Here is a 274234-nt window from a genome sequence, read left to right as displayed (position 1 = left end):
AGAATCCTGTACATCTCAACATCACAATGGGTCAACCTGCATCCCCGTTTAAGCATTCTGCTATACTCCTTCCCCTCCCCAAATTACAAAACTGTATATACAAGATGCAGAATATCAGAATCAAATACAGTGAAAACAGGGGTTATACCATGGGGGAAGAACATACAAAAGAATCACATAGTGAATTATAAATACTTTAAAAGCAATGGCAAGAAAGAAAAAAAAAACACTTGTGTCCCTGTCTTGGGGTACATTTTGGTTAACGTCATATCATATGGTCATACATACATAGCCTTTGATCTCTGCTTGTCCTAGACATGTGCTAGTCGTTTCAAACAAGGGAAACTATGAGACCTATGTTTCTTTGGGCCTGGCTTACTTCTCTTAATATAATTTTTTCCAAGTCTTTCCATTTCCCAACAAATGGGGCAATGTCATTCTTTCTGATGGAGGCATTATATACCAAATTTAACAAGAGGGTTTTTTTTGTTGTTATTTTTAGTGTACTATGTGATTTATTTTTGCTTTTGTGTTTTCTTCTTTCTCTTTTTCTTATTGTTTATCCCCTGCTGTCACTGTAGTTGATTTTGATACCCTGGATATTGTATATATTAGGGAAGGGAAGGGGAACAACAAAACAGTGAGACAAAGGACAAAGGAGGAACCAACGTAATAGCGATACTCACAAGACAATATGTTGGAAATGAACTGTACAACTTGGAGGGGTTGGGGGAGAGGGAAAGTGTGAGAAAAAATAGAGAGGGGGTAATAAGTTCAATAAGAAAAGCACTCACTACCTTATATATGTAACTAACCCCTCTCTACGTCACCTTTACTATAAAATCAATTTTTAAAAAAAGATTTAGAAAGATTGAGAGGGATGGGGGAGAAGGTTACATTGACCAAGTTTCACTGGATTGGTAAACTGCTTTATCAGATGGCTACTCCTTTGTACAATTATTTAAAGATAATAAAAAATATTCTAAAAAATTAATATATGAAAATCAGTGGCTTTTCTGTATAAAGTGAGGCTGAAATCAGGATATCAACTCCTTTTGTAATAGCCTCAAAAATATGTCTGAATTAACCAAAGAAGTGAAGTACCTCTATAATGAAAACTTTAAAAACCTGAAAAAGGAATTTAAAACAGATCTAATGAAGTAGAAAAACCTTCGATGTTCCTGGATTGGGAGGATTAACAGTGTGAAAATGACAAAATTGTCAAATGTTATCTATAAATTCAATACAATGCTCATCAATATTCCAACAACATTTTTAATGAAACAGAAGAAGCAACCTGAAAATTCATACTGAATAATAAAAGACCCCAAATACTGAAAACAATCCTTAGCAGAAAGAACAGTGCTGGAGGAATATAAAAGCCACACTTCAAACACTATTACAAAGCCATAGTAATAAAAACAGCTTGGTCCTGGCACAAGAACTGTCCTGAGGGCCAATGGAAAAGAATTGAACTCCCAAAATAAACCCACAGACCTATGGCCACCTAATCTTTGGTAAGGAAGCTAAAAAACGGATGGAAGAAAGACAGCCTCTTCAACAAATGGTGCTGGCAGAATTGTCTTTTTAGACATGTAGAAAACTGAAGTAATATCCTTATATATCACTCTGCCCCAGAATCAGTTCCAAAGGTATCAAAGACCTGAAAGTAAAAGCAGATATGCTAAAAATATTACAGGAAGAAAAAGCAGAAATACTAGGGCTTATTGGCACAGGCCAAAATTTTCTTAATAAAGACACAGAAGCACAACAAATGAAAGAAAGTTTGGATAAATGGGATTGCATTAAACTGCAGGGTTTCTGAATGGCAAAGGACATAGCTACCAGATAAACAGAAAGGGCACAGATTGGGAGAAGATCTCCACTAGCCATAAAACAGACAAGAGCTTCATATCTAAAAGATATTTAGAGTTCAAAAATTAAATCCCCCTACCACAAATCCTCACAGATAAAACTGCCCCTTTAAAAAGCAGGCTAAAGACTTAAAGGAGATTTTGCTGAAGAGGAAATAAGAATGGCCAGGCACACATGAAGAAATGCTCAACAGTTCAAGCCATAACTATAACCCTGCAATCCCACTTTTGGGCATTTACCCAAATGATCACAAACAAGACCAAACTAAAGCTACCAGCACAACTATGTTTATTGCAGCATTATTTACCATAGCTAAGATATGGAACCAACCCAGATGCCCCTCAGTAGATGAATGGATCAAGAAAATGTGGTATATATACACAATGGAATTCTATGCCTCCATCAGAAAGAATGACATTGCCCCATTTGTTAGGAAATGAAAAGACTTGGAAAAAATTATATTAAGTGAAGTAAGCCAGCCCAAAAGAAACATAGGCCCCATGGTTTCCCTTATTTGCAATAACTAATATATGTCTGAGTCAAGCAGAAAAGGTCAGATAAGTTGATGTTAGGGGAATGAACCCCAAGATAAGTATTCAAATGTTTTTTTTCCTTTCATGCAATTGTTTCTATCATATTTATAAGATGATTTCTATGTTGCTTTGTATGTCCCTTCTCCACAGTATAACTCATACTTTCACTGTATTTGATGTTGGTATAATTTGTGGAGGGGAAGGGCAAAAAACAAATCGTTTAACTAGGGATACAGGTGGACCATTGCAACAATGAGATGTACAAGTCGTTATGTCAAAAAATGAACTTAATAACTTTGGTGGGGGGTGGGAGGAGGATTGGGTGGAGGGAAGGGAAGAGTATGGGAAGGGATGGGAAGGGGAAACAATGAGGAGGCAACAATGCTTGATACGAAATATACTCGTTATCTTGCCCATGTAATTGTAACTCCTCTGTACAGTATTCTCACAATAAAAATAAAATTAAAAAATTAAAAAAGAAATGCAAATAAAAACAACCTTGAGATTCCACCTTACCCCAGTCAGAGTAACCATTATAAAAAACCTCATAACATATCTTGACAGGAATGTGACCAAAAGGGAATGCTACTTCACTCTTGGTGGGAATATAAACTTGTTAAACCACTTTGGAAATTAGTATGGAGGTCCCTCAAAAGACTAAAACTAGAGCTCCCTTTTGACCCATCAATCCCATTGTTGAGCATTTACCCAAATGACCACATATGAAGCCATATTAAAGATACCAGCACAAACATGTTCATTGCAGCAATGTTTACCATAGCTAAGATATGGAACCAACCCAGATGTTCCTCATAGATGAATGGATCATGAAGATGTGGTATATAAACACAATGTAGTTCTCTATGCTTCCATCAGAAGGAATGGCATTGCCCCATTTGTAAGGAAATATAAAGATCTGGGAAAAAAATTATTAAGCAAAGCTAGCCAGACCCAAAGAAATGTATTTTGCATTGTTTCCTCATTTGTAGTAACTAGAATATGTCTATGGTATTCTTAGAATGGGATTACAATATTCCAAGTGCTAAGTGCATATGACCATATATAATTAAGTATATCAAAACGAACTCCAAGAATTGTAAACAGAAAGTTCCTATTATGTTCTGTTTGCAGTTATTTCTACTTTTTTCTGTTTTAGTTTTCTGTACCCTTTGTCTCGTATGTAATTTTATCTGATCCGTGGAAAGGAAAGGGAATCATGGAAACACAATGATACTCAATAGACACTGTGTTGGAAATGAACTTTGCAACTTGAGGGGAGGGAGGCGTTTGAGGAGGGATAGGTGGAAGAAAATGAAGGATTGTATAACAGTATTCAAAAAGATATGTACTCATTGCTTATGTAACTGTAACCCCCCTGTTCATCACCCTTACAATAAACATATATATATATATATATATATATAATTTTTAAACAAAACAAAAAACAATAAAGTAAGTGTGGTTATAAAAATAATAGAAATGAAGCCAAGCTGGGTACCACAGGCTCATGCCTGTAATCTGAGTATTGAAGTTTGAAGCCAGCCAGGGCAAGGGATTTTATGACACTCTTACCTATAATTAATCACGAAAAATGCTGGAAGTGGAGCTGCAGGTCAATTATAGAGTATTAGCTTTGAGCAAAAATGTTTAGAGATAGTGCCCAGGACTTGGGTTCAAGTCCCAGGACCAGCACACACACAAATAAGTGAATCTTACTGAGGGTTCATTACTGACCCCTCATAGAGCTGTACTTTTCTGTTTTGTATGTGAGGTCTCCTTATATTTCTTTCAACCCTGATATGATGCTTTTAGCACTGAGGTGTTTGCCTGAGCCAAAACCATGCAGAATGGGTTTCCTTTATAAAGTATCAAGACTCAGGAATTTCATTACAGTAACAGAAAGAGCAATATAGAAAATTGATAATAAAAAGTGGAATAAGCAGGATACTGGTGGTTCATGCCTGTAAACCTAACTACTTAGCAGACAGATCTGTGGATCACAGTTCAATGCAGCCCAGGCAGGAAAGTCCATGAGACTGTTACCTTCAACAAACTACTGAGGGAAATCTGGAAGTGGCTGAAGTGGTAGAGAGTTAGCTTTGAGCAATAAGCTCATGGATAGTGCACAGGCCCTGAATTCAAGCCCCAGGACTGGCAAAAAGTGAAATCATTACTATTACTGTCCTTTTACGTTGGAAGTTTTTGAATTGTGAGGTTGGGAGAGTTTGGAAGAAAAGGTAAGAAAAGCTCTATAACATTGGAAGTAGTTCATTGAAAAGGTGCCTCTGGTAAGAGTTCAGTTCAGAAGATTGGGAGATTTGCTTACACGTTTTGCATGGAAATGAGAACCTTATTGGAAATTTTAAGTGAAGTTCGCTTAATTACAGCCCTGCAAATAACTTGGCTGAACTGTGTCAATGCCCTAGAGCTTTATGGAAGGCTAGATTTAAAACTGACGAACTAGTTTATCTGGTAGAAAAAATTCTAAACAGAGAATAATTCAAGGTATTGGATGGTTATTGTCAGCTACTTTTAGTTAGATTTACAGTGGAACTCAAGAGAAAAGGGAAAATGAACAAAACAATTGGCAAAATTTTCATTCTGGCAAAAAAGAACCGCAAAGAAAACATATGTTGAGAGAAAGGATTTCACCCAGGAATAGTAGAATGCAGACCAATAATCACTTGCTAAAGAGATTAGCACAGATGCTAATCATCAAGACAATTAATTGGAAAAAATGCCTCCAAGGCATCTCATAAATCCTCCCCATTACATTTACCATTACAAGCCCAGAGCAGAATTATTTCACATATCAAACCCTGAGCACTCCACATGGGCAATGAACGACCAGAGTCAGTTCAAGATCTTTGCTTTCTGACCAAGTGTACTACAATATTGCTGAAGCAAGCTGAGATGCTTTTTCTGGTGACAAGAAATTTACATTCACATGGTACCCCTTTTGTGATTGCAGAGAATGAAAAAGTTATAGAATCATGTCGCTTCTTCTGAAATTTCCCTCTCTCTTTCTCTGTATTTCTTGTCCACTAAGAGGCATAGAAGTTCTCCTATGCCAGGTGATACTGTGGCAATGCTATACTGCTTAAGTGCAGGTGGACAAGCAAGAAACCTCTGGAATAATGAGCAAAATGAAAATAATTTTTCCTCCCTTAAGTTGTTTTTCCCCCAGGTATCTGGTGAATAACTGTAGCTACTAAAGAAAGTATCTCAGAGTAGTTTTTATTTTCATTCTCTATTTCAAGTAATACTGATAATTTTTCGATGTAAATACTAGCCATTTTTCCTCTTTTTGAAGACATTTTTATTAGCACATATCAATTGTGCTAGGAAGTTTCATTGTAATAATCCCATACATGAATGTAGTGTACTTTATCATGCTCCATTAACTTCTTTCTCATTTCTTAAAACAAGTTCAGAAGGTGTCATTATTTTGTTTTTCTACATGCATCTAAAATAATTTGACTCCAGTTACCTCATTTATCCGCTTCTTGGCTCTATTCCAAGAGTCTGTTTTACTTTCCTATCATTCATTTTCTACATTTAAGTGGATTTCTTCTTTTAACAAGTTTCTATTCTGAGAAGCCACCCATTTTAAACTAAATTGCTTGTTTTTATAAGTTATTTATGTATTCCAGATCATAATTCTTGTTAGTAGAATAGTTAAAAAAATATTTTCTTTCCTTTTGTAGGTTATCTCTTTAGTTCATTGACTATTTCTTTTGATGTTCAGAAACTTTTTACTTTGGGGCAATCCCATTCATCGTATTTTTTTTTTATTTCTTATGTTTTTGGTATCCTATCCAGGAAATTATTGCTTGTAGCAATATCCTGAGATATTTCCCCTATGATTTCCTCTGTTAGTTTAATAGTTTCACGTCTTACTCTTTGTGAATCATTTTGAGACAATTTTGTACAAGATCAAAGAGAGTGGTCATGTTTTGGTCTTCTATATATAGAATAGACTTTCCTTGGCACAATTTTTTAAAGAGACTGTTCTTTCTCCATTGAATAGTTTGGGATATTTGTCTCAATGGTTCTTGATAATAATTTTGTCCATTTATTTTAATATACTTTCTCTCACACAAACTACTTAATCAGTCTCTTGCTTTTGGAAAATTAAGATTTTCCAAATATTTTTCTCCTGTTTAAATGTTTAATAAATATCCATATTCATACATTTTTGAGTGTATGTTTATTTCTTTAGGAAAGAACAATTCCTTATAATAGAAATGCCTTTTATGTATATTCTTTCAGGTTTCCCAAAATAAAATCATTGAATTCCTCTGTCAATACATTATGAGAATAGTCTTTTGCATAAAGGACTATTGAAAAAAAACTATTTTGTTCTAATTTTAATTTCCTGATTACTGTTGATAGTGATGATCTTCTTATATGTACTGAATACACTTTGTTTTGCAAATTTTTATTTCACTCACATTTTTCTTTCTAATGATTTAATTTTGCTAAATTATAAAAGCTATTTACATACGGAGAAAATTTTACTTTTACTCTATATTACAAAATATCACTTTTCATTGAACTATGCTGGCGGTATTTAAGCCATACACAATTTTTAAACATGTTTCATTCTAATCAGTTAACTTTCTACTTTTTGTGAATTTCATCTTGGGAATGCTTTTGATATGCTAGATTTGAGGTAAACCATCTTAATTTCTTCGGATCATTCTCTATTTTCTAGCTTAAAACAAATAATTTCTTTTATTCTATCTATCTATCTATCTATCTATCTATCTATCTATCTATCTATCTATCTATCTATCTATCTATCTATCTATCTATCTATCTATCTATCTATCTATCTATCTATCTATCTACCTATCTGTCTATCTATATTTATTGTAAAGCTACTGTACATAGGGGTTATAGTTACATGGGCAAGGTAATGAGTATATTTCCTATCGAACATTGTAACCCCCTCACTAACTTTTCCCCTACCATCCCTTTCCAACCCACCTCCCCAACTCCTCCCTCCCCTCTCTCATTCCAACTACCCACCCCCCCGGCGAAGTTGTAAAGTTCGTTTTCAACATACTGTCTTGTACATCTCATTGTTACAATGAGTGTTCCTGTATCCTTATTTCAGCATTTTGTTATTTCCCTTTGCTTCCCCAAATTCGAAAAATGTATATACAAGATGCAAGACACCGGAATCAAATACAGTGAATACATGGGTTGCACCATGGAGGCAGAACATACAAAGAAACAAAAAAATCACATAGTACATTATAAGTACATTAAAAAGATCAGCATCAAAGATAAAACTTCTTGTGTCCCTATCTTGGGGTTCATTTCACTTAGCATCAGATTATATGGTCATATGTACATAGCTTTTGACCTCTTCTGCTTGTCCTAGACATATACTAGTTATTGAAAATAAGGGAAACCATGGGACCTGTTTCTGTGAGTCTGGCTTACTTCACTTAATGTAACTTTTTTTCAAGTCTTTCCATTTCCTAACAAATAGGGTGGTGTCATGCTTTCTGATGGAGGCATAGAATTCCATCATATATATATATATATATATATATATATGTGTGTGTGTGTGTGTGTGTGTGTGTGTGTGTGTGTATACACATATATATACATACATACATACACACACACACATATATATATATATATATATATATCACATTTTCTTCATCCATTCATCTACTGAGGGGCATCTGGGTTGGTTCCGTATCTTAGCTATGGTGAATAATGCTGTGCTAAACAGTCGTGCTGTTAGCTTTAGCATGGCCTTGCTTGTGATCATTTGGAAAAACCCATAATTTATTATAACAGCCCACAGTCTTGTGTCTTGAATATTTTCCATGAGAAGATTTAACTTTTCAATTGTTACATGCAAAACTGTATAATTTCTACTATGTTATATGCCATCTATTTCTTCCTTCATTTTAGTCAATAATCATGCTTATTTTAAGACATATGTATAATATTCTTTATGAATTTTTAAGAACATACTTTGATCAGGATATAAAATTACATTCTCTTTTTAATAAAGAAAATCAAAAACTGATCCAGAATTTTCATTTTCTTTCAAATGAGCATGCAATAAGCTATTGGAGGGAAATATTTTTACACAAGATCATGAAAATAAGTTACATTATTCTAAAACTAAACATCTAATTATTATTTATGTATATATGCATGCATGTGTGTGGTGTATGTGGTGTTTGCTCACTGAAACACACTGATTCTTATCTGAAGCTAAAAAAGGAAAATGTGTACAAAGAAATTTGTGGGAAAGTTACAGAACAAGGATTTTAATCAAAATTATGTATTTAATCTTTCTACTTCTGTTCTGCAGCTGGAATATATGCTCTTCTTCATTCTACTGCTTTGGATGAGAACAGCTGCAGTCTTCTTTAGTCTTCTGCTTCAAGCAGCAGTTTATGCCTTTCTGGAAATTAGCTGAAGCCATTTTAAGCATTTTCCTGTTTCCTCAAGGCAAATGCAATATCAGAATAAGGATTAAAGCATTTGTCCTTCTCAAGATTATATGAAATTTTTACAATGTTTCTTGATGATTTTAGGGCCGGAAAATGCAAAAGATAAGAAGTTTATAACTGGATCAGGTCAAGACAGAAAAGCTGGTAGAAAGTGGTCAATACTTACAGTACAGAGGAGGAAGAGACTATTGGGAAATAGGTGTATTTTACGTCTAACAAGGCTCCATATAGAGAGAGGAAATATTGGCTACCTAAAGAATTTCGCATAAGAAGAGACCTCATGAGCATCTCCTTGTTGTGTTCATGAAATAGCCTGCAAGCTCTAGATTTTCTGGCTTGAAAGACACTTTCTGCTGGATTAGCCCCAGATTGCCTTCTCACCACACTTTCCTGTCTCCCACCTCATCCCACTCAGAAAACTACTATTATTTTCTATTGCTGATGTTACTGTAAGGCTTGGATAGGCAGAGGGCTCTAGAACTTTCCTTAGGGAGAATTAATTTGACTGGAGAAAGACAATTAAGAAAAGACATGGTCAGAATTTTGAGGAAAAGATTTTAACAATGTCAGAGAAAAAAAAATACACAGTGCTATCAAACAGTGCAGAAAGAAATTCCAAGAGAACAGAAAAACAGAATTTTCAAAACTGAGAATGGAAGAATAAAAAGCTTTTTTTCTTTCTCTGTCTCTCTTACACACACACACACACACACACACACACACACACACACACACACACACACACACACACATACACACACAGAGACACACACAGAGAGAAAAAGAGACAGAGGATCAAGAAGAAATAGTTAACAAGTTAATGTTAGAAGAATAGTGCTTGCAGGGGGCGGGGGGAAATCCTGATTTGGTCATGTACTCTTGGTAATCTATACATAATATATTTACTCTAGAGAAAATTAATAGAGGGCTGGGAAGGTGACTCAGTGGAAGAGCACTTGCCTTGCATGCTCAAGGCCCTGGGTTCTATTCCTCTGCACCACATAAGAAAAAAGCTGGAAGTGGTGCTGTGGCTCAAGTGGTAGAGCACTAGCCTTGAGCTGAAGAGCTGAGGGACAGCGCCCAGGCCCAGAGTTCAGGCCCCATGACAGGAACCCCCCCCCCAAAAAGAAAAAAAAGTAATAGAATAATATAACTACCCTAAAGATGATGTCTCAATAGTAGTGAGTACCTCAAGCTACATTTTGAAGTAGTACTGTCATTAGCATTTTCTTGGTGCCCATTAAGATGATGACTCTCAAAATCAGAGTGTGTTGCAGTCTATTCTTGTCATTCTTGGCACACATCTAGATACTAGTTATTTCATATTATAGTGCTAGAAAATTATGTCCTTCTTCAAACATTGTGTGCTTTAAAATTTTTGGTTCAGTTTTCAAAACCTAATATTCCATGAAGACTTGATTAAAGTTATTCTTTCATGAGCAGAAATCAATTCTTCCTAATTTAAGCTCTCCTATGAGTTCTGAATCTATTACTGTTTGAATTTCATCAGATTGGCTAAACATTGCTGCCCCAAAATTTGGTAAATATTTAAGGGAATTAATACACATAACTAAGATTGTCACATATGGCTTATATTTTCTTGCTTTAAACTTTCTCTTCAAGAAGTATTATAACCTAAGGCCACTTATCTTGTCAAACATATATACCTCTGTTTAGTCTTTACTTTTGAGAAAAGATACTTGATGAATTTGTATGAAACCACCTTAGCCTTCCCTCACTGACTCTCCTTTCAATTATATTCTACCCTTTTGTTCAATGTCTCATTTTCTGATTTACTACTTAATTATGCCAAATACTTGAATGATAAATGTGCTGTTCTTATAACAATAGATAAAATCACTTTGATATTTTATTGTATATTTATATCTCAAATTATAGTCCAAGAATTTCTGGGTGAGTATGTTATAGAAAAATCTACTATAACATAATTTTAATGATATTACTTGATATAATGTGAGTCATATGAGTAATGGCTAATGAAATGTTAAAATTTTACTACACTGAAGCAAATGAAAACATGAGTACTGTTCTGATTAAAGAATAAGCAAATGATTTGTATTCAAAAAGCTGAATGAGAAAGATTTCTTTTTTCTTTTTTTATTGTAAAGGGTTGATGTACAGAAGGGTTACAGTAACATAAATAAGGAAATGAATATGATTCTTGTTGAACATTGTTATCCACTCCCTCATTTTCTCCTGATATCCCTCCCATTCTACTTCCTGCTCCCCAAGTTGTAAAGTTTATTTCCAACATAGTGTGCTGTGAATATCACTGCTTCCTTCGTTGACCCTTTGTCCTTTGTTTCACCATTTATGTGATTCCTCTTCCCATCCACAAATAAGATGAACTTATATACAATACAAAGGATGCTGAAATCAAAAACAGTGAAAATGGGGTAAACCAAAGGGGAAAAATGAAAGAAAAAGAAATAACTGCATACAGTACACTAAGAAAAAAAGCCAAATCTCTTGTAGTTCATCTTGATTAGCATCATTTTATAAGGTCATATGTACATATTGAAGAGCCAAAGTAACTCCATTTTGAGATTAACATCACCATCTTTTACTAGGCTGCCCTCAGAGTAACTTTGAGAGAGAGAAAAACAGTTCTCAGAAAAACCATAGGTTGCCACCAACCCGTCCCACCCTTAAGAAACAGAACAATTGCCCAAGTGTTCCAGGAACAGAACATAACGGTTTTGCATCCATCCAACCGTCAAACATGGACCAATAGTTCAGAAAAAGGGCTGTGCGGTTAGGGTGGACTCAAACCTCGGTACATGGGCCAATAAAAAATTGACTATGCAATCTTTATAAATGTTAACCAATCATGTAACTGCTTGTGTGGAAATTCCCAAAAGTTGTTGTTCAATACTATAAAAAGCTGTGTTGATTTTGTGCTCGGGGCCTCTTAGCACCACTGGTTACCAAGTGCACGGAGGACCAAACTCGAGCTTGCAAATAAATGACTCTTTTGCTGCTTCATTGGTCGTGGTCTCTGTTGGTCTTTCGAGGGCCCAGAGTCCGTGTACAATAATAGTTATTGAGCTATTGTGATCCTCTTCTAGGACTATTCTAGATAGATACTAATTATCACAAATGAAGGACACCAGGCAGCTTATGTTTCTGTGGGTCTGGCTTACTTCACTTAATATGATTTTTTCCCAACCCTTTCCATTTCCTTACAAATGGGATATTGAAATTATTTCTGATATAAGCACAGAACTCCATTGTGTATATATACATTTCCTTGATCCATTCATACAGTGAGGGGAATCTGGATTTATTCTACCTTGGCTACGATAATGCTGCAATAAACATAGTTGTGCTGGTAGCTTTATTGTGGCCTTGTTTGTGGCCATTTGGGTAAATGGTCAGGAACTGGATTGCTGGGTCATAAGGGAGTTCTTTGTTTAGTCTTTGGTGGAACCTCCATACTGCTTTCCAGAGTGGTTGAATAAGTTTACACTATCACCAACAGTGTATAAGAATTCCCTTTTGGCCACATCCCTGCCAGCATCTGTTATTATTTGTTTTCTTCATAATGGCCATTCTAACTGGGGTGAGGTGGAATCTCAATGTTGTTGTGAATTTCATTTCTTTTATGGCCAGAGATGTTGAAAATTTTTTCATATATCTATTAGACAATCCTATTTCCTCTTCAGAGGACTCTCTCTTTAAATCTATAACCCACGTATTAATGGGGTGGTTTCTTGGAGGATTTGTTTTGGGGGGATTTAATTTTTTGAGTTCTAAGTATATTTTAAATATGAGGCCTTTGTCTATTGTATAACTAGTGCAGATCTTTTCCCAATTTGTAGACTTTCTATTTATCTTGCTAGCTATGTCTGTTGCCATGCAGAAGCTCTACAGTTTAATGCAATCCCATTTATCCAACCTTTCTTTGATTTGATGTGTTTCTGGGTCTTTTTAAAAGGTTTTGACCTGTGCCAAGGAGGCCTAATGGTTCTCCTATCCCTTCCTGTATTATTATCAGGGTATCTGATCTTACATTGAGGTTTTTGATCCATTTGGAATTTATTCTGACGCAGGGTGATATTTAAGGATCCAATTTTAATTTTCTGCATGTGTGTAGTTAATTCTGCAAGCACTATTTGTTGAAGAGGCTGTTTTTTTCCATCCTGATTTTGGCTCCCTTAATAAAGATTAGGAGGCCATAGGTCTATGGGTTTATTTTTGGATCTTCAATTCTTTTCCATTGGTACTCAGGCATGTTCATGTGCCAGTACCATGCATATATATACATATGTGTATATATATGCATGGTACTGGCACATGAACATATATATATATATATTCATATATATATATACACATACATACATAGCTATCTCTTTAAAATTGAGTTTGAAGTCTTGTATGGATATTCCTCCAACATTGTTCTAGCTGGTATTTTGCTATTTTGCTATTCAGAGTCTTCTATTATTCCATATGAATTTTTGAATTGCTTCTTCTATTTCATTAAAGAATCACTACCATTGCCAGTTCTTTCTTATGGTATTAGCTATAGTGAATTACAGAAAGTTCTAGGCTATAAATTTTTATGATTGCCTGATGTTCAGAGTATAATGAAATACTCATATTATCCTTCAAATATATTTAGTTCTTGGTAATGGTAAAACACTGTTGAACAAAAGTCAGTGATAGCATTCATCTATATTATAATGTAGTCAAATTTATCTGCATTTTTTCATATTTATTGTGCATGTGGACTACTCTCATCTATTAGGAGTGTTTCATATCCTATTGTTCCCAAGTTCCAATATTGCCTAAATTAATTTTCCTTATAAGAGAACTAGGAGATGATATCATAGAGTGCTTCTTAGAGCTAGTTCTTTTGACACTTTTTATAGGAGGAGGTGACGCTGTTCAAAAAGAAATGTGATCATTATCTGGCTTTTGTGCTTTTGTAACTGTAACTTATCCCTCTGTACATCATCCTTACTATATATATATATATATATATATATATATATATATATATATGTATGTATATATATGTATGCATATGTATAAATCTCATGTTATCTCTAAAGTTATTATTACAAAGCAAATCTCTAAGTCTAACTCAAGTCTACTAAAGCTAATGTTAGGAACCTATCCTCTTAAAGGGCTTCCTAGGTCACTCTGATTCAAAATAAATTTTTTGAACTACATGTATATGATATTCTCTTTTCCTAGTTACTAAGGAACTGAAAAATTCAACTTTTTGTGCAACTTCCAAAAATGTGGAAGGAATTCTTTATGCAATTAGATGATCCTTTCCATCATCTCACAAATCTGATCATGTAGAAGTTATTTCAGACTTATGAATAATAGCAATGCAGTGTTGGCTCTACAATGTATAGTTTTTCATAATGCTAAAATATGTATATAGGAGAAATATTCTTTAATATATAAATGAATTTTGATATAATGACTTAATTTTGACTACAATTGTTTCTAGAAAAGGTGAATAATGACTTTCCCAAGTCATTTTGATAGCTATTTACTGTGAGATAAAGATTTTTACCGATTATAATTAGATCATTATGTCCTCTGATAATATGGGGAAAAAAGCTCATTTCTTTCTCAAAACATTGAATCTCACCAATAGGAATTTTGGCAGCCATCCAGTAATAACCAATGTAAAACTGAAGACTAAAAAGGGAATAAGAAATATGGAGAGAGAAATGTGTACTTTTTCTGATTTTATTTTATTCCAATTGAAAACAAATCACCCATCAAAAGATACATGTGGAATTTGAAATAGTGACAAAACAATAAGCCAGAAGACAGAGCAAGACTTTATTTAAATAGGCAAATAACATGTGACTGTCTTTTAATCTAGTTGACCTTTCATCCTGATGCCTATTGATTACAAATAACCATTTGTTGCATTTGTAGTAGAGCAAATATCTAACACACACTTTGTTATTCTAAAGATGTAAAATAGGGAATGTTTGTACGTCAATATCTTGTGGCTAATCCAAGACTAAGCTGTCTATTTGAAAAGCTGTATTCTTAAGTTATACTATTTTTCTGGATAGAATCTTTCAAGGTGTTGTGATATAGGATACAATTGTTAATGAGTCTGTTTCTCTTATGTTCTCTGTTATATCAAAGCCTATCAAAGCCTCTTTGAATGTTTAATACAATCAACAGCAAGAATTTTTTGTAATGTCAAAAGAATTTACTATTTGGCATAACTAAGGAAATGACCTCTGACCTACGCCTGTCAAAGTTCTTTCTTTGCCGATTTTTGTGTGATGTGTTGACTATATTCTGTAAGTTAATTATTCCCATGTTAAAACTGTCCACAGTAATACATATTAGATAAAACAAACTGGAAATCATCCAAAGGATTAACTCTAAAATGTGAAATCATCATCAATCGTCATTGCATAATGTTAATCATGCTATTGTACAAATCTGTATAAATGTTAAAACTTTTGGAAATTAATTTTATCAAAGTATTCTATTCAAAACATCCTGCTTTATATGTTTGTTAGAAATATACAAGAATGTGCTGAATTTCATCAAGTTGGTCATAGTTGAAGCTAACCAGAAATCACATTTCAATACATCGTTTGTTATATACTGAAGTTAAAAACTTATTCATAGTTATGAGCCATAAACATCCCAGTAAAATTTTCTAAGTCTATTGCCCTGTGACTTAGTCTTAACTCCTTAATCTTTTTCTCTGAGTGCTCAACTTCTATAATGGTATAGACAAAAATAGTGATATATCCAGGTGCCAGTGGCTCATGGCTGTAATCCTACCTACTCAGGAGGCTGACATCTGAGAATCACGGTTCAAAGCCAGCCTGGGCAGGAAAGTCCATTAGACTATTATCTCCAATTAACCACTAGAAAACCGGAAGTAGCATTGTGGCTCAAGTGTAAAGTGCTTGCCTTGAACTGAAGAGCTGAGAGACAGTGTCCAGGCCCAGAGCTCAAGCCCTGTAACTGACCCAAAAAATGGTGATATATTAATGGGATATGATTATATAAATATGAAATTAAATTACTTGGTTATACCCTAAAGTACCTGAAAATTGTTGAGAGACTTTATCCCTGATCCACTTTCTGTGCCACATGACTAAAGATCTCTTTGGCTATGGGTTAATTCTGTCTTTGTATGTGATCTATGTGATCATATTGGGAATGAGCTGGATGCTTACTAGAATATAAGATTAAAGTGATTTTCTGGGACAATAAGTCAATTATCCAACAGAGTATACACCAGTTTATAAGTCAAACTATAGTCAAAATTAACAAAAGTTTTTAGTTTGCTTCCTTTTTACCAAGGAAGAAGTAAACAATAATTAGAAACCTTCCAAAGAAACTAAACACTGGCTTATTTTACGGTATTCTGTACTTTACATATTAGAATTTTCTCAGAGGGAAATGATAAATTTGGGACATATAGAAATTGTTTAGCTCTTCAGATGGTACTTACAAAAATCCTGTAGGATGTAGTTGGGTATACTAGTGTAAGATACTTCTTGTTAGGTACAATGGACAATTAAGTATACACTTCTCTTTAACAATAATTATTTAGTGCTCGATATTTAGTACTATTTCTTTTAATTTTTTTTTCAAGTGATAGAGCGCCTGCCCAGCAATGTTGTTTTTTTTTTTTTTATTGTAAAGATGTTGTACAGAAGGGTTACACTTACATGAGTAAGGTAATGAGTACATTTCTTTGTTTTTTTTTTGTACACTTTTATTGTAAAAATAATGTACAGAAGAGTTACAGTTACACGAGTAAGCTAATGAGTACATTTCCTATCCAGCATTGTTTCCTCCTCCTTTGTTTTTCCCCTACCATCCCTTCCCTCCCCACCTCCGCATCTCCACCCCCCCCCCCCCCCCCCCCCCCCGCAAGTTGTAATGCTCGTTTTCAACATAGTGTCATGTACATCTCATTGTTACAATGGGTGAACCTGTATCCTTAGTTAAGCATTTTTTCCCTTCCCCTCCCCAAATTAGAGAAGTGTATATACAAGATGAAGGGCACCAATATCAAATACAGTGAGAACAAGGGTTATACCATGGGGGAGGAACATACAATGCAACAAAATATCACGTTTCATTATAAATACGTTAGAAACAATAGCAAGAAAAAAACAAATATTTGTGTCCCTATCTTGGAGCTCATTTCTCTTAACATCATCTTATATGGTCATATGGACATAGCATTTGGCCTTTTCTACTTGTCCTACATATGTACTAGTTATTGCAAATAAGGGAAACCATGGGCCCTATGTTTCTTTGAGGATGGCTTACTTTACTTAATATAATTTTTTCCAAGTCTTTCCATTTCCTAACAAATGGGGCAATGCCATTCTTTATGATGGAGGCATAGAATTCCATAGTGTATATACACCACATTTTCTTGATCCATTCATCTACTGAGGGGCATCTGGGTTGGTTCCATATCTTAGCTATGGTAAATAATGGTGCAATAAACATAGTTGTGCTGGTAGCCTTAGTATGGCCTTGTTTGTGATTGTTTGGGTAAATGCCCAAATGATCTCTGTGGAGTCTTTTGAGGATCCTCCACTCTGCTTTTCAAAGTGGGTAAAAAAAGTTTACACTCCCACCAACAATGCAGTAGAGTTCTCTTCTGGCCATATCCCTTCCCCACCCCCAGTATCTGTTGTTATTATAGTTCTTGATTACAGCTTTTCTGACTGGTGCAAGGTGGAATCTCAATATTGTTTTGATTTGCATTTCTTTTATGGCTAGATAGGTTAAGCATTTCTTCATGTGTGTACTGGCCATTCTTTTTTGTATGTTTTTTACTGTAAAATGCTGTGCAGTGGGGTTACAGTTACATGAGCAAGATAATGAGTACATTTCTTATTGAGCATTGTTGCCTCCTCCTTTGTTTTTCCCCTTCCATACCTTCCCTCCTACCTCCAAAAATACATTAACCCCACCCCCAACCCCCCCCACAAAAGTTGTAAAGTTCTTTTTCAACATAGTGTTTTGTACATCTCATTGTTACAATTGGTCAACCTGTATCCTTAGTTAAGCATTTTGTTTTTTCCCTTCCCCTCCCCGAATTAGAGAAGTCTATACGAAAGATGCAGGGCACCGACATGAAATACAGTGAAAATAGGGGTTATATCGTGGGGGAGGAGCCTTCCATAGCAAAGAAAAACTGAAAAAAATATATTGGCCATTCTTATTTCCTATTCAGAGAAGTTTCACTTTAAGTCTTTATTCCACTAATTTATCTGGGAATTGTTTCTTTGAGGATTTGTTGTTCGGGGATTCAATTTTTTGAGTTCCAAGTATATTTTAGATATGAAACCTTTGTCCAATATATGGTTAGTGAAGATCTCCCATTCCGTGGGCTTTCTATTGATCTTGCTAGCTATGTCCTTTGCTATGCAGAAGCTCTGCAACTTCATGCAATCCCATTTGTCCAAGCTTTCTTTGATTTGTTGTGTTTCTGGATCTCTAATGAAAAAATTTGGACTGTGCCAAGGAGACCTAGGGGGTCTGCTATTCCATCCTGTAATGTTTTCAGAATGTCTGCTTTGTCTTCAAGGTCTTTGATCCATTTGGAGTTGATTCTGGTGCAGGGTGATATATAAGGATCTAGCTTTAGTTTTCTACAAGTAGTTAACCAATTTTTGCCAGCACTATTTAATGAAGAGGCTGTCTTTCTTCCATTCTATTTTTTTAGCTCTCTTATTGAAGATTATGTGGTTATAAGTCTGTGGGTTCATTTCTGGGTTTGTAATTGTATTCTATTGGTCCTCATGTCTGTTCTTGTGCCAGTACCAAGCTGTTTTGATTCCTATGGCTTTGTAGTAGAGAATGAAAATTGGTATTGATATTCCTCCAGCACTGTTCTTTTCAAGTTTGTTTTTGCTATTCAGGGTCTTATATCTTTCCATATGAATTTTTGTATTCTTCTATTACATTGAAGAATTAGGTTGGCATATTGATAGGTATTGCATTGAATAGATAGCCTTTTGAAGTATTGCCGTTTTCATGATGTTGATCCTTTCAATCCAGGAGCATAGTAGGTTTCCCACTTCCTAAGTTCTGCTTTGATTTCCTTTTTCAGGGTTTTAAAGTTTTCATCGTAGAGGTCCTTCACTTCTTTAGTTAACTCCTAGGTATTTCACTGTTTGTTTGGTTATTACAAAAGGAGTTGCTTTCCTGACTTCAGCTGCGCTCTTCTCAATGTTGGTATATAGAAAAGCCATTGATTTTTGAAGGTTAATTTTTTTTTAATTTCTATTTTTTTTATTTTTTGTGAACATACTGTACAGAGGGGTTACAATTACATGGGCAAGATAATGAGTACATTTCTTATCAAGCTTTACAGCCTCCTCCTTTGTTTACCCTTCACATCCCTTCCCAGCCTCCCCCTGCCCCCCCACCCAATCCCCCCCCCCCCCCCCGCACCAAAGTTGTAAAGTTCATTTTTGATATGACAACTTGTACTTCTCATAGTTGCATCGGGTCCACCTGTATCCTTAAACAACTTGTTTTTCCCCATCTCCTCCACAAATTATACCGACATCAAATATAGTGAAAGCAGGGGTTATACTGTGGGGGAGGGATATACAAAGCTACAAAGAAATAATCTTATAAATGAGTTAGAAACAAATGCATGAAAGAAAAAAAAACATTTAAACATTTAAATACATATCTAAGGGTTCATTTTCCTAACATCACATTATCTGACCTTTTCCTGCTTGACTCATACATATACTAGATATTGCAAATAAGGGAGACCATGGGACCTATGTTTCTTTGAGCTTGGCTTACTTCACTTAATATAATTTTTTCCAAGCCTTTCCATTTCCTAACAAATGGGGAAATGTCATTCTTTCTGATGGAGGCATAGAATTCCATTGTGTATATATACCACATTTTCTTGATCCCTTCATCTACTGAGGGGCATCTGGGTTGGTTCCATATCTTAGCTATGGTAAATAATGCTGCAATAAACATAGTTGTGCTGGTAGCTTTAGTGTGGTCTTGTTTGTAAACATTTGGGTAAATGCCCAAAAGTGGGATTGCTGGGTCATAGGGGAGGTCTATGTGAAGTCTTTTCAGGAACCTCCATACTGCTTTCCAAAGTGGTTGAACAAGTTTACACTCCCACCAACAATGTAGTAAGGTTCCCTTCTGTCCACATCCCCTCCAGCATCTGTTGTTGTTAGAGTTCTTGATTATAGCCATTCTAACTGGGGTGAGGTGATATCTCAATGTTGTTTTAATTTGCATTTCTTTTATTGCTAGGGAGGTTGTGCATTTCTTCATGTGTCTATTGGCCATCCTTGAAGGTTAATTTTATACTCTGCTTTTTTTATATTATATTTTTTTATTTTATATTTTGCCAAAGTTTTGAATCAGCTCAAGTAATTTGGGAGTGGAGTCCATGGAATTCTTTAAATTCAAGATCATGTCATCTGCAAAGAAGGAGAGTTTTATTTATCTTTCCCTATTTTGATTCCTTTTATGTTTGCCTCTTGTCTTATTGCTGTAGCTAGGCATTCTAATACTGAATTAAAGAGAAATGGTGAGTGTGGACATCCTTATTCCTGAGTTAAAAGGAAGTGGCTTCAGTTTTTCACCTTTAAGTATAATGCTGGCTGTAGTTTTCCCATATGTAGCCTTTATATTATTGAGGAATGTTCCATGGATTCTTAGTTTTTCCAGAGCCTTCATCATAACGGGGTGTTGGCTCTTGTCAAATGTTTTTTTTCTACATATATTGAGATAATCCTGTGGTTCTTATCCTTGCTCTTGTTGATCTGCTGAATTATATTAATTGATTTGTGCATATTGAACTAGCTTTGCAACCCTGAAATGAATCCTGTTTGATTGTGGTATATGATATTTTTCATGCGTAGTTGAAGTCGATTGGCCAAAATTTTGTTGAGAAGTTTTGCATCGATGTTCATCCAAGGAATGGGTCTATAATTCTCTTTCTTTGATGATTTCCTGACTGTTTTGGGATGAGGGGTAAGATGGTTTCATAGAAAGAGTTTGGTAGTGAACTTTCTCCTTCAAGTTCATTGAAGAAGGCACATTGTTTTGTATTCTGATTTGAAGGCCTTGTAGAATTCAGCTGTAAATCCATCCGGTCCTGGGTTTTTTTTTTTGGGGGGGGGGGGTGGGAGATCTCATTGCTGTTTCTATTTCAATGCTTGATATAGGTCTGTGAAGTTGGTTTAACTCATCTTGGTTTAGCTTCGGAGTCCAATGAAAATATAGCCACTTTGCTAAAGAATTTGAGAAAGAACACTGAAAATAAAATCAAGGAGGTAAAGAAGTCCATACAAAACCTAAAACAAAGTTTCAATTAAAAAACTGAATCATTCAAATATACCCAATTAGAAGGCAGGAAAATAAAAAAGGTGAAAGTCTTGATAGTAGAGTAGAAGATGCAGGAGCTAGAGTCATTGGAATTGAAGATAGCGTAGACTTTATAGAGAAGGAACAAAAATTGAAAACAAATTTAAGAAACAAGACAATAACAAAGAAGAGATACAAGACACAATCAGAAAGTCTAATTTAAGGCTAATAGGTATTGAGGAGGGATCTGGAGAAGAAAGCTAAAAGAACAGGAAATATATTTAAAAGAAACCTAGCAGATAACTACCTGAATATCCAAAGGGATAGACCCATTCAGACCCAAGAAGTCTTTGAACATATTCATAAAATGAAAGACTGAAAAAAATATATCAAGTAAATGTTCCCCATAAACAGGCCAGAGTTGCAATCCTAATATCAGATGAAATAGATTTCAAATTAAAATTAGTGAGAAGAGATTAAAAAAAAGTACATTTATACTAATAAAGGCATCTCTTCTACAGGATGAAAAGCAGTTCTAAATATCTATACAATAAATGCTGGAACACCTGAATTCATTAAAAAAAAAAGTTTTTACACTAAAATCACACATAGATCCAAATGCATTGATTGCTGGTGATTTTAACATAACATTGTGGCCTCTGGATATATCAACCTGGCATAAACTCAACAGAAAAACTCCAGAATTAAACAATTGTATAGACAAACTAGAAGTAACAGATATCTATATAATATTTCACCTAGCAGCATCAGAATACACAGTTCTCTTGGTAGCCCATTGGAGCATTCTCCAAAATAGTCCATATTCATAAGGAAAGGAAATGTAAAGACAAAAAAAATCATATTAAGTGAAAGAAAAGACTCAGAAAAAGTCATATTAAGTGATGTAAGGCAGACCCAAAGAAAGATAGGCTCCATGGTTTCCCTCATTTGCAGTAATTAGTTTATGTCTAGGATATTCCTTTTTTGTTGTCATTTGTGGGGCTTGACCACTTGGCCTTGGCACTGTCCCTGGCTCTTCAGCTCAAAGCCAGATCTCTAACGCTTGAGCCATCAGTGCCACTTCTGGCTTTTTCTGTTTATATGGTGCTGAGGAATTGAACTCAAGGCCTCATGCATGCAAGGCAAGCACTCTACCACTGAGCCACCTTCCCAGCCCTGTCTAAGATATTCTTAATCGAAGATCACAGTAGCTCAAGAGCTATGTCCATATGACCCCATAAAATGAAGCTAATCAAAATGAACTCTATGATATGGAAATAAGAAAGGTTTTTTGCTTGTTTGTTTGTTTTAGTTTTGTAATGCAGTGTGCGAAGTTTTTTTTTCTTTCATTTTTTCTTTGGTTTACCTTCTGTTGTGTTTTTGATTTTGTTATCCTTTGTCTTGCATGTATATTTATCTGATTTGGGGATTTGGAGGGGAATAAAAAAGTGGTGAAATAAAGGGCAATGCATGAACAAATGCAACAGCAATACTCATAAGAATATATGTTTGAAACCAATTTTACAACTTGGGGGGCAGTGGAGGGAGTCACAGGGGTGGGAAAGAGGGAGAAAATGAGGGAGGGGTAACACTGTCTGACAGGAAATACACTCATTACCTTACTTATGTAAATGTAAACTCAAAATAACAAATTATTAATATAAGAATAAACAATAGTTTTGTGTGAACAACTAAAAGATGTTTCTAACAATCTATCTATCTATCTATCTATCTATCTATCTATCTATCTATAGTTGGTGGTGGTGGTGGTCATGGGGATTGAACGCTGGGCCTGGGTGCTGTCCCTCAGCACTTCAGCTCAAGGGTGGTGCTCTGCCACTTGAGCCACAGCATCACTTTGGACTTTCTGGTGTTTTATTGGAGATAAGATTGTCATGGACTTTCTTGCCCAGGATAGCTTTGAACCATGAACTTCAGATTTCAGACTCCTGAGTGGCTGAGTAGCCTCTCATACTTTGCCTCCTGATTTGGATTCTGTAAGCGACATCTTTCCCAGGTTTATTGAAGTGTTATTGGGGACTTGAACCAAAAGAGAGAAGAACTTTGCAGAATTGCAAATAAGGAAATTCTCAGAACATAATTATGCAGCCTAAAGAACATGGCATGTACTTGTACATTTTGCTATACTGTGCAGAAATTTCGATCATATTTTTAATGGGGAGTATTAGGTTCAAATTACCAATTAAAGATATGCACTCAATGGAACAGATTTTACTTCCACACCTTTCTGTTTGGATTTTTGCCACATTTCACTGTTTCTTGTCTGTTAATTAGTCCATGCTTAATGTTTGGATTTGCTTTTCCCTGTGGGTGGTAAAGACAACTTAGCTATTTGTTCTCAGAAGGAAAAAAATATATATCATCACCCTATGCCTTCATTTTTGGATATATGATACTATGTATGAGATCAATTAGCCTATAAAATAGGTGATTAGCATGTGTGTTATGCCCAATGGAAAGTGAGTAGCATTCGGCAAAACATTTAAAATCTGGGTTTCTGTTCTACTTAATGCTTAATGAGAGAAATTCTGCTGCAAGTGAACTTGTCCTCTGCTCTTCTGTACTCTAATATTCTTTTTCTTTCATTATTTTTGTTTGTGCTAGGACCAAGGTTTGAACTTAGGATTTTATTTTTGCTTTGCTTTTTTGGACACAGCTGACTCTATTCCACATGAGCCATTTTTCCAGTCTGGTATTTTGCTGGTTAATTGGAGATAAACTCCTATGACATTTCTGCAGCGGCTGGCTTGAACCTCCCTCCAGATCTTAGTCAACTAAGTAATTAACATTATAGGCATGAGCCATTGACTGGTACCTGGCATCTAAATGTCTATATTATCTATAATGATTGATGAAATCTGTGTCCACAATGTGGAGACGGTTCTCATTGTATGTAAAGTATATGATTTTTGTATTAAATGCTCATTGAAAAAGATCATTCATTTAATTATACAGGAAATAATGTATTGTTTTATGCATCTAGGTAATTTACATGAACTCAGTGACAAGCAGTAGTAATGTAAGGCTTCTGGCAGCATAGGTTTGGTTTGGGGTAATATTTATTCAGAATTAATATAGTTATTACAATGATTCTTTCATAAGCAGCTCAAAAACACAGAAGTAAGATGAAAGGTCTATGTTTAAAATGTCCCTGCCTATATCACTGAGATACTTTAAATCAAAATAACTTTTTACTATTTTACTCTTTTTTTAGATTGCATACTGATATGCAATTGATTATTTCTCTTTGATGTTTTCTCTTTTGATTTCAAAATCCATTTATTATTTATCTATGATGTTTTGGTTTCTCCACATTGACCTACACAGACTTGTTGAGGGTAAAGAATAAAATATCATGAATAATATTTTATTCATGTATATAATCAATTGTGTCTTCCTTGTAGTTCAGATTTCTATTCAAGTTAATTGATGTAGAAATTTAGGACAAAGAAAAAAATGAAGCTCACCATGATGGGAAAGTCTCTCCACTGACAAAAGGATTTTGTTTAATAAATAATGTTTAGATGGTGTAGAAAGTCCTTGTCCACTACTGAAAAAACTAAGAAGAAAATATTATTATCCTGAAGGATCTTAGCTGGAGTCTCCCAGTCTTCTGGTCTTAGTAGAAATGGATTTTTAGGACTTATTCTCATTCTACCTCTCTGGAAACCATTACTACGTTATTGGCCTATTCTCACTGAAAAGACAAATATATTTTTTCTGTAATATGTGACATCTAAACCTAAAGTAAAAAAATGACATGAATGTAAAATGGGAGTAGCGAGATTGTTTGGAGATGGAAATCAACAAAAGATAGGTTATAAGCAAAATATTTCATACAGGTGTATAAAAATAGAATAATGAAATTTATTAAAATTATTTTAAGGGAGGTTGGAAAGAGTAAAAGAGAGCAGTACAGGGAGTGAATGTGATCAAAGTACATTGTATGATATACATGCATGAAAATATCAGAATTAAACCCCTTTGTACAATTAATATGTACAATAAAATAATAACCTTAGTAAAATTTTGTAAGGAGAGAAAGAGTAATATTCTTGTTAAAGAAACATGAAGTAGCTGGGCAATGGTAGGTCATGCTGGTAATTTTAGCTACTCAAAATGATGAGAACTGAAGATCATGGTCCAGAACTACTCCAATAGGAAAATGTATGACTCTCGTATCTCATCTTAAGCATGAAAAAAGCCAGAGGTGGAACTGTGGCTCAAGTGCACTAGCCTTGAGCACAAAAGCTCTTTTTAGTAAAGAGATGAAAACTAAGCCTATTGCCAAGAAATGTATTTGTAATGCATTTTTCTTCATGATATTTATAAAGTGCCATATAGATGTGGCGCCATGTTAAGTATTATGCAATACAAATTAAATAGATGTGATTCTTACTATATGCCAGTTTATATCTTCCTTCTGTTCAAGTATTATAGTAGAGTGCTTAAAATGTTAGAATCAGATCATGAAGATTATATCTTTCTCCCACAAGAACAGGTTATTTAGGTGTCTATTGTAATTGACTATGGGAGAAATGCACAAATGTCAAGGTCATTCTTTGTGCCAGTCTCTACTGATTATTTGCAGAAGGATCTAAGACTCTGGGGCTTTAAGTAGAAGTTCTAAACATTTTTTGGCTTAGTAATAACACCTAAGAGAAGAGAATATTTAGTTGATTAAGCAACTTGCCTTCTGCCCTGTGTTCATATTGCCAAAGTCTTTGAAACAGAGTTAATCAATTCTGCTAAATTACGAGTGATAAACTCAGATACTCATTTTTAATCAAGTACTCAGTTATGTGTCTTCTAGACAGATTATTATTGAGTTACTTCAAGTGGTCATATGATAGACTTGATATGACAGGAAGAGCTCAAACTGAAAATTAGTAAGACTTTATTTTTATTCCTGGTTCAATACAAAAATAAATGATTATTTAGGCTGAGCAATTTCCCTTTTGGACTTTAGTATCATCTTGAAATTAAGATGTTCAAGATAAATACTTTCAAGTTCTAATATTCTGTGTACACTTGATTTTACTACTACTACACAGAAATTAGTAAGTAATCTAAAAGTAAAAAGATCACTTCTGTGTTCATAATTTATACTACAATATAGGACATAGGCACTTTGAAGCTGAGCCCTTCAGAAATCAACTAGTGATCTTATTAATAAATGAAAGGTAGCCTAGAAGCCCAGTAAAATAAATAATTAATTTAAGGATAATTAAAAATTAAAAGTGACTAGATGGGTTTTAATTTTGTATTCTACTCAAGTAAAATGATTTTAAATGCAAAATGTCAATGCTTAAGTTATTTGTCAAAGTTCATTAGGAGTATATTTCCTTTGGTTTTAGAAGTACGAGGACAGAGGCATCTGAATCCATTTTCTTCTTCCCTTTGAATGTCATGCTAAGTGGCAAATGGAAAAAATCCAGCTGGCATATTTCCATTAAATCTGAAAAGAAAGCAACAAATTGAAGATACAAAAATATGAAGCAGTCATTAAAAAGAAGGTAATACATTGTCTTTCCTTTTCTATAGCAGAGTAAATACTTTTAATCTTATATGTGAGGAAAATTTCAAGTGAATTACTAAATCTTTAGTGTCATCTAATTTTGGTGTATTTTTTCTGTTTAGTCTCTTTGATTGGTTAAAAATACAATAAAAGGATGTCAGAACTGAGAAGAATCTTAGAAAATATAGTATAATCTTTATTCTCTTCATATGAGAAAGTCCTATCTACAGAAATGGACTTATCTAGGTTCTTAACATTTTTATTGATAGAGGTAAGATTAAACTCTAACATGAATAGTAAAAATTCTGAAGAGAAAATGAAGAAAGTAGGACTATGAAAAGAAATAGATAATCTGAAAAGAAAATATAAATTACTAATTTTCAACTAAAACTAGTGAACAAAGTACACCCAAGTGGCCCAATTTAGCTTGTGGTTTGTGTGTGTGTGTGTGTGTGTGTGTGTGTGTGTGTGTGTGTGTGTGTGTGTGTATCGGTTTGTACTTTTTATATTCCTCAGGATAATAATGACTTTATATATATATATATATGGGGCTTGAACTCTGAGCCTGAGTGCTGTCCCTGAGGTCTTCAGCTAGCTCTATCACTTGAGCACCAGCACCACTTCCCGTTTTCAGGTGGTTTATTGGAGATAAAAATATCACGGACTTTCCAGCCTGGGCTGGTTTTGAACCATGATCCTCAGATCTCAACCTCCTTCTCAGCCTCCTGAGTAACTAGGATTACAGGCCTGAGCCACCAGTGCCCAGCTGAACTTTTTAAAAATGTTTTTTATTGTAAAAATACTGTGCAGAGGGGTTACAGTTATATGAGTAAGGTAATGGGTACATTTCCTGTCCAGTAGGGTTACCACCTCCTTTGCTTTTTCCCTACCACCCCTTCCCTCCCCTTCTTCCCAACTTCTCCCCCCACAAGTTATAAAGTTAGTTTTCAATATAGTGTCTTGTACATCTCATTACAAGGGATCATCCTGTATCCTTACTTCAGCATTTTGTTATTTCCCTTCCCCTCCCCAAATTAGAAAAAAAAGATATATACAAGATGCAGGTCACCAGAAACAACTGGCTGAACTTTTTAACTTTAAAAAAATTATTTTATTGTAAAGATGCTTTACGGAGGGGTTAAAATTACATGAGTAAGGCAATAAGTACATTAGGTGTTGATCATTGTTACCCCTTTCCTTGTTGTTGTCCCATTATCCCTTCCCTCCCCCACCTCCCACACTCCTCCTCACCCCACCTCTCCCCCATCCCCACCCGAAGTTATAAAGTTCTTTTCCAATATACTGTCCGGTGGATATCCTTGTTACAATGGGCCATCCTGTGTCCTTGTTTCAGCATATCCTTTTTATGTTATTTCCCCTATTGCATATCCGCTGTTGTTACTGTACTTGATTTTGGTGCTCTGCATCTCATATATTCGTTTGTCTAATCTGGAGAGGGGAAGGGGAATAACAAAATGCTGAAACAAGGACATTGAACTTTTTAATTTTTAAGTAGTAATTTGTAAAAGAAAATGTGCTTTAGGTTCATAATATTTAAAGTATTTACTGTCTTTCATTTTACACTAGACAGTTGTTAAAGCCTGATGAAAATTCTCAGACCACTCAAATTAGGAGAAACCTAAATAGCCTTTAAAAGAATCCTATAAGTCAGATTATACCATCCATTTTTCCATTGCAATCTACTGTATCCAATGCCATGATGATAGAGAACAGAGATATACTTTATCAGAAACATTTCATTCTGAGGTCAAGAACATAATGTTCAGAACAGGTCTAAGGGTCAGAAAAAGAAATGACTGATTTCTTCTCCTTCCCTTCTATAGTTTTAGCTTTGTATTTTGAAGATTTTCCAAGATCCACTGTGTTCTTTTTCCCATTATGTTTCTGAGAAAACATTACAGTAGACTATATGATATTGTTGCTATTTAGCTAGTTTTAACTTTGAGAAATATCATGTCTCTTAATAGCCTCTGAACATCTTTTCTTGTTATGTATTGTCTTGTCATTGTTTTGGCATTTATTGTGTTAGTCATGATTTTCAAATCATGAGTTTAATCAGTTCCTCAATGACAAGAACTTCTTGTCTAAGTTATCTAAATTTGCAAGATCACGTGTGACTCTGCCTACACTAAATATTTCTTTGAAAAATATATGGTAGCAAATGCTCCAAAAATCATAGTATTAATGCAGTGGTTGATATTAGTAGGGAGGAAAGAGAGTAAAATAATGGAACATATACTTGCTTTCATTTCATTATTCACATATACTTTTATCATTTGCTTCTTCAATATGTACAATGTTCAAGAGATGATTAGCATGGAAAAAGAACATAATATGAGAAAAAAATTTGTAAACTGAGTAATGTACTCTAGTGAGTTGTGAATTTTATAAACTGAACTTATAAAAATAAACCTCCCAAAAAGCGTTTTAAAAACTATTTTGTTTAACTTAAATTTAAAGGACATGAGGCCATATGCATTTAGTGCCCCAAACTCCACCGAAAATTTTGGGTGCCCACTAGTACCTATACTGATAAACTGTTTAGAAAAACGAAGTTCAAAATCCGTGACATAAAAATATGATTTTCCTTACTTTCCATTTTTAGGATTCCTCATGTACTCTGTAAGACATATGCATATATTATGTCAGTTAAAAATTGAGTAACCCTTTTCCATTCCTGTTACCATGATTTTCAGTAAATATCATTTTAGCACTCTTCATTTAACCTCTAATACAGAAGCAGACATTACTCTAGTTGAATAATAAAGTTGATTATTTTTGATTCCTTTGATCACAGTCTCCTTACATAACTGTTATAGCAATGAACCTAAAAATAACAGTTTTGGATGGGAAAAGACAATCAGGTAAGTTGAAAAAATTGGAAACACAGGAAGACAAGCCTGGCTAGGTTCCAATATGATGAACCTAGAAAGCTAGGAGCAGAATGGATGTACCAGGTAGGAAGAAAGGTAAACAGAGACAGAAAAGAATACATAAAGTCCCTTAAAATAATTATTTTTACTATCTTTATAGGTGAAAGGAAGTTTTTATTGGATACCTAGGAAGATTCTAATATGGCTTAGGTTAGAACTCCATGTTGAGTTCATATCATAAAATAAAAATCTATCCCAATGGCTTGCAAAGGTAGAAAATGTATAAGAGAAGCTATAGTAGAATTAATCACTCTAAGAGAGAAGGGGGAATGGTAATATCTCAATATGTGGCAAGGAAAATCTGGTGACAGGTTAAAGTACCTTCAAACTTTAAAAAGGCATCTATAATAGAAATAAACTTTTAGAAACAATATATGTAATGAAAATATTGCTCTTACTACAAGAATGATGCATGAATTAGACATAAATAATGAATGGATTCTCTAAAGTTTACCTGGTATTCTTAGATATCAAAATAAATAAAAGTTAATATTGTGATTTACTGCCAACTAGATTAAGGTAAGACAGGCTTTAATGCCTTTCTTCTGTATTCTCTGAGTAAATTTCCAAAACAATTTAGCCACAAACAGACTGAGACAGGTCTTGTGTCTAAGCCTTTGTATATATTCTGTCTGAATATCTTATCACATCTATTACTAACTCTTACAGAGCTTTCAATTTTAAGACTAGGCTTGGCGCGCTGGGTGGCGGGAGGGGCGCGGAGGGGGGCGGGGGGCGGCGCGGACGCCCGGGCTTGTGGGGGGACCGAGCCGGGGCCGCGGGCCCGCCCGCCGGCGCGCCCCCGTCCCCAGCGCCCCTCCCCACGCGGCCGCTCTCCGCGCCCCGGGCCCGGCCCGGCCCGGCCGCAGGGACCCCGGGGCGGCCGCGGGCGACGCCCTTGGGGCGCCCGTGGCCGGGGAGCGCCGGCCGCCCGGACGAGGCCCAGCGGCGCTCAGGCCCTGCGCGGCCCGGGCGCGCCCGTCACCCCGCAGGTCCGCCCGGCGCCCGCGCCCCGGCAGGTCCGCGCCCCTGCGGACCCGGACCCCCTTCAACCACGTGCTCGGGAACCGCCTACCGCACAACCCGGGGGACCCGAGGCGCCCCGCGGCCGCTGCCCCCAAACCTGCGTCCGCGGTCCTCGGTGCCAGAGCCCACTCGGACCCCGGACCACTGCGGGTCCTCGCCGGAAGCCGGGGCGGGCTCCGGGCCAGAGGTCAGGAGCAAGGTCACCGGGAGGAAGGGGATTCCGAGAAGCAGCGGCCCCGCCTGCGCCCAGGGCGCTCCCAGCCGAAGCCTGGGGCCGAAGCCCTCCAGGCTGCTAGCCAAGGTCTCCCAAGCTTGACCCGGTCTGCACCCTGGCCCCCATCTCTAAGCCCGGTCCTCCATCACAGACTGGCCCTTGGCCTGAACTTTGGGTTCTATACAGCTTCAGCTCTGCTGCAGAAAACACCCCAGACACCCCCAGCTCCCTGCGGGCCTCACCCACCACCCCCTTGGCCCTAAACTCTGCCGGGTCCACCCTAAGCCCAGCCCAGTCCACGACTAGGCCACTTGGTCTGCTGTCCAGGGAAGGAGCACGCTGCATACTGGACACACGTGGCTTGGATTGCAGTCACACGGACGGACATGTGGTCCCGGCCCACGAGGACGGGCAGCAGCCTCCTCAGTGCCACCTGCACCACACAGGTGTGAGCAGAAGCGCTCCAGGTGGGGAGGCGGCTTGGAGCCGGTCTGAGGGCCCAGGCAGGAGGCAGGCAGGCTGGAAGGATTTCCGATGGCACCTGAGCATCACTTAAGACCTCAGCTGAACTGTGAAACCAACAGATGATGCCTTTGGCTGCTTCCAGCCCTGAGGTGAGCCACAAATATCAGCCGACTCCAGTGACCCAGGCAGGGTGCCTGTATGGAAAAGAGGGTGGAGATGGGTGTAGTCCCTCAGCACACTCCAGGAGGGCACCACCTCCTCTGGGGCTCGAACTCAAGGCCTCCGGCTCTCGGCTTTTTTGCTCGAGGCTGGCACTCTACCCCTTGAGCTCACAGCTCCACTTCCAGCTTTTTTACTGGTCAATTGGAGATAAGATTTTTAACAGACTTTCCTTCCTGGTCTGGCTTTTAATCTTGGTCCTCAAATCTCAGATTCCTAAGTAGCCGGGATTCAGGTGTGAGCCACCAGCATCTGGCATCATTACTTATTTTCTGAACACTAAAAAAAAAAAAAAAAAGACTAGGCTTTACCTTCAAACAATGACAATAATAAAAACAGTAACCAAAACAAATGTTTCTTTGGCTACCTCCAACCCCCTTTAACTCCAAATCTATGCTGACTGTATCACCTAGGTATTCCTTCTTATGGTCTCAATATTATAACTCTTGCTATATAATAAATATTATCTATTTAATTGTTGAACCCCATTACCAAAATATAATCTTATTGAGAATAAGTGTGTGTCTGCCCAGAACACGGAAAAGAACAGACATATATGTAAGATAGAAGCATGGAAAAAATGTATGAAAGGACACAGAAAAACTACTACTTCCTGTTCATTGATTGTCAGGCTACCTTTGTGTATGATATGATTTCAATGGTGCTAGACCCTCATGAAAATAATCCATGCACTACTTTTATTTGGATATAAAATTTCACTGTTTACGATCCAAATGTGGTTTTGTTATGAGGATCGTTTTCCATTTGAGTAGTTCTGTCTTTCATCATGCAAATGGGTACTTTGTTAATACCCTACTTCTACTTTACTAGAAAATATAAAATTCTTCAGCAATGTAATATACAAGATTAGATTCTGTAGCAAAGTTATCATTAGAAGAATTATAATGATAGTAAGACGATCAGTGCAAGTGAGAAACTAATATTTTTAACAATACTTGGAATTTAATTAGCTACATATGAATAGTGCATACTAGAAATCACAGTGCAGTAGTAGAGAGGGGGGACTACAAAGATTGATTTATTATCCTCAGAAATCTAGTTCTTATTCAAGAATTGTTCAAATTGGAAAAATTATAGCAATAATAATTTCAGAAAATAAGTTGGTATTTATCTAAGTTGTAATATACATAATGGGCATCATGCATGGAGGATACTGCTACTTTAACATCCTTGTGTCCAGAATGCCTTTAAGATTAATCAGATATCAGAAGACTCTCTATTTTCACCTAGATTAGAATCCTACTGTAGTGTACACAAACTGAAGTTTTCTACTCACCATTTAAGTTAACTAAAATTAGTATCTCAAATTGTTAAAACATTTTCATTGGAAATTTAATTTACCTTTCTACTTGTCCTTGTTTTTAGCATTTTTAATGTTGTTGAGTCATAGCATTTTCCATAATTCTTTTTTTTTTTATATTGGGCCTGAACTCTGGGCCTGGGCACTGTCCCACGGCTCTTCAGCTCAAGGTTAGCGCTCTACCACTTAAGCCACAGCGCCACTTCCAGCTTTTTTATTTTTGGTTATGTGGTGCTGAGGAATCGAAGCCAGGGCCTCATACATGCAAGGCAAGCGCTCTACCACTGAACCACCTTCCCAGCCCTTCCATAATTCTTAATGGTACATGATGTCTTTGCAACCAGAAACACAGACCATTTTAGAAGGCTTTTAATGAATGGAACAGTCACCCAAATCAATAAACGCGGTTTATTCCTAAGTTTAAAATAAATCTTTCATATGTACAAATAACCTATCCAATAACTTTACTTTTTACTACTGGTTCAGAAACTTCAGGTACATATGGAAATTGTGGAATTCTTTGACTTTCTGTAATTTGGCATCATTACATGTGCTTAATGGCCATAATTTATGACTGGATAAATGCTCATAAATTACTTCAACTTTGCAAGCTGCCAAACGTATGGCTGAAAAATGTAAACTTGCAGAAGTTAAAGGTGGTAATGAAATCACATAAAATGAACTAAACCAAAGGCTATTCCTGTTATTATACATTTAAGGAAGTACTTCAAACATTTATCTGCTTTTTTCTGATGTGTAATCTTTTCACATAAATAGCAACATAGTTTGACTGTTCTGCATAGATAATTGCTATAGATATGTCCACCCAGTGCTGAAATATCCATTGATTTAGTGACTTCAATCAGTTAACTGAGGAAAGAAAACATCATTAAGCCAATAGTTTGTAATGACTGAATGTGTGAATTAATTGACAGGTTAATTGTGTCAGAGACGTTGATTCAGAAACCCAAGGTAGAGTAGACTTAGTATCATTTCTTCTAAGTAAAAAAATAAGACTGAAATGGAAAAATTTTTATTTGTGATTATGAATACATATACATTTATTTTATTTATATGAATTCTACTATCTGACTTGAAATGGAGGCTGCTGCTGTAACAAGATGATTTTAAAATGAATGCAGTTCTATGAAATTAAAGCTCTGGTTGTTTGAATGATGATAAAAGATTTTAGAGTTAGAATGGTTGATCATATATTTTTGTCAAATCAATCAGCACAGCCCATCTTCATTGTGCAAGGTCAGCTAAAATTCAGGAATATTCTTTGCTATGCTAATATGTTGTTGAATTAGCTATTCAGTTAATACAATGCTGTACACACTTGGTGTATATGGGTATATATTGTCCCAAGGAGATTTATATTGAGGAAAAACCACAAGTTTTTAGAATGCATAAAGTTTAGAACTCTAAAATTATTCAAATTTAATAAAACCACATATAAAGTACAAATCTGATCATCTGTAACTTGAAACTGTATGGATTTGTTATATTACCATCACAAAATTACCTTCCTTACTTTTATACTAGCTATTTAGGAGGCTGAGATGTGTGGACTGTTCTTCAAAGCTAGCCCGTTCAGGAAAAGCTATGAGACTCTTTTATCCAGTAAACTACCAGAAAAGCCAGAAGTGGATCTGTGGATCAAGTGGTATAGCACTACCCTTGTGAAAAAATGCTCAAGAACAGCATCCAGGTCCCAGGTTGAAGCTCTAGGACCAGGGCATGCACACACACACACATACACACACACACACACACACACACACACACACGCACACACACACACACATCTGTACTACCTTATATAGCAAATTTCTGAAACTTATTCACTGTGATTATAACTACAAATTTATATTTATTGATTTCCTCACAATATTATTCTATTCGTGACTTACATACATAATCAGCAACGGAAAGGAATAAGCCAATGGAAAAAAGGAAAGAAAGAAAGAAGGAAAGAAAGAAAGAAAGAGAGAAAGAAAGAAAGAAAGAAAGCTGCAAACAGTACAATGAAAAGCCTTTTGCTTCCATTTCTTGTTCATTTTGATGAGTCATTTTATATGATCATGTGCACATAGTTATTGAGCCCTTGTGAGCCTCTCCTAAAACATCCTCCTTCGTTCTCACTGTGTGAATGTTTAGAGTGCTGTTTCATTAGTCATGTCCAAGTGTAGTTCTTTGTCCTTTACCAACCATTAGGTTTACTTATAGATTTATAGACACATTCTAATTGTTCTGTCTTTATTTGCTTTTATGGTTATTATAGAAGCCATAGTCAAATATTTAAATATTTTTGTTGTATCCTAAAATTCTTAGGCCCCTTGGCTTCTGTACATTTTCTGCATACATCCCTAAACCCTGAATAAATGCACAATGTTCATTTTGTACATTCAAACAAGTTGCTCGAGAAGATTAATCTCTAAAGATTAGATATCTACATTTGGTCTTTTCCTGCTACTCAACAATTCTTTTATCTTTTCTTAAAGCCACTCCATTATATTGACAATTGGTATTCTAAGTTATTTCCTCTCTACTTAGCTATAATTTAAACTCCTCATACAGTAACTAACTTTAATTCCCTACTGTGTTTTTTGTTTGTTTGTTTTTGTTTTTTGTTTTTTTTTGGTTAGTTTGAACTCTTGGCCTGGGTGCTGTCCCTCAGCTCTTCAGCTCAAGACAAGCACTCTACCACTTGAGCCACAGTGCCACTTCGGGTTTTCTGGTAGTTTATTAGATATAACAGTCTCACGGTTCTCCCTTCTCCCCTCCCCCCTTTCCTTTCCAGCCATGCTTCTCACCATCCATGGCGGGGGTAGCAGTTCGGTAAATAAACTTCTTTTCCTGCCTGAATAGTGTGTGGTGTTCTCTTCATTGGCTACCTAATGAAACCTACCTATTTAATATACCTTACATATTGTGCTGTGACGTGGATGGGGTTTTTGAGTCGGAAATGTTAGAATTTCCTAACCACTCCTTTTCCGCGAACCAAAGTGCCTTGAGACACCACGCGAGACTTTTCACCAATACCATTGCTGGCCTTCACATCCACGTCCACACCACGTCTCTACTTTGGTGAGTGAAACTACTCTCTATGGCTCTCTGTTGCTTAGTCTCTGTTCAGATGTGGCTCCACACCAGCTAAAAGGCTGGTCACATCCAAAGCCGAGGACGTTTGGTTTTGGGGGCTTGGCCATTTCTCTCTAGAGGGCTCTGGGGGAAGTCAGGATGCCGCTTCTGCCTGATCAGCTCTCCTTCACTCACCAGACTGACTCTCCTATACATTTAATGGGGAGTCACGCCCGAGCCTTGAAACCCCTTATAAATGCCTCCTGCACTCCCTGGAAAGCCAGAGCGCCCTAATTTTTATGCCATTTTCAGATGTAGACAGTTATAGCCACTGCAATGGTACATGGTCAGAAGTCTGTTTACTTTTAGACTCTCTTTGCTCTCTCTGCCAAGCATGTCTAACTTTCCCTATCTCTCCCTTTCTCTTTTTGACAACATTTTGGATTATGCCCTGAAGAATGTGACACAGGCTGGGTCCCAGGGATCCCCCTCTAGGTTCCCTCTCAAAGGCTAGCCATTCTAGGTTTGAAAATTGTCAGAGTTTCCATTTGTGTAGGTTTTCTTTGTGTTTTTACAGAAATTTGACATCTTGGCCACATAGTGGGTTAAGGGTTAGGTCTCATCTGCCTCATCTTCCACCAAGCTCACTGCTCCACCTAAGTCTGCAGCCTCCCCCACGAGGTACCCCCATTTGCAGCCTCCCCTCCGAGGCCCTCCCCTTTTTTGCAGCCTCCCAAGCATGGTGCACCCCCCATTTGTGGCCTCCCCATCAAGGCCTCCTCTGTTTTGCGGCCTCCCCCGTGAAGTGCCCCCTCTTTTGTGGCCTCCCGTATGAGCCCCCCCTCTGTGGCCTCTCCTGCAAGGCCCCCTCCCCTGTGGGACCCCTCCTCTGCTTTTGTAATGGGAGTGGAACCTGAAGCTATGTGTGTTAGAAGCAATGCACCATCATTGGTGCATCTTTAGCTCTCTCTAGCATGGCCATGTGGCAGATGTACCATCTTGGCATCATGAGAGTACAGCTGTTATTTCGCATCAACTCAATTATGCACCGATCTCAACTTGATTCTGTGTGTGCATGCCTATATGTGTATGTCTGTGTCTATGTAAACTTGTTAGCTGGCATTGTAATCATGCTATTTGGCTTAAATTGTCTGAGATTCCTGAAGTTTGTTCAGTTTGGATTCGTAGTTCAGTGCCAGCCAGTCTACAGACAGTCCAGATCTGGTCCATCTCTTCCAACCTGGAAGACAGGCCTCACCCTTGCCTAGACCATTCTGACTACCTCACCCCTGCCTAGACCATCCTGAGTACCTCCACCATGGTAAAAGCAGACTGGAGTCTCACTTGGCTCCATCACATGCAGCTTATTTCCTGGTGAAAGATTGCTTTGGATTTGCAAAAGCTAAGGCTCTTCCTGTAACTTTGGTTACCTTAAGCACTATTAGGGTTACCAGAACAAAATCAATACTATATCTGTGCTAAAATTCTCATCATATTTAATCAGTTTTGTCATTTCATAATATTTGTTGGTCAATTCTTGATAAGGACCAGGTAAGCTCTACTTATTCTACTTGATCTCCTTGTTGCTTTAATTGGAAATAATAAAGGTATTTTTGTGGAAAAAATTGCAGTTCAAAGCCAGCCCAGGCTGAAAAATCCCTAAGACTCCATCTCCCAACTAACCTGCAAAGAGCCAGGATGGAAGCATGGCTCAATTCTCTTATTTCTAATTAACCAGCAAACACTGGAAGTGGTACTATAACTCAAAGTGGTAGAGTGTTAGCCTTGAGCATAAGTGCTCAGGGATAGTGCCCAGGCCTTGAGTTCAAACCTCCTTGAATACCAACTGGGACAAGCCATCCCAGCAATGAGCACCTAGACTCAGCCAGTCTGGGGAACAAGGGACCATGGAGAAGAGTACGAGGAGATGATGTCACATCAGCCACTTTGTGCCTGTCCTTTCAAAATTAACCAGAGCCAGGAGGTCAATAGAAGTAAGAAGCCTGTCCATCTAATGCCTATACCTGTCTACCTTTCAACTGGACAGGAATTTATATTCTTGCCTTTGTTACCTGACTTCTCTTCTACATAGTCGCCAGATGTCAGAAGTAGCTAGGGACATGTCTACCAATATTTTCAGCCCCAAGTCCTTCCTCTTGCCATTTATTTGCTCTTTAGTATTTTTTTCAGCCTGTCAATACCTCATGAAGCTTCTCCAGACTTCATCTAAGAACTCACGCCCACCAAGGGACAGCTGCTGCCTGCTGCCTTCTCCCAGAGGGGACCACATCTCAGCCTTTTACCCCTACTGTGGATGCCCCTCGCAAGCAGGAAGTAACCAGAAAGAATGTTCGCCCTTTTTCATAATTATCAAAAGGCTGGAATGTAAACTCTGCACAGGAACACCTCCCTCCCTCTTGGCTAAGTTTCCACCCAGTATCTGTTACCTAGGTAACTGGCAGACCTGGAAGCAGTCACTTTCCCCTCGTGATAGGTCACATCCTGGGCCACCTCTGGTCACATGCCTCACATCTTACCTTAGGAGGGTCTCTGACCCTGAGGTCACATCCAGATCCAGTGTGGCCACATCTTTCCCCCAACTGGCCACACCTCTTCCTATCCCTGGCCTACGTAAGTCCTGGCCCAGAGATGGGTCGTCCTCCCTTCTCCCCACCCCTTTCCTTTTCAGCCATGCTTTTCCACCATGCATGGTGGGGGCAGCTGTTCGGTAAATAAACTTCTTTTCCTGACTGAAAAAAAAGTGTCTCACGGACTTCGCTGCCTGGGCTGGTTTTGAACTGTGATCCTCAGATCTCAGCCTCTTGAGTAGCTAGGATTACAGGTGTGAGCTACCGGCACCCGGCTCCCCTACCATTTTTTATTCCCTACTTTACTGTATAAAAATTCAACCCTAATAAATTCTCTTGACTTCCCCTCTCTGTCTGTAGATTTCTCCTTATGTGTTAATTTTTTCCAGTGTGGTGGTTTGAACTCAGGGACTCAAACCTAGTTGACTAGCACTGTACCACTTGAGACAATCTCCTGCCCAACTTGTGATGTTTGTTTTGGAGTGAATCAGTGGACTTCTCTGCCTGGAATTGCTTCAAATCATGATCCTTTGGGTCTTAGTCTTCTTAGTAGCAAAGTTTATAGGTGTGAGCTAGAAGTATCTGACCTCTTTTGTTCTATTTATGAGGAAAGTATATCCTTCTTCCTTCAAAGCCACAATCATGTTTTCTACTGGTATGAATATGGCATTCATTAACCTAATTTGTATCTTTAAATTTTTCTTGTACTCATTAATATACTCTGGTCTAGAAAAGACTGAAATGAAAACAAACCAATTACTTGAATAACCAAATTTATTCTTGCATTCTATCCAACAAAGTTTATTGCTTTTAAGTGGCCTTTTTATAATTACTAGTAATATTTTTGTCTAGTTTTCATTTTTATTTTTATTTTCTTTTAATTATTGTTGTATTAGAAGTGATATACAGCAAGGTTACCTTCACATACATCGGGTAATAGGTACATTTCCTTCCTTTTGTGTAGTATCAACTGTTCCCTCATTCTCTCCCATTTCCTCCCTCCCATCTTCATCTATGAGTTGCATGGTTCGCTTTCACCAATGTCCAATGCAGCCAGTGGATTCTGCTGCTTCACTTTTTCCACCCATTTTCCAATGATTCTGTGTCCTCCTCCCACTTTCCCTTAGATGTGCAAGTGTATACACCATACATGAGGTAAAGAATGAGGTTAAGGAGTCACTTTTCCTATCTCTAGGTACTCATTGTTAACCTAGTTGAAGTAAAGGATTTTTCCTCTACCTCACAATGAAACTTTTCTGAAGGTCATTAATAGCTTCCTTACCACTAAATCCCAGTCTTTTCTTTTTTTAACAGTATACTGACTATTTATTAAAATTTTCTGTTTTCTTGCTTTCATTATTCCTCAGCCTTTTGAGCACCTCCATTATTTTGATTATTTGTTTCTTCTGGTGATCTAATTTATTTCTTTTATTTCCTATATTGCACATATTACAGAAAGTTGTGCCTTTGATTCTATCCAATTCATATTTTAACAGTCTCCACTACTGATTTAATACATATGCATGATTTGAAATATCATTTATGTTCAAATAATTTCTCCCAATCTCTATCTTCAGAGCTATCCTCTTTAGTTCCCTGAACCACTGCCCCTAATGAAACTATAAACATTTTCACCTACATTAAATGCTTATACGTAAGACTGAACATAACCAAAACTTAGTTCATTATTGTGAGGACTGTTATTTTATTTTCATATCTTTTCCTCTTACTTCTTTACATCTTTCATATTTCCAAGTTATGTAAATTCTAGAGTCATTCTAAAATCTTCACTCTCAAAAAACTCAGTCAGTAAAACCTTATTAATTACGTTTCTAGAATCAATATCTTCCTTTATCTTTAGTCCATTTCTTCTTCTCCACCCTTCAAAAAATTTCCTTTTTACTCTACTATCTACCAAGTTTTCTAATATTTCACATCTGCACTCATTGTAATATCTAAGAAATTTCACTCATGGTACATCTGTACCATAATCTATTCATGGTTATAGAAGAATCATCATTGTTGCACAATTCAATGAGATACTGCATGTTTCTTTTCCTTTCCCAGTGACTGAAGTCCAAGTTCTGTAGCTTGATATGTTAATCCTTGTATTCTGATTCTAACTCTGTTTCTCCCCAACATATTCTATGCATTTACCAGATGATAAAGCCAAGCAAGAAAACTTAATAATTCACAAATCACATATTACATGTACATTTATATATTCCTCACAGAGAATGCTCTCCTCCCACCTTTGTAGATAATAGACAATCCTCACAGTTTCCATAAAGTTCCCAACCTCTGCAAAGTCTTCCCTCTTTCACTGTAGCATAGAGTGATAGTTAACTTGAATTTGCTGCATATTGCCTAAATAGTAGTTATTTACATTTGTAGGTGGCCCTGATAATAAGATGCTACTTTCATGAATATTCATAATGAGGCTACACACTCCTTATCTTTTCACAACACCAAACATAATAGGATACTGAGTAATAGCTCAAAAGTATTTGTAAATCAAGCACTCAATTGCAAATGAACTGAATACTTACATTTAGAAATCTTTCTCTGCTCTGTATCCAACATTTTGTACCTCAATCTTGAAAATATAATATTGGGAATAAAAGAGGGATGGTTGTCATTTTCTCTAAATGAGGACTAAATGACAAAGCAATTTACTGTAGTTGGTAGTAAACTGAAAATCTAAGTTGCTTGACATTTACAAAAGTGATCTATCCCCTTAACCATTTTGGCACTCCAATTAATGTAATTCAAATTCATTTGGAAGCAAATTCTTATTTCTTTTGTTTATCTAACAGTTAGCAAAATTTATCTAGGTGAATTGTTATTTATAATTTCAAATCATCTCATTTTTTTCCTTTACTCTCTGTGCACTGGCCTTGCTCATTACTTATTGTCATTCATGTGGAAATGCACTATAAGTGATGTTCTTTCTCTTGATTTTTTTGGGCTTCAGTGCATCAGCTGTCAGTTGCCTTGTTTAACTTCTTTCCTTCTCTGTCCTGTTGTCATTCCTCCAATGAACTGGATTTACTTGCCCTAAATTTTACATGCCATGGGTGGCCTCACATACTGAAGGGCAGAAAATGGATGCAATTGAAGGGAGGAGAAGGGAGGATAATGACTCTATTTTCTCTAGAAAGAGATGAGATCATTTTTTAAAGATTCCATTTCCTTTTAGAAGTAGAAGGTTGTTAGACTCCCCATTATGTCTTTTTATCATCCAAGGTCACAGGAAGAGGAAAAAGAAGTTGCTTCCTGGGATGGTAGTGAAACGTGAGCTGTCGGACATCATTTAAGCACAAAGATCATGAAGTACTTTGCTATACACTAGTGTAACCAAGATGTCTATGGTCTAGATAATGATAAACATTCTACTCTGGCAGCTCAATACATCAGCTTTAGAGGTAGCAGTAAAAATAGCATTTGGGGAGAGTCAACCATTTTTGACATTCTCAGTCTTCTTGAGTACAAAGTCTCAGTATTTCTGTAAGTAATCTAGCTCTCTGTATCTGTCTCTCTTTCTCTGTTTCTCCATCACTGCAAATGTGAAAAAATTACTGACAGTAGAATACTTTGGTTTATGTGAGCAAGATATTTTTTACCACAATCCCAAGAGAACAAATTGAAAAAATAACCAAACTGAAGGTACTTGTTACTTTATTTTCTTGATACCAAGCAACTGGATTGACTTTTATAGAATTTTCCTTGATGTACTTGTTGTGAGAGCAAGTTTTGAAATTTTATTACTTCTTGTGAATTTGGGGCAGCCATAATAGCTTTCTCTATAAAGAAGGTAACCACACCCAACTTTACTGCACTTCTAATGTATAGCTTAAATTTGGAGATTTTATAGTAAACCTTCACCCCTTAGAGAAATAATTCATATCTGATTTTCAAAACTGTTCTATAACAACTAGACCTATAAGATAATTTTTTCTTATTACAAATAAAATATAATTACGTATTCCATTTATACTGCCCTCTACTTCTGTTTGAATTCAGTAAAAAGGTGTTATATAAACAACCAATAATAATTGGACACATAAAAATGTACTTTAGGTAATGATGAGCATTAAAAAGCATGAATTTTTCACAATAAAAAAGGAGAAGAAAGAAGAAAAAAGCATGAATTTTATCAATAGCAAGATATGAACTTATAGAAAAATAAGACAAACAGCTTGTCGTGCTTGCTTTTCTTTATCCTCATTTGTATCTCAAAACTTTACTTCACTGAGAGCTTTCAGTGACGTTTCTAAAGGGGAGATTATGGCAAAATATAATTTAATTTATGACCTATGGTTATAATGGACTAAGTGCTTTGTTTGAATTAAACTTCCAAAGCTTCAGTGCTTCCTATTCAGTATAAGAAAAAAATCTTTTGTTCTTAGTTTCAAAAACTTAATATGTCTTTTAGGATATCAGCTTCACTGGTATAGATGAGATCAAGCAAAAGTAGATATTCCTCACAAGTGGTTTGAAAGTAACTCTAGAGGGTAACTGTGAATGCAATATATTTTAAAAAATAAAACAAATGAAATAGCAATGGAAAAATAATAAAATAGGCTGCATCTGCCAAAATGCTGTCAACTGATACAAATTATACAAAAATATAATTAGCAGAAGTGACATATGCAAAATGATTATACATTGATGTTTTGTAGAACAAAGTCATATGTTATAGTTTTTCATTAGGTAAATATAAAATCGCAGATAATAAAAGATATTTAAACAATATTAAATTATGAAATTCATCTAAAATTATATACTGAAAACCAAGTATAAATTATGAGATTTTGTTCCATATGATTATGGAGGAATTTATATACCCAGATGCTTGAATGAGTGAACTTCATTATACTGTGCTAATACTACTGTGTGACAGATTTCGCACCCATACTGTAAGTAAGTCAGTCCAAGAAAAGATTACTATGTTGGAAATAAAAATTATCATATTTTATGAGTTGATTCCAAACACTAAAAACTAAATAAAATGGACTTTTGCTCTTAAAAATGTACAGTTATTAAATACAAACAGTATGCTAGTTTATGCAAGTATCTGGCCTTATGAGTACCTTGAAGGTTTTTCTTAAATTATATTTTATTATAATGTACTTAAAAGTCGAAATAGAAAAGTCTAACTTCTACAAATGTGTCAATTCCTTTTTCTAGGAATTTGAGAATTGTACAGATCTTTTCTGTTTAAAGTCACAGTAATGTTACACTCATTGAAAGATATATTCCTTGCATTAGATGTCCTGTAACTACTGTGTTACATATTGTTTTAGGCAAGCTTGATAAGTGGTAATGTGTATGTGACAATAACATAGGTACTAAGTAGTATTTTATGAAAGTTTGTCAGGAAAGAAAATTTTTATTCCTAGTATATGCATTCAAAAACTTGTGATTTATTTTTAATTCATAGTATGGTTTTCACTTACTAATGTTGCTGTAAAATGCATAAACCAAATTCAGTTACAAGAAAATGGAAGTATTTCTTTTATGACTAGAGAGGTTGAGCAGTTCTCCATGTGTCTCTTCGTCTTCAGAGAAGTTTCTCTTTAAGTTTTTAGCCCACTTATTTAAAACCTGAAAAAGGAAATCAAAACAGAACTTAAAAAGTGTAAAAACATCCCATGCTCCTGGATTAGAAGGTTCAACATCGTGAAAACAGCAATACTTCCCAAGGCTATCTACAACTTCGATGAGATACCTATCAATATTCCAACCTCATTCTTCAAGGAAATAAAAGAGGCGATCTAAAAATTCATATGGAACAATAAAATACCCCAAATAGCAAAAACAATCCTGAACAGAAAGAACATTGCTGGAGGAATATCAATACCACATTTCAAACTACTACAAAGCGATAGTAATTAAAACAGCCTGGTAACGGCACACAGAAAAACCTCATTACAAATGGAATAGATTTGAAAACCCAGAAATGAACCTACAGACCTATAGCCATCTAATCTTTGATAAGGGAGCTAAAAAACAAATAGAATAGAAGAAAGACAGCCTCTTTAGTAAATGGTGCTGGCAGAATTGGTTAATCACTTGTAGAAAACTAAAGCTAGATCCTTTTATATCACCATGCACCACAATCAACTCCAAATAGATCAAAGACCTTGGAGTCAAAGCAGGCATTCTGAAAACATTACAGGAAAGAATAGGAGAAACTCTAGGGCTCCTTGGCACAGGCTAAAATTTTCTTAACAGAGACCCAGAAACACAAAAAAATAAAAATAAAAAAATCAAAGAAAGGTTGGACAAATGGGATTGCATGAAATTGCAGAGCTTCTGCATGGCAAAGGATATAGCTAGCAAGATCAATAGAAAGCCCACAGATTGGGAGAAGATCTTCACTAGCCATACGACGCACAAGGGCCTCATATCTAAAATATACCTGGAACTCAAAAATGTAAATCCCCCAACAAAAAATCCTCAAAGAAATAACTGCCCAATAAATAAGTGGGCTAAAGACTTAAAGAGAAACTTCTCTGAAGAGGAAATAAGAATAGCCAATAGACATGTGAAGAAATAAACCTCTCTAGCCATAAAAGAAATGCAAATCTGAACAACATTGAGATACCACTTCACCCAAGTTAGAATGGCTATTATCAAGAACTCTAATAACAACAGATGTTGGAAAGGACATGGACAGAAGGGAACCCTACTGCATTGTTGGTGAGAGTTTAAACTTGTTCAACCACTTTGGAAAGCAGTATGGAGGTTCCTCAAAAGACCCCACATACAGCTCCCCTATGATCCAGCAATCCCACTTTTGGGCATTTACCCCAGTGATCACATACAAGACAATACTAAAGCTACCAGCACAACTATGTTTATTGCAGCATTATTTATCATAGGTAAGATACGGAACCAACCCAGATGCCACTCAGTCGATGAATGGATCAAGAAAATGTGGTATATGTACACAATGGAATTTTATGCCTCCATCAGAAAGAATGACATTGCCCCATTTGTTAGGAAATGGAAAGACTTGGAAAAAATTATATTAAGTGAAGTAAGCCAGGTGCAAAGAAACATAGGTACCATGGTTTCTTTTATTTGAAATAACTAGTATACATCTGAGACAAGCAGAAAAGGACAGATAATATGATGTTAAGAAAATGAACCACAAGATAAGTACACAAGGGTTTTTTTCTTGCTATTTTTTCTAACATATTTATATGGTACCATGTGATTTTTCTTGTTGCTTTGTATGTCCCTCTGATATAACCCCTGTTTTCACTCTATTTAACGTTGGTATAATTTGTGGAGTGGAAGGGAAAAAACAAATTGTTTAAGTAGGAATACAGGTTGACCCATTGCAACAATGAGATGTAGAAGATACTATGTCAAAAAATGAACTTGTAATTGTGGAGATGGGAGGAAAGGTATGGTAGAGGAAAAACAAAGGAGGAGGCAACAATGCTTGATAAGAAATGTACTCAATACCTTGCTCATGTGATTGTAACCCCTCTGTACAATATTTTCACAATATTAAAAACTGAAAAATGTAGTCAATCATATAGATGTTTCTAAATATCCTGATTTTGTGTGTCGGATAGAAAATGTTTTCAAATGATTGACTGAAATGTTCATCTTCACAGTTAACATGAATAAAATACTCCATCTGGTACTCTGGGGAATTGGACAATCATCAGTAGTAAGATAGTCCAAAGTTCAATCATGAAACCAGGTAAAGGAAAGAGCTTTCAGATAATATATATGAGATTTCATTCTCATCAATTCTCATTTTTCCCAGTTTTGTGTTATCATTATCAGAGGAATTCAACATAATTTTATTCTTAAAATAATTTATTGTTAAGATAAATGACAATTAATTGGAAAATCTTATAAATACTATCAAGCTAATGTATATTAATGGGTTGATTAAAATGATAGTTATAAAGCCAGGCAACGTAGTTTGTGCATACCTGCAATTTCTGAACCCAGGAGGTGAAGACAAAAGGATCACAAGTCAGGAGCAAGCCTGGACTCATAGTGAGTTCCAGGTTAGCCTGGACTACAGAGTGAAACTCTGACTCAAAACAAAGAAAGAAACAAAACTAAAGATGTGTATAGCTTTGGGTTTGATCCCCCACACAGACAGAAAGAAAGATAGATACAGACAGAGATGCAGAGAAATTCCTTCAAGTAACAGTGCATTTTACTAAAATAGTATAATTACTTAAAAAGTCAAAATCCAAATTCAACAAAATAAACATCGAAAAGCAGGAAAGCAGTGGGGTCAAGAAGAGAGGTGTAGAAGAATAGATGAGAAGGGGAGATAGTATGAAGTCAATCATTCAATGTACATCCTATAAAATTAAGAAAAGTGAGGAAAGGTTTGGGTGGGGAGGAATGGGTGAGAATGTTGTAGGGGGTGACACAACTGATCACGCTGCATGATGTATTGTGTTCATAAACTGCTTTGACAACTAAAAAAGGTAATAAAATAAAAATTAAAAACAAAATGCTATGTATCAAATATGATTGTTAACATTAACACAAAGACAGAAACTTCTGGAGTTCAAACTTCTGGAGTTATTAAGCAATATTTTATTGAAAATGTATGCACGACTCTTTCAATGCTTTATTAAACATACATCCTCCACTATGTTTCAGACTCTAGCATTGGAAAAGGATGAAAGTTAAGTCAAATAATTTTACTCATGTTTTCAAAACTCATGTTCTAGTAGATAATAAAAATAATAACATAATGATGACAGAAGGACATAAGTATAAAAGTCTGAGGAAAGTTGCTACAGTTATCACCTTGTTTGGTGGAGGATGAGAGTTTCAACAGAAGCTTCACAACTGCTAGGCAGGTCCTTCCAAGTTCCTAGGATTATAGTGCCTACTAAAACATACCGGCTTTAATAGGAGAAAGGCTGCTTGTGTAAAATCCTGAAAAAAAGAGACGGAAAAGAGCCAATTCTAAGAACAATAGAAAACGAATAAAATCAAGGAGATTTTTATAAAATAGGATTTGATTTAAAAAATAGGATTTGAAGAAGAAAAAAATTAGGGCTGAGAATGGTAGCTAAGTGGTAGAAAACTTGCCTACCATGTATGAGGTCCTTAGTTCAATTTTCAGGACTCAAAGATAGAGCTAAATTTTAAGAAAAAGAAAGAATCTATAACCTATTGATGTCAAACACTTCACCTTGTGCTATTTACTGCTTCACGTGTGAAATGGACACAAAAGTTTTAAGCGTGTGAAATTATTGGCTCCTAAGATTCAGCAGAGACTTCAGGGAGTCTCATGAGGCTGGAATGAAGAAATGGAGGTTGTAGATTCCAATGTAGTCAGTAAATGATTGACAAAGGTCTCAACAAAAAGGAAGAGTAGAGAATTAAATCTCACAGATCAAACAGATTTTCTTCTTCAGATAGTCACCAAATTGTCAGTGACACATACATAGATGTGGATGAGCCTAGTAGAATGTGGCTGTCAAGAGGCTGAGAAACTAAACAGAATCTATCATTTAGAATTTTATTGGGGAATCAGAGCCCTTCTAAGTGTTGTGAGATTGAAGATTTATTGTAGGTTTTGAATCTTTTGCTATTGTGCTAGCTGATGAAGAAGATTATGAAAGGTTGTTATCTCTTCACCTAGTAGTGTATCTAAAGGATCTAAAGACACTAAAGAGCATCAGGGTCAAGATGTTAGAATTAAATCATTACCTGAAACAAGAAAGCCAGACTGCAAGCCATGAGTACTCATCAAAATCCAGGAGGAACAACTACAACACATGCTTGGGTACCAGACTTTGACTTCATCAGTCTAGATAGGCAACATGCAGAGGGTATGGGCAACCTTTGCTGCTATGCTTTACATAAGCTTGGCTCAAACTTCAGTGAAACTAAAGGAAATCTTGCAGGAGCTGAAGTAGATGCAGTGTCTGGCTACAGTTCCATGCTAACAAGTCTTTAAATCACCAACACTTTATGTGGCATGAAATATTTCTAGACGCCAGCCTTTACTCAAATTCCACCATTTTAAACACCTGGAAAAATGTTAGTGAGATTCCATTTCAATAAACAGAGTGAGCCAGTAATACTTGTATTCCCAGTTATGCAAAAATAGAAAGCTTATGGTCTGACACTGGCCTAGGCAAAATGTGGGAAACTTTATCTGAAAAAAATAATTAAAGCAGAAGGGGCTGGGACCATGATTCAAGTAGTAGAACATTACAAAGAACAAAGTCCTGAGTTCAAACTTAAAACAATATTTACATGTATAAAACTTTAAATGGTACCTCATTAATATATACAACCCTATATTTTTTATATTACTAGTTTCAAATCAAATCAAATAAACGGAATGGAATGGTATGGAACTCTTTTATGAAGACATTTTTAAACTATTGTGAAAAAATAATTTAAAAATATAAGCTTCAAAAGAACAAGAAAAATAAAATATCTTGTGTCCCTATCTTGGGGTTCATTTTGCTTAACATCAGGTTATATGGTCATATGTACATACCTTTTGAATTCTTCTGCTTGTCTTAGACATATGCTAGTTATTGCAGATAAGGGAAACCATGGGAACTATGTCTCTTTGGGTCTGGCTTACTTCACTTAATATAATTTTTTCCAAGTCTTTCCATTTCCTAACAAATAAGGTGGTGTCATTCTTTCTGATGGAGGCATAGAATTCCATTGTGTGTGTGTGTGTGTGTGTGTGTGTGTGTGTGTCTGTGTGTGTGTGTGTGTGTGTGTGTGTGTATCACATTTTCCTGATCCATTAATCTACTGAGGGCCATCTCTGTGAGTTTTTTTGTTTCTTTGTATGTTCTTCCCTGACAGTATAACCCCTGTTGTTACTGTATTTGATTCTTATGTCCTGAATCTTGTATACACATTTTTCTAATTTGGGGAAGGCAAGGGAAATAACAAAATGCTGAAATAGGATACAGGAAGTCCCATTGTAACAATGAGATGTACATGACACTATGTTGAAAACCAACTTTACAACTTTGCAGGGGGTAGTTGAGATGGGACAGGGGAGGGAGGAGTTGGGGAAGTGGTGAGGAGAGATGGTAGGGGAAAAACAAAGGAGGAGGCAACAATAATCGATAAGAAATGGACTCATTAACTTGCTAATGTAACTGTAACAGTATCTTTACTATATATATGTGTGTGTGTATATATTTACATATGTATATATACATATATATATGCACATATATATATATATATATATATATATAACAGAAACAAAAAATATAAGCTTCATGGAGTCAATCTTAACTTACAGCTGAAGAGATGAAAAATTAGCAGGTATAAATCATCCTTCATATAGTTCAATACAATGAAGGTTCACACATTATCAACTTGGCAACCATTTATAGCACTCTAACCAATTTTGTCCTCCATATGTTCAACTGTCTTTGTACCATGAAAGACACATTTTCCAAGTGATGATGTTTATTCATTTCTTGTCAATGTTTATTCCTCTTTTACTTCAACCATATACCTTATATTACTTGATACAGGTGCCATTAAAAAAAAAGACCAGAGGAAATGGTTTAAACAACAGCAATTCATATATCTCACATCTTTGGAGGATAAAACTGCAAGATGAAGATATCACTAGTTTTTATTTCATCTGTGATCAACTCATACAGCTTTTCTCTGCATAGGTTTGCTGTCTGGTTGTGTGCTAATTTCCTGTTTTTAAGAGAAAAAAAAATTTAAAGGACATCCATTAGATAAGGACCAATACTAAAGATTTGATTTGATTTTAGTCACTTATTTGAAAGCCTATCTCCAAACACACAGTCACATCCTCATGTACTCAGGCATCCCTTCAGTATATCAGTTGGGATAGGTAACTAATTCAACCAGTACCATTCTTTATGGCTTTATTTTCTTATAACCCAAATCATGATATTCAATGTTAACTATGATTGCCATATTTTCTGTTAGAATGGAGAGGAATGAGAGAGTGTTAAAATATTGATCAGTATAACTTCAAATATATTCATGTTAAAATGAAGCAGGCATATAAATAAAATAATTCTCTTTTCAGGAATTGGCCAAGCAGTTTTAGGAAGAGACTTCTTATAACTGTGACAGTTTTGCCTGTGTCACTTCTTCTCAAAAGGTATTTTGGTCCTGGATTGAGATTTTCTCTCATTTTCTGAAGGCTTAGGTCCCTAGCACTCATGACTGACTGGTTTGGTCATGATTGTTGTATTAACTTACAAAATTGTATATTTACATGGAAAAAAGCCAAATAAAACCTTCAGATAATTAAAGTCCATTTCTTAGATTAGTATCATAATACTTCTGTATCTCTGTGTGTTTGTGTGTGTGTGTGTGTGTGTGTGTGAGAGAGAGAGACAGACAGACAGACAGACAGACAGAGAGGGAGAGAATGTGTGTGGGTGTGGGTGTGTGCGTGTGTGTGTTCATGTGTGCACACAAGCCTATCTTGCAGCTGGAACTAAAGGAGTAGTGGATGTCTCTGAGCTTTTGTGCTCAAGGCTGCTGCTGTACCATTTGCACCACAGGTCTACTTCCAGCTATTTGGTAGTTAATTGGAGATAAGAGTCTCCAGACTTTCCTGTCTGGGCTGGGTTTGAACTATAATTCTCACATCTCATCCTTGTGAGTTGCTAAGACTAGAGGTATGAGGGACCTGCATCTGGCTTCATAATGCTCTTGACTATATGTAAACACTAGAGAATGAGAATCTCAGAGGGGACAAGAGGCAGATCCAACTTCTACCTTAATTAAAACATCATTGTGCCATTGATGAAGTTATTTTTTCTCTTGGGAACTAAGACATTCAGACAAGTGTTCTCAACTTACAAAAACAGTAAACAATATTTTTGTTAGTAAGTCACCAAGCATGGCATGAACATAGGAATTTAGGCTATAGGAGAAATACTTAGACAAAATATTCGTCACTGATACAGAGCATAATTTATATCTTGAACATGACATTATAAGCTGAAAGAATTGTCACATAATTTTGTATTTTCAGGCACATCTGGATAACATTAAACACAGTACAATGAGGAATTCCAGATAAAATGAGTCCAATACCACATGTAATCTTTTTTTATTTATTTATTTATTTATTTTTGGGTCTGGTCGTGGGGTCTGAACTCTGGGCCTGGGCGTTGTCCCTCAGCTCTTCAGCTCAAGGCTAGCGCTCTACCACTTGATCCATAGCGCCACTTCCGGTTTTTTCATTTTGCTTATGTGGTGCTAAGGAATCGAACCCAGGGCCTCAGGCATGCAAGGCAAGCACTCTACCACTGAGCCATCTTCCCAGCCCCTGTAATCTTTTTTTTTTTTTTTAATTATTTTTTTTATTGTAAAGCTACTATACAGAGGGTTACAGTTACATGAGTGAGGTTATGAGTACACTTCCTCTTGAACATTGTTACCCCCTCCATTGTTTTCCCCCTACCATCCCCTCCCTCCCTCCCTTCCCCGAGGTTCTTTTTTTTTTTTTTTTTTTGATTGTGATTAAATGATTACATAATTTCAAAGTCACAAGTTCATTCTAACTTCCCTGGAGCAAATTGTCTACCACAGTCTGTAATATATAACAGTGTTCACATGTTATATACCATATTTGTGATCAGCAGCATGAGGATATTTAGTAGTGGTTCAACCAGATGAGCGGGAGTTCTTTGTTTCTTAAGTCCTGTTAGTTTTGTCGTATCACCTAACCTTTTGGATTTAGCATCCACTTATGAGGGAGACCATGTACCGTTTGTCTCTTCGTTCTTGGCTTACCTCGCTCAACATGATTCCTTCTAGCTCCATCCATTTCCCTGCAAATGCCATTATTTTGTCATTTCTAATGGCTGCATAATATTCCATTGTGTATAGATACCACAATTTTTGGATCCATTCATCTGTGGTGGGGCACCTAGGTTGTTTCCATATCCTAGCTATTGCGAACAGTGCTGCAATAAACATGGAGGTGCACGTGTCCTTGTATATTGGTTCCTGTTGTTCAGGGTAGATGCCTAGAAGTGGTATGACTGGGTCGTAAGGGAGGTCAATCTTTAGCTTTCTAAGGACCCTCCAGACTGCTTTCCAAAGTGGTTGTATAAGTGTACATTCCCACCAGCAGTGTAATAGGGTTCCTCTTTCTCCACATCCCCTCCAGCATTTGTCGTTGGCTGATTTGTGGATGTGGGACATTCTGACTGGGGTAAGGTGGTATCTCAGGATTGTCTTTATTTGCATTTCCTTCACCACCAGGGATGATGAACATTTCCTCATGTGTTTCTTTGCCATTTTTATTTCTTCATTTGAGAAGTCCCTCTTTAGTTCCCTTGCCCATTTAGTAATTGGTTTGTTAGGTTTGGGAGGGATTAGTTTCTTGAGTTCCCTGTATATACAGGATGTTAACCCCTTGTCTGATATATTGCTGGTAAATATTTTTTCCCAATTAGTTGGTTGTCTTTCTAGCTTAGTTGCGATAGATTTAGCTGTGCAGAAGCTTTTTATTTTAAGGTAGTCCCATTTGTCGAGTCTCTCTCCAACTTGTTGTGACCCTGGGACTCTGTTCAGGAAGTTCCTTCCTGTGCCTATTAGTTCAAGTGTCTCTCCTACTCTGTCCTGCAGTAGTTTCAGAGATTCAGGTTTAATGTTAAGGTCTTTAATCCATTTTGAGTTGATGTTGGTGCATGGTGATAGGCTGGGGTCCACTTTTAGTTTTCTGCATGTGGCTGCCCAGTTTTCCCAGCACCAGCGGTTGAAGAGGCTGTGTTTCTTCCATTGTATGTCTTTGGCTCCTTTGTCGAATATCAGCTGGCTGTAGGCCTGTGGATTTATATCTGGATCTTCTATTCTGTTCCATTGGTCTTCGGGTCTGTTTTTGTGCCAGTACCATGCTGTCTTTGTGATTATAGCTCTGTAGTAGAGTTTGAAGTTCGGCATGGATAGCCCTCCCATATTGTCTTTATCCCCTAGAATTGTTTTGGCTATTCTAGGTCTTTTGTTGTTCCATATAAATTTTTGGACTGTTTTCTGTATTTCAGTGATGTACGTCATTGGGATTTTAATAGGAATTGCATTGAATTTGTATATTAGTTTTGGAAGTATCACCATCTTTACTATATTAAGTCGGCCTATCCAGGAGCATGGGAGGTCTTTCCATTTCCTAGTGTCTTCTGCAAGTTCTTTCTTTAACTTTTTATAGTTCTCATTAAATAGTTCTTTTACATCTTTGGTTAGGTTAATTGCTAAATATTTTATTTTTTGGGAGGTTATTGTGAATGGGGTTGCTCCCTTTATTTCCCTCTCTTCCTGTGCGTTATCAGTGTATAGGAAGGCAACTGATTTTTGTGGGTTTATTTTGTATCCTGCTATTTTGCCGAAGTGACTTATGATTTCTAAAAGTTTGGGGATGGAGTTTTTGGGATCGTGGAGGTATAGTATCATGTCATCTGCAAAAAGGGATAGTTTCACTTCTTCTTTCCCTATGCGGATCCCTTTAATGTGTTTTTCTTGCCTTATTGCCCTGGCTAAGGGTTCTAGGACTATGTTGAAGAGGAGTGGAGACAGTGGACATCCTTGCCTTGTTCCTGTTTTTAGGAGGATTGGTTGTAGCTTTTCCCCATTAAGTATAATATTGGCTATTGGTCTGTCATAAATGGCTTTTATTGTTTTTAGAAATGTTCCTTCTATTCCTATTTTCTCCAGAGCTTTTAGCATGAATGAATGTTGAATTTTATCAAAGGCCTTTTCTGCATCTGTGGCGATAATCATGTGATTCTTGACCTTGGCTCTGTTGATATGCTGGATTACATTTATTGACTTACGTATGTTAAACCATCCCTGTGTCTCTGGGATGAAGCCTACCTGATCATAGTGTATTATTTTTTTTATGTGTTTCTGGATTCTGTTAGCTAGAATCTTGTTAAGGATCTTTGCATCTGTGTTCATCAAGGAGATTGGCCTGTAATTCTCCTTTTTGGTTGGGTCTTTGCCTGGTTTGGGGATGAGTGTGATATTGGCTTCGTAGAATGAGTTTGGGATAGCTCCCTCCTTCTCTGTTTCTCTGAAGAGCTTGAGGAGTATGGGTATTCGTTCTTCTTTAAAGGTCTTATAGAATTCTGCTGTGAATCCATCTGGTCCTGGGCTTTTTTTTGTTGGAAGACTTTTGATAGCTTCCTGTATCTCATTATAGGATATTGGCTTATTTAATTGGTTAACTTCTTCTTTGCTCAGTTTGGGTAACTTGTATTTCTCTAAAAATGCATCCATTTCCGCCAGATTTTCTTCCTTTAGAGAGTATAGCTTTTGAAAGTAGTCTGTTAGAATTGTTTGGATATCTTGGGTACGTGTTGTGATGTTTCCCGTGGCATCCCTAATCCTATTAATATGGGTTTCCTCTCTTCTTTTTTTAATTAATCTTGCCAATGGACCATCAATTTTGTTTATTTTTTCAAAGAACCAGCTTTTTGTTTGGTTTATTTTGGTTATGGTTTTCTGATTTTCTAATTGGTTAATCTCTGCTCTCAATTTGGTTATCTGGCTTCGTCTAGTAGCTTTAGGTCCCATTTTTTCTTGTTTTTCTAGCTGTTTTAGTTGCAACATGAGATTATTTACTTGGTCTGTCTCCATTCTCTTGATGTGGGCACTGAGGGCAATAAATTTGCCCCTCAGGACTGCTTTTGCTGTGTCCCACAAGTTTCTTTGTGAGGTGTTTTCATTTTCATTGAGTTCTAGGAAATGCTTTATTTCTTCTCTGTTCTCTTCTGTTACCCAGGCCTTGTTAAGGAGTGTGCTGTTCAATTTCCATGTATTAGAGAAATTTCTGCGGTATGCTTTGTTATTGAGAGCTAGCTTGATTCCACTGTGGTCAGATAGGATACAGGGGATTATGTCGATCCCTTTGTATTTGCTTAAGTTCCTTGAATGAACTATGATATGGTCTATTTTGGAGATAGTTCCATGAGCTGCTGAGAAGAATGTGTACTGTGTTGTTTTAGGGTGAAATACTCGGTAGATGTCAGTTAATTCCGCTTGAAGTATGGCCTCACTTAATTCGGTAGCTTCTTTGCCAATCCTCTGGTTGGTAGACCTGTCCTTTGGTGAGAGTGGCGTGTTAAAGTCTCCTAGTATTATCGTATTGGGATCTATTTTATTCTGTAAGTTTGAGAGCATTTGTTTAACATATCTGGGTGCACCAATATTTGGGGCATATAAGTTGATGATGGTTATATCCTCCTCTTGGATTGTTCCCTTTATTAATATGTAGTGTCCGTCCTTGTCTTTCTGTACTGATTTTAATGAAAAGTTTATTTTGTCAGATATCAGGATAGCTACACCTGCTTTCTTACTGGGGGCATTTGATTGGTAGATCCTTTTCCACCCCTTCACTCTGAGTTTGTTTGTATGTTTGGCTGAGAGGTGGGTCTCCTGAAGGCAACAGATGGATGGGTCTTGTTTTCTGATCCAGTCCTCAGTTCGTTTTCTTTTAATTGGCAAATTCAGCCCATTTATATTAAGAGAAAGTATAGAGAGATGCATTGTTGTCCCTGCCATTCCGTTTTCCTAAGTTTTTCTTCTTTCCTTTCCTCCTGTGCTTGCTCAGTTAGACTTTGAGTAATGCCTGTTTGGGGCAGGTCCCAGTTCCTGGTTGCTTTCTTCAGGTTGTGTCCCCCCTCTTAGAATTCTTTGTAATGCTGGCTTAATGTTTATGTATTCATTTAGTTTTTCTTTGCTATTAAAAGTTTTCAGTTCTCCATCGAATGTGAATGCTAGCTTTGCCGGGTATATCAGTCTGGGTTGGCAGTTATTGGCTCTCAGGGCTCGTATGGTGCTTTCCCAGGCTTTTCTTGCATTCATTGTTTGTGTGGAGAGATCTGCAGTGATTCTAATTTTTTTCCCGTTGTAGTATAGCTCCTTCTTCATTTTTGCTGCATGCAGTATTGTTTCCTTATTATTCAGATCCATCATTGTTACTATTATGTGCCTAGAAGTGTTTCTCCTGGGATCTTGCTTGTTGGGTGTTCGATAAGCTTTTGTGATGTAGTTAAGATGGTCGTTTTTGAGGTGGGGAAAATTTTCATTGACTATCTTGTTAAATAGGTGTTGCATTCCCTTGCTCTGGAATTCCTCACCTTCGTCCACTCTGATTATGCGAAGGTTAAATTTTTTAGCATTATCTGCTTGCTCTTGAATTTCCCTTTGGTTTAATTTGAGTGATTTTTCCATATCTGTCACTTTTTGGTCCAGTTGGTGTATTCTGTCTTCTGTATCTGACACTCTACCTTCCATTTCATTCACTCTGTTGACCGTGGCTTCTATTGTGGTTTGCATGGTGGAAATGGATCCCTTTATGGATTCAATGTTGGTTCTCAGAGTACTGATCTCACCTCTCAATGAGGTGAGATCAGTATGCATTACCTCTAATTTGGCGTTTATCTCACTTCTTACTGATGTTTGTGCAGCTTCTATTTTTGCATCCAATTTTTGTTTGATATCCTGTATATCTTTTGATAGTTCATCCTTGTGCTCTTTCAATTTCTGATCCATTTCTCGCTTTATTTCTTGAGTCATTGCCTCCAGCAACCCTTGGATGTAGTTTTTGTCTTCCATTCCTGCTTTGCTCCCACTGGGGCTCTCCCCTGCGTGGCTGCTGGCTTTTGAGGTGAGCTTGCTGTCCTGGGTAGTGGTAAACCTTGTGATTTTTCTCTGTGATTTTCGCATGGGGGTTCAGGAGACTGCTCTTCAATCTTGTTTTGGTGTGTCTGTCTTTGCTTGGTTGCTGATTCTGTATTGGTAGAGAGAGTCTGTGCCTGATCTGGATTCTGTTGGGAGCCTATTTCCAGCTGCTATTCACTTAGGATTCTCAGCTCTCTGCTGTAGCAATTCCCGCCTTTGGAAGGGTTGAGCAGCCTAGACTGCTTGTGTTTGCTCCTGCGGGTGCTCTTGGGAAGATCAGATGCTCTGGATGCACTCTCCCAAATACTGGAGTCTGCTATGGGCTCCTGATGTGTTTTTGTTTGTTTGTTTTGGGCTGGTTGTGGGCTTGAACTCTAGGTTTGGGTGCTGTCCCTCAGCTCTTCAGCTCAGGGCTGGCACCCTACCATTTGAGCCACAGCCCCACTTCTGACCCTTTTTGCTTTGTTCAGGTGCCGGTCCCCTGGCCTGGTTCCGGCCCCAGCCTGGAGCGCACTCGTTAGGCCTGTGCTAATGTGTATACCACCTTGGTTATGCAGCCTGGAGGACACAGTTCAAATTTCTTCTACTGTTGGTAGTCTTGACCCAGCGGCACTGTTCCTGGCTTGAGCATTTAAGCTCCCTTCCAGGGGCGCTCTTGCTCTGGCTGGCCAGCAGAGTGTGCTCCACCAGCTGGTGAAGCTCTCGAACAGTTCCCAGTTTTAGTGGGTCCTGTGGTCCGGGTGTTGGGGTAGGGAGTCTAGGTCAGGGTCTGGGGATTCCCTCCAGCTCTGGTCTCCCTTGAGGGATTCACTGTCCCCTGATGGGTACTCACCCTGTAGGTCGTCAGTTGTTGTTGCAGTCCTTCAGTTGTTGTTGCAGTCCGAGTTCAGTTGGGGTGGTTGCGGGCTGGGTTGGGCGGCCCCCCGCCGGGTAGTTGCGATCGCGATTGGGCGGGTGGTCTGCGGACAGGTCCCTTTGTGGCGCTGCTGGTGCCGGGCGGCTTTGGCGGGATGGAGCCTCTCTGCTCCGGTGGAGAGTGAGGGGTGGGGTGGGATCCTCCTGGAGACTCCCGGCTGGTAGGTTTCTCTGTTCCTGGCGATCCGCTGTTCTGCAATCCGGTACCTGGTGATCTGCAAGCAGCCCCCTGTGTCTCTGGGGCTCCGGCAGCCCCCGCCGGGCCGGCTGGCCGGCGGCTTGGCGCACTGCCGCGCGGCCAGTAAAGGTTGGGGGAGGGGTCTTCGCTCTTCTCTGTTCTGAAATTCTTCTTTTCCTCTCTTTGTTTTTTTGTTATTTTCCACCTCTGGTTTTTCTCTGAGTGTTCGTCTTTTTGTTGTTGTCGGTCTCTTGGGGAGATTAAAGGTTGGAACTCGAACTCTCTTTTTGGTTGGAGAGAGCTGTGGCGTTTCCCTACTGCCCCGTCGCCATCTTGGTCCCCCCTCTCCCTGTAATCTTTTTTAAATGAGGTCTTTTACCAGAATAAATACTAACAAGTAGACACGGTTGGCTTATGCATTTAATCCTAGCTATTCAGGAGACTGAAATCCAGAGGATCGAGACTCCAAGCCAGTCCAGGTAGAAAAATCCTTGAGCGTCCCTCCCAAAATAACCATGAAGAAACCAAGGTGGTGGTAGAACTCCAGCTGAGCAAGAACAAGGCCACTCGTTCAAACTCTGCACTGTTAAAAAATATAAACAGTTAAAATAGTGAGAGATCTCCAAAATAAAGAGTTCCTTTATTAGCTGTAAGAATTTAGGCCTTTGATATGTACACTGTTCATGCCCACCTCAATTCAGATGTTAAAGTTCTCACTGGAAAGGTGGTTTTGATATTTGGAGATAGAGCCATTGAACAGTATTAAGGCTTATATGAAGTCATGAGAATGGGGAAATAATGATAGGATTACTGATCATATAATAAGATCCCCTCCATTTTCCTTCCCTCTCTTTCCTCCTCCTTCTCTTCTTTCTCTCTCCACATTCTCCACAGACAAGACAAGCCAAGATGATAGACCTTGTCAGAAGCTTAATCATGGGCTTCACAGCATTCAGACATATAAGAAATAAATTTTATTATGATACCCAGTATATGTTATATTTGATGATCACACAAGTAGACTGATACAATCTTTATTTACTTGGTTCTAAAATGGATTTAAAACTCATTTGAAGAATTAATGGAGACTGTAGATATTTTATGTATACAGTGCCTAGGAACTACTCAGTAAGAGTGATAATGCTACACAAAGAATTATGGATGAGGGGGGAGATGGGAAGGAATGGGAAGGAGAAACAAAGGAGGAGGCAACAATGCTTGACAAGAAATGTACTCATGGAGAGGTTCTGGGAAGATGGAAGAAGAGAAGCTGGAGGTTAAACAAGCTCTCAAATAGAAAGCAGTTTTAGTGTTCCAGTGATCAATCCTAGGCAGGAGAATTTCACCAAGTGTGCCATCACAGTACAGAGAGTTTGCCCAGAGAAGGAAAATCCGGGCAAGGAGACAGACCTGAACACTTGCCGGTAGCCATGGCTGCAGCAGCAAGAGTGGCGGCAGCAGCCGTAGTTGACATACAAACAACACAGAGAGTCTGGGACAAAGGCGCCAGAAACAGTGGGCAAGTGGATTCTAATCAACACCAGCAAGAACTGAGAAGGAGCAGATATCTTCATCCTGTGGATCGCAGACCAGAGACTACCCAAGAACCAAGACTCCTGCATAAGTAGAACGCTGACATCCTCACTCCTTGTCAGGGAGCAGAGGAGGGAAGGCAGAACAAGCCAGAAAAACATAAGAAAAGTGGCAAGTCCGGGTATCTCAACTCCCACTCATGATAATCCGGTGACAGAACAGTTAATGAATAATCCAGAGGAGAGTTCCCAAAAAGCTCTACAAACACTACTGGTAAACATGGTGAAGGAAAAGAGTGACAACTTGCAAAGGACTCAGTGTGAGCATGATAGAGAGAGGAGGAAAACCAAAGATCAATATAGGAAACTCATGAGCATGAGGAATCTACTCCAAGATTGATACAGGACTTGCGTGAGCAGGTTGAGAACACTAAAAGAGAAATAAAGGAATGGCATGAGCAGGCTGAGAACAGTCAAAGGGATAGACAGGAATTGTGAGAGCAGGCTGAGAACAGACAAAGAGAAAGTCAGGAATGGAGTGAGCAGGCTGAGAACAGTCGAAGAGAATTACAGGAATTGCGTGAACGTGAGGGAACTATTCAAGAGTAATACAGGAATTGTGAGAGTGGGATGAGAATAGACAAAGATCAATAGGGGAACTCATGAAATCCATAAAGAGAGAGCTGAAAGAATTCAGAGAGACCACAAAGGGAATGCTGAATGGAGCCCAACAGAAGGAATGGGAGTCCAAGGAAACCATAACCAATATCCTAAGTGATTTGAGAATAAACACTGAACACCAAATTAAGGAAGAAAAGAAGTTCATACAAGATCTAAAACAAAGCTCCAATAAAGAATTTGAAGTCATCAAAGCTGATCAAATATAAGGCAAAGAAATAAAAAAGTAGAAAGTCTTGACAGTAGGTTAGACCTTGCAGAAGATCAAATCTCCGGGATTGAAGACAGTCTAGATTTTATAGAGGAAGAACATACAACTATCCAAGACACATCCAAGAAATATGATACGTCTATTCAACATTTGGAAGACACCATCAGAAGGCCTAATCTGAGGATAATGGGAGTAGAGGAGCACCTAGAGACAGAAGTAAATGGTCTAGGAAATTTGTTTAACAGGATCCTAGTAGAGAACATCCCAAACACAAAAAAAGATAGGCCTATTCAGATACAAGAAGCTTTTAGAACCCCAAATAGACCAGACTGGAGCAGGACATCCCACCGTCTCACTATAATCCAAACAGGATCAATTCAGACCAGGGAAAAGAGCCTTAAAACTGTCAAGGAGAAAAGATCAACTACCTATAAAGGGAAACCAATTAGAATCGCTTCAGGAGAGACAATTAAAGCAAGAAGAGCCTGGAATGATGTATGCCATATACTACTCATAACCGAAGGTCAAATAAAAACCTTCCATAGCAAAGAAAAATTGAAACAATATATCTCCACCAAACCAGCCCTACAAAAGATACTTAAATATGTCGTACACATAGAAAACCAACAAGACCACAATAAAGGCCAGGAAACCACACCCAAACTGAGAATCCAAGATCCATAGGAAGAACCCAGTTGCCTCAGCCCCCAAGAAAGTGGATAAAATGGCAGGAACTCCAAAATATTTCTCAGTCTTAATACTCAACATTAACGGACTTAACTCTTCAATTAAGTGACATAAACTGTCTAGTAGGATTAAAAAGCAAGATCCTTCCATCTGCTGCCTTCAGGAGTCACAGCTTGCCCATAAAAACAACCACATTTTGAAAGTAGAAGGCTGGAACAAAATCTACCAAGCAGATGGCCCCAATAAACATGCAGGAGTTGCAATCCTAATATCAGATAAAACAGACTTCAAATTAAAATTCGTGAGAAGAGATAAAGAAGGTCGCTACATACAAATTAACGGATCTCTCCTTCAGGAGAATATTACAATTCTCAATCTCTATTCTCCAAACAACAGAGCACCCAAATTTATCCAAGAAACACTACCTTCCCTCAAAACTCAAATAGATCCAAAGACATTTATTGTCAGGGACTTTAACACACCACTATCCCCACTAGATAGATCAATTCGGCAAAAACTCAACAGAGAAAACACAGATCTAAACAACTGCATAGATCAACTCGATTTAACAGACATCTACAGAATTTTTCTCCCAGCAGCATCAGAATACACTTTTTTCTCAGCAGCACATGGAACATTTTCCAAAATAGACCACATTTGAGGTCACAATGCAACCTTGTCCAATTTCAGAAACATTGAAGTTATACCTTGCATTCTCTCAGAACACAAGGAAATAAAATTAGAACTCAACATCAAAAGCCACCAAAGAAAGTCCTCTAACACATGGAGGCTGAACAACACACTGTTGAATCACGAGTGGGTCATGGAAGAGATTAGAAATGAAATTCAAATGTTCATGATACTCAACAAAAATGAGCACACAAATTACCAGCTCCTGTGGGACACAGCACAAGCAGTACTCAGAGGCAAGTTTATAGCTCTGAGTTCCTACATCAACAAATTGGGTAGATCTAAAACCAACAATTTAATGAGACATCTTAGCTTCTTTGAGAAAGAGCAGCAAGGTAAACCCCAATCCAGTAGACAGAAAGAAATAATTAAAATTAAATCAGAATTAAATGAATTAGCATCCAAAAAACCGTAGAAAGAATCAACAAAACAAAGAGTTGGTTCTTCAAAAAAATTAACAAAATTGACAGACCCTTAGCAAAAATTGTCCGAAAAAAGTACAGAACACACCCAAATAAATAAACTCAGAGAAACAACCACAGAAACAACCTCACACCACAGAAACAACCAAGATTTAGAACATTATAAGTGAATACTTTTCAAACCTTTATGCTAATAAGTTTGAGAACTTGGCAGAAATGAACCTTTTCCTAGCAAATATCGACATGCTGAAACTAAACCAAGATGAGTTAAACTGTTTTAACAGGCCCGTATCAAGCATTGAAATAGAAACAGCAATAAGAGACCTCCCATCTAAGAAACACCCAGGACCAGATGGTTTTACAGCGGAATTCTACAAAGTCTTCAAAACAGAGCTCACCCCAATACTCCTCCAACTCTTCAATGAAATAAAAAGAGAAAGCTCACTACCGAACTCATTCTATGAAGCCATCATTACCCTCATCCCAAAACCAGGCAGGGACTCATCAAAGAAAGAGAAATAGAGACCCATTTCTTTGATGAACATTGATGCAAACTTCTCCACAAAATTTTGGCCCATGGACTTCAACAATTCATCCAACAAATCGTACACCATGATCAAACAGGATTTATTTCAGGGATGCAAACTGGTTCAATATATGCCAATTAATTAATGGAATTCATCACATCAACAAGAACAAGGATAAGAACCACATGGTTATCTCAATAGATGCAGAAAAAGCATTTGGCAAGATCCGACACCCCTTTATGATGAAGGTTCTGGAAAAATTAGGAATCCATGGAGCATTCCTCAATACAATAAAGGCTGTATATGACAAACCTACAGCCAGCATTATACTTAATGGTGAAAAACTAAAGCCATTTCGTCTTAACTCAGGAACGAGACAAGGATGCCCACTCTCTCCATTTCTCTTCAATCTAGTATTAGAATGCCTAGCTACAGCAATAAGACAAGATACAAACATAAAGGGTATCCAAATAGGGAAAGAAGAAATAAAACTCTCCCTCTTTGCAGATGACATGATTTGTATTTAAAGAATCCCATTGACTACAGTCCCAAATTATTCAAGCTGATTCAAAACTTTGGCAAAGTTGCAGGTCATAAAATTAACCCGCAAAATTCAATGACTTTTCCGTATGCCAACAATGAGGAATGCGCAGCTTAAATCAGGAAAGCAACTCCATTCATAATAGTCCCACAAAAAATAAATACCTAGGAATTAACTTAACCAAAGAAGTGAAGGACCTCTATGATGAAAACATTAAAAATCTGAAAAAGGAAATCAAAACAGAACTTAGAAAGTGGCAAAACCTCCCATGCTCCTGGATTGTAAAGATCAACATCGTGAAAATGGCAATATTTCCCGAGGATATCTATAATTCAATGCAAAATCTATCAATATTCCAAACTCATTCTTCAAAGAAATAGAAGAGGCAATCCAAAAATTCATATGGAAAAATAAAAGACCCTGAATAGCAAAAACGATCTTTAACAGAAAGAACAGTGCTGGAGGAATATCAATACCAAAGTTCAAACTCTACTACAAAGCCATAGTAATAAAAACAGCTTGGTACTGGCACAAGAACAGACCTCAGGACCAATGGAATAGAATTGAAATCCCAGAAATGAACCCACAGACCTATTGCCATCTATTCTTCAATAAGGGAGCTAAAAAAATAGAATGGAAGAAAGACACCCTCTTCAGTAAATGATGCTGGCAAAATTGGTTAACTACTTGTGGAAAACTAAAGCTAGAACCTTATATATCACCCTGCACTAGAATAAACTCCAAATGGATCAAAGACATCGGAGTAGAAGCAGACACTCTGAAAATATTACAGGATGGATTCGGAGAAACCCTAGGTCTACTTTGCACTGGCTGAAATTTTCTTAATAGAGACCCAGAAATACAACAAATCAAAGAAAGGTTGGACAAATGGGATTTCATGAAATTGCAGAGCTCATGCATGGCAAAGGATATAGCTAGCAATGTCAATAGAAAGCCAACAGATTGGGAGATCTTCACTATCCATACAACAGACAAGGGTTTCATATCTAAAATATCCCTGGAACTCAAAAAACTAAATCCTCCAACAACAAATCCTCAAAGACAACTTCCCAATACATAAGTGGGATAAAGACTTAAAGAGAAACAAACGTCTCTGAAGATGAAAGAAGATTGCGAATAGATACATGAAGAAATGTTCAACCTCCTTAATCAAAACAACATCGACATTCCAACTCATATCAGATAGAATGGCTATAATCAAGAACTGTAATAACAACAGATGCTGGAGGAGATTTGGACAGAAGGGAACCTTACTGTCTTTTTGGTGGGAATGTAAACTTGTTCAGCTACTTTGGAAAGTAGTATGGATGTTCCTCAAAAGACTCCATATAGAGCTTCCCTTTGACCCAGAAATCCCACCTTTGGGCAAATACCCAAAGGGTCACAAACAAGACCATATTAAAGCTACTAGCAAATCTATGTTTATTGCAGCATTATTTACCATAGCTAAGATATGGAACCAATCCAGATACCCCTCAGTAGATGAATGGATCAAGAAACTATGATATATATGCTCAATGGAATTCTATGCCTCCATCAGAAAGAATGACATTACCCCATTTGTTAGGAAATGGAAAGATGGAAAAATTATATTAAGTGAAGTAAGCCAGCCCAAAGTAAGATAGGTTCCATGGTTTCCCTTATTTGCAATAACTAGTATATGTCTGAGACAAGCAGAAACGGTCAGATAAGTTGATGTTCAGTGAAATGAACCCCAAGATAAGTATCAAAAGATTTTTTCTTTCATGCGATTGTTTCTAACATATTTATAAGATGATTTCTTTGTTGCTTTGTATGCCTCTCCCTCGTGTTATCACCTCTGCTTTCACTGTATTTGATGCTGGTATAATTTGTGAAGAAGAAGGGAATAAAACAAATTGTTTAAATAGGAATACAGGTGGACCCATTGCAACAATGAGATGTACAAGTCGTTATGTTGCAAAACGAACTTTACAGCTTTGGGGGGGGGGAGCTGGGGGAGTGGGAGATGGGAAGGGATGGGAAGGGGAAACAAAGGAGTAGGCCACAATGCTTGATAAGAAATGTACTCATCCCTCCCCCACAGTATAACCCCTGCTTTCACTGTATTTGATGTCGGTATAATTTGTGGAGGGGAAGGGGAAAAACAAGTCGTTTAAATAAGGATACAGGTGGACCTGTTGCAACAATGAGAAGTACAAGTTGTTATGTCGAAAACAAGCTTTACAACTTTGGTGGGGGGGGGGAGGATTGGGTGGGGAGGTGGGGGGGGGGAGGCTGGGAAGGGATTGGAAGGGTAAACAAAGGAGGAGACTACAATGCTGGATAAGAAATGTACTCACTATCTTGCCCATGTAATTGTAACCCCACTGTACAATATTTTCACAATTAAAAAAAACAGCAACATAAAAAACGTACTCATGGGGCTGGGAAGGTGGCTCAGTGGTAGAGCGCCTGCCTTGCATGCATGAGGCCATGGGTTCGATTCCTCAGCACCACATAAGCAAAAAGAAAAAAAAAGCCAGAAGTGATGCTGTGGCTCAAGTGGTAGAGCGCTAGCCTTGAGCTGAAGAGCTGAAGGACAGCGCCCAGGCCCAGAGTTCAAGCCCCACGACCAGACCAAAAAAAAAAAATTAAAAAAAAAAAAAAACGTACTCATTATCTTGCCCATGTAATTGTAACCCCTCTGTACTGTATTTTCATAATAAAGAAAAGAAAGAAATACAAATCACACACACACACACACACACACACTAAGAATTATGGATGCCGGATATGTTTTTTTTTTCTTCTTCGTCATTTAGATCTCTTACTTCTTCATGTGACTGGTACTTACTTTACTCTGTCACCTCATTTCCTATGGATTTTTTTGACTATTTATGTGGATTTATATTACTTTGATCTGTGCTATTTACAATTTCTTTATTTTAATTTCCTACCTGGCCCCTTAGTCGTCACTAATCAGACTCTGCTTTAACGGACTATTGGATTGCCTTCTAATGACATACAAAATATCTTGAGTACTTATTGAAAATCTGAGAGTACTTTTAAGATGATTAATGCTTCATATTTTCATAAATATTTCATGGCTTACTCCTTTTTTAGCCTTCTCAAACCTTAGCAACTACTATAGTTACTGTCATTTCCTCATCTTTAGAAATCTGCATATAATTAATGCTGTTACTATTCAAGATCTTTTGATTCTAGTGCTTGCCTTCTGAAACAAATATATTCTCATGAATACCTTTGTACATTAGAGATCATTTAGAATGCCTATAAAAGGTGTCGGAATACCTACTCATACAACTTTCAAAAGTCTAAATGCTTGACCACCAAAAAATATGTATATTGTTTCAAATTGTTTATAGGTATTTTGAAGCAATATTACCTCCCAAATCAATTCCATTTCAAAATATTTATATGAAGTCGTAATTTCTAGCTTAACTTACATGCTATCCATTCTCATAAATTAGAATGAAGTGACAGTTTGAAAAAAAAATATGGAAAAGCAAGACAGGTGGAGTAAGTCTTGACTTCTACACTGAACTAAACCTGATCTCTACCAGTGAGTTAAAGCACACTATCCTTCACATGTTGTCCAAGTTTAACGGAGATATGTCATAACAGAGCATTTTTCATATATCATGTTAATGACAAATTGAGCTTAATAGCAATGCTGATGAGCTCATAATCAACTCTCTATTGAGCATCATGTACTTTTTACTCATTTTTGCCAATGCAATTAGTGTGAGCCTACCTATAATATTTTTGTGGCACATGGATTGATATATGGTCTATTTTAAGCTTTCTGTAAAAAATCATAAATTATTATCTATATGTTACCATATACTCTTATATGTTTCAGCAGACACATCACTCAATATGGGTTTTCCAAAGATTTTTTATTATAGAATTCATTATCACATAGAATTGACATAATAGTGGCTTTCTTTTGAGCTTGTACATTTATGCATATATTCATTCTAATATCTCATTATAGTGTGATCATTACTAGATCACAGCAGCAGACTTTCACTGAAGTTATCAATTATGAGATAGTTAACATCATTGCAACTACAGAATAAATTACACAGAAAAACAGTATTTTAAAAGAATCTTAAAATTCTGATAAGTTTGTACTGTTTATGCTTAGTAATTGTTTTGTTTAAAAAATTTGTCTATCTTTCTTAATTCAAAATGTCCCCCAAAGACAGTATTCTGCATATAAAAAGCAACCTGGCAACTTAGACAATTTCACTTTTTTAAAGGGAACCAATTTTCAATGGAATTTTGGCAAAATATTTAAAAGCTAGTGATTTAATAGCTTTACACTATTCTGACATTTATAATTTTATGTTAATTTTTAAAATAGCTAGTCTCCTAGAGACTAGGAAAGGAATATCATACTTCTGCCCATAAGCTGAGGAAAAGAAGAGTCTTCTCTCTACATGTAGCCATAGCACAGAGGACTCTGGTATAATGAACTTTCACACATCTTACAATCATAAGAGGTAGAAAAGTGCTTTATTATCAAAAAAAAATAGTATCCTTTATCTTTGTAAGGAATTATCATAGCAGAAACATAAAACAATTATGAATAATATACAAAAGATTCTAGTAGGAAAAGAAAGCAATATACAATAACAAAAGACAATTTAAATAGAGAGAAGCATAGAATTTATTTTGTTGGTCATGGGGCCTGAACTTTTGGCCTGGAGGCTGTCCCTCAGATCTTCAGCTCAAGGTAAGTGCGCTACCACTTGAGTCACAGCACCACTTCCAGCTTTTTCTGTTTATATAGTACTGAGGAATTAAACCCAGGGCCTCATGCATGCAAGGTAAGCACTCTACCACTAAGCCACCTTCCGAGCCCAAAGAATTTTTATAATACCATAAACTGAAACAAAAAATAAATTCAGACTGCTTCTGACAAGTTCATTAGTTGAAACATTGAAAAGAATGTCAAAGAACTGTAGAACAATTACAAAAAGTACACTAAATATAATGTGCATATTGAAGAAAGAAAGAAAGAGAGAGAGTGAAACAAAGAAAGAAAGAAAGGAAAGAAAGAAGGAAAGGAAGAAGGAAGGAAAGAAAGAAAGAAAGAAAGAAAGAAAGAAAGAAAGAAAGGAAGGAAGGAAGGAAGGAAGGAAGGAAGGAAGGAAGGAAGGAAGGAAGGAAGGAAGGAAGGAAGGAAGGGAAGAAGGAATGAAGGAAGGGAAGAAGGAATGAAGGAAGAAAGGAAGAAAGAGAGAAAAAAGATGAAATATTTGAAGCAATGATTGATAATCTCCTAAAATTAGTGACAGATACCAATCTCAAATTCAAGGAGGATTGAAGAATATCAAGCTAGACTAATGCCTATCTGAAATAGATCTAGATATACCTAACCTAGAATTCTGTACTATATGAAAAGATGATTTAAAACTTTCTCAGATAGCAAAAGTCAGAAAAAAAACACCCAAAACTTGTTGCTGATATACCTATCATGGAATAAATGTACATGAATAATTCAGATAGAAAGTATGTAAGATATACCAGAAATGTAGATCCTTATAAACAAAAAAGCACCAGGTCAAGATAACTAAAATAAATTAAATTAAATTATATTTTTTCTTACTCAAATGTATCTAAAGTCAACAATTTGTGCAAAATAATAGCAGTAAAATTTCATTTGATTACATATATGAATATATATGATAGAGAGACAGAAATTCATACATACATATATGCATGTAAGTGAAATGAATCATGTAATGAAACAACGGGTAAGACAGAAATTAAAACTTTTTATTATAATGTATATGGTGTGTGCAATACCTATGAAATAGTATTTCTGAGGATTAATCATAAATGTATTTGTTTAATTATAGAGACACTACTAAAAATACAAAAGTGAAGAATAATACGCAAAGAAAAAATCACTCCTGTAATCCTAGCTACTCAGGAGGCTGAGATCTGAAGATCAAGGTTCAAAGCCAGCCTTGGCAGAAATGTCCGTGGGACTCTAGTCTTCAATTTAGCACCAGAAAAACAGAAGTGGTGCTGTGGTTCAAGTGGTAGAGCGCTTGCCTTTAGCTCAAGAGTGCAGGGACAGCACCCAATCCTAGAGTTCAAGCCCCAAAACCAAAAAAAAAAAAGAAAGAAAATATATAGTATATTCAATTAATTCATTTAGAACCACATAAGTCAAGGGAAAAAAAAGAAGAAAAATATGATCCAAGATCAAGGGAAACAGACAAAAGTAAGTAATAGTAATATAGCTATTAATTCAACTACATAAATAATCACTTTAAATGTCAGTATTCTAAATATACAAGTTTGAAAATATAGATTGTCACAAAGGGAAAAATAGGACCCAGATATGTTTTATCTATATAACAAAATTGTAAGTAGAAAGACACATGTGTTGTTGAAATAAAAAGATAGGATAGAGAAAATTGTATTAAGCTAACAGTAACAAGAAGAAACCAGTATAGTACAGTAATTTTGAACTAGGCCCTGAGAGGAGACTCTAGCTGGGACAGCTTCTTTACAGGTTTTGTTTTTGTTTTAGGGATTATAGAAAAAAACAAAAACCTTGGCTCCAACCAGCCCAGTTCTTGGAATGAAAAGAATGCCTCTATGTCCCCCTCCCCTGAACTTAACCCACCTTCATTGTTTTGTTAAAGACTGACCCATTAAACAGCTAGCCAGTAATCCAGCTCACGCTGGCTTGCTGGCCACATCCCTAGTTTACTATAAACTCTACCTTTTTCACATGCTTATGTTAAACTCCACTAAACTCCTTTGTGTATGTTTACCTTAAGCTCTGCTTTGCCATTGAATTCGCAAGTCATTTAAACCAAAAGTGATAGGCTGGTTTAAACAGCCATTATTGTGACAAAGCATAACCTCACTGGCCACCTGCATGTGGTCTGGTATGACTGTGCAATCTTTTGGGTGTGTGAAAATCTCATTGGTCACCTACTTGACCAGGCTTCACCTTGTGATTTTTGCCTTTAAAAACCTAAGCACGTGGGCCGCTCGGGGTCGCAGTATCAGCTCCCGAGCCTGAGCTGTGGCCCTGGCCGGTCAGTGTAGGAACCTTCTCAATAAAGTTGCTTCTTTAATATCAACTTTGTTGCTGTGGGCTCTGTCACTCCGGACGACTAGGTGGGCTTGCCTGCCTGAGAAGGAGTCTTCCTACTACAATTTCAGAAAAATCAGACTTAAGAGTAAAGACATTCTTCAGAGACAAAGGCTATTATGTAAGAATAGTATGGATAGTTTCCAAGAAGATATATTAAGAAGATATAATAATGTTAAATGTATATATGCATATATATGGTTTGAACAAGCATTAATGTACATGAAACAGTAAATGATGGAAATGCAAGATATAGAGTTGAATCTAATATAATATTTAGAGGCATGAGTACATCTCTTAAAAATGAGATCTACATTCAAGAAGTGAATAAAGACATAATGGCAACAATTTTAAAAGATTAGTATAGATTTTGTTAACTTTTTAAAACAATGAAATAATATCAATAATTCTATAAACATAAATTTGATAAATAGCATGAAATATATCAATTCCTTGAAAGATATAATCTATCATAACTTGTACAAGAATAAATAGATAACGTTAATATCCCTTTATCTATTTTTTATTGTGAAAATACCATACAAAGAGTTTACAATGACATGGGCAAGGTAATGAGTACATTTCTTATCAAGCATTGTTGCCTCCTCCTTTGTTTCCCCTTTCCATCCCTTCCCGTCCCCCAAATCCCCCCCACTCCCACGCAAAAGTAGTAAAGTTGTTTTTCAACATAAAGTCTTGTACATCTCATTGTTGCAATGTCCACCTGCATCCCTATATAAACAATTTGTTTTTTCCCTTCCTCTCCACAAATTATATCAACATCAAATACAGTGAAAACAGAGGCTATACCGTGGGAGAAGGACATACAAAGCAACAAAGAAATATCTTATAAATATGTTAGAAACAATACCAAGAAAGAAAAAAACATCTGAGTCCTTAGCTTGGGGTTCATTTCGCCTAACATCAACTTATCTGACCGTTTCTGCTTGTCTCAGACATATACTAGCTATTGCAAATAAAGGAAACCATGGGACCTAGGTTTCTTTGGGCCTAGCTTACTTCACTTAATATAATTTTTTCCAATTCTTTCCATTACCTAACAAATGGGACAATGTCATTCTTTCTGGTGGATGCATAGAATTCCACTGTGTGTATATACCATATTTTCTTATCCATTCATCTACTGAGGGGCATCTGGGTTGGTTCCATATCTTAGCTATGGTAAATAATGCTGCAATAAACATAGTTGTGCTGGGAGCTTTAGTATGGTCTTGTTTGTGATCATTTGGGTAAATGCCCCAAAGTGGGATTGTTGTGTCATAGGGTAGCTCTATGTGGAGTCTTTTGAGGAATCTCCATACTGCTTTCCAAAGTGGTGGAACAAGTTTACACTCCCACCAACAATACAGTAGGGTTCCCTTCTGTCCACATCCCCTCCAGCCTCTGTTGTTATTAGAGTTCTTGATTACACCCATTCTAGCTGGGGTGAGGTGGAATGTCAATGTTGTTTTGATTTGCATTTCTTTTATGGCTAGAGAGGTTGAGCATTTCTTCATGTGTCTATTGGCCATCCTTCTTTCCTCTTCAGAGAAGTTTCTCTTTAAGTCTTTCGCCCACTTATTTGTTGGGCATCTGTTTCTTTGATTAATAACCTACCAAAAGAGAAATTATCACTCTTACATGGAATGACTGATATATACTAGGAAATTTTAAAAAATAAAGTTGTACCAATTCTGTACATCTGTTTTAGGGATAAAGCCAGAAGGAATGCTCTTTTAAAGAGTATTCTTGATAAAAAAAATAAATAATTAAAAATATATTAAGTAATATATTTATTAATTAATAAATAATTAATTAGAGCAAAAATTTTATAGATCGTTAACTTTATTTAATAAAATATAGAAATCCTAAAGTATATATTAGTATACCAATACCAATAATGTATAAAATATTCTCTATGAGCAGGTAGGATTCATCATGTTATTCAAACTTATTGTGAAATTTGAAAATTAAGCCATCTCATAATGAAAAATAATTTATGTTTATATCAACAGGTTTAGAAAATCATTTGATAAAAAACAATATTTATTTGAAATAAAACAGTTAACTTGGAGTAAAGGATAAGTTCTTCAACTTAATGAACATCTATATACAACGTACAAGGATAATCATATTTAATGGGGTAATTTATCTTACATGAAACTTATACATGAGTTTTTATAAAAGCTTTATTCACAATCACTAAAACTTGGAAAGAATGAAGAAATATTTCAGTAGTTAAATAGATAATGTTTAAAGCATGCAAACAATGGAATATTAATATTCTGTATTGAAAATAAGCCAACAAGGCATGAAAAAAATTGGAAAATAGTCAACACATATTAATGAGTGAAAGAATTCAGTTTCTAAAGACTACATATAATATGATTTGTTGTATGATGTTCTGGAAAAGTTTAAATATAATTGGTTGAACATAGTATTCTTAAACATGGAAACTACTATATCACAGATGGATAGATAGATAAATATTTTATGTACTATATGTATCATCTCTCTCTCTATGTATATATGTATATACATATATGTACTCCTTCACAGATCCATGCCATTAGACATTTGTTCATAGACATAGAATATCATCAGGTATAAACTCTACTATAACTTACAGATGCTGGGGAATAGTGATGTGCCAGTGTGAATTCACTGCTTATGACAATGTGTTATTCCAAGGAATAATTTTGATATTGGGAGTCTGGGTGTATGTGCAAGTTGAAAGCATAATGACATATCTCTCTACATTCTGCTTACATTGCTATGAACCAAAGTTCTTCTTCAGGTCTACTGTATTTGTCCTTTTGCATCACCATAATGAAATATTCCTGGTAATTAATTTATAAAGAGTAAACACCAAATTGGAATTACAGTTTAGAAGTTCCAGTTCATGATCAAGTGATCACTGAGCTTTGGTTATCAAATCAACATAAAAGAGTGGGATGTTGCATCCACATCACATTCAATGGCATATCCCCAATACCCTAAAAACATCTACGTAGGCTCCACCTTTCAAACAGCACTACCCTGGGATACATTTAAACAATACAATCTATTTAAGAGATGGAAAAAGAGCAAGCAAGCGAGTGAGCGAGAGAGGGACACACACACACACACACACACACACACACACACACACACACACACACACAGAGAGAGAGAGAGAGAGAGAAAGAGAGAGAGAGAGAATGTATAAATTGTTTGGCACATAGATGCCCAATTTACTCTAAATTCTTCATCCCTATTTTAGCTCATGTAGTCCAATTGGCCATTTTACTTACCTATATAGGCATGAATTACTTTCATGATGCAATTAATTTGAATTTGTTTTTAGGCAGAAAGGAGAAACCTGGATGGTAGGCAAAAACTACTTTCATTCCAGTTTCCTAGAATGCTGTCATCACTAGCTGGTACAACACCACCCTAATCTTTCTTGTTGAGATTTGCCAAGTAGCTAATGTTCTCATTCATCCAACCAATAAAAAACACATATTCATTCATTTGGATCTATAAAACAATATATTCCTAATTCTTCAGATATTTGAACTCAAGTTGTATGAATAGGACATTTGCAAAAGTGCCCTTTATAACGTGAGCTGGAATACATTTAAAGTTCCCTCTTAACAGACAGATTTGAACCTAATCTTTGCCAGAGCAGCTAACAGCTCTATTAGGAAGGAACTAATGTATACATAACTATAGCACAAGTTTAAGTTGACAGATATTAGGAGGTAGCTCAGTATGATTATTAAAAACTATCACTAAAACAAATTTGGATTTATTTATCCTTTATTCAAATTTTGTCATTTCTTAGTGTACAATGATAGGTTATTTATCTCTGATAAGTCTGTTTCATCATCTGTAAAATGGAGATAGAAGTACCCAGTATTATTGTTAAGAAGTTCAATATAGATAAAAGATACAATGAATAGCTTAGTAAATATCACACGCTTTTAAATGAATTGCTATGAAATGATATGATCTCAGTTTTATCATGAATCAAGACAGAGAGCTCATATTGAGATATGGAAAAGAGGGAAATCTTTATAAAGAAGATTGCATGTACTGGGAATCTTCTTGGTTTCTCCTGTCTTTCTCATCCCTCATTTTCTGAAACTAATCTCACTGATACCTTCTATATTCAGGCATAGGTCTGTCCCATTTTCTGAGCCAATATCAACTGGAACTGGATGAGTATCAGTAATTTAACCTCAGTAGCTAGTGCAGCATCTGAAAATAATTTTTCTCAGCCTTGATTCTAGTGTTCCAATTATAACCAACCCCTTCCTTCCTTCTTGTTTCTTAAGTATATATTTGATTAGAGTCTCAGAATGTGTCTAAGTATGTTAAAAAAGTGGATCATTACATTTTTTCCATTTTCCTGTAGGACTGATGTACTGATGGTGTTTAAATGTGAGCAAAGTTGTTGTAAAACATGTTCTTGCTTATATTGCTAAAGCAAGCCTGAATTCTTTCATCATGAGTGAGAAGATAAAACTGTACCAAAGGGCACAGAGAAAGTTGAGTTTTTGTCATTTATTTTACTATGTAAGTTTAAAAGATAATTAGTATGAGCAACACATTTCACAGAGTAGATATGATGGAATTACCATAAGGGAAGGTTTGAAAATGGAGAAGGAAGAAACTAAATAACCTATTTCTAAATGCTAACAGCTTTAGAGAAGGGCTATAAGAAAAAGTAAGCTCTGCAAAAATAGATCTGGATTGCAATCATATTCATGTTCTGGAAGTTGTGAGTTGGAATTGTGCCTTACTGCCATTGACCTTCCTTGCTGACTTTATTTTAAAAATAGAGAAAGAAATCAGAACTCTATATACAGTCTTCTCTTTTGAACACATAGCATTTTTCCTAGATAAGATTTGAGTTTATGTATGAGGCAGGATGGCAATGTAATTTTGGGTTTCCTCCGACTTGCTTACTGTATACTGGATCCTGCATTCTGTAACTTTTCTCTTTGCCAGTGTTTAACATGTCTTTGTATGCCTTGAGCTTAGAATTAAGAGGAAAACATATTTGTTATCTCCTTAGTAGTATTATAAGCTCCTTGAAAGCAGAGAATATAATTTTAAAGTTTGTGTATTCTGTACAATGTCTATTTCACACAATGTATTCAACAAACTTATCTTGATTGCTACATTTCTAGTAATAAGAGTTTACATCTATTACAGGTCTACTAAAATCAGGGCAAACAAGTCATTATTCTAAATATTTGCAATAATTCATTAATAAAACAGAAGTTTCAAGAAGTAAACAACCTCATAATTTTCCTTTTTATTTGCATAAAGAAATCAAACAGCTAGTGAAGTTTACAGACAAGATTTGAATCTGTCTGTTCACTATGAACTCTCTTCACTTAACCATCATACACTACTCCGAGTGCTCCTTTAACACTCTATCATTACTGACATCATGTTGTGAATTGATTTAGCGTATCATATTTCACTAAAGTATTTGCAGTTTGTACGACAGAGTTAAAGAGCATATAAGCTAAAGAAATCAATCTGCAATGATTGATTTTCAGGCACAAACTAGAGGAGGTACTGAGGCAATGTTTTTGCACTATTTTTCCACGTGTGGTATAGATTGTATCACTCAAATGCTTCAGCAGAAAAGCCTAGTAATAATAACTGCCCAAGTTCGGAAAAAGATAGAGAAATAAAATAAGAATTTTACTATATAATACTGGAACATTTAAGGTAACTTTTTTTTTTTGTTTTTGTTTTTTGTTTTTTGGGTCCAGTCATGGGGCCTGAACTCTGGGCCTGGGCGCTGTCCCTCAGCTCTTCAGCTCAAGGCTAGCGCTCTACCACTTGAGCCACAGCGCCACTTCTGGCTTTTTTCTTTTTGCTTATGTGGTGCTGAGGAATCAAACCCAGGGCCTCAGGCATGCAAGGCAAGCACTCTACCACTGAGCTACCTTCCCAGCCCTAAGGTAACTTTTTTAAAATATAAAATTTGATACCTTTTTGTCTTTCTCACCATGTTATAATCTCTCATTCTCACTGCTTATTTTGTGTTTTCCAGAAGTAGTGCGTATATATATATATATATGTATATATATATATATATATATATATATATACATATATATATATATATAGTTTATCTGCATATAAATGGGAGCCACACAATTGTAACAACTATACATTGTTTCCTGTACTTACCACTGTGCTGAATTTTATATTGTTTCCCCGTTATTAAATACATCAGAATTCCTAAAAAGAACTCCAAGGCATCTTGGTGCATTATTGCTAACATATAGATTCTAATTGCTGGTTTTATGTAACAGTCTGGCATCTTTCTTTCTATTTTATATATATATATATATACATATATATACATATATATTTATATACACACACATAATACATATATAAGCTCATGTGTGTGTGTGTGTGTGTGTGTGTGTGTTTTGTTTTAGTATGATAAGATTTGTAAGATTTATAAGATTTGATATGTAAGACTTGTAAGATCTGATATGTTAGTATTATGGGTATTTATAACAAGAATTTAGAAACATGTATTTCTAGGTCCAAGAATAGGTTACCTACTTTCAAACTGAATTAATTCTCAAAATTTGGTGGAAATGCTCACAAAGTTCTTTGAAACTAAAGCGTTTGGAAAATGATGATATGGATATACTTTTCTAATGACAAATCATTTAATTGTCATCTGAAATCAAGGTAAGAAGTCAATACTTTCATAGAAAGGTCTATTTTATTCAGATATAGAAATTTCTTAACATGAGGTTGACCAGTGTGTTTTATGTAATTATTTTGTATTTTTCTGTAACTATCATAATTTTCTATTTCTAATTCTGTTTTTCCTTATTTTCTTCTCAATTAGATTAGCTGATCATTGAGCTACAAGTGGCCAGCTGTTTGTCTTTTTGTTTTTATAATTTATTTTATTTGTGAACATGCTGTACAGAGGTGTTACAATTACATGGGCAGGATAATACATACATTTCTTACCAATCATTGCAGCCTCCTCCTTTGTTTACCGTTCACATCCCTTCCCAGCCTCCCCCCCATTCCCAATCCTTCTCCCCCCCCCCCCCCCCCCACTGACATTGTAAAGCTCGTTTTGGACATGACAACTTGTACTTCTCATTGTTGCAACAGGTCCACCTGTATCCTTAAACGACTTATTTTTCCCATCTCCTCCACCAGTTATACTGACATCAAATATAGTGAAAGCAGGGGTTATACTGTGGGGGAGGGACATACAAAGCAACAAAGAAATAATCTTACAAATGCGTTAGAAACACATGCATGAAAGTCTTTTTTAGTCCAGAAGTAGTTAACAGAGATTTTTTACCCCTTGTTTCTTTTTTAATTTTTGTTTTTCTGGTCATGGAACTTGAACTCAGGACCTGGGTCCTAACCCTTATACTGTTTGCTCAAAGCTAGTACTCTAAAATTGACTCATAGTGACACTTACTATATTTTCTGAGTAGTTTATTGGAGATAAGATTCTTACCAATGTTTTTCCTAGGCAGCTTTCAAACCTTGATCTTCAGATCCATTCATCCACTGAGGGGCATCTGGGTTGGTTCCACATCTTACCTATGGTAAATAATGCTGCGATAAAAACGGTTGTGCTGTTAGCTTCGGTATGATCTTGTTTGTGATCATTTGAGTAAATCCCCAAACGCAGGATTGCTGGTTCATAAGGGAGCTCTATGTGGAGTCCTTTAAGGAACCTCCATACTGCTTTCCAGAGTGGATGAACAAGTTTACACTCCAACCATCAATGCAGAAGGGCTCCCTTTGGCCACATCCCCTCCAGTATCTATTGTTACTAGATTTCTTGATTATAGCCATTCCAGCTGGGGTGAGGTGGAATCTCAGTGTTGTCTTGATTTGTATTTCTTTCATGGCTACAAAGGTCGACCATTTCTTCATGTGTCTATTGGCCATTCTTATTTCCTCTTCAGAGAAGTCTCTCTTTAAATCTATAGCCCATTTGTTAATTGGGCAGTTGTTTCTTTGAGGATTTGTTTTTGGGGGATTTAGTTTTTTGAGTTCTATGTATAGTTTAGATATGAGACCCTTGTCTGTTGTATGGCTGGTGAAGTTCTTCTCCCAGTCCATGGGCTTTCTGTTGATCTTGCTAACTATGTCCTTTGCCTCGCAGAAGCTCTGCAGTTTCATGCAATCCCATTTATTCAACCTTTCTTTGATTTGTTGTGCTTCTGGGTCTTTATTAAGAAAATTTCAGCCTGTGACAAGGAGTCTTAGAGTTTCTCCTACACTTTCCTGTAATGTTTTCATGGAATATGCATTTATTTCGAGATCTTTGATACCTTTAGAGTTGATTCTGGTTCAGGGTGATTATATAAGGATCTAGTTTTAGTTTTCTACAAGTGACTAACCAGTTTTTCCAGCACCATTTACTGAAAAGGCTGTCTTTCTTCCATTCTGTTTATTTAGCCCCCTTGTCAAAGATTATAGGTCTGTGGGTTAATTTCTGAGTCTTCAGTCCTATTCTATTGGTCCTCAGGTCTGTTCTTTTATTTTTTTTATTTTTTATTTTTTTATTGTGAAAATACTGAACAGAGGAGTTACAATTAAATGGGCAAGATGAGTACATTTCTTATCAAGCATTGTAGCCTCCTCCTTTGTTTCTCCTTCCCATCCCTTCCCATCCTCCCTCCTCCCCCCACCCAATCCCTACCCCCACCCCCGCACGAAATTTGTGAAGTTCGTTTTCTACATAACGACTTGTACATCTAATTGTTGCAATGGGTCCACCTGTATCCCTATTTAAACGATTTGTTTTTCCCCTTCCCCTCCACAAATTATACCGATATAAAATACAGTGAAAGCAGGGGTTATACTGTGGGGGAGGGACATACAAAGCAACAAAGAAATAATCTTATAAATGTGTTAGAAAAAATCGGATGAAAGAAAAAAAAACATTTGAATGCCTATCTTAGGGTTCATTTCCCTAGCATCACCTTATCTGACCTTTTCTACTGAGCTATGTCTGAGTCAAGCAGAAAATCTCAGGTCTGTTCTTGTACAAGTACCAAACTGTTTTGATTACTATGATTTTGTAGTACAGTTTGAAATTTGGAATCGATATTTCTCCAGCGTTGTTCTTTCTACTAAGGATTATTTTTGCTATTCAGAGTTTTTTATTGTTCCATATGAATTTTTGGATTGCTTCTTGTATTTCATTGAAGAATGAGGTTGGAATGTTTATAGGTATCACAACGAATTTGTAGATAGCCTTTGTCAGTATTGCCATTTTCATTATGTTAATCCTCCTAATCCAGGACCATGGGAGGTTTTTCTACTTCTTTGCTCTGTTTTAATTTCCTTTTTCTGGTTTTTAAATTTTTCGTCATACAAGTCCTTCACTTCTTTTGTTAACTCCTAAGGATTTTATTTTTAGGGGGCTATTACAAAAGGGGTTGCTTTCCTAATTTCAGCTGTGCTCTTCTCATTATTGGCATACAGGAAAGCCATTGATTTCTGAGGGTTAATTTTACACCCTGCTACTTTGCCAAAGTTTCTGATCAGCTCAAGTAACTTGGGAGTGGAGTGCACGGGTTTCTTTAAATACGGGATCATGTCATCTGCAAAGAGGGAGAGTTTTACTTCATCTTTCCCAATTTCGATCCCCTTTATTTCTACATCTTGTTTTATTGCCCTAGCTAGGCATTCTAATACTAGGTTGAAGAGGAGTGGGGAAAGTGAACACCCTTGTCTCATTCCTGAATTTAGAGGAAATGGCTTTAACTTTTCACCATTAAGTATAATGCTGCCTGTAGGTTTGTCATATATAGTCTTTATTATATTGAGGAATGTTCCATGGATTCCTAGTTTTTCCAGAGCCTTTGTCATAAAGGGGTGTTTGTTTTTGTCAAATGTTTTTCTGCATTTATTGAGTTAACCATGTGGTTCTTATCCTTGCTCATGTTGATATAATGAATTATGTTAATTGTTTTGCATATATTGAAGAAGCTTTGCATCCCTGAAATGAATCCTGTTTGGTCGGTCGTGGTGTATGATTCTTTTGATGAGTTGTTGAAGTCGATTGGCCAAAATTTTGTTGAGAAGTTTTACATCGATGTTCATCAAAGAAATGGGTCTATAGTTCTCTTTCTTTGATGAGTCCCTGCCTAGTTTTGGGATGAAGGTTATGCTGGCTTCATAAAAAGAGTGTGGTTGTGAATTTTTGCTTGCAATTTCATTAAAGAGATGAAGAAGTATTGGTGTGAGTTCTGCTTTGAAGACCTTGTAGAATTCAGCCGTAAATCCATCTGGTCCTGGACTTTTCTTGGGAGGGAGGTCTTTTATTGCTGCTTCTATTTCAGTGCTTGATATGGGTGTAAGTTGTTTTAAATCATCTTGGTTTCATTTGGGCATGTCAGTATTTGCTAGAAATTTGTCCATATCTTTCAGATTCTCAAATTTTTTAGTATAAAGGTTTGAGAATTACTCCCTTATTATATTTGAATCTTAGCTGCTTCTGTAGTGATGTTTCCTTTCTTATCTCTGAGTTTATTTATTTGGGTGTGTTCTCTTTTTTTCTAAAAAGATTTGCTAAGAGTCTGTCAATTTTATTAATATTTTTGAAGAACCAGCTGTACAAAAATCCTCAAAGACGTTCTACACATAGTAAAACAATAAGAACAGAATATGGGCAATGAAGCAGTCCACAACAGAGAAATATGCAATCACAACAAGAACAGCCAAGGCAGAGTTTCTCCCCAAAATATGGATAAAAACGTAGGGGCAGACAGACACCTCTAATTCCAAACTCTTAATGTTAATGGTCTTAACTCTCCAATTAAGCGACATAGATTGTCCATTGGATCCAAAAGTAAGATCCTTGTATCTGCAGTCTTCAAGAGACACACCTTGCCCACAAAAATAAACAGATTCTGGAAGTGAAAGGCTGGAATAAAATCTATCAAGCAAATGGCCTTCAAATTAAAATCAATGAGAACTGATAAATAAGGTCACTACATACTAATTATGAGATCTCACCTTCAGGAGGATATTACAATTCTAAATATTTACTCACCAAATAACGGAGCACTGAAATTTATCCAAGAAACACTACTTTCCCTCAAATCTCATAGATCCAAAGACATTAATTGTGGGGGACTTTAATACACCACTATCCTGGCTTTATTTTTTTCCTACTTGTTAATTTGAAGTTTGTGAGTTTGAATTGTGTTGGTCTTTGATTTTTGGAGATATTATTCCATGTTAAAGATACACAGTTTTGCCCATGTTTCTTTAAAAATTGTATGTTTTAATGAATGAAAATTGAACTTTCTCAGCTATTCTTTCACTAAAATTTACCTGATCACTTTAAAATACCCTTAAGATTCTATGAAAAACTTATTCTGTATTATTCTTTTAACTTTATTATTAATTCTATTATCGTTTAGGTTTGATCTTTTAACATGTATTTGGGGATCTTTCTATCACTATTCACCTGTTAATTTTTCCAAAACAAATATTTTAATAACCATAGTATCCTTGTAAAGTAATCTCACCAACTTCTTATCTTTTTATTTGCAGTTTCATATATACTGGAACTGTTTTAGTTGTTAATAATAACAATAAATTTTAGTTACTGCAGTAGCTAACTAGTTTCTCATGGGGATATCATGGAATTTTTACAGTTTGAAGTCAAGAGAAAGATGCATACAAATCCAAGTGCAAGAAAAGCTAGCCAACTGTAAGCATGGGACATTTTAACCAGGTTCCATGAAATGCCACTAGTGAATATTCTTCTATTGTAACTTATGGATCCCCATGTCCAAAAAAATGGATTTTTATAATCTGAAACTATTTCAAAATCTTTTTCACCCTATCTCTATTGTTAAAATTTAAGTATGTACTTGGCATTGCCTAATATACATATTAGCTACTAGAATTTTATGGATATGAAATGCCTCTTTTCTTTTTTCAAATTTGTGATAGTAGCAAAAATTAGCATATGGTTCATTTTATTAATGTTTCATTTGATTGAAAACAATCTTCTAATTAAATGCAATAGTTCTTGACTTTAAACCCTCCACATTTAGTATTTTCATTCATCTAACAATTTCTGTAGGCATTAACATTTGTACCTAAAATTCCATATCTCTGAATTTTTTGTAGTTCTCATTTCTGAAATGATGATACAGATTTATCAGTGCAGGATATAAATAATACAACATTTCTTTTGATTTTAGATTCTATTGAAGAACACAAATCATTATTTGAACATGAAACTATGTCAGTGAGCTCTTTGGAATTGTATTTATGAAAAGGAAAGGTGAAATGTAAGGATAAGCGAAGAGATAGAGAAAGAGACAGAGAGACTAAGCATGACAATTGTGATTCCAAACTCTGGGATCCCAAATGTTCTTTGTTTTACTTCCATGGAGAAAAATATGTTAGGAGTGTCCAGTGTATGTGTCTAGGAAAGTCTCTAACATGGAAACATGAATATAAAGTACTTGCCATTTTGTGTGTCAGTACTAGGGCTTGAACTGTGACCCTCAGATCTCAGCCTCCTGAGTAGCTAGAATTATAGAAAAGAGCTGCCTCTGCTCAGATCCTTCATTTAATGGCATTAAAAATTTGATAAATACCTTCATTTCCCGTACTTTTACTGTTTCCTAATTATTTGTTTAAAGAGAACAATCCTCAATTGAGGTTCGTATGGTATATTTGAAATATTACACTCAGGTTATGTATTTTTAACACTATATACATGATATTGCTTCCTTGTCAGTTACTTGCATACTCACAATATTCATCTCCCAGTCACTAGAAATGTGATTTTGATGTTAATTGTGATCTTCCAATCCAAATACTTCAACTATTCTTTTATATGCTTACTACACTTAAGACAAAAAAGTAAGTTTTGAAGAGACATAAGCTCTTCATTCATATTTTCTTCCAAATTTAGCATCCTTAGAAGAGTTTTCTCTGCTCATTTATTTTGTTTGATGTAAAATGCTTCTTCTCCTGTACTCATATCATTTACTACCATTCAGTATTCTATTGTTAGCAAAGCCCTTCATTTCCTTATTTGGTAATTGTTATTTATTTGGTTAGTTATTATGAATATAATTCCATCAATTGCTGTACTTACTAGTTTTTTATTATTCTATTGTAGATACTGCTTTGTCTCATACTAAAGATAGTATATTGGCATTTGTGTTATTATTTAGCTACTTTGTAAATATAAGTTGTTATTATTAATGGGGCTTGAAATTAGGTCCTTGCACTAATTTGCTCTACCTGATTCAATCCTGCAGCCATTTTTTTGCTTGTTGTTTTGCAGACAGAGTCACATGAATAGTTCTACCATGACTACTGGACTTATACCACTTGCGTTTGAAGCTAAGTAGCTAGGATTACTGTGAATCACTGGTATCCAGTTCCATATAGATAGTTAGTTAGGTAGGTAGGTAGATAGATAGATAGATAGATAGATAGAGAGAGAGAGAGAGAGAGAGAGAGAGAGAGAGAGAGAGAGAGAGGCAGACAGTAAGACAGAAAGATAGATAGACACATAGATAGATAGATGGATGTAACTCTTATTTCAAATCATCCGATTTTAAAATTTACTGATGACTTATTCCAACTATATTTTGTTACTATTATTTTTATATGCTTTTTAATGTCTTTTTATTGTAAAAATCGTATACAGAGGGGTTACAGTTACATGAGTAAGGTAATGAGTACATTTCCTATCGAGCATTGTTATCTCCTCCTTTGTTTTTCCTCTACCTTCCCTTCTCTCCCCACCTCTCCAATTTCCCCCCTCCCAAGCTGTGAAGTTCGTTTTCAGCATAGTGTCTTGTACATGTCATTGTTACAGTAGGTCAACCTGTATCCTTGTTTCAGCATTTTGTTATTTCCCTTCCACTCCCCATATATGATTTTTGTTTTAGCATTTTCATCATTTTATGTATTTATTTATTTATTTAGGGGTCTGGTCGTGGGGCCTGCACTCTGGGCCTGGGCACTGTCCCTCAGCTCTTCAGCTCAAGGCTAGTACTCTACAACTTGAGCCACAGTGCCACTTCAGGCTTTTTTTCTCCTTATGTGGTGCTGAGGAATCAAACCCAGGGCCTCAAGCATGCAAGGCAAGCGCTCTACCACTGAGCCACCTTCCCAGCCCCTAAACTTGCATTTAATTGAGCAGACTTAATATTACATTACTTTTATTTCTGTACCTGGCTATCTTTTTTTTTTGTCGATTGTGGGGCTTGAACTCTGGGCCTGGGTACTGTCCCTCAGCTCTTCAGCTCAAGGCTAGCGCTCCACCACTTGAGCCACAGTGCCACTTCCAGTTTTCTGGAAACTGGACTGTAAGTCAAGACTGGCTTGACTTACAACTTTTCAACCTAATAATAATGTGACAGTGACACTAGAAATCGTCCTTTAAATTTTGATTATGCTCTAGTGCTAGTGCCCTATGAAACTCTCTTGAACTGCTAGGTGACAAACTCAAATCATCTGTGCAACAAGTATAAACAGATGACACTTAACAGTATTCCATGCTACTAAGCTATGATGGTTCATAGGTTAGATGTATTCAATGCATTTATACTGATGACATTTTAAATTAACAATTCATTTTAAAAGTATTGCCTCATCATAAATCTAGGAGCAGTTTTTTTTCTTAAAAAACATTTTTGTTTAGTTTTCATTTGTTTCCAAAGAAAGCATTGTACTTGGGAATAAGACCATTATTTTTTTTAAAACAAAAAGTACAGTAAGTTTTAAAAAAATTCCAATGCTTTACAAGTAATTGTTTACTACTTTCAATCCGAAAGTTGAGTAATGTCCTTTGGATGTCAAGTTTAGTACCAGTTTTCATTACACTACGAAGACTTTCTCAATTACACTTATGCTTAATAAATGTGATTGGAGGATTTAAATATTTGGGGATGATATAAGTATAATATTAATTAAAATTATTTTATGCTTATAATGATTCTTTAATATCAAAAATAAATCCATAGAGTTAAAAATAAGAGCTAGTATTTGTGGAAGTTACACTATCATGAAATCGTTACTATCATGTTTCACATTTTCAATACAAGTGTGTGGAAGACCATAGTCTTTAATTAAAAAATTATAAAACAAAGGTTTTTTTTGAAAGTTTTGGTTATGTGATTTTCATTTCTTCTTCACATCACCCGAATCTAGTTATAGATACAAATAATATGTAATAAATATTTTATCCTTAGCATTATTTGATTATTTAGATGACTTGTGTCATGCATTTTAAAGAATTATTTTTATTTTTGCTTTTAAAGTAAAGCTTTAGCGAGACTTTTACATAAGAACTTGTTTCAGAAAATAAATTAAAATATAATAAATTTGTTTCTTTCAAAATATTTTCCAAGATGGTACATTTTCATTTAGTAATTTGTTTTACCTTATGCATTTTATTGTTGTTTTACTTGCAGATTTCAATATTTTTTGCATGTCTGGTATGATTAATTTTTATTTACATTGGAAAACCATAAGATAGAGTGCAAGTTACATTTTCAATAAACTTTAAATAATATTTATATCATTTTAACAAAAAGCAAACATTATTTGTAGGTTGTTTTTAAGTTTTTATAATCATATTTAGTGTTAAATAATATTAATGGGATTTATAAGATCTCATTCCTTAAATATTATATACATCAAAGATAAAAATGAGATCTTTATTATGACCTTTTTATGTGGTTAAAAATTTAGTAGTTTACTGGTTTTTGTTTTTGCTATATATTTCAGTATCTTTTTATCTTTTTTATTAACTCTATTTTGAGATTAAATATGTAAAGCATCTAAAATCTCAAATGAAGAGGGATTTCTTTGGTTAGTCTAGAAAGTAATAGATTGAATTCTGTAATTCTAATTTCTATCCAGAAACTAGAAGAAAGGTAGTTTAAGTTGTACTATTTTAATGAGCTGGAGACTTCATATATTTACTCTGGCACATTGTAACAAAAAGTAAAATTGATATTTTACATTCAAATTTGAAAGCATGGTACTTAGGTCTGTTCTTCAACCATATAGAGAATTACCAATTGAATGTTATACAGTGAAACCTCATTTTGTTGATCTAGCATATAATTAATATATACAATTTAATATGTGAAGTATAAAGTAAAATAAAAAATGTGCTGTATCTGTATTATGAAACATTGCTGAGCAATAAAATGAGCACATTATATTGTCTAAATGAAGGTTAAAATCATTGGAATATTTTCAACAAGATTTCACAATAGGAAGACATGGACCTTCTTTCATTCCTGTAGAAATAAATTTGGCAAAAGCATGAAGACCAGTCCCAAGTGTGATGCATCTACAAACAAGTCATGATGCTCTGACACCCCAAGTAAGTATGAAATCAGCTGCATAGATATTTTCTGGTAGAAAATTTCATGATAATCCTTCACCAACTGGCTGAGTGTGATAAAATTAGGAGATAATCATCATCTTTCAATTTCTCTCTTTAGGGGGTAAGAAAAGATTTAAACAATATACCACTTTCAGACTTTTGGATTAGCTTCCTGAGGGAGCATTTTTGTTTTGCCTGTATTTAAGCCATGACTGTGAAGGGTATCAGTTGAGAGGTCATTGAGAACATGGGTAATGGTCTAAGGAAGCAAGTGTTCATTTGCTGTAGTCCCTGGTTCAGTGTGAAAAATAGAAGAAAAAAATCAACTATCAGATGCTTCTTGGGAAGGAAAGGGCCGAGCATGAGAACTATTTTTCTTCTTAGAAGAACTGTAATGGACCAGTATATGTTTTATCTATCTTAATGCACAAGAAGAATCTGTCAAACTTTGCAAGATTCTACCAAACATGCATGAAAGCAGCTGAAAAAAAAAAGAAGACTATGAAGCTTGCTGCTGTTTCAGAAGTTTTGATATAGCACATGGAGATAAATTAGAGTACAGCAGATAAAATCATAGTACACATCTGCCATTCCTAATTTTAGGGGACTAATCTGAAGTTATTATTTCTGTGTTCTCTGACTTAGAGTGATGGAATGGCCAGTACATTCTAAAAGGTGGGGAAAACTTCAATTGAAAAAGTACAGCTAGTGATAGACTCAAAGAAGCTTCAATACTATAAAAAGAAGATGTGATCAAGTGGTTAAAAGCCTCTAAAAAATCAGCAAATACCTAATTGGTCATTTCTCAGACAAATCTGGAGAAGATGCATGCATACAAAAAAGTTTTTATGAATACAAAAATATGTACATAATGCCTGGTAAAGATCTATTTATGAAACAATATTAAAGATGAAAATTATTTCTGTTTTATAAAATGTATGGATCCCAGCACAAAGTTATAGGGAATATAATAAAAATTACCAGATAAATCCCTAGAAACTAACAGTTCTTAGTTAAATAAAGGTACATAAATTGTTTGATCAAAACATTTAGAAAAAGTGATGTGTGAAGAAAATGAAAATAACAAAAAGTGTTTGTAATATATTAAAAAAACAACAAAACAAATTTTGGAACAGAAGAATATAGTAACAGAACTAAAATTTTTACTAAGAAAACTTCAAAAAAAGATTTGATTAATTAGAGGAAAGAACCATCAAATTCGAAGACATGTAATTGTAAGCTATACAATCATAGGAACAGTGAGAATAAGATAAAGGGAAAATATGAAATTAAGTGTAGGAAACCATAAAACTAAGCAACATGAATGTTGTGGAACCTAACAGAGAAGAAAAGCCAGAATGTGGCAGAAAGATTTTGGAGAAATAATGACCATATTTTCCCTATCCTGGAGATGAAAAAAATGCTACAAATTCAAAGAAGTGAGTTCCGGGAAGATGGTGGAGGAGAAGCTGGAGGCTAAACAAACTTTCACATAGAAAGCAATTTTAGTGCTATAGTGAACAGTTCTAAGCCAAAGAATCACTCCAAGTGTGCCACCACAGTACAGAGAGTTAGGCCAGAGAGGGAAAATCCAGGCAAGGAGACAGATCTGAGCACTTGCCAGTAGCTGTAGCTGCAGTGGTGGTGGCGGCAGCGGCTGTAGCTGCCAGTAGCTGCCATACCTGCAACACAGAGAGTCCGGGACAAAGGTGCCAGATGCAGGGGGCAAGCAGATTCTACTCAACACCAGCAAGAACTGACAAGGAGCAGATATCTTCATCCTGCAGTTGGCAGACCAGAGATGACCCAGGAACCAAGACTCCAGAGTGAATAGAAGCCTGACATCCTCACTCCTTCTCAGGGAACAGAGGAGGGAAGGCCATCCCTCCCACCCTCCACTACCAGAGATCTCCATCTTTGATACTGACAAAGGACAGGCTGAGCTGCTAGCTCAAACTCAGGCCTTGGAAGAAAGCAAAAGAGTCCTTTAGCAGGTCAAAGGAACCTAAATTGATCTGCCAGGCTCAGTTCCACACAGGGAAATGTCATCCAGCCCAGGGCCAGCAGCCCCAGAAGTGGCTTTCTTCACTGGGTAAACAGAGCCAGAGGCTGACCCTCCCTACAGCAGCCTTGACAATCAATTGAAATTCAATAAACAGAAACCCTGAGAATAGCTCTAGACTGGGTTCTGTGAGTGTCTCAGAAGCTAGCCCCTCAGGGAAAAGCTACTGTTTGCTGAAAGGCCTCAACTCTACCTAGAACCTAGCCTCATCACAGCATCTCCAATTAGAGGAAACAGCCATCTCCCTCTTTTGTGATACTCAAAGCAGATCTCCCTCCCATTGAACTAGCCTGGGAGGAAGATCACAAAATCCTGGGTAAAGTAGAACATTTTTCTGCGTGCTCAAACAAACTGACTTAAGAAACCAATCAATCCACAGGAAAATCAAGCACCACAAGGAGACCAGAGACTCCAACAAGAGACTGGTTACAGACACAAGGGAGAAACAGGATTTTCCCATCCCCTCACCAAAAAAATCAAAGAACTCTTTTTTTTTTGTACATTTTATAAAAAAAGTTCTAAAACTTTATTTTAATTTTTAACTTAAAAAATTTGTTTTCTATTAACTGTTTTTTCTTCCTCTTATAATTTTTAGAGATATATATGTGAGTACTTTTTTTTCTTTTTTCTTTTTTTTTAAATTTTTTTTTGTATAGCTTTACTGACCTTTTGTTCCTTTTTTTTCTTTCCTTCTCTTTCTTTTCACTTTTCTTCTCTTTCGCCCCTCTTTGCGTGATTTAATTGCTATTCTGCTCATCCTCAGTATACCTATAGTAGAATATTAGACCTTATTGCCATTAATCCAGAAATTCATTGCTCAATTCAAAACCTCTTAGATTTAAATTCCTTAATAGCAGTACTACCTCTTTATACCTATATAATATTTCAAGCATTTTTATTTTTAAGTTTTTCACATCTCCTTTCTATCCCTCCCATTCACTAATCCTATCCCTGTTCTTCTATGAATATTATGCTTTTAATTGCATAATTCTTAAGTGTTTGACATTTTAATTTTTGTTTTTCTATTTTTTCTTGTCTCTTTCTTTCTTTGTCTTTATTCTTTTTTCTCTCTCTCTCTACTTCATTTTATCCAACCTATTTCCTGTTATCATATTAGGACTTAGTTAAGTTAACTCTCCCTCTGCCTTGCCACATCCCTCTATTCCTATTTTTATCCACAGCTCTCCCTAAACCTAATAATTTCTGATTTGCCAAATTCTTCTTGGCAGTTCGTAGCCCATTAATACATAGTTGTTTGATGTTGAATAGATATATCTGTTGAAGTAGATTGTATCTGCAAACTTTTGACTGTGCAACTACAGACTTTGGTTGATGCTTGCCTTAAGATAGTGTTCTAGCACAAAACTGGTGTTACTTTCATCCCAAATAGGCAGAGAAAGCCGGAAAAACACAAGAAAAATGGCAAGTCCGGGTATCTCAACTCCCACTCATGATAATCAGGGGATAGAACAGGTAATGAATAATACAGAGGAGAGTTCCCAAAAAGCACTACAAACACTATTGGTAAACATGGTAAATGAAAAGATTGAAAACCTGCAAAGAATCTGTATGAGCATGATAGGGAGAGAGAGGAGGCAAACCAAAGATCAATACAGGAATATCATGACCGTGAGGAAGCTACTCAAAGATTCATACAGGAATTGCGTGAGCAGCAGCTTGAGAACACTCAAAGAGAAATAAAGGAATGGCATAAGCAGGCTGAGAACAGCCAAAGAGATAGGCAGGACTTGCGGGAGCTGGCCGAGAACAGACAAAGAGAAAGTCAGAAATGGCATGAACAGGCTGAGAAGACTCAAAGAGAACTACAGGAATTGCGTGAACGTGAGGAAGCTAATCAAAGAGTAATACAGGAATTGAGAGAGCAGGATGAGAATAGACAAACATTACTAAAGACATTAATGGAATCCATAAAGAGAGCTGAAAGAAGTCAGGGAGACCACAAAGGGAATGCTGAATGGAACGCGACAAAAGGAATGAGAGTCCAAGGAAACCATAACCAATCAACTAAGTGATTTGAGAATAAACACTGAACATCAAATTAAGGAAGTAAAGAAGTTCAGACAGGATCCAAAACAAAGCTCCAACAAAGAATTTAAAGCCATCAAAGCCTACCAATTAGAAGGAAAAGAAATAAAAAACAAAGTAGAAAGTCTTGACACTAGGTTAGACCTTGCAGAAGATCAAATCTCGGGGATTGAAGACAGCCTAGATTTTACAGAGAAAGAACATGCAACCATCCAAGACAAATCCAAGAAATATGACAGATTTATTCGACACTTGGAACACACCATCAGAAGGCCTAATCTGAGAATAATGGGTGTAGAGGAACACTTAGAGACAGGAGTTAATGGCCTAAGAAATTTGTTTAACAAGATCCTAGCAGAGAACTTCCCAAACATGCAAAAAGATAAGCCTATTCAGATATAAGAAGCTTCTAGAACGCCAAACAGACCAGGACATCCCATTATAATCACATTATAATCCACACAGGATCAATTTAGACCAAGGAAAAGATCCTTAAATCTGTCAAGGAGAAAAGGTCAATCACCTATACAGGGAAACCAAATAGAATCACCTCAGATTTCTCAGCACAGACAATCAAAGCAAGAAGAGCCTGGAATGATGTATGCCATATCCTAAAGACAAACAACTATTAACCAAGAATACTGGACCCAGCTAAACTCTCCTTCATAACCAAAGGTCAAATAAAAACCTTCCATAGCAAAGAAAAATTGAAACAATATATCTCCACTAAACCAGCCCTACAAAAGATTCTTAAAGATGTCCTACACAAGAAAACCAAGAAGACCACAATAAAGGCCAAGAAACCACACCAAAACTGAGAATCCAAGAACCATAGGAAGAACCCATTTGCCTCAGCCCCCAAGAAGGTGGATAAAATGGCAAGAACTCCCAAATATTTCTCAGTCTTAACACTCAACATTAATGGATTTAACTCTCTAATTAAGTACATCTACTGTCTAGTTGGATTAAAAACAAGATCCTTCTATCTGCTGCCTTCAGGAGTCACGTCTTGCCTGTAAAAACAAACACATTTTCAATGTGAAAGGCTGTAACAAAATCTACCAAGAAGATGGCCCCAATAAACAAGCAGGAGTTGCAATCCTAATATTAGATAAAATGGACTTCAAATTAAAATTAGTGAGAAGAGATAAAGAAAGTTGCTACATGCAAATTAACGGATCTCTCCTTCAGGAGGATATTACAATTCTAAATCTCTATTCGCCAAACAACAGAGCACCCAAATTTATCCAAGAAACACTACTTTCCCTCAAATCCCACATGGATCCAAAGACATTAATTGTTGGGGACTTTAACACACCACTATCCCCACTAGATAGATCAATTCGGCAAAAACTCAACAGAGAAAACACAGATCTAAACAACTGCATAGATCAACTAGATTTAACAGACATCTACAGAATATTTCTCCCAGCAGCATCAGAATACACGTTTTCCTCAGTAGCACATGGAACATTTTCCAAAATAGACCACATTTTAGGCCACAAAGTAAACTTGTCCAAATTCAGAAACATTAAGTTATACCTTGCATGCTCTCAGACTACAAGGGAATAAAATTAGAATTCAACACGAAAAGCCACCAAAGAAAGTCTTGTAACACATGGAGGCTGAACAACAGACTGCTGAATCACGAGTGGGTCATGGAAGAGATTATAAATGAAGTTCAAATGTTCATGATATTGAAGAAAAATGAACACACAAATTACCAGCTCCTGTGGGACACAGCAAAGGCAGTACTCAGAGGCAAGTTTATAGCTCTGAGTTCCTACATCAACAAATTGGAGAGATCTGAAACCAACAATTTAATGAGACAGCTGAGCCTCCTTGAAAAAGCAGCAGCAAGATAAACCCCAATCCATTAGATGGAAAGAAATTATTAAAATTGAATCAGAATGAAACAAATTAGAATTTTAAAAAACCATAGAAAGAATCAACAAAACAAAGAGTTGGTTTTTCGAAAAAATTAACAAAATTGACAGATCCTTAGCAAAAAATATCAGAAAAAGAAGAGTACACACCCACATAAACAAACTCACATGCGAATGGAAACATCACCAAAGAAACAACCAAGATTCAGAACATTTTAAGTGAATATTTCTCAAAACTTTATGCTAATAAGTTTGAGAACTTGACAGAAATGGACCTTTTCCTAAAAGGTCCAAGATGAGTTAAACAATCTTAACAGGACCATATCAAGCACTGAAATAGAAACAGAAATAAAAGACCTCTCATCTAAGAAAAGCCCAGGACCAAATGACTTTACAGCAGAATTCTATAAGGACTCCAAAGCACAGCTCACACCAATACTCCTCCAAATCTTCAATGAAATTAAAAGAGAAAGTTCACTACCGGACTTATTCTATGAATCCATCATATACCTCATCCCAAAACCAGGCAGGGACTCGGCAAAGAAAGAGAACTATAAACCCATTTCTTTGATGAACATTGATGCAAAACTTCTCAACAAAATTTTGGCCAATCGACTTCAACAATTCATCCAAATAATCATACACTGTGATCAAACAGGTTTCATTTCAGGGATGCAAAGCTGGTCCAATATATGCAAATCAATTAATATAGTTCATCACATCAAGAGGAGCAACGATAAGAACCACATGATTATCTCAACAGATGCAGAAAAAGCATTTGACAAGATCCAACACTCCTTTATGATGAAGGTGCTGGAAAAATTAGGAATCCATGGAACATTCCTCAATACAATCAAGGCTGTATATGACAAACCTACAGCCAGCATTATACTTAATGGTGAAAAACTAAAGTCATTTTGTCTGAACTCAGGAACGAGACAAGGATGTTCACTCTCTCCACTTCTCTTCAATCTAGTATTAGAATGCCTAGCTACAGCAATAAGACAAGATGCAAACATAAAGAGAATCCAAATAGGGAAAGAAGAAGTAATTGTTTATTGCGGTATTATTTACCTTAGCTAAGATATGGAACCAACCCAGATCCCCCTCAATAGATGAATGAATCAAGAAAATGTGGTTTATATACACAATAGAATTCTATGCCGCCATCAGAAAGAATGACATTTCCCCAGTTGTTAGGAAATGGAAAGACTTGGAAAAAATTATATTAAGTGAAGTAAGCCAGGCCCAAAGAAACATAGGTCCCATGGTTTCCCTTATTTGCAATAGCTAGTGTATGTCTGAGTCAAGCAGAAAAGGTCAGATAAGTTGGTGTTAAGGAAATGAACCCTAAGATATGTGTTCAAATGTTGTTTTCTTTCTTTCATGAGATTGTTTCTAACACATTTATAAGATGATTTATTTGTTGCTTTGTATGTCCCTTTCCCACAGTATAACCCCTGTTTTCACTGTATTTGATGTTGGTATAATTTATGGAGGGGAAGGGAAAAAACAAATCGTTTAAATAGGGATACTGGTGGTCCAATGGCAACAAGGAGATGTACAAGTCATTATGTCAAAAACGAACTTTACAACTTTAGTGGGGGGGGGGGAGGAGGATTGGGTAGGAGGGCAGGGGAAAGATGGGAAGGGATGTGAAAGGGAAACAAAGGATGAGTCTACAATGCTTGATAAGAAATGTGCTCATTATCTTGCCCATGTAATTGTAACCCCTCTGTACAGCATTTTCACCATTAAAAAAAAATCCCCAATTCGAAGAAGCCCAAAGGACTCCAAGTAGATTGAATAAAAGGAATCTACACAAACCCATATCACAATCTAATTGCAACTGAGAAATGTCATAGAGACATTTAAGGCAGTAAGAAAAATGTGACAGTAAAGTCAGAAAGAGGGCTGAGGATCAACTGGGGGCCTATATAGCCCTCTCTCAGAAACCAAAGTCTTAAGGTTCTATGGCATATATCCTGTGTAAAGAGTAACACCAAATGAGCTGTAATTGTACAGAGATTTTTACCAGAGAGGAAAATTAGAGGCATCTTGTATAAGAAGACAGATTTGAGCACAGGCACAGCAACAATCAGAGAGAGCCTGGACGAAGGCACTGGTCAGAGTGCACATGGCTTTCCACTCACGTCTAGCACAAACTGGATGACTAAGAATAGGAATCCCCATCCAAGCTGGCCACAGACAGATGCAGAGAGAATTTGTTACATCAGAGACAGGCTGAAATACCATGAGAAAAGATTACCCCACAGAAGCAATCTTCACTTTTGCCCAGAGAACAGCTTCTGGAAGAAAGCCTTGCCCTGACCCAAGAAGAATGCCATTTTTGATACTGTCATACAGCTGACCAAAACAGCTAGTAGGTAACCTGGGCTGGAGAAGTAGCGACTGCCTAACCACTGTTCAACAGGGCAAAAGAACCTGACCAGTGATAGACAGCTCCACCCAGGGCAAGGTAGCCCTGCCCAGGGAGAAGAAGCTTCTCCTAGAGTGGGACAGCTGTACCTGGGACAGACACTGTGAGGGGTGTCCCCACCTCTCTGTAGTGAATAAAGACATTCCAATCATATACCAGCAAAACTTTGTTTAGCTGGCTCCAGGAATTAAAAAAACAAAAGTTTGTAAAATCTTACAGGAAAAAAATTTGGATAGGTTGTAAAAGCTGAGAGTGCCTCCAGATTGGGCTAAAAAAGAGTCTCAGGAGCCAGCCCCTCTGGGAAAAGTCACTGATTCCAGACAAGCCACAACCTCAACCACACTTAAGCTCACTCCCAGCAACTCCAAGATACAAAAACTGCCACATCTTTCCTGCATTACACACAAATCAGATCACTTTCCCACTAAATTAGTCTGGGAGGAGGGATACAAAGAGTACAAGTTTGTAAATGCAGAACCTTTTTCTGCCCACTTAATAAACTGCTTGTAGAATCCAACCAAGCCACAAGGAAAAACTGACCACAACAAGGAAATGAAAGGTTTCATCAAGAGACTGGATAAGAGACATGGGGGAGACACAAGGTCTACCAAATAATGAAGATTTTTAATTTTTTTTGGGGGTCCGGTTGTGGGGCTTGAACTCTGGGCCTGGGCGCTGTCCCTCAGCTCTTCAACTCAAGGCTAGCACTCTATCACTTGAGCCACAGCACCACTTCTGCTTTTTTTCTTTTTGCTTATGTGGTGGTGAAGAATTGAGCCCAGGGCCTCATGTATGCAAGGCAAGCACTCTACCACTGAGCCATCTTCCCAGCCCAGATTTTTAAATTTTTAACTTTAATTTTTATCATTATTTTTTAGTTTTACTTCTTCATTGCTGCTGTGTTTATTCATAGATATACAGCCTACAATGATTACTAGGCTTCCTTCTTAGTTGTGTTCCTACTTAATTCAGGCTACATTTTGATTACTTCATTTTCTACTTCTCAATCTTAATGTTTTTAATTTAATTTATCTATTTTCATTTATTTTTTAATATAATTTTATGGTCAAGGTGATGTGTTACTATTTTATACATATATAATCAATTTTTTTCTGAGTTTAGTTCTTAGTTTTCTTCCTTCTGTTCTTTTTTTCCATTTCCCTCTATTCGTATTTACTCCACCTATTTTTCATTATATTTCTTAATATTTCTTTTAATTCCACCTTAACTCTTTTTCCTTTATGTCTAGTCCTTTGCTCCTCCTTTACTTTCTTTAGTCCATTGATCCCTAGCTTTTTGTTTTTAGCTAGTGTGCATTTGTATCCATTTTGATTTTGTCAATGTGGTTAATCGTGTGATCCTTTTAGTTCAGATTGCTTTATTGATCATGACAGATTTGTTCACGAATCATAACTATATATAAAATCCCTACATCTGAACCACAATACCCCTCAACAAAGGAAGAGAGAGAGAGATGGGAGAATACCGGTATATGATTTTGAACCTCTAAATTCTGTGAAATTTACAGGGTTCAGGTTTGTTCTTCTCTTAAAATTGTGTCTCCTGTTGTGGTTTTGGATTTGCTTTTGTTTGAAAATGAAACTCCATAGATTCCTCTCCCAAGCTACTTGATTTGATCTGATACTTTGGCAAAGTAGCAGGGTATAAAATTAACCCACAAAAATCATTAGCTTTTCTATATGCCAACAATGAAAAGTGCAAAATTAAAATCAGGAAAGCAACTCCTTTTGTAATAGCCTCAAAAAGATACCTAGGAATTAACTTAACCAAAGATATGAAAGATCTCTATAGAAACTTTAAAAAGTGGACAGAGAAAAATAGAGCAGACTTAAGGAAGTGGGGAAAAAAACAATTGTTCTCCTGGATTAGGAGCATTAACATCATGAAAATGGCAATAATGACAAAAGCAATCTACAAATTCAATGCAATACTAATCAGTATCCCAACTACTTTATTTAATGCAATAGAAGAGGCAATTCAAACATTCACATGGAATAATAGAAGACCTCAAATAGCAAAAAATGATCCTTAGCAGGAAAAGCAGTCCTGGACAAATATAAACACCAAACTTCAAACTCTATGATAAAGCTGTAGTTATATAAAACAACTTGGTATTGACACATGAACAGGCCTGAGAACCAATGGAGTAGAATTGGAGACCCAGACAAGATCCCAAAGACCTACAGACACCTAATATTTGATAATCGAGCCGAAGTTTTCAGATGGAAGAAAGACAACCTCTTCAACAAATGGTGCTGGCAGAGTTGACTGTACACATGCAGAAAACTAAAGCTAAATCCTTATATATCAGCCTGCACCAGAATTAACTCCAAATGGATCAAATACCTTGAGGTAAGAGCAGATACACTGAAAATATTACAGGAATGGATAGAAGATATTCTAAGTTTCCTTGGCACAGGCCAAAACTTCTTATATATAGATCTAGAAACAAAAACAAATCAAAGAAAGACTGGATAAATGGGATTGCATTGAACTGCAGAGCTTCTGCATGGCAAAGGTCATAGCTAGCAAGATGATAGACATATGAAGAAATTTTCAACATCTCTGACCATAAAAAATGCAAATCACAACTACATTGATATTCTACCTCACCCCAGTAAGAATGGGCATTATCATGACAATAAATAATTACAGATGGTGGTGGGGTTGTGGCCAAAATTGGACAAACACTGCTACACTATTTCTGGAAATGTAAACTTGTTCTACCACTCTGGAAACAGTATGGAGATTCCTCAAAAGGTTAAACATAAAGATCCCTTAAGACCCAGAAATCCCACTCATGGTCATCTACCTAATTGACCATAATCAAGGCTACACTAAAGCCATCAGTGCAGTATGTTTATTGCAGCATTATTTACCATAACTAAGATATGGACTCAACTAAGATATGGACTCAACTAAGATGCCCCTCAGTAAATGAATGGATGAAGAAAATGTGGTATATATACACAATCGAAATCTATGATTCCATCAGAAAGCATGGCATTGCCCTATTTGTAAGAAAATAGATAGACTTGGAAAAAATCCTATTAAATGAAGTAAGCCAGACCCAAAGAAACATAGAACCCATGGATTCCCTCATTTTTAATAATTAGTATATGTCTAGGATAGTATTAGAAGATCACAATAACCCAATAGCTATGTACATATGACTATATAAAATGATGCTAATCGAAATGAATACCATGATATAAGAATTAGAGTTTTCCCCTTTTTTGTATACCATTGGCATTTATTTCTTTTTTCTTTTGTTTTTTTTTTCCCCCTCTGGGTTATTCCCTGTGGTCACTGTTATTTTTTATTTCAGTACCCTTTATCTTTTATGTAAGTTTATCTGATTTGGAGAAGGAAAGGGGATTCACAGAAATGGTGGGACCAAGGCTGAACCAATGCAACAGCGATAATCACTAGACACTATATTGGAAATGAACTTTACAACTTGGGCAGAGGGTAATCATGGTGGGAGGGAATGTGGGAGAAAATGAGGGAGGGGCTAACACTTTGAAAAGAAATATACTCATTACTTATATAACTGTAACCACTCTGTACATCACCTTTACAATAAAATAAGTTTTAAAAAAGAAAGAGAAATGTGACAGGTTGTATAGAAAGAAGCATCCAGAACAGTACTCTACAATTTCTTAAGAGAAATATGGAAGGTCAGGAGTCAGAAAATACATACATAGTGAAAGAAAAATTTCTGCCAATCTAGATTATCATGCACAATAAAACTACCCTTTAACATTAAAAGAGAATAAAAAAACCTGTCTGCATAAACAGAAACAGGTGAAATTCATCATTATTAAACATGCCTTGCCATAAATGCTAATGGCAATGCTACAATTTGCATTAGGCTAAGCAGCAAGACAAAAACTTAGGAAAGCATTACACTCTCTAATAAAGACAAATATATACACACATTTAGAATACTATAATATAGTAATAATAACACACAAATTAAAGTGAAAATAGACAAATATATTAAAATAAATATAATTCATAATAATGTAAACATAAATAACAAATAGACATAAAATAAACATAACTTAAAATAAACATAACAAAATATGTAAATTGTATGCATAAATTGTGCAGTATTTGCATGAGATTGCAAATATCATCACCTTAAAATACAATGTTGTAAGATACCTCTTACAAGCACCAAAATAATTCTTAAAAAATATCTTCATAATTTACACAGAACTTGAGAAAGTAATCTATATAAATTCAAAAATTAAAATCAACAAGGTAGTAATGACAATAGCAAAGGAAAATGAGGAAAAAATGCATATGATGAATGAAAAAAACAAATTGCAATACTAAAATATATCATATAAATAATTATTTTATTCATAGTTAATCCATAAATCAAAATATATACAGTGGTTGAATTGATGTATAAAACAGAATCCAACCATTTCTTGTTAATGAGAGATTGATTGCATATTTAATGACACATATAAACTTAATGTAAAAGGAAAGAAAATGCTATCCATGTAAATGATATTCAAAAGAGAGTAGGACTGGTGAATATTTTTTCAAACAGAATATAAGTGAATATTTGTTACAGAATTGATAAATATTAAATTATGAGAAAAAGTTAATTTATAAGGAAGATATAATAAATATTTTCTACCAATCTATCTGTCTACCCATAAGCTTTACTTCAGCTCATTGAGGCAGGAGGCAAATTAGAATATAACTGAGAGAAGAAATAAAAACAATAAAATAATGTTAGGAAATTAAAATAACCTAACTTCACTTGTAAATAGAGGACCTAGACAAAAGATCAATGAGGAAATAAAGAACTTGAAAGGATTTATAAAGCCTAATGTTCCTAACAGACATGCACAGAACATTCTGCCCAGTAGCGGTTAAATACAATTTTTTCATAAGTATACACGGATCATGCTCCAGGATAGAGCTCATGTATGTTACAAGACAAATCTCAATAAACATAAGTATACTGAAATCATATCAAGTGCATTTCTCAACCACAATAAAATGAGTTAGAAATGTATGATAGGAGAAAATTAGAAATTTTACAAATACAGCAAACAATAGATTCCTGAACAATTAATTGTGCAAAGATGAAAACAAAAAGAAAAATTTAAAATATGTTCAAAAGAGAATGGAAATACACAGTATCAAAAATTGCAGTATACAGGGGCTGGGAAGGTGGCTCAGTGGTAGAGCACTTGCCTTGCATGCATGAGGCCCTGGGTTCGATTCCTCAGCACCACATAAAGAAAAAAAAGCCAAAGGTGGTGTTGTGGCTCAAGTGGTAGAGCGCTAGCCTTGAGCTGAAGAGCTGAGGAACAGCGCCCAGGCACAGAGTTCAGGCCCCACAACAGGTTCCCCCCCGAAAAAATTGCAGTATACAATAAACAATAGTATGGACAATGTTTATGGGTACAAACGCGTATGAAAATGGAAAGCTATGTAAAATTTAACAGCTAACTTCACAGTTCAAGAAATAAAAAAGAAGCCAGGTACCTGTCATCCTAGCTACTCAGGAGGCTGAGATCTGAGGAACACAGTTCAAAGCCAGCGTGGGCAGGAAAGTCTGTGAGACTCTTTTCTCCAATAAACCACCAGAAAACCAGAAGTCACACTGTAGCTCAAATGGTAGCGTGATAGCCTTGAGCTGGAATGCTGAGGGACAGCACCCAGGTCCAGAGTTCAAGCCCCACAAAAATAAAATAAGAAGAAAGCAGGACGCTGAGGCTCACACCTGTAATCCTAGCTACTCAGGAAGCTGAGTTCTGAGGATTATGGTTCAAAGCCAGCCCGGGTAAGAAACTCTGTGAGACTCTTATCTCCAATAAACCAGTAGAAAACCAAAAGTGCCTCTGTGGCTCAAGCGGTAGAGCGCTTGCCTTGAGCTGAAGAGCACAAGGACAGTGCCCAAGCCCAGAGTTCAAGCCCCACGACTGGCCAAAAAAAAAAAAAAAAGGAAGAAAGAAAAATAAACTAAACTCAAATTAGCAAAAGGAAGAAATAATAATGTTTATTGTAGAAAGAAATCAAATTCTGACATCAACAAATCTTCATTTTTAAAATATAAACAAAATTGATCAGCCCTAAAATAAGTAAAATCAGAAAGAAAGGAACAGTGCAAATGATGTTATAGAAATACATAAGGGTTTTAAGAAAGGACTATGAAGCTAGAGGCTTTCAGCTTGAACTGGAATGAGCGATAGCCAAGGCATTAGTAAAGCACAGTTTTGGTTATGTCTGTGAGGGCATTTCTAGAGAGAATTGATATCTGGAAGAGCAACTGAGAGAGAAGAACCTACTCTGAAAGTGAACTGTATGTACTACGGAGTAGTCTGTGGTCCAAAGGAATAAATAAGAGAATAGAATGCAAGTCAGCATATGAAAGCTCATTCTTTCTAAGTGATTGAATATATTGTTGCTGTCATTTCCTAGGGCCATCAGATTTCAAATTCGTCAGCCTTTAAGTATGAACTTATGTCAGTAACTCATCAGGAAGCTAATATCTCTTTAACCGGGACTCGGGGTCTCTTGCTCTGAGACTTTTAAATGCTTGGACTGAGCAGCTTCTGGGATCTCTCACTGTCAATCATACAAATGGCCATCATTGGAATATTCTGTCTTCAACTGTTTCATAATAATACATACATTTTCTAATGCTTCTGTTAACAATTCTTTACTGTATAATTATTTATTAAGGGGGTTTATGTCATATATTTTATAGTAATGATTATTGAGTAAATAATTCAAACACAAAGGACTTTATACATGCTGATTCTTTTGTATGAAGTCAATGGACAAGCAAAAGTACTGTGATGAGAGTTGGAAGTCACTGCTTTTGATTAGGATGGGTAAAATGAATGGAAGAGGACAGGAGAGAACATTCTAAGGATAATCCTGTTCTAAGTGGTAGTTGTATATAAGTGTAACAACTAATAGAAACATTTAAGATCTTCTTTTAGTGTATGAATTACTTTCTAGAAGAAATAAAAAGAAGTATACAACAATATTTTTCCAGAAGAAAAATAGGTTATTTTCCTTAGAAGGGAGTAAAAGGAAAAATTAATATGAAAAATTAAATAAGTAGTATAAAGTTTCAGTTTTGCTATATGAATTCTTTCTGGGAATCCAATGTATAACATGGGGACTACAGATAATATTACTATATATTTAATATTTGTCAATAGGATAAATCCTAATTATTTTCACAGCACAAGTGTACACAATTGTACATATGTGCAAGTACACATACACAAAATATACTATATGAGATGACAAATAAATTAATTCATTTAATTATGATGATTATTTGACCATACCAAAACTAAGAAACATTAATCATGAAAAACAGATATCATCTGTGCTCGATCAGGTGAAAGAAATATTGTATCATTTTCATATATATGTTTTAAAAAACTCTATTACATGAAGTATGATATTACAAAAAGCATGTAAATCACAATAAGAAGTGGAAAATAGAAGCATACTAAGAATGTTAATCTAAAAAGTTCATAATAATGGCTCACATAATTAATCCTGTCATCATGTGACTTATTTTAAAAATACATCTGTAAATACATGAATTGTTCTCTAATTTCAAATGCTATACAAGGAGTGGACTCTAAATCATAACATTTAAGATAAAAAAACTGAGGTACTTAGGAGGCTGAATATCACAGAATTGTGGATTAAAGATAGCCCAGGCAGAAAAAGCTACCAAGTGTTTCCCATTAACAAACAAAATGCTGGTCTGGAGGCATAGCTCAAGTGCAATACTACAAGTTAAGCAACAGGACAAGTGGGAAGGAAGTAATTAAGGAAGGAAACAAAGAAGAAAGAAGAAAGTCAGAAAGGAAGGAAGGAAAGAAAGAAGGAAATAGGAATATAAAGCAGAACAACACCAGAAATTATATCTTTGGGGAAATAAATTATTATTTCTTTTGTATATTTTATTCCATAAAATAACTGCTAAAAAATATGGAAGATATATCTATCTATATACTTTCAAAGTGCTCAGTGATAGGGGTCTCACTGCACAGCATGATCACTTTCATCCAGTATTGTATAGTCTATCAATACTGAACTTGTTATTTAAATTTTATGACAATCACATATTCAAGGGTCCTGAAGAATTCATTAAGTAACTTCAATTTGAACCAATGATGACGAATTACAAAGGATAGTTTGGAATGAATAAAAAAGCCAATTTTACACACACACACACACATACACACACACACACGCACAATATCCTCTATTTCCTTATAGTTTCAAGAATTATTGCTTTGGTTTTAAATGATAAATACTATAATTTCAGTTTGTGCCACCCTGTATAAATTTTATCATGTTATTATACTTTAAAGAATGTGTGACAATGTGTAAGATTGTGTGGTAATAAAAAGTTTGAATAAAAAATTTTTGAATATAGGAGTTACTGAGAAATTTAATGTGTTGCAACAGAAAAGTTAATATTTTATTTTCCCAATGCATTGCAATATTTTATGTATAGGTATATTATGTTTTGGATGGGCATTGTTTCTTTCCCTTTTTATGCTTTTCTATTTCTAAATGTTTACCTAGAGTAGTATAAAATATTATTATCTATTCCCTCTACTATTTCTTATAAATACAAATTCTTTTTGAAAAATAAAATAAATTATTATGTATTTACTTTTGCAGACCACAGCAGTTTTATTGAACAACAAATGTTTATTAGTATGCACTGACATAAAGATGATCTTAGGAACAATTCCCAGAGTGTTCCCTCTTTCATAAACAGATTGTTGATGGTTGATGCTTAATCCATCTAAGCATTGCAATAAAAAGAAAATATCACAAAATGTGCATAGGGTTTCATAGCAATGAGTGCCAAAAATTTCAATAGACAGGAAGAGACTATTCACATGTATGCACACAAAACTATCCATTACGTATATTTGACTGGTGCTATGTACACTTTTTTGAACTGATATGCCCTAAAACAGGTTTTTATAGTTTCAGTTTTCTTAGTTGAGTATCTAAAATCAAAGGCAAAGATAGTTTAAACATTTTCAAAGTAATAATGTTTTTCAGAGAAATTATGCATCAAAGAATGAAATTTAAACATAAGGAAATTCTGTTAATTGTGCATATGTTTTAGTATGATTGCAGTCATCTAGGAGTTTTAATAACAAAGTAAGTACAAAGAAACCCTGATAATTCTTGATAATTTATATCAGCATTTATTCTATAAATACTTATTTTTGATCAGTTCAACACAACGTGCTGTGTTGGTTTTATAAAGGATATAATTGTTCATTAATGCAAAACCTAAATATAATCAATGTAGAATAGTTTACAAGTCTAAAGATTGGAGGAGGCAACAATGATGGACAAGAAATGTACTCATTACCTTGCTCATGTAACTGTAACCCCTCTGTACAGTATTTTCACAATAAAAAACTTAATTAAAAAAATTAACAAATAAAGCAAAATATCCTTCCAAACTAAATGAAGAAAATGGTGTTTAATCTGAAATTTTAAAAAATATGCCTGGGAAGACAGTAAGAAATACATAAGCAAAGAAATGTATGCAAGAAAATGCTTGTGTATTCATGAATGAGTACAATTTAGGTATAACATCTGACATAGATTTGATTTATATTGGAAAATGTGTACATGAAAATTAAACATTTCTATGTATTATATCTTAAAAAATGTAATACAAAACGCCATGTAATATAGGGAAAGAAAAATTTAGAAACAAATTCCTGAAACAAGTAATTTCCTTTGAATTTTAAATTTAGTACTTTGACGAGTAAAATGGATAAATTATATCATTTCTATAAATTCTTTCGAGCGTAATGAACCCCAAGATAGAGACACAGATACTTTTCTTTCTTTTTTGCTATTGTTTCTAACGTATGTATAATGTACCATGTGATTTTTTTTCGTTTCTTTTATGTTCCTCACCCATGGTATAACCCCTTTTTTCACTGTATTTGATGTGGGTGCCCTGCATCTTGTATATACACTTCTTTAATTTGGGGAGGGGAGGGGAAAAACAAAATGTTTAAATAAGGATACACGTTAACTCACTGTAACAATAATATGTACAAGACACTATGTTGAAAACGAACTTTACAACTTGGGGGGGCAGGGGGAGAGTGATAGTTGTGGAGGTGGGAGGAAGGGATGGAAAGGGAAAAACAAAGGAGGAGGCAACAATGCTCAATAGGAGATGTACTCATTATATTGCTCATGTAACTATAACCCCTCTGTACAATATTTTTACAATAAAAAACGTAAAAAAAATGAAAATCAAACTATGAAGTAGGATTAGGTAGTACGTGCCGGTGAGCCTAGCATGCATTCAGAAAGCTGAAATTGGAGAATCGCAGTAGGTTCAAGTCCATCTAAATAATGACTTCTAGTCCTGCCTGGACTATATAAAGATATGATGTTTCAAAAATGCGAGAAAGAATTAAAATATAAAAAATAACAACAAAAATAAGATTTGGATTGGTAAGAAAAATTATTCAAGAAGCATAAAGTAATCATTACACATGATATATATATATGTATATATAAAACATATTATTGGTGTGCAAGATATATTGAGTTATGGAGACTGGACACGGTGACAATGGAATACTTTTCTATCTGTCTTCATGAAATCATACCTGATATGACATTACAGGCGAATTTATTCCATTTAGCATCATCTAGTATTCTTCTTTTCTGCTAGAATTAACCTAGACACATGGTAATTATTACAAATGAGGGAAAACATGGGATCTATGTTTCTTTGGGTCTGGCTTACTTCACTTAATATGATTTTTTTCAAGTCTTTACATTTCCTTACAAATGAGGTTGTGTCATTTTTTTTTCTTATCTAAGCATAGAATTCCAACGTGTATATATACCACATTCTGATCTATTCATTTACTAAGGGGCATCTTGGTTGGTTCTATACCTTAGCTATTGTAAATAATGCTTTGATAAACATAGTTGTGCTGGTATCTTTAGTATGGCCTTATTTTTGGACATTTGGGTAAATGCACAGAAGTGGGATTTTTGGGTTATAGGGGAGCTCTATGTTTAGTCTTTTGAGGAACCTTCATACTGCTTTCCAGAGTGGTGATTTTGGTACCTTGTGTATTGTATAGACCTTTGTTTGAATTAGGGAAGGGAAGGGGAGCAACAAAATGGTGATACAAAAGACAAAGGGAGAACCAATGCAACGATACTCACAAGACAATATATTGGAAATTAACTGTACAACTTGACGGGGAGCTTAGGGGAGAGAAACTGGTAGAAAAGTGAGGGAGGGGGGCTGGGAAGGTAGCTCAGTGGTAGAGCGCTTGCCTTGCGTGCCTGAGGCCCTGGGTTCGATTCCTAAGCACCACATAAGCAAAAAGAAAAAAGCCGGAAGTGGCGCTGTGGCTCAAGTGGTAGAGCGCTAGCCTTGAGCTGAAGAGTTGAGGAACAGCGCCCAGGTCCAGAGTTCAGGCCCCATGACCGGACCCCCCCCCCCCTGCAAAAAAAAAGAAAAAAAAAGAAAAGTGAGGGAGGGGGTAACACGTTCGACAAGAAATGTACTCCCTACCTTATGTACGTAACTATAACCCATCTGTAAATCACTTTGACAATAATATTTTTTTAAAAAACACAAAATGCTCATTGGCTTGTGCCTGTAATCCTAGCTACTCAGGAGGCTGAGTCTCAGGGTCACAATTCAAAGCCAGCCCAGGCAAGAAAGTTATGACATTCTTGTTCCCACTAAACTACCCAAAAAGCCAGAAATGAAGCTCTGGCTCAAGTAGTAGATTGCTAGACTTGAGCAAGAGAAGCTCAGGAATAGCACCTTGGCACTGAATTCAAGCCCCAGACCAGGACCAGCATAAAAAAAAACCCAACAGCAACAACAAAAGAACACTTATTAATTAATTGCAGATATCAGGTACTTTGATCAGCAGATAGTTGTAGGATGGACAATGGCACAGTAAAGAGTGAACAGAAGAGCAATGAAGGAGCTCATCTTATTTCCAAAAATTTGAAAGATAATTACTAATTTGATTCATGACAGCACCAGACACAATTTCTCACATTGACAGTAGATTTAATGATTGATGTATCCATGCTTTTAAATTAATGTGCTTTTAGATTTTTACTCATATTGGAAATTTACATAATAGTACAAATTAACGAACATGTTCTAGTTATGTAAAAATGTTTAAATTCAGATGTGACAGGGACATATGATGGAAATATTACTTTAGACATTAAATAATGAATTCTGAAAGAAATACAAATAAACAAGGGGAAAAGATCATTGTTTCAAATTGTACACAATCACTAGTGATTGTTATATGAACATATTTGAGTCCTTGAGTTATCTGAAATTAGTTTACAGTCATCAAAAACTAGGTATGGTATAACCTACATATTGAAAATCAGAAATAGACAATTCTTTAAAATATACATTGTGTAAGTATGAAACTCTTTTGCTTATCTTCACTTCCTCTAATAACCATGGATCATTTTTTCCTAATGAGATTAGAGCTCTGAAATTGGCCACCTTTGTGTTCTGAGAGTTTCAGAGTAGCTCCCCATTATAAGCAGATGTGATCCAATAAGGAACTCTGATTGAGATTGCATTTATAATAAGTTACTCTGCACATTGTCTCTATATAAGTTTCAACCTGAATTTCAATAACAAATTTTCCTTACATTTTATGGTTGATTTACGGGTTTTTATCAACCAAAGGTCAATTCAACAGTTGATAACAGTTGTAATAACATTGATGGGAATGAATACTTACTTGTTAAACAAGAGGGAAAGATAGAGGAAATCTAGCTGATAAGGTCATAATGTTGAACACTTGAAAATTCTTAATTGCCCTATTTTCTTCAAAAGTGTATAAACTTTGTCACTTTTGTAAATGCCATCATTGTGATTTCACATGTACAAATAGTCATAATACAAATTATCAATGATTAGAGTTTACAAGATTTTCAAAACAAACCTGAATGAATCCTTTCCTTCAAAATCTGTCCCGAATTTTAAAAAAACAAAAAACAAAAACAACATGATACGAGTGTGAATTCAAGTGTTAACAAGGAATAAATAGAAACATTTTGCAGGAGAAAATACTTTAAAATTGTGCTAGAATCCAGAATGTTCTGAGTTTGTGTTTGAATTTTGACATTATTCACATTTTGTTTTACTCATAAGATGGAAAGAGAGAGAAGGATATTTTTCTTTGCAAGATACCATAACATCTGTTTTCTCTCAACTTTCAGTATTTTTTATCAAGAATTTTATTTTATGAAAAAAAAAATTATATAATGACAGTTGCAAAGTTATTGTAACTGAAGTACAGTATGTGATAAATGGCCATCACTTAACTTTAAATAAAATGAAAATGAAAAACTTTAATACATTATTGGAAGTATCAGAGCTATGTATAATATTGAAAATAGCTTGTGTTTAAGAAGAATTGGAAGTTAAAAAATGATCTTGTTTCAGACTATGGCTATTTCTAGGGGAAGAAAAATGTAAATATAAAGTAGTGTAAACTAGTTTTAAGAACAAGGAGTTATGTTTATAAAACAAATTGTTTACTCTGTTTAAAATCTTTTAATAATTTCTTAATTCTAATTTTAATTTTTAACAATTCATGCTAGAAATATTTTTGATAAATATGTAAGCATTCTGTGACATTTAATCCTTAATGTACAGGTATGTTTGTGTATCCATACATAAGAGTGTGTGTGTGTGTATATACGTTTCTGCCATTGCTTATTTTCATCTTTGTATAAGTCTTCCAATTTTCCTTTCTAACAGATATATTTATTAAAACCATCTCTATATTGCTTATACAACTCTGCATTCACACTTAACCATATTGGACTTATATTGCTCTTTTCCATCTTTAGATTTAATTATGTTATATTGAAATCTTTATGCTCTTTATATGTTTCAAGTTTATTTGCAAAGAAATTATTGAAGTCAGTATGCCATTTATTCAAAAATCCAAAGAAGAGCCCAGTATCTATACCAGTCACCTTCTTTAAAACCATAAAATATTGTTTTCTTTATTTTATGTTGACACACCTCTTTATGTTAGATAATTATGTCAGATATTGCAAACGTCACTATTTTAATCACAATTGCTTCTTTTTTCTTCCCACCTCTGCAAAATCTAGAATACTGTCTCATACAATTTCTTAGAGGGGGGCTTTTTTCCTATTCATAAAATATATCACTACTATTACAAACAGGATCTGAGATTGAATTTCTAACCTGTTTCAAGTTTCTATTATCAGCAAAAGTTTTTCCTGATCAATTTTTTCTTAATGACTTGTAACTCTGCTACAATCTGGATAATGTTGATGCCATTATCTTCTACAGTCTTGTGTCAGTGAGAATGTTTACATCATTTTTGCTTTTGTAGATTCAGTTTTCTCATTTTCCACTTCCACCAATTTCTCTTTTCTTTTTTACAATTTCTCTAGTATATATACATATATAAGTATATATATTATTACATATAGTAGTATGTATATATATATATTATTAAATATAGTAGTATGTACATATATATATATGAAATGCCTATATGTATTTAATTTTGAATTTTTGTTTTTATACTATTAAATATTAGAAATAAGTAGAAAACTCATGCAATGCTGAGTTGGGAGTCTTAATATTTAATAGGTAGATTTCCATATTTCTCTTTACCAATTTTAGTTTGTAACTGTGCTAGGTAATCAGTAAAATATATATAGTTCTATTGGGCAAGAATTGTGACTTTATGCACAGCATAAAAATTAACTCTGATTTATCTATCATATACCTGAAAGATAATATATTAAAATAAACTTTGCCTGGGGCAAAGCTTATTTGGATGCAAATTTATCTGAAATGCTGACAATAATAATATTATAGTGTTTTTCTTTAAAAACTCATTCTTTAAATCACACAATAACATAACAATGATACTGGAATGTCTTGGAAAAAGCAGCTGAATGTTGGTGGCTTTTGACTGCCAAATTAACATTTAGAATCACTTGATACTTACTGTCATATTTTGAGAATTTAAGTATCTTTACTTTGAAGTTTTATACATTCTAACTTAACTATGAATCTTACCTACCAAACAATTTTATATAATGGTAAGAAAACTATCTGCCTACATTCTGCCAAGCACTCTGGAGTTTGCATGCATCTCAAATTATCCTACTTTGCTAAAAATTTACACAAAATATTTCACTTAAGTACTGTATAATTCCTAACTCATACCTAAAATATAACTCATAGATGAATCATATCACAACTAGTTTATTTTGAAAACAACAAATCAAAATTAAACAACATCAATATTTATTCCACATTTATAAGCAATGTTGAAAATCTGAATTCCTCTCTTTCTATTCTAGCATGACAACTTCAAGTCTCAGTTCATTCTGAGAATAAACTCTTTAAGCTACAAAATTTCAGCTAGTTTTGCTTGCTAGACCTTTTCATATCCTGGGAAATGGATAGAACTTGTGTAGGTGGGCCATAGAAAGGTTAGACAACCTCATACTTAACTTCACATTAATAGTAAGTTTTTTTTCTCCCATCTGCCTCTGACAGTTGTTGCAAAACAAAAGACCATGAATATATATTGAGTAATAATAGAAGAGGACAAAGTGTATTGTCACTCCCTGCATTAAAAGGGACCTTCCAGCCTGAAGGAAGAAGTTTCGCAATTTGTTCCATCCTGACTTTGAATTTCTTCATGGCTTTAGTTCTTGTTAACATCTTGCTTCTCTTCTTACTAACATATATCTTTGCTTTCGGGGTCAACTTTAATTTTATAAGTAAGAAAACATGTATACTCTCTGATCTTGAAGTGATTGTTTTTGATAAAGTAATTCACTGTAACAGGCTACTGAATTTCAGAAGAGGTATTGAGAATCATAAGTACTGAGGAATCAGGGGAGTTACTTGTGCTAATACAAGCAGGTACTGCAAAAATGGAAATAGAAGGTTGAAATTGAACATGGAAAAATTTACTCTGAATGTCAGGAAAAGTAGTCAATGCAGAGATTTAATTAGGTAGTGGAATAGTTTCCCAGAAGACAAGGCAGAAATTTATTGCTGGAGCTATTTAAAATTGGCCTGGACAGAGCAACAGGGGATATACAGAAGGGGGCAATCCTTCAGAGATTTTTGAGGATTGATGTAGATAAAAATTGATCTTTTGCAGTTCTAATTTTCATGTCCATTATTCTGGTATTTCACTTCACAATGCTAACTGAATGTGTTCTCTTCAACATAGTAACTCTGAATATCAGAACATTACATTATACCCACAGAAATAGCCACAGCAACTTTTTAAAAAAGTTATACAAGTAAATCTCTATTTTCTTTATCAGATTAATAATCTTTTAAATTTCTTCCTCCTTTTTATGGCTGTACAGAAGAAGTACTCCTAGGAAACTAATGATAAGTATCCTTGTTCAAGTTTCATCTTTATGTGAGGAGCAAGAACACTTATTTATACTTATTTATTATTTCACATTTTCTTGTTTGAGTAAATAGTGAACTCTTTCAATAGTTAATCATGTGGATAATTCCAAGACTTTTCCTAAATTGACTTTAAAAATTTTCCTACTTATGACTTATAATCATTGCTTTAGGATTCCAGTTTGATAGCTCTTTTTTAAAATTAATTCAATCTCAAGGAAAAAGTTAAATCTTAAACTTTGAAGAAAGAAATGATAACCATGTTTTCAATAAGTCTTTAAAGTAAATTATTAACAATAATAATTCTGGTTTATGTGAGATATTTAGATACCTCTTACACCATCCATTAAAAATATTCAATATCATAGACATTCTCATTAGGGGTGACTTTTATTCAGTTATAGGATTTCACTTTAATGTGCGAGAAATGCAACCTTTACCCTAACTAGCATACACCAAGGTAGATATCACAGGTTGGTAATACTTTAATCACATTTCAGCTTCTTTAACTTGGTCAGCTACTTTGAAGAGAAAAGATATACTTATATATTTGCCTATTTATTCCCCTAATAGTAGTTAACAAAATACTAATGACCAATGCATTAGGTTCTTTTTATAGATTATCACATTGAATCATTATAAAAACTATATGCAATGTACTCTTATAGCTTCAGTTGTAGAAATACTATCCTATCCAGTATTACACAGCAAGTTGTTAATAGAATCAAGCCTGAAAAATAGTTAAGCTGAAATAGTGTACATATTTGAAATCATTACGATAAAATGCTTATAGCTAGTAGCTGTAGTACATCTAAATGGAGAATGATTCCTGTAGAATGCTTTGAGATCTATAACTCTTTAAAGCCTTAGTTATGGGAAAAGAAATATCTTCATCATGGAAATGCATGTCATAAAGACACGTGCAGAAAATCAAAATACAAAACAAATCATTTTAATATTTGCTATTAAAATTCTATATGTTCTTTTACTTCTCAAAGTTTTCTTTTCTCCACTATTTTTGCAAGTTGATCTGGTGGATTGCAAGTTGAGAAGTTCCTCATTTACTAAATGTCAATAGACATTCTCTGTAAGTGCTTAAGACTCTAATTTCAGAATGCTAAAATAACTGCTCTTAGTCAAAAATTTTAAAGCCTCATAATTTTGTAAATTATAATTAAGTTATAAATGCCATGTTGTTTCAAACTTAACTGACATCAATTCCCTAAAGCTATCATTATTAGATGTAATCTCAAACTATTCAGGAACCAGGATGGGTAAAATCTTATGTGTAAATGACTTTCCTGTGCAATATGTAAGGAAACAAACAGCTCATCAGATTCAAATGAATGCTTAAACAGAAAATATCTTTGTTATTCTTTACCTTATTTCCATTGCCCTGATTATTTATGCTTGTAATCCAATAATTCATTATTATTCATTTATCCAAATGATTATAAACTAGACTAGAGTAATGCCACCAAAATAGCCATGGTTATTGCAGCACTTTTCACTATAGCCACAGTATGGAATTAGCACAGATGCCTCTCAATAGACAAATGGATTGCGAAAATGGAATTGTACTCATCCATTGGAAAGAATGCTGTTTTGTAATTTGCAAAGAAATGAAATAAAGTGAAATGTTGGGAAAATATATTCTAAGCAAACAAAATGCTAAAGCAATCGGGAGTAAGTATGTTCATATAAAGAAAAGTAACCTTCAAATCAAATTGATCTAAAGAAACACAAAGGTCATTTTATTTTGAGGGAATAGTCCATGTGCATGATAAAATAATTGGAATCATAAATATAAAGCAATATATGGAATATATAGCATACATAGATGCCAAAATATGCAAGTTTATAAAACAAACACCAGTGAACAAACAGGTAAGATGTAAGATAAAAAGGTTACCTCATTACACACTCTGAGTAATATGTCATCTAGACAAAAAAATATATATTTCAGAATTTAATAACATTATATCAAATGAAGTAGACAGCTACCAAATATTCCAACCAACAAACAAATAATACACATTCTTTTCAGCAGTCTTTCCATAGAAATTCATAAAAAATAAAATTATAAGCCATAAAACAACTCATAACAAATGCAAAAAGTAAAACCTCTAATATTCTAACAGACCACCACACAACTGAATTAGAACTCACCAGCCAGAGAACCTTCAGAAAATATAGAAACATAAGGAGATGAAGCAAGAAAGAGTTCTAGTGATAGAAAAAAAAGAATAAAATGAAAATGGTAAAAGAAAAGCTAAAAAAAGAAATCCAGACGTATAAAACTAGACCTCAAAAAAAGGGACATCACAAGAAATCTCAGATCATTATGGAACACTTCAAGAGCTTATATTCTAATGAACTGGAAAATAGGATGAATGGATCAACTTCTACATGCACATGACTATATAAATTTACCCATGAACATAAAAATGATGGTAACATCTTTATAATGAGCAGTGATAGTACATAAATAATAATCTCCCCCCCAAAATAATCCAATATCAGATGTTTTTACTGATGAATTTTATCAGACATTAAGGAAGAACTGAAACTAGTCTCCAAAACCTAAAAAGGAAAGTGATATTTCCACACTTTTTTGAAGGCAGTATTAACTGACACAAATCTAGATGAGAACATAAGAAAATAAATTAAGGACCAATTTCCTTGATGAGCATAAATGTAAAATTGTCAATAAAATCCATATCAAATTCAACGGATTAATGCAAATTAAATCTCAAGTACAAATCAAATTCTAGGAACTCGAGAATTATTTGACATATAAAAATCAATGAATGTAATATAGTACACATAGAATAAAGGACAAAAATCACAATACCATTTCAATATAACTGGAAAATATATTTCAGCCCAGCACCAGTGACTCACACCTGTAAACCTAGTGACTCAGGAAATTGAAATCTGCGGATCACAGTTTGAAGTCGGCCTAAGAAGGAAAGTTTATGAGACTCGTATCTCCAACTAAGAAATGAAGAAGTGGCTCAAGTGGTAGAGCATTAGCCTTGAGTAAAAGAAAGCTCAGGGACAGTGCTTAGACCCTGAATTCAAGCCCCAGGACTGCCATAAAAAAAAGAAAGGAAGGTAGGAAGAAAGGAAGAAAAGTAGATGAAGAAAGAAAAAATGAGAGAAAGAGAGAGAGAGAAAGAGAAAAGTCAGAGAGAAAAATATAAAATGAGAGAACGAGAGAAAGAAAAGAAAATGTCATTGATACAATCGTTAAGTAGTCCTTCATGATAAAATACCTTTGAAAATATAAAATACCATTAAAAATTAGCTCTTTGTATGATAAAAGCTTTGACGAAACTGGGAATAATAGGGACATCTTCATCGCCATAAAAACTATATATATATATATATATATACATATATATATATATAATATATATTTTACTACAACAGAATTAAAAAGAAATAACTTTCCCTCTGACTCAAAAATGAAATAAAGTGCCCACTCTTTCTAGTAGTACCCCAAATTTATGTCTGAATTTTTGGCCAGATAACTATTGCAGGAGAAAGAAGTAAAAGTGATAACAATAGGAAAGGGAGAATTAAAATAATCTCTATTAGTAATACAAAGATCCTATAGTAAAAGAATCATAAGGACATCATCAAAAAATTTAAGTGTAATAAACACTTCTAACAAAATAACAAGATATAAAATCAACATGTGAACATCAATGACCTTTATGTCAATGAATGGGTTGAAAAAATTATGAAAGTCTTCCATTCAAAATAACTTCAAAAATAAAATATTTAGATATAAACTTAAGTGGTATAAGATCTAGACAATGAAAGTGGTAAAATATTGAAGAAAGCAATTGAAAAAGACACTAGAAGATGGAAAATACTTTCGTATTTATTGTTAGAATTAATATTTTTAAATGGTTAACGTGCCAAAACCAACCTACATATTCAGTACAATTCTCATCAGAATCGCAGTATCATTCTTCACAAAGAGAGAAAAATATCTTTCATATGGAAGCATTTAAGATGCCTAGCTGTCAAAACAAGTATAAGCAAATATATCAATGCTAGAGATATCATAGTACTTTACCTTAAATTATACTACAAGGTAAATGTAACAAAACTATCATGGCACTGGAACACAGACCTACAGACTGATGGAATAAAATATAATATCAAGAAATTAATCCACACAGTTACAGTCATGTAATCTTTGAAAAAGGACCCCAAAACTGCATGAAGGAAAAATAACCTTGTCAATTAATCTTGTTGAGTAAAACTGGATATCCATATGTATACGACTAACACGCGACCTCTACCTCTATAATTGTCTGAAAATAAACTCACAATGGATGAAATATGTTTAATATAAAACCTGAAACCTTGAAACTATTAGAATTGAAAACACAGGCAATCACTTTTTAATTGGTACCACAATTCTTCAAGACATAAGGCTAAGAATTAACAAATGGAATAACATTAAATTTAAATACTTCTAAAATCAATGCAAACAATCACTAGAATGAACAGACAACAAACAATATGTGAGAAAACTTTACAAAGCTATTCAAAGTATTAGTATTCAGAACATATAAATAATTAAAATGTATACCAGAAAAAAATAATTCAGTATTTAAATGAGTAAATTAAATTAAAATATAGTTCTACAAATATGAAGTGGCAAATATTCAAATGTTCAAGATTGCTATCTATAAAAGATATAAATATGAAAGATTGTCATCTATAAAGGAAATATAAATCAAAAGGACATTAAGGTTCCAACTCACCTAATCAAGATGAACATATCTTGGAAAGACAATACAGTAAAAACTAGTGAGATGGTAGAGTCACTGTTATTTAATGATTAATGCTAGATGGACAGTAATGACTTCTTTTGGGGACTTACATGCCAATGACATCATGAATTTGTGTTTTATCCAACCTTATTCATGTCTCAAATCTATGTGAGTACAGACTTGTTCACAAATTAACCCAGTTGATTGTTTTGGAGAAGGAAATAAAATACATAAACCTTGAACACAAGACACAAGAGGAACAGCACTGATTGGGACAGAGGCTTGGTTATGCACATTCTAAAAAGCAATACAACTATACAGTTGTTCTTTACTACTCGGTGGTACAAAATATATGTGTCTTCATTCCTTCAAAACAAAACAAGTAAATAAATACTGATGAGGATGTCAGAAATAAAGGTAAGTGTAAGTAAATGGAAATGGAAATATAAGTTCTTGCAACCATTATGAATATCAGTATGGAGAATGTGTAAAAACTAAGTACTATCATACAATCTTGTTATCCCACTTTGAGTTATATATCTGAAGAAATACAAACCAGTATATGTAAGAGATGCCTAAACAAGCATGTTTTTAGCAACTTTACTTACAATAACTAAAATATAGAATCAAACTAAATGCCTCAAATAGATGAATGGATAAAGAATATGTGGTACAAGTTCACAATAGTGTATAATTCAGCAATGAAGAAAAATGAAATTATGTCATTTTCAGTGAAATTGATAGAACTGGAGATCACTGATACTCAGACAGATAAGGCAAAAAAATAATAAAATTTCATGCATTTTGAATTTCATAGGGAATCTAGATCTAGTAGTAGAATTAACAATAGTGAAATAATAATGATAATCATAGTAATACATGATTTTAACATGTTTGAGGGGAAATATTGAGAAGGGAATAGGACAGAGAAGGATTATGAAAGAAAAATATGATTAAAATAAATTGCATTATTTATTTATTATTATGTATATACAATAGGTACATTATATACGTATGAAAATACCATAATGAAACTTATTAATAATTGTTCAAAGCAGGGAGGCCATTTAGGAAAGAATAATATCTAGAAATTGAATTTCATCAAAGTAAAAATATGCACATCAACTTCTTTGCATAATTAACTTTTGCTATAAAAATAAAATAGGTATCTGCTTGTTTCCCCAGGTACTCAAAAGGCAGAAGTAGAATGATTATAATTTGAGAGCATGAAAGTCTTCTGAAAATCATTTTCAAATACTGAAGGATTTGCATGGTTCAAGAGGTAGAGTGTTTGCAAGAAGCCCTGACTTCAGAGAAAGTGGGAAAGATAAGTTGTAACAACATTCAAGAAGAAATGTAATAGTTGCCTTACTTATGTAACTGTAACCCCTCTGTAAAACACCTTTATAATAAAGTTAAAATTTTAAAAATCAATTAGATTAAACATAATTAAGCAACATAGTGTTGGTGTGCTTGGCTCACTGGTAGATTTCAGTTAGTTTCTGTTAGATTTACATAAAATATTATGACTCAAGAAATAGCCAACTTTCTGCACATTAAAGCAATTCCTGTTTTCTAAACAGCAAATAGTTATAATTATGACTGTATATTTCTTGTTGATTCATGCAAAAAGACTACAAGTACTTGTAAACAAAAAATCCTAGTTCCCCAAAAGAAGCACAAAATAATTTCATTAGATGTGTCTCATACTGAATGACCTATCTAGACCTACCTGGAAACCAAAGGCTCAATAACTGCCCTATCTTGGTACTATATCAAAGATAGAAGCATGTTGAGGTGTTGAGCTAATTTTTCTCAAAGCATAAGTGTAAAAATTCAATGCTATCTGCCCAGAATATAGGGGAAAGAAAATAACAGAAATTGTTATATCTGTGCTAAACTAATGCCTTCTTGCTGATTTGTTCTTGTCTATCTCTTTCAAAGTTTAATTAAGAACAAACTAAGATATCCTTTGCCACACCATTAGCATATTCAAGTCTTAATATGAACTTGTATACAAATTAAAGTTATATGTGTAAATGGAGAGACAGCGCAAAGCAAATAAATGTTTCATACGAGTTTGTGGGGTAAGATATATTCAACAGTACTGCTTCACAATGACACTACTTCCCAAGGCTATCTACAAATTCATATGCGATACATATCAATATTCCAACCTCATTCTTGAAGGAAATAGAAGAGGCAATCCAAAAGACTCCGAATAGCAAAAACGATCCTTAACAGAAAGAACTGTGCTGGAGGAATATCAATACCAAATTTCAAACTCTACTACAAAGCCATAGAATTCAAAACAGCTTGGTAAAGGCACAAGAACAGACCACAGGACCAATGGAATAGAATTGAAAAAACAGAATTGAACCCATAGACCTATAGCCAACTAATCTTCGATAAGGGAGCTTAAAAAAAAATAGAATGGAAGAAAGACAGCTTCTTCAGTAAATGGTGCTGGCAAAACTGGTTAATCACTTGTAGAAAACTAAAGCTAGATCCTCATATATCACCATGTACCAGATTCAACTTCAAATGGATCAAAGACCTCGGAGTCAACGCAGACATTCTGAAAACATTACAGGATGGAATAGGAGAAACCCTAGGTCTCTTTGACACAGGCTGAAATTTTCTTAAAAGAGACCCAGAAACACAACATGTCAAAGAAAGGTTGGACACATGGGATTGCATGAAATTGCAGAGCTTCTGCATGGCAAAGGACATAGCTAGCAAGATCAATAGAAAGTCCACGGATTGGGAGATCTTCAATAGCCATACAATGCACAAGGGTCTCATATCTAAAATATACCTGGAACTCAAAAAATTAAATCTCCCCCAGCAACAAATTCTCAAAGAAACAACTGCCCAATAAATAAGTGGGCTAAAGACATAAAAAGAAACTTCTCTGAAGAGGAAAGGATGGCCAATAGACACAAGAAGAAATACTCAACATCCCTAGCCATAAATGAAATGCAAATCCATACAACATTGACATTCTGCCTCACCCATTAAAATGGCTATAATCAAGAGCTCTAATAACAACAGATGCTGGAGAGGATGTGGACAGAAGGGAACCCTACTGCATTGTTGGTGGAAGTGTAAACTTGTTCTACCACTTTGGAAAATAGTATGGAGGTTCCTCAAAAGACGCCACATAGAGCTCCCTTACAACCCAGCAATCCCACTTTTTGGCATTTACCCAAATGTTCACAAACAAGACCACACTAAAGCTACCAGCACAACTATGTTTATTGCAGCATTATTTACCATAGCTAAGATATGTAACCAACCCAGATGCCCCTCAGTAGATGACTGGATCAAGAAAATGTGGTATATATACACAATGGAATTCGATGCCTCCATCAGAAAGAATGACCTTGCCCCATTTGTTAGGAAATGGAAAGACTTGGAAAAAATTATATTAAGTGAAGTAAGCCAAGCCCAAAGAAACATAGGTCCCATGGTTTCCCTTATTTGCAATAACTAGTATATGTCTGAGACAAGCAGAAATGGTTAGATAAATTGATGTTAGGTGAAATGAACCCCAAGATAAGGATTCCAATGTTTTTTTTTCTTTCTTGCGATTGTTACTAACATATTTATAAGATGATTTCTTTGTTGCTTTGTATGTCCCTCCCCCACGATATAACCCCTGTTTTCACTGTATTTGATGTGGGTATAATTTGTGGAGGGGAAGGGAAAAAAATCGTTTAAATAGGGATACAGGTAGACCCATTGCAACAATGCAATGTACCAGTCGTTATATTGAAAAACTGACTTTACAACTTTGGCCGGGGAGGGGGTGTGGGGGTGGGGCAGATGGGAAGGGATAGAAAGGGGAAACAAAGGAGGAGGCAACAATGCTTGATAAGAAATGTACTCATCATCTTGCCCATGTAATTTTAACTCCTCTGTATGTTATTTTCATTTTTTCAAAAAAGGAAGCTTGAGGCATAGTTCTACACAATGAACTAGGAGAAGCACGAATGGCACTTTCCAAAAACCATCACCTGAGTCTGGCACTGGGCACAGGCCCTTTGCCCCGCATGGAGGAAGGGGCATCCCCCTCTCCCCCCCCAGAGTAATGCATGCCAGCACACACTCTCAGGGCACACAGGAACTCAGATGGGGTCATGAGAGCCCATGCCTTCGTCAACCTAGCTTCATTTTCAGCAAGATTCTATCTTCAGAAACTATTTTTACTTTTATTGAAAAAATAAATACATTCCCTAACCAGAGCAAGCGGATTTATGGAGAGTTTTAATAAAACTTGCATGAAACCTAACCCTTTTAAAAGTTTTCTATATTTCCATTTTTGTCTATAGTTCTAAAATTATGTCATTACAAAGAAATTTAAAAATCGGTTTTTGTTTTATACTACTCTTGCATGAATTGAAACAAATCAAACAAATATTCATTTGTTTATCTTTCAATAGTTACATATTAAGAATTTACTCTATCAATACTTTTGCAATGAAGCTTTTAATGTAAGCAACAGGATATGCCCTTTCCAAATATCCCTTTCCAGCAGAAATTCAATAATTTGAAATAAATTCATATTACTAAACTCCAACAGGTCTCACAGTTATAGACACTTGTAATAAAAGTAATAAGTGCGCTAAGAAATCTCTCCATGACTACTTCCCATACCAAAGCTTCTGAAGCATAGTCATAAATAAAACTTTTACATGTGTTCTTTGATCTTGCTTTCAGAACTTCTGGTTCAAGATTGAGGTTGGACAATATTTTCTGTATTCAAAAGTACTCCAATTGATCATAATGAAACTGTCTCTAAAACTGTCTCTTGAGAATTCATACCAGAGAGTCTGTCATTGCAAAGGTGAAAAATATTTCTTTATAGTGGATGCGAAGAGCTAGAAAGAACTTCATTACCAATTTCACAATGTGGTAAAGACAGAAAGCATCAAGTTCACAACTTTTCTAAAGCCTTCTGGTTGCTAGCATTGAACAGCTTCTTATCAAACCTAAGTAAAAAGAGAGACACATGTTGATTGACACAAACAAGCACTGAGTTTTTGGAGTGAGATGTGGCACCTACACTTTAAAATTTCAGTTAATGTAATTGGTGGACAATTAGATCTTTACTCCTGGGGCCTCAAATTTAGAAACTATATCTTATATATGGTTTTCCTTTATACTTGCAGTACACATTTTCTAAGTCACCCTGGCACAAGAAATGGGAAAAGGACATACTAGATGCTCAGACAACAGCCAAAATCCATGAAGAACTTTCTTGCAAGTCCTCTTTCTTCTCAGTCCTAACAGCCTAAGTACTTATGTGTATGAAGAAGAAATGGGAACAAACAACAACAAAAAAAAACAATATTGTGCTTAGGGAGTTGTGAATGGAGAAAAGACAATCCTCTACCACCAGAGTAGGATGCATACATTCATGCAGAGTTGAGAATTACAGTCTTAGAAACAGGTAACATTGAGAAAACCATACTCCAATTCATACAAGGAATTCAGCCTAACACTGGGGTTTAATTAAAATACAGACAAGTCTTTCAATCTCTACTATAAACCTAAAAGGGTGGAACAACATGAAATTTGCCAAGAGAAATAATATTAAGGAAAAAATTGCTGAGATTGGAGCATATATTGATAGAATCTCTCTCATAAATGCACTCCCACTTTAAATGCTAGAAGAATATATAGCCTATGGCAGCATGAGAGTAACTATAGCAACAATTAACTTCAAAGCCTTCCATACCTAATTATATTAACAAGAACCGTTAAACTAGAGACCCAGGAAAAGGAAAAGGCACAAAATTTCCCAGGCATAAAAATAAATTACCATGTTTCTATTTTCCTATACAAAATGTTTAGCTTTCAGAAAAGCTTTTCAGAGCTTAGGAAATGGAAAAACTAACATATTCCCAAGAGACAAGGTAAAATAATTAGAAATATACATGACAGAAATTTTGGCTAACTTATGGAGAATTTGAAGTGCTTATATTTAGTATATTGAAAGCATTAAAATCTCTACTAATATGTGTAAAATGTGTAAAAGTAAAAGAGCCATTCAAGTAGAGAAGTAGTATCAAAGATGAAAACAATCAAAACAGAAATAAAGATATGATTACAAAGTCCTTAATGGATTTTTCTGTAAATGTGGCCATGACAAGAATCATTGAGCTTCAAGGTAAGTTTAAGGAAAAAGAGTGAAAATAAGAGAGCCAGGTATTCATAAGCAGAGAGACATTTCTGGACTTGAAATCCCATAAAAGAAAGAAGAAAAAGATGAAGAAGAAATATTTAAAGTAATAATGGTTAAAAATTTCTCCTAAATAATAACAGAAACAAAACCAAGCATACAAGAAGCTCAGCGGTGCCAGAAGGAAATATGTCAAAGTAGAATGTTGGCATGAGGACCAAATAGAAGGACTTAGTGCTCAACTCCTACTACAAAAATATCTCTACCTCAAGATGGGTGGGAAAAGAATTCTAAATTCCAAAAAAGGACAGAGGAAAAACTACGAGTCAGAAAAAGTGAGATAACAGCATAAAGACTGCAGTAAAGCAAAGAGGCATTTCAATCTCGGTTTCTTACCAAAAAATGATAAATTACAAGAATTCAGTTAAGTTCCTTCAACAACAGATATTAGGGAAAAAACTATTAACCATGATCATGAGTCTATTTATCCCTAAGATGAGAAGATATTTTATCATATACAAATGAATAAATGATGGATTTCAAGAATGAATGACAAACTTATTTGACAACCTCTTTTTTTTTTTTTTTTTTGTTTTTGTTTTTTGGGTCCAGTCGTGGGCCTGAACTCTGGGCCTGGGCGCTGTCCCTAAGATCTTCAGCTCAAGGCTAGCACTCTACCACTTGAGCCACAGCGCCACTTCCGGCTGTTTTTTCCCTGCTTATATGGTGCTGAGGAATTGAACCCAAGGCCTCAGGCATGCAAGGCAAGTGCTCTACCACTGAGCCACCTTCCCAGCCCTTGACAACCTCTTTAGATGCATAAAAAGCATTAAAAATTGAATTCTTCCTCATAAAAATACAATTTACACATTAAATGTAATAGGAATCTATCTCAACACAATTAATGGGCACCTGACAGACAACATGACAGTGAATGGGAAAAAACAAAAACAAAAGACTTTCTGTAAAACATAGATCCAGATAAGAATGCCAATTCTTGAGGAAGATGGCATAGGTACAGCTTGGGGATAACTGAACTCTCACAAAGAAATCAATTTTAGTGTTCCAGTGAAAAAGTCAAGGCTAGAGGTTCATATCAAGGGAGCCATCATAATGTAGAGATTTGGGCCAGAGAGGAAAAATTCAGGAAGCCTGCTTAAGGAGACAGATATGAGCACTTGCTGGTGATTGTAGTGACAGTAGCTGCTGCCACTGCCTTTATACCACCGGACAGAGCCTGGGACAATGGTGCCAGAGACAGAGTGTGAGTGGCTTCTACTCACTATCAGCATGAACTGACAAGGAGTAGAAATACTAATCCTGCTGATGATAGATGGACACAGCTCATGGATGGCCAGAAAACCAAGAGAAAGGCATGAGTACCACACAAGGCATACTCATTCCTGGTCATAGAATAGCATTTGGAAGGTAGCCCTTCCTGCACCACCTGAGAAGAATGACATATTTGATACCGGCAGATAATGGGCAACAAGCCAATCCCCAATCCAGTAGATAAAAAAAATGATTAAAATTAAATCAGAATAAAATGAAAAAGTTCAAAAAAACATAGAAAGAATCAATAAAAGAGAGTTGATTCTTTGAAAAAAAAATAACAAAATTGAGAGACCCTAAGCAAATTTTATTTAAAAGAAAGAAGAAACACACCTGAAAAAAACAAAATCAGAGATGAGAATGGAAACCACCACTGAAACAACCAATATTCAGAACAATATAAGGGAATACTTCTCAAATCTTTATGTTGACAAATTTGAGAATATGGAAGAAATGGAAGAATTTCTAGGAAATATTTATATCCCCAAACTAAACACAGAAGATTTAAACCAAATACATAGACCCATATCAAGCATTGAAATAGAAACAGCAATAAGGGTCCTCCCATCCAAGAAAAACCCAGGACTAGATGGATTCACAACTGAACAATACAAGGACTTCAAAGCTGAATTCACACCAATACGCTTCTAATTCTTTAATGAAATTGAAAGCAAAAGCTCACTACCAAACTCTATGAACCTAGCATAACCCTTGTCCCAAAATGAGACAGGTACTCATCAAAAAAAGAGAACTATAGACCCATTTCTATGATGAACGTCAATGCAAAACTTCTCAACAAAATGCTGGCCAAATTACTTCAAAAGCTCATCAAGAAAATAAATAAAACATATGCTATGATCAAATCAGATACATTACATGGATGCAAAGCTGGTTCAATATACTCATTAATTAATGTAATTCATAACATCAACAAGAGCCAGGATAAGAACCACATAATCTTAATAGATGCAGAAAAAGCATTTGACACAATCCAACACCTATTTATGATGAAAGCTCTGGAGAAAATAGGAGTCCATGGAACATTCCTCAAAATAGTAATGGCTGTGTATGACAAACCTATGACAAGAATTATACTTAATAGCAAAAAGCTAAAGACAATTCTGTTAAATTCAGGAATGGGAAAGGGATGCCAGTTCTCTCCACTCCTTTTCAATTTAGTATTACAATGCCTAGCTAGAGCAACAAGAGAAGATGCAAACCTAAAGGGGAGCCAAATACGGAAAAATGAAGTAAAATTCTCCATCTTTGCAGATGACATGAACTTGTAGTTAAAGAAGTCCATCTCCACTCCCAAGTTACACAAGCTGATTTGAAACTGTGGCAAACTAGTCGAGTATAAAATTCACCCTCAAAAATCAACGGCTCTTCTGTATGCCAATAATGAGAAGAGTGTGTCTGAAATCAGGAAAGCAACTCCTTTTGTAATAGCCCTCCCCCCACAAATAAAATGCCTAGGAATTAATTTAAACAATGAACAGAAGGACCTCTATTATGAAAACTTTAAAAACCTGAAAAAGACAATTAAAGCAAAACTAAAGAATTGGAAAAACCTCCCATGCTCCTGGATTGGGAGGATTGACATCATGAAAATGGCAAGACTTCCAAAGACTATCTACAAACTCAATGCAACACCCAACAATACTCCAACATTATTTTTAATGAAATGGAAGAAGCAATCCAAAAATTCATATGGAACAATAAAATACCCCAAATAGAGAAAACAATCCTTAACAGAAAGCATTGTGCTGGAGGAATATTAATACCATATTTTGAACTTCACTACAGAGCCATAATAATTTAAACAGTTTAGTACTGGCACAAGAACAGACGTGAGGACCAATGGACTAGAAGCGAAGATTCAGAAATGAACCTGCAGATCTATAGCCACCTAATTTTTATAAGGGAGCCAAACAAATAGGATGGAAGAAAGACAACCTCTTCAGTAAATGGTGCTGGCAAAATTGGTTAAACACCTGTAGAATACTAAAGCTCGGTCCTTATATATTACCCTAAACCAGAAGTAATTCCAAGTGGATCAAATACCTCAAGTAAAAGCAGTTACCCTGAAAACATTACAGGATGGCATAGGAGAAACTCTAGGGTTCCTTGGTGCAGGACAAAAGTTTCTTAATAAAGACCTAGCAACAAAAAATCAAAGAAAGGTTGGACAAATGGGATTGCATAATACTGAAGAGCTTCTGCATGGCAAAGGACATAGCTAGCAAACATACTTAGAACTTAAAAAATTAGATCTCAGCAGCTGGAGGAAGATGGCAGAGGAGAAGCTGGAGGCTAAACAAGCTCTCTCATAGCAGTTTTAGTGTTCCAGTGAACAGTCCTGGGCCAGGGAATTACACCAAGTGTGCCATCACAGTACACAGAGTTTGGCTAGAGAGGGAAAATCCAGGCGAAGAGACAGATCTGAGCATTTGCCGGCAGCTGTGGTGGTGGTGGTGGCAGCGGTGGCGCAGCAGCTATAGCCACCATACCTGTAACACAGAGAGTCCGGGACAAAGGCACCAGATGCAGCGGGTGAACAGATTCTACTTAACACCAGCAAGAACTGACAAGGAGCAGATCTTCACCCTGCAGATCCCAGACCAGAGACGATCCAGGAACCAAGACTCTGGTGGCATGAGTAGAAGTCTGACATCCTCACTCTTTCTCAGGGAGCAGAGGAGGGAAGGTACCCATCCCCCACACCACTACTGGAGATCTCCATCTTTGATACTGACAAAGGCCTGGCTGAGCTGCCAACTCCAACTCAGACCTTTAGAGAAAACAAGACAGTCATCTAGCAGGTCACTGGAACCTGCCCCGACCTGCCAGGCTTAACTCCACCCAGGAAAGAGTAACCCAGCTCAAAAAGAAGAAAATCTGCCCCCAGGAGTGGCTTTCTTCACTGGGTAAACAGAGCTAGAGGCTGCCCCTCCCTACAGCAGCCTAGACAATCAACTGAAATTCAGTAAACATAAACCCTGAGAAAGGCTCCAGACTGGGCTCTCTGAGTGTCTCAGAAGCAAGTCCCTCAGGGAAAAGCTGCTGTTTTCTGAAAGGCCTCAACTCTACCCAAAACCTAGCCTCATCTCACCATCTCCAAACTAGAGGAAACAGCCATCTCCCTCTTGTGTGATACTCAAAACAGATCCATCTCCCACTGAACTAGCCTGGGAGGAGGATCACACAATCCTGGGTAAAGCAGAGCATTTTTCTGCTTGCCCAAACAAACTGACTTAAGTAACCAATCTAGCCCCAGGAAAACCAAACACCACAAGCAGGCCAGAGACTCCACCGAGACTGGTTACAGACACAAGGGAGATACAGAATCTTCCCAACCCCCTCCAAAAAAAATCAAAGAAATTTCTTTTTTTATCTTATTTTTAATTTTTTTAATTAACAAAATTTTTTTCTATTATTTTTTCTTTTCTTCCTCATATAATTTTTATTTTAGGTGCAGATGTGTGTCTGCTTTTTTTAATCTCTACTGACCTTTTGATCCTTTTTTCTTCTCTTTCTTTCTTTTCTCATTCTTTTCACTTCTTCTCTCTCATTCTTTTCTATGTGACTTAATTGTTGTTCTGCTCACTCATTGTGTACACAGTTAATCGCGAAATTTATTACTCAATTCAAAACCTCTTAAACTTAAATTCTTTAATAGCAGTATTACCTTTTTCTACCCATATAACATTTAAAAACATTTTTATTTTTCTAGTTTTTCATGTCTCCTTTCTATCCCTCCCCTTCGCTCATCCCATCCCCATTCTTCTCTGAATACAACTCCTTCAAACTTGCAGTTTTTAAGGGTTTCACTTTTTAATTTTAAATTTTTATTTTTCCATTTTTTCTTGTCTCTTTTTTTCTTTTTATTCTTTTTTTTCCTCTCTCTGCTATCATTCTGACCAATCCATTTCTTTCTTTGAGATTAGGACATGGTTAATTCCACTCTTCCTCACTTTCCCACATTTCTCTAATCCTATTTTTCCCCACATTTTCCCTAAACCTAATAATTTCTGTTTGCCAAATTCTCCTTTGCTGTTCTTAGGCCATTAAGACATAGTTGTTTGATGTTCAATAGATTGTATCTCTTGAACCAGATTGTATCTGCAGACTTTTGACTGTGCAACTATGGACTTTGGTTGATGTTTACCTTAAAATAGTGTTCTAGCAAAAAACGTGTTATTCTCATCCCAAATGGGCAGAAAAAGCCAGAAAAACACAAGAAAAATGGCAAGCCCGGGGATCTCAACTCCCACTCATGACAATCGGGGGACAGAAGAGATAATGAATAATCCAGAGGAGAGTTCCCAAAAAGCTCTACAAACACTACAGGTAAACAGGCTAAATGAAAAGAATGAAAAACTGCAAAGGTCTCAGTGTGAGCATGATAGGGAGAGAAAGGAAGCAAATCAAAGATCAATACAGGAGTCTCATGAGTGTGAGGAAACTACTCAAAGATTGATACATGAATTTCATAAGCAGATTGAGAACACTCAAAGAGAAATAAAGGAATTGTGTAAGCAGGTTGAGATCAGTCAAAGAGATAGAGAGGAATTGCATGAGCTGGCTGAGAACAATGAGAAAGTCAGGAAAGGCATGAACAGGCTGAGAACACTCAAAGAGAACTACAGGAAATGCATGAACCTGAGGATGCTAATCAAAGAGAAATACAGGAACTGAGAGATGGGGATGAGGATAGACAAAGATCAAGAGAGGCATTTATGGAATACATAAACAGAGAGCTGAACGAAATCAGGGAGACTGCAAAGGGAATGCTCAGTGGAGCCCAACAGAAGGAATGAGAGTCCAAGGAAACCATAATCAATCAACAGAGTGATTTGAAAATAAACACGGAACACCAAATTAAGGAAGTAAAGAAGTTCTTACAAGATCTACAACAAAGTTCCAACAAAGAATTTGAAGCCATCAAAGCTGACCATTTAGAAGGAAAAGAAATGAAAAACAAAGTAGAAAGACTTGACAGTAGGTTAGACCATGAAGAAGGTCGAATCTCCGGAATTGAAGACAGCCTGGATATTGTAGAGAAGGAACATACAACCATCCAAGACAAGTCCAAGAAATATGATAGATCTATTCAACAATTGGAAGACACCATCAGAAGGCCTAATCTGAGGATAATGGGTGTAGAGGAACACTTAGAGACAGAAGTTAATGTTCTAGGAAATTTGTTTAACAAGATCCTAGCAGAGAACTTCCCAAACATGCAAAAAGATAGGCCTATTCAGATACAAGAAGCTTTTAGAACTCCAAATAGACCAGACCAGAACAAGATATCCTACCCTCACATTATAATCTGCACAGGATCAATTCAGACCAAAGAAAACATCCTTAAAGCTGTCAAGGAGAAAAGATCAATCACCTATAAAGAGGAACCAATTAGAATCACTTCAGATTTCTCAGCAGAGACAATTAAAGCAAGAAGAGCCTGGAATGATGTATGTCAAGCGCTAAAGATAAACAACTATCAACCAAGAATACTTTACCGAGCTAAACTCTCCTTCATAAACAAAGGTCAAATAAAAACCTTCCATAGCAAAGAAAAATTGAAACAGTATATCTCGACTAAACAAGCCCTACAAAAGATACTTAAAGATGTCCTACACATAGAAAACCAACAAGACCACAATAAAGACCAAGAAACTGCACCCAAACTGAGAATCAAAGAACCATAGGAAGAACCCAGTAGCCACAGCCCCCAAGAAGGTGGATAAAATGACAGGAACTCCCACATAACTCTCAGTCCTATCTCTTAACAACAACGGATTTAACTCTCCAATTAAGCGACATATACTGTCTAGTTGGATTAAAAAGCAAGATCCTTCTATCTGTTGCATTCAGGAGTCACACCTTGCCCATAAAAACAAACACATTTTGAAAGTGAAAGGCTGGAACAAAATCTACCAGGCAAAAGGCCACCAAAAACAGGCAGGAGTTGCAATCCTAATATCAGATAAAATAGACTTCAAATTAAAATTAGTGAGAAGAGATAAAGAAGGTCGCTACATACTAATTAAAGGATCTCTCTCTCAGGAGGATATTACAATTCTAAATTTCTATTCGCCAAACAATGGGGCACCCAAATTTATCCAAGAAACACTACTTTCTCTCAAATCTCATATAGATCCAAAGACATTAATTGCCAGGGATTTTAACACACCACTTTCCCCACTAGATTGATCAACTCGGCAAAAACTCAACAGAGAAGTGTAGACTTAAAAAACTGCATAGATCAACTAGATTTAACAGACATCTACCCAGTATTTCACCCAGCAGCATCAGAATACATGTTTTTCTCAGCAGAACATGGAATATTTTCCAAAATAGACCATATTGTAGGTCACAAAGCAAACTTGACCAAATTCAGAAACATTGAAGTTATACCTTGCATTCTCTCAGACCACAAGGGAATAAAATTATAACTCAACACCAAAAGCCACCAAAGAAAGTCCTGTAACACATGGAGGCTGAACAAAACGAATGGGTCATGGAAAAGATTAGTAATGAAATTCAAGGGTTCATGATATTCAACAAAAATGAACATGCAAGCTAACAGCTACTCTGAGACACAGCAAAGGCAATACTCAGAGGCAAGTTTATAGCTCTGAGTTCCTACATCAACAAATTGGAGAGATCTGAAACCAACAATTTAATGAGACAGCTGAGCCTCCTTGTAAAAGAGCAGCAAGATAAACCCCAATCCAGTAGACAAAAAGAAATGATTAAAATTAAATCAGAATTCAATAAATTAGAATCCAAAAAACCATAGAAAGAAACAACAAAACAAAGAGTTGGTTCTTCAAAAAAATTAACAAAATAGACAGACCCTTAGCAAATCTTATCAGAAAAAAAGAGAACACACCGAAATAAATAAACTAAGAGATGAGAATGGAAACATCACCACAGAAACAACCGAGATTCCGAACATTATAAGGGAATACTTCTCAAACATTTATGCTAATAAGTTTGAGAACTTGGAAGAAATGCACCTTTTCCTAGCAAATATCAACATGCTGAAACTAAACCAAAATGAGTTAAAACATCTTAACAGGCCCATATCAAGCATTGAAATATAAACAGCAATAAGAGACCTCCCGTCTAAGAAAAGCCCAGACCCAATGGTTTTACAGCAGATTTCTACAAGGCCTTCAAAGCAGAACTCACACCAATACTCCTTCAACTCTTCAATGAAATTGAAAAAAAAAATTCACTACCAAATTCATTCTATGAAGCTATAATAACCCTCATCCCCAACCAGGTAGGGACTCATCAAAGAAAGAGAAATATAGACCCACTTCTTTGATGAACATTGTTGCCAAACTTCCCAACAAAATTTTGGCCAATAGACTTCAACAATTCATCCAAAAAATCATACATCATGATCAAACAGGATTCATTTCAGGTATGCAAAGCTGCCTCAATATATGCAAAACAATTAATATAATTCATCACATCAAAAAGAGCAAGGATACTAACCACATGGTTATCTCAATAGATGCAGAAAACACATTTGACAAGATCCAACACCCCTTTATGATGAAGGTTCTGGAAAAATTAGGAATCCATGGAACCTTCCTCATTATAATAAAGGCTGTATATGACAAACCTACAGCCAGCATTATACTTAATGGTGAAAAACTAAAGCCATTTTTTCTAAACTCAGGAATGAGACAAGGATGTCCATTCTCTCCACTGCTCTTCAATCTAGTATTACAATGCTTAGGTACAGCAATAAGACACGATGCAAACATAAAGGGGATCCAAATAGGGAAAGAAGAAGTAAAACTCTCCCTCTTTCCAGATGACATGATCTTGTATTTAAAGAATCATTGACTACAGTTCCAAATAATTCAAGCTGATTCAAAACTTTGGCAAAGTTGCAGGGTATAAAATTAACCCTCAAAAATCAATGGCTTTTCTATGTGTCAACAATGAAAAAAGTGTGGCTTAAATCAGGAAAGCAACTCCTTTCATAATAGCCCCACAAAAAATAAAATTCCTAGGAATTAACTGAACCAAAGATGTGAAGGAATTCTATGATGAAAACTTTAGAAACCTGAAAAAGGATATCAAAACAGATCTCAGAAAGTGGGAAAAACTCCCATGCACCTGGATTGGAAAGATCAACATCGTAAAAATGGCAATACTTCCCAAGACTATCTACAAATTTATTGCAAAACCTACCAATATCCAGCCTCATTCTTCAAGAAAATAGAAGAGGCAATCCAAAAATTTATAGGGAAATATAAAAGTCGCTGAATAGCAAAAACGATCCTTAACAGAAAGTACAGTGCTGGAGGAATATCAATACCTAAGTTCAAACTCTACTACAAATTCATAGTAATCAAAACAGCTTGATACTGGCACAAGAACAGACCCCAGGACCAATGGAATAGAATTGAAAACCCAGAAATGAACCTACAGACCTATTGCCATCTATTCTTCAATAAGGGAGCTAAAACAATAGAATGGAAGAAAGACAGCCTCTTCAGTAAGTGGTGCTGGCAAAATTGGTTAACTACTTGTAGAAAACTAAAGCTAGATCCTTATATATCACCATGCACAAATCCAAATGGATGAAAGACCTCGGAGCAAAGCAGATACTCTGAAAACATTACAGGATTGAATAGGAGAAACCCTAGGTCTCCTTGGCACAGGCAGCAATTTTCTTAATAGAGACCCAGAAACACAAGAAAGCAAAAAAATGTTGGACAAATGGGATTGTATGAAATTGCAGAGCTTCTGCATGGCAAAGACATAGCTCACAAGATCAGTAGAAAGCCCATGGATTGGGAGAAGATCTTCACTAGCCATACAACAGACAAGGGTTTCATATCTAAAATATCCGTGGAACTTAAAAAAAAACTAAATTCCCCAAAAACAAAACTTCAAAGAAAAAACTGCCCAATAAAAAAGTGGGCTAAAGACTTGAAGAGAAACTTCTCTGAAGAAGAAAGAAGGATGGCCAACAGACACATGAAGACATTCTCAACCTCTGTTGCCATAAAAGAAATGCAAATCAAAACAACATTGAGATAACACCTCATCCCAGTTAGAATGGCTATAATCAATAACTCTAATAACAACAGATGCTGGAGGGGATGCAGACAGAAGGGAACCTTACTGCATTGTTGGTGGGAGTGTAAACTTGTTCAACCACTTTGGAAAGCAGTATGGAGGTTCCTCAAAAGACGCCACATAGAGCTCCCCTATGACCCAGCAATCCCACTTTTGGGCATTTACTCTAATGTTCACAAACAAGACCACATTAAAGCTACTAGCATTCTATGTTTATTGCAACATTATTTACTATAGCTAAGATATGGAGCCAACCCAGATGCCCCTCAGTAGATGAATGGATCAAGAAAATGTGGTATATATACACAATGGAATTCTATGCCTCCATCAGAAAGAATGACATGACCCCATTTGTTAGGAAATGGAAAACTGGGAAAAAATTATATTAAGTGAAGTAAGCCAGGCCCAAAGAATCATAGGTCCCATGGTTTCCCTTATTTGCAATATCTCTCTGGGTCAAGCAGAAAAGGTCAGATAAGTTGATGTTAGGGGAATGAACCCCAAGATAAGTATTCAAATGTTTTTTTTTTCCTTTCATGCAGTTGTTTCTATCATATTTGTGAAATGATTTCTATATTGTTTTGCATGTCCCTCCCCCATGGTATAACCCCTGCTTTCGCTGTATTTGATGTTGGTATAATTTGTGGAGGGGAAGGGAAAAAAAAACAAATTGTTTAAGTGAGGATGCAGGTGGACCCACTGCAACAATGAGATGTACAAATTGTTATGTCGAAAAACGAACTTAACAACTTTGGTAGGGGGTGGAGGGAGGACCAAGTTGAGGGAGGGCAGGAGTATGGGAAGGGATGGGAAAGAGAAACAAGGAGGAGGCAACAACGCTTGATTAGAAATATACTCATTATCTTGTCCATGTTATTGTAACTCCTCTGTACAGTATTCTCAGAATAAAAAAAAATTAAATCTCCCCAAAATTAATCCTCAAAAAAACATCTGCCCAATTAACAAGTGTGCTAAAAAAGAGATATTTCTCTGAAGAGCAAATAACAATGTCCATTAGACACATGAAGTAATGCTCAACATCTCTGACCATAAAAGAAATGCAAATCAAAACAACATTGGGATTCCACCTCACTTCAGTTAGAATGGTGATAATCAAGAAATCTAATAACAACAGATGCTGGAGGGGATGTGGCCAAAACGGAATCCTGCTGTATTGTTGGTGGGAGTGTCAACTTCTTCAACAAATCTGGAAAGCAATATGGAGTTTCCTCCAAAGAATACACATAGAGTTCCCCTATGACCTAGCAATCCCACTTTTGGGCATTTACTCGAATGATCACAAACAAAACCATACTAAAGCTACCAGCACAACTATATTTATTGCAGCATTATTTAGTATAGCTAAGACATGGAACCAACCCAGATGCCTCTCAGTAGATGAATGGATCAAGAAAATGTGACACACAGACACAGACACACACACACACACACACAGAAACACACACACAGACACACACACAGACACACAGAAACACACACACACACACAGACAGACAGACACAGACACAGACACACACACACACACACATACACACACGTGTATATATATGTATATATATACATATATATATGTATATATATACATATATATGTATATATATACATATACATATATATGTGTATATATATGTATATATATATATATATATATATATATATATATATATATATATCCCTCCATCAGAAAGAATGACTCCATTCCATTTGTAAGGAAATGGAAAATCTTGGAAAAAATCATATTAAGTGACGTAAGCCAGACTCCAAAAAACATAGGTCCTATGGTATTCCTTATTTGCAACAATTTGTATATGTCTAAGATAATCTAAGCAGATGAGCAGAATAGCTCAATAACTATGTACATAATACCATATACGACGATGCTAAGGAAAGTGAACTCCAAGACATGGACAGAAGAGGTTTTTCTTTTTTGTTGTTTATAATATACTTTGTGATTTTTTGTTTCTTTTGTATGTTCTTTCTCCTGTGGAATAACCCCTTTTTGTCACTTTATTTGATTTTGGTACTCTGGTATTGTGTATATGTTTATGTGAATTAGGGAAGAGAAGGGGAACAACAGAATGATGAGACAAAAGACAAGTGGGGAAACCAATGCCACAGCAACATACACAAGACAATATGTGTGAAAATACCTGTACAACTTAGGGTGAGGGGACAGAAAAGAAAGAGAAAAATGAGAGGAGGGGGTAACAAGTTTGACATGAAATGTACTTATTAACTTATTTATGTAAATATAACCCCACTGCACATTATCTTCACAATAAAAAAGTTTAAAGAAAATGAGTTTACCAAAGAATGTCAGCTCTCACGACTCTTATTCCTAAGATTACTGGAACGTTTAGCCATAATAAATAGGCAAGTGAAATAAAATAATATGTAGGCAAATTGGAAGAAAATAAACCCATCCCTGTTAACAAACTGTGACTTGTGAACTCAAAGTCAGTGAAATTAGAAGATCCAAAGTCAGCATAAAAAATCAGTAAAATTGTATATACTAATAACCAATTTGTTGAATGTTATGAAAGTAATACCATACACAATAGATACAATTAAAATAAAGTGACTAGAAGTACATGTAATTAAGGCTGCAAAGCATATAAAAATAAAATATTGAAGAAGTGAAAAATAAAACAAAATGGAAAGGTTTACGATATATATGGATTAGAACAATTAAGGCTATTAAAATTGACACACTATCCAAATGACTTCCATAATCAACACAATTCCAATTGAAACCTCAGTTTTATCCTTTGTAGAAATAGTAAATTTCATCCATCTTTATGTTAGAATTTCAAAGTGATAACATTTCACATGTCCCTATATACATATATTCTACCTTGATCATATTGAAGCCTCTATTACTCTCTTTTCCCAAGCCTATGTTAATAAGTTTCATTCCACATAATGTATAAATAGACCATATTCTCCCTTCTTCACTGTCTCCAGTACTCTTTCCCTACCCACAGCGGCCTGTTTCCTAAATTCTATGTTACAGTGATGAAATGATACTGAAATAAAGTGATTTCTTTCCTTCTTATCATGAGAAATGTGAACTTTTTTTGGTTTTTGAACAATTTCATACTTTCACTTACAGTTATTCTAAGAAGTAAAAAAAAAATCGATATGTTTCTTTCTTTATCAACTTGCTAAAATACTCTGAAGAAATGCAATAGTCTTTTATTACAATGATACACATTGTATTGAGATACTATTATGTTGTAATAATAAATATTCAAATGTTCTTTAAATGTGGTGAACAATGATCTATATCTGGATAACAATATTGTTTTGTACATAAAGTTAATATCCCCTTCACACAGATGATCATTTAGGATCAACAGTACAAGCTAACATCAGTACATATGTCATTAAATATGTCCTGGAATTTCATTTTATAAACTTTATGACAGAAATTTTAGGGAAATTATATTATCTTGCCAAAAATATAACTTATAAGGTGAAGAGATTTCAGTAATTATTACAATTTTGTATGCTTTGGTAATATACATTAAAAATATTATAAATGTCTCATCCATCATTCCATTATATATCTTTGTGTCAGATCTTACATTCTTTTCCATATATTTCTTGTTATTCTCCAGTATGATTACCCCCATTCTCTTCTATGCACTTTTAATATGTGCTACCATCACACCTTTAATAATACAAACACCTTAATGACTCGTATTTTTATTGCCATCTCAATTTCATCTTGAATTACTATGTTCTATTTCTGATTGTCTATTTTAATTGTCTGTGAGATATCTTCAATCCGCAAGTATTATTACTTATTTTTGTCCTTCGTATTTTCTTAGGCTTCCTCCTACAATGATTAATTTTATCTTCCAGTGGATTGCCTTAACTAAGAACTTTCGCCAAATCTTTACTTCCTCTTTCTTTTTTTTTTTTGGTCGGCCGTGGGGCTTGAACTCTGGGCTGGGCGCTGTCCTTCAGCTCTTCAGCTCAAGGCAAGCGCTCTACCACTTGAGCTACAGCGCCACTTCTGGTTTTCTGGTGGTTTATTGGAGATAGTAGTCTCACGATCTCTCCTGCCCAGGCTGGCTTTGAACCGCGAAACTCAGATCTCAGCCTCCTGAGTAGCTAGGATTACAGGCGTGAGCCACCAGCGCCCCGCTTCCTCTTTCTTTTTGATACCCATAGTCTGGTTCATTTCAGTTATTCATAACTTATTTATGAATGCATCTGAACCTCTATTCCATTCCCATTGTCATTTTACTTCTACTATTCAATTGTTCTATTAAGTTCACAAAGGATTCCCTCACTTCCATTTCTTAAAGAATGCCATCAAGACAATTGTTCGTGCTGAAAACAAAGATATCATAAGGCAAAGACTCCCAAATGCTCGTGCTTTGAAGTTTAAACTCTTTAACTTGGCATAGACTGTCCTTCCCAATTGTGACCTTGTTCTGTTTTTTTTTTCTGCTTCAAAATATTATTGTATTTTACTTATTAAATACTAAATTCCAGTTAGACTGAACTTTCTTAACTATGTCATGTGCTTTTATATCTTTATATCTTTGCAAGTGAAATAATGCCTTTTCTCCCTATGCTCAAGGCCTGCTTTGTTATCACCTCCTTGAGGGAGCCTTCTCAGATTTACTCAGGGTGTTTTCTTTTTCTTTCGCTTTGTGATACCACACATTGACCATGCCTCTTTTATAGTATTTATAACATAACATCCATTTGATTGTAGATTATTTACTCTCTGTATATTATATACTTTCTAAATAGATAACTTACTCAGCTTTGTATTTCCAAAATTTCAAAATTATAAATGTTTATTAAATGAACAAATAATAACCGATGTCCCAGACCGTAATGGATTTTTTCTCTTTTATTCAGAGTTAGTAATGCATTGAATGCACGCAATTTTGCATTGCTAATAGATAAAAAATGTTAATGAAAGTATTCACTTCCAAAACTAGTATTAGGGAAATACTAATATAGCAATAAAGCTATTTTTTAAAATACACTGTCCAGACTAATTTTCTTCTATTTTTTCCTCTTTGAATTTTCATTTTGTGAATAGAACACTTATCAAGTTACCTTGTAGCTTTTCTTTTAATTAATTAGTAAAATTATTGTCAATTTAGCTGTAAAGGTGAATTGGTATTATTGATATGGTAATTAAATATAATATTATTAGTCTATTAAAGATGTAGTAATTGATTTCTTCCAAACATTGCTATGTATAGGTGACTGGTCAAATTTATAGGAAATGAAACTTTTAGTTACTTAACATTGGAATGCAGGTTTTATGTTTTCATAGAAGCTTTCTCTTTTTTCCTGAAAAAATAAGTGCTGTACTTTCTGTTTTAATTTAATTTAGAACAAGAACAACACTCAGGAAAGCTTTTATATGTTCATTGTGCACATAATAGAATCAAGAGATAATGTCAAGAAAGGAAAATGTAACTGTGAATAAGGTTTTCTATTGCAAAACACTACAAAATACTATTGAACAGGTTAACCATTTTGTGAGAAATTACCAACTACTATGGAAATTGGTTTTTAAATGGTTTAGAATGCTAACTAAAAGAGGAATTTTACCATACTAAAACTTTAATGAAAGATTTTTAACTACTATAAATCAAAATGATACTTGTTTCTTTGTACTGCTTGTTACTAAGATTACATACATAAATAAATCTGATATGTATATGCATGTATATATATTTTGCATGAACTAAATCCACAGATCAATGATGATTACAATGGGTGATAGTTGGTAAATATTTTTTGAGCTGTGTATTTAGTTCCTTCCTATAAATACACATTAACCCAAGGCTGGGGAGGTGGTTTAGTGGTAGAATGCTTGTCTCACAGGCATGGGGCCCTGGTTTGATTCCTCAGCACCACATAAACAGAAAAAGCAAGAAGTGGTGCTTTGGCTCAAGTGGTAGAGCGTTAGCCTAGAGCTGAAGAGCTGAGGGTTTAGCACCCAGGACCAGAGTTCAAGCTCCAAGACCAAAAAAAAAAAAAAAAACCCCACATTAACCAACAGGTCTTTCTGCTCTTTCCATAACAGTGATCAAATATAGTCCCTGCTAAGCTTAAAATTAATCTACCATCATCATAAAATTAAAATGAAATCCGAGCGCTGGTTGCTCATGTGTTCAACTCAAGCTACTCAGGAGGCACAAATCTGAAGATGGCAGTTTGAAGCCAGCCCACTCAGAAAAGTCTGTGAGACTCTTATTTCCAACAAACTAGTCAACAAAACTAGAAGTGGCACTGAGGCTCAACTGGTAGAGTGCAAGCCTTGAGCAAATGAAGCTCAGGGACAACAGCCAGGTCCAGATTTCTAGCCCCAGCACTAGCAAAAAAAAAAGTAGATAAAAATTGAGACATAAAAGCACAGCTCTGTAAACGCTGAAATATAATCTAGATTTTCTCATTCTAGTAATTGCTTGAATAATGTCCTTTTAAATGCTGCTCGTCAGGGCTGGGAAGGTGGCTCAGTGGTAGAGTGCTTGCCTCCATGCATGAGGCCCTGGGTTCCATTCCTCAGTATCACATAAGCAGAAAAAGCCGGAAGTGGCACTGTGGTTCACATGGTAGAGTGGTATCCTTGAGCTGAAGAGCTGAGGGACAGCACCCAGGCCAAGATTTCAGGCCCCATGACCAACAAAATAAAATAAGAATACTGCTGGTCAAGTAGTATATGAGACCATCCTATATTTTAACAAGAAAACAATCTAATATTACTGAAGGAAAAACATATTAATATGGATTGGTTAGGTATTATTTGTGCTACAGAACATTATAGCACGCACTGTGATAAAAATACTGAAGACTAACTATCCTTATAATATAGAATGTGTATAAAGATAAGTAAAAAAGCATAGACTAAAACAATGAAATTATGATTTATGACTGGTTATGTAAACTTGCTTTATTGATACCTAAATGTCAAGATCAAGTTAGTGTTGACACAATGTATAATACGTGTGGAATACATTTATTACATTTGCTTTCAATATTTTAATTTTTATTGTTATTATAAACATGATACATAGAGCAGTTACAGTTACATATGTCAAGTAATTAGTACATTTCTTTTTGGAAAATGCCACACCTTCCCTTGCTCTCTCCCAGTTTTCCCTTCCTGCTCCCAAACACAAGTTACATAGTTCATTTTCAACATAGTTTCTAGTGAGTACAACTATTGTATTTGTTTACCCTTTATTCCTCCATTTTTGTATCAATCTTAGCTTCCTAAAGACAGATACTTTAAAAAATAAGATGAAAAAAGAAAAAAAAATAGCTTAGAGAAATAAACTTTTTTTTCCAATGCCTAGAATTTGTTTTGATAAATACTGTTTTATAAAGTCAGAGACATATAGGTATTGTGCCTGTATACTCCTCCTCTAAGAGTATGCTCCTTAGGTCTCACTGTGTATGAATGACTAGAGTCCTATACAATTTATTATGTCCTAGTGTATTTTAGATCTAGCTTCTACATATGAACATGGGATGTTTGTCTTACTGAGACTGGATTACCTCACTTAAAATGATGTGTTCTACGTCCATTCTTTTCCCTGAAAAATAGCATAATATTATTCTTTCTAATGGCTATGTAAAATTCCATTATGTTTAGATAAGTAGCACATTTTTTTAATCCATTCATCTATTGTAGGGCACCTGGGTTGTTTCTATAACTTGGCTTTCATTAATAGTGCAGCAATGACCATGGGTGTGCAAATGTGCTTATGGTATCTTGGTTTGTGATGTTCAGGGTACATGTCCAGGAGTGTTATGACTGGGTTGTAGGGAAGGTCTAAGCTTAGTTTTTAGAAGTAACTCCAGACCATTATCCAGAGTGGTTATACTAGTATACATTCTGACCAACATTAAAATAGTATTCCTTCCCCAAGATTAGTATTCAAATGTTTTTACTTTCATGCAATTGTTTCTAACATATTTATAAGATGATTTCTTTGTTGTTTTGTATGTCCCTCCCCCACAGTATAACCCCTGCTTTCACTGTATTTGATGTTGGTGTAATTTGTGGAGGGGAAGGGAAAAAACAAATTGTTTAATTAGGGATACAGGTGGACCCATTGCAACAATGAGATGTACAAATCATTATATCAAAAAACGAGTTTACAACTTTGGCAGAGTTGGGGGAGGGGGGAGACGGGAAGGGGAAACAAAGTAGGAGGCAACAATGCTTGATAAGAATGTACTCATTATCTTGCCCATGTAATTGTAACCCCTCTGTATGGTATTTTCATAATAAAAAATAAAATAAAATAAAATAGGGTTCCTTTTCCCTCATATCTATGAAAATATTTGCTTCTCAAATTGAAACTGTTGGCCATCTAACAGGTGAGATGTGTTCTTTTGATTTGCCTTTCTTTAATGGCCAGGATTGTTGAGCACTTCTTCATGTGTCTCTTTGCTATTATTACCTATTCTTGGAATCCAAAAGGTCTCTCCTTGGCTCTGTTGCCCATTTAAAGATTGGTTTCCTACTTTGGGAGGGGTTAGGGTCTTGAGCTCCTTGTTGTTGTTGTTTTGTATTGCTGATAAAAATCTTCTCTCAGTCTGTGCTATCTTTCTAGATTATTAACTATGTCCTTTGTAGTGCAGAAACCTTTCATTTTGTCTTAATCCCATTTGTCAAATATCTCTTGTAACTGCTGTGCCCCTGGAACTCTTTTCAAGAGATTTCTGCCTATGCCTATAGGTTTTAGTGCTTAGTTGCATCCTGAGGATATTTACTTTCACTGCTTGTGTTTTCTTTATGTGCATGCTTAGAACTTTGTAGTTTCTTCTCAACAGTGCCTTTGCTCTATCCCAGAGGTATCCATATGATGTGTTTTCATTTTCATTGAATTATAAGAGCTTTCTGCTTTCCTTCTTTATTTCTTCAGTGATCCACCAGTTGTTTAGTAGTGTATCATTTGCTTTCCATGTGTTTAAAGTTTTTCTGCATCATGTTTTGTTGTTTAGAATTAATTTAGTTCCACTGTAATCAGATAGGATACGAAGATGGATCCTTTTATAATTGCTGAGGCTTATTGGGTGTCTTAGAGTAGGTTCAATTTTTTAGAATATTACATGACTGTTGAGAAGAATGTAACTTTTTTGATTGTTGGGTGAAATACTCTGTAGATGTTCATTTGTGTTTCAGTGTCATTTAATTCAGAAGATTATTTTCTAGCCTTTGTTTGGTTGACCTGTCCTTTGGTGAGAGTGGAATGTTAAATTCTCCCTCATTATTATGTTGGCATCGATCATGTTTTGCAAGTCTAAGAGAATTTGTTGAATGTATTCATGTACTCCATTGTTTGTTGCATAAAAATAACCACTGTGATTTCCTCTTCCAGGAACATTTCCTTTATTAATATGTAATGAACTTCCTTGCTTTTTTGTATGTATTTTATTTTTTATTGTAGAGGTAATGTAGGCTTGTTAGTTAAATTAGTCAGATAATGAGGGCATTTCATTTTGAACAATGTCACCCCTTTCCTCATTTTTGCCCAGTCTTTCCCATTTTGTATTTATTTGAATGAGTAGTCTACTTTATCAGATAACAGTATGCATACTTCTAACATCTTGCAGGACGTATTACCATGAAGGATCTTTTTCCACCTCTTCACTCTGAATTTGTGTTCATTTTTATCTGTGAGATGTTTCTTGGAGACAACAATTGGTTAGATTTTGTTTTTTGATTCAATCTGCTGCTCTATGTCTTCTTTGAGGAATTGAGCCCATTGATGTTTAATATTACTATGGAGAAATATGGTACGTTTTGTACCATTTAGTTGTTTTCCAATAGTTTCCTTCTTTCTGCTTCTTGTATTTATTAAACTAGTTTTCTATTGATTTTTATTCAATGCTGGGGTTTTTTTTTGTTTTCATCAGATTGTATTTTTCCCTTTATTATCCTTTGTAGTTTTGGTTATGTGTTCATGAATTCCTTTAGTTTCTGTTTGTCATGAAAGATTTTTATTCTGCCATCTTGGGCCCTCTCCATCTCAATTTTTATCATTTCCTGTCTTCTCTTGGTAGCACTCCAAGGTACAGAGTTGTAACTACAGAAGGTATTTTAGTATGAGAGTTGTTCATCTTGGAGAAGAGCCTTTCCCTATGCATGAGATTTGCCTCTTCTGGCAGTGTTAATATTCATGTATAAATTGTTCATGTGAGATAGATTAGGAAAGAACATGTCAATATTAGAAAATAATAAGCTCTTTTTAATGCAGAGAAAAATGTAAAGTCCATATTCTAAATGAGGTCTTGATTAAAGAGTTTACAAATGAAGCCAGGAATCTGTGACTCATGCCTGTAATCCTAGCTACTCAGAAGGCTGAGATTTGAGGATCTGAGGATAAACCATGCTGGGCAGGAAAGTCCTTGAGACTCTTATGTTCAATAAACCACTAGAAAACTGAAAGTGCTGCTGTGGCTCAAGAGGTAGAGTGCTCACCCTGAGCTGAAAATACAAGGGACAGCTTCCAGGCCCAGAGTTCAAGCCCCAGAACTGAAAAAAAGAGTTTGCAAATGAAACTTGTTTTAAAAACAGTAACATATATGATTACTTCAACATTCTACAATACACCATAGAATATACTGAAATAAAACATAAAAACCTAATAAAGCAATGTTTCCCATTAGATTATAACGATTTAGCAAATTCCCTAGTAGCTTATTATAAAAATGTTAGAATATCAAAAATACATTTAATATATTATCATCAAACCAAACATTAGATTTGCAGCAATTCCAATAATTTCTTAAGATTATTCTTCTAAGTGGATATAAACTTTTTAGGTTTTTACAGCTTAAATGACTTTTCCGGGCTGCAAAGGTGGCTCAGTGGTAGAATGATTGCCTTGCATGCATGAGGCCCTGGGTTTGATTCCTCAGCACAAAATAAGCAGAAAAAGCCAGAAGTGGCACTGTGTGACTCCAGTGGTAGAGCCCAAGCCTTGAGCTGAAGAGCTGAGGGACAGCACCCAGGCCCAGAGTTCAGGCCCTATGACCTGTTATGTCTATCAATGAAAAATTATCTATTGAAATGTAGAATTTTGTTTATATACATTCACAAGAGACTAGTTTGCCTAGCATAAGGGTTATGGTCTTTTGTTCCTTCAAAAGCATAATCTGGGTGTGTGCGCGCGTGTGTGTGAGTGGGGGGGGGAGGGGCTGCCCCGAAAGTGAAGGCTGCCTCAGAGAGCAGCAGCGCTGAGACCCGCGCAGGCAGCAGGGAGGGGAACAACGGCGGCCCAGGCGCAGGGCCGCCCAGAGGCAGAAGCACCGAGCGCAAAAAAATTGTAGACTAAGAAGTCATGGATAGAAGTGTGTCAGTGAAACAGAAAATGGAGATGCTTTCCTTGACCTGAAGAAGCTGCTGACCTCCAGATCCCCCCATCGCTATACAAAAGAGGAGATCTTGGATATGAAAGAACACCCCCATTCCAAACAGAGGCCCTCATGCCTCTCCGAAAAGTACGACAGTGATGGTGTTTGGGATTCTGAGAAGTGGCATGCATCTCTCTACCCGACTTCAGGGCGAAGCTCACCAGTAGAAACACTGAAGAAAGAGTCAGATTCAGATCGACCATCCTTGGGATGCCGTCCTGCCTGAGCAGGCCCCAGGAGAATTTGACTTCAATGAGTTCTTTAACCTTGATAAGGTGCCATGCTTGGCTTCGATGATAGAAGATGTTTTGGGAGAAGGATCCGTCTCTGCCAGTTGATTCAGTAGATGGTTCTCTAACCCAAGCCAGTCTGGAAGCAGATCTAGCAGCCTCGGGTCAATACCACATGAAGAACTGGAAAGACTTGCAGCACATTCAGGTGTTGTGCTGTCAGTAGAAGAAGTGGAAGCAGGACTCAAGGGCCTGAAGGTGGACCAGCATGTGAACAATTCAACACCCTTCATGGCAGAGCATTTAGAAGAGACCGTGAGTGCTGTAACAAGCAGCCGACCACTGAAGAAAGATGGAGACATGACTGCATTCAACAAGCTTGTGAGCACCATGAAGGCCAGTGGGACTTTGCCTTCTCAGCCCAAAGTTAGTCGAAATCTTGAAAGCCATTTGTTATCCCCTACTGAAATTCCAGGCCAAACTGTCTCGAAGAACATCCTGTAGGAACTTCTGGGTCAACCAGTTCAGAGACCTGCTTCTTCCATCTTCTGAGTGGCCTTATGGGGAGCTTGGAACCTAACACCTCTTTACTGGGCCAAAGAGCACCCTCTCCTCCCATGTCACAGATGTTTCAAACTTGAGCAGCTTCAGCAGACTACCTTCGCCCACGAATACCATCACCAATTGGTTTTGTACCAGGACCCCAGCAACTACTTGGAGACCTATTTCAGGGCATGCGCAAGCCCATGAGCCCTGTCATAGCCTAGATGAGTCAGATGGAGTTGCAGCAGGCAGCTTTGGAGGGGCTGGCCCTCCCACATGACCTTGAAGTCCAGGCAGCAAACTTCTACCAGCCTGGTTTTGGCAAACCACAGGTGGACAGAACCAGAGATGGATTCAGAAACAAGCAACAGCGAGTAACGAAATCACCAGCACCTGTGCACCGAGGGAATTCTTCATCCTCAACCCCTGCTGCTTCAATCACAAGCATGCTTTCTCCTTCCTTCACCCCTACCTCAGTGATCCGGAAGATGTATGAGAGCAAAGAGAAAAGCAAGGAGGAAACAGTACCTGGAAAGGTGGCTGCTGGTGACAGTAAAGAGGATATTCTGAAGGCCAGAGAAGACAACCTGCTGTCCAATTCCATATCTAATGTGGATCGAGAGTCTTCGCCTACCACAAATCTAAAACTGTCAACATTACAGCGGCCTTCATGTTCCACTCCACTGTCCCAGACAAACCGTTACACTAAAGAACAAGATTATCGACCTAAAACAGCTGGGAGAAAAACACCCACATTGGCATCCCCAGTTCCAGGAATACCTTTTCTCCGCCCCACCCACCAAGTTCCCCTCGTTCCCCATGTCCCTGTTGTTCGGCCTGCTCACCAGCTCCACCCAGGATTGGTCCAGAGGATGCTGGCCCAAGGAATATATCCACAGCATCTCCCAAGTTTGCTTCAAGCTGGTGTGCTTCCTCCTGGGCTGGACCTGACCCATTTACAGGGACTATCTGGCCCCATCCTGGGTCAGCTCTTTTACCCCTTACCTGCTCCTGCTAACCATCCCCTCCGAAACCCTCGTCCTGGAACACCTCTGCATCTGGCAATGATGCAACAACAGCTCCAGCGCTCACTTCTGCATCCTCCAGGCTCTGTATCCCAGGCAGCAGCTGTCAGCGTACAAACAACTCTTCAGAATGTGCCCAGTCAGTCAGGCCTGCCGCACATGCACTCCCAGTTAGAGCATCGCTCCAGTCAAAGGAGCAGTTCCCCTGTGGGCCTTGCCAAATGGTTTGGCTCAGATGTGCTGCAGCAGCCCCTACCCTCCATGCCTGCCAAAGTCATCAGTGTAGATGAGTTGGAGTACCGACAATGAGGGCACGGCAGGCAGGCAGGCTCACACACATCTGGACCTATGGTGGCAACCTGGGCAGGACAATGCTGCTTCATCTTGGGTTGGTTTATAGGCTTTTACTTTGGAACACTCCAGGTGAAGCTCTTTAGGGAACACACACACATGGCGTGGTCTCACATGATAGAACGATCTTAACCAATGTAGGAGCAGAACCTACATGGTCTAAATACAGGATGCACAGTGCTGTCAATCCTGAAAATTCTTTCTTTTTGTAAGGTATGTGAATGATGTGCTGGTGTCTTCATTAAGAGGTGGCACCTAAGGGTTCTAAGGAAATAAAATGTATAGACCCTTATGTACAGATCTGTGTATAAACTTTTGTACATACATATAGGATAGCTTTTTTGAACTTATACAGCTGTACATAAAAGTAGCTTATACTAGTTAAGCCTGTGTCAACTGTTTTTTTTCTTTTTTTCACTTGTACATTTGGGACTTTTGTTTGATTAAAGTTGCATATGCTAAAAAAAAACAAAAAAACAAAAGCATAATCTGGTGGTTATATTTGAATTTAGGCTAAGTTTTTTTCATAATCAGCAAGATAAAAATGTTTATTTTAATTCAGATAACAATCTTTCTTAAAATGTAAAACTTACCTTCAAACTCAAGTTATAATTGTGAATGTAGAACTAAGGCAATTACAGGAACACTATTTTTTGAATGTGAAAAGAACATGCTTACTTACATTTAGACTTAAGTACAAAAGAAAAACAATTCAATTTATTTTTATATTAGAAACATCTAATATAGTGCATTACAACTCAAATTCACAAGGAGAAACAGTCATAAAGGGATTGCTGTAAAGGAAATTTAAAAAATACAAACAAATGTGTGCCAGTGACTCATGCATATAAACCTAGTTCCTCTAGTGGATGAGATCTGAAGATCACAATTTGAACCCAGCTCAGGCAGAAAAGTCTACAAGATTCTTATCTCTAACTTCCAAAAAAAAATGAAGTGTATCTGTAACTCAAGTATAAGAACAAGTGCTTTGAGCATAATAATTTAAGGGATAGCCTTTGGGCTCTGACATCAAGTTCCAGGAATGGCGTGCATGCGTGCTTGCACACACACACACACACACACACACACACACACACATACACACACACACTAATGTAAACAAAGGAAAGGATTTAGTGGCAGGAATTGAGAAAAGAGTGTTGGCAAATAATGCAGGCCATGGATCTTCTTTATAGAAATGTAATTTACTTTTATCACTTATTCTCATTCGTTTCAGACGTACGTACTTTCATTTTGTAGGTTCTTACCTGAATGATCACAATGGAAGAAAGATAATGGTGGTTAAATTTAAATATGAGCATGCAGTGTTCCAGACATTAATCATTTTTAGGTACTAAATTGTTTCATCTTTATAGCAATTTTATGAGACAAGATGATATTTAAGACCTAATTTGATAGATATAGAAACAGAGGCACAGAAAGTTCAGGCTGCCTGCCTAAATGGTAAAGGTAGAATCTGAATCTATATGAGGGTTTGAATAAAGGCAAAATGGTTACAGAAACAGTAGAAGTTATCACTAGAGACTATGACTCTGAACTACTCATAGTCATTGCCAATCGTTTGGTTGTGAATGTTTCAAACAATAAGAAAATATATATCTTTTCTTCATGCTTTTCATTTTGGAAGAAATATGTGGTATTCACACACAAAATTTTCTGGGTAGAGAAGGTAGAAGATGGCAGAGATGTAGCTGGGATCTAACTGATTGCCTCATTCATAAGGAAATGCAAAGACTTGGAAAAAATCATATTAAATGAATTAAGCCAGACTCAAAGAAACAGGCTCCATGGTTTCCCTCATCTGTAATAATTAGTATGTTTCTAGTATAGTCCTAGTAAAGGATCACAGTAGCTCAGTAGCTACGTGCATATGACCATATGAAATTATGTTAATTGAAATGAACTCTAAGATATGGAAAGAAGAGGGTTATTTTTGTTTTTGTTTCATTTTTTAATGTATTTTGTGAAGTTATTTTTTTTCCTTTTTGGTTTATCATCTATTCTCACTCTTATTTTTTAAAGCATAAATAAAATTTATTTTTATTTATTTTTTAAATAAGTTTTTATTGTGAAAATACCATAAAGAGAGGTTACAATTACATGAGCAAGGTAATGAGTACATTTCATATCAAGCATTATTATCTCCTCCTTTTTATTTCCCCTACCATCCTTGCCTTCCCATCTCCACGACTTCTCACTCTTTTTGATTTTGGTATCTCATGTCTTATATATAAGTTTATTCAAATTGGGGAAGGGAAGGAGAATAACAAAATGAAGAGACAGAACAATTGATGAACCAATTCAACAGTGATACAAGATATTATGTTGGAAATGAAATTAACTACTTAGGAGGAAATTGTTGGGAACTAGGGAATGTGGGAGAAAAAGGAGTGAGGGAGTAACAGTGTTTGACAAGAATTGCATTCCTTACCTTACTTATGTAACTGTCACCCCTCTTTTTCTTTTTTCTTTTATTCTTTTTGTTTTGTTTTGTTTTTTGGTCCGGTCGTGAGCCTGAACTCTGGGCCTGGGAACTGTCCCTCAGCTCTTCAGCTCAAGGCTAGCGCTCTATCACTTGAGCCACAGCGCCACTTCCGGCTTTTTTTTCTGCTTATGTGGTGCTGAGGAATCGAACCCAGGGCCTCATGCATGCAAGGCAAGCACTCTACCACTGAGCCACCTTCCCAGCCCGATGTCACCCCTCTTTATCATCTTTACAATGAAAGAAAAATTTAAAAGAAATTTTCTATTTGTTATGATTAAAAATTTTCAATTGAATGCTTATTTTAGAAGGGATAGAAATGAAGTTCATGTAGAAATTACATATCAATATATTCATCAATTCTAACACTTATTGGGTTCTTTGAGTCTTATAATACCAGATCCTGGTTAATAGAACCTAATATTTAGCAATTACAATAGTCAAAGTGGAGAATTAATATTTGTCAATAAATTTTTGCAGTAACATTTAGTGTAAAAGTACCATGAGAACTTAAGTGAGAGATGGACTGAACTAGAGTATATTAAATTGGAGAGAAAAACTCAAAGATTAGATTAAAAATTGATATCTAAGAGGGGATCAGTGGTAAGCAAGACAACAAAAACAGGTAAAGAGTATTGAAAGGACATGATTCATTGCATACATATTCATATATGTTTATGTATAGCTATATATCTACATCTATACCTATACCTATATCTACATTCATATAATAATGACACTCACCAAACACTGAGAACAGGGAGCAGAGGGGACAGAATGGACAATGGAAGATGGAAGGGGAGAAATTTTTCAAAATGCAATTTGAGCCATGTAGGTATTATCATATGAAATTATCTCCTACACAAAATTAAATGGAAAAGTAGCTGTTATAAAATAGCTTCTTTATTTGTCTCATTCCATTGATTCTAATGATAATTTAGACACAGCTAAAAGTATGTTTTTAAAACAATCCCATCTTATAATTAATTTGTCCCTATATCTCTATGCTTTCTCTAGCAGTCAAAATTGTCTTCCTCTTGGTCTTGGGCATCTAGTGCTCAAAGCATACATCTTAGCTTAACTACCATTTTCTGAGAGCCCTCCCTTGTCATTGTCATTGCAGCTCAAGTAGCCAACAGTACCTAAATTCATTATTTGATTACCTATATTACTTCCTCTATAATGCTTATCCATGTTCTTGAACTATGGGACTAGGACTGTGTCTAGGGTGTTTTTTTTCTTTTTTCTTTTTTTGTCACTCATGGGGCTTGAACTCTGGGCCTAGGCACTGTCCCTCAACTCTTCAGCTCAAGGCGAGAGCTCTACCATTTGAGCCACAGCGCCACTTCCGGATTTCTGGTGGTTTATTGGAGATTCAGAGTCTCACTGACTTTCCTGCCCTGGCTTACTTTGAACCGTAATCCTCAGATCTCAGCCTCCGGAGTAGCTCAGATTGCAGCCAGATTGCAGCCGTGAGCCACCAACGCCCAGCTATCTAGTTTTTTTTTATATATACAGTAACTAGAATATTTCTGACGCATAACATGCATAGTGAAAAACGTGTCACACAGTTTAATGAGCTATTATTAAGTAGTTAATTTTGTATTTCTATGTTGAATCTTAATCAAACTGAAATTAATAAATTGTCATTTACCTTCAGGTTTATTCATTTCTTTGGTTCTTAACACTTATACTTTCCAAAGTTTTTGAAATATTATTATAAAATAAAACAATTTTCCATTTTAATTATAAAGTTCAGTATATCTGACAAATTATACATTTGTATAAAAACCAAGGAAATTTTAGCCCATTGGAATCAATTGTACTTATTTGCATATAAGTGATATATTACAGAATTTTCATTGCTATAGTTTAATTTTTCTCCTTCTACAAGTTAAAATACAATGTGAATTCTTTTGTTTGACTTCTTTAATATAATGGTTTCTAAGACTCATATCATTGTACATGTTGGTCAGTTGTTTTTCATGTCTGAGTAGTTTCACATGTACGAATATACCATTATGAACTGTATCCTGTTTGGAATACTATGAAGAAAGTTTTTGTGAACATTTATGCAAAAATATTTAGTGAAAAAAACTAAAGGATTAAAGACTTGTTGAATCATATAATAGGAATTTCTAAACAGTTTACTCTAAATAAATGAGCATCTTTACATAATACAATACACAAGTAATCTATTTCTTACACATTTTCACTACCATTTTGTATTACCAAATGCTAATTTTTATACTTCTTAGTGTGTGATAAGTAGTATCTCTTTGGTATTTTTATTATTTTTTCATGAGTGAAGATATTTACTATCTACTGAAAAGCTTATTGTCCATTAAAACACATAATCATTTTAAAGTTTTCTTATAGTAATTAAAACTGACTAGGGCAAGATTTTTAAGACAAAGGCAACAGAATATTCCTCAATAAGAAAAAAACGTGCTGGTCCTGGGCCTTAAACTCAAGGCCTGAGCATTTGTGCTCAAGTCTAGCACTCTACTACTTCAGTTACAGCTCCACTTCTGGATTTTGGTGATTAATTGGAGATTGAGGTCTCTTTCCTGCCTGGGTTGACTTTGAACCATGATCCTCAGATATCAGTCTTGTAAAAATAGCTAGGATTAGAAGTATTAACAATCAAGGCCAATCCTTTCATAAATGTCTTTTAAAATACAGTTGAGTAAATCTAATCTTAAGGGTCCTTATACTATTGACGCAGCAGAAGCAGAGTGAGAGAATAACTATCAATTATCCTACTATTGGCATTAAAGGTAGAGCAAATGAACATGGTTATGCTAGAAGCTTTAGTGTGGCCTTGTTTGTGTGCTATTGGATAAATACCCAGCAGTGGAATTTCTGGGTCATAGGTAAATTCTATGTTTAGTTTTTTGAGGTACCTCCATACTGCCTTCCAAAGTAGTTGAACAAGCATACATCCCCACCAACAATGTAATAGAATTCCTTTTCGGGAATATCCACACCAGCATATTTCATTGTTAGTTTTCTTGATATTGACTATTCTCACTGGGGTGAGGTGCAATCTCAGTGTTGTTTTGATTTGAACTTCATTTATGGACAGAGATGTTGAACATTTCGTCATGTGTCTTCTGACCATTCTCATTTCTTCTGAGAATTTTCTCTTTAAGTCATTAGTCTATTTATTGACTGGGCTGTTGTTTCTTTGAGGATTTATTGGGGGCATAATTTTTTAGCTCAAAGTACATTTTGGGTATTATACCCTTATCTGATCTATAGCTGGTAAAAATATTTTCCAATTCTGGAGGTTTTCTATTTAGCTTGTTAGCTATGTTCATGGTAGCATTATTTATCATAGCCAAGATATGAAATCAGCCCAGATGCCCCTCAATGATGAACAGATCAAGAAAATGTGCTTCACATAGAGAGTGACATTCTACTCACCCATGAGAAACAATGATATTGTGCCATTTGTAAGAAAATGGAAAGACTTGGAAAAATTATATTAAGCAAAGTAACTCAGACCCAGAGAAATATAGGTTGAATGGTTTCTATCATTTTTGATAGCTAGAATGTGCCTATAAATCTACAACAAAACACATTGCGTGGTAATCAAGGGATTACAAATGAATTAACTGAAATGTAATAGACTCTATGGAGAGTGCAAGTAGTACAATTCTTTAAAAAGACTAAGTCAAGGCCCAACAGAAGAAGTACTAGGACGTGATACTTGCAAGAGGGGAGAGGTGTAGAAGAATGAAAGGGGAAAGAGATAAGCAGGCAAAAATGTATTGTATGTACCACAAAATTGAGAAATGTAAGGGAAGTGGTGGGTCAAAGAGGGTGATAGATTGAAGTGATGACACAGATCAAAATGCGTTGTATGTATAAACTGTTTTGTTAAGTTTCAAATAAATTTAATGCATAACTTAAAATTAAGTAAAAGAAGGGATGGGTTGGAAGGAGTGGGTGAGAATGTTGACAAAGATGCACCATATTCATACACTGCTTTGATGAAAGGCAATTCCTTTGTACAACTATTAAAGATAACAGAAAAAAGGTACATAGAAAATGGTTATGATATATAATAATTGTACATACTTATGAGGCACAGAGTGTTAACAGAAGTATATGTGAAAAATAATTGTCATATCAGTGCAATTGGTATATCTATTGCTTCAAGCATTCATCATTTCTTTGGAACACTCAGAATCTCCTCCACTAGCTATATTAAAATACATAATTAATTGTTGTCAACAGTAATTATCCTGTTATTATAATACATTATAAATTATTTTTTCCTATTCATTTGTTCCCTAGCATTTAACTCACTAAGTACCCACTCATTTTCCTGAAGACTGATGTCTTTAAAATTTTGATCAGGTTTGCTTTTACTCTTTTGATTTCTGTTGTCTTCCCTTGTCCAACGAATCCTTGTCAACTCCAAAGTTGAAAAGATATTCTGCTGCTTTACATTTAATATTCTATTTTATTCGTTTTTGTTTATAGTTATTATGAAGTTAATTTAATATATAATATGAAATACTGAACAAAATGTCATTGACAATATGTAAGCAAACAAATGTTGCCTTTCAGATATGTCTGAAGTTCTTAAGATTGTTCTAGATTATTTCAAATGAGTTCGTATACTTTTTAATAAAATTTCAATAGGTGTAACACGTTTGACAATAAATGTACTTATTAACTTGCTTCTGTAACTGTAATCCCTCTGTACACCACACTGACAATAAAAAATTAAAAAACTTTGCTTATACAATTAATGTAATATGGTAATCATAAAAGTATTCTTTTTTCCTATAAGATTAAAACATAATAATGTCAACACTGTACAAAATTCCATGGCATGTTGCATATGGTAGATAAATCAGAGTTTGGAAAATTATTCTGCTTGTACCTAACTTCTAAATAAGTTATAAAATCCCTACATAGTTTTTAGAAGATAATTCCTGTGCAGATTCCATTTTGATTTCTATTTCTGCCAATAATTCTGAATTTCCAACTAGTATTATTTCCTTTTTTCATTTGTGAAAATTACATTTATATACCCAAAAGAAACTATTTTTCTTGAACAATTGGCAAATATGATTGCCATCAAGTTACTGGAAAATTCTTTTTGCTTTGGTTATATTAGACATTGAACCAATCTGTCACTTGAACCACAACTCTAATCCTTTGAATTTAGTCTGATATTTAGATAATGTCTCTCAATTTTGCCCTAGAGTTGCTTCAGACTTCCATTTACCTACCTCTGCTTCTTTAGTAACTGGCACTAGCTTGCTTTTTTATTCACCCATTTTCCTGATTCTGTGCCCTTCTCCTAGCTTCCCTCTTATGTGCACATGTATATAGCCTATATGGGGTAAGAACATAGAGTCATCTAAAAATGATGTGACAAATTAAGATGTCCTTTGCCTCTTGAGTCCTGTTTAATTTGTCATATCTCATTGTATTTTGAATGTAGCATCTGCATATCAGGGAAAGCATGTGCCGTTTGTCTCTCTGATCTTGCCTTATTTTTGCTCAACAAGGTTTGTTCTAGTTCCATCCATTTCCCTATGAATGCCATTGTTTTGTCCTTTCTGCATAATATTCCATAGTATATACATACCACTATTTTTGGATACATTCATCTGTAGAGGGGCATCTGGGTTTTTCCAAATCTTGCCTATTGTTAACAGTGCAGTAATGAACATGGAGGTTCATGTGTTCTCCTACCCTAGTTCCTGTTGTTCAGGGCAAATGTCTAGCAGTGGTATGGCCGGGTGATAGGGAAGGTCTATGCTTAGTTTTCTGAGGACCCTCCTTTTGCATATATATGCATATAGATAGATTCCATTTTGATTTCTATTTCTGCTAGTAATTCTGAATTTCCAACTAGTATTATTTGTTTTTTCTAGGAAAAATATTCCCTTAGTATTTTTAATATGCAGTTCTGAAGAAAGTACAATGTAATTTTCATTTATCTGAATATATCTTCAATATATATTTCCTTTTCAAGTATATTTTAATAGAGATAATTATGGACTGATTCTAATTTTTGCTATGTAGTTTTTGAAAGACATTCTACCAATGGGTTCATGTTTCTGATGAGATATCAGTGGTTATTGGAATTACTTTTCCTGAATATGCGATGTGCCAATTTTTAGAATTTCAAGATTATTTTTCTATTTATTATTCTTAACTACTGTGTTTATGGTATGTTCACATGTGGCTATAGTTATATATTTTATTGAAATTTCCTGTATTTGTAAATCTATATACTTTTGTCAAATCTGAAAATATCAAATTTTTATTTTTTATTTTTTAATTTTATTTTATTGTAAAGATGCTGTACAGAGGGGTTACAGTTACATGAGTAAGGCGATGAGTACACTTCTTGTTGAACATTGTTACCCCTTCCTTTGTTGTTCCCCCACTATCCCCTCCTCCACCTCCCTCATTCCTCCCTCTCTCCCAAAGTTGGAAAGTTCATTTCCAATATACTCTCTTGTGAGTATCATTGTTGCAATGGGTCAATCTGTGTCCTTATTTCAACATTTTGTTATACCCCTTCCCCTCCCCAAATTAGACAAATGTACATACAAGATGTAGGGTATCAAAATCAAGTACAGTGACAACAGGGGATATACCATAGGGGGAAGAATATACAAAGGAAAAAAAACCACGTAGTACATTAAAAGCAACAACAATATTTTAATATTTGCTCTTCTAATTTTAGGCTGCCAATTGCATGTGTGTTAGATACTGGGCATTGTGCCACGATTATTTCAGGCTTTTTGTGGGTTTTCTTAAAGATTTTTCTTCTTAGTTGTTTGTATTGGAAAATTTGTATTCTCTATCAATACTAAATTAGTCCTTTGTAATGTGTTGTTGAACTCACCAGTGACTAACATTTAAATTATTGCAGAGTTCTTTGGGAGTTTGTATATCTGTACTCAGAATTTTCACTTAGTATAGATCTTTTATTCATTGAAAACAGGAATACATTTTTAATAGCTGATATAAAATACTTCGGTGAAAAAAACATTGATCATCACAGCTCTGATCTTTACTGCCTAACTTCACACATATAAAACTTGGGGACCTTCCCTCTATCTAGCTACTTTAAGGAACACATCTCCCTTCTTTTATTTTGCCAACTTAGTACCAAACTCTATCGTATCAAACTATATTATGTTCAAGGCAGTAAGGCTTCAAATTTTCTACCTGAATTTTAGCTATCAAACATAGCCTAGGTTAGATATTACTCTCTGGCTTAAAGATGTGAAAAAGAGGGTAATTTAGCCAGTGTAGTGATCTTCTTCCAAATGCCTTAAAAATAATTTTTAATCTGTAATTTCCAAAAGAAATTTTTTCCTTCAACAGAGGAGGTATTTATGTTTCTACCTATGAAAATTTATTCTGTAATAGTATTACATAAATGTCAGTTTTTACATATCGATTTCATTTTTTATGCAAAATATGAAGTATATGTGGAAAGCTTGTCATATCCCAGAAAGAGCGGTATTACTGCTTATTATTGTTTTCCAATATGCTGAAATCTAGTAGAATCAAGAAGACATGCATTGATCACAACTCAGATTAATTAATGCCTCTAAAAAATAATTGGACAGTTTCTGAAATATTTCTTGTGAATTCATTTTTCCCTATATTTAAGAGTAGAAGAGTAAAGATACTACTTCTGTGGAAAGTTTTCTACTTATGAAAGTATTTAAAATGTATTCTTTCAGAATATTTTATACTAGATATTACAAAGTCTTAACGCAGCTTCTAGTTTTTGAAGAAAGGTCATGTGAAAAGTAATGACAGTGTCTAAATATATATCTTTATTAGACTTTGGTGGATATAAAGATGATGCAATATATTATTTAAATATGTTTATCTGAATTAGGGAAGGGAAGGAGAACGACAAAATAGTGACACAAAGGAAAAAGAGAGAACCAATGCAACAGAGTTACTCAGAAGACAACATGTTGGAAATTAACTTTACAACATGGGGTGAGGGCATTGGGTAGTAGGGAAAGTGGGAGAAAAACGATGGAGGGGGTAGAAAGTTCAACAAGAAATGTGCTCACTACCTTACATATGTAATTGTAACCCCTCTGTAATTACCTTTACCATAAAATTAAATTTTAAAAAAATTCAGCTTTTTTTTTTTTTGGTCCAGTCATGGGGCCTGAACTCTGGGCCTGGGCGCTGTTCCTCAGCTCAAGGCTCAAGGCTAGCACTCTAGTACTTGAGCCACAGCGCCACTTCTGGCTTTTTTTTTTTTTCTGCTTATGTGGTGCTGAGGAATGGAACCCAGGGCCTCATGCATGCAAAGCAAGCGCTCTACCACTGAGCCACCTTCCTAGTTCACAAAAAAATAAAAAATAAAATAAAATTAAAAAAAAATTCAGCTTTTAGCTACTCATTTGAGACTGGAAAAGTATATAAATACATCTCTTCTTTAGCCATCCTTTCAGCTTCGACTGGGGAAACAATAGTGAACTGTAGTGTACTTATACAACAGCATGGCTTATCTTTGGGTATATCTTAAGAAATTTAGAGTTATCCAATTGTGGCCCTATTCTTATTTCTTGCCGTGGACCGGCTCTGTCGGGACAACGGAGGACACCTAGTGGAGGAACTGGAATAGGTGGGGAGATGGCAAACAGACAACTCACACACAAGAGGAGTGAATGCTGAGTGCAATTTAATGCAGAGGATAACAAACTTTTATAGCAAAAAGTCTCGGTAAGAAAGGGCAAAAGGTTACACAATCTTGCTGCAGGGCTTCATTCTTGGGTGGTCACCAGCTGGTCGCCTGATAGGCACTTGTTTCCGGCTTATCTCTATTTTTAAGAAATACAATGGGTTTCAATGTTTATCACCAATTAACCATTACCTTTTTTTATAGAGGCCTTAACTGTCCCATAAGATCTTTCCTGTTCCTTCTTTAATAGTAAGCGCCATGGAGGCCTAGATCTAGCAAGTCTCTTAGTAAATGAAAGAGAGTAACAGGAAATTCTTTCTCCTAAGTAGTTATCTCAGCAATTGCCATACATTCTTTCTGTTCTAGCTGAGCCTACAGCTTCTTGTAAATCTCTTACAAACAATTCCTTCTGCTGAAGTGACATCGTGAAACCCCCAATACTTTTATATTTACTTTTATGACTTGTCTACTAGCCTCCATAAGAGGGGCTTTCAGGGTAGCACTTAACTCTGGTGAGTTAGTCATATTTTTAAAACACTCATCAGATATTGGAGTCGTCAACACTCTTAAGAAAGAGCTTTGAATAAGGGAACGTTGAGCCTGAGTAAGTACAACGAGCAGCAGGAACAGTAAAAGATTAATAGGCACTCTTATACAGTGAAGAAAAGAAAAGCAGAAACACATCTTTCCCAGGGGCTTGCCAGCCTTTCCAGGAGGTAGGCCTCTTTGAAACCCCATTCTCTGAGGTAGACTTCGGTGAAGTCCCATTCTCAGAGATAGGTCTCTGTGAAGCCCCATTCTCAGGTCTGAAAGCAGGTTTCCCATGCTAAGCAGACTCCACCGGAGTAGGCGTGGCAATTTCTCTCAGAATCTTCTCTGATTTTTCTCTTTAGCGTTTTCTTAGTGCTCTTCTTTGTTTGTTCATCTTTTAAGTCTTCAACCTTGGTTTTAACTTTGTTTTACTTTCTCTTCTCATTCAGATGCTTGAAGGAATCTTGTATAATAATTTGTTATGTTGAATAAGCATGAGTAAAGGTGATAGATAAAGGGATGATGATCTCACTGTCTATATACTGTTTCTCCAGAGGATACTATTGGCCTGATATTTGCATCTGAAAACATTGATATAGCTGGCTTCATGGCACATAAATGCTTGGAAGAGTAAGATTTAAAGAATTGTGGTTCAAGGCTAATCCAAGCAAAAGTTTATCTTGATATAAAGAGCTAGGCATGATGATATCCACTTCTCCTCATAACCATTCAGAAGTGATAATAGGAGAAACATAATCCAGTCTGGCCAGAGCACCAAATGATAGCCTATCTGAAAAATATCAAAAGCATAAAAGGCTGGGTTCAAGACTCAAGTGGGAGAGCATCTTCTTGTTAAAAGAAAAGATTCTGAGTTCAAGCTCTAGCACTACCTTAAAATAAATATGCAAACAAATAAATGTCAGCAGTAATTCCCTGTTTATGAAAAATAATTGAGATATTATTAAATGTCTCTAGAGAGAAATGATTCTCCCGATTAAGAATCCTAGGTAATGCCCATATGAGTCAACAATAGAACTTGAGTTTCATTATGACTTTAAAATAAAATCAGGTTCATTGAATTCATATTCCAAATGATGATTCTCTGTGTTTATTTATTACTGTATTATTTGTTAGTATGGAAATGTACAGTTATTAAACCAACTCATTACTTTCTGAGCATAAATATCCGACATTTTATGTAATTAGTAAATTGTATCATTATATCAAAATTTTACTTTTCATTTTGGTAAATAAATTTGAAAGATTGCTGTGGCTGAAGTGGTAGATTTCCAATCTTCAGCAAAAAGCCAGTTTCAGGCCATGAGTTCAAGGTCCAGTACCAGCCCACAAAGAGAAAGATATTTGTATAAAATTTAATAATTTCAGCTTTTACAGTTGGGAAAGAAAAAGGTCAAGTTTCATATTACTGTTTTCGTTGTTCAGATATAACATGTAGTCCACTAGCATTGCTAAATTTATAGGCTATGACTGCACTAAAAATAGAAGGCTCTGAAGAGTTTCCCTTATATTTTTTATTTTTATTTTCATATTTAGAGTTGAAACTATTCAATGATTTTCTAGGACCCCTGTTCTACTAGTTACTTTTCCAGATTCAACTGATCTGTTCTTTTTATTTTTTGGCTTTCTTTTTTTGTACATTTTTTATTGTAAAAATGCTGGACAGAGGGGTTATAGTTACATGAGCAAGATGAGTACATTTCCTATTGAGCATTGTTGCCTCCTTCTCCTTCTTTGTCTTCCCCCTACCATCCCTTCCCTCCCACTTCCACAACTACACATCCCCCCTCCAAAGTTGTAAATTTCGTTTTCTACATAGTGTCTTGTACATCTCATTGTTACAATGGGTTAACATGTATCCTTATTTAAGCATTTTGTTTTTTCCCTTCCCCTTCCCAAATTAGAGAAGTGTATATACAAGATTCAGTGCACCGACATCAAATACAGTGAAAACGGGTTATACCGTGGGGGAGGAACATACAAAGAAGCAAAAATAATCACATGGTACATTATAAATACGTTAGAAAAAATAGCAAGAAAGAAAAAGATATTTGTGTCCCTATCTTGGGGTTCATTTCACTTAACATCATCTTATATAGTCACATGTAGTTAGCTTTTGGCTTTCTTTACTTGTCCTACCCATGTACTAGTTATTGCAAATAAGGGAAACCATGGGATCTATATTTCTTTGGGCCTGGTTTACTTCATTTAATATAATTTTTTCCAAGTGTTTCCATTTCCTAACAAATTTTTTGCAGCATTATTTGTCATAGCTAAGATATGGAACCAACCCAGATGCCCCTTAGTAGGTGAATGGATCAAGAAAATGTGGTATATATATGCAATGGAATTCTATGCCTCCATCAGAAAGAATGATCTGTTCTTTTATGTGCCTAATCATGTAAGCCTTGAGTCACTTATTTCGGCCTGTAAAATTTTTTTTTTTTGAATTCTCTCTTCACAGGTAACCTGGTGGGCAATTATTGCTATGTAATAAATTATTATTTTTTTTAATTTAATTTTATTTTTTTGTGAACATACTTTTTTACAAGCAATTTGTTATGAGCAAATATATATCCTCACATGGAAATTTATATTAATTTTCTACTGTTGTACTGGGAGGCAATTTCTTACTTTCTCATCATGAAGAGAAAAATCCTAATGCTTTAGTGCCAAGAAATAAAAGGACAAATGAATCTGTAAGCTTTGTTTTGAAGTTAAAACTAATATGTCAGTTCTTCATCAATCTTCAAGATATTGATATTTACATTGGGAGATAGATATTTGGCAAATCATATGACTGGATGTTGGTAAAATATCATCTCATTATTTTAAATTTACTTTAAAACATATGACTGCGTAATCAAATATTCACTAAAGTGGTTTCAGAAGCAGAGGTCATTTCCTAGACTCAGGAGATACATTCATAAACAAGTTAAAAGTTAATTTTTTTCAATAGCAAAATATAAGGTAAGGATGTAATACTGTCCATTGTTTAGATTAGCTTCTTAAAATGAAGTGTAATTACATTAAGTAAAAAATAAATATAATATAACCTAAATTTTGGGAAGAAACAGTAGAAAGCCTGGTCAGTATGCTAGATCAAGCGGAAGATCAGGAAAGAATATCAAGCTCAAAGATAAGATAGAACATACACTACGGTAAAACAACAATAAAATATAATAAACATAATCACATGAGACAAAATCCAACATTATAAGGGGAAAATACAAACTAGAGATATAGAAAACATTTAAATACCTAGAACAATGCTAGAATAGTCATAACAAATTGTTTTAGATTGTGATGATACTGGGCTTATCTTTGTACCCATCTATCATAAAGAGTATTATTGCTAGATATTCTTGGATGACATTCTTTACTCTTAAGTCTTAAACAGTGTTACCGCATGCTTTTGTCATTTTTAGGGTTTCTACTGTGAGGTCTGATGTTGTGCTGGCCTTTGTAAAAAAGTCCCTATTTTTTTTCTTGCAGCTTCCAATACCCATTATTATTTCTATACCTTTGGCATTTCAACCAGATGTGACATGAGAGAGAATATTTTCTGTTCACATATATTTGGTGTTCTAAATGCTTCCTGTAATAGGATGTCCAAGTCTTTGTGAAAAATAATATAATAATATATAATATAATTTAATTAGGTTAAAATAAGACTACATATTTAGACATAGTTTTAAATATTTGCTCATTGCATTTATTGCTTTAAATACTACTAAACTATATCAATTTATAATTTACAACTTTAAAAAGTGAAATGGCTAGAATAGAAAAACATTAGAGAAAGTGTATTAGATTCCAATTGTAATAACTAACACAAAGTGGCTTAAGATGACACCAATATTTATCTTGAAATTTACTGGATAACATTCATTTTTGGCATGCAACATTTCATAATGTGCATATTTGTGCATGTGTATAATATTATATTTTATTTATCCATTGATGGGTACAAAGAATGGTCCTATAGCGTACCTATTGTGAATAGTAGCACCATATATATGAGGTTCAGGTATTTCTTCTATAAGCTGATTACATTGCATTTCCTTCAGCTATATACCCGGAACGAGAATAACTAGATGATAATACAATTCTAGTTATAGTATTTTGAGGAACTATTATTCTGTTTTATACAATTGCTGTCATAATTTGCCTTGGCCTTAATAGTGTGTATTTCCCTTTATCCACAACATTACCAGTATTTTTATGTGTTTTTGATACCAACAATTCTAACTTTGATGGAATGATACCTCACTATGATTTTTATTTGCACTTCCCTAATGGATAATTTACTTTGAGCATTTAGAGCACATGTTGTTTTTTTGTCCATTTGTATTTCTTCTTTGGAGAAAAGTTTATATCATTTTCAAATATAATAGAAATATTTACTTAGTTGAGATTTTTAATTTTTAGACATTCTTTACATTGATCTTTTGATATGTGAATTTTTAGCAAATATTTTCTCTTCATTCTACTGATTGTTTCTTTTGATGTGAATTACAATCTTTTAAAATATTGAATTAAATTCAGCTCAATTTTTAAATTTTATTTTATTCTAAGGGTGACGTCAGAGGAGTTACAGTTACTCAATTAAGGTAATGACTACAATTCTTGTCAAACATTGTTACCCCTCCCTCATTTTCTCTCACCCTGAGTACCCTACCCCAAAGCTATAAAGTTCATTTCCAACATAGTGTCTTGTGAATATCGCTGTTGCAATGGTTCACACTTTGCCCTTTGTCTCACCATTTTGTCATTTCCCCTCCCTTCCCCAAATTAGATAAATATACAACCAAGATAAAAAGGTACGGAAAAAAAAAAAACCAGTGACAACAGAGGATAAACCAAAGGGAAAAAAATGAAACAGGAAAGTATCTTCATGCAGTACATTAAAAAACAAGGGAAACAACAAACAACAAAAAAATACTTGTTTCCATATCCATTTCCATTAGCATCATTTTATATGGTCAAATGTACATAGGTACATAGCTATTGAGCTATTCTACTCTTCTGCTAGGACTATCCTAGATGTATACTGATTCTTACAAATGAGGGAAACCATGGGATCTATGTTTCTTTGGATCTGGCTTACTTCAGTTAATATGATTTTTTTTCCAATCTTTCCATTTTCTTACGAATGGGATGATGTCATTCTTTTTGATGGAAACATAGAATTCCATTGTGCATATGTACCACATTTTCTTGATCCATTCGTCTACTGAGGGGCATGTGGGTTGGCTCCATATTATATAGTAATAATACTGCAATGAACATAGTTGTGCAGGAAGCTTTAATGCAGTCTTTTGTGTGGTCGTTTGGGTAAATGTCCAGGAGTAGGATTGCTGGATAATAGCGAGGCTCTTTGTTTAGTCTCCTGAGAAAACTCCATACTGCTTTGCAGAGTAGATGAACAAGTTGATGTTCCCACCAACAGTGTAGCAGCATTCCATTTTGACCACATCCCTGCCAGCATCTGTTATTATTTTTCATTTCTTTACTTTTTTTTTTGTTTTGGTTGGTCATGGGGCTTGAACTCTGGGCCTGGGTGCTGTCCCTGAACTCTTCATCTCAAGGCAAGTGCTCTACCACTGGAACCACAGTGCCACTTCGGATATCTGGTGGTTTATTAGAGATAAGAGTCTCGCAGACTTTCCTGCCTGGACTGGCTTTCCTTTCTAACTGGCGTGAGGTGGAATCTCAAAGTTGTTTTGATTTTCATTTTGTTTATTGCCAGAGATACTGAACATTTCTTCATATGTCTATTGGCCATTTTCATTTCCTCTCCAGAGAAGTCTTTTTTAAAATTCTTTAGCTCACTTATTAATGGGGAGGTTGTTTCATAGAGGAATTATTATTGGGGATTAATTTTTTGAGCTCAAAGGATAATTTATTTTTAAAGCTGAACATTTATTTCTCATAAAGCTCACAATTCAAACTGAAGACAATTATCTGTGGCAAAAAATTTCTTTTTTTTTAATTGTGAGAATACCGTACAGAGGAGTTACAATTACATGGGAAAGATAACAAGTACATTTCTTACCAAGCATTGTTGCCTCCTCTTTGTTTCCCCTTCCCATCCCTTCCCATACACCCCTTCCCCCCACTCTACCCTCCCTCCCCCCACAAGTTCGTTTTTCGACATAACGACTTGTACATCTCATTGTTGCAATGGGTCCACCTGTATCCCTAGTTAAACAATTTGTTTTTGCCCTTCCCCTCCACAAATTATACCAACATCAAATATAGTGAAAGCAGGAAATGTTTTTTTTCTTTCATGCAATTGTTTCTAACATATTTATAAGATGATTTCTATGTTGCTTTGTATGTCCCTCTTCCACGGTATAACCCCTGCTTTCAAAGTATAATTTTTGATATGAGGCCCTTATCTGTTGTATACCTAGTGAAGATCTTCTCCCAATCTATGGGCTTTCTATTTATCAACCTAGGTATGTCTTTTGCCAAGCAGAAGCTCTGCAGTTTAATGAAATCCCATTTATCCAGTCTTTCTTTGATTTGTTGTGTTTGGGATCTATATATAGGACATATCCCCCATGCCTTCCTCTAATATTTTCAGTGTATCTGCTCTTACATCGAGGTCTTTGATCCATTTGGATTTGATTACTGTCAGGCTTATATATCAAGAGCTAACTTCAGTTTTCTACATGTGTATAGCCCATTCTGTTCGCACTATTTTTTGAAGAGGCTGTCTTTCTTATTTCTGATAGTTTTGGCTCCCTAATCAAAGATTAGGTGGCAATAGATCTGTGGGATCATGCCTGGGTCTTCAGTTTTATTCCATTGGTTCTCAGGCCTGTTCATGTGCTAGCACCAAGCTATTTTTTTTTTTGGTGGGGGGGGGGGGACCTGTCGTGGGGCCTGAACTCTGGGCCTGGGCGCTGTCCCTCAGCTCTTCAGCTCAAGGCTAGAACTCTACCTCTTGAGCTACAGCTCCACTTTCCAGCTTTTTTCTTTTTGCTTATGTGGTGCTGAGGAATTGAACCCAGAGCCTCATGCATGCAAGACAAGTGCTCTACCACTGAGCCACCTTCCCAGCACCAAGCTATTTTATAACTACAGCTTTATAATAGAGTTTGAAGTTTCTTTTTGAGATTTCTCCAGCATTGTTTTTCCTGCTAAGGATTGTTTTTGCTGTCCAAGGTCTTCTATTATTCCATATGAATGTTTGTATTGCTTCATCTATTTCATTAAATAATGTTGGGATACTGATGGGTATTGCCTTGAGTTTGTAGCTTGCTTTTAGCAGTATTGCCATTTTCAAGATGTTAATTCTCCTAATCCAAGAGCACAAGAGCTTTTTCCACTTCCTTAAATCTGCTTTAATTTCTTTTGCCAGGTTTTTAAAAGATTTTTGTTTTTTTAACCGTAGATGTCCTTCACCTCTTTGATTAACTCCTACATATTTTTTGAGGCTATTACAAAAATAATTGCTCTTCTGATTTCAGCCTCACTGATTTTAATGTTAGTTTAAAGAAAAGCTACTGGGTTTTGTGTGATAATTTTATATCCTGCTACTTTGCCAAAATTTTGGATTAGCTCAAGTAACATAGGAGAGGAGTTTATCGGGTTCTTCAAATACAAGATCATATCATCTGCAAAGAGGGAGAGTTTTACTTCTACTTTCCCTATTTGAGTCTGACTTGTGTTTGTCTCTTGACTTATTGCTCTGGCCAGGAATTCCAATACTATACTGAAGAGGAGTGGAGAGAGCAGATGTCCTTTTATTGTTCCTGATTTTAGAGGAAATGGTTTTAGCTTTTCACCATTAAGTATGATGCTGGCTATGGATTTGTCAGATACAACCTTTATTATATTGAGGAATGTTCCATGGATTCCTAGTTTCTCCAGACCTTTCATCATAAAGGGGTGTTGATCTTGTTAAATGCTTTTTGTTCATCTAGTGAGATGATCTTTGTGGTTCTTGTCCTTGTTCCTATTAATTTGTGTTGAATTACATTAATTGACCAGCTTTTCATACCTGGAATGAATCCTGTTCAGTCATACTGAATGAATATTTGATTAGTTGTTGAATTCATTTGGCCTGAATTTTATTGAGAAGTTTGCATTAGAATCTTAACTTGATATAATGCCATTTGTCTGATTAGTTTGGGTGTCTGTATTTTTATAATCTTACCCAAACAAATCTTTGGATGCACTGATACCTTCAAATTTTCCTTGTATGTATTTGTTTTGAATAATTTTGTGTCTTAAAGCTTAGTCTTTGGTTATTTCCTTTTTTGTGGAGGTGCAAGGCAGGAATCAGATTTCAATCTTTTACAGATGGATATAATGTTTTCCTAGCATCATTTCTAAGCACATTTATTTCTGGCAGAAACAATCACAATCTTTACTTCCAACTTTTTGAACTGTACAGCATATATGTAATAATGCACAATAATACCCTGAGCTTGCACGTATATAATTTTAAGTTAGTATGTATTGGCCAACGGTTATTGATCATTTCCCCCACATTTATGTCCTCAGTTTATGATAACTAACATCAACTCTCAATTCTCAGACCAACTTTTTAAAATTACGTATATGACATATAATTTTGTACTTTTCTGTGGTTGACATTTCAATTAACATAATTTTAAAAGTATATATCTCACAAATGATAGGATTTAGTTCTTTTATGGGTGAATAGTATTTATTTTGCATAAGTATTATATTTTATGTATTTGTTTATCAATCAATAAACATTTATGTCCATATCTTCATTCTTCTTTTCCCTTTGATTATGAAATTAATTTTATTTTTTTGTAAAGATGATGTACAGAGGGGAAGGAGAATTACAAAATGCTGAAACAAGGACACAGGATGACCCATTGCAACAATGATACCCACTAGAACTGTAGTGGAAATGCACTTTACAACATCAGGGGGCAGGGAGAAGAGAAGGAGGTGGTGGAGAGAAGGGATAGTGGGAGAACAACAAAGGAGGGAGTAACATTTCTTCATATCTTCACTCATAGTTATTCAATAAAATAGGGTATATATATCTCTTTGACTTTTAATTTTATTTCTTTTGGGTATATGCATAGTAATAGTTTGAAGAGTACTATTGTTTCTCTATATCTCATATTTAGAGAAAATTCTACACTACTTTCAAAAATGGCCAGTCTAGCCTCCATTCCTATGAACAGTGCAGGAGGTCCCTCAAGAGATCCCTGCATTGCCATTGTCACTAGCACTTGTTATTTTTATTTTCTTGGGCATTATTCCCCCATTAGGTGATGTGTCTCTTTCTTTATGTACATTTTCCTGGTCTTTAATGAAGCTAACTATTTTTCACAATTATGCTGATCATTCTTATTTTCTTTTGAGAAATATTTATTGAAATCCAGTGCTCAGTTTTTAGTCAAATTCATTTATTTTTAGTTTTACTTTTACAGGGCTGAGGAATGAGCTCAGTGCTTTGTATTTGTCAGGCAAGGGCTTTTCCAATGAGATAAATCCCCAATTCTAATCAGGTGAATTTTTAATATTTAGCTTCAGAGTGCTTTGTATTCTGAATTTTTATCCCTTGCTGGAGATACACATTACAAATAGTATTCCCTTTCTGTAGGTTGCTGTTGTACTCTAATGACTTCTTTTATTTTGCAAAACTTCTTTCTCTTTTATATAATCTCCTTAGTTTAATTTTTCTTTCACTTGCAGTGGTCATATCCGAAAATATCCTGTCTAATTCAATGTCTTCAGTCATTTAAATAACACTTTTATATGCTATGACCCAAAATTATTTTCTATTAGAAAGTAGCAGAATTATTTTTCTTTGGGAAGAAGAGTAGCAGGAGGATGAATGGTGCAGTTACATAGATATGGGTAGATAGATTAGCTTGTGGTGATGGTTAATTGAAAATATATAAAAAATTATCAATTTGGGTACTAAACATATACGGTTTATTAAATGTCAATTATATTTGGCAAAGTTTTTTAAGTTAGATAATAAGGCACATTGTAAATGTATACTTCTGAACATTGCTTTTTGTTAAAGAACAATAAAGTTTACTGTGATAGTATACACTGAAAGTGAGCTTACTTACTCTACTTAAAACTTTCTATTACCAAATTATAAACATGCATGAAATTTTCTCTCAATAAACTTTAATATATTATAAAATTATGTAAATTTAGTTGGTTATTGTATCCGAGTGAAAGCCCTTCTTTTATACTATTTCATCTAAAATGTAAAAATGTAATTGAAACTCACCACATAGGGTGGTCGTCTATTTATTCATTGCTATAAATGAACTTGTGGCTCATTAGAAGAATAAGCTTATGGCTTCTTCTTCCATATGTTGAATGTTTCTCTGATATACTAATAACGTATATAAATTATTTAAAATATATACACTATTGCTTGATATTGTAAGTGAACTTTCTATTTACTCATGTAAAATTCAGTAGAAAGTAAGCTTTTGGTGAATCAAAGTTCAAAACAGTAGTCTGTTTAATTTGTTATGATGTGATTATTGCTTGTTTCTTGTGAAATTCATGTTCAAGTTTAATGTTCATCCTTGGATATTAAGAGGTGGGACAAGGTAGAGCCAGGTAGAACCTTTAAGAGATGACCTCTACTCCAGTGGATAATCCACAGATTAATGGCTTACACTGAGAAGTGTTCTGAATTTGACTACAACTCTTAAGCTCCTTGTTCCTCATTACATGAATACCTTCAGTCATTTCAGTATTCTGCAACCATAAATGCCATTACTAGTTAAGACCATACAGAGAGGAGTCACAAAAATGTAAGTCAAAATCAATCCTTATTTTGCATTTATAAGTTAACTTGGCTGAACCATTGTGATGTTAGTAACACAGGGCAGTCTAGGTAATCTCTTCTTCAAATACTCTCTTTTCTTTTCTTTTTCTTTATTTTTGTTGGTCTTGGGAATTGAACTCTGGGCCTGGGCACTGTCCCTCAACTCTTCAGCTAAAGGCAAATGCTCTCCCACTTGAGCCACAGCACCACTTCTGTTTTTCTGGTGGTTTATTGGAGATAAGAGTCTCATGGATTTTTCCTGCCAGGGCTGGCTTTGAAGTGCAATCCTCAGATCACAGCCTCCTGAGTAGCTAAGATTACAGGCATGAGCCACCAGTGCCCAGCCATATTTGTCTTTTACTTGAGTCATTATTGTGTTCCTTTGATGTATCTGTTAAATTTTCCACCAGTGCTGTACAGTCTAGATTAGTATATCCACATAAATTTTGTAATCTCATAGTATTAAGACATTTTATTTTTGTCAGCTATTGTATTTGCTTTGCTTTTTTGTATGCATTTTAGAAGATTTTAACTATAACCACAAATATTTTGCTTGGAATTTCTTAAGACCGGGGAATAAGTTTGGGAACAATTTACATTTTTCACAATGTGAAATCTCCAAATCACTAACATAGTTCATCTCTTCAACTACGCGAGATTATTTGATATCTTTTATCACTACATAATTATCAAGGAATAAATCTTGTTCACATTTTGCTAAAGAAACTCATAGTAATCATTGCATTTTTGGGCAATTAGAAATAGCACTGAAACTTTAATTTAATTGGCCATTATGTGTATATTAATAGTATGGAAATGAACAATTCACTAAAAATTATATTGTGTTATGTGAACTTTCTGTGGTTACTAGGTTTAAGAGATATAATTTTGTATAATCTTCAGGATATTTTAATGTGGATAATTGTGTCACCTGGAAATAGAGATGGTTTTATTTCATATTTTCTAATGTGCATGCTTTTTATTTATTTTCTGTATTAGAGCTGGCTAAAACTTCCAGCACTATATGGAATGAAATTTGTAATGTATCACACCTACCTTGCTATTACAATAATCTTATGTGAAAGCTTTCAATCTTTCACATTTAAGTAGAGCACTAGTTGTATGCTCTGTGTGTATGTGTGTGTGTGTATGCATGTGTATGTTGAAATTCATCTTCCTAAATAACTACTCATACCCTCCTCCCTTCTTTTCCCTATTCCTTGGTCCCCCTTCCCTTTCTTATTAGTCCCTTTTCTAATTTCAGATAAACATCAGTTATTTTTGAAATTCTATATATGAGAAAAACATAGGTGCTAGCTTTTTCCTTTGCTTATTTTGCATAAATGCTAGCCTCCAGTTATTTTGTTGTAAATCACATGTCTTCATTTTTCTTCATGGCTTAATTATATTATGTTGTGCATATGTGACTTATTTTCTTTATCCAGTATTCTAAGGTCAGGCATTTATGCTGACTCCATAAAGACTACAGTATACATTGCCACAATTAACATATATAGGCAAGTATTTGTTGTGGGTGTTCACTTCATTTTCTTATTTGTTCCTTTTGTGCTTATTTTTTTAGTTCTTATATGTTTGTTCATATATTCTGGACATTAATCCTCTGCTGGATGAATAATTGAAAATATTGTCTTTCATTATTTCATTTGTCTGTTCATGTTATTTATTGTTTCATGTGCAAAAGTTTTTAAATTAAATATATTCTTAGTCAATAATGCTTGCTTTTACTTCCTCCTCTTTCAGTCTCAAACCAAAACAAAAAAAAAAACTAGGAAAAGTGATACACACAATAAAAGAAGAAACAAGGGAGGTAAATGTGCTAGCTAAAGATTGTTTAAGGTACATCTGGATGGGAGGATTATGATTTATGGCCAGCATTGGCAATGAATTAACAAGCAGGAATGGTGATCCATACCTGAAATCCAAGTCATGTGAAAAGTATAGGTAGAAAAATCACTGTTCAGGATAGCCTTGAATAAAAAAGAATGCAAGAACCTCTCTCAAATTAATGCAACCAAATTTTCTTGTTAAAATTATAGTACAGTGTTTTACACCAAAGAACTCAATTGTGGACATAAATAAAAGTACACTGAATAGAACATTTTGTATAGTCTCTATTTTCCCTTTGAAGAAAGCATAGACTATATATTAAAAAACAATTTTATTTTTGTTATTTATCTACCAGAGGCAAATGTAGACCTACTAACTCTTTGCTTGAAAAATAAAACCAGATTAAAATACTGCCCGTGGAAACCTTGCATGTATCCCAACTCAGATTGATTATTTTTTTCTATAATCTTCTATGACAATGATGATGCTTGTTTCACTGCAGTGGATTCATGACTCTGGATCCTTTTGTGATGTCTGCTGGCAGGGTAGAGGCAGGAAAAGGCTACAGAGTTGCTATCATATCTTAAAGAGAAGAGGTAGCAATGGACCCTACTCATAAGCCACCTTCCATGACATTGGTCTTCTAAAATTCAGCTCCTACACCTAATTATTCACAGCTGCTTATTTCACCTTTACTCTCAGCTTTTGTATCTAGCTTTCCATTTCCTAAGGGAAAAGTGAACTTCATTATCCTATAGGTCACAAACTGGAGGGTAACTTCAAAAATTTTATTCTAAGATCTTCCTCCATAGCAAAATTAACTCTCCAGACATATCCTTACTGGATCAGTATGTAACATTTGCTTCACGCTTCTAGAATCAGGAACATGTAGGGATTTTGACTCTAAAAGTGATAATTTTAGATAAGACATTTTCAAAAGGCTCCACTCTACTGAATTGACATTAAATAACATTAAGATGAGAAAATTTTCCCAGATCATGTATATTACACAGGTTTCTAGTCACAGTCTGTTTAGATTGCACTTTTGTAGGGTTCTTAATCTGTGATAGCTGTGTTTTCTGGATCTCTTCATTTTTCCTTTTATCACCTCTACTCTTGCCAAATATATGACATATATTTTATGTTCGGGTCCTCTTTGGACCCTCTGTGTTTGTTTTCAAAATCTCTGGATTTTTTCAAGTCTCTGTATTCACAAGTAAATTCAGAACTTTCCCACAATCATCTACCTAAAAGAGTAGCTGGATGCTTTTGTCTGTTTTTATTCTGTCTCCTGGAAAAGTTATTGGTTATTGAGTGCTTCTAGTCTGGCATCTTACAATTAACTGCATGATTTTTATATACACCCTTTCATGGCAAGAACAAACTTCTATAGACCCAGATAGATATGTTTTGATGATGAATGGGTGTTAAAATTTGTCAAATACTTTCTCACATCTATTGGTAAAAAATTGTATGATTTTTCTTCTTTACCCTGTTTATGTGGTAGATGTTATGATTAATTTGCAAATGATGAATCAGCCTTGCATACATGATGCAGTTGGCAAATAATATATTTATTTGTTGATAAAATTGGTTGATTAGTATTTTTCTTTATTTGCTAAAATTCCCAAGATATATTAATCTGAAATTTTCTTGTTTTTACAGCTAATTTTCTTTGGTTTTCCTGACCTCAAATGTACTGTAGTGTTCCCCTCTCTTTTATTTTTTGACAAAATATATAACATTACATCAGTACTGTAGATGTTTTGTAAAACCTTCTAGTGAATTTATCTATGCCTAGAGGTTCCTTTATGTAATATTTTCATTTACAAATATAGTTTCTTTAAATTTTATAAAGCACAGTTTTCTGTGTCAATTTGATTGAATATTGTTAGTTTTAGTTTTGAAAAATTAATTCCAATTCTCTAAAGTGCTGATGATACATGTATTGAGGTCTTCATGGTATTTCCTAGAATCCTTTCAATGCCTTCAACATCTCTAGTGATAGCCCTTATTCTATTTTTGATTAATGATTTATTTCTGTCTTCTTTTTTGGTCTTTGTTAATCTTGTTAGGTGTTTATCCATTTCAGCTTTGTTTATTTTATTGTTGTGGTAGAGGTGATGTACATAGGGGTTACAGTTACTTAAGGCAGGTAATGAATACATTTCATTATTTCTTTTCCATTTTTTTTTTGCCAGTACTGGGATGTGAACTCAGGGCCTAGGCACTGTCCGTGTGCTTCTTTTGCTCAAAGTAATGCTCTGCACTTGAACCACAGAGTCATTTCTGGCTTTTTTGAGTAGGTCATTGGAGATAAGTCTCTCAAGATACGTTTCCTGACCCGGGATGTATTCAAATCATGATCCTCAGATCTCAGCCTCCTGAGTAGCTAGGACGACAGGCCTGAGGCCCCAGGTCCAAGCTTTTTGAATAGTATCACCCTTTTCCTTTACCTCTCCCAGGTTTTCCCTCTAGACCCCACTTACAAATTGAACAATTCATTTTTCACACGGGGTCTAGTGAGTACCGCTTCGTTTTGTTCACCCTTTGTCCCACTTTTTCTGTGCCCCTTTTACCCTCCCTAAGATCTTTTATCTTAATTACTAACTCTTGCATGGTTTACATTTTATTTCCTTTTCTCACTTTTCTTGTCATTTTATGTCCTTTTTGTCATGCTGGGTATCATACTAAGTGTGTTGTATATATTATGCAAGCATTCAATCAGTCAGCCATATGTAATTCCTTCCAATTTCTGAAGGTAGAAAATAATATTTTTGATTTGAGATGTTTCATTTCATCCTCCTGTCGGATTTTAGTGTTTTAGATGTAACAGCATTTCTTTGGTTTGGGGCCACACATTTTGGTATATTGTATTTTTCTTTAATTCATTTCAAAATACATTTTTCATTTTTTCTTACATCTCTGATTTGTGGATTATATAGAAATACCCTGTTTAACTTCAAGTTGTTTCAGATTTCCCATTGTCTTTCTGTTATTGACATTTTTTTTCCCCATATGATCAGAAACCATGACCATGATGTTAATCCATTTAAATTCGCTAGTTTGTTTGCAATATGCTATGCTTTGATTGCTTGAATATATGTGCATGCTGTTGTTATTTTCCACGTAAATAAATTAGATCCTGGTGATATTATGTTGTTATTCAGTCATTCAAAACATTTCTAAGAGTCTGTACAAGCCAGGAAGGTGGCTCAAACCTGTAATCCTAACTACACAGGAAGCAGAAATCTGAGGATTGTGTTCAAAGCCAGCTGGGGCAACAAAGTCTGTGAGACTCTTATCTTCAATAAAATACTCAGAGAAAGCTAGAAGTGGCGCTGTACCTCAAGTGGTAGAGCACTAGCTTTGAGCATAGAGGCTCAGGACAGCACCCAGGCCCAGAGTTCAAACCCCAGGACTAATATAAAAGGAGTGTACAGTGGTATGATGTGTAATTCTGAAGGTACAAACAATAATTATGGGTTTCTTTGTTTCTTCATTCACTTCTAACAATCTTGCTTCACATATTTTGAAATTGTGTTATTTGGTTTATTTGCTTTTAGATGTATTCTGCTTTTGATATTTGAATCTTTGCATTTCAGACCTGTCATTCTTATTTCATAGTTTCTTTCTTTCCACAATTCAAAAATTTGTAAATGGAAGGGAAAACTTGCAATATAATCAAATTAAGTTCAATGCACTCATGGCTCATTGAGCAGTAATCCTTACAACTCTGACTATTCTCTTTGTCACCTCTCAAGTATTTTTTACTCAGAAATTGTTTTATACTTTCATATATGTTGAGGATTATATCCTGATTTTCTTATTATTGAGTTGTAAGGCCAATATATCTCAAGCATAGATGTTCAAACTTTATATAGATTTAAAGAAGTAATTTTATTGTTCCTTACTGAAATGATGCTTCATCCTTCGTATCAAAGTTTTATAGTAATCAAACTCATGCACTATATGTGACATTTATTACCCGTGTACTTCAACTGTCTTGTTAGAACATGCATTATATCACTTGTTTTTGTTCCATGAATATGAAAATAAAATTACAAGTGTAAGTTTGAAAGGAAGGTTGATACATATCCTTGTTTGTTTGGAACAGCTTAATGGTACAGTAAGAATATTCATTGACTTGTTTTAACACAAGTTTTCTTTAGATTTTGACCATTGAAATAATGAGCCTAATTTCAGAATTAGAAAGTAATGTAAATCTCATTATACTTCATATATCATGAAATTATGTTTGGTGACAATTCTGAAATAAATTATTCATCAAAAATAGATCCATAATCAAGAAGATGTGGTATATATACACAATGGAATTCTATGCCTCCATCAGAAAGAATGACATTTCCCCATTTGTTAGGAAATGGAAAGGCTTGGAAAAAATTATATTAAGTGAAGTAAGCCAGGCCCAAAGAAACATAGGTCCCATGGTTTCCCTTATTTGCAATATCTAGTATAGGTATGAGTCAAGCGGAAAAAGTCAGATAATGTGATGTTAGGAAAACGAAACCTCAAATATGTATTTTAATGTTTTTGTTTCTTTCATGCATGTGTTTCTAACGCATTTATAAGATTATTTCTTTGTTGCTTTGTATGTCCCTCCCCCACAGTGTAACCCCCGCTTTCACTATATTTGATGTCAGTATAACATGTGGAGGAGATGGGGACAAACAAGTCGTTTAAGGATTCAGGTGGACCTGTTGCAACAATGAGAAGTACAAAAAGTCATGTCAAAACCAGCTTTACAATGTCGGGGGGGGGGGGAGGGGGGTATGATTGGGTGGGAGGGAGGGGGGAGGCTGGGAAGGGAGGTGAAGGGTAAACAAAGGAGGAGGCTGCAATGCTTGGTAAGAAATGTATGCATTATCCTGCCCATGTAATTGTAACCCCTCTGTACAGTATGTTCTCAAATAAAATAAAATAAAATTTAAAAAAAAAAAATAGATCCATAGATTTATTTAGTCTTGCCTCTTTGGACCTCAATACCTTTTATTAGTATGAAATATTAGAAAATAAGTTTAATATGCAGTGTTTCACTTCCTTTTGGGAAGCATGTTAATTAATAGATAAAAAGTAAAAATTTTCATATGAGTAAAAACTAAAACTTGTAGCAAAAATAATTAAAAAAAGAAATCAACCATTTACTCACAAAGTGTCCAAATTATAGGAATCAAGTAACATTTATTCATTCATTTTTTAGTGTAATTATTTAGTTTAATTTTACTAAGTAAATGTCAATTAAACATCATGTATCTCCTTTGAGGTTAGTCTCTAATTCTAGCTGACATGCAGAGAAGTAGTTAGGGCCAAAGGACAGGTCTACCAACCAGAGGACTGGTAAAGAAGTTACTGAATTAAGTTAGGCCATACTTCAAGAGGAACTAACTGACATCTACTGAGTATTTCACCCTAAAACAACACAGTACATGTTCTTCTCAGCAGCTCATGGAACTTTCTCCAAAGAAGACCATTTGATAGTTGATGCAAAGAACTTAAGCAAATACAAGGTGATTGACAGAATTCCCTGTATCTTACCCTACCACAGTGGAATCTAGCTAGTTCTCAATAACAAAACATACCACAGAAATTATTCAGATACATAGAAATTGAACAGCACAGTTCTAAGCAACACCTGGGTAACAGACCAAGTTAAAGAAGAAATGAAAAAGTTCCTACAATTCAATGAAAATGAAGACACAAGAAACTTGTGGGACACAGCAAAAGCAGTCTTGAAGGGCAAATTTATCACCCTCAGTGCCCACATCAAGAAAATAGGGACAGACCAAATAAATAATCTCCATTTTGCAATTAAAACAGCTAGAAAAACATGAAAAAATGGAACCTAACGTTACTAGACAGAGTCAGAAAATCAAACTAAGAGGTGAAATTAATGAGCAAGAGATTAGGAAAATTATAAATGAACTTAATAAAACAAAAAGCTGGTTCTTTGAAAAAAATAAATAAAATTGATAGACCTTTGGCAAGATTAGAAAAGAAGAGAAGAAACCCAAATTAACAAGATCAGCAATGCCACGGGAAAAATCACAACAAATACCCAAGACATCCAAACAATTATAAAGAACTATTTTCAAAAGTTATACTCTCTAAAGAAAAAAAACCTAGCAGAGGTTGCTCAAACTGAGCAAAGAAAAAGTAAATCAATTAAATAAGCAAATATCTTACAATGAGATACAGGAAGCAATCAGAAGTCTTCCAACAAGGAAAAGCCCAGGACCAGATGGATTCACAATGGAATTCTATAAGACCTTTAAAGAAGAAATAATACCCATACTCCTCAAGCTCTTCAGAGAAGAAGTAAAGGAGGGACCTATCCCAAACTCATTCTACGATGCCAATATCACACTCATCCCCAGGCAAAGACCCAACAAAAAAAGAGAACTGCAGAACAATCTCCTTCATGAATATAGATTCAAAGATTCTTAACAAAATTCTAGCTAACAGAATCCAGAAACAAATAAAAAAAATCATACACTACACCCAGGTAAGCTTCATCCCAGAGATGCAGGGATGGTTTAACATACGTAAATCAACAAAATTAATCCAACATATCAACAGATCCAATGTCAAAAACCACATGATTATCTCCACTGATGTAGAAAAGGCTTTTGATAAGATACAACATTCATTCATGTTAAAAGCACTGGAAAAAATAGGAATAGAAGGAACATTCCTTAAAACAATAAAAGCCATATACGACAGACCAATAGATAATATTATACTTAATGGGGAGAAACTATAACCAATTCTCCTAAAATCAGGAACAAGGCAAGGATGCCTACTGTCTCCAGTCCTCTTCAATATAGTCCTGGAACCCTTAGCCAGGGTAATAAGGCAAGAAAAACACATTAACGTCACCCGCATAGGGAAAGAAGAAGTTAAACTATCCATTTTTGCAGATGACATGATACTATACCTTCATGACCCCCAAAACTCCATCCCCAAACTCTTAGAAATTATAAAAAAAAGAAATTATAAATCTCTTTGGCAAAGTAGCAGGATACAAATTCATTCTACAAAAATCAGTCACCTTCCTGTACACTGACAATGTACAAGCAGAGAGGGAAATAAAGGAAGCAACCTCATTCACAATACCCCCCACCCAAAAATAAAATATTTAGGAATTAACCTAACAAAAGATGCAAAAGAACTATTTGATGAAAACTATAAAAACTTAAAGAAAGAAATTACAGAAGACACCAGGAGATGGAAAGACTTTCCATGCTGTTGGATAGGCAGACTTAATATAGTGAAAATGGCAACACTGCCAAAATTAATATAAAATTCAATGCAATTCTTATTAAAATCCAAATGTACATTTCTGAAATACAGAAAACAGTCCAAAAATATATATGGAGCAACAAAAGACCTAGAGTAGGCAAAACAATTCTAGGCAAAAAGGACAACATGGGAGGGATCTTGATGCCAAATTTCAAACTCTACTATAGAACCTTAATAACAAAGACAACATTGTCCTGGCACAAAAGATCAATTGTCCTAAGACCAAAGGAATAGAATAGAAGATCCAGAAATAAAACCACATGCCTACAGTCAGCTGATATTTGACAAAAGAGTCAAAGACATACAGTGGAAGAAACACAGCCTATTCAACTACTGGTGTTGGCAAAGCTGGGAGGCCACATGCAGAAAACTAAAAGTGGACCCCAGCCTATCACCATGCACCAACATCAACTCAAAATGGATTAAAGGCCTTAACATCAAACCTGAATCTCTGAAACTAAGGCAGGGCAGAGTAGGAGAGACATTTGAACTTGTAGGCACAGGCAGGAACTTCCTTGAGAGAATCCCAGGGTCACAACAAATTGAAGAGAGACTTGACAAATGGGACTACCCTAAAATAAAAAAAAATTTCTGCACAGCTAAAGCTATTGCAACCAAGCTAGAAAAACAACCAACTAACTGGGAAAAATATTTACCAGTAATGTATCAGACAAGGGGTTAATATCCAGTGTATACAGGGAACTCAAGAAACTAATCCCTCCCAAACCTAACAAACCAATTACTAAATGGGCAAGGGAACTAAAGAGAGACTTCTCAGCAGAAGAGATACAAATGGCAAAGAAACACAGGAGGAAATGTTCACCATCCCTGGTTGTGAAGGAAATGCAAAGGAAGAAAACCGTGAGATACCACCTTACCCCAGTCAGAATAGCCCACATTCTAAAGTCAGCCAACGACAAATGCTGGAGGGGATGTGGAGAACGAAGAACCCTATTAAACTGCTGGTGGGAATGTACACTTACACAACCACTTTGGAAAGCAGTCTGGAGGGTCCTCAGAAAGCTAAATATTGATCTCATACCACTTCTAGGCATCTATCCTGAACAACAGGAACCAGTATACGAGGACACATGCACCTCCATGTTTATTGCAGCACTGTTCACAATAGCCAGGATATGGAAACAACCTAGATGTCCCATTACAGATGAATGGATCCAGAAATTGTGGTATCTATACACAATGGAATATTATGCAGCCATTAGAAAGGACAACTTAATGACATTTGTAAGGAAATAAATGGAGCTAGAAGAAATCATGTTGAACGAGGTAAGCCAAGAGCAAAGAGACAAACAGGACATGGTCTCCCTGATAAGTAGATGTTAAATCCAAAATGTAAGGTGAAACAACAAAATTAACAAGACTTAAGGAACAAAGGACTTCCACTCATCTGGTTGAATCACTACTAAATAACCCATGCTGCTGATCACATATATGGTATATATATGCACACCAGAGGGAAACCAGGAGGATGACACAGAACTAGAGGGAATCAGGGAAAAACATATAACAGTGGGACCCATCAGCTGTACTAGACATTGATCAAAATGAACTAAGCAACTCAATGGCAGCGATGGGAAGGAGGGAACAAGTGAGAAAGAGGGAACAGCTGATGCTATGTAAAACAAAAGAAATTTACATAGCACCCAATGTGGAATAAATAACTGTATTGCAAAGCTCATAGAACTCATAAATGTTATTGACCATGATAGATAATTTGCCCCATGACAGTTAGAATGTGTTTGTGACTTTAACTAAGCATCACTATCCCACAATACTGTGAAATTTGGGAAATTATATTATCACTTAATCACAATAAAGAATTTGAAAAAAATAAAATTCAACATGGAAAGTATCTTAAAAGTAAATGAAGGGGCAGGACAGGTGGGTCAGGGGTAGAGTGCTTGCTTTGCATTCATGAGGCCCTGGATTCGATTCCTCAGCACCACATAAGCAGACAAAGCTGGAAATGGTGCTCTGGCTCAAGAGGTAGAGCGCTAGCCTTGAGCTGAAGAGCTGAGGGACTGTGCCCAGGCCCAGAGTTCAGGCTCCACAACCGGTAAAATAAATAAATAAATTAATTAAATTAAATTAAGCAGTGGGTGACAATGACCACATTCAAGACAGTGAAGAATAGTTTCAGCACATTGACAGGATTGTCAGTGAAAGCAAAGTCAGTTGACACTGTGAATAATATTTTACTTTATAGACAATTAAGTGCAAATGTTCAGTGCAATGTAGAGAAAAAAATCAGATACATAACTTCAATGAAGGGAAACACAAGTTGCTGATCTATGTAATTGTACATATCATTTTGAAAATGAACAGGTTAGGAGATAAAGAACAATGGATATTGCTATTGATATTAAGGAGGTATTTTCTTAGGGTCAGGAAAGCCAAGAGAATGTGAATGGCAATTAACAGACTTGAGCTCTAGTTGGTTTAATTAAAATAAATGGTGGGTGAGAAATGAGTGTCTTCCAACGGCAAAGAGGGGCAACTAATTGAGAGAGTCATAAAGCATATCTGGCTGTGATTGAGAAGCCATGGACATTTTTTCATCTATTACCCCATACTATATCCTGTTAATTTTCTTTCATTTTATGTTGGTTTGCTAATTAATGTATTTTGTTCCTCCTTTCATTACTGGTGTCTTAATGATGCACAACCGCCTGACCTTGGTCTCTCCTCATAGACTACTGCAACAACAAATGATCACAATAAAATGATAACCTTGAAAAATGTATCCTACATTGAAAGGTGACTTTTGTTCTTCATTTTCAAGAATCATGATATCTATTCAGGATATGAGATTCAAAAAAGTGTTTATCCTGAGCTATTTCATCCAGGGCTAAAGCAATGCCAAATCCCAGTTATTTCATTTTCAGATAACTTGGTGATGCCTTGTTCTACATGATTTTGCATCTAGTGATGCTGCAAAATACATGTGTTCCAGTTAAATACACACTAAATCTCATTCTGCTGTCTGATGGCTGATTGGGCAATTTGTTTTTGGCCTTGGGTTAAGGTCTTACTCTCTTTTACTTACGAAAATATTATCTGTTGAATTTTGAATATGCACTAAATTTCCCTAGTTTTTCAGCCAAGATTTCAGTCAATTTTTAATTGGACTGTTTTAGCATAAAGAAAACAATGTCATCTTAAAACTATCTGTAGTTTCAGGGTTTGTTAATTGCAAATGTTACAAAAAAAAACCCAAAGCAGTACGTTCATTTTTGAAATAAATTAAATCCTTAGTATATAAAGTATCAATGTCATCCCACTCCAGAACCATTTTATGTTGTTTTCTGATGTTAAATACATCGGTGGCTTTTCTAAGCTTGCTTGATGGTTTGTACTTCTCTTAGAAAGCTACCTTTCCTTGATGTTCTTTTGGATGAAAGCAAGTACTTTCTATGAGCAGCTAAAATTCTTTAATCTTAAAGAAGTTGTTTCAAGGAACAAACTGCCTGCCAGAAAGACTGCTTGGAAAAGAAAATGTAGAAATCATTATGAGGATGAGAAACCTCTCAAGTGGAAATTGTTTCTTGGGAAATGGATGTGTTGTAGAAAGAAGGGCAGAAGAAAGAACTGAAGGCATAACCTCATCCTCTTTTAAACCAAACAACATCCTTCATAAATCAAAGTAGTAAACAGAAGTGGAAATACCCAGAGGAACTATTCTTTACTTTGAGTATATGTATGTGCTCTTTGATCTTCTTCTTTTTTTTTTTTATTGTGAAAATACCGTACAGAGGGTTTACAATTAAGTGGGCAAGATAATGAGTACATTTCTTTCAAGCATTGTTGCCTCCTCCTTTGTTTTGTATCTTCCTTTATATTAGTTCACCCAAGATGAAATTATGTGTTTCAGCATGTGGTATTGTGCTTAAAGTTGAAAAATTAGGTGCTAAGGAGATAACCATGTAATCGTTGGCATACAAAAGCATAACCTGGATATAGAACAAAATATGTGCACATAAACTCTTAACTTTTGACTTCAAATTCTAGGATTTTAAGACAGTAAAATTTTATAATACAGCCAAAGTTACATTCCATTGTTCCTATGACATATCTGACCAAAATTAATTATATATATACTGAGGATCAAATACTGGTCTTCACACATCCTAAGGGTTCTGCCACTCGAGCTATATACCTAGTTTTCTGATTTATATTTTGTTTTTGAGTTAGAGTATCTCGAAGTTAAAACAGTTTCAGAAAAGTAGATTGAGGTAGAAATCATTGTGTTGGAAGGAGGGGGTAACATGCTCAATAGGAAATGTACTCATTACTTTACTCATGTAGCTGTAACCCCTCTGTACAGTATTTTTACAATAAAATATATACTCAAAAGAAAAAAAATCACTGTGTTGGTTCACATAGTGCTCACTTGCAGAATCTAGATTTAAAATATATGCATATATACAGAATACATCTATATACAAAGAATAGTAATATAACTGTGAATCTATTTGAGGGGACATATGGTAGGAAGGAGAGGTAAAGAAGACAAATTATATCGTTACATCTATATATGCAGATGCCATAAGAAATTTCACTGAAAGCTACTAAACAATAAGGGAGTAAGTGGAACTAAAAACAGGAATCAATAGATAAAGTTAATATGACTAAGCTATAAAATATGCATGAATGGTTACCATGGTGAAACCCCTCTCTGCAATTAATACACATTTAAAAATGAATGGCAGGTAAGTAAAACAGGCTATGTTGCAGGGTGGGTACTGTTGGGAGTACGTGTTAGCTATAGAGTAAAACAAGATGTCTGTACCCAAAGTACCTTCTATGAATGTATAAAAACAGAATGGTGAAAACTTTAAATTATTTTAATAAAGGAGATGAGTAATGAGTGAATGAGATGGAGGGAGGAAGTTTGATCTGAGTATATTACAAGTATGTGTGGAAATGTCACAATGAAACCACCTTGTACAAATAATACTTGCTAATACAAAAAAAAACTTTATGTGGGGTGTTCTCCAACTCTAGTTTCTCCTGCCTCCATTTGACAAGGAACTGGGATTATAAACATGCAAGATCACACCAAAAACAAAAGTGGTTTCACTGTATAAATATAGTAGTACAACCATTGCACTTTGTTAAATGAAATAATTGTGATCTTCTGGTAAAATGATTTCTGTATAAAAAATATGTCTCATTAGTGTGCACATTACAATAATAGAGAGCATGTGAAGAATGACTTAAGATTCTACATTCAATACAGACCAAGTGAGATAATGATCATGAAATCACATCACAAAGTTTAATTTTCCTGTTTGTGAATGAATCCATGTTCAAGGATATTCATTTACATACATATTCAAAGTAGTTTGCTAGAACACTATGTGGCTAGCTTAAGAAAATTCTAGGTATGTAAGTTACAATAATTTTTATAATAAAGACATCTTTGTCCCATAGTAAGATTTCATTGTGATACTTCTAAACATGTACACAATACATATGGTCCAAATTCATCATCTCCATTGTATTTTCATTGCTTGCTTCCATAACATTCCCTGAAGAGAGTATTTAGTGATTTCATTATACTGTATTCATATGTAGACAGATGGTAGATAGGTAGATGGTATGAAATTTGTGTTTTATAAATTAATTATATCTTCAGATGTTTGGGGATCACTAGTCAGTTTTATAGCTTACCAATAATAAACAGAAATGCATATTTTGAAACCACAAGCTTTTTCATTATAGTTATATATTCATTTTTAAAATAAATCATTTAGTAAAGAAATGGCTTATGTAACTGATTTTCCTATAGTTTGTGATCTAATGTAGACAACAGAATCATTTGGAACACATTTAAGCAACATATATACTTCCTGCTTGCAATGCTAAGAGAATTAATGTTTAGAAAACACACAGGGATTCTAACATGAATGGTTCTAAGGAAACACAAATTATTAAATATCCCAATAAACATCCTCATCATAAAAGGATTAACATCAGTGAGCAGCATGCAGTTTATTCCTTGAGGTCTCTCTCAGTTTTAATTATTATTAAAGAAAGAAACTAATATTATGGCAGAGTCAAGTACATTAGAAAGCTAACTCTCCTCGGTGAAATTATAATTATAAACACACACATATTTGAAAGAAAATAATTTACTTCCTTTCCTCATGAAATAATAGTATGCCTCAAAATCACTCACCTATTTTGTCTAATACTGTCTCTTGCTCATGTCTTCTTACACAATATGAGTTTTTTAACTTGATATTCCTATGTTAAGGTTTAATTTTTAAATGTGTGAGTTATAAAAACTACATCCTGTGAGAGGTACTTTGAGAAATAAGTAACTCTGTGTAAATGTCCTTTGCATCTTATGAAAGTATATATGAATGAAAGCATAATGAACCCAGCTACTACCTTGACCACATAAGTGTTTGATCACTCATTTGCATTGTAAAAGAATATTAAAAATAGCTATGTTTCAAAATGACTACAAAGATTAAAACGATAATTGGTTTTAAGCATAGCACTTAGCACATAGCAAGTAGAGAAATTTGAACAGCTTTTGTATTTGTTACTGGCAGGGACATTCCTACCTTTACTGTTTTTATTTATTTTTTTAAAGGGTGTGGAGAGGTAGTGGGATATGAAGTCATGCCTTCTGTTTACTAACCAGGTGCTGTACTGCTTAAGCCATGCCCTTGGTCCTACTGCTGTTTCTATCACCATTGCTGCAACATCAACATTATTATTATCACTAGTATACACTTACTTCTGCTGTTGGTGTTTATCCTACTTCTCTATTATCACAACCACAGAGTAATACTTCAATAAAAAGTCAATTCAAATAATCCTAATTAGTTTTTTAAATTTTATATTATTGTAAAGATGCTGTCCAGATGGGATAAATTTACATGAGTAAGGTAATAAGTACATTTCTTATCCAGCATTGTTACCCTCTCCTTTGTTTTTCTCCTATTAGTTTTAATGTAAGCAATTCATAGGTTTTAAGACCAATCACTTTCAAATTGCAGTCTCTACATGAAAGTGTCAATATGCTTTTTTTTTCCCTTGTAGGAGAGTGATTGTGTTCTTTTCTTCTCTGAAACAACTTGAGCTTTCTGCCTGTGCAATACTGTCAGCAGAAACTGCACAATGACATGGTAGACAGGTGGCAAATCAAGCAGGAATCTGAAAGGGCACATAAGTTAACTACAACAACAGCAACAAATATTCAAAAGTATTTGTCTGCTTTCAATGCTATCAAAGCCACAAAGAATACTGTTCGTTTAGGTTTGTAAGAAAGCCATATGTGCAACCATAAAATTCACTGTTATCAGTCAAATAAACTTTTTTCATCAGCTTTCTGAGAAATGTGATGCAAACCTAAAGACACAATTTACTTTTGAGAAGTGAGTGAATGTTTTATTCTCTTGTTTTGACAATTACATAAGACTCTCCCAGGTGAACAGACCCCCCCCCCTACTAAAACTTGATTTCTTAACAGATATATGCTGGAGGAAAGGAGCAGTGTGAATTTGTCAGTAAAGAAATGTCAATCAACTTTGGCTTAGTTGGACAACAAAGAAAGAAACTGTGCTTATGTGCAGTTCATTTACTATTTGCATTAAAATTGTCCCTTAAAATTTCTATTTGAGTAGACAGATGGAAAGTTATTACTAGTTAACCATTTGTCAGGAAGCTTAAATGGACAGAGGTAAATATTTAGAGAAAAGGAACTTTTGTGGCTTAAGTTCTTAATTTATAAAATGTTATCATAACGTTTACCATCCACACATAATGTGGCTGATAAAACTATTGAGTTAATAACTTAATGAGCTTTGAGATACTTAATTAAAAGCAAAGATGCAAGTGAATATATTGAGTGTAATTACATTATTAAACAAGAAAAATCTCAACATTTTTTTGTTTATGTGATGCTGAGGAATCAAACCCAGGGCCTCATGCATGCAAGGCAAGCACTCTACCACTGAGCCACCTTTCCAGCCCAAAAATCTCAACTTTTGTCTCTGCAAATCTGTGGACCAGATTTTCAAAGGAAGGTGTAATGGGTATGCTTACAAAATTTCATGTACATGTATTATACCCTCAGAAGCATATAATTGAGTGTGCAAAATGGATAATTACATACAAAATTGTCCATTTCTGTATGCAATTACCCATTTTGTGAACACAGTGCTGGTTTGAAAATCTGTCCCAAAAATTCTATCTGTATAGGAAAATCAGCTTGTATACATGGTTTCTGAAACAGAAATTATGGTCTGCCTTGACTATATAAATACTTTCAAGCATTTAAACTGTCTTCTTTTCAGAGTTGATTCATAATGTATTTTCAAGCTACATAATAAGAGAGTAGTATAAAAGACATTTTAAAAGACAAACACAGAAACTTATCCATCTGCCACTGAAAGTGCTGATATAGCTTCTAACACTAGCAGCCAATGATGAAGACAGTGTAACCACTGCTGGGTATAAATGACTATTGTACAAAGTACAATGACTATTGGTCGAAACTGTGAAGCACTGTATTTGAGACTCCCTATTTCTTTCCGAAATATAGGATTACTGAACACAACCCATTAAATATTGATCTAGGGAAGTTAGTCTGCAATTCAAAAAAAATGTTGACTAAGACCTGGCATTTATGTAAGTTGGGATTTTTCTCTTTTCAAAGGCGCACCCATGGCAAAAAGATATACTGTCCTGCATAAAAGCCTAAGAGAAGAAAATCATATTGGTAAGCAGAGTGTTATCAATTAGTTTATATATTTAGACCATATTTTCAAAATATTGTTTTAATTTCTTTGTGAAGAATATTTTGTTTAAAAAGTTAATTTCTAAAATTCCCAGCAGAGCAATTGTTATTTCTTGGCATACTGCTATTTTCTTAAGGCCTAATTTACCCTCTTTTTCATTCTATAGCACGTTCTCAACTGAGGTTACACTTAGTCTCTATTGTAATTTCTTCTGTTGAAGTTTGTCAAGCATATTTGTTTCCTTACATGGTTTTTTATTATTATTATTATTTGCTTCTAAATTAAGTTCGTTTCCTTTCTTTTACCTAGTTTTCTCACTTTTGACTTTATGTATTAGGAAACATGTATCAACCCATCCCTGGCTAATAGCCTTCTTTCTTCTCAAAAATCTGTATTTTGTCCCTAAACTTCTTTATTTTAAAATAACTGAGGTGACGACTATCACTCTCTAACCTGTTGAACATGTACTTTAGGTAAACAAAATCATAAAAATTATAATTGATGTAGCCTACATAATCATAGATCTTTGTCACTTAGGTAAATATTATGGAAAGTTTCTGTTGCATTAAAGTGAATTTCCTTTAAAGAGAGATGAGGAGATAGGCTGACTTAGAATCATATATGGAACTGCACAAATTCCTTAGCTAAGAAAAAATGTTAACATCCTTTAACTGTTTATAGTGAACTTTTAAAAATTTTATTATCAAAGTGATGTACAGAGGGGTTACAGTTACATATGTGAAGTAGTGAGTATATTTTTTGTCAATGTTATCCCTTCCCTGGTTTTTCTCCCACTTTCCCTCTCCACAATATCCTCCCCACGTTGTAAAGTTCACTTCCAACATGTTGTGTTGTCTTGTGAGTACAGCTGTTGAATTGGTTCACCCATTGTCGTTTGTCACCCTATTCATTTTTCCCATCAACTGCAGTGGTGAATGGATGAAATAATACTATGCAAATTGTTAGAGATATAAACTGAGTCCTAGCATTATTCTGAAGAAAATAAAAATGTTTGACAAGAAATGTCCTCATTACTTTACATATGTAACTGAAACTCCTCTTTATATCACCTTGACAATAAAATTAATTTTTTAACAAAAAGGAAAATATAGCTTAGTAGTTAGTCCATGATTCCAAAACAGATTTATAATGTTTAGATCAAGATTGTTCTTTAAAATGCTACTAATATTCAATAACTACATATTCACAGAATACAAAAGAAATTAGAATCTTATTACCTTCTGTCAGAATTACCACAAATTTCTGATAAATTAAATTTCTAAACTTGTGGATATAAAATAAAGTTAATAAAGATTCAGTCTTTTAAAATAGAAAGATTGGAGTTCCGGGAAGATGGCGGAGGAGAAGCTGGAATCTGAACAAGCTCTTGCATAGAAAGCAGTTTCAGAGTTCCAGTGAACAGTCCCAAGCCAGATAATCACACCAAGTGTGCCATCACAGGACAGAGAGTTAGTCAAGAGAGGGGAAGCCAAGCAGACACATCTGAGCGCTTGCCAGCAGCTGCCGCTGCGGCGGCAGGGTCGCGGTGGCGACCACCGCCGCGGAGTCATACCTGAGACACAGTCCGGGACGAAGGAGCCAGACGCAGCGGACGAGTGGATTCTACTCAACACCAGCAAGAACCGACAAGGAGCGGACAACTTCATCCTGCACTTTGCAGACCAGAGACGACCCAGGATCCAAGACTCGGCGTGAGTAGAAGCCCGTCCTCACTTTCCTTCTCTGAGCTAACCTTGAAATGTGATCCTTCTAAGTATCAGCTTCCTGAGTAGATAGGATTATTAATATGAGCCACTAGCACCCAGACTACAAATTTTTAACTGAGTTATTCTGCAAATATTAACCTTATGAGGACTCAAACTAAACTTGGTTAATATTTTGATAAAGCTTGGAAGGAGTTAATTAAGATATATTTCTATGTGAAATATAACTTGATGTAACATTTTCTCCAGAATAAAGTTTGCCAAAATTTATCAAAATTCAAAATAAACATTTTCTAGTATATTGTCATCTTATATCTTGAAATATTTCATACAAATAATCACTATCAAAAATTCAAGGGGGATAGATAAGAAAATGGCAGAAAGAGAATAAGGAACACCTAAGCTCTCTCAGACCAAGTAGAGTTTTGGGGTCAAACAGGCACACCATGTCTGGAGAACCATACCAAGTAAGCTATAATTGTGCAGAGATACTCACCAAATAAGATTACAAATTACTTGCATGAGAAGACAGACTCATTGAAGAAATGTTCCTCATGGCAATGGTAGCCAAATCCATGGGCTTTGCACATGGGTTTAGCATAGAATTTGAAGAGCCTTCACAGGAAAAACCAAGAATGAGAACACATAGCCAAGCCAGCTACAGTCAGACACAGAGATAATTTGCCCATTGGGACAATCTGAAGCAACACCAGAAACAAGTGTTAACATTGCAGCATCTCAACATGACCAAACTCTGTAATCCTAGACTTAATGCTCTCAATCAAGTGTCACCTCAGATAAACAAATCTAAGCAGATAATAAAACCAACAACCAGCTAATCAACTAAGATCACAGAGAACAATATATTAGGAAGATGAGAGCCCAACAAACATTAAAAGTGAAAGGATTTACAAGTGGGCAGAACAAACCATAGAAACAAGAAAAATGGCATATCAAAGACTATCAACTCCTACAGAAAACAGCCAGGCAATAGATTAGAAAATGAAGGATCTAGAAGATAGTTCTCAAAATGGTCTAAAAACACTGCTGATAGATATGTTTAATGAAAAGGTAGAAAATCTACATAAGGCTATTTGTAGGCATGATGAGATTACCCAAAAATTATAAGAGGAATTAATGGAGTCCACAAAGAGAAAGCTAAATTAATTCCAAGAGAAGGAAAGAGAGTAAAATGAAAAAAAAAAAAATACTAACTCAGCTAAATGATATTAAAGAAGACACATAAAATCAAATCAAGGAAGTAAAGAAGTCCATTCAATACCTTAAAAAAAAGTTTCAATAAGAGATAAAAGCCATCGAAAATGACCAAGTAAAAGACAGGAAAATTTTTAAAAAAGTAGAGTCAGACAGCAGAATAGGTGTCATGTAAGACAGTGGGATGGAAGGGATGGTAGGGGGAAAACAAAGGAGGAGGCAACAATGCTCAGTGGGAAATGTACTTGTTACCTTGCTCATGTAACTGTAACCCTCTGTACAGTATTTTTACAGTAAAAATGTACAAAAATATTTATACTTTAGAAAAAAGGAGATGATAGAGTCTCTGAAATTTAAGACAAATTAGATATAAAAAAATATGGGGCAGTTATCCCAAACAAGTTTAAGAAACAAGAAAGCTTGCAAAAATTTCAGGACTTAATCAGGGCACCCAATTTAAGACTGACAGGTAAAGAGAAGGTAACTAATGTGATAGGAAATATATTTAAAAGAATTCTAACAGATGGGCTGGGAAGGTGGCTCAGTGGTAGAGCGCTTGCCTTGCATGCATGAGGCCCTGGGTTTGATTCCTCAGCACCACATAAGCAAAAAGAAAAAAGCCAGAAGTGGTGCTGTGGCTCAAGTGATAGAGCACTAGCCTTGAGCTGAAGAGCTGAGGGACAGCGGCCAAGCCCAGAGTTCAGGCCCCATGACTGGATCCCCCCCACCTCGAAAAAAAAGAATTCTAGCTGAGAACTTCTCAAATATCGAAAAGAATAGGTCCATTTAGATACATAAAGCTTTTAGAACTCCAAACAGAACAGACCAGAAAAAAAAAATCCCAGCAGGGTGCCAGTGGCTCACGCCTGTAAACTCACGAGGCTGAGAGCTGAGGATCTCAGTTCAAAGCCATCCCAAGCAAGAAAGTCCGTGAGACTCTTATCTCCAATAAACCACTAGAAAACCGGAAGTGGCACTGTGGCTCAAGTGGTAGAGCACTCGCCTTGAGCTGAAGAGTGCAAGGTCAGTGCCCAAGCCCAGAGTTCAAGCCCCACGACTGACCAAAAACAAATCAACAACAACAAAAAATACCTCTGATACAACACATTGTAATCAACGTGGAATAAAACAAGAGCAAGGAAAGGATCCCTGAAGCTGTTAGAGAGAAAAGATTAAGTACTTATGAAGGAATACCATTCAGAATAACTATATATTTCTCAGCCCAGACTATGAAAGAAAGGACAGCCTGCAATGAGTTATGCCATGATTTAAAGATAATTGGCTACAAACCAAGAATACTGTACCCAGCAAACGTGAGGAACAAATGAAAACTTTCCATAATAAGAAAAAACTCGGATTCAGAGGAAGATGGCAGAAGAGATGTTACAGAATAAACAAGCTCCCCCATAGAAAGAAGTTTTAATGTTCCAATGAGCAGTCCTAAGCTAGAGAATCACACCAAGTATGCCATCACAGTATAGAGACTGGCCAGAGAGGGAAAATCCAGCAAGGAGACAGATTTGAGTACTTGCCGATAGTCCCACTAGTGGCAGCAGCGATGGCAACTACGAGGACTGTAGCAGTGATACCTACAGAGAGAGTCCAGGACAAAGGCACCAGATGTGGAGGGCGAGCAGATTCCATTCAACACCAGCAAGAACTGACAAGGACCAGATATCTTCATCCTGCAGATTGCATACCAGAGATGACCCAGAAACCAAGACTGGCAGGAGTAGAGGAGGGAAGGCCTGCCTCTCCCCCACCACCTGAGATCTCCGTCTATCATACTGACAAAGGCCCAGCTGAGCAGCTAGCTCCAACTCAGGCCTTGGAAGAAAACTAAAGAGTCATTTAACAGGTCACAGGAACTTGCCGTGCCCTGCCAGTCCACCCAGGGGAAAGTCACACAGCTCAGGCAGATACAACTCCACACCCAGAGGAGTGGCTTTCTTCACTGGGTAAACAGAGCCAGAGGCTGCCCCTCCCTACAGCAGCCTATTCAATCAATTGAAATTCAATAAACATAAACCCTGAGAATGGCTCCAGGCTGGGCTCTGTGAGTGTCTTAGGAGGAGGACCCCTCAGGGAAAAGCTACTGTTTGTGAAAGGCCTCAACCCTACCCAGAACCTAGCCTCATCACAGCATCTCCAAACTATAGGAAACAGCCATCTCCCTCTTTTGTGATACTCAAAGCAGATCTCCCTCCCACTGAACTAGCCTGGGAGGAGGATCACAAAATCCTGTGTAATACAGAATATTTTTCTTCCTGCTCAAACAAACTGACTTAGGAAACCAATCAAGCCAGAGGAAAACCAATCACAACAAGCAGACCAGAGACTCCATCAAGAGCCTGGTTACTGACACTGGGGAGATACAGGATCTTCCTATTCCAATCCCCACCTAAAAAAAAAATCAAAGCACTCTTTTTCGTACCGTTTTTATTTTAATTTTTAAATTATTTTCTATTAATCTTCTCTTACTATCATAATTTTTATTTTAGGTTAATGTGTGTGTGTGTGTGTGTGTGTGTGTGTGTGTGTGTGTGTGTGCTTTTTAAAAAATCTCCTTTGACCTTTTTAATTTTTTTTCATTTTTTCTCTCTTTCGTTCTTCTTTGCATGACTTAATTGTTGTTCTGCTCATCCCCAGATATATACCCAATATCGATTATTAGACCTTATCCCCCATTGTGTACATACTTAATCCAGAAATTATTATTCAATTCACAACCTCTTAGGCTTAACTTCTACAGTAGCAGTATTATCCATTTATACCTATATAATTTTCAAGTAACTTATTTTAAGAATTTTTATTTTTTAGTTGTTCATGTTTCTTTCTATCCCTCCCCTCCTCTCATACTATCTTTTTCTTCTCTCAATACCATTTCATTATACTTAAGTAATTATTAAGTGTTTCTCTTTTTAAATTAAAATTTCTGTTTTTAATTTTTTTAATCTCTCTCCTATCACTCTGTTTAACCCATTTCCCCCTCTGATATTAGCACTGGTTAAATTCACTCTCCTTTTATTCTCCACATTCTTCTAATATTATTTTTCACCACATTTCTTCTTGAACCAAATAATTTTCGGTTTTCCAAATCCTCCTTTGTTGTTCTTAGCCCGTTAATCTATACTTGTTTGAAGGTGAATAGATTGTATCTGTTGAACTAGATTGTAGCTGCAGCCATTTGATTGTGCAACTACAGGACTCTGCTTGATGCTTGCCTGAAAATAGTGTTCTAGCACAAAATTGGTGTTACATTCATACCAAATGGGCAGGACAAAGCAGAAAAACACAAGAAAAATGGCAAGTCCAAGTATCTCAACTCCCACTCATGATAATCACGTGAGAGTACAGTGAATGAATAATCCAGAGGAGATTTCCCAAAAAGGTCTCCAAACACTACAGGTAAACATGATGAATGCAAAGACTGAAAACCTGCAAGGGACTCAGTGTTAGATTGATAGGGAACGAGAGGAGTCAAACCACAGATTTTTACAGTAAAATCGTGAGCGTGAGGAAGCTACTCAAAGACTAATACAGGAATTTCAAAAGCAGGTTGGGAAAAGAGAAAGAGGAAGAGAGAAATAGCGTGAGCAGGCTGAGAACAGTCAAAGAGAAACATCGGAATTGTGTGAGCAGGCTGAGAACAGTCAAAGGGAGTTACAGGAATTGCATGAAGGCGAGGAAGCTAATCAAAGAGTAATACAGGAATTGCCAGAGCAGAATGAGAATAGACAAAGATCAATAGAGGTATTCATGGAATCCATAAACAGACAACAGAAAGAATTCAGGGAGAACACGGAAGGAATACTGAATGGAGCCAGACAGAAGGCATGGGAGTCCAAGGAAACCATAACCAATATGCTAAGTGATTTGAGAATAAACACTGAACACCAAATTAAGGAAGTAAAGAAGTTCATACAAGATCTAAAACACAGGTTCAACAAAGAATCTGAAGCCAACAAAGCCGAACAATTAGAAGTAAAAGATACAAAAAACAAAGGAGAAAGTCGTGACAGTAGGTTAGAAGATCGAATCTTGGGGATTGAAGACAGCCTAGATATTATAGAGAAAGAACATACAACCATCCAAGACAAATCCAAGAAATAAGATAGATCTAGTCAGCATTTGGAAGACACCATCAGAAAGTCGATTCTGAGGACAATGGGTGTAGAGGAGCACCTAGAGACAGAATTTAATGGTCTAGGAAATTTGTTTAACAGGATCCTAGCAGAGAACTTCCCAAACATGCAAAAAAGATAGGCCTATTCAGAAAGAAGAAGCTTTTAGAACCCCAAATAGACCAGACCAGAACAGGACTCCCACTGCCACATTATAATCCAAACAGGATCAATTCAGACCAAAGAAAAGATTCTTAAAGCTGTCAAGGAGAAATGATCAATCACCTATAAAGGGAAACCAATTAGAATCACCTCAGATTTCTCAGCTTAGACAATTAAAGCAAGAAGAGATTGGAATGATGTATGTTATGCCCTAAAGACAAACACCTATTAACCAAGAATACTGTACCCAGCTAAACTCTCCTTCAAAACCAAAGGTCAAATAAAACCATCCATAGCAAAGAAATATTGAAACAATATATCTCCACCAAACCAGCCCTACAAAAGATACTTAAAGATGTCCTATGTATAGAAAACCAACAAGACAACAATAAAGGCCAAGAAACAGCATCCAAATTGAGAATCCAAGAACCATATGAAGAACCCAGTTGTTGCTGCCCCCAAAAAGGTGGGTAACATGACAATAACTACCAAATACTTCTCAGTAATAACTCTCAACACTAACGCACTTAACTATTCAATTAAGTGACATGGACTGTCTAGTTGGATTAAAAAGCAAGATCCTTCTATCTGCTGCTTTCAGGAGACACACTTTGCCCATAAAAAAAAAACATATTTTGAAAGTGAAAGGCTGGAACAAAATTTACTAAGAAAATGGCCCCCATAAACAGGCAGGAGTTGCAATCCTAATATCACATAAAATAAACTTCAAAATAAAATTAGAAAGAAGAGATAAAAAAGGTACACACTAATCAAGGGATTGATCCTTCAGGAGGATATTACAATTCTAAATACCTATTCGCCAAACAACAGAGCACCCAAATTTATCCAGGAATCACTAGCTTCCCTAAAATCTCACGTAAATCCAAAGACATTAATTGTTGGGGACTTTAACACACCACTATCCCCACTGGAGAGATCAACTCCGCAAAAACTCAACAGAGAAACCGCAGATCTAAACAACTGCATGCATCAACTAGATTTAACAGACATGTACCAAATATTTCATCCAGCAGCAACAGAATACCAGTTTTTCTCAGCAGTACAAGGAATATTTTCCAAAATAAACCACATTTTAGGTCACAAAGCAAACGTGTCCAAATTCAGAAACATTGAAGTTATACCTTGCATTCTCTCGGACCAAAAGGGAATAAAATTATAACTCAACAAAAAAAGCCCCTAAAGAACGTCCTGTAACAAATGGAGGCTGAACAACACACTGTTGAATCACGAGTGGGTCAGGCAAGAGATTAGAAAGGAAATTTAAATGTTCATGATATTCAACAAAAATGAACACACAAATTACCAGCTAATTTAGGATATAGCAAAGACTGTACTCAGAGGAAAATATATAGCTCTGAGTTCCTACATCAACAAATTGGAGAGATCTGCCCAACAATTTAGTGAGACATCTGAATCTCCTTGAAAAAGAGCAGAACAATAAACCCCAATCCAGTAGATGGAAAGAAATAATTAAAATAAAATTAGAATTAAATGAATTAGAAAACAAAAAAAAGTAGAATCAACAAAGTTGGTTCTTTGAAAAACTTTACAAATTTGACAGACCCTTAGCAAATCTTATCAGAAAAAGAAGAGAACATACCCAAATAAATAAACTCAGAGATGAGAATGGAAACATCACCCCAGATACAACCAAGATTCAGAACATTATAAGGGAATACTTCTCAAAACTTTATACTAATAAGTTTGAGGATCTAGTAGAAATGGACCTTTTCATAGCAAATATCGGCACGCTGAAACTAAACCAAGATGCAATAAACGAACTTAACAGGCCCTTATCAACCATTAAAAAAGAAACAGCAATTAGAGGCCTTCCATCTAAAAAAGTCCAGGATCAGATAGTTTTACAACAGAATTCTACAAGGCCTTCAAAGCAGAGCTCACACCAATACTCCTCCAAATCTTCAATGAAATTGAAAGAGAAACTTGACTACCAAACTGATTCTATGAAGCCATCATAACCCTCATGCCAAAACCAGGCAGGGACTCATCAAAGAAAGAGAACTCGAGACCCATATCTTTGATGAACATTGATGCAAAACTTCTCAACAAAATTTTGGCCAATCGACTTCAACAATTCATCCAAAAAATCATACACCACGATGAAACAGGATTCATTTCAGGGATGCAATGCTGGTTCAATATACACAAATCAATTAATATAATTCATCACATCAACAAGAGCAAGGATAAGAACCACATGGTTATCTCAATAGATGCAGAAAAAGCACTTGGCATGATCCAACACCCCTTTATGATGAAATCTCTGGAAAAACTAGGAATCCAGGGAACATTCCTCAATACAATAAAGGCTGTATATGACAAACTTACAGCCAGCATTATAGTTAATGGTCAAAAACTAAAGCGATTTCCTCTTAACTCAGAAACGAGAGAAGGATGTCCACTTTTTACTTCTCTTCAATATAGTATTAGAATGTCTAGCTTCAGTAATAAGACAAGATGCAAACATAAATGGGATCCAACCATGGTAAGAGGAAGTAAAACTCTCCCTTTTTGCAGATGACATGAACTTGTATTTAAAGAATCCCATGGATTCCACTCCCAAATTACTCGAGCTGATTCAAAATTTGGCAAAGTAACAGGGTATAAAATTAACCCTCAAAAATCAATGGCTTTTCTGTATGCCAACAATGAAAAAAGCGTGGCTGAAATCAGGAAAGCAACTCCATTTGTAATAACCCCACAAAAATTAAAATACCTAGGAATTAACTTAACCCATATAGTGAAGGAATTCTATGATGAAAACTTTAAAAACCTGAAAAAGGAAATCAAAACAGAACTTAGAGAGTGGAAAAACCTCCCATGCTCCTGGATTAGAAGGATCAACATCATGAAAATGGCAATACTTCCCAAGGATATCTACAAATTTATTGCAAACCCTACCAATATTCCAACCTCATTCTTCAAGAAAATAGAAGAGGCAATCCAAAAATTCATATGGAACAATAAAAGTCGCTGAATAGCAAAAATAACTCTTAACTGAAAGAACAGTGCTGGAGGAATATCAATATCAAATTTCAAACTCTACTACAAAGCCATAGTAATCAAAACAGCTTGGTTCTGGCACAAGAACAGACCTCAGGACCAAAGGAATAGAATTAAAAATCCAGAAATTAACTCACAGTCCTATAGCCATCTAATCTTTGATAAGGGAGCTAAAAAAAAATAGAATGAAAGGAAGACAGCCTCTTCAGTAAATGGTGCTGACAAAATCAGTTAATCACTGGTAGAAAACTAAAGCTAGATACTTACGTATCACCCTGCACCAGAATCAACTCCAAATGGATCAAAGACCTTGGAGCCAAAGCAGACACCCTGAAAACATTAAAGGATGGAATAGGAGAAATCCTAGGTCTCCTTAGCACAGGCCAAAATTTTGTTAAAAGACACCCAGTAACACAACAAATCAAAGAAAGGTTTGACAAATGGGATTGCATGAAATTGCAGAGCTTATGTATGGCAAAGGACATAGCTAGCAAGATTAATAGAAAGCCCACAGAATGGGAGAAGATCTTCACTAGCCATACAATGGACAAGGGTCTCATATCTAAAATATACCTGGAACTCAAAAAATTAAATCCCCCAACAACAAATCCTCAAAGAAACGACTGCCCAATAAATAAGTGGACAAAACAACTTGAAGAGAAACTTCTCTGAAGAGGAAGGAAGAATGGCAAATAGACACATGAAGAAATGCTCAACCTCCGTAGCCAGAAAAGAAATGTAAATCAAAACAATACTGAGATACCCCCCTCACCCCAGTTAGAATGGCTATAATCAAGAACTCTAGTAACAACAGATGCTGGAGGGGATGTGGACAGAAGGGAGCCTACTGCATTGTTGGTGGGAGTGTAAACTTGTTCAACCACTTTGGAAAGTAGTATGGAGGTTCCTCAAAAGACTCCACATAGAGCTCCCCAATGACCCAGCAATCTCACTTTGGGGCATTTATCCGAATGATCACGAGCAAGACCATACTAAAGCTACCAGCACAACTATGTTTATTGCAGCATTATATACCATATCTAAGATATGGAACCAACCCAGATGCCCCTCAGTAAATGAATGGATCATGAAAATGTGGTACATATACACAATGGAATTCTATGCCTCTATCAGAAAGAATGACATTGCTCCATTCGTTAGGAAATGGAAAGACTTGGAAAAAAATTATATTAAGTGAAGTAAGCCAGGCCCAAAGAAACATAGGTCCCATGGTTTCCCTTATTTGCAATAACTAGTATATGTCTGAGACAAGCAGAAACGGTCAGATAAGTTGATGTTAGGTGAAATGAACCCCAAGTTATGGACTCAAATGATATTGATTTCTTGCTATTGTTTCTAATATATTTATATGATTTCTTTGTTGCTTTTTATGTCCCTCCCCCATGATATAACCCCTGTTTTCACTGTTTTTGATGTTGGTGTAATTTGTGGAGGGGAAGGGAAAAAAATTGTTTAAATAGGAATACAATTGGACCCATTGCAACAATGAGATGTACAAGACTTTCTGTCGACAAACAAACTTTACAACTTTGGTGTGGGGGGTGGGGGTGGGGTTGCGGGGGGGGGGGGGGGGGAGAGGAGGAGATGGGAAGGAATGGGAAGGGAAAACAAAGGTAGAGGCAACAATTCTTGATACGAAATGTATTCATTATCTTGCTCATGTAATTGTAACCCCTCTGTAGGGTATTTTCACAATAAAAAAAAAGAAAAAAAAACCAGAAAACAACAAATATATTAAAACCAGATAAATATATTTAAAAACCAATAAAATAAGAAGGTGGATATAATAGCTGGAATTAACAAACACTTCTCAGTCCTGTCAATATTAATGGAAATAAATTTCCAGTTAAATGACACAGATTAACTGGTTGAATCAAAAATGAAGACCCACCCATCTTCCATCTGCTGCCTTCAAGAGACAAATTTTGAACACAGATACGAACATATTTTGAAAGTAAAAGCCTGGAATAAAATCTTTCAATAAAACAACTCCCTTAAAAGTCAGAGTAGCAATATAAACATCAGATAAAATAAACTTCAAGTTCCAATTATTAAAAAGAAACAAAGAAGCATATTACCTCAAACTAGTAAAGGGATGTCTCCTACAGGAACATATAATAGTTCTAAATATCTATATACCAAATGCTACTTAACCTTAAAATGCACGTAGATCACAATATATTGATTGTTGTTGACTTCAACAAATCACTGTCCCTTCTGGATCATCACCAAACAAAATCTTAACAGAGCATCCTCACATCTAAATTATTGCATTGACCAACTAGACTTAATAGGCTTCTACAAACTATTTCACTCAGTAGAATCAGAATATACATTCCTCTCAGCAAAAAAAAAAAAAAAAAACTGGGAGAAGATGAGTTAAGTGTTAATACTCTTCAAAAGAAATGTACTGGGGCTGGGAAGGTCACTCAGTCGTAGAGCGCTTGCCTTGCATGCATGAGGCCCTGGGTTCGATTCCCTAGCACCACATAAGCAAAAAGAAAAAAAAGCCGGAAGTGGCACTGTTTCTCAAGTGGTAGAGCACTAGCCTTGAGCTGAAGAGCTGAGGGACAGCGCCCAGGCCCAGAGTTCAGGCCCCATGTCCGGACCCCCCCCCCAAAAAAAAGAAATGTACTAACTACATGACTTACATAACAGTAACTCCATTATACTTTACAATAACAAATGAGAGAATCTGAAAGAAATGGAAGAATTCTTAGTTAATATTGATATACAAACTAAAAGAAGACTTAAATCAACTAAACAGATTCATAAAAATTAATGAAATAGAAATATCAATAAAAGACCTCCCATCTAAGAAATGTCAAAGAACTGTTGGATTCACAACTGAACTTTATAAGACCTTCAAAGGAGAACTCATTCCAATACTCCTGACACTGTTTAATGCAATTGAAAAGGAAACATCACTACCTAACTTATTATATGAAGCAGACCTTCCCTCCTTCCAGAAATAGATAGGGACTTATCAAGAAACAGTATTACAAAACCATTTCTTTTATGAACATCAAGCAAAACTTCTCCATCATATTCTGGTGAATTGGCTTCAACAACTAAACAAAAAAAAATCATAAACTGTGATCAAATGAAACAAATGCCGGATTAATAAGTGGGCTAAAGACTTAAAGAGAGACTTCTCTGAAGAGGAAATAAGAATGACCAATAGACAAATGAAATAATGCTCAACTTCTCTGGCCATAAAGAGATACAAATCCAAACAGCATTGAGATTCTACCTAACCCCAGTTAGAAAGGCTATAATCAAGAAATCTAATACCAACAGATGCTGGGGGGGATGTGGCCAAAAGGGAACCCTACTGCATTGTTGGTAGGAGTGTAAGCCTGTTCGACCCCTTTGAAAAGCAGTATGCAGGTTCCTGAAAAGACTACATATAGAGCTGACCTATGACCCAGCAATACCACTTTTGGGTATTTACCCAAATAATCACAAACAAGGCCATATTAAAGCTACCAGCACAACTATGTTTATCACAGCATTATTCACCATATCTAAGATATGGAACCAATGCAGATGCCCCTCAATATATGAATGGATCAAAAAATGTAGTATATATACACAATGGAATTTTATGCTTCCATAAGCAGGAATGACATTTCCCCATTCAGAAGGAAATGGAAAGACTTGGAAAAGATTATCTTAAGCAAAATGAGCCAGACTCAGAGAAACATAGGTTTCATAGTTTCCCTCATATATAATAACTAGAATATGACTATAAAGCTATAAATTAATCTAATGGATAATAAAAGGTAAATAGTTACACTTGTACATGATTAATTAAACAGCACTCCAAGCATTCCCACAGTCAAAACAAAGGAGGATATTCTTAGGAGAGGATCACAATGGCTCAATAACTGTATGCATATGATCTTATAACATGCTTATCAAAATGAACTGTAAGAAATAGAAACAAGAGGTTCTTTATGGCACTGCAGTTATTTCTGTTTTCCCCTTTTCCCCCTTTGGATTATTCCCTTTAATTTCCTGTTTTCCAAAGAGAAGCTTAGAATAAGAGATTAACTCTTTTTTGACACAGGACACAATATTAAGCAATAACAGGTTATTTATTTGAATTATTTTCAGTACTTCTTGACTTTTTATTTAAAAATCCAGCTCAAATTCTGGCATATAAACAAATGAAATGTCTGTGCTATGTTTTGAAACATCCGTTAATTTTAGCATTACCATGTGCTTTTAAGTATCTGAATAACACATATTAAAAAGGAAAAAATAACCAACATTTTCATTGACTCATTGAAAGTGGTTAATAGACAAGACTTTTAATAGTGATTATTCAGGTAATTAGGCCTAAGGATAAAGGTACTACAATTTAGAATGGCCAACCATACTTGTACAAAGTGGTTCATGTGATGAAATCTCTTTTGCATAATAAAGACAAAAAGGATGTAGAAACAGCATTTAAAGTTATGTTAAGTTATTGTTTCAATTCCCTAGGAAGCTATATCTCAAAGGGCTATAAAAGACACAATTGTAACTATGCACTTCAAGTTCAGAAAATGTCTCCTGGAAAGTCACCTATGTTTCTTCCCAGTTATGAATCATGTTGGATAACCAATAAACACATTGCTTAATTAATGACTCATTTTACAAATGACAACAATTTCCACTAAACTAAGAAGGTAATACAGGTGACCTCAGTCTTCTTCACTACCTATAACTTTCCTAATGCTGATAGTCTAGAAAGGGCAACAGTATTTGCACTGTCAATGACCAATTTGAAAGGACCTTTTTCCCATAAATACTCCATTGACTTCAGTCTATGTTGATCTCTCTTTCTTCTCTGGAATCCCATTGAATTTGTCATTAATGTATTTTCTTTTCTTTTTTTTCTTTTATTTTTTTTTGGTCCGATTGTGGGGCCTGAACTCTGGGCCTGGGCACTGTCCCTCAGCTCTTCAGCTCAAGGCTAACATTTTACCACTTGAGCCACATTGTCACTTCTGGCTTTTTTCTTTTTTGCTTATGTGGTGCTGAGGAATCGAACCCAGGGCCTCATGCATGCAAGGCAAGCGCTCTACCACTGAGCCCCCTTCCCAGCCCCTGTATTTTATTTTCTAAAATTACTGTGTACTTACCATCTACCAAACATTGCTCAAGACACATAGCCCACATTATCTCATTTATTATTCACAAAACTCTATGAGGCAAGATTGTTTGCAGATGCCCTGTCTCAGAATGATAATCTAAATCATGCTAGACTTCATATTGTGTAATTAATGGCTGTAGGGATTCTAAGCGCTATTAATATTGCCCCAAAAGTCAAACAATTAAGTCTCATCTCTCTAGAATTTCTCAAAGGACAAAAAGCAAAACTACTCCCTTAACAATTTCCATGGAATTTTATACTGTTTCTAGGTCTAAATAGGTATTCTGAAAATCCTTATACAATCATGAATGCTTAATTGCAATAGAAGGATGTTGTAGTAGAAGAAAGATCTAAATGACAGTCATAAGGTCTTAAGAAAACAATTTCTCTGAGCTTCATTTTCTTTTGTATTATATAAGATCAAAAGAGTATATGTCTGAACATGATATTCTGATGAGTCCAGAAGGCCCATTACAATGTTACAGTTCTTCAAAAAACAAAGGGTTAGCAGTCACAATCAAAGTAGTCTTAAGAAATATTTTAAGAGCATTTTGAATAACTTCCTGAAAAGACACTGCACTTTTCATAACTGTACAAAACCCTCAGTAACAGAGAGAAATGAATACTGTAGAACTTTTTAGGTAAAGTTATTGCATAAATTTGATTTTTTTAAGAAAATGCTGGAATAGCCTCTTCAATCTTCCTACCTCTTTTTCCAATCTTTTCTCCACAATACAACCTCAGTGATTTTTCTACAATTTCAAGTGAATCATATTACTATTCTGAATGGAGCTCTTTAACAGCTTTTTCAAGCTCTTCAACAAAAAGATAAAATCCTTAAAGTGGACACTAACAATTATCTGAATCTGGTATTTTCCAAAAAGCTTGACAACGTTCAACTTTCTGATCCAAAATCTTCATTCCAAGCTTCTAGTCATACACAACTTTTTACAGATACCCATATGAGCCACAAGTACACAACAGTGCTGGCCTTTGAACAGGTGGTATACTGACATAATAGTGTATCATTCAGTCTTAAAAAGGAATGAAGTGGTAGAAAATGCTACAATATAGAGGAAATGAGAAAATGACCCAGTGAAAGAATACAGACACAAAAGGGTATTTATTGCATGATTACATTTGCAGAAAATGTTTTGTTTGGCTGTGTTTATATGAAATGTCCTAAATAAGCAAATTCATGGAGACAGAAAGTAGATAAGTAGTTGCTAAGTGCTGGATGACATGAAAGTGGAGAGTGACTGCTAATAGGTTTTATGTTTCTTCTAAAGGCAATAAAATGTTCTGTTTGGCTCTTAGTGATGAGATGGTTTCACAATTCTAAATACTAAATGAAACTTAATTGTACAGTTCAAAAGACAGTATAAACGTGAATTATATTTGAAATGGTTAAAATATCAGTTGAGTATGTTTTGAAATTAACTGAAGAAGTAGCAGAGAAGCTGAATGTGGTGCTAATACTTGTATTCTCAGTCTTTAGGAAGCTAAGACAAGAAGGCCAGCCAGACTTTGAGGCCAATTAATCTACATAGAGACTGTCCAAAATCCAGCCAAACACCATCTCTCTTTCTTCTCTTTTTTTCTATCTCTTTCTTAAAGCATACACAGGAATTAGGAAGTACTAGAGTAAGCTGAGTAAGAGAGTACAAATACAGATTTAATCTTCAGATTGAGTGTTGACATCTCAGTTTGGTGCCTATGTGAACTTAAGCAATCTATTTTGTAAATTTAACTATAAAAGCAGAGATAAGTGGGGTTAAGTGAAAGAGTGCAGGCCTAATAATTCTCTGTGTTCCTGTTCAAATGTAAAATGTAGTATGGTAATATATAGTTATAAATGTTTAATAACGATTAAGATATCTGATAGGTCTATAAACCTAAATATTTGACAAACATTTTTGCTACCAGTCCTAAATGCCCCATTCATTACATCTTAGTAAAAGAACAGCATTCCTAATTATTCCTAGTTAAAGTGGATCACATAAAACTATTCATCCAGGTACCTGTGACTCACATGTATAATTCTGTGATGACTTTAGAGGCTGAAATAATTGGAATCATAGTTTGAAGCCAGCCCAGTAAAAAAAGTACACAAAACTCCAAGTCAGGGAAAATCTAGATATAGTAGTGTGTGTCCATTATCCTTGCTACCTGAAAACCTAACATAGGGAATCACATGCCCCAGTAAGACAAGAGGCCCTGTCTCTAGTATATGTCTGAGACAAGCAGAAAATGTCAGATAAGCTGATGTTAGGTGAAATGAACCCCAAGATAAGTATTCAAATGTTTTATTTTTCTTTCATGCAATTGTTTCTAACATATTTATAAGATGATTTCTACCAAGCGCTGGTGGCTCACGCCTGTAATCCTAGCTACTCAGGAGGCTGAGATCTGAGGATCGAGGTTCAAAGCCAGCCCGGGCAGGAAAGACTGTGAAACTCCTATCTCCAATAAACCACCAGAAAACCATAAGTGGCGCTGTAGCTCAAGTGGTAGAGCACTCGCCTTGAGCTGAAGAGCTGAGGGACAGCGCTCAGGCCCAGAGTTCAAGCCCCATAACTGACAAAAAAAAAGAGATGATTTCTTTGTTGCTTTGTATGTTCCTCCCCGACGGTATAACACCTGCTTTCACTGTATTTGTTGTTGGTATAATTTGTGGAGGGGAAGAGAAAAAACAAATCATTTAAATAGGGATACAGGTGGACCCATTGCAACAATAGATGTACAAGTCGTTATGTTGAAAAAGAAACTTTACAACTTTGGTGGGGGTGGGAGGGTCTGGGGGATAAGGGGGAAGATGGGAAGGGCTAGGAAGGGGAAACAAAGGAGGAGGCAACAATGCTTGATAAGAAATGTACTCAATATCTTGCCCATATAATTGTAACTCCTCTGTATGGTATTTTCACAATTAAAAAAAAAAGAAAAGCAAAATTCAGGGGTAGTTAGCATGATTCAGTTGTAAGCACATTTGTCTAGCACATATGAAGACTGGAATTCAAATCTTCCACAGATTAGTGTATTACATTAATGCTTGGAGAAATAAATTTTGTGCGATTCTCTAAGAAATATTTCCTTTAGTGCTAATACTTGTTTTTTGTCTTCATTTTTGTTTTTTTGTCGGTCATGAGTCCTGAAGTCTGGGCCTGGGCGCTGTCCCTCAGCTATTCAGCTCAAGGCTAGTGCTCTACCACTTGAGACACAGTGGCACTTCTGGCTTTTTCTGCTTATGTGGTGCTGAGGAATCGAACCCTCATGCATGTAAGACAAGCACTCTACCACTGAACCACCTTCCCAGTCCCAATGCTAATACTTGTCAAATGCAACTTTGTTTAGAAATTTTTATAGAACTCTGCAAAGATTTAAAAGCCAATGTTTATAATAAGACATTAAGGACCTAGGGAATACAGGAGAAGGAATGAATGCTTTTGCCTTTATAAATCTCTGTTAGCAATCTCAGGCTGGGGAAGAGAGAAGTAAACATCTGTAGTGGTGATTTTTTTTCTCCTTAAATCTAAAGGACAGCCAAAAAGCAATCTGTTGTTTGTATAGAAAAAGTGCTAGGAAAGAGGAAGAAAGTACACTTGGAGGAACATCTGCTTTGAGAAGCTACTTATAAAGTAAGTGTGGGGAAACATTTGCACAACACACAAGCAGATTCTATGAAACAGAAAAGGAAGCAAGATAATGTTGGAAATACATATGTGTGTGTGTGTGTGTATGTTTGTGTGTATATGTGATATATATATGTGTGCATGAACATATGGAATATAAATAATCTTAAGGCAAAATAAATACTTTTAGTGTTTGCCATTTCACCGGCAGTTACCAAATATATTTTGAGTATCAGGCTGTAAAGGATACTGTCACTAAAATACTATCACCACAAATGGTGTCTGTTGAATAGGAAAAGTTACTTTCCTTGTGATATCTTCAAAGTACAGCAGAATTGAAACAAAGTACATAACCCCGCTTGGGTAGACCTATTAGATAACATAAAAATGGAGTCAAAGTATATCAAGCATGTACTAACATACACATGATCATAGAAATGTCTTCAAATCTGAGGCTAATCACACAGAAAGATAAGTTGAGATTCACAGAAATAGAATATGATAGGCATGACTAGTTAAGAAAGGTTCAAGGTCTTGTATTAGGTGTCCATGAGTCAAATCCTACCCAAAGTAATGTTTAATTTGCATGATCACATAAATCACATATGACATCTAAAAAATGAAATGACCTCCTCTAATAACACAGATATTTGTTCTTCTTGAAAAAACTTCCATGTCAAATAAAACTGAGCTTACATTCTCACATGACAATACCTGGTCTTGACTGGCATTGTAGCTGCCTGCTTTAGATAGCTCAATACACTTGTGCACATTCCAGTTCCTCCAACACCACATTAATTATTAATACATTAAGAATGAAGTAATGACAAATTAGAGTAAAAACTCTTAATTTTCATTGCGTATAATAAACCTTGCTGTGGCTAACTATAGATAGCTACTCTCTAAAATTTATCTATGAGCTACAATCTCTAAGCCTAGGAAACTGGGATATTCATTTTGTGTGTATACCAGCTCTGGGACTTGAACTCAGGGCCTGAGTGTTATCCCTGAACTTCTTTTCCTCAAGGCTGTTTCTCTACCACTTGAATCTCAACACCATTTCCAGCTTTTCTTAGTAGTTTATTGGAGATAAAAGCCTCACAGACTTTCCTGCCCTGGCTTTGAACTGCTATTACAGACAGGAGTCAGCAGCACTCAGCTGGAATATTCAATTTTAAACTAACATTAGGTGCAAACAACTTTGAAACTACTGTTCTTCTCCATTCCTAGCCAAATTTATTTTTCTCCTAGCTGATCATGAATCTTAATCTAATGCTGAAATGATGTGTTCTTCCAAAAAATAAAAATTGTATTAATTGCTAAATGACATAAATATTAGTGTGTTATTCATATAAAGCCCATTATGCTAAATTCCAAACACATTTTGTTCCTTACTATTTTATAATTCTTATTAACATACAATAGTTGTATAAGGGGAGATTCATTGTAATGTTTCTATACATGAAATTCCCCCTCCATCACTCTCCCTTATCTTCTTCAAGCCCTTTTTAAAATAATTTTAACAAGCTGCCTTGCTTATATTCATACCCGTATATAAGATAATTTGATCTCATTCATTCTTATTAAACCTTTTCATTGGACCACTTCCCTTCTACTCCTACACTTCCCACAATGTTTGTACCTAGTAATTTCATGATAGTATGTAAATATGGTATTCATATATTATATTTTATATGAATAATCCCCTTTTACACTTACATTTTTTCATTAGGGGTGTGTGTGCGTGAGTGCGTGCGTGTATGTGTGTGTGTGTGTGTGTGTGTGTGTGTGTGTGTGTGTGTGTGTATTTTTGCCACTTCTGGAGCTTGATCTCAGGGCCTGGCACTCTCCTTGTGTTTTTGTGATCAAAGATAGCATTATACCACTTGAGAAACAGCTCTACTTCTGGCTTTTTGGTGGTTAATTGTAGATAAGAGTCTCATGGTCTTTCCTGATCATTTGTCTTTGAAGTGTGATCCTCAGATCTCAGCCTCCTGAGTAGCTTGATTACAGATGTGAGCCAACAGCAATCAGCGCTTTTCATCAATTTTAAGCTGCATGAATATTTCATTGGTTTCAAATCAAACTAATATCCTCATAAATACCTTATACTTTTTTCCTCTGAGCTTATTTTCATACCTGTTTCTTTTCCTATGTGCCACTTAACTGATACACAAATAGATACCTGACTTAAGTTGAACAAACCCAAGATTTCTTTCAATTTTTCCTGATGGTTCTGGAACTCAAGAATTTATGGTATTTATGTGCTCAAACATTTGATGCAGAAAATATAGAAATAACTAGAATGGATTCATCTTTACAAGTACCTGGAAAATTGATTCTAATGTAACAAATGTTCTTTCACTAATACTAATATAAAGAAGTAAGCTTCGGAAGTATTGTTATTGTCATTATTATTATTATTATCATTATTATTATCATTGTCAGTAGTAGTAGTAGTAGAAATAGTTGTTGTTGTTGCTGCTCTTGTATTATAGATTTAATCCAGAGGATCTTACTTGTATTCTACCAATGTGGTTCGAAGCCAGCATGGGCAGACAAAAGTTCTTATGACACTGTGAGAGCAGAGTGCTGGAAAGAGGAGGTTCTGGAAGGTTCAAAGTGGTAGAGCACTAGCCTTGAGCTATAGAGCTGAGGGACAGTGCTCAGGCCCTGAGTTCAAGTCCAGAGACCAACCAAAGAAGATGTTAATGGGGCATTTCTCCTAGCATGAAGAAAACACTCCTGGAACAAAGTGATACAATATTTATAGACAGTTGAAGGCACTGCTAAAATGGCAGAGATGATTTCAAATCCTAGAGTTACTGATGCTTAGCCTTTCAAAAGTTATCAGAGCCTAGAGATGATAGGAAAAATAGTTTGTAAGCATCCTTTCTAATGCCCATGTCTATCTACTTTGTAATTAGGTAAAAACTTACACCCTTGCCTACCAGACAGCTGTTAGAGTAGGTAATAAGAAGGTAGGGTTGTCAAATGGGTAATAATTTAAAATAAAATCCCAAACCCCATATTTTCTTAGGACCCTAATTGGTTATATATTTTGATCTAGCACTGGCCACATAAGTTCATCTGCTCATGAAAAGAAAATAAGGTTGGAGTATTAGTAAATCAAATCCCTCTTCTGGAGTTTCAATAGGACACTTGGCCATTTGGGCCTAATAGATTTCACACATTCATGTAGAAAGATCTTAGTATGTATCTATACAGATTTTAAATATGCTTTCTTGGTATTGTAACTCCACAATAAAGCATGGATCTGAGATCCTTATTAAAAGCTGTCAGGAAACCTTCACAGGTAGCTGTTATGCATTGTAATAAAGGTCACCAAAGGTCAGGTTCCCTAGTCATCCAAGGAAATGTCTTTGCAGACCAGAGTGCTAAACAGGCTGCCCTGACCTGCAGTATGGAAATGGCTTTAATTCCTTCTATGCGCAAATTTCTTCAGATTAACTTCTACCTACATAGAAGGGATCCTCCTGGTTTTTTTCAACACTCTAACAGCTGTAAAATTGTCTGGCATTTCTGCTTGGATACATATATCTAGAATAAAACCTTTATCTCTTCAACCCTAAGTTCCAGGTTTCAGATTAATCTAGACCCAAGGACCCACAGGACTGCTATAGCTGTAAACCTCTAAAAGACTTGAGATGCTTTTTCAAGTAAAAGAAGGCTTAGCAGATCACCGGATGGTTTGATAAAAGTCTCAAGCTTAAGTGGGCATTTCTTTAAATGTTTATAAAAGCCTGTGTTATGTACTTTTTAGATCATTATTTCCTGGGTTAAAGTGAAAACAAATTCATTTTGCAATGGGCCCAGCATTCTTCAAGGGAGGTATTTTTGGCTAATAACCCTCAAGGCTACTGACTGGTATGCTACCAATGGACCTTTGAGACAGAGTATATGCTGGGAAATTCTAAAAGTCAACAAATTGCTTTGTGGGAGCAACCTCTGGCGCTGGCTGCCCCCAGGGGTAGAGAGGATGTCATACTATAGATTTTCCCTGGATACAGGGGAGATGGGTCCCAACTTTAACAAAGTCTGGAAATTTGCCAGCATTACAACACAGATGGCCTAGATCTGTTTTCCACTAGTAGGATCACCTTGCCTCTGTCCTCATTCCATCTATTGGCCTGGAGGACATCATATGACATATACACTCCAACAAATATGTCCAAGAAGTCTTCAGTGATACTGTTAAAGAAATTTTCTTGTTAAATTCAGAGGTAAAAGTGTTGAGGCAAGCTGTCCTTAGGACATACTTACTGCAACCCAAAGAGGAACCTGAGCACTTAGAAAAGTTTAATGTTCTATTGAATGATGAATATTTAAGACAACTCAAACAATGTCTCCTCATCCCTTTAGGACTTACACACTTAGATTAATGCCATGTCTGATTCTGCACTTAGCTCTAATCAGCTCCTCCTCGTGGTTCTCTGGAGCCACTTGATGGAAAAATTGTTGTTTATCCTGATGGCATTCATATGCAGGGAAATATTAATCTACTATACCTTGTATTGTTTCTGTGGCTTATCCTCCCTAATTTCTCATCTGACTTCTTTTCCAGTTCAAAATCAGAAGGTACTCCTAATGACGTCTGATCCCAGCAGTCCAATAAATAATCTTCCTATGTCACCCATCGATAATATAGGGCATGACTTCAGTTCCCAGGCTAGGCAGGGCCAACGCCCTTACTCAACTTGAAGCAGTTCACCCATGAAGGGACTTAAGTCATTTAGGAAAAAATGAGGCAGGATAGTTTAGGGAAAATGAAGCATGGTAAATGGATGTCAGCGATTCAAAGATTCAAGCTTAAAGCTTGTCCATCTACTTCCCTTAGGATTAAGGGAACAAAGTCATTTTGGGGAAAATGAAGCTGGATAGCCTATGAAAAATGAGGTACAGTCAGCTAACAGCAAATACAGGAGATATTCCTTATGTACTTCCTTTAATAAACCTTAAGATTAAGGGAACAAACTCATTTAGGGTAAAATGAAGTAGGATATAATGACTTGTATATCTCATTGTTGCAATGGGTCCACCTGTATCCCTATTTAACTATTTGTTTTTTCCCTTCCCCTCCACAAATTATAACACCATCAAATACAATGAAAGTAGGGGTTATACCGTGGGGGAGGGACATACAAAGCAACAAATAAATCATCTTATAAATGTGTTAGAAACAATCGCATGAAAGAAAAAAACATTTGAATACATATCTTAAGGTTCATTTCCCTAACATCAACTTATCTGACCGTTTCTGCTTGTCTCAGACATATACTAGTTATTTCAAATAAGGGAAACGGGACCTATGTTTCTTTGGGCCTGGCTTACTTCACTTAATATAATTTTTTCCAAGTCTTTCCATTTCCTAACAAATGGGGCAATGTCATTCTTTCTGATGGAGGCATAGAATTCCATTGTGTATATAGACCACATTTTCTTGATCCATTCATCTACTGAGGGGCATCTGGGTTGTTTCCATATTTTAGCTATGGAAAGTAATGCTACAATAAACATTGTTGTGCTGGTAGCTTCAGTATAGCCTTGTTTGTGATCGTTTGGGTAAATGCCCCAAGGAACCTCCATACTGCTTTCCAAAATGGTTGAAAAACTTTACACTCCCATCAACAATGCAGTAGGGTTCCCTTTTGGCCACATCCCCTCCAGCATCTGTTGTTCTTAGATTTCTTGATTATAGCCATTCTAACTGGGGTGTATTGGAATCTCAATGTTCTTTTGATTTGCATTTTTTTTATGGCCAGAGAAGTTTAGAACTTCTTCATGTGTCTATTGGCCATTCTTATTTCCTCTTCAGAGAAGTTTCTCTTTAAGTCTTTAGCCCACTTCTTTATAAGGCGGTTGTTTCTTTGAATATTTGTTGTTGGAGGATTTAATTTTTTGAGTTCTAAGTATATTTTAAATATGAGACCCTTGTCCATTGTATGGGTATTGAAGATGATCTCCCAATCTGTGTGCTTTTTTATTGATCTTGCTTGCTATGTTCTTTGCCTTGCAGAAGCTTTGCTGTTTCATGCAATCCCATTTGTCCAACCTTTCTTTGATTTGTTCTGTTTCTGGGTTTTTATAAAGTGTCCCGACCCGCAGGACTTCAACCAGGGCAATGAACCTAAGCGAGAAGGAATGAAGGGACAAGAGACTCGAAGAAGGACAGCAAGACAAGGATTCTGATCAAGCTGCCAAATTTTATTTTTCACACAGGGGTATTTATATGCTTAGAATAAGGAAGCTTTTTCATTGGGCGTAGCAGCTGCAGGATGCTTGCTTAGGGCAATGTGAAAAGGTGGTCAATAGCAGCTACCTGGTCTTTGTTTGGGGCAGGATGCAAAGACCAGATTCTGTAAATAGCCTTGAGAGATGTTCCAGCGAGATAGTCAAGCTTATCATGCAGAGAGACTCCCTGCAGGGCTCTCGACAATAAAGGAAATTTTGGCCTGTGCCTAGGAGTCCTAGAGTTTCTCCTATTCCTTCTTGTAATGTTTTCAGGGTGTCTGCATTAACTTTGAGGTGTTTGACCCATTTGGAGTTGATTCTGGTACAGGGTGGTATATAAGGATCTACAAGTGTTTAACCAATTTTGCCAGCAACATTTACTGAAGAGGCTGTCTTTCGTCCATTCTATTTTTTAGCTCCTTTATCAAAGATTAGGTGGCTATAGGTCTGTGGGTTCATTCTGGATCTTCACTTCTATTTCATTGGTCCTCAGGTCTGTTCTTGTGCTAGTACCAGCTGTTTCATTAATACAGGTTTGTAGTTGAGTTTGAAATTTGGTTCTTTCTGCTAAGGATTGTTTTTGATATTCAGTGACTGTTTTTGTTCCATATGAATTTTTGGATTGATTCTTCTATTTCATTGAAGAATGAGGTTGGAATATTTATAGGTATTGTGTCTAATTTGTAGATAACTTTGGAAATATTGCCATTTACACGATGTTAATCCTCCCAGTCCAGGTGCCTGGGAGATTCTTCCACTTTCTAAGTTCTGCTTTAATTTCCTTTTTCATGTTTTTACAGTTTTCATTGTAGAGATCCTTTACTTCTTTTTTAACTCTTAGTTATTTTATTTTTTGTGGGGCTATTACAAAAGGAATTATTTTCCTGATTTTAGCTGCACTCTTCTCATTGTTGGCTTACAGAAAAGCCATTGATTTTTGTGGATTAATTTTATACCCTGCTACTTTGCCAAAGTTTCAAATCAACTCGAGTAATTTGAAAGTGGAGTCCATGGGATTCTTCAAATACAAGATCATGTTATCTGCAAAGAAGGAGAGTTTTACTTTATTGTTTTTATTGTTTTGGAGATACATTTTTGTTAACATTTCCCATGCTGATTTTGAACTTGTGACCTTCCTGCATCCACTTATAGCAATGCTAAGATTTCAAGCATGTGCCACTGTACCCAGTGATACCCATTTCCAAATAAAAAGGCCACCAATTACTTGGCAATCAGTCAAATTTTCAGAGGTCCAGATTTATAGAGTGTTAAAATTCAGTAATGATTCAATCTATTAAAGTATTCCAAAATGAAAAGGTTCAGAAGGAGATTTTTTTTCACCCTGGCTTATAATGCAGCTTCCCTATGCGTCACCTTTTCAGCTCTCCAGCTTCTTTTCATTACTGTTGCTTCTATACTTGCATCATGTTTTCTAATTTGAACTCTCCTGTGTCCTTCCAAGAAGATCACTATGATATTCCATACATCTAGACCATGCTACTCTTCCCATAGTGAATATTTTCCCCATCCTTGCTGCTTTGGTGGTTTGCCAGAATAAACAACTAGATATCTTGTGTGAACAAAATTGAACCATATAAAGTAGCTTTGTTTTTCTTCCTTGACATCAAGGAATTGCAGAGAAAAATAAAATAAATAACAGAAATACTAAGTGAGATAGAAGAAAAGTCATTGGGAACTCTACTGGAAGCTGAAAATTGGAGGTGGGCAATATCATGGTAATAATAGCTTCTGATGTAGATCTGATTCAAACTTTTCCTTTCTGAAGTTTTAGTAAGACTTGTGTGCTTGATAGTAATAGTCTGTATAAATAAAATATCCGTCATATGTTTGACAGTTTTAGCAATAGCAAAGGTTACCATTCTTACAATAATTATGAACACGGTGTTTGGAATATTGTCACTTGTCACACAAAACTCAATACATATCCTACAATATTAAGAAAATTGAGGGAAGGGGTGAGGTTGGGAAGGAGAAGGGAGAATGAAAGGAGTGATATTGATCAAGATGAATTGTCACAATAAACTGTTTTGTTGAATGTCAACTCCTTTGTACAATTACTTAAAGATAATAAATTGTATTTTTAAACAGACATTAAAGTTATTGCCTCACCTATTTTTCAGGGTCCCCTGGAAAAAAATTCTCGGCTTAGATACACCATTGACTTATTAGCTAACCTGGCATGAATAAATCATGATTTCTGAGCCTATGATATGTTGAGTTGTAAATTTTTTAATTTTTTATTGTAAAGATCCTGTTCAGAGCGGTTATATTTACATGAGCAAGGTAATGAGTCCATTTCCTATCGAGCATTGTTACCTCCTCCTTTGTTTTTCCCCTACCATTCCTTTCCTCCCACCTTCCCAACTCTTCCCTCTACACTCCACACCTCCCCCTGCCAAATTTTGAAGTTTTTTTCAACATATTATCATACATTTCATTACAATGGATCATTCTGCAACCTTATTTCAGCATTTTGTTATTTCCTCTCCCCTCCCCAAATTAGAAATATGTATATATAAGATGGAGGATACTGGAATCAAATATAGTGACAACCGGAGTTATACCATGGAGAAAGAACATACAGAAGAAACAAAAATAATGACATGGTTCATTATAAAAACATTAAAGATAATAGCAAGAGGGATAAAACCGCTTGTGTCTCTATCTGAGGGTTCATTTTGCTTAGGATCATCTTATATGTTCATATGTACATAGCTTTTGAGCTTTTCTGCTTGTCCTAGCTAGTTTTTGGTAATAAGGGAAACTGTGTTCAAAAGTTTCTGCAGGGTACCTGAGTTAACTTTGGAAAACTAAATTGGCAAAGCTTAAAGATTGCTTAAAGAATTCCATAAACGGAATTATAAACCCCAAAATGAAGAAATCTGATTTCCTAGATCAACACAAAAGGTTGAAATTAATAATCCTGATAGATAATGGCTTATAATTATGACTCCTATCATGTGAACACATATAAAACTGTAAAGTTGAAAAACTATATTTAGGAAGTAAATATTTTAGAACGATTAACTAAGCTTATTAGTAAAATTATGAATTCTTTTCTATTAGTGATCTCAAAATGAAAAAATAACTTTTTTCAGGTATATTACACTTTTCCATGCAGACTAGGATTTGTTTATAGTCATATATATTTTATTTGACAATTTACTCTTAATTGATTAAAAATGAAGAAAACATTCAATAAAATACAATGTCCAAAAAACAAAACGAAACAAAGAGTAGGGGTGGGGATCTCTGGTCTCGCTATCACCTGGAGGGCTGTGCTCACATGGCTGCCTCATCATTCTGGCCTTCAGATGAGGAAATGCGACCAGCTGGCTCGAGGGCTTGATTCAGAACAGAAGCAAAAATAACAAAAATAAAAATAAAAATCCACTCTTCATGAAGAAAAGAGCAAACATTTCACAAATAGCCTTGGCACGTCAACAATTGGGTCACTGGTGTGGTATTTTATAATTCAATTTCTACTTGCTTGGGTAATTATATAGATACATAGTATATCAATTAATTAATATATAGTATAAATTACATAGTATATAATATATAGTATAAAATATGTAGTATAAACTAATACTAGTAGAGTTCAGCTCAGAATCCCTTCATTACTAAAAATGCTCAAATTATTACATTATAGCTTTTCAACAGTAGTTTTACATGATTTATTCCTTTGTAGTTAAGTATGGAGGAAATCATATAAATTGTGTAAACATACTCAATAATTTATTAGAATATTGAGATTAAACTGATATTTCAATTTTGCAAAATATTATGATGTAGAGATCCCATTGTCCACATCTAGAATTCTAGCTACTCAGGAGGCTACTCACAAGGTTCACATTTGTAAACTTCTCAAAAAGAAGCAGAAGCCCACAAGAAACAGGAGTGGAGGCATGGCTCAAGGAGAGCTTGAAGCCTTAAGTTCAAATGTCATTCCTGCCACTATTCCTAATGCTTCAGAAAGTGTATATCAAAAGGATGGCAGTTCCAAGCCAGCTCTGGGGGAAAAGTTAGTGATATTATTTCAACCAACAATAAGGGAATGATGGTATATATATATATATATACATATATATACATATATATGTATACACACACACACACACACACACACACACACATATATAATAACCAACTATTTGGGAAGTGGCAATAAGAGGATATCTGGCTGAATGTATCGGGCTGTAATAAATAAGTAAACCCAAGAGGGTTGATGGTGTGGTTCAATGGTAGAGCACTTGCAATGAGATTATAAATTCAAGGTTCAGTACCTCCACAAAAGAAAGGTTGACATTGAGGAGGGAGGGGCGAGGGCGCTGGGATATAGCTCAGTTGCCAACAATTTAACTAGTCTATCAAGTGCAAAGTCCAGGGTAGCTTTCAATCCCCAGTACCAAAATAAAGAAAAAAATAACGTAAGGGGAAGAAAGGAAGGAAGGAAGGAAGGCTGTTTATGAAAAAAAATTATGGAATAGCATACATATTCATAATCAAAACTTATTGGTTATTATTTTATTAACAGCTCTGTTGAAATGTTATGCATATACCATAAAGTTTACTATTTTTCAATTGTAAAATTAAATAAGTTTGAGCATATTTTCTGTTGTAAATCTATTGCTATAATTAATTATAGAACATTTTCATTACCTTTCCCAATCTCTGTAAAAGTGTAACTATCAATACTTCATTTTCTAATTTCAACAGTTATAGGTAACTACTTATCTAAATTTCCTCTGTATAAATTTGGCCTAATGAGTATTTTAATATAAGTGAATTTTCTATCTACAATCTTTTTTGATTGGCTTTTCTCAGTGTATTATATCTAGGGTGCATCTATGTTGCACCTTATATTATGACTTTACTGGATTTTTTGGCCTAATAATTATTTTATTGTATGGGCATAACATGTTTTATTAATGCATTCATTTTCTGACATTTGAGTTGCTTTTACTTTTTGACTAGTATAAATATTCATGTTCATGAATATTAATATAAAAATATTTATGTGACAAACAATTGCATTTCTTAGTATTTATCTAAGAGTAGAACTAGTTGTTTATTCAGAAACTGTTTACTTCTATTGAGCTACAAGAAAGTTTTCATAGAAGCTGCCTTATTTTACATAGCCATTAGTTTTGTAGGATAGTTCTTTTTTGTTTGTATCCATATCAACACTTGATATATTTTTTCATTTTTAAATACAAACATCTTAGTAAATGTGAAGTGGGGGTCTCTTTGGGATTTTTATTTTTATTTAGTAATGATGCCAAAATCCTTAACATGTGCTTGTTGAACATTTGTGTATTATTCTACAGAGAAGTTATTCATTTATTTGTCCATGTGTAATTGAATTGTCTCTATATTGCTGAATTGACAGAGTTATTTGAATATCCTGGGCTTAAATTCCTCATTAAGTAAAATTTGAAAATATTTTCTCCATTAGATGAACTTTTACTTTCTTAATGTTACCCTCTGAACTACAAATGTTTTTACTTTTGATAAAATCCAATTATCTATTTTATTTTCTTGCTTGGGCTTTAGGAGTATTAGCTAAGAAACTATTGCTTAAACCAAGGTCGTGAAGATTTAAATGCTTGCTTTTTATTGAGTTTTATAGTTTTTGCTTAAGAGCCAAAATCTAAGAATTTAAGTACTCTGAAATGATCATTGTTTTAATGATCATTAAGCTAAATGTCTTTAGCATGACATTTTTGCAGTTACCTTTTGACTATGCGATTTTCAGATCATATCCAGCTATTGGGCTTCATTAGTGGCAGCCTCATTGCTCAATTGTTTTCATAATATACTGGATTCTAAATTATATTCCCCAATTAAATTTTGGCCTCTTTGCAGAAGTTATTATTGAGAGAGATACTTGAGATTTTTTCTAAATTCTAGGAGAACTCTTTGTTATTACATTTTCTGATTGAATGGTTTGGCTTGTTTGTATCATGGGGTTTGGGGCTGCTATGGAAGTTCATGCTCCTTAAAGTGACACAAATACCACATATGTTTGTATATACACATTACAGTAAACTTACAAAGATATTATTTGCTTAGTATCTCTACAATACTTAAGGAATTATTATGTAGCATTCCTTATTTGGTTGGCTTTTCAGCACTCTAACAAACAATACTTATCAGGCCCACTAAATCAATTTATTTAGGTTAAAGAACTTCAAAAGTCAAACTAGAAAATGAAGTTAAGACAAATCTAGCTTTCTCCTGAATTTTCTCTGAATCCAAGAGAGAAATAGAGAATGCTCTTCCTTCTATGGACCATGAATTGAGATGATGTAGACAAGAAATTGACTTCAGTTATATCTCCACTATACCAAGAAAATGTAGCGATGGTATTTAAATATAAGGTTTCAGTGCAAGCATTTGGTTTTCAGAGCCATTGGTAAGAAGATAGTAATAAATACATGGGACTAGATATGGCAGTATTGAGAGAATTTTGAAAAATATAATGGAAAGAAATTAATCCTAAAAAAGTCCACCAAATAAAATTCAGGGTCCAATAAACATAGAAAGATCCTAAACATTGTTAATCATGAGTAAAATACAATATAAAACACAATGATATAAAAGGAGCAGACACATACGCACTCAGAAACAACACATTAGGACACACTTAAATAAAGCTACAAATATCAGGGTCGGAAAAGATGTGAAACAACTGCAATATCAAACATTAATGGGAATTGTAAAATAGTGAAATTACATTTGAAACTGTTTGAAAAATCGATAAAGATTAAAAATAAATTATATAAACCAGCAACTTTATTTTCCACAAGATAATTTTTGTTTACACAAAGGCCTGTGTGGGAATGTTGTAAATGTGTTTTTCATAAAATACCAAATGTCACCAATCCTAATGTCCAACAACAACAGAATATAGTATATATATATATATATATATATTCAACAAATATTACACAGAAGTAAAATGAGTGAGTAAATACTATACATAACAACCTAGATAATCCTTACAGATATAATACTAGCTACAAGATAAAGATATGAAACAATACATATTAACTGAAAGAAGCTTTCTAGGCACAACAATAGCTGTCTGTTAGTGAGTTTATAAACTTGGAGGGATCTTAGGGAGGATTCTGTGATTCAAGAAGCATTCTGTATCTGTTCTCTGTCTCTCTTATCTATCTAACATCTTCATATCCATCCTCTTCTACATATTCTTTGTTTCCTGAGAAGAGTATTATACCATGGCCAATAAAATAAAAACGAATACTTCAATTTTATCCCATGGCAAGAAGCCATGACTTTTTGAGGAAGATTAGAAATTCTAGATTTGAGACAGTTTATATAGAAGAAGGAACCTGGGAGACTCTGGATTATCAGAAAAGAAGTGGCCAACGTTTATGCAGGTCATATCAAGAGAGCTTGAAAGACAACTTAGAAAAGCTGCTAGCAAAAAATAAGACAATTTGAGCCTCAATAAAGATAAGAATTGTAAAAGATTAAATCCATCAAATATGTTTAATTCCTTAAGTTTTAAAAATTTATTAGTTAAAAATAATTATTTTCTAAGGATGAAAAAGAAATGCTTTAACATATTCAACACTGAATAAACAGAAAAAACATCATTTACTCATGCTTCTTTTTCTATACTAAGTTTATTAATTAAAAATAAAAAAGCTGATAAGAGGAAGTATCTTGTAATATTTTTCCAGAAATGTATGTACACAATAATAACTACATTATTTTGAAGAAAATTATTTTTACCCAAACAATATATTAATCTTTTGTCAGTATATCAATATTTCATAACATCAAGAATAATAGAGGAAGATATTAAATGCTAGGACTAATATAACTCCTGAAAAACACCCAATGCAATATATACATATATAATATACTTAACATATATTTTTATATTATGTATAATATATATGTGACATACAGAATATATAAACACACACACAAACACACACACACACACACACACACACACACACACACACACACATATATATAGTGCCAGTCCCAGGGCTTGAACTCAGGTCTTAGATGTTGTCTCAGAGCTTTTATGCTCAAGGCTATCAGTTCACTTGAATTACAGATCCATTTCCAGCTTTTAATAGTAGTTATTTGGATATAAAAGTGTTATAGGCTTTTCTGCCTGGCTTGGCTTCGAACCATGATCTTCAGATCTCAACCTTCTCAGTTACTAGAATTACAGGCATTAGCAACTGGTTCCCAACCACAACCTATAAATTTTAATGAAGAGCACAAATTGAGTCTGGTCAAGCTTTGGATATTGCTTTGAATATTCAGGAAGAACAGAACATATGAAAATGTTTTAAAGTACACCAAGAATGAGTAATCAATAAAAATCACATAATAGAATAGTCTGCAATTCTAATAGTTCAGGGTCTTCAGCAAGTAAATTGAGAGGAAGAAAGGCAAAGTTGAAGAAATATATTAATTTTCATGTATATTAAAACTTTCCAGGACTATACTATGTTATTTAGGGATGGACATTTTCATGGTTAAACCATGAAGAAAAAAAAGACAGTTATGGTTACAAAAGTGAGAGTAATCTGGGCATGGTAATGAATTCTTGAACTTCCTGAATTTAGAGTCTGAAGAAAGAGGAAGAGTACTCCAGGACAGCGTGGGCTACAGAGGGTGACTCTCTCCCAAAATAAAAGTCAGAATAGTGGTCATATTTAGAACATGAGTAAGATGGATCATACAGATGGATTATTTGAATAATTGAACATCCATTACTTGAGCTATTACTTGGCTTTAATAATGTTCAGATTATACTGTACATTAGATCACTGTAGCTTTTATTTCACTTTACTGTGAAAAGCAAGAAAAGTAGAACATTTGTATATTTTAGATTAAAAATTATAAAAATAAAGGCAAAATAATTCATTTTTAAAATGCAGAAAACAGAAATTTTTGCTGGAATTCCCACATTAAAAGAAAATTGGAAGAAAGAGAGATATCTCAAAAAGAAAATAAAGTTCGAGGAAATCTATGGCAATGAGATGATCAAATATATTAATAAACATAAATGAACATTAGTTCTTAATAATTATAATTAAGAAATGTCTAAGAGATGTAAAATTTCAGTATAAGAGCAAATATAGTGTATATGGAATAGTAAAGTGAACCAAAACTGATTTATTTGGTTTATGTTTCCATAAGTTTACTAAAAATGCTAAAAATATTTCTTATTTAACTGTGGTAATTAGGGAAGTATAAGTTGGGTGTTGTAGGGAAATTAGTGGAAAAGGAATATAATATATAATTGTAATTTATTACAAAATCAAAGAGATAGAGAATTTGGATATACATAAAAATGGAAAATGCGAAAATAAAAAGATAAACCTATATTTTCTAAAACAGAAAGAAATCAGTAAGATAAAAATATAAGTCCAACAGCATAGAAACATTGCTATTATTATTATTATTATTATTATTTGGTTGTCATGTATCTTGAGCTCAGAGCCTGGACACAATCTCTGAGCATTTTACTCAGGACTACCACTCTACTATTTTGAGCCACAGCTCAAGTTTTTAGAAATTTATTTTAATGAATATGAACAATGTATAAACTATATGCTGTTTAAAAGATGTAAATTTTTAATAAAAGTACAAAGAAAATGTTAATGAAAAATAAATGAAGCATCACAGTATGTGAATTGTAACCAAAATAATCTCATAACTGTAACTAAATTAGCCAAAGGAATGTTAGAAAAAATATTTCTATACATAATGACAGGCATTTATAAATATGAATGTCCAAATCTAAATTTCATGCAGCTAATGATGTAGCTTCAGAGTACATAATGATAAATTAACAGAAAATAAAGGAGAATAGGAAATCCAGTCATAGTGGTAGTCTTTCTGGTATTTCTTGATAATAGAGCAGTAGGCCCAAAGTGATAGTGGTAAAGAAGATTAATAAAGTTGGCATCATTTACATATACAGAGTACTGCTTAACAAAAGGAGAATTGATTTTCTTTTCAAGTGCACATGTAATACTTATTAAAAATGGACCATAGTCCATTCCATAAAGAAAGGCTGAGAATATATTTCAAAGTACTTAGTCAGACTAAATTTTCAAATGATAATTGAATAAAGGTAAAACTCTATAAAGAGTGATAATTACAAAATTACATTCTTAAGAAACTCAGGATTGTATTTCTAAATAATTCATAGCTGAAGGAGAAAACCAAAACAGACATGAAATATTTTGAAACAAATAATAAAATTAATATAACACAATGAAACTTGGAAAATATAGCTAAAATGTATGTTTCAAAAAATTTATTTTCCAAAAGTCATTTTTTAAAAATGTAGAAAGTTAGTTATTTAAAATTCCATCTTGAGGCTAGAAAAAAATTAAGAGATGAAAGGTTAAACAAAAGAATAAAAACAAAAATATTAGTGGAGAACAATTAATTAAAAAGGAAAAACAAAAGGGAAAATCACTAAATCCAAAAGTTTATTTTTAAAAATATATGAACTGGGCATAACAGCTAACACTTGTATTCCTGTTTACATTGGAGGCTGAGATCTGGAGGGTTATGATTTGTGGCAAGTCCAAGCAAAAACTTTCTCAGACCCCTATCTCGACTAATCAAATGCTGGTCATATTCACATCCTTTATATATTTTATTTTATTTTCCTGTGAAGGTAAAGTCCAGACCGCTTATACTTACATAACTGGAGTAATGAGTATATTTCCTGTCAAACAGTGTTACCCCCTCATTTTCTCCCTCTTTCTCCCCAACTGCTCTCCCCCCAAAGTTGTAAAGTTCATTTTCAACATAGTGTCTTGTGAGTATCACTGTTGCATTGGCTCACCCTTTCTCTTTGTCTCACCATTTCTGTGGTACACATTTTTATCCCAGCTTCACTGGCAGTATAAATGGGAGGACTATGATCCAGGCTGATCTGGACAAAAATCAAGACATTATTTAAAAATAGATAAAAACAAAATGGGCTGAGGTCATAGATCAGTGATAGAGCATCTTCTTAGCAAGTACAAGGTCCGTAGTTCAAACTCTGGTACCATGAACACCTTGCACATCAAAAAAATGGTATATGAATGATACTGCTCAAAGAAATAGAACAAGCTATACCATTATGGATTATCTAGAGTTTGCAAGACATTGAGAAGTTATTGAAATGATTTTATGCAGATATTTTAACAATTAGAATGAAATGGCTTATTCCTTTAAAAACATAAGCCAGCAAGATGGTACCCAAAATCATTATACCTTGACTTCACTTTAAAATAATAAATCTATTGTTAATCTATTGTCTTCTCGAATAGTTTTAGATGGCTTTACTATTACTTCTTTTCAAATATTTAGACAAAACAACAGCAATTTTGTGCAAGTTCACTACTTTAAAAGAATGATATTACGTAAAATATAAAAGCTGACATGATAATAGCAAGAGGGGAAAAGTGCAAATAAGTCTCTTTCACTTATATAGGTGCAGAAATAGTAGAATATTAGTGAATTGAAATCATTAGTATATTAAGAATAACACATTATATTCAATTAAGCTTCATTATAGTTACTCAAGAATAGTGCAGTATTAGAAAATTAGTTACTCTGATAGATTAAAAATTTGGCCTAGTCATATGAGTATTTGAAAAATTCACCATCAATTAATGATATGACTCTAAGACTATCAAAAACAGAAAGGAATTATCTTAGAGAGATAAAGGTTATGTGTTAGTTATCTACTATTCTCTTAACAAGTTACCACAAGTTGAACAACTTAAAAACAGAAATTCATTATCTTTGTTTCTGTGTTTAGAAGTCTGTGTGGACTTAGCAGAAATCAAATCTGTTTCCAAGCTCATTTACAATTTTGGAAGAATTCAACTTGTTGTTATTGTAAAACTAAAGTTCCTGTTTCCTTGCTGTCTTTCATCTAGAAGTTGTCATCAGCTTCTAGAGACCTTTCTCAGATCTTACAAAGATTTCAGGACAATGGGGGCTGGATTCTTCTCATGTTTGGAGGCTATCTGAGTTACCTTCTTGTTTCTTTCCTCTGTCTTCTCTTCTAATTCATCTCTCTAACTTGAAGAGAATGCTCTCTATCCAATGATTACTTTATTAGATTGATTGTTCCCAGGTAATCCAGGTTTTAAAAACCATAAGCTTAAACTACATTTGCAATGTTCCTGCTTCCCTATAACCTAATGTACTTGGATTTCCGAGTTTAGGATTCAGACAATACTTGGGGCCATTTTGCCTATCACAAGAAATTGTTGTTGTTTTTTCCAGCAACTGCTTTGAATATAAACTGAATTTTATCTTATGAAGAACTTACTTATTGACAATTTCTAGTTCTTCATCTCTTAGCTCAATATCTTTCATACAGCTGACTTAGATTTACTTTATTTAAGCAATTACTTATGCTGCTCTTCCTATAGAACAATTATAAGCAATGTAATTGACTTACCCCAAAGACTTTCACATCTCACGTGGGCAGCACAGAGATGATACAGTTACCAGAGTATGAATCCCAAAATCTTGTGTCCCTTTGCTTTAAATTGATCAATTAGGACCATGTGGGAAACTTGCTAGAATAGTGCACTAGACTCCAATAAAAGTTTTGGCACCCAAGTCCCTCCTTACACATTTGCTCTCCACCTGCTGGTTGAGCTTGTGTGATTCAGGAGACTTCCTTTTGGGTTGTGAGGCATGCAGCCTTCTTTTCTCTGGGATTTACAAATCAAGCACTACTTTTGTTATTTCATGTGTTTTGTTGAATTAAATACCAAGTGTATCAACTTACTAATATTCCTTTTAAATTCCTTCATAAAATAAAAGATATCTTTGTGTGTGTGTGTGTGTGTGTGTGTGTGTGTATGTGTGTGTTTTCTATTGTAAAAATGCTGTACAGAAGGGTTACAGTTACATAAGAAAGGCAATGAGTATATTTCCTATCTGATAGAGTGGCTATCTTGGTACGATAAACTACATATACTTAATACAAGAATCAAAGGTTATTTGTTCATATAAATCAGTGAGGAACACTAAATAATGTTGTAGACACTTAGGCATTAGGCCATTTGTTAGGATTCTCTGAAATTGACACAATAAAGATCCATCACCATATAGGGTCTGCAGCCCTATATGACAAGACTAGAACCCATCACCATCCTATGGAGAGAGACTTTATAACCAAATGGGAAGTAAACTACAACAGAAAATCTGTACAGCTCCAAAGTGTTTATAACATTCATTTACTCAGAAAATTTGGAAAAATTTTCACTGAACTCAGGCATTAAAAAATTCTAGCTACTGGCACTAATTTTATTCAATATGTTGGTAGCAAATCTAGTTTGTTTCGAAGGAAACAAAACATATAAAAGTATAAGGTTTGGATGCCAGGCATCGGTGGCTCACGTCTGTAATCATAATTACTCAAGAGGCTGAGATATGAGGATCCCCGTTCAAAGCCAGCCCAGGCAGGAAAGACCTTGAGACTCTTATCTCCAGTTAATCACAAGAAAACCAGAAGTGGTACTGTGGTTCAAGTGGTAAAGGGCTCACCTTGAGCTGAACATCTCAAAGACAGCACTCAAGCTGAGAGTTCAAGCCCCACGATTGACAATAAATAAATAAATGAATGAATAAATAAATAAATAAAGTATAAGGTTTGGACAGGAAATATGTGTTATTACTTATAGATAGCGTACTGATATGCCTGGGAAATCCAAAGGAGTCTATATACACCAGATGTGGTTATCAAAACAAAGGAAACAGGACTCAAGAAGCAAAAGACCTCTTCTAAATTTGTTGCATCGTATTTAAACATATGGCATAAATATGTACACATAAGAGAGAAGCTAGGAACAGGGCACAGAATCAGAGGAAAATGAGGGGAAAACACACATTTATAAATATTCTTATTAAATGCAAAGAAAAATTTCAAATATTACTAACAAATTAACAAATTAAATAGTATTCTGATGATTCTTATTGTTAATTCACATTGTGCTGCTACAAACCATATAAAATAAAATTATATATTAATACAAAAGTCATAGCATCCAATATTGCTTGTAGTCACGTGAAATTGTGTAGACATTATGGTAGACATATCATAAGTTGCTAAAATTGTTAAGCACAGACTATTAAAAATAGCTAAAATGCAGAAATAATCCAAATAGCCATCAAAAGATGACAGGATAAATATAATGTAGTATGTATGTTTGCAGGTGTTAATATATGTACCATGGAGCATTATTCAAATATAAAAGATTTTATGAATCCATTGAGGAATTAATCTTTTCATAAGGTAAGAACCCTCATGATACAACCACCCCCACAACACTCCCATCTAATCCTTTTCCGAAAATCTTTTGGAAGCTAATTAATATCTAAACCATAACAAATAGAAAGACCTTTATATTGGAAATGTTTGATGTATTTTGGACAGAAACTAAGTAATACCCACAAAAAGGAAGGAATATATGACCCTATGTTGAAAAATTCTGTATGTAAATGTCTCAATTCTTCAAAATGATTATGTAAATCTTATAAAATAATAATAAAATATTAAAGGATGTTGTGAGGAAATTTGAAATATTATTATAAAAGTCAAATTGATCATATGGAAAAATTAAAGACCCCAAATAGCAAAAACAATATTTTGCATAAAGAACAATGCCTGAGGAATAACAATACTAATCTTCAAACTCTATTACAAAACCATAGTAATCAAAACAACATGGTACTGACAAGAACAGACCAGAGGACAAATGTAATAGAACTGAAGACCCAGAAATGAACCCACAGATCTATAAGGTCCTAATCTTCAATAAGGGAGCCAAAAAAATAGTGTGGAAGAAAGATAGCCTCTTCAGGAAATAGTGCAGGTAAAATTTACTAAAAACCTGTAGAAGACTGAAGTTAGATCCTCATATATCAACCTATACCAGAACCAACTCCAAATGGATGAAAGACCTCAAGGTAAGAGCAGATAACCTGAAAATGTTTCAGGAAAGAATAGGGAATACAATAGGGCTCCTTGGCACAGGTTGAAACTTTCTAAATAATGATTCAGAAACACAACATATCAAAGAAAGGCTGGATAAACGGGACTGCATTAAGCTGCAGAACTTCTGCATGGCAAACGAAATAGCAATCAAGATCATTAGAAAACCCACGGATTTAGAGAAGATCTTCATTAGTTACATGGACAAGGACCTCATATCTAAAATATACTTAGAACTCAAAAAACTAAGTCCCCTAAAAACAAGTCCTCAAAGAAACAACTACCCCATTAATAAGCAGGCTAAAATCATAAAGAGAGACTTCTCTGAAGAGTAAATAAGAAGTGTCAATACAGGTTGACCCATTGTAATCATGAAATTTACAAGACACTACATTGAAAACGAACTTTATAACTTGGGGGGGAGGAGTTGGGGACAAGGGGGAGGGAAGGGATGGTAGGGGAAAACCAAAGGAGAAGGTAACAATGCTCTATAGGAAATGTATTCATTGCCTTACTCATGTAACTGTAACCCATCTGTACAGTATTTTTACAATAAAACACACGTGTGTGTGTGTGTGTGTGTGTGTGTGTGTGTGTGTGTGTGTGTGTGAAGAATGGCCAAGAGACACATGAAGTAATGCTCAAAATCTCTGGCCATAAAAGAAATGCAAGTCAAAACAACATTGAGATTCCATCCCACCTCAGTTAGAAGTGCTATAATCAAGAATTCCAATAACAGCAGATGCTGTAGGGAATGTGGCCTAAAGGGAACCCTACTGCATTGTTGGTGGGAGTGTAAATTTGATCAACCACTTTGGAAAGCAGTATGGAGGTTCCTCCAAAGACTACTCATAGAACTCCCCTATGACTCAGCAATCCCACTTCTGGGCATTTACCCAAATGATCACAAACAAGGCCACACTAAAGCTACAGGCACAACTATGTTTATCGCAGCATTATTCACCATAGCTAAGATATGGGACCAACCCAGATGCCCCTCAATAGATGAATGGATCATGAAAATGTGGTATCTATCTATCTATCTATCTATCTATCCATCTCTCTCTCTCTCTCTCTCTCTCTCTCACACACACACACACACACACACACACACAAACACACAAAATGGAATTCTATTCTTTCATCAGAAAGAATAACATCGCTCCATTTGTTAGGAAATGGAGACTTGGAAAAAATTACATTAAGTGAAGTAATCAAGGCCCAAAGATATATAGGTCCCATGGTTTCCCTTATTTGCAATAACTGGTACTTGAGTACCACAAGTAGAACAGTTCAAAAGCTATGTACATATGACCATGTAAGATGATAAGTGAAATGAAACCCAAGATAGGGACATAAAATTTTTTTTTTCTTTCTTGCTATTGTTTCTAACGTATTTGTAATGCACCATGTGATTTTTTTTGTTTCTTTGTGTGCTCCTCCCCCATGGTATAACCCCTTTTTTCACTGTATTTGATGTTGGTGCCCTGCATCTTGTATACACACTTCTCTAGTTCAGGAGGGGAAGGGAAAAAACAAAATGCTTAAATAGACATACAGGTTAACCCATTGTAACAATGAGATGTACAAGACACTATGTTGCAAAGCAAACTTTACAACTTCAGGGGGGAGGGAGGAATTGGGGAGGTGGGAAGGGAAGGGATAGTAATGTAAAAAAAAAGGAGGAGGCAACAACGCTCAATAAGAAATGTACTCATTACCTTAATCATGTAACTGTAACCCCCTCTGTACAGTATTTTACAATAAAAAATACCAAAAAAACAGTAACTGCAAAAAGTATATTGGGACGTTAAACAAAGCTAGAAAATATAACATATGAAATATATAGATGTACTATAAAACAACAAACTCTTAAGGCACTGTTATGATCATACAAATATAGATATATAGACTATAGGATTAAATAAAAACCGCCAGGGAACAGGTCCACCCTGACTTGTGACAAAGAGAATATTATGATATAATGGTCAAAATAGGGTATTTTTAGTATATTGTGTTTGGGCAATTGGACATCCATATAAAAATATCTGTAAAACACTAGCGACTATAAAAAATGTAATTCTTGGATCCCGGGAGATTCTTAAACTAGTTTCACTGAGTCCCCAGAGCCATGTTATCACAGACAAGTTGGTTTGTCGTGTAGAGTCTCACAGGATTGGCTTTTTCCCTTGAAAGACCTCTTCTCTGGGGAATACATCCATCAAAGTACTTAGACTTATCTTGTTCCTTCTTCCTCAGCCCTTCATATTTACCATGCAGCTGAATGTATTGCTTTTACACCCTGTTCCCTGTGAAACTTGCTTATCCTTAATTCTTAATAGAATTTTAGAAAAGGAAAATAATTGATCACTTGCCAAAGGTAGTAGTAAATATTTTCACTATAATTCCAAATGATTAATAAAATGTCCACTTCTCAACTACAATCTATAGGAGATTAAATTTTCGTCATAAACCTCAATCCAAAGAACACAGGATACTGGAATGGAAAAGAAGATAAGAGAATCCTGCTGATTTCTATAAAGATTCATGTAAAAATTTAAATAAAAATTTAGTTCCTCACTACAAGAAATTTTTTGTTTTGTAAACTATATCTCATATAAAACATACTATTTATATGAAGAGATTTTTACTATTTTAGCAGAATGAAGGAATATTTTGAATTGTTCCCATTTTTATTTTCTATTACAGTAAATGTCAATAGATACATCCCATATAAGCAAAAACTTGACACTCCTCAATAACTTTTTAAGATTCACAATTTAAAAATACTGACATATGAGAATCACTGACTTAATACTAAAGTCAGTGTGTAATAAATAATAATGGGTAGTAAAATTAAAATAGATTTAAAAGTAGAGATTTTTTCTGACATGTGAGAAGGCAAGTCTTTCTTAGCATGAAAAGAACTAACTTTGAAAATAAAAATAATGGCACATTGGACTATATTAATGGAAAAGCATTTCTTTATCAAAAGACTCCATTAAAAACGCATAGATAACCCAAAGTACAGGGAGCAGTATTTAAATATACACATCCAGTACAGAAACCATATTAACAATATGTGTAAACTCATAATTTATTGAGGAAAATACAGACAACAGAAAAATGGCCTAATTTCTTAGATATTTTACCATACCACCAGTCTGAGGGAGCTACCTCTTTTACAGGCTTGTAAATGAGTAAAAATTTATTTTATTGAGTAGTCATAATTTTTTCCAATAACAGAAAAAAATCCACTTATCTGATATGACCAATATCATTTGATAAGCTTAAAACAGGGAATAAATATTCACCCCACTCTATGGGGATGGATACAATTGACTGAGAACTCCCCTGGTTTTCATGTAAATTTTTTCCCATTCTAATGGCTTCTTTTCATCTGGATCCCTAGGAGATTGTTGCTATTTTTGTGATTCTAATGTCAAAATTGTATTGAGGTTATGATTGTTTTGGTTTTAGTGATGCATCTGTGTGTGGGAGAGGACAGAAGGAAGTTATGATGCTACAGTAATCAACTTTGAGATTATATCTGTTCTTACAAAGACCAGTATTAATGGCTTGAACATGAAATCTAGGAGGGATAAATGTAGATAATTGTGGAGTATAGCCACTAGTTCCCACGAATGTGATCTTTAGAACATTAGCAAATGTGCTACCTGGTGTATTATCAGTAATGCAAATTACTTGTCCCTATCCCTTACTCCAAAATTCTGTGATTTCATTTTCCATTGTAATTCTATGGATCAAGCCCTTATTTTTGTGCACACTAGGTAAATGTTTTACTGCTGAACCAAATCCCAACACTCAGAAACCTGTTTTAATGTGTCTTTCAATTGATTTGAATCTATGTTCTGGTTTGAGTAAGACTTAAATAGAAAATTATTTTTTGAGCTTATCTGGGACAAGAAGATACCTAAGCATATATGTATACTGATCACAGCCTACTGAAGTGGTTAATATGTAGTAATACAGCCAAGCACCAAGCTAATCAGTAGATTGAGATTTAATGATCACGGTTTAAAGCCAGCTGGGGCAGGAATACCAGTGAGACTCTTACTTGCAACTAACCAACAAAAAGCCAGAATTAGAGCTGTGGCTTATGTGGTAGAACACTAGTCTTGAGCAGAACAGATAAGGGACAGAGCCTGCGCCCTGAGTTCAAGGCTTAGGAGTAGCATCAATAAATACACACACACACACACACACACACACACAGAGTAATACAATTAAAATTCCTCTGGATATAGTTTTTCAGATGTCATGAATGATAAGATTCAGTCACAGCTCAAAGTAGAGGGTTATTTAATAAAAGTAAAAGTTTAAAAGGCAAAAAGTATAAGTTCAAATAACAGTTAAAATTTGTAAATCCTTTTCAAATATCAGATACACACACACTCATATATTATGAAGATATGTTCTTGTATGGGTGAAACAGTCCCTTATGAGTCTATTATTAGTATCATCTTACAGATGAGCAGGTAGAATTAGAGAAGTTACATAACTTTCCCAAAATGAACAGCTAGTAAGTGACAATGCAAAGCTTCTGACACAGGAAATCAGGCTTTAGGACCTATTATTCTTAACAATTATGACATAGTTTATCTTAGAATCTGGTGGCAATTTAGAGAGATGTGTTGAATTTGAAAAATTCCTGTTAAATGGCTTTTTACTTTCTTGGTGACATCAGCTGAAATGAGTAAGAAGAGGTCAGATACTTAAAGACAATGGAGCTGATTTTAAAATAATTGTTGTAAGGCATGAGAGAGTAAATTGAGAAAAAATGTCATATTTGATGACAAAATGGCCATAGTAACTACTGGCCATTAATGGAGTGTCCTGTATAAATCTTAGTCTCATTGATTCATCTGGCAATACCAGCTTGCCTGTGTGCAGGCAAGATGATGGATATTTAATTTAATCCAAGCTTAGTTTTTTCTCTAAGAAGTTATTTTTTTAAAAAAGCAAAGATTACTGGATTGGTACTATATGTATAGAAATAATAGGTAAAGGTGATGAGTATGGATATATAGATGTTAAAATCAGTTCTATAGTCAAAAAAGTTAGAAAAGAAAATATACACATATACTTACAACTGTTTTCAATTCTTGGTCTCTGAAAGTTTTAAGTCATATGTATATATTCTTTTCTCTGAGTGAGACTGTGGATAGAATGGATTTGAGTAACTTTGTATTTTTTGTTATGTCAGTAAAATATCAAGTTGCTATTCAGAATATTTATCTATTTATCCAACTTATCTTACCACTTAGCAAAGTTTGAATAAAGTAGTTTCTCTACAAGCCCCATTATCACACTATATATATACATATATAATGGTAAGAACTATAATTTCCTCTTATTGTATTAATTTTTACTTTTGTTATTAGTCAGAAAAATAAAGCTTCCATATGGTTGTGTGTCATGTATTTCTTTTGAATAAAATATATTTTCATGTCCTTTGCTTAATTTATCTAATTTATCTATAAGCATCTTGGTATGTTCTTATTTGCATTAACTTAATAAAAGTAGATAACAAAATCTTTCCTCTCAAATATCATTGATAGAATAGATTTATGCAAAATGAAGTATAAATTCACAGCAGTTCTAATCATTTTAAAAATTCAATTCATGCTTATATTTAGGGTTTTGATAATATTCATATATTAATGTAGCATACACACATGGAAGCTAAGAACTGTTAATGTATTCAATACTATAATTTTTAGACTAATTATAGAGGTAGAGATATGACAAATATAAACCATCTCACTAATTAAAATTGAATAATAGAATTATGAATCATTTCATTGACAAAGATATGATATAATTTACTTATATTTAGTTTAAAATTTCAATATTATTCATATAAATTCAATTTTTACAGTCCTCTTATCATATCTCAAATATTTTCAGTGACCAATTGTTACAATACATATAAATGTAAAAAATTGTTTATTTCTCAAATAAAATAAAATAAAATTTTAAAAAAATTGTTTATTAAATTTTATATATTATATTTTCATGAAATGATATCAAATGTTCAGAAATAAATAAAATTATATTTTATTAAATGTTTTAAAATTTGTATTTAGAAAGTTTAGATTACATATATTTGAAGTTAACAAACAATGCAATTATTTTAAAAAGAATGATTTCACTGAGCTAAAAACAATCTACTTTATGGCATTAAATACAATTTATGTGTTATATATTTTGTATGTCCAAATTTTGTTAAGCAATGACAATTCTGAGATTTGGTATTTTATGTACATTTTGTCATATAAATTCATAGTTTCACACAAGTTTTTGTGATTATGGTAACATATTTGTTTCTCAGATTGGCTTTATTTTACACTTTTTGAGACTACTTGTATGTTTCCCTAAGTCACACTCCTTATTAGTGTGCCAAAATATAGTACTTATTTAATAGCATTATGACAAATATAAATGAAGATTCATACTCTAAACAACAACAAGTACTATGCCAGTAAAATGTTCACCTTTGTGAGTTCCAACTATTTCTATCAGTTATTTGTCAGAGTAGTCTGCTGTGGAAGATAGCTGAAGAAATATCTTTATAATGGCACACTCTCACAGATACTTTTCTAGGTTCTGAGGTTTTTTTTGCATCTGTATGTCTCTACTTTTCTTATGAAACAAAATGTGAGAGACTATATTTGTCAAGTTTTATGCTACTGTTGTTTTTATTGTGGAACACACTATTAATTAAATTCCACTTACAATACAAAATTACTAATATAAAAATGAAATGTATAATATTTAAAGAATAATGTAATGCATAATACTAGAAAATCACACATGTAAAAAACACTAAGTGCACTAATTAATAAAAGAACATGTTAAATAGAATATGAAAGTTTATTGACATAAATGAAAGAAAACTCTTCTAAACATAAGAATTCAGGAGAAAGAAGCCAAGTATTTTATCAACTGTTCTATACGTATGTAATTTTTGTGTTTTTCTATAATCACTATAATCACGAACCTCTTGTAGATATGAAAATGATTTCATAAAATCTTTAGAATGGGAATAAGAATAAAACTTGTCTTAATTGTATCATTAATCTGGCTTTTAAAATTATAATTGAGAATAGTTCATTCAATTTTCATGTGATCATTACAATGCTGCTTAAATTTTAGGATTGTTACCAAGCTAGGAAAAGTTTATGAAGTATTTTTGTCATATGTTGGATGTAAGATATCAAAGGCATTTCAATTTTCAATCCAATGACAACTGCTAAGCAATTTTACAATTGACAGCTCTCATTATCCTCTTTGTCACCAATGTCCTTGTTTTATAGACAGATTTTTAGTCTTATGTTACATTTATTAGAATAAATAATTCATATTATTTATTCTATTATTATTTATTCATTATTTATTCAGCAAGAAATTTAAATATTTTTCTCAGCTTGATCGTATGATTTATTCTTCATTAAATTAGTTATCAAAATTTTAAAACTTTATTCATTATTTCTACCTGAATTTTAGTCTCTTCTCTTAATGAATTATTACTTTAGTATGATGTGAAATTTTTGAGATTTAGTTCACATCAGAACAACTTGTATTAGATCATTGCTCTTTCACTGGATTTTGTTCTCTGTCAACTGTTCTGTATTTGAATTTAATGTAAGAAAGTTTAATAAATGACTTATATATCTAAAATAATTCATATGTGTTCATGTCAAACTATTTTTTACAAATTTCAATTAAAAGGATGTACCCTCTAATTTTTCACTCAATAGTAGTCCAAAAATGACATGAGAAGGAAGAAGAGTTGGAATGAAAAAATAATTATAATAGAATATGATTAAGTATCTTACACGTTCAAATTTGCAAGTATAAATTTGTGTCAACACATTAGTAAGCTCCACTTAGTGTAAATTAGTTTTACAGTAAGTCAGTTTTTGGACCTGAGAAAACAATGTCTCCTTAAATGATGAATAGGGACATATTTTCCCACTGCCATTTCCCTTATATTATTCCTACCAACCTTTTCCTTGTGTTTGGTGAATTGTTTTATTTTTTCTTGATTTCATATGATTCAAGATGATATAGCTGAATTCCTCCTCAAAACATCAGCTGGCTTAAGCATTTGCATGTAACATTACTATTCTTTGAGTTTAACTAGTGGAGATACAAGGTTTAGAGATTTTACTTGGTTATACACCTATGTACATATGTATACAAACAAACAAACACAACATGATTATTAGTTAGGAACTGGGCACCATGACTTACACTTACTAAATAATCTTACCTGGGAAGTGCCATGACTTATACTTACTAAATAATCTTACCTGGGAAGTACCAAACTGGTACAAATTAAGAACAAAAAAGCGGGCTGTGAAGATGGCTCAGTGGTAGAGTGCTTTGCCTTGCATGCATGAGACCCTGGGTTCGATTCTTCAGCACCACATAAGCAGTAAAAGCAAGAAGTGGCACTGTGGCTCAAGGGCAGAACTCTCGCATTGGGCTGAAGAGCTGAGGGGCAGTGCCCAGGTGCAGAGTTCAAACCCCACGACCAAAATTTAAATAAATAAATAAAAAGACAAAAGAGCTACAATAATATATATTTGGAAGAACAGTTCTATTCCTCATAAAACATAAGTGATTGTTGTAAAATATTATTTAGAAACAATAAGTTAAAAAGAATAAAATTGACCCAACTCCATCAAAACAATAATGATCATTATTGAAATGCTAATTATAACATTCTAATATTTTAGCCACTTTCAAGATTTTACATTTGTAAATAATTTTGCAACAGATATCTTTTTAATTCCTAAGAAGACAAAGGAAAATAGTGGATGTGCAGCTGGGGTCTAACTGAGCTCTGACAAAGATACCAGTTTTAGTATTACAAGAAAAAGTCCACTACTAGAGAGTCACCCTAAGTGAGATGTAATAGTACAGAGATTTTGGCCAGAGAGGAAAAATTCAGGAAACCTGCTTAGGAGACAAATTTGAGCACATTAAGGCAGTGGTTGAAGCAACAGCAGCAATGGCACGTATGGCATAACAGTGGACAGAAAGAACCCATACAAAGGCACCAGACAGAGTGTGTGCAGTTTTTCAGTGACTCACGGCCAGCATGATCTGAGTGACTAGGAACAGAAAGGTTCATCCTCCTTGCCACATACATATAAATGGAAGGTGCAAAAATCTAAAGGAAAGAATGAGTACCCTACAAAAGATATTCTCACACCTCCCAGAACAGGATTTGTAAGGGAGCCCTTACCCACTACCTGAGAAGATCACCATTTTTTATACTGGCAAAGACTGGGCCAGAGCAACCCACAGATAACTCAGGTTTGCTAAGTAACTACCATTTATCTACAGTACAAAGGAATCTGACCAGTGGGACTCTGATCTGCCTAAGGGAAGTTATCCTATGCGGGAGAGGGAAGGTCCTCCCAGGGCCAAGTGAATTACGTCACCAGGTAATTACAACCAGAGGTGGCCCATCCCCTCTGCAGCACAGCAGCTTAGCCATATGCAGGAGTTAAAAAAATTAAAATCTGGACAATGTATAGAATCTGAGAGACGCTCCAGGCTGGGCCAAAAGAATGTCTCAGGAGCTAACCCTCTGGGAAAAGCCACTGATTCCAGACAGGTCAGAACCCCACCCATACTCAACCTCCCTCCCAGTGACTCTAAGCTACAGAAAACAGCCAATTCCCTCCTGTGTGACACACAAAGCAGATCACCCTGGGAGGAAGGTCATGAAGACCTTAAATCTGTAAGGCAAAACTTTTTTTCTGCCTGCTCAAACAAACTGATTGGAGAAACCAACTAAGCCACAAGGAAACCAGAGTTGCCATCAAGAGACACACGATCCCCCAAATAAATTATTTTTATTAGGGGAGGGTTATTGTGATTCAGGAGTGAGGATTATATAACCAGTGAACCAATCTGCCATAAGGTTTAAATTAATCTGGACCAGAAGGGTAACTTGATGATCCACTTTGACACAGTCAACATGAACACAGATAAAGATATTATTTTTCTAATTATATTTTTTAAATTTTTTCTTTTTTCTTTTTAAATTTTTTCCTTTTTCCCGTTTTTTTCTTTTTCTCTACTTTATTGATGTTCTGTTCATTCTGAGATATATAGTTGACAGTTACTATTAGGACTCCTTCATTGTGTGCATACTTAAGTCAGACTTTGATTACTCAATTCTCTATTTCTCAATCTTAGTATCTTTAACTTTAGTATTATTTCTTTATACTTATATATTTTTGTTTTTAATTTCTTTATATATATGTATATTCCTTTTTCTCTTTCTTTTTTTCCCTTTACCTCTCTTAGAATTTAGGTCTTAGTTATCTTTTTTCTCTTCCTTTCCTTCTCTACATGACTCTAATCTTATTTTCTCCTCCTAATGTTCTTTATCCTACTTAATTTTTGGTTCTATACTCCTTTGATTTTCTTAGTCCACTGATCCCTAATTGTTTGTTGCTGAGCTAGACTTTATCTGTGTTCATGTTGACTGTGTCAAAGTGGATCATCAAGTTACCCTTCTGGTCCAGATTAATTTAAACCTTATGGCAGATTGGTTCACTGGTTATATAATCCTCACTCCTGAATCACAATAACCCTCCCCTAATAAAGAAGAACAGAGATTGATAGGGTAATAGCTTCCTATGATTTTGATCCTCTACAGTAGTTACAATTACAGGGCTCAGGATTAGTTTATGTCTTAAAACTCTGTTCTATGGTGTTACTAGATCAGTTTTATATTCAAAAATGGACAGAGTGAAAATATTTAACTATCATGGTGAACTTCTAAATCTGTGGAACTGTAGGGCTCAGGGCTGGTTCAGTTTGTGTCTTAAAATTGTTTTCTGGTATTCTATTGGATTTGCTTTCATTTCCAAATGGGCAGAGAAAGCCATAGAGAAAAATGGCAAATCAATGAATATCAACTCCCACTCAAAATAAACAGGCCACAGAGAAGTCATTGAAAACCCTAGAAGATGGTCCTTAAAACACTCTGCAAACCCTACTGGTAAAAATTAAAAGCCAACATAACACTATATGTGAGGGTGATGAAGCAAATAAAAGATTAATATAAAACTTCATGGAATCCACAAACAGAAAGCTGAATGAATTCCAACAGAAGGAAAATGAGTTGAATGAAAGTATAGTCACTCAGCTAAAGGATTTGAGAAAGAGCACTCAAAACTAAATTAGGGAAGTTAAGTTGTCCATACAAGATCTAAAAGAAATCTTCAAGAGATGGAAGCCATCAGAAATGACCAACTAGAAGAAAGGGAGAAGAAAAACAAAGCAAGTCCTCATAGCAGGTTAGACAATGTAGAAAATCAAAACTCTGGAATGGCATCGATTTTAAAGAGAAAAATACAGTAAATTATTCAAAAAAAACCCAAGGAACAACACAGATCACTCTAGGACTTCCAGGATACAATCAGAAAGCTTAATTGTAGGCTAATAGGTACAGAGGACAGCCTAGAGAAGGAAGGTAATTGAATAGAAGCCTATATTTAACAGAATCATAGCAGAGAACTTTCCAAATATCCAAAAGGATAGACCCATCCAGATACAAGAAGCTTATAGAACTCCAAACAGTCCAGACCAGAACAGGACATCCACAACTACATTGTCATCTGTATAGGGTCAATAGAGACCAAGGAAAAGATCCTTAAATATTCCAGGAAGAAAGAGAAAAAATCACCCATTAGGGAAAACCAATCAGAATAACCACAGTTTTCTTAGCATAAACCATGAAAGCAAGTAGTGCCTCATAGTATAGGGAATTTTACAGACCTTTCACAGCTAAAAAAAATTGAAACAGTATATCTCCACCAAACCAGCATTACAGACCATCCAAAAGAAGTTCTACATATTGAAAACCAGCAAAAAGACGCTGGCAGAGAAATAGCAACTAAACAGAACACCAGGTAATTACAGCAAGAATTGACAGGGCACATTCCCTAAAAAGATAGATAAAAAGGCAGGTACTAATAATCACCTCTCAAACATAACTGTCAATATTAATGGACTTAACTCTCCAAATAAATGAAATAGACTGACAAGTTGGATCAAAAAGTAAGATCCATTAAATTGTTGGTTTCAGATCTCTCCAATTTGTTGATGTAGGAACTCAGAGCTATAAACTTGCCTCTGAGTACTGCCTTTCCTGTGTCCCAGAGGAGCTGGTAATTTGTGTGCTCAATTTTGTTGAACAGCATGAACATTTGAATTTCCTTTCTAATCTCTTCCTTGACCCACTCGTGATTCAGCAGTGTGTTGTTCAGCCTCCATGTGTTACCGGACTTTCTTTGGTGGCTTTTGGTGTTGAGTTCTAATTTTATTCCCTTGTGGTCTAAGAGAATACAAGGTATAACTTCAATGTTTCTGAATTTGGACAAATTTGCTTTGTGGCCTAAAATGTGGTCTATTTTGGAAAATGTTCCATGTGCTGCTGAGAAAAACGTGTAGTCTTATGCTGTTGGTGAAATATTTGGTAGATGTCTATTAAATCTAGTTGATCTATGCAGTTGTTTAGATCTGCGGTTCCTCTGTTGAGTTTTTGCTGAGTTGATATATCTAGTGGGAAGAGTGGTGTGTTAAAGTTCCCAACAATTAATGTCTTTGGATCTATGTGGGATTTGAGGGAAAGTAGTGTTTCTTGGATAAATTTGGGTGTTCCGTTGTTTGGCGAATAGATATTTAGAATTGTAACATCCTCCTGAAGGAGAGATTCCCTTAATTAGTATGTAGCTACCTTCTTTATCTCTTCTCACAAATTTTAATTTGAAGTCTATTTTATCTGATATTAGGATTGCAACTCCTGCCTGTTTATGGGGGCCGTTTGCTTGGTAGATTTTGTTCCAGCCTTTAACATTGAAAATGTGTTTGTTTTTATGGGCAAGATGTGACTCCTGAAGGCAGCAAATAGAAGGATCTTGTTTTTTAATCCAATTAGAAGTGAAGTAAGCCAAGCCCAAAGAAACATAGGTCCCATGATTTCCCTTATTTGCAATATCTAGTATATGTATGAGTCAAGCAGAAAAGGTCAGATAAGGTGATGTTAGGAAAATGAACCCTAAGATATGTATTTTAAATGTTTTTTTCTTTCATGCATTTGTTTCTAACGCAATTATGATTATTTCTTTGTTGCTTTGTATGTCCCTCCCCCACAGTATAACCCCTGCTTTCACTGTATTTGATGTCGGTATAATTTGTGGAGGGGAAGGGGAAAAACAAGTCATTTAAATAAGAATACAGGTGGACCTGTTGCTACAATGAAAAGTACAAGTTGTCATGTCAAAAACGAACTTTACAACTTGGGGGAGGGAGGATGGGAAGGGATGAGAAGGGTAAACAAAGGAGGAGGCTACAATGCTTGATAAGAAATGTACTCACTATCTTGCCCATGTAATTGTAACCTCTCTGTACAGTATTTTCACAATAAAAAAATAAAAATTAAAAAAAGTAAGATCCATCTTTCTGCATCTTGCCCACAAAAACAAATATACTCTGAAAGTGAAAAGCTGGAATAAAATTGATCAAGTAAACAGCTCCCATAAACAAGCTGGAGTGGTAATACTAATATCAAATGAAATAGACCTCAAATTTAAATTAATGTAAAGAGACAACAAAGATAACATACTAATAAAGAGTTTTCTCCTACGGGATGAGATAACCATCCTAAATATCTATACACCAAGTGTCAGAGCACTCGATTTCATTATACAAATAATACTAAAACTAAAAGAACACATAGATCCAGACACAATGAAATTTGGTGACTTTAACACACCATTGTTGCTTCTGGATAGACCACCACGGCAAAAACTCAAAAAAGAAAACTCAGAACTGAACAACTGCATAGACCAACTAGAATTAACCAACATCTACAGAATATTCCACCCAGCAATGCCATAATATATGTTCTTCTCATCAGGCCATGAAACATTCCCAAGTAGATCACATTTTAAGGCACAAAGCAAATCTGCACAAATTCAGAAATATTTAAATTATTCCCTGCATTCCAACCAAAATGGAATTAAATTAGAGCTCAGCATCAAAAGCCATAACAGAAAATCCTGTAACTCATGAAGACCGAACAACACATTGTTCAATAACCAGTGTGTCATTGAAGAGATCAGAAGAGAAATTCATACATTTATGGTATTAAACAATGAGCACACAAAATACCAGCTCCTCTTGGACACAGCAAAGACAGTAGTCAGGAAATTAAGAGCTCTGAGTTCCTATCTCAACAAATTGGAGAAATTAAATCAGAATAAAGTGAATTAGAGTCCAAAAATACCATAGAAAGAATCAACAAAACCAAGATGTGGTTCCGCAAAAAAATTAACAAAATAGACAAACCCTTAGAAAATCTTACAAAAAAAGAGAACAGACTCAAATAAACAAATTCAGAAATGAGAATGGAAACATCATGTCAGAAACAGCCAAAATTCAGAACATCATTAGGGAAAATTTTTCAAAACTTTGTGCTAAGAAATTTGAGAATCTGGAAGAAATGGAAGACTTTCTAGCAAATATTTATATGCCCAAACCAAACCAAGAAGAATTAAACCAAATAAATAGACATATCCAGGAATTATGGGTCCACCTGTATCCCTATTTAAACGATTTCCAACATCATTCTTTAATGAAATAGAGGGAGCAAATCAAAAATTCATATGGAAAAATAAAAGACCTTGTATAGCCAAAAAAAAAAAAAAATCCTTAGCAGAAAGAGCAAATGATGGAGGAATATCAAAACCAAACTTCAAAATGTATTACAAAGTTGTAGTAATAAAAACAGCTTGGTACTGTTACGAGAAGAGGCCTGAGGACCATGGGAATAGAAATGAAAACTCAGAAATGAACCCACAGACCTATGCCCACTTAATCTTTGATCAGGGAACCAAAAAATGGGATGGAAGAAATAGCTTCTTCAACAAATAGTGGCAAAATTGGTTAAACACCTGTAAAGAAATAAAGTTAGATCCTTATCAAGCTCCCTGCACCAGAATCAATTCCAAATTTATAAAAGACTTCGAACAAAAGCACCCTGAAAACATTACAGGAAGGAATTGGAGACATTCCAGGGCTTCTAGAAACAGCCAGAAATTTTTTCTTAAAAAAGACCCAGAAACATAACAAATGTTTCCGGGTCTCTATTCAGAAAATTTCGGCCTTGCCAAGGAGACCTAGGGTTTCTCCTACTCCATCCTGTAATGTTTTCAGGGTGTCTACTTTGACTCCTAGGACTTTGACCCATTTGGATATGATTCTGGTGCAGGGTGATATATAAGGATCTACCTTTAGTTTTCTACAAGTGATTAAGCAGTTTTGCCAGCAACAGTTACTGAAGATGCTGTCTTTCTTCCATTCTATTTTTTTTAGATCCCTAACCGAAGATTAGATGGCTATATATCTGTAAATTCACTTCTGACTTTTCAATTCTATTCCATTGGTCCTCAGGTCTGGTCTTGTGCCAGAATCAAGCTCTTTTGAGTACTATGGCTTTGTAGTAGTGTTTGAAATTTGGTATTGATATTCATGCAGCACTGTTCTTTCTGTTAAGGATCGTTTTTGCTATTCAGGGTCTTTTATTGTTCCATATGAATTTTTGGATTACCATTTTCACGATGTTGATCCAATAAAGGAGCATGGGAGGTTTTACCATTTTCTAAGTTCTGTTTGGATTTCCTTTTTCAGGTTTTGAAAGTTTTAATTATAGAGGTAATTCACGTCTTTGGTTAAATTAATTCCTACGTAATTTATTTTTTGTGGGGCTATTACGAATGGAGTTGCTTTCCTGATTTCAGCCACGCTTTTCTCATTGGTGGCATACAGAAATGCCATTGATTTTTGAGGGTTAATTTTATACTCTGCTACTTTGCCAAAGTTTTGAATCAGCTTAAGTAATTTAGGAGTGGTGTCCGTGGGATACTTTAAATACAAGATCATGTTATCTGCAAAGAGGGAGAGTTTTACATCACCTTTCCCTATTTGGATCCCTTGTATGTTTGCTAGGCATTCTAATACTAGATTGAAGAGAAATTGAGAGAGTGGACATCCTTGTCTCATTCCTGATTAAATAGGAAATGGCTTTAGTTTTTCCACAATTAAGTATAATGTTGGCTGTAGGTTTGTCCTATACAGCCTTTATTGTATTGAGGAATATTCCCTGGATTCCTAGTTTTTCCAGAATTTTCATCATAAATGGTTGTTGGATATTGTCAAATGCTTTTCAGCATCTATTGAGATAACTATGTGGTTCTTATCCTTGCTCTTGTTGATGTGATGAATTATATTAATTGATTTGCATATATTGAACCAGATTTGCATCCCTGAAATGAATCCTGTTTGATCGTGGTGTATGATTTTTTTGGGTGAATTGTTAAAGTCGATTGGCCAAAATTTTGTTGAGAAGTTTTGCATCAATGTTCATCAAAGATATGGGTCTCGAGTGCTCTTTCTTTGATGAGTCCCTGCCTGGTTTTGGCATGAGGGTTATGATGGCTTCATAGAATGTGTTCGGTAGTGAACTTTCTCTTTCCATTTCATTGAAAAGTTGGAGGAGTATTGGTATGAGCTCTGCTTTGAAGGCCTTGTAGAATTCCTTCTGTAAATCCATCTGGTCCTGGACTTTTCTTAGATGGGAAGTCTCTTATTGCTGTTTTTTTTTTTTTCTTTTTTTTGGGGGGGGGGGGGTCCGGTCATGGGACCTGAACTCTGGGCCTGGGCGCTGTCCCTCGGCTCTTCAGCTCAAGGCTAGTGCTCTACCACTTGAGCCACAGAGCCACTTCCAGCTTTTACCTTTTTGCTTATGTGGTGCTGAGGAATCAAACCCAGGGTCTCTGGCATACAAGGCAAGCTCTCTACCACTGAGCCACCTTCCCTGCCCCGTCTTATTGCTGTTTTTATTTCAATGCCTGATATGGGGCTGTTAAAGATGGTTTAACACACCTTGGTTTAAGTTCCTGCATGTCGATATTTGCTAGGAAAAGGTCCATTTCTACCAAGTTCTCAAACTTATTAGCATAAAGTTTTGAGAAGTATTCCCTTCTAATGTTCTGAATCTTGGTTGTTTCTGTGGTGATGTTTCCATGTTCATCTCTGAGTTTATTTATTTGAGTGTGTTCTCTTCCTTTTCTGATAAGATTTGCAACGGGTCTGTCAATTTTGTTAATTTTTTGAAGAACCAGGTCTTTGTTTTGTTGATTCTGTCTATGGTTTTTTTGGATTCTAAATCGTTTAATTCTGATTTAATTTTAATTATGTCTTTCCATCCACTGGATTAGGTTTATCTTGCTGCTCTTTTTCTATGAGGTTCACATGTCTCATTATATTGTTGGTTTCAAATCTCTCCAATTTGTTGATGTAGGAACTCAGAGCTATAAACTTGCCTCTGAGTACTGCCTTTGCTGGTAATTTGTGTGTTCATCTTTGTTGAATTTAATAAACATTTGAATTTCCTTTCTAATCTCTTCCATGACCCACTGGTGATTCAACATTGTGTTGTCCAGCCTCCAAGTGTTAAAGCACTTTCTTTGGTGGCTTTTGGTGTTGAGTTCTTATTTTATTCACTTGTGGTCTGAAAGAATGCAAGGTATAACTTCAATGTTTCTGAATTTGGACAAGTTTGCTTTGTGACCTACAATGGGGTCTATTCTGGAAAATGTTCCATGTGCTGCTGAGAAAAACATGTATTCTGATGCTGCTGGGTGAAATATTCGGTACATGTCTGTTAAATCTAGTTGATTTATGGAGTTGTTTCCATCTGTGTTTTCTCTGTTGAGTTTTTGCCAAGTTGATCTATCTAGTGGGGATAGTGGTGTGTTACAGCCCCCACAATTAATGTATATGGATCTACGTGAGATTTGAGGGAAAGTAGTGTTCCTTGGATAAATTTGTGTGCTCCGTTATGTAGCAACCTTCTTTATCTCTTCCTAGTAGTTTCAATTTAAAGTCTATTTTATCTAATATTAGGATTGCTACTCCAGCAATGAGGGCCATTTGCTTGATAGATTTTATTCCAGGCTCTCACTTTCAAAATATGTTTGTTTCTATGGGCAAAGTGTGACTCCTGAAGGCAGCAGATAGAAGGATCTTGCTTTATTTTTTTCATCCAGCAAGAGAGTCTCTGTCACTTAAGTGGATAGGTAAATCCCTTAATGTTGAGAGATAGGATTGAGAGTCGTTTTGGAGTTCCTGCCATTTTATCCACCTTGGGGGCTTCGGCAACTGGGTTCCTCCTGTGGTTCTTGGACTTTAAATTTGGGTGCAGTTTCCTGGCCTTTATGTGGTCTTGTTGGTTTTCTATGTGTAGGACATCTTTAAGTATCTTTTGTAGGGCTGGTTTTGTGGGGACATATTGTTTCAATTTTTCTTTGCTATGGAAGGTTTTTATTTGATCTTCGTTTATGAAGGAGAGTTTAGCTGGGTACAGTATTCTTGGTTGATAGTTGTTTTTCTTTAGGTCAAGGTATACATCATTCCAGGCTCTTCTTGCTTTAATTGTCTCTGCTGAGAAATCTGAGCTGATTCTAATTGGTTTCCCTTTATAGGTGATTAATCTTTTCTCCTTGTTCTAAGGATCTTTTCCTTGGTCTGAGTTGATCCTGTGTGGATTATAATGTGACGGTGGGATGTCCTGTTCTGGTCTGGTCTATTTGAGTTTCTAAAAGCTTCTGGTATCTGAATAGGTAGGCCTATCTTTTTGCATATTTGGGAAGTTCTCTACTAGGATCCTTTTAAACAAATTTCCTAGACCATTAACTTCTGTCTCTAGGTGCTCCTCTACACCCGTTATCCTCAGATTAGGCCTTCTGATGGTGTCTTCCAAACGTTGAATAGATCCATTATATTTCTTCAATTTGTCTTAAATAGTTGTGTGTTCTTTCTCTATAATATCTAGGCTGTCTTCAATCCCCGAGATTCAATCTTCTCCATGGTCTAACCTACTGTCAAGACTTACTACTTTGTCTATTTTCTTTCCCTTCTAATTTGTCAACTTTGGTGGCTTCACATTCTTTGTTGGAACTTTGTTTTAGATCTTGTATGAACTTCTTTACTTCCTTAGTTTGGTGTTCAGTGTTTATTCTCAAATCACTTAGTTGATTGTTTATGGTTTCCTTGGACTCCCATTCATTCTGTCGGGTTCCATTCAGCATTCCCGTTGCAATCTCCCTGAATTATTTCAGCTGTCTGTTTATGGATTCCATGAATGCCTCTATTGATTTTTGTCTATTCTCATCCCATTCTCGCAATTCCTTTATTACTCTTTGATTAGCTTCCTCACGTTCATGTAATTCCTGTAGTTCTCTTTGACTGTTCACAGGTCGCTAATGCCATTCGTGACCTTCTCTTTGTTCTCAGTCTGCTCATGAAATTCCTTTACTTCTCTTTGAGTGTTCTCAACTTGCTCATGCAATTCCTGCATCAGTCTTTGAGTAGATTGCCCATGCTCATGAGATTCCTGTATTGATCTTTGGTTTGCCTCCTCTCTCTCTCTATCACACTCGTACTGAGTCCTTTGCAGGTCTACAATGTTTTCATTCACCATGTTTACCAGTAGTGTTTGTAGAGCTTTTTCTGTACTATCCTCTGGATTATTCATTATCTGTTCTGTCACCTGATTTTCATGAATGGGAGTTGAGATACCTGGAATTGCCATTATTCTTGTATTTTTCCAGCTTGTTCCACCTATTTGGTATTAAAGTAACACCAATTTTTTGCTAGTACACTATTTTAAGGCAAGCATCAAGCAGAGTCCTATAGTTGCACAGTCAAAATTGCTGCAGATACAATTTAGTTCAACAGATACAATCGATTCAACATCAAACAAGTATGGATTAATGGGCTAAGAACAGTAAAGTAGGATTTGGAAAATCAGAAATTATGTTGTTTAGGGAGAAATGTGGGGGAAATTAGGGTTAGAAGTATGTGGAGAGATAAAAGGAGAATGAATTTAACCAAGTCCTATTCTCAGAGAGGGAAATGGTTTGGATAGAATGAGAGGAGAGAGATTTAAACAAAAAGAAAAAATGGAAAATCAAACATTTAAATTTAACAATTGAAACATTTAAAAATTTTCAAGCTTAAAGAAGTGATATTGAAAGAAGGATAGGATGAGAGCAAGGGAGGGATAGAAAGGAGACATGAAAAACTAAAAAATAAAAGTTCTTAAAAATTATATAGGTAGAAAGAGATAATACTGCTTTTAAAGAATTTAAGAATAAGAGGTTTTGAATTGAGTAATAAATTTCTGGGTTAAGTATGTACACAATGGGGGATAAAGTCTAACAATTGATGACAGGTATATATCTAAGGATGAGCAGAACAGCACTTAAGTCAAGCAAAAAAGAATGAAAGAGAAGAAAAAATGAAAAGAAGCAAAAAAAAAAAAAAAGAAGAGAAAAAGAAAAAAACAAAAAGGACCAAAAGGTCAGAAGAGTTAAAAAAAAAAAGCACACACACACACACACACACACACACACACACACACACACACTCCCCGAAAATAAAAATTATGGGTAGAAAAAAAAGATGAGTAGAAAACAATTTTTTTAAAAAATATTTTAAAAAATTAAAAATAAATAGGTACAAAAAAAGAATTCTTTGATTTTTTTTTTGGGGGGGGGGTGGTGGATGGGAAAATCCTGTATCTCCTTGGGTCCTAACAAGTCTCTTGGTGGAATCTCTGGTCTGCTTGTGGTGTTTTGTTTTCCTGTGGCTTGATTGGTTTCTTAAGTCAGTTTGTTTGAGCAGGCAGAAAAATGCTCTGTATTACCCAGTATTTTGTCATCCTCCTCCCAGGCTAGTTTAAGGGGAGGGAGATATGCTTTGAGTATCACAAAAGAGGGAGATGGCTGTTTCCTCTAGTTTGGAGATGCTGTGATGAGGCTAAGTTCTGAGTAGAGTTGAGGCCTTTCAGTAAACAGTAGCTTTTTCCTGAAGGGCTACCTCCTGAGATACTCACAGAGCCCAGCCTGGAGCCATTCCCAGGATTTATGTTTACTGAATTTCAATTGATTGTCTAGGCTGCTGTTGGGAGGGGCAGCCTCTGGCTCTGTTTACCCAGTGAAGAAAGTTACTCCTCTGATGGTGGAGATTCTCTGCTTCGGCTATGTGACTTTTCCCTGGGTGGAGCTGAGCCTGGCTGGTCAATTCAGGTTCCTGTGACCTTCTAAATGATTTTTTTCTTGCAAGGCCTGAGTTGGAGCTAGCTACTCAGCCACGCCTTTGTCAGTATGAAAGGTGGAGATCTCAGATGTTGGCTGGGGAGAGGTGGCCTTCCCTCCTCTGCTCCCTGAGAAGGAGTGAGGATGTCAGGGTTCTAATCATGCCGAAGTCTTGGTTCCTGGGTCATCTCTGGTCTGCAATCTGCAGGATGAAGATATCTGGTCCTTGTCAGTTCTTGCTGGTGTTGAGTAGAATCAGCTTGCCTGCTGTGTCTGGTGCCTTTGTCCTGGACTTTCTGTGTTGTAGGTATGGCAGCTAAGGCCGCCACCACCGCTGCAGTAGCCACAGCCATGGCTGTTGGCAAGTACTCAGATCTGTTTCCTTGCCTGGACTTTCCCTCTCTGGCCAAACTCTCTGTACCCTGATAGCACACTTGGTGTGATTCTCTAGGCTAGGACTGTTCACTGGAACCTTAAAACTGCTTTCTACGCGAGAGCTTGTTTAGCCTCTAGCTTCTCCTCCTCCATCTTCCTCCGACTTCATATCTATTTTTTAATTTTATAATGATATTCTATATGTTTCTTCTTTTCTATTTATTCAAACAATAAAATATTTCTTAGCATATAAAGAAATACTTCTGAATCATGTATGTTTGTTTTGCGATGGATTTTTAGGTTGTAAGAATGGATTTCCATAGAAAACTCTTCCAACTTTCACTTACATCTGCTCATGCTAGGAAGATTTTATTAGTCACAGAAATAAAAATGACCCTTGTTCCTATGAGTGCTGAGCCCTCAGCAATGAAATTATGCAAATTAAAAAACTTACAATAGGACTTCAAATGTTTATCGAATGATTTTCTTAAAATTGATGTGCTGGATTTCTTCCTATAATTCCTCAAATAAAAATTATTATTATTTCATCAGGATCACACAGATTGCTTTCTAAACCAAAGCTGGTTTTCATCAACTACTTTTCTCTTGGACGAATGGGAATACTTGTGAAAACAGATGAATGTAGACTGAAATTATTTTAAGGGTGACATTTTATGCATTGACAAAATTAAATATAATTCATAGTAATCATATGTAGCCAATGGACTTTAAAATTGACCATAGGTAATTTTTCAGCAACTCATAGCATTACCCTTTCTCCATGTGTGTATCTTTCTCACTATTTAAAAGTATTTATTTATTTTAGTATTGCTTCATTACAAGAAAGATCTAAAGGCAGATGATAAAGTAAAACATTACCTTATTTGAATAATAATTGTTTCATAAATGTTTGTTTCTTGAAAAAGATGTTCTCTGAAAAAATCCCAAACTGATATTAAGCAAATATTACATGCTCTCACAAATTATTCTAATACTGTGATATGCACAAGAAATCTGAGTTAGAAAACTATGTAAATTTTAAAAGTATTCTTGGTTAAAATTTTTAAAAGTAGACAATTTATTTCATTTAATCATAATTGATATGGTAACATTTTTCTATATAAATAATAATTTTGCACAATTATGTAAACATCCATTTTCTATAGTTATTAAAATTTGAGGATTTAAACTTTATTGGAGAATATTATAAACCTCTTTATTTGTGTTGTACATAGTCCATGTTTTGTTCATCTTCATGTATGTTTGTATTTTTCTACTTCATTTATGGGTGTTAAGAAAACATCAAACGTTAAGAAAACATCAAACCATTAATTGAACATGTGATTTATTGCTTCATAGAACATTACTTGTAGAGTAGTTGAAGATCTGCTTTCTAACTTTGGAAAAAATTATATTTTGAGAATAAAAGAACCTAGAGGCATTAAACTCAGATTTTTACTAGCATAAAAATCTTCAACTTAAGGAATCATTATCTTTTTTATGCAATCTTTCTATTTTATTTATTTATTTTTCTAATTTACAGTATTTTATCATTTAATGTTATGTCCTAAATATTTTCCATTGATATTAGAACTTTTACAACAGTATAATTTCAATAAATACATAATATTCCAACATAAAAATGTGTCATGTTTAACATTTTTCTATTGATAACATGGTAGAAGAAATTGGTTGCATGATCAGCAATCCATTTTCTCTTTGTGGTACAGAACAAAAAATGATGATTTTTTTTTTTAGCACCTCTTGAAGTTAGGTAGGAGCCATAATTGACCTTCAGTCAATGGAACATAAGACAAGCATATCAAGCTCAATCATAAAAATATACCTTTCAGCATCTTTCCTTCCTTCCTTCCTTCCTTCCTTCCTTCCTTCCTTCCTTCCTTCCTTCCTTCCTTCCTTCCTTCCTTCCTTCTTTCTTTCTTTCTTTCTTTCTTTCTTTCTTTCTTTCTTTCTTTCTTTCTTTCTTTCTTTCTTCCTTTCTTTCTTTCTTTCTTTCTTTCTTTCTTTCTTTCTTTCTTTCTTTCTTTCTTTCTTTCTTTCTTTCTTTCTTTCTTTCTTTCTTTCTTTCTTTCTTTCTTTCTTTCTTTCTTTCTTTTTTCTTTCTGCCTCCATTCTGCCTTTCCCTCTCTTTCTCATCCTCTCTCCATCCTCTATCCCTCTTCTACACACAAATTCTGTTTGCCTTATTAGTCATTGTAGGATTTTGACTTTTATTCTGAGAGTGATGGGAAACCATTAGATGGCTTACAATGTCATAACCTCACATATTTTAAGGAAATAATTCTGGATTCCAAGCTGGAAAGAGAGGAGGGAAAGGCTGAAAGCAAGAGGGCAGTGAAGTGGCTATTGGTATAGGTGAGAGATGCTTTCTAACTTCTGGATCTGTATTGAAATCCATGAAACAAGCTTAGGATCTGAATCTGCTTTGAAGGTAAAGACAATAGGATCTGAAAGTAGATTTTGTGTAAGGATTGGGGAGATAGAGAAATAGGATAACTTCAGTACTGACAGTTTTGGCAACTGGAAGAGTGAATTAAAGAGTGAAAACACAGGAGTATATTGGAGGAAGAGCAGATTGTGAATTAAAGTGTATCAGTTCTGGATTGATCATGTTGAATATGGGATGCCTATTAGATATTACAGTGGAGCTCATGGGTAGAGAGTTGAGGGTAGGTGACTGAGTTCAAAGGAGTGGATAGAATGGAGATAAGATGTTAGTAGTTAGATACAACAAAATGATGTGACAAAGGACAAAGCGGGGAACCAATGCATCAGTGATACTCACAAGACAACATGTTGGAAACGAACTTCACAACGTGGGGTGGGGCATTAAGGGGAAGGGAAAGTGGGAGAAACATGAGGGAGGGGGTAACAATGTTTGACAAGAAATGTATTCACTACCTTATGTGTGTAACTGTAACCCCTCTGTACGTTACCTTGACAATAAAATTAAATAAAAAAGGAGATAGTGGATGATATTTTGAACATAGTAAATGTCAATGGAGGAGAGGAAAAAGCTTAAGGACTGAACCCTTGATCTCTCCAACATTTATAGTTAGGGAAGGTGAGAAGGAAACTGAGAACAAATAGCCAAGGAGGTACAAGATAACCAAGAGATCTATGGACGGTTAAAGAAGGATGAGATCATCTGTGCAAAATGCGTATAACAGAGAGACGAGAACTGAAATTACGGCTTGAGTCTTTTTTTTTTTTTTTGAATTAAGACAACTGAAATTTATTATCTCATTGTTTCTGTGAGAGGTGACTTAGCTGGCTGCTGTCAAACCTAGGTCACTCTAGGTATGGCTACGATTGTGGTTCATTTGAATTCTTTTTTTTTTTTTTTAATTTAATTTTATTTTATTTGAGAACATAGTGTACAGAGGGGTTACAATTACATGGGCAGGATAATGCATACATTTCTTACTAAGCATTGCAGCCTCCTCCTTTGTTTACCCTTCACCTCCCTTCCCAGCCTCCCCCCTCCCCCCCCACCCAATCATACCCCCCCTCCCCCCCCCACACCGACATTGTAAAGTTGGTTTTGACATGACATTTTGTACTTCTCATTATTGCAACAGGTCCACCTGAATCCTTAAACGACTTGTTTGTCCCCATCTCCTCCACATGTTATACTGACATCAAATATAGTGAAAGCGGGGGTTACACTGTGGGGGAGGGACATACAAAGCAACAAAGAAATAACCTTATAAATGCGTTAGAAAAACATGCATGAAAGAAACAAAAACATTAAAATACATATTTGAGGGTTCGTTTTCCTAACATCACATTATCTGACTTTTTCCACTTGACTCATACCTATACTAGATATTGCAAATAAGGGAAACCATGGGACCTATGTTTCTTTGGGCCTGGCTTACTTCACTTAATATAATTTTTTCCAAGCCTTTCCATTTCCTAACAAATGGGGAAATTTCATTCTTTCTGATGGAGGCATAGAATTCCATTGTGTATATATACCACAATTTCTTGATCCATTCATCTACTGAGGGGCATCTGGGTTGGTTCCATATCTTAGCTATGGTAAATAATGCTGCAATAAACATAGTTGTGCTGGTAGCTTTAGTGTGGTCTTGTTTGTAAACATTAGGGTAAATGCCCAAAAGTGGGATTGCTGGGTCATAGGGGAGCTCTATGTGAAGTCTTTTGAGGAACCTCCATACTGCTTTCCAAAGTGGTTGAACAAGTTTACAGTCCCACCAACAATGAAGTAAGGTTCCTTTCTGTCCACATCCCCTCCAGCATCTGTTGTTGTTAGAGTTCTTGATTTTTGCTGTTCTAACTGGAGTGAGGTGATATCTCAATGTTGTTTTGATTTGCATTTCTTTTATGGCTAGTGATGTTGAACATTTCTTCATGTGTCTATTGGCCATCCTTCTTTCTTCTTCAGAGAAGCTTCTCTTTAAGTCTTTCACCCACTTACTTATTGGGCAGTTGTTTCTTTGAGGATTTGTTGTTGGGGGGTTTAATTTTTTGAGTTCCAAGTATATTTTAGATATGAGACCCTTGTCCGTTGTATGGCTAGTAAAGATCTTCTCCCAATCTGTGGGCTTTCTATTGATCTTGCTAGCTATGACATTTGCCCTGCAGAAGCTCTGCAACCTTATGCAATCCCATTTGTCCAACCTTTCTTTGATTTGTTGTGTTTCCGGGTCTCTATTCAGAAAATTTCGGCCTGAGCCAAGGAGACCTAGGGTTTCTCCTATTCCATCCTGTAATATTTTCAGAGTGTCTGCTTTGAGTTCAAGGTTTTGATCCATTTGGAGTTGATTCTGGTGCAGGGTGATATATAAGGATCTAGCTTTAGTTTTCTACATGTAGTTAACCAGTTTTGCCAGCACCATTTACTGAAGAGGCTGTCTTTCTTCCATTCTATTGTTTTAGCTCCCTTATCGAAGATTAGATGGCTATAGGTCTGTAGGTTCATTTCTGGGTTTTCAATTTTATTCCATTGGTCCTGAGGTCTGTTCTTATGCCAATACCAAGCTGTTTTGATTACTATGGCTTTATAGTAGAGTTTGAAATTTGGTATTGATATTCCTCCAGCAGTATTCTTTCCGTTGAGGAGCGTTTTTGCTATTGGGGGTCTTTTATTGTTCCATATGAATTTTTGGATTGCCTCTTCTATTTCCTTGAAGAATGAGGTTGGAATTTTGATAGGTATTGCGTTGAATTTGTAGATAGCCTTGGGAAGTATTGCCATTTTCACGATGTTAATCTTTCCAATCCAGGAGCATGGGAGGTTTTGCCATTTTTTAAGTTCTGTGTTGATTTCCTTTTTCAAGATTTTAAAATTTTCATCATAGAGGTCCTTCACTTCTTTAGTTAATTCCTAGGTATTTTATTTTTTGTGGGGCTATTACAAATGGAGTTGCTTTCCCAATTTCAGGCACACTTTTCTCATTGTTGGCATACAGAAAAGCCATTGATTTTGGGGGGTTAATTTTATAACCTGCTACTTTGCCAAAGTTTTGAATCAGCTTGAGTAATTTGGGAGTGGAGTCTATGGGATTCTTTAAATACAAGATCATGTCATCTGCAAAGAGGGAGAGTTTTATTTCTTCTTTCCCTATTTGGATCCCCTTTATGTCTGTATCTTGTCTTAGTGCTGTAGCTAGGCATTCTAATACTAGATTGAAGAGAAGTGGAGAGAGTGGGCATCCTTGTCTTGTTCCTGATTTAAGAGGAAATGGCTTTAGTTTTTCACCATTGAGTATAATGCTGGCTGTAGGTTTATCATATACAGCCTTAATTGTATTGAGGAATGTTTCATGGATTCCTAATTTTTCCAAAACCATCATGTAGGGGTGTTGGATCTTGTCGAATGCTTTTTCTCCGTCTATTGAGATAACCATGTGGTTCTTATTCTTGCTCCTGTTGATGTGATGAATAATATTGATTGATTTGCGTATATTGAACCAGCTTTCCATCCCTGAAATGAATCCTGTTTGATCGTGGTGTATGATTTTTTGGATGAATTGTTGAAGTCGATTGGCCAAAATTTTGTTGAGAAGTTTTGCATCAATATTCATCAAAGAAATGGGTCTATAGTTCTCTTTCTTTGATGAGTCCCTGCCTGGTTTTGGGATGAGGGTTATGATGGCTTCATAGAATGTGTTTGGTAGTGAGCTTTCTCTTTCAATTTCATTGAAGAGTTGGAGGAGAATTGGTGTGAGCTCTGCTTTGAAGGCCTTGTAAAATTCCGCTATAAAACCATCTGGTCCTGGACTTGTCTTAGCTGGGAGGTCTCTTATTGCTGTTTCTATTTCAATGCTTGGTATGGGCCTGTTAAGATAGTTTAACTCATCTTGGTTTAGTTTTGGCATGTCAATATTTGCTAGGAAGAGGTCCATTTCTCTCAAGTTCTCAAACTTATTAGCATAAAGTTTTGAGAAGTATTCCCTTATAATGTTCTGAATCTTGGTTGTTTCCGTGGTGATGTTTCCATTCTCATCTCTGAGTTTATTAATTTGTGTGTGTTCTCTTCTTTTTCTGATAAGATTTGCCAAGGGTCTGTCAATTTTGTTAAGTTTTTCGAAGAACCAACTCTTCGTTTTGTTGATTCTTTCTATAGTTTTTTTGGATTCTAATTCATTTAATTCTGATTTAATTTTGATTATTTCTTTCCGTCTAATGGATTGGGTTTATCTAGATGCTCTTTTTCAAGGACGTTTAGATGTGTCATTAAATAGTTAGTTTCAGATCTCTCAAATTTGTTGATGTAGGAGCTCAGAGCTATAAACTTGCCTCTGAGTACTGCCTTTGCTGTGTCCCAGAGGAGCTGGTAATTTGTGTGTTCATTTTTGTTGAATAGCATGAACATTTGAATTTCCTTTCTAATCTCTTCCATGACCCACTCATGATTCAGCAGTGTGTTGTTCAGCCTCCATGTGATACCGGACTTTCTGTGGTGGCTTTTTTCCTTTGTGGTCCGAGAGAATGCAAGGTATAACTTCAATGTTTCTGAATTTAGACAAGTTTGCTTTGTGGCCTAAAATGTGGTCTATTTTAGAAAACGTTCCATGTGCTGCTGAGAAAAACGTGTATTCAGATGCTGGTGGGTGAAATGTTCGGTAGATGTCTGTTAAGTCTAGTTGATCTATGCAACTGTTTAGATCTGCGGTTTCTCTGTTGAGTTTTTGCCGAGTTGATCTATCTAGTGGGGAGAGTGGTGTGTTAAAATCCCCAACAATTAATGTCTTTGGATCTATATGGGATTTGAGGGAAAGTAGTGTTTCTTTGATAAATTTGAGTGCTCCATTGTTTGGCGAATAGATATTTAGAATTGTAATATCCTCCTGAAGGAGAGATCCTTTAATTAGTATGTAGCTACCTTCTTTATCTCTTCTCACGAATTTTAATTTGAAGTCTACTTTATCTGATATTAGGATTGCAACTCCCGCCTGTTTATGGGGTCCGTTTGCTTGGTAGATTTTGTTCCAGCCTTTAACATTGAAAATGTGTTTGTTTTTACCGGCAAGATGTGACTCCTGAAGGCAGCAGATAGAAGGGTCTTTTTTTAAATCCAACTAGACAGTCTATGTCGCTTAATTGGAGAGTTCAGTCCGTTAACATTAAGAGATAGGACTGAGAGGTATTTGGGTGTTCCTGCCATGTTATCTACCTTCTTGGGGGCTGCAAAAACTGGGTTCTTCCTATGTTTCTTGGATTCTCAGTTTGGGTGCAGTTTCTTGGCCTTTATTGCGGTCTTGTTGGTTTTCTATGTGTAGGACATCTTTAAGAATCTTTTGTAGGGCTGGTTTGGTGGATATGTATTGTTTCAATTTTTCTTTGCTATGGAAGGTTTTTATTTGGCCTTCAGTTATGAAGGAGAGTTTAGCTGGGTACAGTATTCTTGGTTGATAGTTGTTTGTTTTTAGGGCATAGCATACATCATTCCAGGCTCTTCTTGCTTTGATTGTCTCTGCTGAGAAATCTGAGGTGATTCTAATTGGTTTCCCTTTATAGGTGATTACCCTTTTCTCCTTAACAGCTTTAAGGATCTTTTCCTTGTTCTGAGTTGATCCTGTGTGGATTATAATGTGACGGTGGGATGTCCTATTCTGGTCTGGTCTATTTGGGGTTCTAAAGGCTTCTTGTATCTGAACAGGCCTATCTTTTTGCATGTTTGGGAAGTTCTCTGCTAGGATCCTGTTAAACAAATTTCCTAGACCATTAACTTCTGTTTCTAGGTGCTCCTCTACACCCATTATCCTTAGATTAGGCCTTCTGATGGTGTCTTCCAGGTGTTGGATAGATCTATCATATTTCTTGGACTTGTCTTGGATGGTTGTATGTTCTTTCTCTATAATATCTAGGCTGTCTTCAATCCCTGAGATTCGATCTTCTGCATGGTCTAACCTGCTGTCAAGATTCTCTACTTTGTTTTTTATCTCTTTTCCTTCTACTTGGTCAGCTTTGATGGCTTCAAGTTCTTTGTTGAAGCTCTGTTTTAGGTCTTGTATGAATTTCTTTACTTCCTTAATTTGGTGTTCAGTGTTTGTCCTCAAATCACTTAGTTGATTGGTTATGGTTTCTTTGGACTCCCATTCCTTCTGTTGGGTTCCATTCAGCATTCCCTTTGTGGTCTCCCTGACTTCCTTCAGCTCTTTTTCAATGGGCTCCATGAATGCCTTTAGTGATCTTTGTGTGTTCTCTACCTGGTCTCTCAATTCCTGTATTACTCTTTGATTAGCTTCCTCCCTTTAGTGGGATTCCTGCAGTTCTCTTTGAGTGTTCTCAGCCTGCTCACGCCATTCCTCCCTTTCTCTTTGAGTATTCTCAAGTTGTTCACGCTAATCCCGTATCAGTTTTGGAGTAGCTTCCTCACGCTTATGATATTCCTGTATAAACTTCTGGGATGCCTCCTCTCTCTCCCTATCACGCTCATACAGAGTCCTTTGTACGTTGTCAAACTTCTCATTTATCATGTTTGCCAGCAGTGTTTGTAGAGCTATTTGGGAACTCTCCTCTGGATTATTCATTATCTCTTCTAACCCCTGATTATCAAGATTGGCAATTGAGATACCCGAATTTGCCATTTTTCTTGTGTTTTTCCGGCTTACTCTGCCCATTTGAGATGAAGATAGCCCCAGTTTTGTGCTAGAACACTATCTTAAGGCAACCATCAACCAAAGTTTGCATTTGTACAGTCAATAGTCTACAGATACAATCTAGTTCAACAGATACATCTATTCGACATCAAATAACTATATGTTAAAGGACTTCGAACGGCAGAGAAAAATTTGGAAAACCAGAAATTATTAGGGTTAGGGAGAGATGTGGGTAAAAAATAGGAATAGATTGGTATAGGGAGGCACAGGGAGAGTTAACTATGTCCTAATCCCAATGCAGGAAATAGGTTGGGTAGGATGCAAGTAGAGAGAGAGAGAAAAAGAAGAAAGGGAAAGGGGAATGAAAAGTGACCAGAAAAAAAATAGAAATGTAAAAATTAATGTTTATTATAGAGATTAAAAGACCATCTATTTAGAGAGGAATGTGAATATGTTGAGAGAAAGGGAGGGACATAGAGGAGATGTGAAAAACTTTAAAAAAATGCTTAAAATATTATATAGGTATAAAGAGGTAGTACTGCTATTAGTGAATTTAAGTCTCAGAGGTTTTGAATTGAGTAATAAGTTTGTGGATTAAGTGTGTACACAATGGGAGATAGGGTCTACTAGTTAACTACGGGTTTATCTGAGGATGTGCAGGACAAGAGTTAAGTCACATAAAGAAGAACAAAAGAGAGTAAAAGTTGGAAAGGATAGGAAAGTGAGAAGAAAAGATCAGAAGTTCAGTAGAGCTAGACAAAAAACAAAAAGATATTTAAGAATGAAAGAAAAAGAGAAAGAAGACAAGAAAAGAAAGGAAAACACACATTCACGTATTCCTAAAATAAAAATTATAAGAGGAGAAAAAAAAAAGTTACTGGAAAACAATTATTTTTTCAGAAGAAGCAAAAATTAAAGATTAATAAAAGTTTTAGAAAAGGAAAAAATTTTTTTTATATATATAAGGTAACAAAAAAAAAAAAGAAAAGAAGAAGAAGAAGAAAAAAAAAATGTTCTTTGATTTTTTTGGGGGGGAGGGGTGGGAAGAATCCTGTATCTCCCTTTTGTCTGTAACCAGAGTCTGGTTGGAGTCTCTGGTCAGCTTGAGGTCCTGTGGCTTGATTGGTTTCTTAAGTCAGTTTGTTGGAACAGGCAGAAAAATGCTCTGCTTTACCCAAGATTTTGAGATCCCCCTCCCAGGTTAGTTTACTGGGAGGGTGATCTGCTTTGAGAATCACAAAAGATGCAGTGATGAGGCTAGGTTCTGGGTAGCGTTGGGGCCTTTCAACAAACAGTAGCTTTTCCCTGAGGCTATTTTGTGAAAAAAACTCACAGTACCCAGCCTGGAGCCATTCTCAGTGTTTCTGTTTTTCAATTGATTGTGGTGGCTGCTAGAGGGAGGGGCAGCCTCTGGCTCTGGTTACCCACTGAGGAGAGCCACTCCAATGGCTGGCACCTGAGCTGGGTGACTTTTCCCTGGATGGAACTGAGTCTGTGAGGTCACTTCACCATTAAGTTCTTGTGACCTGCTAAATGACTCGTTTTATTCCAAGGCCTGAGCTGGAGCTAGCCACTCCTCCGAGCTTTGTCGGTATCCAAGATGGAGATCACCGGTGCTGGGGGCGGGAGGGGTGGCCTTCCCTCCTCTGCTCCCTGAGAAGGAGTGAGGAAAGTCCATGAGACTCCATTTTCAATTAATCCCAGAAAAAATGCTAGATTGAAGGGCTTGAGCAAGAAAACTGAGTGACAGCACAAGGTACAGAGGTCAAGGATTAGTTTCTATTTGCAATTTTAAAACTGCTTGTACCTGTAGTTAACACATTATTCTATTCTGGTTTTAATTTTACTCATTGGCTTTTAAATTTTATCATGCTTATCTGACTTATGATTTCATATTTTTTATTTTGTAGTAAAAATTTAATTTATAATGCATTAAAATAAATTTTTATATATTTAAATTTTATCTCTTGCTTGAAAACTCCTCCCCAACTCTAAAATTATATACATAATTCCCTGTACATTCTTTTCTTCATTGTACTAATTAATGGTCACATTTATTTTGTTTGTTTACATTTAATTCCTTTGATTTTATACTTTAAATGTAAGGAATAGGCTTTAAATTATAAGCTTTTTTTATTTTTCTGCTGAGCAATTTTTTTGGGGGGCTGGGTCATGGCACTTGAACTCTGGGCTTGGGCACTGTCCCTGTGCTCTTCAGCTCAAGACAAGCACTCTACTGCTTAATCCACAATGACACTTCTGGTTTTCTAGTTGTTTATTGGAGGTAAAAGTCACACAGACTGGCTTTGAACCATGATCCTCAGATCTCAGCCTCCTGGGTACCTAGGATTACAGGCATGATCCACTGGTACCTGGCTACAATAATTCCTTTTTAATGCCTTAGTCTAGTTGTATAGTGTAGGAATGGAAGAAATCTTAGCAAAAACAGGAAAGCCAAAAGCTGCCAGGATTTGATAGGACTAAATATATGTGCTTGAAGATATAGGTTCCAAATGATGCTTGAATGAAGTTGAGAATATATTTAACAAATAAAAACTTGTATTTCCAGTGTAAATTGGTGAGCAAGACATAATATAATTTTTTCATCTTTTTTGCCAATATACTACACAAGTATATGTATATCACCACATTTTATATTATTGCATATTGGAGGGTACAAAGTCAGTTTCTGTAATGAACTTGAAAACTTTTGGTAATATTATTGACATTTGGAATTGATTTTCTGTGAATTACTTATTCGTATCATTTCCCAACATTCTTATTTTTCTTTAAAGTATTAATTTATGTCTTGCTTACATAATTTACATTGGAAGTCCAAGTTTATTGTTGCAAGGGAAATAGAAAACTTGTTTCTACATTGCAAATCTTACTCCTTCATGGCAGATGATCTTATTGCAGTGACAAAGCCAGTGCATTCTCGGAGCTAAGAGAATTTGTGAAAAAATGGAAAAGAAATTCTAAGTGAAATAATAAGAAATTATAAAAAATTGAAAGCAGAGAGATATAAGTTGTTTCAAATATTTTGAATCTTGGCCTCTAGTAATACTAAAATTCATTTGAAATTTAACTGTGCGATGCCATTTTAGTATTCAAACCTTTAGAATTAAGAAGAGATACAGCAAGCATTTATTAGAGCATTCTGTGTTGTGCAATGAACCTGAAAAAAATTTGAATACTTACCAGAAAGAGAATGTACTTAGTCAATCAACATCATGGGTCCTATGTAGCCATTAAAAATAATGTAATTTTTTAAGTTGTAGCTGTTTATATGAAGAGATTTCTATGGCAAATTCTTTAATGGAAAAGTAAAGATGCAGAATGTGTACAGTAAAATATTTTTATAAAATGATAGTCAAACTCTTGCATATATATGTTTGTATTTGGATATGGTAATGTAATACGAGACCTACGAAATTATGCATAGCATTTATTAATATTTTATATGATTTACAGAGGTAATTCAAGGGGGACTTGGGAGAGTATGGAGTTATAAACATAAGTCAAAGAAGACATTATTTTTCTAAAGAAGCATAAATTTTGTATATTATGATCTCATCTCATTTAGATATAATTATACATTTGTTCCTTTAAATATTAAGATATAACAACTTATTAAAATTGTAAAAACCCAGGTTAAATTTGATCGAGTTTCTTAAATATTGAAATCAACTTGGAGAAAATGAACAATAAATTACTGAGTCTTCTCATCCAAGAACAGTAATTGCCTTCAATTTCTTACCTTAGTTTAGCCTGCTGTGCTATGTTTTCTCTTGTAGCTTTTTAACCTTTCATGTAGGTTATTCACTTCTTTTGTCTTGATTTAGTTTAGAAGTTCAAAGTTTTCATGTTTCCTCTTTCAAATACTGTATATTTATTTGGTAAATAAAAATATTATAAAGAAATTACCTAGATAGCAAATGATATATCATTAGATTTATAATACACCTATATGTATACAGAGTTCAGATAATTATTTGCCATTTATCATTCATGTCTTCAAAAATCCTAGTTATCAGGGGAGAATTTTAAGAACCACAACTAGGACTACTCTAAAATTACCATAATTCAGTTTAACCTTAATTTTATCTTTATTCTAGTGTTTAATACAAGCCAATGTTCAGACCTTGGTTAGAATTATAAGACGAAAATGAATTTAGTTTAAAAGCACATGGTATGTGGATTATTATCCTCATCATGGGATTAATCTTGATATTTCTGGTTCTTTTATCAAGTGGACCAGGGAAAGGAATATTTGATTCTTTTCCTCTTCCTTCTTTAATCTTTACTGATAATCTATAAGCCAAATGGAAACTTTATCTTGCCTATTTTTCTTCTTGTCAATCTGATAAATAAGGAGGAAATTATTGGTTCATATGAAGTTTTTTTTTTTTTTTTTTTGCCAGTCCTGAGGCTTGAACTCAGGTCCTGGACACAGTCTTTGAGCTTCTCTTTCCTTAAGACTATCACTCTTACCACTTGAGCCACAGCACCAATTCCAGTTTTTTGTGTGTATGTAGCACTGAGGAATTAAACCCAGAGCTTCATGAATACTAGGCAAACACTCTACCACTAAGCCACATTCCCAGACCCCCATATGAAGTCTTTTACCAAAGTTTTAACCAAAAATATTTTTCCTCCACAATTGTCTTCTGTGCAGTTTCTGGGATTTTGTCTCTGACTCTGTATTACATTGAAATTTGTACAAATGCTTTACAATGATTATGGAACCACCTACCTCAATGAAAATAACTGTTTAGTGATCACAAATCCAAATGTGATGAATATTAACCATTACTTACATTTAAATTTTACCTATTTTTCTCATTGTATCAAATAATACATGTAAAAGGTAACTAATGGAGTATCAAAGCTAGATCATTCTAGAGTCCATTTAAAAAGTCAATTTATTCATTTAAATAAAAAACAAAACACATTTTTTCCAAAGATTTTTGGAATATTTTAGTTTCTTGCAACAAAAATACATCTTTGTATTTGCCAGTATAAACATTGGATAAGACCAATTAAATATTTCTGATATAGTCATTAATTTCTATATTGTTGTCCTTTCTCATAACTTCTGCTTTATTCACTATCAACATCCTTTAGAACTATTGCTTTAATTTGCAATATACTACTGACAAACTCTTGTAGGAACAGAATTCTTAATTGTTATTCTAAAACATCAGATCCATTGGATCAGAGTTTCTCATGTTCATTTGCCTTGATGTATGAGAAAGCCTTATAGAACAACACCAAAATGTTGATGTATAGACACTTGATCTTTGAGACTTCTTTCCCAAAAAAGAATGTCTCTTTGTGCTCGCCACATTGGCATTGTTTGCAGCATCGACTACCACCCATCTGAGTTGGCAGAAACAGTGCTAACTCTTGTGTACAAATCATGCAACAGCTAATAGGCATTAAATGCTCTGACTCTCCATTTACATTAGTTATAATCAAGCCTATGGCTAAAAGAAAGCTTATTTCCCTTTTATTCTCTTGGTACTTTACCAGTGGGGATTACTGATTTCAAATAATGACTCCAAGTAAAACTTTTGTTTCAGTAATCTTCAATTCTGACATGGCCCTTTCTGTGATTTCTAGTCAATATGAGTCCAATTTATGATTTATTATATTGGAAAATCCAGGGCAGCATCAAGGCTCTTTTTTTTTCTTATTTTTTTATTGTGAAAATACTGTACAGAGGGGTTACAATTACATGGCAAGATAATGAGTACATTTCTTATCAAGCATTGTAGCCTCCTCCTTTGTTTCCCCTTCCCATCCCTTCCCATCCTCTCCCCACTCCCTCACCTAGTCCTCCCCCCTTACCAAAGTTGTAAAGTTCATTTTTGACATAATGACTTCTATGTCTCATTGTTGCAATGGGTCCACCTGTATCCCTATTTAAGCGATTTTTTTCCCTTTCCCCTCCACAAATTATACCAATAGTATTCCTTTTTTACTGATTAAAAAGTGAAGAATCTCTTGAAAGGAGACATATTGTACTTAATCAGGAGGAAGAAAATAGGCCTGCCCATTTTGATACTTTGCTGTAGGTGGTCAGTTTCATTTCTCATGAGGAAAACTGAACCACATGCCATGTTTGCTCCTAAGAAACTGCTGTAAATGGCTCATTGAAAGTTGAACTAAATTGTAGTATTGTTGGGAATATGGAAAAGAAGAAAGTCACAGGACTGCACATTCCGTCTTGGGAAGATCTGGATGATTCTGCGCAAGTAAAATTGACTTGAACCATATGTATACACACATCTCTACCAATCTGACTTTAGCTGACTGAATTTTTTTTGGTAGACCTTCTCCAAAGCAGGGGTGGAATGCTCTAGTTTCACCACTGATTTCATAAATGCCTTTCAGTTTTGGAACCAGCATATAGATTCCAAGTCCCATTTGCATATAACCTTATTCTTTGACTTTTTGAAAAGCTAGATTTGTTTCTATATTTAAAGCTCTTGTATTAGTCAATGATTCATGGTCATTATTATTTGAACCACTTGCCATTACAGAAAGAGAAACACTTGTTTATGTTTTAATAAAACTGGTGTAGAAACAGAAATAGAGGATAAAATAATTTTAGTGATCAGTGCAAGATATCACAGTAATTAAGACTGAGAACTAGATTCGATTTATTATATCTTTGTATTCACCATAGCTCTTTACACCAAAATCCTATGGCTGAAATTTCTTAGCATCTAGCATTTTTTCTAGCTTTAACTTTCTAGCAATCTTTGTGTCAATGAACTATGGAATAACGGAATTTCCATTTTATAATCAGGCATTCTATTTCCACAAGATTTCATTAGTCATACACTGAAGTCTTACTGTGGAGAAAGACATGGCAAAGAGAAATAAATGGAGTGATAGAATAAAAAACTGGTAAAAAGCTTTGAAGGCAAAGATTATGCAAGCAGGAAGTTATCTCATATATTCTGACAATGCGAAAATGATATTGAAGTGCAATTTAATGACCAAACAAACGTTATAAGCATACAAATGTTACAAAGATTTGTATACAAAAGTATACAAATCTTAAATTTTACTGACTTCCAACTAGAGTATACATAATTAAATTATGCAAGTAATGATAAAAATTTATTTAAATTATGACACATTGATACTCACATTAAAATGTTACTCAAAACATTTCAGGGTCTTCAATAAAAACTTAAAGCAGTTGAGTGAAACCATTTAACTGAGCCTAAGGCAAGAAAATAAACATTAAATAAATGGACATCAATTGTATTTTTTTGAACTCACCTCTCTTGACCACTTAAAAAGGTCTGCAATACCCCAAATCATTGATGTGCAATCACAAAATACATAATGATTCATTAAGGCCTACTCAAAAGCTCCATGTAATTTCAGTCTTAAAGCACTACTGCTCTCTTTCTGAAAAATAATTTTGAAAGATCTTAGCTATTTTACTCATTCACAAAATACTTTCTAGAGAACAAAACATAGAAATTAAGTCACTGATGCTATGTGTTTCTTATTATGGTTTGAATCTGTATTGTCATGAATATCAATGAATTCAAAACCATCTTCAAACATTTACTAATCATTTGTATTTTTCCCTGGTAAAGATCCATTTCGAATATTTGGCCTATTTTCCTATAAATTATTGCCTAATTTTTGTTGATTTGTAGAAGTTATGTATATGTTCTGTGCTCTTGTTTTTCAGTTTTATTATGTATGGAAAATCACTTCTACCATACTTGAATTGTTTAACTTCTTTGATAATGTTATTTGATAAGCAGAAATTGGTAAAAAAAAAATATGTATATGTATATATACCAGCTATAGGGAGTCAACTACATAGAATATGTTATATTTATTACATAGATTATTTTAATGCTTTTATTTATTGTTTAAGTTGCATAAGTAAAATTGAGTAGCTCACACAAAACATTTAGAATATGTTAAGTCAGCTGGGCTCTGGTGGCTCATGCAGGTAATCATAGCTATTTAGGAGGCTGAGATCTGAGGACCACAGTTCAAAGCCAGCCCAGGAAGGAAAGTCTGTGAGACTCATATCTCCAATTAAGCCCCAGAAAATCAGAAGTGGTTTTGTGGTTTAAAATGGTAGAGCATTGGCTTTGAGCAAAGAGCTCAAGGACAGTGCCAAGGCTCTGGGTTCAAACCTCACAAGTAATGGGAAAAAAGTATATATTAAATAAAATAATAAGTCTTTCATCACTTCTGGGCTGCACAAAAGGCTAAACATGACCAGGCATTTTTCTAGAACTTCATGATTCTGTGCATACATATGTATATGTGGGTCATTGGCTATGTGAAGAGAACCCATATAGGGAATGATGAGAAACTCTGCTATTTGACTCAGATAGGTGGATCCAGATATAGCCACCAATGTAGTACAAGGGGGGTAGGTTTACATTTCTTTTTTGATACGACCCTGTGTAAAATAAAGATACCACTAGAAGCTACTCCCTAGAATAGATTATAAAGATAAGTGCATTTAAGACATACTGAGAATAGTGCCAAACTCACTGGAAAAGAAAATAACAGCTGATACTTTTCAATTATGATGTTCTAAGTACTTGCCATGTAGTGAATTTAACCATTTTAATTATGAAATCTAATTTTCAGATCAAGAAATCAAGGGACAAAAGGTCTACATATCTATCTCAGGATGGCATCATCAGTAAATGGCAGGACTGGCTTATGAAGCTTAAGCAGTCTGGCTCCATGGATCACACAACTGCTAAACTCCTTGCTACCTGCCCCTCAAAAAAAGCCAAAAGTGGTACTGTGGCTCAAGTAGTAGAGTAGCTTTGAGTTGAAGAGCTGAGGGACAGCCTCCAGGCCCAGAGTTCAGGTCCCACGACTGACAAAAAAAAAAAAAAAAAGCTGAGTGAAAACATGAGTCCCTGAATTGAAGCCCCAGAACCAGTACCTAAACAAAAGTGCTCAGAAGATCATAGTTGACATTATGTACATACAAAAATATATGATTTAGTATGTTTTTATTGCATAATTGACACCAGAATAAACAATATCATGTCACATGCTTTCATTGTTATATCTATTACGCACTATATAAACATATTACATATTGGGATTCTTTTGTCAGTACCTTAGTTTTTCACCATGTAGATGTATAATAAAGTATAGTTGCCAATAGTACATGTAAAAAATGTCATCACTGATAGACGTTTAGATAGTTTCTATACTTTTTCTATTGCAATGAGACAGTGATCATCTTTGTATATTCGTTATATGTGTGTGCACATGTGTTTGCTCTCGAATATTCCCATAAATTGGATATCTAGTAATAGAATTTTCTTGGAAAAGGTTATGATGTTTAAGTATTTGCTCAGGCCAGGCATCCCTTATTAAACACAAATTTTATAGGTAACATAAATTTTACATTATAAATCTCAATATATTTAATTTCTATAATTAGAGTTTATTTAATACTTTGTTTGCTTCTCTCTGTTATGGTTCAAATGCTTAACTTGGCAAATATCTTTTTATTTCTTTTACATATAAAGTACCTTTCTAACAAATGTCGTAAAATATTTACATAAGAATTTTATAAGCATCCTATTTCCACTCTTCTTTCTTGGAACTAACCTCAAAATGTCTATCAATTCATTTGTCTTATGGCTAAATTTTATACTCTTTTTTTTTCTTTTTCACATCTGCACAATCTACAATACTGGTGCAATGTAGCTTCTACGTCTGCTCACCGTCCCTTTACCCTAGAAACCAGTTATCAATCAATTGTATTACAGCATAAAAAAAATCTACCTGCTCAAGAAATAGACTTCTGTGTATTGTATTCAAACAGCTTATCTGAGACAATTGAAAAACATTGTATATAGTTATTAGACCCAGTCTTTTTCTGTTATTTTATCTTAAGAAATTGTACAAAGGAGTTCTGATTTAACAAAGCAGTTTGTGAATACAATGTATCTTGATTAATGTCACCTTGTTCAACATTCTTACCCATCCTTCCACCAACCACCCCATCCTTCATGCTTCTTAATTTTGCAGGATATACATTGAATTCTTGATAACATTCTCTCCCCCTTATCCCCTTAGTTTTTTTACCCTTTCCCCCTTTAGGCTTAGTTTTTTTAATCTTTTTATCTTCCTGAGTTTTCTACAAAATACTGCAACAGTATAACATAATGTGTCTTCCTTCTCAATGATATGCCATCTTGAATCAATTTGCTAGACAAAAAGGTAATTTTTCTTCTGATTTTATCCCCAATAGTTTCCAATTTCCTACTGGTTTCTTTGCATTTTTATGAAAAGTTTAATTCCTTTCTAAAAACTTCTTAGCATTAGTAACAGGCATTTATCTGTGGGAGACATTGTATATTTTGATGGGAACTAGTCAGTAACTTTCATATCTAAAAACAGTTTGGCAATGTGGAGATTTTCTTTACCTCCTTTGTGAAGCATGTCTCTAGGCTGAATAGGTGAGATGTTTCCTTTTAACAATAGGTAGATTTTCATAAGGGAAGCCATTTATACAAGTCTAATAAAAGACTGTTTTGTTTTCATGTAATGCCGCAATCCTTCAAGAAGAGCAGCCAAACCTATTCATAGAGAGTGATGAGAATGACTTGTTGTATAGATGACTATGTGTAAGTATAGAAAGTTTGTAATGCTGTCCTATTTTGTATTGAATCAAAGTTTGTTTATTTACATACTCATTGTAAATGTTGGCTCACACTGGACGGTGTAAATTGCTGTTGAACACTTTGAACTCCCAATGCATTTTAGGATTTCTTTTTTTTATTGTGAAAATGCTGTACAGAGGGGTTACAATTACATGGGCAAGATAATGAGTACATTTCTTATCAAGCATTGTAGCCTCCTCCTTTGTTTCCCCTTCCCATCCCTTCCCATCCTCCCCCGTCCACCCCCAATCCTTCCCTCCCCCCCCCCACCAAAGTTGTAAAGTTCATTTTCGACATAACGACTTGTACTTTATCATAAACCAATATGTAGGCAGGCTACCCAATTTTCAAATGTCTATTCTGGGAAGATACAGATATGAAAATAAACACATCCCAGTCTTTATTATACACTTTACTCTTCTCCAACTTCCTTGTCCCTGAGGGAAAATGGTTAGATACAATACTGTTAAATATTCATAATTCCTTGCCTATGTTCATATTCTTTTCAAGTACCATTAAGGAAACGGTTTACTGGTACTAAGACACAAATGTAAAACAACATGATTGCTTGTCTTGATAAGTTGAGCTAGTATATATGAGTTTGAAAAGAAACCATTTTTAACTGTTTTGAAATTTTAGAGCAAGTTTAGATTCATACAAAAATAAAGGAAAGTACACAGAATGCCCATTTATCTCACTCAGTTTCTCCCATTGATAATAATTTATACCACACTGGTACACTGATGAAAACAATATAATTGGGAAAGGATTCATTCTCTCAACTCTTTTTAGGTTTAAACAAGTAGCATAATCATATCTTGGCACTCCTAATCTTTATATTCAAATCACTGAAATTAATTTGTGAAACAGATATAAAAAGAGATTTGAGAAGAAAAGCCTCAAACAAAGCTGGAATAACACGTCATTCCCTGTTTCTTTTCCTTTTAACTGTACTAATTGTTAGACTGAAACAGCAGGCAAGGATTTCTGGGACTACATACACTACTATGCAAAATATCTTGAACAAAAGAGAAAAAACAATAAATGAAATCATATCACCATAACAAAAGGAGTGAGTTTTAAACATTTACTCTTAGCATTAATATCTACATTCTTTATTAAAGGTCTAAGTTTGATCTGTGCCAGAAAAATTACTCATAGGTTATAGTTTATAATAAGGTATGTTATACAATAGGGTGTGATATACAATAAACAGTACTTTCCAATCTCTTATGAAATGTAGAAATAAATTATTTTCCAAATTCTGATGGTCTATCATTGTAATAATAATATGTTTCAATTTAAGAGCAGACATAATATTCTACTGGCAATATTTTCTCCAAATTCCAATAGAACAAAGCTCAGATGATCAAAAAATCTAAAGATGAAGAGAGCTTCAATGAATGAAAAATTGATGTAAATTTCTTCTAACATCTCTAACGCAATTTAAAAAAATAATGTTATTGATATATAGAGAGTTTACAGTTAAATCGGTAAAGTAGTGAGTACATTTCTTGTCAAACTTGTTGCCCCCTGCCTCATTTGCTCCCACTTTCCCTCCCCCTTCAATCCCTCCCACCAAGAGTTATATTTCATTTCCAACATATTTTCTTGTGAGTATTGCTGTTGCATCTGTTTCTTCCTGGTCTTTTGTCTCACCATTTTGTTGTTCCCCTCCCTTTCCCTATTTCAGATAAATGTATATACAAAACCTACGGTACCAAAATCATCAAATAGAGTGACAGTAGGGGATAAATCGTAGCAAAACAAAAACACAAAAGAAAAAATAAATAGCATAGTACATTTAAAAAATAACAAAGAAAAACCTCATAACTTTGAGTTTATTTCATTTAGCATCAGTTTATATGGTCATATGTACACAGCTATTGAGCTATTCTGCTCATCTGCTAGGACTATCCTAGAAATATAGTAATTATTACAAATAAAGAAAACCATGGGATGTATGTTTCTTTGGGTCTGGTTTACTTCATGTAATATGATTTTTTCCCCAAGTCTTTACATTTCTTTACCAATGGGGTAATATCATTCTTTCTAATGGAAGCATACAATTCCATTTGTATGTATACAATTTCTTGATCCATTCATCTACTGAGGGGCATCTGGGTTGGTTCCACATCTTAGCTATTGTAAATAATGCTGCAATAACATGGTTGTGCTGGTAATTTGAATATGGTCTTGATTGTGGTCATTTGGGTAAATGCCCAAGAGTAGGAATTCTGGGTCTTAGGGGAGCTCTATGTTTAATTTTTTGAGGAAACTGCACACTGTTTTTCAGAGTGGTTGAACAAGTTTACACCTCCACCAACAGTGTAGCAGCATTCATTTTTAGCCACAATCCTTCCAGCTTGGTTCTCTCCTGGAACATTGATGTCTTTGGAAAACCTTTTTTGTTGAAAGGATATATATATGTATGTATGTGTGTGTGTTTATATATATATGTTTATATATATATGTATATATATACATATATATATACACACATATGTATACATGTATATAAAAGTTATATATTTGTTTGGAAAGTTATATACATTATATAATATATATCCTTACAACAAACGATAGATAGATAGATAGATAGATAGATAGATAGATAGATAGATAAATATAGATTGGTTTGGTATTTCTGCATTTAGCCAGTGTCTACTTATTATAATATATATGCTTTGATCTAGTATGTCTGAATCTACCTCCTGGAGCAAATAACCAAAACAATTCTCTCTATCTCCCTCTCTTTTCCTAGCTCTTGGTTCTTAAACACAACAATTTCTTTTCTTAGGGCTAAAATAATTTCAGTTCTGATCTATGAATGAATCCTTGAGGTATTTTACGACATTATTAAAGAATTATCATTTTTAACAAATTTGCAATTTCATTTATCTTGTTAATAAATATTTTCTTTTCCATGAAAGGCAGTATGCATAACAGCGATGATTATATACTGTTATATGAGACAAAGCTATGTTCAAATCCAGATTGTATAACCTTGATTATATATAAATAGTAATTATGTTAGCATGTTTTTATTAGAATAAATAAGTTTACTTATATGGGATGAAAAACTCTAACTCAACTAAAATTCATCTATTGTGATTCTTTATTAAAGTAATCATTTCTTTGGAACAATCTTATCCTTACTTGACACATGACATTACAACAAATAACCTATTTATTGTAATTTATATTTGAAACATATTTATGTTTAAAATTCATCATATCTAAGGAAGAAAAGATGGATTGAGAAAAGTTGACTCTGTCTGAAGAGAATCAATAGTAATGGGATTAACAATGATGTAAGTTAAGGATAGGGGCAAGCAATGAGTGCTGTTGACAACACTCAACTGGGCAAATTGAATCTTATTGTACATGCTTATGGTTTACAAACAAAATCTTGTTTTCCTAAAGGTTTAGGTTTAGCATTTATTTACTGATTTACAATTATACACTTTAGTTGTTGATTAAAATATATAATGTGCTTTCTTACCTTGTCCAAATTTACCTCTAGCACATATTACAGTCCCGGGAGGTAAGAGGGACATTATTTTCAAGAGTATAGAACAAACAAAACCAAGCCCATTACTTTATTTCAACTATATCAAAAAATAGTTGAATTAAAAATTTTATTGATAGGCAACAGATAACTACAAGAGATGGTGAAATGCAAAGGAAACATATATTGATGAGTAGATCACAAGGTCTCTGATAGAGAATACTGTAATTTGTTTTCAACCAGAATATATGTCCTGCCACAGTCATGGGATACAACAAAATGGGTTTCTAAAACACATAATCCTTAACCCACCTAGGTATTAATGAAAGGATTCATTGTATGCTATATGAATAGTTGCTAAAAAAAAAAAAAAAGTAGAACTTTAAATTACATTCCCAGGCTATGCCTTAGAGGAAACCTCCCTCAATTTTGGGTAGGTGATTGCTAAAAAAATCCAAACCCCTTTCACTACAATAAAACCTATTCTGGGTGAAAAAATTGTCACTCTTACCCTAAAGATGACCTGCTGTCAACGTATTAAATGCACATTCTTTCCTTTATCAACTATCCATTCATTTTCACTACATTTTGTGTCTTATGTGAATTCCTCTTTCATTGGAGGCAAGAACCAGGTCAGACTGCTGCATTGGATTTCCTGTAACATTATTAAATAATCTTTGTTTTCTAGGACATTTTCAACCTGATATAATGATACTACATTAGCATGGATGTTTCATAATCTCCATGCTATATTAGTAGTAATAAAATTCCATAAAATCTGTTCAGTAGTGTAGGTTTTGAAAGAAATGGTCAGCATCAACGTTCCATGAATACATTGTTGTAGTGTGAAATAAACAATCATTCTGGGTCCTAAACCTTAGGAAATATGTAAGTCAAAAATATGCTTAGACTATTAGAAAAATAATTCAGTTATGGTATTTTAAGTGATAGCTGAAAATAGTCAAGCTCTGTAGCATCATGTAAAGAAGAAGAAAATTGAGTGTGCTTCCCAACCATCTTGACAACATCGATTTTATGTTGTTTACTTGAATTCCAGGTAACTTTAAATTACAATTGATTTAGTAAGATAAAATATCTCTCAGTCTCTTTCCATCTTTTAATGTGTCTACTTTGTGGGGATAATGTGCAGTGACTTTACTTTTTAAAGATAACTCTTGTTCAATACAACAATATTTAGGCCCTTGAATGTGAGAATTTCAGAAATAAAGGTGTGTAGAAA

At 35.2% G+C, this 274234-nt stretch overlaps 1 pseudogene; it reads left to right on the top strand.

Annotated features, from left to right (window-relative positions):
* Positions 1-31375: 31375 nt before the first annotated feature.
* Positions 31376-147663, top strand: LOC122097763 (annotated as a pseudogene).
* Positions 147664-274234: the final 126571 nt, after the last annotated feature.

This window comes from Dipodomys spectabilis, unplaced genomic scaffold, assembly GCF_019054845.1.
Source record: "Dipodomys spectabilis isolate Male_0828 unplaced genomic scaffold, ASM1905484v1 ptg000433l, whole genome shotgun sequence".
NCBI lineage: Eukaryota > Metazoa > Chordata > Mammalia > Rodentia > Heteromyidae > Dipodomys > Dipodomys spectabilis.
This window is presented reverse-complemented; position numbering and strand designations above follow the sequence as displayed.